The sequence below is a fragment of the Capra hircus genome, chromosome 7 (genome assembly GCF_001704415.2).
Source record: "Capra hircus breed San Clemente chromosome 7, ASM170441v1, whole genome shotgun sequence".
NCBI lineage: Eukaryota > Metazoa > Chordata > Mammalia > Artiodactyla > Bovidae > Capra > Capra hircus.
The window spans coordinates 104,733,745-104,981,198 of record NC_030814.1 but is presented as its reverse complement, the minus strand read 5'-3'; the positions used below and the strand labels follow the sequence as shown (position 1 = coordinate 104,981,198).

Below are 247,454 nucleotides of genomic sequence, written 5' to 3'. Positions count from 1 at the left end.
ATCACGCCCCAGGCAGTTCTGCTTGTCACCCACTAATGCTTGGAGTACATGATCCGGGATCTTACCTGAGAGGAGGCCCACAGGAGAAGGTGGAAAGTCACCGCTCAGGGAGGAGAGGGTGGGCAATTCAGGCTCTAATTCCCACCATCATCCACCAGGGGTCGCCAGGGCCCTGCAGAGAGTACAGAGCTGGAGGCCTGGAGACCTGCTGCTCCGGGCAAGGGACCCCAGGATGGAAGACCCCTTACCTGGTAGCTGTGGGGTTCAAAGGCAGATGCACACAAAGGGTCAGGCTCGGGGCAGGAAACAGGACCTCCGTTGTCACTATTCTGCTCAGTGTGTCCCTTGCAAAGTGTCTGACCACCCTCACTGGGGCACTCTCCCTCTCATGATATTTGCATGTGTGTTTGTGGTTTGCATATCATATGCACGATTTGCTTTATTTGAATTAAACGCCTGTGTGATTTGCATATTTTTGCATGCTATTTGTGTAGTTTTTTTAGAGACCTTTTTTTTGTGAGCCAGTTTGTTGGGAGACGGAGACTGGGAATCCATGTCCTGCGCAGCCTCTGAGAGGTGAGGGGACACCTCCTCCAGGTTCTATGGAATCTCATCTCCAAGGCACACTCTCTCTGCTTAGAGCCCCACCCTCTGAGACAAAAGCCACCGTAACCTGGGCAGGATTCCAAGCAGCTGGACACAAGAGTCTTGAGGGCTACTCTGAGGTGTCTAGGCCAGAGATGGGTTTAAATGGAGGTTCTGGTTCATTGGATCCAGGCCAAACCTGGGAATCTGCATTTCCACCAGCTCCCAGATAAGGCTGGCATTCTGGCCAGATGTCTGGGCAGAAAAACTGCTAATATTCTCTCTGATCCACACATCTTAATCCCAAGGCCCCCACCAGAGAAAAATTCACTCTAATATTAATCATAGAGGCTTCCCAGGCGGCTCCTGCCAATGTAGGAGACCTAGGTTCAATCCCTGGGTGGGGAAGATTCCCTGGAGAAGGAAATGGCTACCCGCTCGAGCATTCTTGCCTGGGAAATGGACAGAGAAACGTGGCAGCCTATAGTCCCTGCAGTCGCGAAAGAGTCAGACATGACTTAGCAACCAAACAACAACAGTATTCATCATGATACTCAGTTAGCAAAGTGTCTGAGGTTGATTGGTGATTTAAAGAAAGAAAAAGTCTGGCTGTAGGCTAGAGTTTTGCAAGCAGCAGCCATGTGCCTGGAATGTGTGACCCTGACTGGGGTAACTGCCCCTGTCTGGGCGTGGACCCTGCGCATGACACCCTTCCCTCGGGGCCAGCTTAGACAGGGTGCGGCTGGGCTGTCAGGTCCTTGGGTTCCTTATTTGGGAACACTGAGAGATTGGAAAGAGGGTGCTGAATGAAATAAAAATGCACAATGTGTATGCACTATGAACATGTATACACTACCATATATAAGATAATAACAAACAAGCACCTCCTCTATAGCGCAGAGAACTCTACCTGGCATTCTGTGTACCTATAATAGCCTATACAGGAGAAGAATCTGAAAAAGAATGGATACATATATACGTATAACGGAAGCACTTTGCTGTTCACCTGAAACTAATGCAACATTGGAGATCAACTAGTCAGTTCAGTCTCTCAGTCGTGTCCAACTCTCTGTGACCCCACGGACTGCAGCACCCCAGGCCTCCCTGTCCATCACCAACTCCCGGAGCTTGCTCAGACTCATGTCCGTCGAGTCAGTGACGCCATCCAACCATCTCATCCTCTGTCATCCCCTCTCCTCCTGCCTTCAATCTTTCCCAGCATCAGGGTCTTTTCCAATGAGTCAGTTCTTCGTGTCAGATGGCCGAAGTATTGGAGCTTCAGTATCAGTCCTTCCAATGAATATTCAGGATTGATTTCCTTTAGGATGGACTGGTTTGACCTCCTTGCAGCCCAAGGGACTCTCAAGAGTCTTCTTCAACACCACAATTCAAAAGCATCAATTCTTTGGTGCTCAGCTTTCTCTATGGTCAAACTCTCACATCCATACATGACTACTGGAAAAACCGTAGCTTTGGCTACATGGACCTTTGTTGGCAAAGTGATGTCTTTGCTTTTTAGCAGGCTGTCTAGGTTTGTCATAGCTTTTCTTCCAAGGAACAAGCGTTTTTTAATTTCATGGCTGCAGTCACCATCTGCATCTGATTTTGGAGCCCAAGAAAATACCATTTCCATTGTTTCCCTATCTACTTGCCATGAAGTGACGGGACAAGATACCATGATCTTTGTTTTTTGGATGTTGAGTTACTCCAACATAAAATGAAAATTAAATTTTGAAAAGTGCACAGCATGAGACCTGTGAGTTTGAGTTTTCTTTGGGGACTGACTGAAGACCATAGCCCCGCCAGCCTCTCAGAGAGTTCCCAGCAACTGTTCCAAAGAGGGGGGAGGATGTCAGCATGTATGTGATCTTGGAGAAGGAGAACGTGCAATCAAGCACATATCTCAGAAGAGCTGCTACTCACACGAACCAGATGTCTCAGTTAATGATTTCAGCGCTTTTCTAAGTATGAAAAGATGCAAGAAACTGAGCTCATTAAAGTTTTCTCCTGAAAATACCTACCTATCTGAAGGGCTACTCAACCAGTTTCCCCAGAGCCCTGAGAGCTTCATTCTTAATCTCTGCCCCGAACTCCCTTTCAGGGTTTGTTGAAGGTGAGCAATCGCAGTAGCTCATGACCCAGACCTTGTAGAACCAGGTGATGAGGGACCTTCTTTAGGCATGAAGGGTAGCACTTTAAATCTCAAACACACATCCAAATATGTAGGAGCCTGAGGTCAGGGAGCCAGAGGACCTGAATTTTAGGGTAACCGACAGATGCAGGAGCAGTGTGGAAGGGCCTCCTGCTACTGCTGCTAAGTCACGTCAGCCGTCTCCGACTCTGTGGACCCCACAGATGGCAGCCCACCAGGCTCCTCCGTCCATGGGATTTCCCAGGCAAGAGTACTGGAGTGGGTTGCCATTGCCTTCTCCAGGAAGGGCCTCCTACCGGCCCATGATTGCACTGATTCATGCAAGAATCACCAGCCAGCCTGGGGGTGCTGAATAGGTTCCTGGGCCCACACTACTGTAAGCTGGCCAGAAACTGGGTTCCTAAGGAGGGCATGAGGGGCACCATGGGCACTATGGTACTAGTGTGGGCCACCCAGTGGTGACTGATTTCGGACTGGGTGCCCTACTTTGATGGCAAGTTTAAGGACGATTAGAACTTCCTCAGTGGTCCAGTGGTTAAGACTCTGCTTCCACTGCAAGGGGGCATGGGTTCGATCCCTGGTCAGGGAACTAAGATCCCACATTCTGAGCAACCACACACACACACACACACACACACAAATCGAAGACCAATTAAACTAAACGCCCACGTCCAGTCCCCCTGGTGTCTGGTGCTGCTGCCTTCTTCCATTTGCATCTGGAGCGGCCCAGGAAGGCGGGGAAGTCTAACCCAGCACGAGTCAGACTTCCTATGTTGGCGGATACAGTTTTGCTGTGTGAATGCGCACAACAATAAACTTCGCTCTGGGGAAAAAAAAAAAAGAATCACCAGTGAGGGGGGCTGGTAGGGAGGCTCCAGAAAGAGGAGATATGTGTTACTTATAGCTGATTTTGGGCATTCCAGGTGGCACAGCGCTAAAGAATTCAGCTGCCACTGTAGGAGACACAAGAGATGCAAGTTCTATCCCTGGGTCAGAAAGATCCCCTGGAGGAGGAAATGGCAACCCACTCCAGTATTCTTGCCTGGGAATTCTCATGATCAGAGGAGCCCGGTGGGCTGCAGTGCATGGGGTCACAAAGAGTCGGACACCACTGGGTGACTGAGCAGAACACACAGCTATTCACGTTGTATGTTGTTTTACAACAGAAACTAATACTCTTGAGAGTCCCTTGGACTGCAAGGAGATCAAAGGAAATAAATTCTGAATATTCACTGGCAGGACTGATGTTGAAGCTGAAGCTCCAATACTTTGACCACCTGATGCAAAGAGCTGACTCATTAGAAAAGACCCTGATGCTGGGAAAGATTGAAGGCAAGAGGAGAAGGGGATGACAGAGGATGAGATAGTTGGATGGTATCACCAACTCAATGGACATGAGTTTGAGCAAGCTCTGGGAGATGGTGAAGGACAGAGAAGCCTGGTGTGCTGCAGTCCATGGGGTCGCAAAGAGTCGGACACAACTGAGCAACTGTTCAACCACAAGTGGACACCAACATTAGCAGAAAGAAAAGTTTGAAGAATGAATTGGAGCTATTCTTGCTAGGCTCCCTCAACTGAAGGACTGGGGAAACCGAGGCACATGGAGGTAACCCTGAGGATATGAAGTGGCAGAACTTGAACTTGAGTTCTGGCCCACTGGGCTGGTCCCCGGGGGGGATCCATTCTCTCCTGGCAGGTATCCATGGTGTGAGGTGGTCCGGCCATGCCCTGCCCTTCCTGAGCCTCGGTTTTCCCCTCTGCGAAGTGGAAATATTAATAGAAGTAATTCCTGCCCCCACAGGATTGGTGGGAATCACAAGAGCGTTGAGGACCCAAAGCATGCTCCCAGCTCTTGGAGAGTCTGGGGTCATCTTGTCCCCCTTCCGAGGGGAACACAGAGACAGGAAGACAAGAGAGCAGAGGTCTGACCAAGGGCAGCCGGCTCAGGATGCCACAGTGTCTGTGACCGCGTGTGAGGGCCCCGGCCGGGAGCACAGACTTGAGGGAGGACAGACCCATCTCCCCACCCCTCCTTCACTCGGCCACCAGGGGGCGCACGGACAACATGAAGCAAGTCCAGGCCTCGGCTCCGTTTCCTCTCGGACTCGCTTTCCCCCTCCTCCAGGTCTTACAAACGGTGTCTTTAAACGTCCTTTCCCTCCTCGCTGGCCTCCTTCACCACCCCTCCCAGGAACATGCTCCCACCCCAGGGCTTTTGCTCTGGCTGGTCCCTCTGCCCGAGGGGCCTCTGTCTCCCTCTTTGCCCCGTGAGCTGCTCTACCTGGCCCCCCAGAATCCCACCCGTCTGCTCTGCTCCCAGCCCAATTCCTACAGCCCCTCTTCCCCGGACCTGACTCCTCAGGGTCCCTGACGCACTACTGCCCGCTGCCCAGCCTTCTTTCCAGCCGCCGCCCCCTCACCAGCCAGCCAGCGTCCAAGGGCCACGGGCACTTCAAGGGCCACAGTGTTTTGGCCTGGCCCTTCTTTCCCCTCTGGAATAAAGATGGGGCAATTCCAAAAACAGCGGGGGAGGGAATTCCCTAGGTTCATCCCTGGTCAGGGAACTAAGATCCAGCAAGCTAGGAGGCATGACCAAAAGATATATATAAAATAAAAGAACAGAGATGGGGCACCTCTCCAGCTGGGGCTGGGGCTCCCGTTGTTCCCCATCTGGACCCAGGCCCAGCCTCCCCCAGCCTCCCCCAGCCAAGTGCCGCCAAGTCACCTGGGGCAGGACGGGACTGGGCTGTATGTCCAGGGAGGATCTTCCCCTCTGCGGTCCCAAGATTTTGGTTTATTTTCTTTCTCTTTTTTGGCTTCCCGGCTTGCTGGATCTTAGTTCCCTGGCCAGGGATTGAACCAGCGTACTCAGCAGTGAAAGCTCAGAGTCCTAACCACTGGACCACCAGGGAATTCCCTCTGGTCCTCAATCATACTCCTAACTAGCCAATGGGGACTTTCCAGACCAAAGCGAATCCTGGGGAGGGCCGAGAGATGATGAGAGCTGTGGTCTGTGTGGAGGGGAGGTCTGCGACCCCCCAGTTACCCCGTGTTGCTAGATCGTCCAAGTCCCCCCGAAGCTTCGGGTTTAATTTCTCCGTCTCTCCTCGGGCGGAGGGAAACCAGGAGTCCGGGCAGGCGTGCATCCCCGGTCCGCCTGCACTCCTCCCGCCCTCACCTGAATCATCCCCTCCCTGGAGCCTCAGTGTGTCACCCACGGGCAGACTGGACTCGGCCCCTCCCCTCATCTGGTCCCTCCCCAGCCCGGGGTCCAGCTTGAGTCTGACATGAGAGGCCGGTTCTGTGCTCAGGGGTCTCCATGGTGACCCAGTAAGGGTTCACGCAGAGCCCCTGCCCCACCACCGGCGGGGACCATGAGCGCCGCGGAGGCGGTGCGAGCAGGGCAGCGACAGAACCTGAGGGGAGCTGGGCCGCTCGGGCCGACCTGGGGGCACAGGCTGCATCTCCCCCTTTGACCTCCAGGGGGCATCCCAGCCCCAAAGACGAGGTCAGCAGGGCCCTATCCTAGCCCACCAGCGGGGCAATGGCCCTCTTCCAGAATCCGCCGTGCTATCCCAGGACACCAAGCAAATCCACTGAGCCCTGGTTTTCCCATCCGTACAGGAGAGCGATTATAGGAACAGCCTCACTGGGAGGGGCTGGTGAAGAGATGCACGTAGACGCTTCAGTATCCAGCATGTGCTCAACGGATGTGGGGGCCGTCTGCCCACGCCTGGGCTTGGGCAGATGGACAGCGAGATAAGCGCTGAAGCGTGGCCGTGGGGCAAGGAGCACCTCCCGGGGGAAGGACACTTGGGTCCACTTAGGACATGCTGAACGCCAAAGGCATGGGGGAGGTCTGGAGGCCCAGGAAGGGGCTGAACCCGTGGAAGGGTGTGGGGTGGGGTTTCCTCAGGCTGCGTGACCTCCCCTTCATGTGGTGAAGGGAGCCAGAGCTCCTGGTGGGGAACCAGTCCAGTTATAGCCCCTGGCTGCTGGCTATGCCAGCTGTAAAGGAGTGAGCTCCCCATGGTCGGGGCATACAAGCAAACAAAAGGCTTCCAACAGCATCTAGGCCAGGGGACAAGCCAAGAGGCCTGATTCTCTGAGGACCCGTTAAGAGGCAGGCCACATCCTGGCCTCAGGAGGCCGAGGGGAGTACTGCCCGGCAGCTGGACCCCCCGTCAGGGCGGCAGGTTCCAGAGAGCTAGAGAGCGGACATTCCTCAGCTCCAGGCGCCCGGCAGGCCGCTGCTGCCTGGTGAAACGTAAGCTGGGTCTGGCCGCGTGGACTGCGTGTTTTCCCAGTGGCTTCTTCAGCCACAGCCTGACCACAACCTAGATTCCGTCGGGCCGGCCATTTCCAAGTGTTTGTTTTCAGCTGGGCCAGACGGCGGGCCCGTGGTTTGGCCTCCCAGCAAGAAGCACCCCCAGCCTCCTACTCAGACAGCCCTCTGGCCCAGAAGCCGCTCATTAAAGCTGCTTATTAGAGCCACTCAGCAGAGAATGACATGGGATACAGGAGATGGGGCAATTGTGCTGAGGGCCAGGGGGCGCTCGTGTGTCCCATGAGCAGGGGTTCCCCCCCCCCGCCAGGACCCCAGGGGCAAAGACACGACCCTGGGCAAAGCTGACTTACTGGAACCCCTCCATGCTGGCCTTCAGACTTTAGGGTCAGCTTATGACCATGTCAGCTGCCACAGCTAAGTCAGAGCGAGCACGGTATGTGAACAGCCTTGCCTCCGTGTGGCACTCCCCTCTCTCAGCCTTAGCTTTCCTTGGCTGTAAACTAGAGTGGATTGCCATTTCCTTCTCCAGGGGATCTTCCCAACCCAGGGCTCGAACCCAGGCCTCCCGCATTGTAGACAGACGCTTTACCGTCTGAGCCACCAGGGAAGTCCTAAGCTGGAGATGATAATGGAACCTGTGGTTGATGAGATCCAACCCAATGCCTAGCAGGTGCCTCACAAAACTCAGGACTCCTCCATGCTTCCGGGCTGGGTCTGGCTGCCTCCCCCATCAGACTGAAAGCTCACTGAAGGGAGACGCTGGGTCTTCAAGAGGAGGTAGTAAATGGAATTTTGTCTGTGTCCCTTGCCTGCTCAGAACCTTCACAGACAAAAGGTAAACTCTAAAAGCAGCATTCAAGACCTTCGGATATCTGATAGTGGTTTGGCAAACTCCTATTCACGCTTCAAAGCCCATAGCAAATGGCCTCTTCTCCAGAAACCCTTCCTTCGGCCCTTCTGTGTTTTGCTTTGTTTTGTTTTTCCTTTCCAGTCCCTGACCCTCCTGTTGGCCCAGATCAGGCCCCTACAGGCTGAGGTATCTGTGTGTGGCTCTGGGTCCCTCTTCAGAATGGGGTTCTGGAAAGACCACCTAAGCACAACCAAGCATCACTGTGCCCACGGGTCTGCACAGAGACATCACGTGAGAGCACACGGGTGCACATCTGTCCGTCTGTCTGTCTGGCCCTGGCCCTGTGCCTGTGCCGGGCCTCAGGAGGGGCAGCCAGGTGAACTCCCCCCAGACCACCCAAGACACAGGCACCTTCACCAGAGGCAAGCGGCTTGGGCTAAGCAGGGCCCCTGGAGGCCCCTGACTTGGCTGGGAGCTCATCCGTCTCCCGACTCTCAGTAGCAAAGAAGCAGGGGTGTGAGCCGCCGACCTCAGCCTCCACCATGCAGGCGCCGTGCCCTGTGACCCACCATCAGAACTCAAGCCCCATCTGGGGCAAAGGACGGGCTGGGGCTCCGGGGGGACGGACTGAGTCCTGAGTGGGCTCCCCCACCACTGCCTTGAGGGAGGCCCCACCAGGCAGCCTTCGAGGACATACCTGAGGTTTGGCAACACCCTGCCAGACAGCCCCCAGGGCTGAGTCAGCAGGAAGAGATTCAGGACTTCCCAGGAAAAGCATCTGGGACTCCGAGGCGCCCCGGCCCCAGCCCACGCCCTCCCCAGGGCTGCCGGAAAGTGGGAGGTGCCACGTGCGCCAGGCGGTGCCCCCTGTGCTTTGTGGGACTGAATCGTGGGGGTTCGTGGAGGCTTAGAATCGAGCCTGACTTCGGCAGTCTGGGCATCTGAGGGTCGACTGTCCTCAAGAGCAGGGTGATACGAGGGCAACTGTGAGTGTTGATGCCCCACTGTGCGCAAATGCGCTTGGCTGCTGGCACCTCGCAGGACCCTGTTGCATAGGCTTTTGTCTGGGCGCATCCACTTGGGCAGCTGAGGGCGCCACGATGACCGGAGAGGCTGTCCCATGCCGCGGGACGTGCACTTCGAGGGGGCAGACTGCAGGTGGGACTGCGATGAAGCGTGAAGGGGGAGCCGAATGAGTGACGGAGAAGGTGGCTGGGTGGTGTGGGAGGGAGCGTCTGACGGGGGAGGACAAAGTCAGGGCTTGCCAGGACAGGGTGTCCTCAGGACTGCTGGCGGGGACACCTGTCCCCACGTGCCGCATCTCCAGGGCTGCACGGCACCTGTGACCCAGGGAGGGCAGAAGACGCTCCCTGCATCTCTGCTGCTCCCCCAGCCCCTGGGGTCGCCGCCCTCCTGCCTGCCCAGATCTCCCACCCCAGGCTTCAGCTCCTGCCCTGGGAAGGGTCAGACCGCTGGACATAGGGATTCAGCTAGACTGTTCTTGCTCTGTTGGCCCTCTGCCTCTGTTTCCACCATTAAAATGCAAACATTCCCCTCCACCACTTGACTGAAGCCAGGTTTCCCCGCCAGGCTGGCTCCAGTCTTTGGGGTCTGCGACTGGGTCATGTCCAACCCTGAGGGCTGATGAGGGAGACAGACAGGGCTAGGGAAGTGGGGGGGTGGCTGCACCAGGGCCACGCGGCCCCGACGGAGGAGCCAGCAACATCCAGCCAGGATAGGACACTGCCCGAGGGAAGGGGGCTCCAGCCTGCAGGTTTGGACCCTGCAAGGGCTGCCATGTGGGAGGGGGCAGACCCCAGTTCCATACAAGAAACACTTCCGAACATGCTTTCCCACAACAGTTCTAGAAGAGTCTTTGTTATGAGAAATTATGTGATCTTTCCCTCCCTGTGTCAGAGCCTTCTGTGGCTCCCCACCAACCTCCAGAGACTCTGCAGCTCCTCACTCAGCATTCAAGGCTTTGTTCACCTCCCCTGGGTGTCTCCCATCTCCAGGCCCACTTGAGTTTTCCCTTCTCAGCCTTCACATGTATCTTTCCAGCTGCCTGGTATGCCCTTCCTGCCTTGCCCCCCTGGAAAACTCCTATACATCCTTCAAGACCCACAGCCTGTGTCCCTTTCTCTGGGAAACATTACCCCTTCTCTAGTTCTAGGGTGTCCCCATTTCCTGTGTGACCCTGGGCAAGTCCCTTCAGTTGTGAAATGAGAGGTATGTGTGTGAAAAATCACCCTTACAAAAAGTACATTTGGGGGCCCAAGACAATAAATATACATTATCGTGTTAGTCACTCAGTCGTGTCTGACTCTTTGCCACCCCATGTCAAGAGCCTGCCAAGCCCCTCTGTCCACGGAATTCCCCAGGCAAGAATAAAATGCCCCTAAGGTGAGTTAGGGCTGGGGGAGGGGGCAAAGAGAGCTTGTATCCAGCCAGTGCTCAATGCGTGTTCATTTTCCTTTCTCCTCCTGGATTCTACAGGTTTGAGAGCCTCTTGTTCTAAGCACCGTTCCAAGATTTTTCTCCCACTCACAGTACTAGGAATTTTAAGAACCCCTGGTTCTAAAATTAAAAGCCTAAAATGCCGTGGGCAGGACCAAGGACCTCCTTGTGCCCTGAGCTAACCCCAGGGTGGCTGAGGCTGGGGTCTCTGGGGGGAGGCCTTATGCCCCGCCACGCCCCAAGCTGACGGGGTGTGGTCTGGCAGCCCCAGTTTTAGGGGGAGAGCGATGGATTTAGCAGGAGGCAGATGGCAAACGTTTCAGGAGGGAAGAGGCGGGACTCCTGGCTCGGAACTAGAATGGGGTCACTGTGCAGTGTCAAGAAGCCCAGGGCTGCCAGCTAAGAGCCATGGTTCCCTTCTCTTGGAGCCTCAGTTTCCTCACCTGAATACTGGAACTGAGTGCTGTCCTCTTGAAGGGCTGTCGGCACGCGCGAGGAGGCTCTCGGGCTACAGCCACTGCCAAGCCTTCTCTTGGGCCTGACACTTGGCCAGCAAGTCTCCCAGCCCGCTTCCCTCCAGGAGCCCCTGCTCACGCCTGGCCCACCACTGCAGCTGGGGAGGGGGTTTCAGGATGACACCCAGCCACCCCTGTCCTTGGGAAGTGGGGGTCAGCAGCCCGCTCCAAATTCAGCTGCCCCAGGCCTGGCATCGGCTGCGGCCTCAACACTTTCTCAATAAAAGGTATTTGGCAGCAGAGCCTGACACCTCATCACACTCGGCCTGAAAGCCAGCTTCTCCTGCAGCTGCAGGGGGAGCCCCCTCCCCTCCCGCTGCTTCCCAGGACCCCAACATTGCCTGGGGTGGGAACCTGCCCCGTGAGCCCCGCTGCCAGCAGAGGGTGTAGGCTGGATAAGTAAGTCCAGATACACGCACATACCCCTGGCTTCCAGGGGCCTCCCAGCATCTCCCCGCTCTTGTCCGTCACAGTCAACCCAAGGGGAGGCTGGGGTGCCGGCACCAGGGCTCCAAACCCTCTGCTGGTCTCCAAGCAGAGCCCCAGGGCCCACCCTCAGAGACTGGGGCCATACCCTGGGTTTGCTAGATTTTTCCAGATCCTCCAAGCCCCCGAGTCTGCCCCTGGGCAGAGGAAGGTGTTCCCCTGAAAGATCTGACCTGAGGAAAGGTATGAGGGAGGGCTGGGGAGGTTGGGGGTCGGCGGACGGAGAGTTCACCAGACGGATGAGAGCCAGCAGGCCGTGTGCGCTGAGCGCTGACCCCGCAGTGTGTAGGGCTCTGTGTGTGAGCCTCTCTCCTCCCCAAGGCCAGGCCCTCTCTGGGCCCCTATTGTTAGCACAGAGCTGACACCTCTTAGTGCTGTAAAGGCAAATCGTAAGGGAGACTGGAGCGGCGGGGTGGACAGCTGGGCAGAGGGCTGATAGAAGGGGAAGTGGGTGGGAGGGGGGCATGCAGAAGGCCTCAGCATGCCCTGGAATAAGGGAACACTCTGCACTCAAACTCAGCCAGGCACCTTCCGGGCCCTGAGAAACGCCACATCCCTGCTTTCTGGTGGCTGACATCTCCAGGCAAAGGGAGTCTTAGGCACCTTCTGAGGGGGCTGTTAGACCATCCAGGGAGCGCCCACTCCTGCCAAGATTCACTCCAGAGCACAGGCAGCTCTTCACCTCTCCTTCTGGGACCTCGGTTTCTCTGTCTGGAAAGTGGGGGTGTGGTCAGAATAGCGCCTGCCCCGCGGGCTGTCAGGACAACTTGCCCAGCCAAGCGCACAGCATGCAAGCGCCGGTTCTGTGCCTTCTGCACGTCCAGACTGAGAGGCTTGGTGAGGGCAGAGGGCTCGGGACCATGGCCTTGGGCAGCACAGTCACCATGTGGTCAAGGCGTGGCCAGGCCTCAGCTGGGTGGGACCCAGGGTAGGGCAGCTGTGGCCCCGGCCGCGGAAGTCCAGGGCGGCCTCCATTCCTGCCTCCTGGTGCAAGCGGCCCTGGCCAGGGTTCCTCCCTGCCCACTGTAGCCCCTGGGCACGGGGCCAGGTGGGAGCCGCTGACCACAGCCAGGCGAGGAGGAGAACGCCAGGGCAGCAGCTGCTACTGTGTTCCGTGGTCGGGGCTGCGCGGGCTCGGGTGGCTCACGGGTCAGCTCCGCTCACATGTGTCGCAGACACACTTCTGTGGGAATCAGTTGGGGCCCGCGTGCCTGCCTGAGGCGCGTCCGGGACCTCACGGAGGCCTGCAAGCTGCCCTCACACTCATGTCTGTATGTGCTTCGGGCCTGTTTCTGCCTGCCAAGGTGCCTCTGGATCTAGCAGTCCCAGCCCCCATCCTCCCCTCCCCAAGACTGACACCACGAGGAGGAAATGAAGCATCTTTAATTGAATCCCTGCCTCAACCCCCTAGAGAATCTCCAAGCACCAAACATGTGAGAACTGGGCCCCCCAGCCCCAGAGCCAAGAAGCCTCTTCCCCAGACCCTCAATGCACCACCTCCAGACCCCTCCCCACTCACACCTGTGGCCAGTCTTGCCGGCTTTGTTCCAATAAATAACCCCAAGAACAAAGCTCAGGGTAGGGGACCCAACGGAGCACCCAGCTCAGCACAGAAATCTGAAGATGCGGATTACCTGAAATCGGGATCAAAATACACATGAAATCAGAGCTGGCATGCGAGCTGGGAGTGATCCCCTCTGGGCCCCAGTAGGTCACCATGCCCCCACGGTCACCCCACGACACTGGCTCCCACAGCCAGGACGAAATAACTCCACTTCATGTCACACAGTAACAATTACCTGCCGGGGTTCTCCACCATCAGACCTGACTCTGGATCCTGGGCAGGGGAGGGGGGCCCTGAAACCTTAAGAGACAGCAAGCCTCTGGAGAAGGGGACTTGGCTTCCCGAGGATACAGGGGTCGGGAGCAGGGCAGAGGGGCGAGGCTGGGGGCCAGGTCACTGCTGGGCCCTGCCTCGGCGGGTGCGGAGTGGACCCGAGGCTCGAGCCTGTACGCGCGACGCCTGGCCCATCTCCCTTCGGATGTCCCCAAGGGCCGCGGACGGGGACTCCAGCAGCCTCTGGAAGAGGCTGGGCCGGCCCGCTGCTGGCTCCCGGCACTGGAAAGTGACGGCTGTGCCGGCGTCGGCCTTCATCTCCCTGGAGAAGCCGTCGGAGGAGCCGTCGAAGCAGCGGCCGATGGCGATCTCCTTGGCCAGCCTCGGGCTCTGGTCGGTGACCGTGTAGACACCATAGTTGTGACCCAGGGGGTCCAGCGGGGCCAGCATGGAGAAGGCAGCCAGGTCGTCAGAGGGCGCGGGTGGGGGGTGCCGCGTCAGGTAATCCTGCAGGAGCCCGTTGACCGCCACACGCCGGCAGCTGCCCTGCGGCATGACGGTCACCAGCGTCCTGTCCACCTGACGCTGGTCGAACAGCATCCCGCTGCACTTGAATTCCACACAGGCGGCAGAGGAGCTAGGGCGCTGGGGGTCCCGGACACTCCGGGAATCCCGCAGCCCGTAGAGCTGGCCCTGGGTCCGGGGATGGGTGCCTCCCAAATTGTGGGAGCGGACCATGTACTCCTGGGGCCCTTGGATCTTCACCTTGAGGAAGCAGGCCCGGAACTCCTGCGGGTTGGGCCACCAGGCCAGCAGGTCTCCGGTCCAGGAGGCTGGCGCGCCCTCGCGGAAGGGGACCACGTTGTACTCGTATTTGTCCGCCTCCACACGAGCGAAGCGGAAGTGACTGGCGGTCACCGGGGCCTCCTGGCACTCCCGCAGGCTGCGCCACGGGTACACGGGGCCGTTGGCCTCGGTGGGGTCGCCGGGCCTGGGCTTGGCGAGGTTGATGCGGAAGCCGCTGCGCTTGAGGGCCGGGTCGTCGTGGTCGGTGCGGCGGTACGCCAGCCGGTCCAGGTAGGGCTGCGCCACGCCCACGGCGGCCGGGAGCGGGCGCGGCCGCGAGGGCGCGGGCTCCAGCTCCTCCCCGCCCAGGGTGGCCGTGACCACGGCGGTGTAGGCGTCGGGCCGGTCGGCGTCGCAGAAGGCGGGGAGGCAGGCGCCGTTCGGGCCGGTGACCGCGCTGTCGAAGCGGCCCCAGGCGCGAGGGTTGGCCGAGAAGCCGGGGGCGGGCTCCAGATTGACCAGTGTGACCACCACGCCCTCCACCTGCTCGCTGGGGGTGAACTTGTCGTTGGCGTAGGCGCGCACCTTCACGAAGCAGCGGCGGCGCTCGGGCACGTCCAGGTTGAACAGACGGCGCTCGCGGATCTCCACGTTGCCCACCAGGAAGACCCGCTCCTCCCGGCGGGCCCGCCGAGACGCCGCTCTCTCGCGCTGGAAGCCGCTCTCTTCTTCCCACAGGCCCGTGTCAGGGTTCAGCGACCACAGCTTCAGGGCCTCCACGTGGCCCGGCATCCGGATCTGGTCGGCGGCCACGCGCACGGCCACCAGCCCCGTGTGCAGCTGCTCGGCGGAGCCGGCGGCCCGGAGGTCCACCGAGAACATGCCGTACGTGCGCAGCGGGGCCAGCTCCCCGTCCGCGTCCACGAACCGCAGGTCGCTGGGCGCGGCGGCTGCCGAAGTGAGATTTCGGGGGTCCACGAAGGTCACCTGGGCTTCCACAGCCCCCGTGTAGGGCTGACCGTCAGCTCTGCGGAAGGCCCCGGGGGGGATGACCAGCTCTCCTAAGGGGGCCTCCTCTCCCATTTCCCCGAGGGATATGGTGTTGCTCTGGCGGGCGTCTAAAATGATGGGGGCTTTTTTTCGCATGGCCTTGACCTCGTGGTACACGCCAGCACCTCGAGGGTCAAAAGGCAGGACCCTGACAGTGTCCACGAACTGGCCACTGGGGTCCACAAAGGTCATCACCAGCCGCTGAGTGGAAGGCGCCACCTCGAGGGTGAAGTCGCCCTGGTAGGACGTGAAGCCAATGGGCTCCCGGCCCAGCAGGATTCGAGCAAAGCGCAAGGGCTCGCTAGAGTCAGCGGCTACCACGCGCCCCCGGATCAGCCCCCGAAGGGGCAGACATTTCTGACAGCCACACTCAGCCACGACCTTGACTGGGAGGGTGTAGCCAGAGCAGTGGATCTTCCTGCTCTCCAGGCGGCGCACGGAGCAGCAGCGGGAGCCTGTGTCCCCACACCGGGGGCTGGACCCTGCAGGGCCAGGGCAGAGGGTGTCAGGGCAAAGGCCTACGTCCAGGTAGGTGGGCCCTCTGCCTGGCTGACCACAGTCATCTGGAAGCTTGATCAGGTGTTCTTGGGGCCGGGGGTCACAGGCTAGCTGGCCCGGGGCTGTGGAGCAAGGAAGCAGGCAGAGAAGGGTAAGTAGGAGAGCTCCAGGGAGGCCAAGGCTGGGGGCCTGGATTGGAGTCAGAGGCTCAACCCAGGGGCTCAGTGACTGAGCAAGGTCAGAGATCAGTCTGAAGCTGGGGTTCCATGTGAGGCTGAGTTTTAGCTGGAGTTGGGACTCAGTCTGGTGTCAGGGGCTCGGGGGAGGGTTACTGAGGATGCTTACCAAGCACGGTGAGTCGGGCAGTGCCCGATCGCACGGCCCCCGCGTCATTCCACGCTTTGCAGTGATAGGTGCCCGCCTGGTCTGGGCGGAGCCCACGCAGCTCCAGGTGGGCCCCGTACCTGTGTGTCCGCCTGTCCAGCAGCGTCCCGTTGTGGAACCTGGGCGGGGGGGCGGGGCGCGGGTGAACAACACCATGGGTGTCCTCGGCAGAGGGGAGGGGCTGCATCCACGCCCCTCCCCATGCAGCACAAGAAGGTTGCAGAGCAGCTTCCTCTGGGTCTCCGAGGCACCATTAATCACAGGAGGCCCATGCCCACAGCTGGGTGAGGGACCCATGAGCATGAGGCAGGGCACTCACCAGGAGTATTTCTTGGGCATGGGGGTGCCTGAGGCTTTGCAGCAGAAGGTCACATTCTGGCCAGCCTGTCGAACTCGAGACTCGGGGTGCTTCACCAGGTAGGGCTTCTCTGGGGGCAAAAGCAGCAAAGGTCAGGGTCCAGCTTCTCCCAGTGACCCTTCCCAAGAGTCAGGTGCCATCCAGTCCCTTACCGTGGTGCCCTGTTTCACCTGGGTCTTTTCTGATGACTCTAGCCCCACTCAATTTCACCTCACATCTTCTGGAGACTGTACCCTTAATGCAGAATCTATTTTTTTTCCCTTTAGCCACAGACTTTATTGTTCGAATATTTGCAGCTATTACTCTATACATAAATTTTAATTTCTTATAGAACTCTGTACTCCTTATTGCTGGGTCACTTCACTCTCCATTTGATGGCACATTTCCATCAAGAAGTATTTCCCTAGAGCGCAATCTGTCTGATTGTGGGTTGTTGCTATTGTTCAGTTGCTAAAGTGAAAGTTAGTTGCACAGTTGGGTTCAACTTTTTGCAGTTCCATGGACTATATAGCTTGTCCGGCTCCACTGTCCATGGAACTCTCCAGGCAGGAGTACTGGAGTGGGTTGCCATTTCCTTCTCCAGAGGATCTTCCCGACCCAAGGATCAAACCCGGGTCTCCTGCATTGCAGGCAGATTCTTTACCAACTGAGCCACTAGGGAGTTTAGTTGCTAAGTTGTGCCCAACTCTGTAATGCCATGGACTGCAGCCCGCTAGGCTTCTCTGTCCATGAGATTTCCCAGGCAAGAATACTGGAATGGGTTCTTAATGCCTAATCTTAATGCTTCCCTTTGCAACTCACTTCTCACCCCACATCTTCTCCAAGGACTGTGACATCTTATTTCTTGCCCCATTGACCTCGCTGTGCATCATATCGTCCCAAGTGCTTGGTGTCACCCAGAGTTACCTCCCCAGGTCCTCAGCCCCTCATCCCTCTTGCCATGAGGTACTTACCCAACTTATTAAGGACAACAGTGGCCACTGCCGACATGGAGCTGTTGGCCTGGGCCTGGGCCATGCCTGCTGAAAAGCCATCCATTTGGGCACTGATGTTGGCTCGGCTGCTGGCACAGACTCCAGGCATCCGGAAGGTTCCATGGGCATCACTAGTGGCTACAGCGCCAGGCCAGTCTCTCAAGGAGACCCTGGCTCCTGGCAGTGGACGCCCAGATGGGGTGACCACTGAGCCCAGAAGAATGTGGTCGGGGCACCCACAGGTGTTGGGGCCACACCCTGGAGGGACACAGGGAGGCACAGAAGGCTCCTGACCCCTTCCTGGGGAGGGCTTTCCTCTCCATCAGTCCCTCAGCAAAGGCACCTAGGCACCCTGCCTACCTCGTTCCCCTCAGAGAGTCAGTCCTCAGCATGGACCTGCTTGGAGCAGCCCCTGGTGTGAAGGACATGGGGCTGAGTGGTCAGGGCTGGGGCGAGGGGGGAACCCGGGGTCCTGGTGTGAGGGAGATGCCCCGGGGAGGGGACAGGATAGCAGACTCTCACAGGCCAGAGAGGCTCCTTCTAGCATGAGAGGAAACGTTCAGGCCGGGGCTGGGGGCCCAGCAAGGGGCCGCGTCTTGGGCCCAGAACCTCTCCCTCCAGTCCCAATCCTGCGGTTTCTCCATAAAATGGAAAATTCCACTGGAAACTTCAGGGCAGAGGCATGGAGACGCACAGCCAAGCAGCGTAGGGTGGGGACCCCACCACCCCATTGGCCACGGCGCTCCCCCACCCTGCTGCCGGCCCTGCTGAGGCAGTCTCCAGACCGTGTTTGTGGAGCCCAGGCCTGATTGGAATTTCCAGTCGCCTTCTGGCTGGCCTGGTGTCCGGCCCTGGGAGGGCCTGGGCACCGTGTCTGCCAGGGTGTGAGCGCGTGTCCGCGTGGGCGTGGGGGGACGGGCAGGACCTGCCAATTCCATGCAAGTGTGCACCCCGAGTGCATGAGCCAGCTTCTGTGTGCGTCCACGTCCACCGGGATACCCGCACACCCCACCATGCACGCGGAGGAGACGCCTCCACAGATCTGCCCATGACTGGACATGACCCCCGTGAAGCCCACCCGTCCAGACATACACTTTTACCAGTGCTCCTCGGGGGCCCAGAAGGGAAGGAAGAGCCACTCTCCACGTGGTCCAGGTCCGCTCCTCCAGGCTCCGCCCCTACGCCCAGACTCCGCCTCCTTCCTCCAGGCCCCTCCCATCAGACTCCACCCTAATTAGCCCCTCTAGGGGCTAATTACTTCCCTCAACTGGCCCGGCTCCCGTCACACCCAGGCCCCGCCTCTAGCCCGCCCATCTCCTCCAGGCTCCGCCCCTCCTACCTGGACACCGAGGCCTCACACACTTCTGCGCCTCCGAGGGACGCCCGGGACAAGCATCCCCCGCGGGGCTTGGGCAGCGGCGGCGGCGCAAGCGACGGCCTGGCCCGCAGCTCCCCGAACAGGGACCCCACGGGCCCCACGAACCCCACGTGGCTTCTGGGGAGAGGGCAAGGAGGGAGGCGTCAGGTGGCCGTCCACCCCAGAAACCCAGAATCTGGCGACAGTGTGGGGCTGGAGGACGTTCCTGGCACGTGCGTCTGAGTCAGAGAGAAGCCCTACCCTCTCCTCCGCAAGGCGAACCGGTCGACTGTGCAGTGGAGGTACGGTTGTCCAGCCCCAGCACACACACACACACACACACACACACACACACACACACACACACACCTCTCTCCTCCCCACAAGCCGAGCTTTTCTTTCTGCGTCTCACACGTGTCTAGGGCTCAAGCACGCTTTCACACGACAAAGCTGTTGTAGAGCAAATGAGGGCAGCAAGAGGGAGACGCGGTCCTGGGGGCCCCTTCCTGGCCCCGCTACCTGGGCCCCCGCGATTTCAGCCGATCCCTTCCAAAGCCGCCTCTGCTCCCCGCTCCAGCCCTCTCCTGCGGCCTAAGGACCCCCTCCTCCTAGCCGCGCCCACATCCTCTCGGTCCTGCCCCCTCCCCAGATCCGAACTTTCAGGCCTCCTCCACCTCCCGCCGGTCCCTGCGGCCCCCTGAGCCCCGCCCTCACCGAGCGGGCAGCGGAAGCGCACGTGGTAATTGGAGCAGCTGCGGCCTCGGGGCTGCTCGCGGTTGAGACACCAAAAACCGCGCGTGGGGTTCAGGTGTACGCGCTCGCCGACGTCCGAAGGCAGCGCCCAGTCTGTGGTGCGCGCCTCCAGCGCCAGCGGCCTTGGGCACACGCGTGCCGGCCCGTAATAGAAGCGGATAGCGGCCAGGCTCTCGAAGTCACCGTCGCCGCCCGGGTGGTCGACGTTGAACCAAGACGTCCACTCGCTGGCCTCTGCGGAGACCACACGCGCTGGGACCCGGGCCGCCGCCGGTCGGGCCCCATCAATTCATGCGAAAACCCGGGCCTGCCCACCCCCATCTCGCGTTTAAGCCGGCTTGCCCTGCGTTCAAAAGTGCATGGGCCGGGCCAGCCCAGCCTTCCCAGATCCAGAGCCCTCGAGCACAGAAGGAGCTGCAAAGCGATCAGGGGGGTTGTTTTCCTCTTGCAGCCCCCCTAGTTCTGCTGCTCTGCTCAGCACCTGAGCTGGCCCAGGAGTGCAAGCTGAGCTCCTGCCACTGCGTCCCCAATCCCCACCCTCAGAATCCAGAACCCTTGAGAGGTAAGGAGATGTAAGGGCAGCAGGAGGAGCCGCGCCTGAGACCAGCCCTTCTGCTGCCCTTCTCCAGCCCCCATCAGTGCCAGCTGGGATCTTGCTTGTGCTGTGCTTAGTCGCTCAGTCGTGCCCAACTCTTCGCGACCGCATGGACTACAGCCCGCCAGGTTCCTTTGTCCAGGGGATTCTCCAGGCAAGAATACTGGAGTGGGGTGCTATGCCCTCCTCCAGAGGAGCTTCCCAACCCAGGGATGGAACCCAGGCCTCCTGCGTTGCAGGCGGATTCTTTACCATCTGAGCCACCAGGGAAACCCGCTAAGGGACGTTGCTTACTGCCCACTGAACCCATCAGGCACCCTCGGTTTCGGGGAAGCCAGAGGTGGGAAGGGTCTGGCCTCTCACAGGTTAGCTTCTGTTTCCATCAGCCCCCCAGGGGGTGCTCACTCCTTTCCTGATTCAAGAGCAAGTCAGATAGAACCTTCCTATCTAGGAAAGAGTACCAGAACTCTTGCTTACTTGACTGAACTGAGACGGCCGTCCCACCATGCCACTCCACCCCACCCCACCTGCCCTGGTTTCCTCCTGGACAAACAGCCTGGACTCTCCCTGCTCCTAAAACTGAAGACCTCTTAGGGCACCACTTCCAGGGGCCACCACGCCCAGGGACGCCTCCTGCATTCTTCACCCAGCTCACATCCCCCTTCTCACATGACCCCACCAGCCAGAGCTCACACAGAGCCCACCACAGAACCAGGACTCAGACCCAAACTCGCTCACCTTCCCAGTCCTCCAGGGCTGGCGAGGGCTGGCCAGGGCGCAACGATGAACCTTCAAGGCCCCACGTGGTCACCGTGGGCTCCTCAGCGTCAGGAGTACCTATCAAAGGGGTAAGGCATGGTGGGGTGGGGGGAGACCTCTGTGAGCTCCTGGTATGTGAGGTGCTGCCCCAGTCTCTCCTATTTCACAGAGGAGAAGCCAGACTCCAACCTCAGCGGACCCCGAGCACAGCAGCCTCCCCTTCTCCAGGAAGCCTCCCCTGACCTCCCCACCCCAGGCTCTCACAGCCCATCACTCACTCGGACACAGCCCCTTAGGCTGGGGAAGTCTGTCCACTTCACTCCCCCAGACACAGTTCCCCCACTCTGCTCAATGGCCGTGAGTTCGGCTGGCTGAGCCCCTCTCTGCCCTCATCTTGATCTGAATTTCCCTTCATCCCTTTGCTGGCTCCCTCAGTCTACCTTACAGCCCTGCACTCGGGGCCCAGGCTGCCAAGGGGAAGTCCTTGGAATCTAGCCTGGCTTCTCTGGCTTCGAGGGGTCTCAGATAGCCAGGCTGGGCAGTGACAGACAAGTCTCTTCCCTCTTGGAGTCTCCGTCTCCCCATCTGATAATTAGGCCCAGCGCCCGGCTCTACTGAGTGTTCCAGAGATGGGAGTTTCTTTTCTGAATGGTATGTGTGTGTGTGCAAGAGGGGAGGAGTTCGGTGAGAGGGGACAGTTCTGACCCCTTCATCCTGGGGACAAGACTGGTTGATTCAGGGCCCAAACGCTGTGGCTACGATGGATACCCTGCAGTCCCCTCTTGCCCCCAGGTGGTCCGGGAGGGAGCTCCATCTTGTCCTTGCCCCCTCACTCCACTCCCGAGGCGGGCAAGGCGGCTGCAGCGTGGGGAAGCGAGTGGGTCCCTCGGTTCTGTCTCCAGGCTCCGGCTGCTTGCCAGACGTTAGGGCGCCTGGAGGGGGTGCTGGGCGGGGGTCCAGGGGCGCCTCACCTCGGGCCCCCGCCAGGTGTGCGGCGGCAACACAGAGGCAGAGCAGTGTCGGCAGTGACGCCATGGCCAGGTCCGAAGATCGGAGGGAGGGTCGCAGCTCCGCTGCGCACTCGGGTCGGACTCCCGCGGGTCTGGCGGCAGCTGGGGCTGAGGATGGGGGAGGGACGCGGCCACAGGCCACGCCCCAAGCAGGCCACGCCCCGTCTGAGCAACTCCCCGGCCCGAGGTGACTTGGGTGACCACCCCTCTGGGGCGACCCCCTCTGTGCATCCGGCTGTACCTCCGCCCTCGGGCTTGGCCCGCGTCCCCTCGTCGCCGACTGGTAGTCCCTTCCTGAGCCCACCCTCCCTTCTCCACGTCGGGAAGTGCCTCCTGGAACAGAGCCTGAAGCCGTCCGGACATTCAGGCTTTAGGCAGCCCTTTAGGCGGCTAGAAATCCTCCCCCGGGTCTCACTTCGAATCTGTTGGCTTTAGGTCGCCCCGAGGGGGCTGGCAATCAATCCCACCCGGAATCCACCCGCCACTCATGCAGCTCCAGTTTTCTCGGAGGCCAGCGGGAAGTCCCATGTGCGTCTGCCCTCCATCCCTCCCGCCTTGGGCCACGGGACGCCCGGTGGGCAGTCCCCCCGCCCCAGGCTGCCCGCCCCCGCGGCAGACGCGGCGCACAGAGGAGGCCCAGGCGAGGGGGCAGTGGTGGTGCGTCTGTTTATTGGCGCGGGCGCCCGTCAGAGCGCCGCGATACAGTCGGTGCCCGTGTACCCCGGCAGGCGCAGAGCGAACTTTCGGCGCACGTCGTCGGGCACGAACCTGCCCGCCACGAAGTGGTGGCGCCCGGAGAAGCGGCCGGCGCAGCGCTTGGGCGCCGCCAGCGATACGAGCACGTCGGGTCGCAGCCCGTCCTCGGCGTCGCCGCCAGTCTCTGGGTCCCAGCCTGGGGGAGGAAGGACGGGGGGCGGGAGCCGAGGCTGGGAGGGGTGCTCGCTCTCAGGAGAACCGCCGCCCACCACCCACTTCCCTTCCCCAGCCTGCGCGGCCTTGGCTCTGACACGTGAGTCCTGGTCAGACCGGCCTCCCCGTAAAACCGAGCGTCTGCCTTCAGCCCAGTTTCTCCTCCCTCCTTGGATGTGTCTCCCTCCCCCTCTGACCACAGCCTTTGCCTTCATACTTGTGCCTCTGCTCCCGTCCTGGGACCCAATCTTCCTCCTCCATCTGACTCAGCCTCTGCCATCAGACTGCCTCTCTACCTGCGGCTCTCCCCAGTCAGGCCTGTCTGCATCCCTCCCTCCCTAGCAGCCCCAAGCTCCCCCTCTTAGACTGAAGTCTCTTTCCACCCAGACCTCGAAGCCTCCTCTGACCAGATCCCCACCCTCTACTCAGAATACACTTCTCATCTCCATCCTGTTAAGCCTCCCCCACCAGACCTGTCTCTCTGCGCCAGGTTCTTGCCTCTGAAGATACGCCCTGCCCTTAGCAACGTGAGCATCCATCCTCCTCCTTCTGACTGGAGACTCTCCCCTCTGACCTGCCTTCATCCTCAGACCAGATCTTGGCTTTTGGCTCGACAGGTCCCAGCCCCTCCCTCACTGGACGGTAGCCTCTGCCATATCTCAGATGAGCCTCCTCAGACTTGGGCTCTTGCCTTCTCTCCCCTCTCCAACCTGTCTGGGGCCACTGACTGAAAGCCTCCTCCCTCTGACTTTTTATTTATTTAAAATGTGTGTTTATTTATTTTTTGGCCACACAGTGCAGCATGTGAGATTTTAGTTCCCTGACCAGAGCTCATACCAGTCAGTGCCCCCTGCATTGAAAGTGCAGAGTCATAACCCCTGGACCACCAGGGAATTCCTCCTCCCTCTGACTTTAATCCTGCCTTCTCTGACCCTAGCTGCCACCCTCAGACTAGGGGCACTAATAACCCCTCCTGAGCTAACAGGGCGACCCTCCCTGTCCTAGGCTGTCTGTTCAGACACCAGCTTGCAGCCTCTCCCCCTGACCAGGCAGCCCACCTCCGCCTTTGCCCACCATCCCCAGCTCTGTGGCACCCTGTGGCTATAACCCTGGGCTCTTGTAAGCTGGAGGATGTCCCCTGAGTCTGGCTGCCCCCACGGAGGGTCCGGCTGGCTAGCAGCTGCTTGTTCCGTCTGCCCATTGCCTAATGGTTCCAACAGGCATGGGGCGGCGGCCAGGATGGGCGAGGCCTTTGCCGAGTGAGCTCACGTCTGCCTGGGCGACTGGGCCAGGATGGGCAGAGGGCACGCCGTGCAGGGTGTAAAGGGGAGGGAGCCAGGGTCACCTGGGCGCCAGGCTGGGCACTGCCCATCCAAAGGATGGACATGACCCTCGGCCTTGCCCAGAGTGTAGAAGCCATCCGAGGTGAGGAAGCATGCTCTGGTGGGCAAACAGGCTTCCGCCCAAGCCCACCTCCCTGCCCCTCGTGCCCCCCCTCCACCTGGCGTGCCTGAGGGGATGTCCAAGCTCACAAGCGGGATGGACAGTAGCTTGAGTGTGGCCAGTGCGCGTGTGCAAGGACCCCCGACCTCGGCCGGCTCCACACCAGGGCCCAGCACAGCGTCCACCACCAGCCTGTATGCGTTGTTGATGAGCTGGACCTGGGAGACCGAGGCAGAGGCATGGTCGGGGCAGCCTGGAGGCTCTGTCCCCCACCACCCCTCGGCTGCCACCCAAGCTGACCTCTGCGGGCAGATAGGACAGGAAGGGGATGTCCATCTTCTCACACTGAGTAGTCAGGTCCCGGTGCAGTGGGTCCGCTGAGCGCGTGGGGTAGAAGATGGTGGGTTCGTACTCCTGCGGGAAGCAGGAAGGGGTCGGCACTGGGACCCTCCCCTGCTCCCCACCGGGCCTCTGCTCCCAGCTTGGCAGGAACTGCCTGACGCAAGCACTGGGCGTATTCTGTCTCCCCCGGGGACACTGACCAGAGGAGCAAGCGACATTTTCAGGACTGCGGAGTGGGCGGTGGCGGGGGGCGGGGGGGGGGTGACCCTGGGAGGCCCAGGGCGTCCTCGCTACTCACAAACACCCGCAGGTGCCGCGCGCACGCCAGCCCCACCGCTCCGTTCTGCTCTGGGCCGCACACGACCAGCGCCGTCCTCTGCTTCCGGGGGAGAGCGGGCAGAGGGAACACCTGGCAGGGCACGGCAAAGGCAAAGGCGAGGAGTTCGGAACGCTCCCCCCTCCCGAGGCCGGCGGGGAAACTGAGGCCCGGGGTGGAGGAAGGGGCGGGGCTCGGGCCAGGAGGCAGAGGGCAAGGCCTGGGAGAGGTGTTCTGGGGGTGGCACGGGGCCCCTAGGGGCCTGTTTCCTTGTTGGAGACCTAGAGTCCTTGCCTCGGGCTCTCTCAAGCTTGAGCAGAGAAACATGCCTCCCGCCACCACCCGAGCCGGAGTGCGGTTTGTTTATTCTCGGCCTGAGCTGCAGACATTCTTCCACCTTTTTCCGCTGCGGTGGCTGCCCCTTCCCCCGCCCACGTTTCCAGGCCTGCCTCCCTCCAGGAGGCCCCAGGGCTGGGGACGGGAGGTGGGGGCTATTTTTCCAGCCCGCCGGGCCCTGCCTCTCTCTCTCCTCTGCCCTGCCTCTCTCCTCTGCCCGGCTCCCTGTCTTTCTCTCTGTGTCTCTGACTGTGCATAGGTCGGCCTTGGCTTCTGTGCTCGCTCCCCGCCGGTGGCTCTGGAGACAGACCCCAGGGTAGAAGGCGAAGTTTTCCACCTTGCTTCCTACATGACTCTGGGCAAGCCATGTTACTTCTGAGTTGTTATGTGTTCTTCCAACTCTTCCGGGCCCAACCCTTTTAAAGTAATGATAATAATATTATACTTGTTTCTCTCCAGTCTGTCTTCACCTCTGTGTCTCTCTCTCTCTCTCAGACTCTGTGTCTCTCTTTAACGCAGGAGCTGAGTCTCAGCCCAGATTCTCTGCTTGGCCTCAGCTCACTCTCCTCCCGGCACCTCTATCAAGTAGCAGTAACAGTGACTCTGACGGGCTTCTGAGGTCTCCAGGGGGCCAAACCATACTCTAACTTCCAACCACACCAAGGGAGTTCTTTCCTTTTGGAGTCTCCTCCCCAGGGTCTCAGCAAGGTCCTGACTCACCTTGATCATACCTATGACCCCACCACGCCATGCCCAGAGCCCCAGACCTGACCCAGTCAGGGAGAGTCATAATGTCTGGCTGGCTTGCTTCTGGACAGACACAAAGCTTTCAATGTGAAAACTGGATGGTTGGTCTTCAACAGCCAAGCATGAGGTTACTTTACTGGGTTTGCTTTTGTGGCTTTGATTTTCATTGTTCTTCTTCTGAGCATCTCACTCAGGATATGTTTCACTTGGAAATAGGAACGTTTAAGTTAAAAAACAGTGGCGTCCACGTAAAGAAAGATAAGAAGTTTTTTCAAAAGTATACAGTGGTGATCAGAAGAGGAAGAAGGGGAGGAAGAGGAAGAGGTTACCTGCTGGAGCCCTGACTCGACTGCGCACTTTTCTAGAGTTTGTGTTTATTCATTGGTGTCAGCTTATTACCCTTTTTCAGACGAGAAAACAGGCCCAGCGTGGTCTGGCAGCATGACACGGACCACTGGATAGCAACTGCTCTCTTGCAGGCACTTTGAAGCCTGGGGATTTGTCGCAAAGCCAAATAAATATAGCTCTACTCCTCCCCACCTCTGGGCCTCAGTTCCTGGACCCGTGGCAGGTAGCTGTATTGGGGTGCTCAGACTTAGGAAGCTGACTTCCCCTCTGCTCAAGACCCAAGAGGTGGCAGAGACAGGCAGTCAAGGGCCCCAGACCCATCTCTGTAGTTGCTTCCACATCTCTGGGCGACCCCTGTCTCTGTCCTGACATTCGGCAACCCCCTGGCCGGGGCCAGTGACGGACCTTGGTCTCCTCATTTGAGTGATGGGCTGGGGTGGCCCCAAGCCAAGAGGGCTTTCTTGAGGGCGGAAATGACCATCCTGGCCAGGGGCCACGCAGCGAGGCCTCCGCTTTGCTGAGCCGGCCGTGTGCTCAGGGTCGAGGCTGAGAAGCAGGTGCAGGTACCTTGGTCACAGCCACGGCACTAGCGTGGCCACACCACTCCACCAGCTGCTGCCGCCCAAAGCGATAGTCCTCCAGCAGCTCCCGCTCCAGGGCCGCTGCCTCTGCGGTGCTGAGGGTCAGGGTGGGGAGGCACAGACAGACGGAAAGACAGACACTCAGGTGGAGCCAGAAGCGTGCCACCAGCATTCTGAGCCAGGCCCTAACACCACCCCCACTCCCGTGCCCAGAGCTGAAGACCCTCATCGGTTCCCTCTTCTGTCCCATACACGGGTGAATGGAAGCCTGCCAGGGAGGCAGTGGGAGTTTCAAACACAAGCCTGAGGCCCGGGAGCCCTCTGGTGGTAGAGGAAGCACATGGCAGTGCGTGTTCGTTCCACGGCCCCAGCGCATGGGCGCCTGCAGTCTATGGATGTGAGAGCTGGATCGTACAGAAGGCTGAGAGCTGGAGAACGAATGCTCCCAAATTGTGGCGCTAGAGAAGACTCTTGAGAGTCCCTTAGACTGAAAGGAGATCAAACTAGTCAATCCCAAAGGAAATCAACAATGAATATTCATTGGAAGGACTGAGGCTGAAGATGAAGCTTCAGTACTTTGGTGACCAGATGAGAAGAGCCAACTCACTGAGCCAACTCCTAATGCTGGGAATGATTGAGGGCAAGAGCAGAAGAGGGTGACAGAGGATGATATGGTTGGACGGCATCACCAACTCAGTGCAAACTCCGGGAGACAGTGAAGGACGGGGAAGCCTGAAGTGCTGCGGTTCGCGGGGTCGGAAAGGGTCAGACATGACTTAGTGAGTGAACAACAGGAACAGTGGGGGCCGGAAGCCCCCAAAGCATGAGGAACCCAGCGCAGGCAGCAGAGCACGGAGGGCTTAGCTGTTGGGGGCAACGTGTGGATTTCAGGCAGTGGAAACCACTGAGGGAACTCTAGGACACTGGAGGGGGCAGACTGCACTGGAGGTGCCTGGGAGAGGCGGGTTTTAAAGGCTGCAGAGGATTTTAATGGTTCATGTGAGGTGGTGGCTGTGGGGACTGCAGCCAGGAGACTCACTGGTGATTCTTCTCTAGATGCAGTGGTAAAATTCAAAAGACTGTGGACTTCCCTGGTGGCACAGTGGGTAGGAATCCGCCTGCCACTGCAAGGGCACAGGTTCGATCCCTGGCCTGGGAGCCAGGGATCCCAGAGCAACTAAGTGTATGCGTCACAACTACCGAGCCTGCACTCGAGAGCCCACGCTCTGCAACAAGAGAAGCCACGGCGATGAGGACCCGGCGCTGCGACGGAGAGTAACCCCCACTCACGGGAGCCAGAGAAAGCCCAAACAGAGCCAGGGAGACCCCGTGCAGCCCCAAATAAAAGAAGCTGAGATAAATCAATTTTTAAAAATTCGAGTAATCGTGGCCAGAGAGATGGAGCCAATGTCGCTGAGGTAGAGCTCTGCCCCCAGCTTGCCGAGTGACGGGGCTGACTCCTCTCTGAGCCTTGCTTTCTTCCTCCTCTGCAAAAGTGAAGGCAGGACAGGCTAGATAGTTTTTGAGGTCCAGTGCAGAATGCAAATGTGGGGCCCCCTGATCAATAATCATTAAGAATTTTAAGATGGTGACTGCAGAGCATTAAGCCGTGTTGGGCTCTTCTAAGAGCAGGGCCCAGCCCCAGTTCAGGGGGGCCTTCCAAGGGACATGGGCTTGGTGGCTGCAGAGAGGAAAGCTGGCACTGAGGGTGGGAAGATGTTCCTCGTGCCAGAATCAGGGGCTGGAGCAGCTGAGCAGAGTCTGTAGCCTGATGCCAGCTTCCCCTAGCCAGGACCCCTCCCAGGTGAGGAAGAGCACTTGCCCCCAGCTTATTAGCACACCCTTGAGTATAATAATAATAATGATACATCTAATAATAATTATTATTATTACTTTAAAAGGATCGGGCTCAGAAGAGTTGGGAGAACATATAACAACTCAGGAGAAGTAAAATGGCTTGCCCAGAGTCACACTGGAAGCAAACTGGAAAACTGAGCCTTCTACCCATGGGTCTGTCTCCAGAGCCGTGGATGGGGTATGAGCAAAGAAGCTGAGGCCGACCTACAGATAGGCAGAGGCTTATTGGGGTGAATCCTGAGGCTGTCTTCCTAAATTCTGTGAGAAGGAGACTACAACCTTCTAGCTAATTTTGTAGTGTGACCAGGCTGGGCAGCAGGAGGGCTGGAGGTGGGAAGCCAGGACTGCTATGGGATGGGAAGTCAGGGAGGGCTTCCTGGAGGAGCTGACCTGGAGTGCCGTGGGAGGTAATTCAAGTGGCAAGAACAATGAAGGTCAAGGTCCGGTGGTGGAAGTGAACTTGTCAGATTCAAGGGACAGGAGAGAGGCAGCGTGAGTGAGGCTGAGAAACTTGGTCAGACACGCTGCAGGGTGTCACATGATGGAGATGGGGCTCAGGGCAAGGTGACATGCCTCATGACCCCAGCAAGCAGAGCCACATTCAAGCCCACGCTTGTCTGCAGCTGACACTGTAGGTTGAAGGGCCAGGTAGGGAAAAGGAGCTCCCGGTGGGGCCATATGAAGAGCGCCCCCAGGGCAGGCAGGCCCAGGGGCTTCTCTGGTGGCACAGTGAATAGGAGTCCACCTGCCGACGCAGGGGACACAGGTTTGATTCCTGGCCTGGGGAGATTCCACGTGCTTCGGAGAAACTAAGCCCCTGCATCACAGCTGCCGAGCCTGTGGGCTCAGGGGCCCACGCGCCTCCACTGCCAAGCCTGTGGGCTCGGGGGCCCACACGCCTCCACTGCCGAGCCTGCGGGCTGTAATTCCTGAAGCCCACACACCTAGAGCTTGTGCTCTGCAACTAGAGAGCCCACCAGGATGAGAAGCTAGTGCTCCGTGACAAAGAGTAGCCCCCACGCGCGACCAGAGAAAGCCCACGTGCAGTAACGCGGCTCATCCCCCATCTTCAGCCTGAGACACCTCTGCTGCCCCCCTGGGAGGGCTGGGGAAGATCATCCATCCTCCTCTTTTTTTCCTCTGTCCTGAAGATTTGGCCTCTGGCCTCCATGCGGAGGCTTCCTGGGATTCCCTGGTGGCTCAGATGGTAAAGAATCTGCTTGCAAAGCGGGAGACCTGGGTTCCATCCCGTGGAAAGATCCCCTGGAGGAGGGCATGGCAACCCACTCCAGTATTCTCGCCTGGAGAATCCCCACAGAGGAGCCTGGTGGGCTACAGTCCATGGGGTCGCAGAGTCAGGCATGACTGAGCAGCTTTCTCTCCATTATCTTCCCGCCTAGGGGTCACCGGAGTGACAACCAGGACTCCACAGGCAAAGGGCAGTCCGGGAACCTGAGGGCTGGGGCAGCAGCTGCTCCGAGTCAGGGAGGGGATATGGCAGAGCTGCTATGGGGCTGAGGAGCAGAGGGTGCCTCTTGCTTCTCCCAACCTCTGCCCCCAGGAGAGGAGCTGCAAGGCCCCAGGATTTGCCCACCAGCCCCAGCAGCAGCAAACGCCCCAAAGGGGGCTCTTTAGAGGTGAAGCTGTGAGGCCAGGGGGTCTGTGCCAGACGCTCCCTGCTCTCTCAGCTCCATCTGCTTCTCTCCACCCTCCCGCCTCTGCCCTCCAGCCCTCCATCACTGCTCACCTGGCTGCTACTGAAATCCATCCCCTCAGACTCCACATGAGCCATGGGGGCTTTGAAAACTTGAATGCTAGACTTCCCAAACCTCCTCAGCATTTAGAGAATATTTAGTCAAATTCCTCACCAGACTTACATGCTCCACAGTGTGTCTCCCACTTGGGCCTTCTCTCCCCGTGCTCCACTCCGACCCAACACACAGCACCTCATCGTTCCCCGGTTGGCATCTGAGGCCCCTCCGTCCCCCACACCAGGTGAAGTCACAGCTCCAGCTTCTAGAACATTTTCCTCCCCCTGCCTTGCATGTGCTGAGTCTCTAGCTGAGTCTGAATACCACCCAAGTACTGCACAGGACCTGCCTTGAGAAGAGGGGCTGAGTGGACGGCCGGCAGGGTCTGGTTTAGAGAGAGCCCGGCTTGGGATCCCATATCGCACACACTTTGAGGAGGACACAGGAGGATGACTTAGGATCAGGTGGAAAACACAATCGCAGCTGCCAACTCCAGACCCCAAATTCATCAGCCCACTGGCAAGTGGCCCGTGTAGTTAAAAATCGCTTTAATCCGAGCTCAGCCAGCGGCTTCCCTCCCCAGTCTTCAGTTTTATTCTCTGAACAAGGGGTTTAGTAGTAGGGGGGACTACCAAGGAGGGTGTGAGCATCTGAGGAGCTGAAAGCCTGCAGCTCTTCCCAGATGGGGAACAAGGGGTATGGCTTCAGGGTCCCTGGGACAGATGGAGAGGAGGTGGGCCTGCTTAGGCTGCGTGTGTTTGGCGGGGATGGGGTGGGGAGAGCAACCAGTAGTGCTGATGAATAATTCATGAGGGGCAGGCCTGCTGCAGATGCCGTTTCCCTGGCAACGCAGCTTTGGAGGTGTTGGCAGCCGCAGGTTTAGTCCCTCCAAGGAAATTCGAAATTCCGGGATGGGCCTGCCATTCTCCCCGCCCCCTATCCGTCATGCCTCTGCCTCCCATCTACAGCCCTGGTTCCCCAGGCCTTCTTCCAGCCTGCCCCTGCTTCCCTCTGGTCCCTCTCCCAGGCTGACCTGAGGAAACACCGTTCTTCGGGCGCCTCCGCTAGGTCCGGACCATCCGTGCTGCTCATGGCGGAGGCGATCTGCGCGCACACAGGGAGCCACCACTGCCACAGCCTTTTAAACGCATCCCTGAGGGGAGGCGGCGGCCCCTCTCCTCCCGCCCACTCTGTGTGTCCGCCAATCAGGAGACGCCGCGAAGGCGCTGCGCATGGCTATTGGCTGTAAAGCGCAAGTGGACTTAACCCCTTCGTGCCACGAGTGGAGCTGCCCATGCGATGGCGGGAATCCCAAAGTTCCGAATACTGGCAGGGAAACAAAGTCTGGAGGGACAGCGATGGGCTCATCACCCCCGCTACGGGGTCCTGGCCTGGGTGCAAGTCGACGCGCCTCTGCTGCGCCCCTCTCCAGCCAGGTACATTCCGATACAGGTCGCCCATCCACCCACCGGTACCCCAGTGGAGAAGACCCCCCAGTCTGAAGAGGCTGGCTGCCGACAAGCAGGGTTTCAGCAAGGGCAGGGAAAAGTCCAGGCACATTTGGCAGCCGACGCTGCAGGGCGATCCAGGGGCCACCCCACTGGCATCTCCTGCTTAGTCCCCACACCTCCTCTGACACCCCACCCCCAATCACTCAGTCCCTGGGACACAGGCAGACCAATCTCCGAAGCGTTTATTTCCTCCTAGTGGGGAGGGGGCGCGGGCCCAGCAGTCTCTGGGGCGCGAGCCCCTACGTGTACCATATGAACCCATAGGTGGAGCTGAGAATCTCCTCGCCTGTGCGCAGCCCGTAGAGCTCGCCCATCATGGGAGTCACCCAGCGCGTGGTGTGGAACACGGACTCACCCACCTGTGGGCATGGAGGGGTATGGGTGGGTCTCAAGAGCCTGCTGGGACCCCACCAGGCCTGGCAGCCCCTGTGCCTCTACCCGGAACAGCCTCCCCCTTCTGGCACTTGGCACCCACTCCCCTAAAGCCCCAGGTTTTCTGTGGGAGGCTGTGTTTCTGCAGCAGCCTGGACCCTGTGGGGCTGAGGACCCACCTTCCAGCCCGGCACGTCCTTCATGATAGTTGCCTCCTCCTCCAAGTTCTCCCGAAGCATCTGGAGAACCCTGCAGGGAGACAAGGTGGGAGGTGGGGGACAGGGCTGATCCCTCTCAGGGCCCCTGCCTAACCAACCTGCCAGACCTGCCCCTCCTCCAGCTCCCTGTCACCTCCCACGGCTCTCAGCCCCGCACACACGCTGATCTCTCTGCTTTACTTCCTTCCCCTGGCAAACTCTTGCAGCCCTGCAATGCCAAAGCCCCCTCCTCCAGAAACATTCACTCCCCCTCTCGGGTCTCTCCTGCAAGTCAAGTATGGGGTCCTCTCCAAGGACAACGGCAGCCCCTGGAGTATAAGGTCATGGCTGTTGAACCCCACGTGCATTCTGGCCTTGTCCCATGGTGCAGGCTGGGGCACTCTGACCTGTGACCTCCTGACCCCAGCGGCCTACCTCCGGTCCTTTTCTGCCTGCAACAGAGGCATCAGCGCGATGCGGGCCTCGAAGTCCTCAATCTGTAGACGCCTGTGAAACCCCGAAACCAACACTCAGATCAGTCCACGCTGGGATGGGGGCAGATGATGCGGCCCTTGGACAGGCATTGCCCTGGTGCGCGGCTTGGGGGAGAGGCAGAGGCAAGCAAGGGGGGAAGTGGGCCCAGCCCACCAGCAGCCTGCGATGGGTGTGGGGGATGTGGGGAAACGCAGCTGGCAGAGGCAGCATCAGTCCCCAAGACTGCTGGCTTCACACTTTCTTTTCAGTTCAAAACTTTTTTTTTTTAAACCTAAAAATAGCCCGGGCCTGATGATTGCAGTGAACTGGGGGGAACATTCATCATGAGGTTCTGGGCCTTACAAAACCACATCCTTTTCATCTCAAAATAACCATGGGGGCGGGGAGGCGGGCAAGTATCCTGAGCAGCTTCTTTCTTCTCCCTGCTTTTCGGCGTCTCTACCTCGCCAGCCCTGTCTGCTGGGGGAGTGGGGAGAGCAGTCCCAGTGACACAGCGCAGGGGGTGGCCCGAACCCTGTCTCCCCATCACCACGAATCTCACAGCAGCACAGAGAAGGGTCCCAGGGAACTTCCGCCTCCACCGCAACCCCCCAGGGCACAGGGACCGGGGCTGCCGTCCTCACCAGCCACACACCATGGCTACCACGGTGCCACCTGGGGGACTGGGCCTGGTCTCGCCTGTCCAGGGTGGGGGCCTCGTGTCCAGCACCCACCAGGTGCCCCGAGCTCACTGAACAAAGCGGAGTGCCCTCCACATGCTGGACCTCCTCCAGCACTGCCCTCGTAGCAGGGTGAGCAGGGTCAAGGTGGATGCTGACGACACAGCGGGGGAGGGTGGGGGGACTGCTGGTTGGGAGCCGGTGAGGAGGAGCCATCTGACAGAGTGCTGGGCAAACTTGGAGGTGGCCAGGGTCCAAACCAAGGCCACGGCAGACTGGGACCCTCAGGCCGGTGTGGCTGGCCCAGCGATTGTCTTGCATGATCTGCCTCTGAAGCCCTGGTATCATCACTGCCCGGGCACCACTGACAAACACCCCCTGAGGGACAGGGCCTGTCCCTCTGCCTCTGCCTCTGTCTGATGGGCTATGCAAACCGGACCTTGGGGTACCTGGGGGTGGAGCTCAGGGGTACCTAGTGAACACCCAGAGGCAAGCTTCTTACTAACTAGTCAGTCATTCCTTGACAGTAAAACCCAGAAATGGACTCGCTGGCTCAGGCCCTGAGCTCCCTGAGGTGCTGATGGGGGCCTGGGGGAGCCCCGAGTCCACGGCGTAAGTCCCCACCCGCCTCTCCAGTGCAGGGCCTACCTGCGCTCGCGGTTCCACCTCATCATGCTCCAGTACCCGAAGAGCAAGGCCCCAATGCCCACGGCGAACATGCTGTAGCCTGCAGGGGGGAGGCACGCTCAGCACCTGCCCGAGGGACAGGCCGCCTTGACCCTTCCTCTCCTAACCCACAACCCACCCACAGCAGGCACTCCAGAAACTGGAAAGAGGGAGAAGGCGAACGCCGTCACGGAGCCCTGACCAGCCAGCCAGGGCTGTTTCTAACGCCTGTTCTTTGACTACTTGTTTTGTCTCTGTAGAGAGTCCGCCTTCCCCTCCCGTTGACACCCCCACCCCTGCAACTGTAGACCACGCTTGGTCCCAATCACCCACTCTGCGGGCAGGGCACACCAGATGCAAGGCTGCTGCGGCTGCCACACCTCAGGCCCATGCCAGGGTTCCTGGAAGGCACAGGCTGGGCAGAGACTATGGGAGAGCCTGGCAGTCTAAATGGTTATGGCTGGGTGGCCTCAGCCCGCCATTGCCTGGAAGGTTGTTTGAGTTCCTTCAGCCAGCTGGTCCCCGTGGCGAAGGGCGGTGTCCACGCTGGGTCCTGGCCCCACAGAGGGCCCATCGGCCGGGGCCACCTCCCCAGGGGCTCTCATAAGAGGCTGGATGGGGCTGCCGGAGGCAGGCAGTGCCCTGCAGGGGCCACCCGGCCACCCCCTGGGCTCCCAGGGTGCTGCTGCCTTCCAGCCACACGGGACTGAGCCCCTTTCCTGGGACCCCAGGAGACAGAGGCTGAAATGAATATTTACTGAGCCCCCAGGGCACCTGTACTGTAATTCTGACTGACAGGCTGTGGGCCTGCTGGGGTCTTCAGGGAGGTCTGGATGCCTGGGGCCTGGTTGGGGCTGGCTCGTCCCACATCCCCTTCTCTTCCCAGCCTTGGTCTCTCCTCTGGATGGAACTTGTGGTTGTTAGGATGAGCTCACAAGCTCAGCCAGACTGAGCCCCATGTAACACCCAGTAAAGGGCCAGTAAATGGTGGGTAAAGCCACTCCCTGGGCCTTGCGGGGGATGAAGTGTGGGCTCTTTCTCCTTTAGCTTGGCTTAGCACAAGACTCATCTGCCACCTCTGTTGGACCCGGAGATAAATGAGAAACTGGCTCAATTTTTCACTCCTTTTAGTTCAACCTGTTAAAACACAAGGTCAAGGCAAGACATTCCCAAGTTATGCGGGACGAGGTAGTGGGGCACCTGGTCCCTGCACCGAGAGGCCCAAGTGCCCAGGACCAGCCCTCAGCGCGCCTGTGGCTCGCACACAGTGGCTGACCACCCGCGCCGGGCACGCAGCGTTCCCTCTGCTGGGTGATGTGTGTTTCACCAAAGCTGCCCATTCTCTGCAGACAGGCTCAGGGGTCTCTCCTTCTAACCCAGCCCCAGAGAATAGACCTGGACTGTCCTTGTGAGGGCCTCTTACCCCCACCACTGGGGGCCCATGTGTGGGTCCATCTGGAAGATAAATTCCAAGAGTAAGGTAGGGTGCTGGAGGAGGTTAGAGGAGGAGGAGGGTGCTAGAGGAGGCTAGAGCCCACTCGAGGATCCTTGCCTCGAGAATCCCATGGACAGAGGAGCCTGGCGGGCTACAATCTACAATCTGTGGCGTCACAGAGAGTCAGACACAGGGAGGGAGGGACTAAACAAGTAAGGCGACCTTCCCTCCAACTCACCTAGTCCTCCCTGACAGCACGAGGCTGAGGCCCCAGGCCCTCAGGCGCGTATCGGCGCTTCCTCTGGGGGGAGACGACAATGGGGCGGGGTGGGGGGGCGCATATCCAGAGAAGGGTGCAGGCCACGAGTAAAGACGGCCTGAATAAACAGAAATGCACCCTGTGCTCATGGATCAGAACTCAACATTGTTCAGATGGCAGCAGTCTCCAAACTGAGGTACAGATCCAACCCAGTTCCCATCAGAATCCCTTCTTCCCCCTACAGTCCCACAGAAATTGACAAGTAGCTCGGAAAATTCATGTGGAAGTGCAACGGCCCAGAACAGCTGAGATAGTTCTGGAAAAGAACAACGTCGGGGGACTCGTCAAACTTACCACGCAGCTGTGTGTACAAGACAGTGTGCACTGGCGAAAGGACAGACGTGTACATCAGTGGAACAGAGCTGACAGTCCAGAAATAAACCCTCACATTTACGGTCGATTGATTTTGGACAAGGGTGCCAAGATAATTCAATGGGGAAAGAACAGTCTTTTCAGCAAATTGGACAACGGGGTAGCCACATGCAGAAGAATAAAGTGTGCACCTCCCGCCCTCCATGCACAAAAATTAACTCAAAATGGATCACAGACCTCAATGGAAGAGCTAAAACTGCAAAACTCTTAGAGAACAGGGAAGTCACTCTGTGACCTAGGATAAGGCAACGGCTTCTTAGATTAGACGCTGGCCGCACAAGTGATAAGGGAAACAATAGATGAACTGGACACTGCTGAAATGCAAAACTCTTGCGCTGTGGGAGCCACCATCAGCAAGCTGACAAGACAACCCACAGAACGGAAGTTTTTGCAAATCATGTATCTGATAAGGGAATGGTATCCAAAACATATAAAGAGCTCTTAAAATTCAATAATAAAGACTAACCACCTAATTTAAAAATGTGCCAAGGGTCTGCACAGATATTTCTTCAAGGAAGCTACACAAATAGCCAGAAAACACATGAAAGGGTGCTCAACGTTATCAGTCCCCAGCGAAATGCAAACCAAAACCACAGTAGATACCACCTCACACCCACCAGGACGGCTAAAATTTTTTTTTAATGGAAGACAATTAGTGTTGTCCAGACACAGAGAAATGGGAATGCCCATACACTGTAGGTGAGAACATAATTTGGTATAGCCAGTTTGGAAAACAGTTTGGCAGTTCCTCAAAATGTTAAATGTGGAGTTGCCATGTGACCCAGCAACCCCACTTCGCCTAAGAGAAAGGAAACATATGTTCACACAGCAACCCATACAAGAATGGTCACAGCAGCCCAGAGATGGAAACAATTGAAATGTCCGTCGAATAGTAAATGGACACACAAAATGTCCAGCCATACACGGTTATTCAGCCATAATAAAGAAGGAAGCACCGATACTCCAACATATACATTGAAAACGTGCTGGAGGACTTCCCCGGTTGGCCAGCGGTGAAGTCTGCCTGCCAACGCAGGAGACACTGATTCCATCCCTGATCCAGGAAGAAGCCCCCGCACGACTACGGAGCATGCGCTCTAGAGCCCAGCAGCCCCAACTCCCCAGCACGTGTGCCGCCACCACTGCGCCCACGCACCCAAGAGCCCACGCTCCGCAACAAGAGGCAACATCGCCACGGGAAGCCTGTGCACAACCAGAGCGGCCCCCCACTCGCCGCGGACAGGGAAAAGCCCACACGGTGGTGGAATCCCAGCACAGCCGAAAATAAACAAAGAAAACATATTAACAAAAAACATGCTGAGAAGAGTGAGACACAGACACATCGTTAACTATGCCATTTATATGAGAGGCAAGTCCCTAGAGACAGGAAGCAGACCCGTGACTGTCGGGGGCTGGGGGAGAATGCGGAGCGACGGCTAATCAGCACAGCATTTCTTCTGGGATGAAAATGCAGACTTAGATCATCCCAAAGGCTGCACAACGGGGAACAGACTAAACATCGGTCTGTACACGTGAAATGGGTCATTATATGCTATGGCATGTGAATCTCGATTAAAATGTTAAAGATACCAGAAAAAAAGGGCCACTCACTGGTGCAGGAGGGTGTGGAGAGAGGAGAGCGGGATGTGAGAGGCCAGGGGAAAGGGGGGGTGACAGTCGCTTCAGTAGCTCTGTGGATCAAGGGTGGCCTGAGCCAGCCTGGCGCGCTGTAGCATGCTGGCGGTGAGTGGTCCAGGCAGAGAAAAGGGGAGTGGGTGCCGAGCTTGGGGTCATGGTGCCTGGACAAGAGCAAGACCGATGGAGAGAAAGCAGCTGTGGATAAGGGTGGAGAACAGAAAGGAGGGCAGGGTGCAGGTTAAGAGTCAAGTCCCTACATCTGCTGTTCCCTCTGCCTGGGCAACTCCTTTCAGAGAGGGCCTCTCGCCCATTCTGGCTCGGTAAGGCCCCGTGTATCCTGGGCCTCAGCACTGGCCACAATGGGCAATTACCAGCAATGTGTCTGTCTCCTCCGCTGGGTGAGCTCCTCAGATGGAGCCTAGCACTAAGGACACAGTTACTAAATGGAGGCGCATAACTAGATGTGGGTACATAAACAGAGACCACACCTCAGAAAGGGTTATATTCCTCATCCCTCTGCAGCCAGGAAAGATGGAGGTGGTCTGGACGTGCACCAGGGGGAGCAGGTGTAAAGGGCTGACAGTAGGGGACGCAAGTGCAGGCGCGGGCATGTAAGGCCCACTGCTGAGAGGAACAGGATACAGGCCGCGTGTGCCACTACAAAAGGAGAGAGACGCTAGCTATGGGAGCCCAGGGGGACCCAGGGCTGGGGTTCTTGTGCGGCCTGGACTGGACACAGGTCACGGAAGGACACGTGTGTAAACAGAGCTCACGCCACACACCCGAGTGCTCTAGCCTGGGTGCTAAGCTAAGACTGTGAGAAAAGACGACACAGACCGCACTGTATTTGTTGAATCTAGGAGTGAGTCTAGAGTCCAGTGCCTGGTGCTCCAAATCTAACCTGCAACTGTTTTTGTATGGTCCTCAGGCTAAGCATACTTTTAGGTTGGTAAAGTTGTAAAATAAGCAATAGGGGAGAAAGACTATCTGGCCAAGAAAGCAGAAAATACTTACCCGGCTCTTCACGGGAAAAGTTTGCCAACCTTTGTTCCAAATGACAAAAAAGCCAGTACGGAGCAAGGGAAGACTTGAGTTTTTCACCGAACGTTAACTTTTCTCTGTCTTAATTACAACATTTTGAAAAATCATGCCCATGAATTTTTTTCTGCTTTTTAATTGAGGCATAATTTGCAAAGCATGCACATGTTTTAAATGTAGAGCTCAATGAGTTACAGCAAAATGTTCACTCTTAACTTGGTTGACATTCTTTGTATTTCTGTTAATCTTGGGTGCAGTGTATGGGCGTTTTTTACTTTCTTACATATTTTTGTGTTGACTCCAATAAAAAAAAATTTAAACGTTATTTAGAGCCCTTGAAAATGAGAAGAATCTATATTTCTGGGATATCCTGCAGGTGGGGGCCACCAGCGAGGAACCATTGCGCAGAACTTTTTTCCCGCTACTCCCCCCTCCCCCAGCCCCCCGCAAAAAAAATCTCTCAAATTCCCTGGGTATTTCAGGTTCGGCCCCAGCTTTGCTCTGGGTGGCCCTGCGGGGAGTCGCATCCTCTCTCGTGTCTCCGTCTCCCTTCTTGTGAAACGGGAACGTGCGGGAAGGCTCCCGGCGGGAGCTCAACTCATTTCAGTTTGTGCTTAGTCGCTCACCCATGTCCAGCTCTTTGCGACCGTATGGACTGTAGCCCGCCAGGCTCCTCTGTCCATGGGATTTTTCAGGCAAGAATACTGGAGTGGGTTGTCATCTCCTCCTCCAGGGAATCTTCCTGACCCAGGGATCGAACCTGCGCTTCCTGTGTCTCCTGAATTGCAGGCGGATTCTTTACCCGCTTAACCACCGGGAAAGCCCTCTCGGTTTAATCAATGAATTGTAAAACGGAAATAATTAACGGGACCGACCTCAGGGCTGTTACGAGAACGAAGCAAAGGGCTTAGTAAACGGTCGACAAATTGCAGCAGTTTTCACTATGGTTAGTACTGAAGCTTTGGGGGATCCCAGGGCGCCGCCTCCTGTCATACGGCGGGGGAAACCTTGGCCCGCTGGACTCCCTGGCGTCCCGACCCCGCCGCGGCGCCCAGAACGCCCAGACCCTGACACCCCGGGGCAGGGCAACACTGACCCGACAGTCCCCGACGCGGAAGGTTCCGCTTGTAGTCGATAGGGCCGTAGCCCCCAACCGGGGGCATGTCCTGCTTCACCTTCGACGCCGCCATGCTTGCAGGACCTTGCACGTCCGGTCGCAGGAGGAAGTTACGCAACGGCGATCGACACCATGCTGAGTGTGGCGGAAGCTGCAGCGCAGGTCTCGGGCCCGACTGGGAAACTTAGGGCGCCGCTGCACCTGCCCCAGTTCGTGCGAGAGCTCCGTAGCGGGGCCTGGGATCGACTAAGCGCCCTAGCTGCGACCAAAAAGTCCTTATTTTCTCTTCTAGATGGAGGCATGGCTCGGTCGGTGTTAAAGCCTGCAGCCCGTCTGGTCGCCCGAGTTCTTGCACCAAAGGACCTTCCCACTCACCTTCCCTCTGGGGCAATGTGAGGCCAGTTAGAAACCCCAGGTTCCCGAGGGAGCCAGGTATCGTCCCCTGCGGGCAGCCCAGGGCTCTGCAGGGTTAAGACTGGATTACACGAAGGTCGGGGACGGCTGGGGCTCAGATTCGGACTCCTGAGGAGCCGCCCCAACCCCAGGCTCTGATTCCACTCCCGTGACGGTCGAGACGCCTTGCTAGTGTCCTCTCATCGGGAACTGGATCATTCAGAGCGATTATGAGTCACAAAGCCGTAGGGCCTTGGGGAGAGTACCACGGGGCGGGGTCAGGGCCCCCACACCCCACCCCGAGGCAGGGTGACGCCCGCGGTCACTTCACAAGGCAGAAATTGTTACCTGGGCAATAAAAGGCCCCGCGGAGGCGGGGGCCGGGGAGTGGGCACATGGGGGTGCGGGTGTGCAGGTGCCAAGCGCCATGGGTTAGGCCCGAGATCGGAGTCCGGCCGCCCCCCGACAGCAGCCGCCTCCTGCTCCCCACGCGCCCCAGGCGCCACCATGTCGGGCGACAAGCTTCTGAGCGAACTCGGCTATAAGCTGGGCCGCACGATAGGAGAGGGCAGTTACTCCAAGGTAAAGGTGGCTACGTCCAAGAAATACAAGGGCACAGTGGCCATCAAGGTGGTAGACCGGCGGCGCGCGCCGCCCGACTTTGTCAACAAGTTCCTGCCACGCGAGCTGTCCATCCTTCGGGGAGTGCGGCACCCACACATCGTGCACGTCTTCGAATTCATCGAGGTGTGCAACGGGAAGCTGTACATCGTGATGGAGGCGGCCGCCACCGACCTACTGCAGGCGGTGCAGCGAAACGGGCGCATCCCCGGGGGGCAGGCTCGCGACCTCTTCGCGCAGATCGCCGGTGCCGTGCGCTACCTACACGACCACCACCTGGTGCACCGCGACCTCAAGTGCGAAAACGTGCTGCTGAGCCCTGATGAGCGCCGCGTCAAGCTCACCGACTTCGGCTTTGGCCGTCAGGCTCACGGATACCCCGATCTGAGCACCACCTACTGCGGCTCTGCCGCCTACGCGTCGCCCGAGGTACTGCTGGGCATCCCCTACGACCCCAAGAAGTACGACGTATGGAGCCTGGGCGTCGTGCTCTACGTCATGGTCACCGGGTGTATGCCCTTCGACGACTCGGACATCGCCGGCCTGCCCCGACGCCAGAAGCGCGGCGTTCTCTACCCCGACGGCCTCGAGCTGTCCGAGCGCTGCAAAGCACTAATAGCCGAGTTGCTGCAGTTCAGCCCGTCGGCCAGGCCCTCCGCGGGCCAAGTAGCGCGCAACGGCTGGCTGCGAGCGGGGGACTCCGGCTAGAAGCCGGGGTTCCCACCGTTCCCGCCGCCCCGAGCATTGCGCAAGCGCAGGGCACGCGCAACAAGCGCGCTTCGGTAGTTCCCGCGGAGCCGCCGCGCACCGCTGTGCACGCGCCCTTCCCCCTTCCCTACTTCGACGCCGGGGGCCGCAGTCGCCCCTGTTTGGAATTCAACTACTCCAACAAGATTCCCAAGAGCAGGAGGGCGCATGCGCCCCCTCGGTTACCGGCGAGAAGGCCCCAGGAGGGGGCCAGATGAGAGGAGACAGAAACGTTGCGCCGGTGCAGGGTGAGCGACCGCTACGCGGTGGGCGGTGGCTGCTTGGAGAAGCTGCTGGCGAGCGGACGCGCGCGGAGGGCGTCCATCCACAGCCAGCCCCGCATACCGGTGAGGGAAGGCGCGCTCCAGGCGCTGCCCTTCCTGGAACTTGCAATAAACTCGCTCTTTCTCGCACCTAGCTCTAGCAATGGCCCCCTTTTATGGAGCAGCGGGGAGGGGATCACTCCTCGCGGAAAGGCAGGCACGGGCACCCCATTTTAGAGAGACTTGTGGCGGTTCTTGCTCCAGGTCTGAAAAGGGAGTTAGGAGGATTCAAACAGAGACCTTTCGGGCTCCCCATCCTGGGCAGACTCGAAAGGGCCTTGGCGTCATCCTCAGCAATATGGTGGCCCTGGGAATGGAGGTGTTGGATTGGGCAGCAAGGACCCCAGCACCTTTCTGGTGTTTAAGGATGGGACAGCAAGGGGCGGGGGGCGCCTGTCCAGGCAGAAACAGTGTTTACAAAAGAGGAAATTGAGGCCCACACAGGGATCACTTGCCCAAGAACAGCCAGCATTGGCACCCAGATACATCTGAAGTGGGGCGGGGAGGTGGTGGAAGCTCTCCTTAGTGTTTGGCCCCTTCCTTGGTGGGGCAAAGGAGTCTGGCAGTCATTCTTAATTGTGGAACATTTACTTTACAATACACTTTACAATATTGTGATGGTTTTCATACCGTGAATCAGCTATAGGTACGCACACGGCCCCTCCCTCCTGTGCCCCCGTCCCACTCGGGCTTTCATTCATGCTGTTCATTCAGGCATTTTTTTGAGCAAGTGCTGTGTGCAAGGCTCTGGGACACAGCCAAGTGGCTGGGATCCATCCATGTTCCCAGCGAGGGAGCAAGTGGAAAGTGTAAGAATGGCGTGAAGATAAAATAATTGTGAGTCGTGCTAAATGCCAGGTGGGGGTGAGCAAGGAGGGGCTGAAGGGAAGGAACCAAACACTGGAAACAGGAGCGCCTCCAGGAGAGGATGGAGCTGGTGTGTCTGAGGAATGCTCGAATTCCCGTTGCTGGAATGGAGGTAGAGAGGTTAAGGGGTATGTGTCTGCTGTCCCCACAGGGTCTGGGGAAGGTTGGGGGTTATTTTGCTTGCGATGAGGTTTTTGAGTTTAGTGACAGCGGCTGTTGTCATTTGGGTGTACGGGAAACACCTCCCTCGGTGCTCATCCTGTCTGCCTCCACCAGAGCCCAGGTCCCTGAGGAGAGTGGCCAGTTTCTGCTCCCTCACCCTCCACGGCTCTCAGGTGCCTTGGGGATTGATTATGCGCCAGCTCTCCCTCCACTCCCTTCAAATAGGATGTGATCCCAACCACCTCACTTTACAGAGCAAGAAACAGGGTGAGAAGAGGGAAATGTCTTGCTCACTCAGAAAAAAGCCCACATCCTTTCCCCTTGCCCCCAAGGTCCAGTCACACCGCTCTCCTCTGTCCTCAACCTGCCTTGCTTGGTCTCACCTGAGCATTTGCACAGGCTGACACCCTCCCCAGCACTTTTCCCTTCTCTTCATGCGAGACTTGGCCTAAAAAGGTCACCTCTCACGAGGTGCCATTCTTTCCCTCCTCACCCCCCTCACCAGGTGTGATCCCAATGGCCGGGGCATGGCACATGCCTTGTTGTGCCCTCTGATTAGTGTGTAAGCAATGAGCCTGAGGTCCTTCCCCTTATGGCCACACCCATGACTCAGTTACGAGGGAACAGGGTCTCAGGCACCAGGCTGGTGTCCCATCTATTATCTGGAGAAGATGCGTAAGATTTGCCCTTCCGTTGAGGAGCCTGGGTGCCTGATCCAGAACTCGCTGGAAGAGGGGCTGTAGAACCCCGGAAGTGGCCTTCTCTCAGTGCTGGGGCGTGTGGGCGCAATCAGCACGTGTCAGAGGTGACAGGCCCGCCAGTGTCTTGTACCAGTCCTGTGCCTTGCCCAGGTGAGACCAGGCTGGCCATGGCCGCAGGGGAGGGAAGTCAGACCCCAGGCTGGAGGCAGAGATGCCCCAGTGACAAGTGGCAGCAATAAATAGATAAATGAACAAAAGCACCTAGGAAAACAAGGGGACATTTTATGCAGACTGGAGTTCAAAGTGCTCATAGGTTTCATTTTGTGAGTAAAACTTTGAAACAGTGTGTCAACCTCTGAAAACAAATTTGCACCAGGAATTGTTCATTTCAAAGCCAGCCAGGTGGCTCCCACACTGCACCAGCCACCCAATGCTGAGCCAGAAAAGCCCACCACTCTGGGATGGAGGCTGTTGATGGCGAGAACCCAAGCCAAGGGGCAGAATTCACTGCATTCTCACCGCATGCACCCCCGTGGCCCTGTGGGTAAACAGGCCACAAAGCGCCACCCAGAGGTAAGGCTATAGCATCCAGGCGGGTGCGTGCTTGTGTGCAAAGTCACGTGTGACTCCTTGCAACCTGATGGACCATATAGCCCGCAAGGCTCTGTCCAAGAACACTGGAGTTGGTTGCCGTGCCCTCCTCCAGGGGGTCTTCCCTACCCAGGGACCGAACCCGCGTCTCTCATGCCTCCTGCACTGGCAGATGGGTTCTCTACCACTAGTGCCACCTGGGAAGCCCCAGCATCCAGTTCCATTCTGTCCTGTTCAGTCACTCAGTCGTACCCGACTGCGGTGGACAGGGAAGCCTGGCGTCCACGGGGGAAGACTAATCCTCGCGGCAAGTGAGATCTGCAAGAAGCCCAGGAAACAAGCGTCCGTCCTTCGCTTACCTGTTAAGAAAGGATCACCCTGAAATCCCAAGTCTCCAAGCTGCCCCAAAGCTGGGAGGAAAACAATGCGAGACCCCAAGGCCGAGCAGTCAGAAAGAAAACACAGGAAACACATCATCCGTTTCTTTATTATCCTTCAGATTCTAAAACTTCATGACACAATGCATAGCCATTGATTCCAGCGTCTTTACTGGAACTTCTATGCCGGTTTGGTGGTCACTTTGTTTTTTAACAGTATCATCAAAGGCTTATAGTCACAATAAATACAAGTGACAACCTCCTTCCCCCAATCAAAACAAACCACCTCCCAAATACCCTACACTGGTGTGACTATTACTCTTTAAGGATTATAAAACTTTAGCTGTCCTTAAAAAAAAAAAACTCACTCCAGCTTCTTTAGGCAAACGCCATGTGCAGCATAACCAGGCATCAAAGAAAAACCCAACGGCAGAGCAGCGAGGGCCGTCTTTCCATTATCCACGCCTGTGATGGGAATGTACGATTCATACAGAAGACTCCCGTGTCTCTCCAGCCACAGCAGTGACTAGTGGGCCACTCGGGAGCCACGCAGGGGTGTCTTGTCGCCTCTTTCCTTCCCTCTGTACAAAAGTGACCTTCTGCTTCCAGACCACAGCCGCCACCCACCCCTACCTCGCAGGGCAGTCATTCTTGACTTTGTCAAAGGTGTGGGTCCCAACAGATACACCCGGGACACTGAGGACTAGGGTCCCCACGACAGTCGGGATGGCCAGAGCCATGGGCAGCTCTGAGTGGACGCAGAGTTCCCTGTGCGAGCACCCATGGACAACCTGTGGGCCTCTGCACACAGGCATTTCAGATGGGGAAGGGAGCCTGGTGAGCCCTGCACCCCAGTCCATGTAACAGCCAGCGTTCTGAAGTTTCCAGGTGTCACTGGGGGCTTCTGTTGCAGATTACTGGGCAGTTACAATAGTCATTTGGGACTGGGGGCTCCCACGTTCTCTGGTTCTCCTGGGAACCACATCCTCTCAGCCTACAGACTCCCAGAAGCACGGCCCATTTTGAGGGGTGGGCTTTGGGGCTGGGGGAATACCTTTAATGTTAACACCCTTCCCATACTTGAAAGATATTTAATGCCCTTTCTCAATAACATTATAAATTTTAGCACAGAACCATGCACTTGAGGCTTATAGGAGTGACAATGCAAAGGGGAAACTAAAGGGAAGAAGAGGGGGATAGAAGTTTTGAGACGGGAAATGAATCAAGATTAAGGCATCTCACCTCCTGGATCCCCCCTTTTTTCTTGATCCCTTTTAAAAAAGCTACATTTATGTCACAGTAAGTCCTACCCATGGGAATGTTCCTGCAAATGCTGGGCTGGAGGAGGCAGAGAACGGGTCAGGGCCCAGCCACCATGCCCTCTGCCTGTGGCGGTCAGTCTGTACTCAGCTCACAAGGTCCAGGCAGTAGCCTCGAGAAGTCTGGCCGGATGAGGTGAGGAGAGGTGGATCCTGAGCATGGTGGAGAGTGATGGGGCGAGGATCCGGGGCCAATGAGAGTGGCTTGGTTTTGAGCCCCGGAGTCACAGACCCAGTCAACCCCTGTGGGGCTGCAGCAACCCTGGGCACCCCCAGTGCAGAGGCGACCCTGGCCGAGACGCCCGAGTTGCTGCTTGGCACCCTACTGCTTCTTGTAGGGTTAGGGAATTCTGGCCCATGTCGTCGAGCAGAGAGAGCTAACAGCTCGGAGTAGTGTAAGACAGGTATTTATTTGCCAGGCACACAGAAAAATGCGAGGAATAGAAATGCTTGCATACTCTTGATTTTTTGGTGTAAAAACACACCCTTCCCCACCACCCCCCCCAAAGGTCAATTTCCCCCTTTCCCCAAATCCCTGGATCTTGGAATGAAAGCCACCGTTCTCCAGTCCTCCCCTCCTTCAGGCCACCTTCTTTATGCACTCAAAACAAAAATCAATGAGAAATTTAGGGCTTTCGACAAAAAATTCAAACGCTTTGCAAAACTAGGTCTTCTATTGCATGTCAAAAATGTCTTCTAAACACGGATATTCACACAACATGAGGGGGGGTTAAATGAGCCTTTATTAGAACGGTGCAGCAGTGTATATGAGGAAGGTGGCCCTACAAATTAAGAATTTTAAATTAAGTCCCTAACTGCATGGACAGGAAAACCAGGGCTGGGGCTGAAGTGAGGAGCAGCGCACCCCATCTCCACACGTGCGTGCAGGCACACGTGACACCCTCACGCCTGCAGAGCTGGCCCATGTGCAGCACACGCACAGCAGCTTCTACCTCTCCTCATGGACTGATTTTTAAGGAGTGGGAGAAAACAAACCAGAACACAACTAAGAGCAGACCTGATCCTTGGTGAGACATTTCTGTAGACGCTAGAGGATTAAAAAAAAAGTCGGAAGGCAAACCCTGGCAGCGTGGCCCTGCTTTTTAAGGGAGGTTCTAAACTAGACCCAAATGCAAACCCTGAAGTCTGGGGGGGGGTGGGGCCTCCCCACGCAGACACACTCGACAGGAGCACAGGCCAGGGCTTAGGATGTGTCCATCAAAGTAAGTAGGAAAAGAAAAGGAAACGATTTAATAAAATAAATCACCACCACAACAAAAAACACAACAGCCGGCCCCTCTGACCTCCTTCTCCGGCTCAGGGTGTGGCGGCTGACCCTCCCCTCCCTACTCAGGCGGCGGCACTCGGCTTCCAGGCCCCAGGCTCTCTGGCTGGGTCTGGGTTGCAGTTTGTTCTTCTGCTTGAGTGTGGAAGGTCGGAGGGCGTCTCCGGGATGAGCAGTAGCAGAGGCCTTCTGCTGGAGTGAGGGCTGGGGGGTGAGCGGCCCACCCCCCAGGGCACCGGGGTCGTGCTTGGCAGGGAACCCTGGCTCTGCACCGTTTACATTAAACTCCATCATCGTGAGGTGATTTTAAAAAATCTGTCAACCTAGGGATTGCCATGAAGAAAGGCAGTCAGAGATTAGGAGGCTAAGACGGGGGCAAAGCAAAACAAAACAATGCTCCGCTCAACTTCTGCAGCGCCGGGCACCGCTGCCCGAGCGTGTCACAGTGTCTGGGCGTGCCGTCCACGAGCCCTGCCAGGGGCTGAAGGGGAGGGCCAGGAGCAGAGCCGGCCCCGAGGTCCGCTTTTCTGCTGGTGTTGGGCAAACTAAAGGCAAAGAAAGGAAGGAAGCCCACGGGAAAGGTCCCCCAGTATGAATCCTGGTCCACCTGTGAAGCATTCCTCCGCAACGCGACGAGACTTTGTAGCCAAGACCGGAGCTCTCACTTTTGCAGCGTGGCCTGCGCGCGCTCGCCTTCTTGGGGAGCGAGGTGTCTTCCCAAACGGAGGGTGCTGGGCCAGGTGGGAGGGAGGGAGCCTGTTCTCCACTGGCGCACTATTTCCACGTGGCTGACTGGGGGATGGAGCGGGGCGGGATCATGTCCAGGAGGTACTCCCGCTGGCGGTCCACGGCTGAGGAGGTCTTGTGCACCGCCAAGCTCGGGCTGACAAATGCGAGGGCCCCACCTGCGACAGGACAGAGCAACAGGCCACAACGGCCCCGGTCAGGGGAGGCTCCGGGGAAGACCCCCACCTCGGCTGGGCCCACTGGGCACAGGGGGCACAAAGGCCGGCTTGGGGAAGCCCTTAAAGCCTCCAACCAGCACACTCTGGGCTCTGGGCTGGCACACAGCACAGACTGTCCCGAAGCCCCAGCAGCAGCAGGGACCCGAGTCGCTGCAGCACCAGGTATTCCGGGTGGGTTCATCTATTTTGTGGAACAAGACTTCCCAACTGAATGCACCACAGAACCCTCCATGTGCATTCAAGGCCAGCGCTCCAGAAACCTGGAGGTCCTACCAGGTCCTGCCCAGCCTTCCTCAAACTACCATCCAGAAACCCAGGGCAACCAGGAGCGCTGCTCCTAAGCCAGGACACTTTCGTATCTAGTCGTACAAGTCTTTGGAGACAGCAACTATGTATTCCCTCGTGTTCTGTTTCAAACGCTGCCTGTAGTGTGCAGGTTCCCCATGGGCGCTACCACTGTGCACACGTATGTAGTCTCCTGTTTGACTTTTCCCACTTATTTCATATACTTTCAAAATTTCCCAAAAAAGGACTTTCCTGACCAGCCTGAGTTATTTGGTGCCATCTCAAATGTGCTGAGCAAAAGTATCTCAGTCTGGCATGTTCACAAACGCTCTCTGCTCTCCAGGAGGGCTGGGTTCTGCTGCAGTCGGCTGGCCCCTCCCCACCCTCCAGCAGGCTCTGCTCCTCGGGCGCGTTTCTAACGCGCATCAGCCGTACGCACAGCCGGCTTTTCTGTGCTGTTTCCACTGACAGTCCTCTCCCAGTTCTGACTACTGAGATGGACTCTCACGATGGCGCCTCTTCTTCCTACAGGGACCCAGGGGTGGGCTGGGGAGGGAGACAGGAGAGAGCTCTCACCCATCTCCTCCTCTCGGCCCTCTGTGCCGAGACTTCACTTTCCAGTTACTGATGGACACAAGAAATATTTAACGTTCATCTCAAGGCGAGCATAAGAATAAGGGAAAGCAGGAAAGTGGTGTCGGGGGACAGCCAGAGGACAACCTTGGGAAGGGGGAGCTGTGGCAGACAGGAGCGGCCACCGGAGGGTCTCCGCCTCCCCAAGCTGGGTCTCAGATGCCTGCTCCTCACAGGGCTCTGCTGCCCACCTCCCCAGGGGCCCCTTCCTCCTGCCTCCTTCTCATTCTATCCTGCACTTTGTACCATCTGACCTGTCCAAGCGGGCAGGGGATCCCCACAGAGTGGGGAATGAAGGACACTGGGTCAGCACACCGTGAAAGGTACGCTGTAACAGCAGAAACAAGCCTTCTCTGTGGCAGGAAGGAGGAGGGCTGAGGCCGGCATTGCCTGAACTGGTTCCGTCCCACATTTTGGGTCAAGAGCTGAGAGTCTAGGTATGGGGGTGGAGATACCAAGTGTGGTTAGCATTTATCCAGGGCCACCACTAGTTCAGAGTGTCCTACTCAGCGAACAGAGAGGCGAGGCTGTAGTCTCGGAGGCAGCTGCTCTTAAGAAAGCAAGTACGGGTTCAGGACCCTGGTGCCACAGCCTGGGTGTGTGCAGGCCTCTCTTAAAAGTAAGGGTGGGAAGGGCCCACCCCTGGGGAGGTCCCCGCCGAGCCCCTCCAGGGCCGCCCACCTGTACTCAGGGGCGCCTTCTTCCAGCTGGAGGCGGTGCTGCCCTTGCCAGCACTCATGGCCCTCTCGGAATGTCTGCCCGTCCTGCTGACGAGGGTGGTGGCCGAGGCTGCGTTCTGCAGTTTGGGCGACTGGCTGAATGTGTGCAGGATGCCCCGGGGTGTTGTGGCCGAGCCCCGGGACAGCTGGCTGGAGGCCTGCGGGGGAGAGAGAGGGCCACAGCTCACACAGGGAAGGGGGCCGCGGAGGGCACGGTGCTCAGCGCAGCCTCTCCTTGATCTAGCTGACCTCTTCCCACCCACACGGGATCCCGGAAGTCCAACATCAGGAGACTAGGTAAGTTGCACCGAGGCAGGAGGGGAAGGAGGAAGGGAAAGAGAGAGCGAGAGACAGACGGACGGACGCAGGTAGCGTGACAGTCGGCGACTGACGTGGTCACGGTCGGGGGCGTGAGGGCTGGTTGGTTGTGCGGTGCGGGGGGCTCCCGGCGCCCTAGTTCTGACCTGTAGCACAGCCCCGTTACTCCAGTCGCGGGCCTCTCCTGAGCGGAACGCCAACTTACGCCGGGGTTTTATGACCTACACAAACGGGGGTTGAAAGCGAGGTCAGCGCTGTCCAGAGGCTGACCTCAGGCGACCACGTGACCGAGGGGCAGCAGCTATGGTCGTGCGAGGCTGAGTCCCCAAAAGGACAGCAATTTCCTGAGGCAGCACCGCCACCCACTATGCAGGGATCTTGAGAAGATGAGTTTGTTAGATGAATTATCAATGACTTCCAAGGACACAAAAAATTGCCAATTGTCTACAAGGGGTGGGAAAACAAAACATTAAAAAAAAAAAGGGCAGCCAAAAAAACTTGATTCCAAACTTGCTCCTCTCCTTAATTTAGCTAGAACATTTCTTCCAGCACCCCTTTTGCAGCTCAATGTGGCTTTCAGAAAAGTCCTTTTAGACAAGAAGTACTTGTCAGCCGGCACACTGCGAGTGAAAGCTACAAAATCTAAAGAAACTGCAAATTAGTATTTTCACCACCAAAAGCCACCATTAAATGCAATTTAGACGCACAGTTAACAACCAGGCAGATGATCGCCGAGTGAGGGAGAGAATGCCGGAGCATCCTGCCTGCCAGCGACAGCTCCTTGCTGAGGGAGCGAGGAACAAGATCCCTCTCCCGGAGGGCACCGCCGTGTCCACCCCACGCGCGGCTCTCACCTGCTTCAGCACAGGGAGTGGGGCACCGGCGGGCTCGGCCTTGGCCTGCGCGGGGGCGGCGCCCTGCTGCAGGAGGCGCTGCTCGATCTCCTGCTCCTGCTGGAGCGCCTTCACGAAGGCGGCCTTCAGGCGGCTCGTGTGCTCCACCTTGAGCGCCTTCTTCTGGTTGGACGCCATACAGTTCTCGCACATGATGGCGCCGCCCTTCTCCTCCCGCCAGCGGCACGTGAAGTCTGTCTTGCACTGTGCACACATGTAGGGCTCCCGGGAGAGCACGACGGCGGCCGACATCCTGCCCGCTGCAGGGGGAGACAGACGTGGCTCACGTCGGAGGAGCGGGAGCAGCACAGCCAGAGCCCGCACCACCCCCAGGAGGGATGTGCACGCTGGCAGAGCCCAGGCAGCGCCCTGGGCCAGGGGGCCCAACTGGCATCAGGACACTGAGGCCCCAACGTTCGTTCATTCGGCACACACACAGGTGCCAACTGTGTGCAGACACAGGGCCAGCCTGCAGAAGCTTTGCTGAGAAGCAACGCTGGGGCACTTTAGAAAGCTGCAGGCTCGGCATCCTCGACACCAACTCTCAAAGACACCTGGCTTCTCCCGGCCATCCTTCCTGCCCACAGAGCAGGCATTTCCCACCCTCCTGCATTGCACCACCTGTCGGGGAGACGGTGGTCACTCCAGGCCCCACCTTGTAAGGTGACGGGCACCCTTGCCCGGGGGCGAGGCAGCCACATCTAGAAAGTGCTCACAGCAGACACTGTGCCTGGAGTCCTGTGCACAGCAGGGCGTCCGGGCTGCACAACAAGCTCTTGAGGGGACACCCTTAGCGCCCTGTCTCAAGAAGACACAGCCTGGGGAGCTGAAGTGACTGTGCATGGCTGGCCAGACACACAGCCGGACCCGGGGAACAGGAACTTGGTGGCACCCAGCTCCCGGAGGGGTGACCAGGGCAGCCACAAAAAGAGCCTGCTGAGGTGCGGGTCCTGCTTCCTTCAGTGTGTACACACACATGTGCATCCAATGTGCGTCAAGGGGCAACTGCGTTTTGTTCCTATCTCTTCCATGGGCAGCACTCAAAGTTCAGAACTGGCGTCACGGACCATGATGTGGAGAGACCCCGGCCGTCCCATCCTCCCGGATGAGTTGCCTCTACCTGGTGAGGGGCTGCAGCGGGGGATCTGACTCTAGGGGGCTCCTGCCACTCCACAGAGCAGACAGGACGCCACCTGCCCAAGCTGCCGGAGGCCCCAGGGTCCACCGTGGGCCCCAGCTCTGGTCCCCAGCCTGGAGCTTCTCCTTCCACACACCCACCCCCAGAGGAGGTACACCCTGCTGCCTAGGCAGCGGCGGCTGCCCTCGGTGTCAGAGCCACCTCAGGCAGGACTCAGGGCCTCCTCTCACGGCTAGGGCCTGTTTTCTGACGACAGGGGATGGAGACTGACTCCTGACGAGAACAAGCGCAGACAGACCAGTCTGGGAGAGAAGGCGCCCAGCACAGGCCAGTGCAAGACTGGCGGGCACTACAGCCTCCTGCCTGCCACACCACACAGGCCTGGTAGCAGCCCTTTTGCCACCCTGACCTCATCCCAAAGGAGCCGCTGAAGGAGCGCAGGCGCGTCCGGGCTGTGCCAGAGCCACCTCTCTCCGTCCTGGGCCCGGCCGCAGGCCCCCAGCTCCTCCGGTACAGTCCACCCGGCCACCCCGGCCCTGAGGAGCACTGTCTCCGCTTCAGCACGGAGCGTCGATGAGCCCACGCAGGGAGGAGATCCAGGCTGGCTGGCCAATTGACAACACCACGCGCGCAATTTAAGGACAGAAGAGCCCTCAGTTCTGCATCTGCTGGCAACTCTCTCGGGGCAAAGCTGACTTCCTGCTTTCCAGCATCCTTTCTCCTCGCCACCCCGTGTGTGCGCTTTCGTTCCTAAAACCTCTTAACATGCAGGTGGCTTTCTAGACCACTTCCAGAGAGGGTGATAACGTGAACTAGCCCAGGCACAGGCGCCCCTCCCCCAGCGTGGGGACTCAGTGCCCGGCAAAGCTCCACCCTCCCCCAGCTCTCAGAGGAGGCCCCATCAGAAAGAAGCTGCCTGCTGCACATGTCAGAAACGGTCCAGGGTGCGAGGGGTCATCGACCGGGAGGCCGGGACTGACATATATACACTGCTCCATACACAGCGGATCACCAACAGGGACCTGCTGCACAGCATGGGGAACGACTCGGTCCTCTGCAGTGACCCTCATGGGAACAGAATCTAAGAGAGAGTGGATGTGTGTGTAATGGACCCACTCTGCTGTGCAGCAGAGAAGCCAAAACAACACTGTACATCAACTACACTCAACGAAAAACTTAAAAAAAAAAAAAAAAAATTTTTATCTAAACCGCAGAGCAAGGGAAGAACTGATGGCAAAAGATCATCCATAATAGGCTCCAAGACAGCCGTGCACGCACAGCAGATGTGCCCACACGCGCTATGCATCGGAAACAACTCACATGACGGAAGCCCCACCTTCAAGGCAGAGAACAGCCCTGGGCCCATGGCCTGCTCACCTTGTGTCTCCAGCAGGTTCTGCACCACCTCCTCCAGGCCCACCAGGTAGATGAATTCGTTGTTGGCAGCGCTGGGCAGGAAGTTCATCTCGGGGGCAGGGGGTTTGGGTGGGGGGATTTCAAGCAGCGTCTTCTCCAGCTGTTTGCGCAGTGCAAGTTTGGCGGCCGCCTGCCGACTGGCTGGAGAATCCGCAGCGGTGGCCACGGAGGCCACGCTGGTGGGGGTGGAGGTGGCCTGAGCAGAGGTGGCTGCCGTTCCTTTCAGCGATGCTGGGGAGGGCTTTGGGGAGGTAATGACCTGGTCAGGGTGCCTGAGGGGCCCACCCTGAGGAGAACCCCACAGTCTGCACAATCAGCTATGCTAAGTCCTTATAAAAGTTAACTCCAGGTCGGCACCATCAGCTACACTAACAAGTCCTTAAAAGTAACTCAGAGCTGCCTGCCATCAACAAGCAACAGAAAAAGAGACATTAAACTCAACTGCTCTGAGATGACCAATCTTACAAATAACTTGTTGAAGTTTAGCTGACACCCAGATAACTTAAACATCTGTAACCTGCTACACTCTATCAGCTGAGGCCACCCATGAAGCCACCAGCATCACAGCGGGCACCCCTTTGGCAACCACCCCCACCCAGGCGCACGGCCACTGTCCTGTCACTACAGCCTGGTTCCCCTTCCAGCACGGGTCCAGGTGGCCCCTTCCTCAAAAGGTTGCACAGGTGGCGCGCTGCGGCATCAGCGGCGTCTCCCTCACGAGCGCCTCTGTGTGCCCCCGCCCTTCACTCTTCTCCATCCTCATTGCTCCTGCGTCACTCACCGTCTTCTCGACCCTGGTGGCTGACCTTCCACCACCCCCTCACTCCAGCTCACTTGCCACCCGACACTCGGAGCGGACCATGCCAGTACCCTTAAGCTTTACGGGACTGAAGACCCTTCTGGAAATAGGAAAGTTGTGTACACTGTCTCCAGGAAGATGCATGCACCTGACAATGGGCATGCCGTGGGCCTCAGGGAGCCCGTGACACCGGCCCAGGGGTCTCCGCAGGGGAGCGAGACTCCCCAGCACGAGGGTGCCGCCTGGCCTCTGACCAGCCAGCTCTTCGCTGCCCCCCTCGCCGGCTCCCTTGGCCCCCCAGGGAGCAGAGCCGCATGATCACCACTGCCTGCCTGGCTGCCACCCTTCTGACACAAGGACAGGGTGGCACACAGCAGGGATCTGAGCAGCGCCTACGGGGGGGATGGAAGGGCCTGCCCACGACATCCCCATTCGGGCAGCAGGACAGTCCTTGAGCCTGACTTCAGAAGAGCACTGCTGGCCATGATCTTATCTGAGAAAGGCAGACACGGATGGTGCCAGAGGAGGAAGAGAAGCTAACTCGCACAGCAACAGAAGCTCGTGCAGACCTAGCCATTTCATCTGTCAGTGAGGATCTTCAGCCTGCCGCCCCTGGCTCCATCTTCCCCCACTCTTAGGTGGAAACAAGCCCTCACCATCTCAGAGGCTCTGTACAGAGGTGAAGGGACACGTGGCTAAAAATAGATGCACTGGCGCTGAAGGGACATCTGCAGACATTCCCCTCACGCGCTTGCGCCTGGCCGTGGTGGTGAAGAGGGAGGGGTGGGTGGAGGGGAAGGGGGAGCCTCTGGTGACCCCACCCTCACCCTCTCAGCAGAGGCAACAGGAGACTCCTGTCCACAACCTTCACGACCCAACAAGGTCCCAGGAGCTACCAGGACCACGGGCCACAGGACTGGGCTGTCTGTCGCACGACTCACCTGTGGGATGTTGACGAGCAGACTAGTGTTGGGGACGTTGGCGACACGGATGAGGCCCTGCTGAATGATCCTCTGTCCCTGAATTTGCACACTGGGCACAGACGCCCGGGGAGCCAGAAGGAGTGGCGGTGGCCCTGTGCTGGAATGTTGTCTGATGTTGTGGATTTGCTGTCGGGGTGTGGGGCAGAGACAAGACAATGAGAGGACAATAAAGAGAGAGACTCGGGGAAAGAGCCCCAGTCTGAGTACCGGGGTCACTCTTCCGAGAGAGACAGTTGCCTGGGGCTGTTCCGTAAGCCCATGCTCACCTGGGCCCCCCTGACGAGTGGGGGCATGACGACCTGGGAGCTCGCCTGAGGCCCTAACTTTGAGGACGTCTGCTGCCCGCCACGGACCAGGGGTGGTGGGATGACACTGCCAGGCATCCGAGTTGCAGAGGCCTGTCAACAACAGCAACCCTCAGATCTCACACGGCTTTATAAACAGGTGTGTTGTGTTCATGAAGGCACAGACGCACACCCACCAGAACAGTGGTGGTAGAAAAAAGCTAAAGTGACTGCTCACTCTAGACAAACAAGAACGAGGAACACAGGCTCCCACCAAGAGCCATGCCAACCTGGACTCGCTCAGGACCCAGGCACCCCCATGGTAAGAAGTTAGCTAACTGGGATCAACACTGCCCGCCTGCTGGTCTGAGCTGCGGTCTCTGGCTTGAGGGCGGGCAGGTGGGCTTGGCCTGACCTCTGTCCTATGACTGAAGCAGGAGCTCTGCCCATCGCGCCCTGTGGGCAGAGGAGGCTGTGACAGGCACAGAGAGCCGGGCTGCAGTGGGGGCCCAGAGTGTCCAGGATCTCGGCCGTCTCTCCAGTCTCACTAGAGGCAGCCATGGGAGGGGCCCTCCGAGCGTCTGTGTTATTCATGATGAACAGGGGCCCGGTTTGGGTATGGGGACGCAAATGTGACTGGCAAGAGGGCTCCCACTGGAAGGCCTCATTCTAGTCTTACGAGAAGGAATGAGCAGCCTTTTGCAGAAACCGGATCACAGCTGCTCAGGAGCGTGATGCAGAGTAAACACTGACCTGAAGTGATGGCTTGCCGGAAGGAATGTTCTGGGTGCCCCGTACAAGCGGGGGAGGGGTGGTCACGGAGCTCCCAGTGGAGCCTGCGGGCTGCAAGAGGTCAGGACAGGCAGAAGATGAGAAGGCTACCAACCATGCTCCTCCCCACACACGATTCTGAGGAGCATTGCTTTTTTTCTTCCTTAAGAAGCATCAGGCTCTCAAAGGTTCTGCTTGCCTGCCATGTTCACTGCAGCGGGAATTAACATGTTTGAAAAACACAGGACGGATTTTCCAGGGCCCTTTACCCCTCTGCCCCAGGGTGCTTGGCATCACTGAGATTCAGGTGCCATCTCTGCCCTCCAGGGGACAAAAAAAGGCTGGCGGTAAAGGCTGAGGCTTATATATCAATCCCCACCCTGGTGAGAAACTGGTCCAGGCATACAGTCCACCAAGGACAGTGACAGACTTGGTCCCCATCATCAACTCTTCAGCAATCAACAGGAAACAAGTAACGAGCAGGCTCATCCATCAGGATATTAGCAGACACCAGGCTTGGTCCACTTGTTTACTAGGTGTGGAGTGGGAGCTCAAGCAAATCCCCAAGTCAGACCACGAGTGTCCTCCCGTCTTGCTCCCTTTAGGGTGGAAGCAATGTCTACACACTGTCTGCTTGTACCGCCCAAGACGCATTTCCTTTCTGGTTCACTGGAGAGTCATCAGAATGTAAGGAAGGGTAGCCATGTCACGGACCAGGAACCTTTCCAGAGTGGGATAACAAAAGAGGCCCACAAAACCAGCCTGACCTTGCCTTACAGCTTAAGCCCCGTTTAGAAGCCGCACGAGGAGCGTGAGGCGTGGGGAGGCGGCAGGGGCAGAAGCCCTGGGACACAGCCTCCGGGGTTGGGTATGGGCACCCTGAAGCAGGCATTCAGCAGTCTGTCCAGAAATCCAGAGAGGCCCCTGCCGGCCACACAGGCACCCACAGGGCAGGACGCCCCTCTGAAAGGGGTTCAGAACAGAGCTGTGTTTCCAGCACCTTCAGAGACGTCTGCTCTCCATTTCCTTGATGGGAGTCTACAGGGAACGAGGTTCTCATACTCAGATCCAGAATATTCTAGATTGAAATCTCCTCTAAGCTAAATCCAAAACATGAACTTGAGCCTGCAAATTTCCAATTCAGACCCTGCCCCTTTGCCCCCGAGGAAACCGGACTCCTCACAGACCCAGCTCCTGGGGCAGCACGGAGCCAAAGAAGCACCCATGGTTTTCTGTCCCTGGTCCTAAATACCTCTCACTGACCCCTGAGGAGTGAACAGCCATTCACATACCTTCTGGGTGGGAGTTTCTTTTTGTATTTGACTCTGCCGCAACTTCTTCAACAAAACCAGTTTTGCTTCTTCTAACCGTAACTCTTCTTTTAGTTGCTTAATCATCCTTTCTCGTTCTTCGGGACTGCTTTTCTACGAGGTCAAGAGAACATGGGTTGAAGGAGGGCTGGGGCCAGGGAGCACCAGCTGGCCCCACCGCGAGGCGGCTCCCTGGCGCGGGGACAGAGCTCACCATGAGGGCCTCGGTGCTGGTCTCCTTCGGGGGCTCCTCGGTCAGCCCATTCACCCTCGGGCTCGCAGGCTGCTCGTTGTCAGACAGCACGATCACATCAGGCGAAGGGGGTCTCCTCTCAGACTTCATGTCACTGTGGGGCAGGGAGGAGGGCTGTTACCTGAGCACCCTGCCTGTGGTGGGCAGCACTCCCACGGATGCTGGGATTCAGACGCAGACACAGTGAAGTGGAGGCGAGCAAGCTGGCCTCCCCACCCCTCCCCACAACCGCCTGCCCAGGCTGCCTTTTCTCACTGCACTCACCACGTGGCCCTCGAACCTGCCAGCTTACAGCTGTGCCCTTTAAAAAGTCAGGACTGTTCCCGATAACTACTTCTGTGTCCCCTGGGCTGAGGATACCTATGTGTCTGCGGGAAAACATCACATTTTGGAACCCACCACAGCCCCTTTCCGTACCATACGGCTCAGTACTGAACCAGAACACTTGCTCCTGGATCTTGGGCCTGCTGGTTGAGTGCCTACCTACCCATGCTGGAAGCCACCTGATAGGGAGGCCAGCCCCACCTGAATCAGCCTTTCTTTGCTGAACCCAGACTCCCTGACGACCCTCACGCCTGGACAGCCCACTTACCCCTCCCCAGGTGACAGAGGGGCTGAGGCATACACTTTCAGCCGACAGTCTAAGTCCCCAGCGTGGGGCATCACCACCTCACGAGGCAGCCAAGGCAGCCTGCTGTGGGGTCCTTCCTGGGCTACAAGTGGGCTCTCTATCCTGCCAGTGGCAACGTGGCAGTAGTGGCTGCAGGTTTTGAAACTGACTGGAACATGGCACATATTTGCTCTCACATACCAGGGTACTACCCAGCCACTTAATCTGCTCACAGACTAGCTCCCAGCCACCCCTGCCCATTATCCTCTGCCCTCGTTTCCCAATCCTACCACTCAAGTTCCTCAGAACGTATATGCACATCTAGTAATGTTCAGTTCAGTTCAGTCGCTCAGTCCTGTCCGACTCTTTGCGACCCCATGAATCGTAGCATACCAGGCCTCCCTGTCCATCACCAACTCCCAGAGTTCACTCAAATTCACGTCCATCGAGTCAGTGATGCCATCCAGCCATCTCATCCTCTGTTGTCCCCTTCTGCCCTCAGTCCCTCCCAGCATCAGAGTCTTTTCCAATGAGTCAACCCTTCGCATGAGGTGGCCTAAGTACTGGAGTTTCAGCTTTAGCATCATTCCTTCCAAAGAACACTCAGGACTGATCTCCTTTAGAATGGACTGGTTGGATCTCCTTGCAGTCCAAGGGACTCTCAAGAGTCTTCTCCAACACCACAGTTCAAAAGCATCAATTCTTTGGCGCTCAGCTTTCTTCACAGTCCAACTCTCACATCCATACATGATTACTGGAAAAACCATAGCCTTGACTAAACGGACCTTTGTTGGCAAAGTAATGTCTCTGCTTTTCAATACGCTGTCTAGGTTGGTCATAACTTTCCTTCCAAGGAGCAAGCATCTTTTAATTTCATAGCTGCAGTCACCATCTGCAGTGATTTTGGAGCTCAAAAAAATAAAGTCTGACACTGTTTCCCCATCTATTTCCCATGAAGTGGTAGGCTTCCGCTAATGGCATTGCTGACCACATATATAAGGACCAACGGGTCTCAGAGACAGTGCTTAGCGCCAAGCCAAGCAGCTCTGTTTGCTGAGGACATAATGTAAACTCTCCCTTAAGATCTAGCCTCAGCATCTGTGTTGAAAGAATGCAATCAGCAGGAAAGCCAGCCAAGGACTGAATTCGCCCGCTAGGTGGCACTATGACCCAGAGAACAAACTCGGCTAAGTTAACTGGGAGTAGTAACAACTCAAAGTTGTCCCACTCCTTCCAGCTGAGTGGGGAAGCAGAGTTAGGGATGGGAAACCGGTATTTTAACAGCCCACTGAACTGCCCTTTCCACTCCCAGAGTGAGCTATGCCTTCAGGGAAGGGGGGTGCACAGAGGACCACACACCGGGTTCACTGACTCCCCCAACCCCTCAACCCGCAGCGCTCTCCCTTGGCCCACCCTCATCTCAGCTCTCAGAGCAGCACAGCCGCTGCACTTTAGCGAGCGCAGCCCTGATGCGACGGGACCACCACAGGTACAGCTGCTGGGTGGGCTTCCACGAGCGATCAGGAGGCGCCCATTTCAAGGTACAGAACTCCCTCATTGGGGTTAGCAGCCCACATTTTCAAGCCCAGGAATTGGCTGGCTGTCTATAAAATAACCCAGGATGTCTCACTAGGGCCTCAACAAACCAAAAACCAATGCAGTTCAGGAACTCTTTCAAGTCTGTGTCTCCCTGCTGGCTGCCAACTCTGCCCAAGATACACATCAAAGATGACCCCGGGGCTCCAACCCAGGTTCTGTGGGCATGCGCACAGGCACTGAGCAGACACAAGGCTCTGGCACGAGGGCCGCAGCCGCTGGTCGCAGCCCAGGCAGGCTCCCAGGCGGCCACACAGCAGAGCAGCAGCCTCGGCAGAACCAAGTCTAGAGTTACAGACGGCCGGTGCTTCCTGAGCAAGAGCGAACGGGGGCAAGGGTAACCGACAGGGATTTATCACTTTTTACCATCTCATGGAGCATGTGCCCATCTCCAAGGTGAGATGCCTAATACAGCTCAAATCTGCCTGAGGGAAGAGGGCAGGGTTAGGGGCTGGACCACATGGAAGCTGAAGCTGCCTAAGATGACCACTGTGACCAGAGCTCTCCCAGGTCCCATCTTGGACCGAGACTAATCAATAACTCGTCCAAGAGATGACATCACCTCCCATCAGTGATCACTCAGCATCCCAGCAGCCAGCAGGGAGTGAACTTCCTGTATGCTAATCAGGCCACCAAAAAGTCATGTGACAAAGGCATTTCCCTCTTTGGTCATGTGACCCTTTAACTGTGCCTTCCAACGTGAAAACCATGGCAACAGCCAGTTCTAACCAGTTTGTGACATGCAGCCTTCATTTTGAGAAGTGAGGTAGGGTTCAGGTGCTGTCAGGAAATGGAGGCGCCAGCTCGCCCTGGGGCTGCAGGGCTGCAGGCACTTCCTGTGCGGCGCTGGCCCACAGGGGACTGCTCGCTTGTTACAGGGACCTGGGTCGCCTCTTCCGAACGCAGAAGGGCCACCAGCCACTAGTTTCCAACAAGGAAAACTTTCCTAAAGCTCAATTTTAACACAAAGGTACTTCAAGTTTCTCAGAACTTTCCCAGCGAGCTCTTTTAATTCAAGGAAAAGGATACTCATTTGACAAAGGCTCAAAATTATCGTGGGCATTCTTTTTCTAAAAAAACGTATTCTAAATTATAAAACCATCTAGCCCAACATGCCAGGGAAGCAGTGTAGTGGCCGTGTATATTATCTCGGTCCAGGGAGGCTGCCAGGGCACCACATTTATTTCAAAGCTATGATTTCAGGGCAAATGCATTAAGCCTAGCCTGCCCATCTTGGGAATCCTGATATAAATTATTATGATCAGAAGAGATTTTATGTGACCTGGAAGCAAGCCAGGCTGTTCGTGAAAACGTTCTCACTACCTCCCTCCCTTGAATGCCACCCGAGGCTAAACAAACAAAAATTCTGTTACATGCCCGGAACTTCCGTCAAGTTTCCTGGAGTTTAAAACTTAACTTACAACAAGATCCCTCCATTCACAGCACCACCATCCCAGGTGCTTACCCAGCAGTGGTCAGTGCGGGGTTAACACTGAGTGTCTCACTGGCCTGTGCCAGGGGAAGCAGTTTTCATCAAGGGAACGCAGCCCTGACCTTTGCTGTTCTCCACACGCGCCTGCCTGATGTCTGGGCAAGGTGCACTTGACCCACACCCATGCATCCATGTTCTCACTCCTTCCTAGCTGCTGGAAGCCAACCTAAGAAGTGGGTGCCGTGTCCAGCAGCGGGGAGAAACCCCTGGATAACAGCAGTTCTGTCTTTAGGGTCAGCCAGGAGGGACAGGGGCACGCGGGAGCAGACCACCGCCCACCCAGCTTCACCAGAGGACATTACTGTCCCAGACTTGTTTGACCAAAGCCTGCATTTTTCTAAGATCCCTGAGATGCCTGCACACATGAACGAAGTCGGGGACAACTGTGGGCCCAATGAGGCCTCAGGACAACAAACTGCTCCTTGGGGCTAACCAGGGGGAGAGAAGCAGGGCTGGCAGCCAACCAGTCCCTGCCAGAACCCTCCCACTTCCCCCCATCTTTTGGCCCCAGCTGGGTGAGGAGAGGCAGGTAGTTGCTAACCGTTTAGGGGGGTGGGGGAGGCTTTGCTAGACCCCGCACCAAGCACACACTTGTCTTGGCCCCACCAGACCCTCTGCCAGGGCATTCCTCCCACTAGAGCCCACTCACACCTTCCAGCCCACAGGTCTCTCCAGTCCCCAACCCCTGAACCCCAAACTCCTGCTGCTCCTGAGCTGCCCCCACCTTCACCACCACCCACTGCAAGGAATGTCCCTCCATCATATTCTCATCTCCCCTGTGACAGACCCAACGCACGCTGGAAGAGGCACTTCTCGAACAGCCCCTGGAAGCACAGTCAGCACTACCCCACTGCACTCAGGGGACCCGTCCCCCAGCGGCACGCAGTCGGGGGAAGGCTTCCTAGTTCTACCCCCAAACTGCCCACCCTCAGCAGGGAGCTCAGGGCAAAACACTGGGGCCTTCACTGAAGGGCGGCAAAAGCCTGAGCAGAGGCCCTCCCCCGCCAGAGCCCAGCTAACTCACCCCTCACCTCCACAAGCTCGTCCAAGGCCAGCGCCCTGGCGTTCCTACAAGGGGCCACCCTCCCTCAGCCTCCCAGGGTGACGCTGCCACCGCCCACTCGACAGGTGGGTGCCCCAACCCAGGGCTGGGGCCAGGGACCGGTGCTCCCACTCAGACCCTCTCTCCAGAAGGGTGGGGCACTGCAGCTCCCAGTGATGGCCAGGATGTTCCCAGGGCGCTGTGACAAGGGCAAAAACAGGGGTCCAGCCCTGGTGCGGCGCCACAGCCCCGGGAGAGGGGCTGACGCCTCCTGAGCCACGGCAGGACTCTCCTCCTGGCACCACGCTGGCTGGTGGACAGGCCACAGGGCCTCCTCCCAGAGCAGGCACGGTGCGCCAAGCCTGCACGTGCTGAGGGAAGGAGGGGGTCACATGCCTGCAAAACTGCCCCACGTGGTCCTGCCTCTTTCAAGTGAGAAACCCAGGATAGGACATTCCCTCTCTGTGCCTCCTACAAGGTTGGGGACAGTAATTCCTGCCCTACTGCCCTTCAGCTTTGCTGGGTGAGGTGACACCTCAGTGCCAAGAAGGTTCAGATGCCCTAGGAGGTCACCGGGGCAGTTCGGGCCCCAACCTCCCGAGGCAGTAAGGAGCTGCTCGCTGTGAAGGTGAACTTGGCACAGCGGACAATCAGGTAACAGCTGAATATTCCCAGACCCAGTGAAGACAGGTGTTGAGTCTGCTCTCTGGGTGCTCAGGTGACGTCCCTGGTGTGCACCAACCTCCCCCACTTCCCTGTACCTAGCTCCAGGAGAGTCTGAGTTCACGAAGAATCCGCAATGCCTGTAGACTGACCACTGTGCGCCGTGGGCAGGTCTTTCCACATGCACAGATACTACACTGCTCAAAGATGTGCAAGCTCAACTCAGAAATCAAAGGATTCCTGAATCGCGTCATTATGTGTTTTCAAGCACCAAGCCCTAGAAATCCACTTCCTGTGAGCTCAGGATGCTGGCGGATGTTAACGAGGAGTCCCAACACTCCTAGCTGACAGAACGCTGTGCAGAGGACCACTGCACCACACCCTTAGGAGGCCGCCCACTCAGGCTGCAGCGCGCCCTGCAGGCAAGCTCGCTCCCTGCGGCTTGCAGTGAGGAGCAAAGAGGAAGCAGCGACGCGAGCTTCTGAAGCAAGGTCACAGCCTCCAAAGATTCTCCTTGGGCCCTGAGAACATTTGCTGAGAGACCACCCCCCACAGAAGGACGCCGAGCTAGCTGGCTAGAGGGTCACAGAGACAGACACAGAGATGGCCCCGGCACCCCACATGAGCAACAAAGCCACTGGAGAGGAGAACCCAAGAAGCTACACTCAGCTGGGACCAGTCAGCCAGCAGAGCGGACAGACAACGCTACGCCATCACAGGTACTTTGCGCCACCCGACTCCTGGGGCTGGCAGCCCAGCTCTGCCCCCGAGAGCTAGCCAATGCCAGGGTAGCTCTACGGCCTCCTGCAGACTGTCTCCAACAAGGCTGGCCACTCCAGACACTACACTACCCTGGGGGTGAGAAGGCGGGAGAGAAAGGGCTTATCCAAGTAACCACCCCTGCTGAACCTCAAAGCCCCATCTCCTCCCCTGAAAGGACCAGCAGCAGTTCTCTGAACACAGAGGGTGCCCCGGGGCAGACGCCCACTCAGGAGGGGATTGGTGTACAGCTCAGGGTCGGCCCGGCCCAACAGAGAAGGGGTGCATGGGGAGTCCCAGGAGAGCAGGGGGCCATCCTCAGGCCTGGGAGCCACCACTGGAGGCTTCAGGCACTGCTGGGAGGGCCGTCTGAGCCAATGTTGGAAAGCAATTCCATACACTTAAGCCAGGGAGCACCCCTATTTCAGAAGCACTTCTAGGAAAGTTCTAAAGAGAGAAAAGACGTCTATCACCAGTTTCCAGGTTAGTCCTACTGCCTGGTAACGTTTCCCTGGCAGTTTCCAGTGGCACACTGCTCGTCTCAGTGGACACACACCACTGGGATCTTCACAGTCCTCTGGGCGTGAGAGCTACTCACTGGGACCCCACCACACGGCACCTTCCCTTCCCAGGAGGCCCCATCCACTCAGACACGCTCAGCGTTATCAGAGAGGGAACTGCCACAAGCAGACACAGGCTGCGCCCTGAAGCCAGACACTTGCCTGCCCAGGGGGCTGGTGGGCACTGACGAGTGCGGGGTCCCTGCTGCACCCCCGGAGCCCACCTGCTCCCCGCTTGCCCCAGCTCTTCTGAGACTCCCTCAGCCCTCCTTCTTGGCATCCATTACCACCTCTCCCAGCCCTGTAACTTGACACCCTGTTGGCTGGGATGTCAAGACAAAAGCCCAGAGCCCGCTTTGCGGGGGCAGGAAGTCAGAATACATCGTGCTTCTAGGCCACAGAGGCCACGGAGGTGAGCAGCTGAGATGGGAGTTTTGAAACCCAGCCATAATTCTTCCTGGAGACTCCAGGTCCAGCTATTGCTCCGGGACTCCATTATGGCCAAGATCTCAGAAGAAAGGAAGGGAACACGTGTGACCAGGGTCTGGCCCCAAGAGCCCATCCCCCACCAAGGCCCCCAGAGCAGAGCGGGGCAGAGGCAGCTGCAGCGAAGAGCACTGTGCCATCAGCAAAGCCAGGAGGCGTCCGGCCTGTCCTGCTGGGGGCTCCTTCTAGGGACACAGGAGCCCCTGAAGTCACACAGTCTGGCCAGGGGAGCCAAGAGGACCTTCCTGGCACTGGAAGCAGGGTCAGGGGCATGAAAGATCACTGGAGAAACAAGCCGAGGACAGGCAGAAGGGAGTGTTCCCTGAGCCACAACTGGCAGCGGCCCCACAGAAAGACCCTGACCTCCAAACGGCAACGGGGCAGCCTGCAGGGTCAGCCCATCCATAGTCACTGCAGCGCGGCCTGCCAGCCAGGAGCACGCTCCAGTCGGGGCACCACCAGGAAGGCTAAATTCGATTCAGCATGCGCTCTGCTCAGAAATCTGGGAAGGGTCACTTGTCAGGAAACAACCACAGTCACAGAACTGAAACGCTGTGTCAAATTTGGACGTTTGCTGACCTTTTATGGTGGCCGCCTCTGTGCCAACCACCACGACGCATGCCTCTGTATGATCCTCTCAACTGTCACCTGTACCCACAGGTGAGGAGGGGGTCTCGAGAGTGACTTCCTGAGGTCACAGCCCCAAGGCCTGCAGCTAACCTGGGCCCACAGCAGGTCTGCTCAACGCTGGCACCCCAACGCCTGCCACGCGCACCCCACGCTGCACTGGGACCCGAGCCCCCGTCTGCTCAGAGCAGCTGGACCCCTGGAGCCTGCAGGGGGCTAAATGGCACCCTAGGAAAGAAGGTACAGGGTGAGGGAGGGCGGGCTTCACACAGCCGTCAAGCGAGGCCTCTACTCAGGTTATCAAATGCCATTTTTGGACTAGGTTAAAGAGGAAAATATTTTCATTTACACCTGCAAGATCCTGGATAGTCAGCAGCATCTGTATGCTGATTCCCTGAGGTGATAAAGAGATAACAGAGCAAGGACACAGATGTGGCCCTCAGACTTACCTGAGAAACAACTCTTGCTACATGTGGACCGCTGTCTACTCAAGGATGCTGGGTGACGTCTCAGCACTCAGGAACTCACGCTCCCAAGGGGCCTGGGCCTGGGGAGTGACGGTCAAAGGAGAGCGGGACCCCTCTGCCAGCCCCACACCATCCCTAGCGCCTGTTCGTTCCTCTGTCGCTGCGCGTGTGCCAGGCCAACCTTCCTCTAGGGGGAAACTCAGGAGCGCTCTGCAGCGTGGAGGGACTCCCTACAGCAGATGAACCCAGACACACCTCCTAGGATGCCAGCTTCCTAGCCAACTCACAGCAAGAAAAAAGCCAGCTGTACACAGATGAAACCACACTGGAGAAGCAAACACCGCTTTCCAGCTCACAACGTCCACAAACTCTTGTGATAAATGGAAAGCGCTTTGTTTGCCTGGAAGTTTCTCGCCCCTCTTAAATATGTGTTTGGGACTGCTGGGTCCTCCCCACCACGCCCTGGCAAGCCCCAGGGGATGTCCTCCCAGCAAGGCTCTGGAGTCCGCCACCCCCACAGACCTGCTCCAGCTGCTCTGAGCAAAGCTCCTGTGAGGCTCCACCCAGGTCAGCCATGAGGACTGTGGGGGGCTGGGCGCTTCTCAGTGTCTGCAGTGACCTGGGCCAGTTACCAAGCCTCAAAGAGCTGTAGTTTCTTCATCTGCAGAATGGGATGCCGCTGACCTTGAGAGGATGCTGTGAAGCGCAGTGGCCACAGAAAGTGCATCCAGTCAACGGATGACCACCCCACCTCTCTCCTCCAGGCTCACAGAATCTACGGTGCACGCACACTCAGGGCAGCTCCCATCACCTTTTCTGCTACAATGTAGCTCTGAATCAATTCATTCGGCCACCTGCCCTGCAATCCGAGGTCTCTGGCGACAGGGTCCCCAGCTGAGGGCTTCTCCTACCCCCACTTTCTGACTCCATCAGGCTGTTAACCACTGTCCTGCCTGCAATGTGAGCTCGGAGTCCTGCCAGGCATCTGTGCCTGTGCCCACCCTGCAGAGCCCGCCAGGGGCCCCCCAGAGTGGGCCTCAGGACCCCTTCGGGGCTTCTGCCAGGTTGCTGTAATATGGAGATGACATTTGCCTTTTGTACCAAGTCAGAACAGCTGCAGCAAACTGTGCCAAGATTCTCATTGTCGTCACACTGTAGGCAATGCCTTGGATGAAGTACAAGCTATTGATTTTATTAAAACTCAGCATTTGAGCACACATGTCTTTTTAATATTCTGTGACAACATAAAGCACTCCTGCTGCATACCAAAGAAGAAGAGCCATGTAGGAAAAAAAAAAAAAAATCACACGTTTGGGCATTTTCAACGTTTGAAGGAAGGACAGACAGACACGCTGTAGTTATCCGGATGCCGGTGTCCGGCATGCCCTGTCCCCAAAATGGTTAGGGCACAGCTGGTTCACTGACACGAAAACCACCTCTACTGTGTCAGCAATGGTAATGTCTGAGCTCCAACAAGCAAGGCGTAGCATCTGGATGACTTGTGAGCCCAAGAGCTTCCCAGCAGATCAGATAGTTAACTAATCTGATTTTCTGCAATACTGAAAAACGAAATGTATCAGACTTTGAAAGATCTCTGTAACTCAGTCAACTAATATTTTCTAATGTTAGAATAACATTAGAAACATTCTTTTGTTTGATTACACACTCAAATATGAATAAAGGATCATTCAAGGAGAGAAGAAACAGAACACCCTGATGCTTCACCCTTTATGAGCTGTAAACAGTCACTCCCTTCCAGAGGGCACAGCACAGAAAGGGAGGAAGAAAGTAACTTTATGGTGAAGACACCCGACAGACACCCAGGTGATCAACACCGCAGCGACAACTCACACTGATGGGACGTGCCCTGGACATGGGTATGATGAGAAGGGCACCTCCCCTCTGTGGTCCTCTCCAAAACCCAGTCCAACCATGAGAAAAACACCAGACGACTCTCAACTGAGGGCCACCCTACGAACACCTGACTCCCAACTGTCAAGGTCATGAAAATCAAGAACGTCTAAGAAACTGTTTCAGCCCAAAGGAGATGAAGGAGACGTGATGACAAAATGCCACGCGGGACCGTGGGACAGAGAAGGTGAGAACTGCAAACAGGAAATCAGAATAGACGGTGGTGAGGAGTAACTACTTAGGACAAATGTTCCACAGCAGTCTGTTAGCAACGCAAGACTGGGAAGGGGTGTGTAGGAATGATCTTCGCAACTTTTCTGTTAAGTCTAAAGCAATCCTAAAATTTTTAAAAACTTTTTTTCTGTTCAAAGTACAAGAGGGACTGATAGATTTTAATGTAACCGAGTACAAAAACTTAATCAAGGTTTCAGAGTCCACAGTGCAACTAACTGCTGGGAATGGCCACTTTGTGTCTTGTATTTAAAGAAGAAACACACAATTATGCAAAATGACAAGCAAACACTCCTCCCTGCCCCAACCTGCTTGTCTGTGTGAGGCTGGATTTTCTTCACATGCTTCACCCCTAACAACTTAGCACGAGAGACTAAATGGAGAATCCAGCTGTCTGCTTATTAGAGCTGCAAAACAGCTTTTTTTAAATGAAAAATGTTCTTTATGCTAACATGGAATTGGTTCGTTATTGTTCATTATTATTTATTTAAAAATAAACAAGTATTTTCAAATTTTTCTAACACAGTAAATGTCAACATATTTTCCATACAACTAAGCTTCTCTGGGGTCCAGAGATGGAAAAGGGGCCAGGTCAGCGCTTCCGGCAAAGGGTTTTCTGTCCGCATCGAAGGAAGATGCCAGCCAGTCTGAGCAGAGGCCCCCGCAAGTGGAGTCCTCCTGACATGCCACAACCCATGTGCTTTTTTGTTGCCAAAGCTGTGTTTTGAAAAGCAAGGTGTGCTAAAAATTTAATAGGACTCACTTCACATATAACACTGTAATTTCTCTATAAAACCTATTCAGTTATAAGACAAGGATGCTTGTCTCCTAAGAACCGGTAACCTTTTTCTTGTGGCCTTGAAAAGCAGCAACTGTATCGGCCCCACAGTTAGCCAGGTCACAGAGAACTTGCCACTGCCCAGGGCGGCTGGGACGCCCTGCATCTGCGGAGGGGCAGGCGGGGCAGGCGAAGCACTGGCGTCCTGCGGAGGCAGGTCGGGGACCCCAGTTCCCACGCCAGGAAACCACCCTGCATCTCACGCCGCACTCCCTGCTTACGCTGCCCTCCAGGCAAAGGCATCTCCTCCCTTCTCCAGCAGCTCTGCTCTCACCAGCAGGCATCCGGCACGCTTCTGAGCTTCACCCACATCCAGAGCACCAACTCTCCCTGCTCCAGAGGGTGGCCCACGGCCTGCACTTCTAGCCCAACAACCCGACCCTGCTCCTACCACCACAGGCCTTCTCTGGCCCTGACTCCAAGCAAACCCAGTGGGCTCCAAGGACCTGGACACCTGAGCACCCCTACTTCTGGGCTCCCAGAGCATGCCACCCGGACTGCTCTTGCCCACACTGCCCACGGATGGATGCCCAAGTCCTCCTGAAGGGAGGGCACACGGCACGCCTGGACTGGCTGGCCTCCTTAGAGCACTGCTGTGCTGAAGCTGCTTTTGAAAGCAGCCAAGGGCCTCCTGAAGAAACTCTGTATGTCACCAGGTCTCAGAGCCCTAAGACCCAAAGCTTTTCCGTGTGATTACATCACAACTATTTTTAACTATTTTTAAGATTTAAGCTCTAAAAATAAGCACTCTGACAGCTTGGGACCTAAGGAAGGGGACACGTAGCAACGTCCGGTATGTCTCCCATCTTCCCACCCATCAGACACTCCCTGCCTCCTTTGCACTCCTCCTCCCTCAGGTGGGCCCATCACAGAATTACCGAGAACTCAGTTCCCCCTCCCTCATTCTTGGATACCCATGAGTCCCAAGGCTCCTTCCCACCAGCACTGGGACAAACCTTACTGAATGATGCTGGACCTTCTGAGGTTTGAGTATAACCAACCTCACTTCAGAGCAGAGGGTAGGCTCCAACGGTGGAGAGGCCTGTCCTGGGCTACCCAGGGGTGTGAGTGAAATCAAGCTGTCAGACCCCACCTTCTTTTTTTTTTAAACCACCTGCCATCCCCACTGCCTTTCAGGCTCACAAATTACAATTCAAATGCTCATCTTAAGGGAAAAAAACAAACAAACAGAAATCTCCTGCAATCAGGCCAGCTCTTCTTTTCCGCAGGGCACACTCTGCTGGGGAAATGTTCCTCTCCGGGTGTGTCACCCCCACTGGCCTGGGGTCACACACAGAGCTCCCTTCACCCCACTTCTTCACTGGGTTAGGTGGCTGGAGGGTCAAGACGGGATCCCTCAGGCTGGCACATTCACCATCCCCACCCCCAGGGCTGGTTAAGGCTCTGGTACACCTGTTTTCATCACGTCAGAGATACCAGCTGCAAGATAAAAAGCAATGCATAGGAAAGCAGAGCCTCCACAGCAGAGGGCTGGTCAGAGGCCCTCTGTCATGAACCCCCGTAGGTAGATGCTTCAACGACCACTGCTGCGAGGACACCACTCCAACAGGAACCACACCATGAGCGGACATCAGAAATCGTGGCTGAAGAATCAGACTGAGTAATTTCAAAGTAAGGAAGTGATCTGATCTGCTTAATCTGCCGATCTGCTTAACTCACACGTGTGTGAAGCCAAGAGTTCCTTGTGTGTGCAAAGTCGCATCAGTCGTATCTGACTCTTTGTAACCCTATGGACTGCGGCCCACCAGGCTTCTATGTCCATGGGGTTCTCCAGGCAAGAATACTGGAGTGGGTTGCCATGCCCTCCTCCAGGGGAATCTTCCTGATTCAGAGATCGAGCCGGCATTTCTTGCATCAGCAAGTAGTTCTTTAACACAAGCACCACCTGGTAATTCCCAGCTGCTTACCTAGATGACTGTACACAGTGGCCTCTGGTTCCTGGTGGGGCAGTCACACAGTAACATCCCCAGAAGGCTGGCACTATCCAGTGAGAAGCCATCCCCACCACAGGCACAGGAGGACGCAATAAAGGCAACAGGGAAGTGGCAAAACTGTGGGGCTCCTTACCTGACCAGGCTGGCTCACAATATGCCCCTAGGTCACTCTGAGAGTTAGAAAACAAGGCACCTCAAGTCTGCCATGCTGCCATCCAAAAATAATGATTTTTGGAAGTACAGGTGAACTCCCTCAAATTTCAATTACAAACCTGTGATAAGATGTGGTCGGACAGAGAAGAACTGGGATGAGCAGCCCCGAGGGGAGGGGAGAAGCAGAGGATGAGGAAGAGATGGAGGGAAGTCACAGAGGTTCAGGGAGGCGGCAGCTGAGGCCAGGAGTACAGAATGAGGAACTGATTTCTGAAGGAGCATACCCCTCGGCTCCACATGCTGAAATGCAAGCAAGCTATGGACTTCTAGTTGAAGCTGACAAGAGCTGCTCCCCAGCCTGCTTGGCCTCTCCTGGAAGTCGCCCAGCAGCAGACAGAGAATTAGCAAATGAAAGGCCAGCCCACAGCAGGTGGCTGGGGAGGGGCTAGGCTCCTCGGTGTGTCAGAGCCCCCACCTATGGGAAGTGATGGCCACAAAGAACAGGCTCCTGGCTGCAGGACTCCCAAAGCCCTCACACAAGGTGCAGGGGACACAGGGGTCAATCGCTGGAGCCAAGGTGAGGGCCACCACACCCACTTGGGCTGTGAGAACCAGAGCCCTCTCCAGAGCCATCACAGGCCCACAGCCGTGTCACATTCCCCCAAATCACTCAAGGATGCACATTCCAGCAGACAGCTGGCAGGAGGGTCAGGCACAGCTGCAGTGGGGCACGGTGGGGAGGACAGGGCAGGAGGGGGCTCGGGGCTGAACACGGCCATGGAGGACCCCCACCACCCCGCACAGCTGCTGCCATGCCAACAGCGCTGGCATCACCCTGTCACGGAAGGCAGAGGGCTAGTGGTCACACACGCAGACCAGGACGTGGGCTCAGTCAGACCTCCCTGGAGACCTCGTGGCTAAAACTGTGAAGACTTGACACTCAGTGAGGATCAAGTAGCTGAATCTCCACACACAAGTGAAAGCACTCAGACATTTTAGAGGAAAGGTACAGCAATTTCTTTTAAAACAACTCAATACTGACCTACCCTGTGACCCCAGCCTGACCCCTATTCACGTGAAGATTTCCACAGGAATGCTCCCAGCAGCCCCAACCTGGAGACTGCCTGGTATCCGTGGACAGGTGAGTGGGCGACTACGCGTATCCACACAGGAGTTGCTCAGTGAGATGCTGATACACACCACAGGGATGAATCCCAATCACACAGAGTCAGAGACGGTAGACCCCACCAAGCACATACTCTCTATTTCTAGGAGGTTTGAGAAGAAGCAAGACTGATGGCAAGTGGGAGAATACACCCCGTCAGGAAGGGCTCCAGTGAACCATCTGGGGTGCTAAGGGTCTGTACCCGGATAAGCCTTTGGGCTACACAGGTGGATACACCTGTGAAAACCGCAGCAGGAGAGCATCCGCAGCCGGTACCAGCAGCACTCCCGGCAGAGCAATGCCAACCCCAGTGTTTGCTGCGTGCATCCTCTCCTGCAGACTGCTGGCAAAGAAGGCGCAAACAAACAAGGGCCCTACAACCTACGAACAGCAAGTGACACACACACCTGGCCCTGTGGACGCAATGCCTACTCAGAACAGAGCGAGGCCATCCACACAAGCCCACGCTGCAGACAGCAGGCGGAAGCACCACCACGTTACTCGCAGAGTCATTCACTTTGGAAGAGGACTCGAGCATGAACCGGGGTGTGGATGACGTGCTCCCACAAACCGCTCACCACTATGAGTGGCTAAGTCCTGTCTTACTGGCAAATGATCTGAGAACCCTGGCTTCTATACAGAGTGTCACCCACCACTATCAGAGTCCCTAAGAAGGACAGGGCTGTGATTCTGTCATCAAGGATATCTGCTTCAAAGGTGGCCTGCTTTGCAGGCACCTTGGTGGGGATAAGAACACACATCAGAGTGCCTCCCGTCCGCGCCACAGGGCACACCACTGGTCCAAGTAAAGCTCTGTCCCAGAGCAAAAGAGACACACGACGCAAAATGGGGAAGGAAGAACAGGTGAAGCAGCTGCCTGAAGACCACGTACCCCATGGGAGCCAGCAAAGGCAGCCATCAGGCCACCTGCCCCACACATCCACTCAAGGCCCACGGGGCTGGCTGGTGGGAAGCAGAAATGGGGCTCCAAGTCTGTCCCTGCTGTGCCTGAGGCCTAGGAGCCCTAGCTTTGTTTCCCCCCATGGTAAAATAAGGAAATAGAGATGGTCTGCTCAGGTGCCCAGTGACTTTCAGCCCTTGTGAGCCACACCCCTAAAATCAAGGCTCCCCAACAACTCTGCAGGTTCTCTGACAACACTATGGTACCCTAGAAAACCCTGTCCCATCACTTCTGCCCCCAAGGGCCAGCACAGGGCCTGCCAGAGAATCGAGGGAGAGCTGGCAATTCAGAAAAAGGCACACACAAATGTTTTCAGTGAAGCATGGGATGTAAGCATGCAGCTCCCACCTCACACAGCCCAGGGGAGCCGAGGGACCCCGTCCTGACCTTTCCGGTGGAGAAGGCCTGGCAAAGAGGTTCATTATTTTACTGAGTTAAATGTATCTCCACCCGAGAGAGGAAAAACAAAGCTATTCTCACCTGTGTGGGCCTAGATTACTTCTGAAGATCAGTTTGTGACAGAGAGTCTCCTCTATAGCAAAGTGTAGGAATGGAGTCTATTTATCTTAGAAAGGAAAAGAGAGAGAGAACCCCCAAACAGCTTCCTTTGTCTGCCCCAGCTCCAGCCGCATCCAACAGTCCGGACTTGGGTGGGGAGGGCAGCACAGGCTCATGACCTTTGGGCTGGTCTCAGACCAACAGGCTTGACTACCACCTCTGTGGGATTCTGTTTTTCCATGAGCACATTTATGGATGCCATAAGGGAAACTGAACTATTTTAACCTCATTTTTAAATTTTAAACACCCATACTGAGACATAATTTACATACCGCAAAATTCATTCACTATAAAAGTATAACTCAATGATTTTTAAGTGAATTTAGAGTTGTGCAACCATCCCTACAAGCAAAGCTTAGAACACGCCCCTCACCCCAAATGATGCTGTTACGGACGCCCATGCACTTGTCTTTGCGCAGATGTACTTTCTCAGGTACATTCCTTGGACAGATTGTCAGGTCATGTGCTAACTTGGTCACATCTAACTTTTTAAGAAACTCCCAAACTGCTCGTGTCATTTTACATTTCCACCAGCAACATATAAGGGTTTCAACCTCTCCATATCCCCGCCGACACCTGTTATTGTCTCTTTTAATACAGCCACCCTTGAGACTCGTTTCATGGCCTAGCCTATGATCCACCCTGCGCCACGTGCATATGCGATGTTATTTCCCAGGATTCTATAGACACCCTTTAGCCAAACAGAGGAGAAGGCAATGCACCCCACTCCAGTACTCTTGTCTGGAAAATCCCAAGGAAAGAGGAGCCTGGTAGCCTGCAGTCCATGGGGTCACTGAGAGTCCGGCACAACTGAGCGACTTCACTTTCACGCACTGGAGACAGAAATGGCAACCCACTCCAGTGTTCTTGCCTGGAGAATCCCAGGGACGGGGAGCCTGGTGGGCTGCCGTCTATGGGGCCGCACAGAGTCGGACACGACTGACGCGACTTAGCAGCGGTAGCCAAACAGAATCAGTGCTCTTCAAGTCTTTCAGAATCTTGCCAATTTTCAGCTTAGTTGCTCTACCAATTACTTAAAGAGAAGTATGAAGTCTCTAACTACAATTTATGAATTATCTATTTCTATTAGCAAGATTATCAGTTTATGCTTCAGCTATTTGGGGACTCTATCGTTAAGTACATGTGCATTTGTGACTGTTAACAACTTCCTGCTGTGCTATTAAAAAAAAAAAATGACGCTCTTTTCGACTTCCTAGGTGGTTCTCCGGTTGAGAGGGTACGGGTTCGATTTCTGGTCGGGGAACCTCGTGGCCAAAAACCAAAACATGAAACAAGCAACATCGTAAGAAACCCAGCAAAGACTTAAAAATGGTCCACATTAAAAAAAAAACAAAAAGTCCCTCTTTGGCATTAGGAATATTTTTTGTCTTAAAGTCGATTGTGTGTGCATGTATGCGCACACGCTCAGGCATATCCCAACTCTTTGTGACCCCATGGATTGTAGCCCTTTAGGCTCCTGTCCACGGAATTTTCCAGGCAAGAATATCAGGTTGCCATTTCCTCCTCCAGGGGATCTTCCTGACCCAAGTATCAAACTGGCATCTCTTAACGAATCTCCCGCATTGGCAGCTGGATTCCTTACCACTGTGCCACCTGGGAAGCCAGTTAACTGTATCTGATATTAATACGGTCATTCTAGTTTTCTTATGGTTATTTATGGTGTCTCTTCCTTATCCTTTTATGTAAGGATCTAAGGGGTGTCTCTTATAGACAACATATAATTAAGCTTTATCTTACCTTTTAATCTGGTCTGACAATCTCTGCCTTTTGATAGAAGTATTTAAACCATTCACATTTAATATATTTTTGATCTGGGTGGATTTACACATTTATCATTTTGCTATTGGTTTTTTACATGTCTTCCTTCTTTTTTGTTCTTCTTTTCCTCACTGACTGCTTTCTTTTGTGTCAAATATTTAATGCACCACTAAATTCTTCTGTTGATTTTTTAAACAATATTTTAAAGTTATTTTCTTAATAGCTGCTCTGTGTGCAGTGCTTAGTCGCTCAGTTGTGTCCGACTCTTGCGACCCCATAGACTGTAGCCCACCAGGCTTCTCTGTCCATGGGATTCTCCAGGCAAGAATACTGGAGTGGGTTGCCATTTCCTTCTCCAGGGGATCTTTGCTCTAGGGATTACAATAAGCATTTTACTAAGATCACAATCTGCTTTCTGGTAAAATGGAAAAACTATTCCCATACAGCTCCATCTCATTCCTTCTGTACTGCTGTTGTCCCACATATTATATATCTATATATGTTATAAAGACGACAAATTGTTATATACTCTAGATCAACTGCCAAAGAGCTATGGTCGTTTTTGTCAATTCTACCCAGAGTTATAGTTAATGCTTTAGATGATGTTATGTCTTTTAACTAAGAAGAAATGAGGGGAAGAAAGTCTTTTACAGTAGCCCACATTTACCTTTTCCAGAGCTCTTCATTTCTTCCTGTGAACATAAGTTACCAACATGTCATTTCCTGTCAGCTTGAAGAACCAGCAGCTCTGCCAGCAACAAATCCTCTCAGTCTTTGTTTATCTGAAAATGTCTTTCTGCTTTCGTTTCTGAGGGAGAGTTCTGATGCACTGAGAATTCGGGGTTTATAGTTGTCTTCTTTTAGTACTTTGAATGCATTTAGTTCCCTTTCGGTTTCCATTTGAATGTCTCAGGTGAAAAGTCAGCTGTTAATTATATCAATGCTTGCCTTATATGTCATGAGTTGTTCTTCTCTTGCTACTTTTGATATTTTCTCTTTTTCTGTGGCTTGTAACAGTTTGACTGTGACGTGCTAGGTACAGATCTCTTTGCATATATGCTACGTGAGATTTGTTGAGCTTCCTGGATAAGCTTCTCCTCAAATACGTTTCTAGGGATTCTTCCTTCAAACAGTTTTTCTCTCTTGCCCCAAATATGCCTGCAAACGTGGGCTAACAGAGCTACTGTCCCTCCCCACATGTCATCTTCAAAACTGTCACTTCAGCCAACACCACTCTCAACTGAGTGAGCCCCTTGTCACCCGTCACAGCCTGCACTGGCCAGGCAGAGCCTCCCTGTGAACAGAGCTGGGCGGAGGGCATGAGAGCAGCATCAGGTGAAGTGACACAGATTGTCACCATTTTAACCCCACATTTCAGCAGTTTCTTATGCATAAACCCTTCTCAGATTGTTGCGTGCTTGTGGTCCGTTTCCAGGATGCTGGAATAATTGATTCAGGGAAGGAGGGAGGGCTGGGCTGTCAGTTCTGTCCTGCTTTATAGCTATTTTGGGGGGAAAGGATTTGACAATCCCTCTTTACTCCATCACCGCTGGAAGCCGCCTTCCAGTCTTGACTCGTTTTGAAAATGAAACACACACACTGGAGGACTATGTCAGGGAAAACGCCAGAGATGAAGAGAGGAACTGAAGAGGAAGAGAAAGCCCTTCCTGCTGCCTCTCCACCAATCTCCGCAGGCTCGAAATCCCCCCAAGCAGGTTTTTTTTTAAAGTTGTATCTCGATTGAAATTCACCAGCCACTTCCTTAAAGAAAAAGGAAACTCTCTCTGCTAGAAGCCACCAGAAACTCCCTCTAGCCTTCAATATGCCTAAACTGGATCATAAGAATAGGACAGCATGAAAGAAAGCAGCAGCCTGAGCAGAAAGAGCCAGAGCAAGGGGCAGGGGTGCACTGGGCGGAATGGGAGCCGGGGACTGACACACAGACACTACCGACGTGCCCCACACAACGGGCAGCTAACCACAACATGAGACCCAGCACAGGGAGCTCCACTTAATGCATTGCGGGGCCCTCAACGGGACGGAAGCCCAACAGGGAAGGGGCGCGTGTGTGCGCGTGGCTGGCTCATCTCACTAAGCAGCAGACGCTAACTGAACACTGTAAAGCAATTATACTGCAATAAGAATTAATTAACAAAGTTAAAAAAGCCAAACAGAAAATCTAGAAAAATACCACATGGCACCGAAAAAAAGATTATTCCAACATTCAACAACACAAGTAAACCTGGGACTTCCGTGGTGGTCCCCTGGTTAAGAATTTGCCTTCCAGTGCAGAGGACATGGGTGCAATCCCTGGTCAGCGAACTAAGATCCCACATGCTGCACGGCAACTAAGCCCACACACCACATGGGCACATGTGCGAAGAGCTCACATGCGCAACTAAGACTCAAAAGTAAATATTAAAGGCAACAGCGTAAGTAAACGTCACAAACAGTATGCTGAATGAAAGTAAGCAAAGGCTACAGACTACATAATTCCAATCATTTAAAGCGGAAAAACTAACCTCTGCTGTTCGAAGCAAAGAGTGGTTACTCAGAGGGGAGTGACAACAAGAGGGTATGCAGGGGCTGAATAGTATTATATTTCTTGATTTGAGCTACAAGAAAGAGATTAGTTTGTGAAGTATACCAAGAGGCACATGACTACTTTTTATCATGTATGCTACACCTCCGATCAAATGAAATTCTCTGTATGGAGGTTCCCAAGGGATGACCCAGATGCTCTCAATGAGGATCCAAAGACTGCCAGCTTCTAACACAGAAACCATGGCCACCCACCCCAAAAAAGATTAGTTCTAGAATGGTTCTGGGCTAGACTTGATCCTAGTGTTCTGTCAAAATTCTCCAACAAACCAGACAGAGCATTTTGTGTGGGCACTCAACGAAACACTAAGCTCTATATGCGACATCTTACTTTAAGTTTAAAACTGAGGAGTACTTGTCACCAACACTTCTCACGCCACGCACCATGGTCAATTTCTGTGTACACATCTGTCACCTAGAGATGCAAAGCAGACATCATCACCCATTTTACAAATGAAGATGCACAGACTAAGGTCACCCACCCAAGGTCAGCCAGGGAGCGTGGGCTGACCCCCACTCTGCCAAAGCCAGGCCCTCCACAGTCTCACACTGCCTCACGTCTGGAGACACCGGGCGCCTCGCCCCGCGGGAGGGCCCTGCTCCGTGTGCCGGGGCTGGTCTGCCGCTTGCACTCCCCACTCGTCCATGCTTCTTCACGTAACCTCACAATTCCCTCACAATTCACTGGCCTGCCCTACAGGGGAGCATGGTGATTACAGGGGAAAAATGCAGACCAGACAGCTAGAAACAGGGCTTCCCCGGCAGCTCAGTGGAAAATAATCCAGCTACAATGCAGGAGACTGTCTGCAACGCAACGGATGCAGGTTTGATCCCTGAGTCAGGAAGATCCCCTGGAGAAGGAAATGGCAATCACTTCACTATTCTTGCCTGGGAAATGCCTTGGACAGAGAAGCCTGGCGGGTTATGGTCCCTAGGGCTGCAACAGTCGGTCACAACTTAACGACTAAACCACCACCGCCTAGGAACTTAAGAGGGACCCAGCGAATCTCCACAAATGTGGGCTATTCCTTCTCTTCACCCACATGTGACACTGCTGAAGGGAAAGCAGACCCAAACTCATAATTTCCAGAACTTTAAAAGAGGCCTCTGGTTTTAAAACAGGGAGGGCAGAAAGCAGAGTCAGACAGAAAGGCCTTTCTGGGTAGCAAGAACACAAACACACTCCCCCAACTAACGGGCTTCCCCAGCAGGAGGGGGTCAAGCTCTCAATTTATCTTGAGGTAAAATTTTTAAAGCCGAGAAATACCGAGTCGGACAATCTCTGAAGTTCTTAGAACACCAACCGTCTGGGCCCCCAGTGAATTTAACACAAAGCCTGCAGGCTGGGGTCCCTCTGTGGGATTGGTCAGCAAAAGAAAGGGAAGAGCAGCCAGGCTCTCCAGAGCTGCACCTCCCACCTACTGCCCCCTCCCCCACCCAGGGGGCCAGCTCCGGAAGGGAGTGTGCAGAGGACACACCCACATGCCCCCCAGCTGCTGGCTCGCTGGACAGCAGGGACAGCAGGGCTGAACACCGCGCCCCTGCGCTCAAGGGAGGACCGGGGAGAGCTGGGGGAGGGGAGGGCGCTGCAATTCTTTCCACAGGGAGAAAAGAAACGGGGTGGCACACCGAGCCTTATTTCTTTCAAACTGAGGATTGGGAAAGTCACTCTTGAGGCCATCAGTACCGACTAAGGGGAAACCAGTGAAGCACACAGTACCGAACCTGGGAAGAGAGGGGCTTCCCTTCCCACAGCCACCGCCTAGGAGGAATGGTGGCTCCAGACTGCCCGCAGCCCAGTGACCCAGGCAGGGGGCGGCAGCATCTCTGGCCCCCCCGTGCCCTAGACGTGAAAAGCAGGGAGGCAGGACTAAAGGAAAAACTCACGCTTCCCTACAAACCTGAAGCAGAGAGTGGGCACAGGCACGCATTCAGTTGAGACCTGCAGCCAAGCAGGGGAGCCGACAGAGGCTGCCACTCCCATCCTGTGACAGCCACCCCCACTACAGGCGGCTGGGCCCCAGGACGAAGGCTCCTTGGCCAGACAGTGGGCAGGTGTCGGAGCTGGAGCCCACAGCCGTCTCCACGGCCACGCACTGAAAGCTGCCTCCCCAGGCCCGACGGGCAGCTTCGCCTCCACCTGCTCACCCCGGCCGGCCCCGGAGCCCGGGCCTCTTGCTCACCTGTGCGTGGTCCGCATGTCCACAGGCCCGTCGCCCGCCTGCCCTTCGCCTCTGCCCGTGGCCGTCGCCTCTGTCCCCTTCAGCAGCCCTTGGGCGGGACCTGCTCCCGACTCAGGCGTCACTCGCGTGTCTCCGTCAGCATTTAAATCCGAGGCCAGCACTCCTCTCTCCATTTTTATCTTCTTGCTCTCCACATCGTCCTCCGCTGGGTCCCGCTCAAGTGCTCGTTTCTGACTCCGTGTTCGGCATGCTTCTTCAGTCATTCTGAACTTTAGGGGAAGGGGAAAACATGACATTTAAACTTGGCATGACCAAGCAGCTATCTTCTCAGAAACTTTTCACAATGTCAGCTTGAAGTGTTTGCCTCACCATGTGACAATGGCAGAGGTGGGCACAGCAAATGAAGGGCCCGCAAAGCGTGCCCAGAACATTTCTTCACGGGCTTGAGCAGGAGCAACAGGGCATCTGGGAGGCCAAGCTATGTGTCACCCTGTCCGGGGCCAGAAACCTACCGGGACTGGGGCAGGAACAAGGGAGGGTGGCTGCTTGTCACAAAGAAGTGGGTAATCTCTGCATTCCAGACTCAAGAGCAAACAGAGGAAACTGTTCTAGGTCTGACCCCTCCGGCAGGGTCGCGCGCACTGGATGTGAGCGATCTGGAATCCAAGAAGGGGGCACCACGCTGTCCCAGGAGCAGGGCCACAGCCCAAGTCCAGCCCTGCCCTGCCCTGATGAGGGCTGACCCTTCAGCCAGGGGCAGCCCCTCACTGCCTGCTCACCTCAGCAGGGTGGAGGGTGGAGATCACATTTAACCCTTTGACTGCCGACAAAGTGAACTCTGAATGGGCTGAGGCCTGGCCCAGCACCCTGTACCTGCAGCACACACATATCTTGATTGAAAGAAGAAAAGAAGAAGGGGAAAAAACACCGCTGAGTCAGGTTTTGATCCCATGACATCACTGGGCTCCACATGACCCTTCCCAGGATTCAGTCTGAGAGACAAAGCACTTTCCAGAAAACCAGTTTGAACCGGTTCCAGACAACAAGCTGAAGTGTTGTTAACCCTCACAGAGACACTGAAGGAAGACCGCAGTGATGGCTGTTTGCAGGGAGACTGCTGGCATTCCACAACCCAGTCTGGCACACAGGTACTTGCTCTTAAAGGGGGCGCTCAGAGACCAGCCTTGATGTCCCAACAGGGCAGGACACTGGAAACCAGAGTTCCAATGGTCAGGATCTAAGAAGCCACGCAAGAGGTCATCACAGGACGAAAAAGAATCTGGCTGCCAGGCCCCTGAACTCCCGAAGTACCAGTTCTCCACAGGACAGTCAATGCCCACACCTACCAACACGGTAGCCCCTTGGGGAACCCCAACCACTCCCCACAGTGTGCCCACACTGAAGACCTCCTGACTGTCTCCACGCAGGCAGGGCACCCAGCACCTGGGTTTCTCCCAGGCAAAACCCCTGGGAGGCCTGTCCTGGGTAGGGCCAGGCAGAAACAGTCCAGAGCCCAACTTCTGGAATCTGGGGGGTGGTACAGGGCAGTGAAGGAGCCACATCGCTGTATCTGGGGCACACTCCTGAGGCAACTCATCTGCCACCTCTTTAAAGGAGCCGACTTCACAAATGAGCAACAGCGCAAGGCACTGCCTTGGACTCAAACGGAAAGGAAGGGAAGTGACAGCTGCTCCATGCTCCTGGCACAGGAGGCAGGGCGTCCGTCTGACACGTGTTAGGCCAGCGTGGCCGAGCCTGGGCACTCAGACATCTGCTCCCACAGGCAGTCCAAATGGGTGGAATCAAGAAGGTTTCTCGATGGCCGTGTCACCCCCAGGGTGCTCCCCATTCCAGGCAGAGCTTGAGAACTCTGAAGCTCAAGGGCACAGGCTATCAGCTGGGCCTCGATCTGCCCCCAAACCTTCCTGGCACCGCAGCCTGCACCTGCCACCCCACCTCAGCCCCCTAGGTCCCACAAACTGTCAGACTGCTGAGTCTGTCCTGTTTCCCCGTGAGCTGCAGACAAGTCAATGCCCTGAATGGAAGTCACCCTCCCCTCCTCTCCCTCATCGTGGGAGGGACCGGTCACTTTCCTTTGGGGCACTGCCTAAACAACAGCAGCTGCTCCAACATTTGGAGAATTGGATGAGAGCAGTGATTTCAGTGGTCACTTTGAATAGTGGGTACCTGTACTTCCAGGACCAGAGAGGAGCCTACTGGGCGTAAAAGATGTGGGGAGTCCAGGATCTCAGGTAAGGAAGTCCCCCACTGTTGTTAGAGAAAATTCTGTCCCTTAGGGAGAAGCTCTTAGTCTGGCCAGCCCAGAGGGGGAACCCTCCAGGACAGCCTCTAGAGCGGTAAGCTCCAGGCTCCAATCCATGAAGCTCATCTGAACCCCAGTTTCAGTCTGAAGCCCTTCCTCTCAACTGTCAATAAGAACAAGGTTGGGGTGGGGGAGGGTTAGGGAGTGAGAACAAGGAGGTCGCTCTGCATGAGGCCATCAGACCAGCGAGGCAGTGCCCCAGTGACCTCATTTCACTGTCACTGGTGTGGGATAAGTGGTCCCAAGGGGCCAGAGTGGAGTTTCACACCCATGGGGCTGCTCCCTCCAGACTCAGATCTGGTCAGGGTCCCCAGCCGAGGACCCGTTTGCTTGTGCTCAGCATGCAGCGTCAGGGCAGCTCACTCGGAAGCCGAGGGGCTGGAACTCTGCCAACCCCAGACACTCCCTGGGCCTCTGGCAGGCTCCTGGGGTGGGGGGGGCCGGCTGCTGCACCCTTCCCCCAAGACACGAAGGACGTGCACAGCTGGAGGGGGCGGGGACAGCAGGGGGTGGAGGGGGATGAAGTCTCAGGTTCTGACCTCCTCCTTCTTGGGTGGAGCCTCCTCCGCCACAAGGAAGGAGGTTGCCTTAGTGCCCACATGGGGCCTGCCGCCAGCCAATCTCCATCCCGCCAGGCAACTGTTCCTGGGGAGGGCAGGTGCGAGTAAGAGGGGCCCCACCCTCCTCTCAGCAGGAAGGACCTGTGACCCAATCCAGCACATCAGGGCCGACAGCCACCGCCCTGCAGGCACAGCAAAAAAAAAAAAAAAAACAGTTGTGAGGAAGAAACCAGCCTTGAGGAGTGAAGTGTGACCCAGGAATGCAGCAGGACAGACAATTTCTGCAAGACCAGCGAGGAGGAGTGCGAGGGTCCTTTCTGAAGAGCAGCTGAAAAGGATATATCGCCCCAACCGGCAAATTAGGATCTGCTTCAAAACTCCTGGAGAGCGAGCGGGAGAGGATGAAGGCATAGCAGAGCAGCAGTGAGCAGCGTAAGTTCCACCACAGGCAGGAGGAGACCCGCTGGCCCGCAGAAAACAGCCCCTCTAACTGAGGCAGGATCCGAGCCAGCTGCTGCCTGCGGGGCCGAGCCCAAGAGCAGCCAGCCTGGCGAAAGAGAGGCACCACAGGGCCCAAGGCTGCGGGGGCACGGGCTGCCACCTGGGGAGCAGGGCCGGGACCCAGGAGGCTTCCGACCCCCTTCTCACTCTCTCCAGACAAAACCTGGCTGGTCAGCAGGACACAGCCCAGGTAGTCCTCGGGCCCAAGAGGGACAAGCTCCAGCTACACCAGAGGCTTCCCAAGCACCCAGAACAGACAAATCCCAGCATGAGAGCTACACCAAGTCCTGGGCAGAATGCTAACTAACACAGGGCTTTGGGAGGGGTGCAGATGTCAACTGCTTCTACCAAAAGATGCTTTGAGTTAAACGTCACCTTCTAACTGGTCTGAGGACCTCAGGTGGAAAATCTATTCTAAAATAACTCCAAAAGGGTGATTGTGCTATGGCAGGAACCAATATTTTTAAACAGGACTCTGGGGACCAGCACCCCACACGGGCTGGTTCATTGGGGAGAGGGGAGGTTTAGAGAGGCATAAGTCAGAGTCTTAACCCTGAGGTTATCATTAATACTCTCTGTCCTAGGAAACGCTATGCACACTGTTACTAACACAACAGCAAAAACACTACTAGTAATACCCGTTTCAGGCATGAAGAAAGTGAGGCTTAGGAATATGTGTTTGGGAGAAGTGACAAGAGCTGATGCTCTGAAAAGCAGATGATGTGGGGTGCTTTTCCCAGAGCCCAAAGAAGGGCGTGAGCTCCAGGCGGCAGCAGGAGGAGGGTGCTGAGTGCAGACTGGCCTCCACAACAGAGGACAGGGCAAGCCAGGGGGAGAGGGGTCCAACCTGTTCTAAAGGATCATGTGGTTGATCTGGGGACACATGGGGGCAGAGCAGCAGGGAGACATGACTGAACGAGGGGTGAACTTCAGAGGATCTGGACACCGCGACAACCAGCAGCTGGACAGGGGGCGAGAGAGAGCCGTCTTGCTGCTGCTCTTAATTTTTGTCTGAGCAGCTGAGAAAAGATGGACTTGACTTTCTGGGACAGAGATGGACCAGATCTGGAGGAAGGACGTGGGAGTGAGACGGGCTGGCACGCACAGAGGCTAGGAGCGTGCGGACAGGTGGGGGCCTGCGCACGGCACAGCCGCTGGCCTCGGGCGGTGTGGAAAGGAGGGGCTGAGCTGTGCAGCAACTGCCATGCGGCTGAGTGACGACAGGGTCCAGATGCCAGCCGCACTGGGCACCGGCCAAGCTCCACACGCTCCACAACCCCTGGCTGACAGGCACACGTCTTCCCATCCAGCACAGACCTCACTGCTCTCGGCCTGAGCTGCTTCCTGATGCCTGTCTCTGAGCGACAGTGGCAGAGATGCAGCGGCTGCGCTCTGGAAGGAGCTCGCACCAAAACACCAGCTCGCGAGTTTTAAGTAATGTCAGACCTCCTTCAGGCCAAATGTAAGGGATGCGATTTAACTTGGGAAATAAAAAATGGATCCCAATGGCCAGCCCCCACCAGATACAGCAGAGAACAAGGACGAACCTTAGGAAGCAACTGGCAGGGGAGCTTGTTACTCCCCGAGCCTCAGTTTCCCCTCCACAACTCACAGATGTGCTGGGTGAAGAGAAACAGTGACATCAGTAAAACCTTGAGTGAGAAAATCAAGTTGCAGAATGGTATGATACCATTCACAGTTTTAAAAGGCTTAGTTACAACCTGCAGAAAAAGATACTGAAAGCTCACTAAAATCAAAACTGAAAGAAATTGGACTAAAATCCACAACACTCACCCTCTGAAACTTTCACTGTCTATATTAAGCATTTCTGTACTAAACTATTTCTCTTAACAGTGACAATCAGTTTCTTTGCAGTCAAAGAAAACAAAGATAAAAAGAAGAGTTAGATAAACAAACATTCCCACTGCAGAGGGTGAGAAATGAAAGAACGGGAGGCATGAGGTGCGGTGAGGGGAGACGGTCCCTGTGGAGGGAGGCGCCCAGCTCCTCCAACAGGCAAACAAAGAGCCCAAGAGGAACCGAAACCTTCAGCGGATGGAGAGAGGGTGCCGCTGCCACCTTCCCACTTCTTACTGGCAGCTTTCAAGTCCACCTTCTGGACCACTTGCTACCGCAACTTCTGAGTTCTAAGCAGCAAACCCGAGCCCATCATTTCATCCTCACAGCCCACCTTCCACCTGGGTCACCAGCTGTCCCCAGTGGACATCAGGCCGCGGCATCAGAGCCTGCTCTCCCTGAGAGGACCCCTCACTGAGACAGCCCACTGCAGCAAATCCCACGCTGTCATCTCGCCCACGGCAGATATCCCCCATCTGTCTTCATCTTCAGTGTAGAGCAAACAGTGTGGGTTCAGGATGGGCTGCTGAGTTAGACCTACATTTCTGTTAATCAGCCTCATGAAGGGTGTGACTCTTGGAGATGGCTTACATGGCAAAATGTAGCAAGTCAATCAAGGGCTTTGATTAAAAACCCCGCATTCTGACTTTCTGGAAGGCGACTGTACTGAGATGGAGCCTCACAGATTGAGGCCAAGGCAGGAACAGGAATCCAGGGAGATGGTCCAGGCAGAGGAACAGCACAGGCCAAAGCAGCTGAACCAGGACTCTCAGACAGAGGAAGAGGGGCCACAGTTAGTGCTGTGCAAAAGATATCCTCAAAAAGAAACCGGAGTCTTGCTCACTGACTGAAGCTGAGTTCTGAACCCTTCAGTTCAGTTGCTTAGTCGTGTCGGACTCTTTGCGACCCCATGACTGCAGTACACTAGGCCTCCCTGTCCATCACCAACTCCTGGAGTTTACTCAAACCCATGTCCACTGAGTCGGTGATGCCATCCAACCATCTCATCCTCTGTCGTCCCCTTCTCCTCCCGCCTTCAATCTTTCCCAGCATCAAGGTCTTTTCTAACGAGTCAGCTCTTTGCATCAGGTGGCCAAAGTATTGGAGTTTCAGCTTCAGCATCGGTCCTCCCAATCAATATTCAGGAGTGATTTCCTTCAGGATTGACTGGTTTATTTCCTTGCTGTCCAAGGGACTCTCAAGAGTCTTCTCCAACATGACAGTTCAAAAGCATCTGAACCCTTAGTGGTCTGAAAGCTTAAGGACACTCCAAAAATGTAAATGTTTTCTCTTCTATATCATCAGAAGGGCCCCTGGCCCAGCCACCTGGCTAAAAGTTCCATGGGCCTTCAAAGGACAACAGACTCTCCCTGCCGCAGTCCAGGAACTCGGGTGGGGACCGACCACACCCACACATGTGAGGGCAGGTGCCGTTCACCGAGAGTCTCTGTGGGTAGAAGAACAGCCAGTCATCCCACAGCGGGGAAATCCGAGTACAGTGGGCCTGGAACCAGGTTCAACACTCTTCTTTCTACTTGGCATCCTTATCAGCTGCCCACCGTGGAACATTCCATAGTACAGTCTAAAGGCCTTTTGTTAATCATGCTTAAGTCTTTTTTCCCCTCACCCTGGAGAGACAGGCACATGTGGGGCTGAAATGACACCAGTAGGGACAGAACAGCCATCTTCATGCCTCCACGGCGGCCTTACTTCAGAGAACTAGGACCTGCTGTGCCGGCGGCTACAGAAGCACCCATGGGGAGGTCTGGCCAGGAAGACCCCGCAACTGCAAGGTCTGAGCCCCCTGGCGTCAGATGCCACTGCCGCCCGCATGGTGTGTCCCTAGCTCCAGAGGGGTGCCAGCCACACAGCAGGTGCAAGCCAAACATCAGATGGACAAATGAGGTTTAAAGAGACCCCCCAAGGGGCCGGGGTGGGGGTGGTGAACCTGGACTCCCTTCCAACACTGGCACTCTCAGCTCTCAACCCAAGGTTAATGTTCCTCTGTGAACAGAAATGTGGGGTCTTCTTTCACAGACAAGATAGCTTACACTGACTGGGCATTTATGTATCGCACGGGGGTCATCTCAGATGCAAGGTGAGTGCTATTATCAGCCCCTGATTTACAGGAAGGGAAACTGAGGCAGGTGAAAGTCACACAGCAAGTGGGAGGGACGGCGCTGGGAACGGAAGCCCAGGCTCCTCTGCACAGTGCCCACTGAAACTCCCCCATCAACCACCCAGAGTCAGGCGTGTCCTTTCCAAAGGACACAGGAAGCTCCTCACAAGCAGGAAGTGGGGTCGGACCACTCGCTCTGGCCCCTCGAGGTCCAAATGAGATATCAAATGTTTACAACTTTATTGAGTGTTATCAGTGAGACCACACCTTTTGCTGTTTGCTTTCAGAGCACAGAAATTCTGCTGGAGTACAGGATATGCATTCCTAAAAGTTGCCACATGGTGCAAAATCATGCAATAAAAACACAGGGCTTATAGAAATGATGGAACAATACCACAAAACTTCATCAGTAACATTAAGAGAGTCTGGAACCTGATTTTTAAATGGTACTGTGTTAAATAGCTAAGAAATACACAAATGCTGCCTGAAGCCTTATGCCTATGCCTCACCTGGGGGGAAGATCAGGTATTCGCTGTGACTGTGGGTGGCATGCGGTTTCTGAGTTACTGCGACAGTAACTCAGGAGGAAGGAGGTCTGAACCCAGAAGGGGATGGGTGTGGTGTGATGCACATCTAAGGTACGTGCATCTTGTTTTGGGGTCCCAGAAGGTGCTCTTTTAGCTGGGAGCAGTTTTCTGGATTCATCTAGTACAGGAGTCGGCAAACTTTCTTAAAGAGACACAGTAAATATTTTCAGCTCTGCAGGCCATTCAGTCACAGTCACTCAAGCCCTGCAACTGTGAGAGTTTGTTCTCAAATGGGTGTGGCTGTGTCCCAGTCAAACTTTATTTACCCCAACAGGCCACCAGCCTGTGGGCCACAGGTTCCCAACCCCTCAGACCTGGCATTTCTTCTGGACAAAATCACATGTAACAAAACCGCGTGCCCTTATACCAACAGTGTTAGAACAAATCTGCTTTTCCAAATAAGCATTACAGCAGAAGTGACTACAGAGAAAATTGGTTTCAAAAAAAGGATGTGAATGTGTTAATTCAATCCAAGGTTAACCCTTTTGACAAATCAGAAGAAATTCAGTTTCAAGAAGTGTCAAGTGCATCCTGGTTACTGCAGGGTCAGTCTGTCCCAACCACATGGGTCAAATTTACATCATTCTAAAAGCCATACACACTCTCAAGACAAATAGGCCCCTCACAGAAGGAAATTACATGCTATAAACTCAATTACTGAAGCAGATGAAACTAACCCAGTTACAGAAACAAATGGTTCCTAAGCACACGTGCCTGAGCATCAGACCAAAGCCCTAAGGAAAAGCACAGGGGCTGAGGACCGGGGGTGGCAGGGGAGGATTAAGCCAGGAAAATAAGAAAAGTGAAGTCGCTCAGTCGTGTTCAACTCTGTGCGATCCCATAGACTGCAGCCCGCCAGGCTCCCCCATCCATGCGATTTTCCAGGCAAGAGTACTGGAGTGGGTTGCCATTTTCTTCTCCAAGGGATCTTTCCCACCCAGGGATTGAACCCAGGTCTCCTGCACCGCAAGCAGACGCTTTACCATCTAAGCCACCAGGAAAGAAAGTACAAATCAAGTACACTGGGGCTGAGTCGCTAGAGACCTAGGGTGGTGAGGGGAGGGGTCCCTGGGAAGAGCTTCAGGATCAGGTTTCTCTCCAGGTAACCGACTTAACTTTGCCCTTGAGGCCTGGTGGGGGTGGGTGCAGTCGTCTGTGTCAGAGAAACCCCAAGAAGGGCACTTCAACTGGTTTGGTGGCAGCGGGGTGGGGGGACAGGCAGGAGGACACAGGTTCACTCCACACTGCCCCCGATGTCCCACTCCAGCGCAGGTTACGCAACGCCATCACTGGCCTGCTCCTTGCACCCTGAATGAGCCCCGATGCATTCTGCCTGCAGCTGCACTTCCACAGCTCAGCCCCAGCCTGGAGAGGCCACGACAGCTTCGGGAACAGCCGCTGGGCTCAGCCTTCACCCAGTCAGCACCTGGGTCCTTCAAGTCTCCTGACCTTTATGTGAATGCTAGGCCTGACTGGTAGGCACACCACCTCACTTCCAGCCTGACAGCATCGTGTCCATCCCACTGGAGCTCCCTGGACCTGGGAACTTGATGCAGGTTTTCTGAGCCTCCTGCTTAATGTTAAGAGAAGCCAGCGTTGTTTGCCAGATAAACAACCACTTTACAAAAATTAAAGTCTTGACCAGCAAACACTTCTGTCATATTAAAGGAGCTCACCTGCTCTTTTAAAGGTTTTTCAACAAGGTGGGTAATGTCACCGCTGGCCCCAAACGGTGGCCTGCGGTGCCTAGTCTCTGGGAAGGGAGAGAGAAGGGCATAAAAGAGATGAACACGTGGTGCTCCAGGCTTGGGAGCATCTGACCCTACTTGATGGACAGCCTACTGGCAGAGGAGGGACTCAGGAAACTGGGGTGTCAGCAGATACCTCCCTGTCCCCCAAAATGCAATACACCAGGCTAGCTGAACACCAAGCAACCTTGTGTCACACACACAAATACACACGTGTGTACCCACACTCAGACACATGCACCTACACACACTCATGTATGTACAGTTTTCATCCCTTCCTCTGACTTCCAAATCTTATCCAATCATCTTAGAAAAGGTCTTTCTTCTCTGTGTAATTCATTTATGAGCAAAAGAACAGCAGTTCTTATGTGTGATCACTGTCCGCTGGGCTCCAGAACCAACTGTCGGGAAGGAAAACCATTCTGAAAATGAGATGAGCCACAGGGTCCAGAACCACCAACTTCTGAAGCAAATGAAGGAGCCCACAAGCCATGCAAAATCCCTTCAGGGCTCTATGTGGACCCCTGCACACCTCCACCTCTTCAACCCACACTTCCTCTGAGACAAATAATTTCACACCTGGGTAGAACAAGAGAGCGTTTTAAAAATCACTAGCACCTGCAACTATGCTCATTTTTACTACTTTCTGCACACAGTAATTAACTTCCAAAGAAGGCAAAGAACCAACTGCTATTTACTGCTGTTAATATCTGAGTGAGGCCTGAACCTGGAAGGGAACTTCGGCAGTACCGAGGAGCCTGGTCAGTTACTAACAACCAGGGATACTCTTCTCCTAGTTCACAGCCTGTCTGATCCAGGACATGGATGTCAAACACTGATTCTGCGCCAGTCAGTGACATCCAAGGGGCCAGTGACTTGGGGGTACCACCTTTGTGGAAGGCAGGAGCAGCAGCTTGGGGCTGGCCTTCATGAGAGCAAAGACCCAGTAAGGACCGTGAGGTACATGTGTCGATCATCATTTTGTGACAAGCCAACAATGGAAAAGAAATCCGCTCTGCTGGTCCGGAGCAGGAGGCAGGAGTATCTAGAAATGCTTCATTAGAGGTAGGTCCCATGAGAAGAATCTGGAGTTGTAGAGATGGAAGAGGAGAAAGCAGTGGTAGCAGAAAAGATGAAGCGGCAGAAATATACAGGCATGTGAAAACCCATCTCCCAAGTAAGTACATAAAAACAAATAAAAGGGGATCAAAACTTTTAACAACTTTTTAAAATGGAATGAGGTTGCTTAGGAGGAAAAAACATTCCCCCATGACAGTAAGGCCACTTATAGGTTAGCAGTGATGACTGGGCCTCCCAGGCTGCAGGACTCTGGGACTGGGATGGGGCGGAGGTCCTGGTGGGCCATCAGCCTGTGAGCGCGAGGAGGGCTGGAACCTTTACTCAGGTCCTGAAGGACAGGGGAGGAAGTGCTGAGAGCAGAGTGTGCTCCCAAAGGCGTAAGTGCGCACACAATTTAAATCAAGTCACTCCATCAAACTAATCAATCTGAGCACCGATGCTCTCCACAGGAGACTCTCCGACCCCAGTCCCCAAAGGCCTGCGCTACCTAACCCTTCAGGGAAGAGACAACATTTAAGGATGCGGGGTTCAACTCAGACTCAGGAGTGAAAGGTGAAGGTTAAGTTCAGGAGCATCTTAGTCTCCTCCTAACAGGGTACTTCTTTCATGCCAAGCGTGCCCAGACACCACATCCATCTGAAATAATAATGACACATCAAATATAAGGCCATCACCACTCAGGAATCATGCAAGGTAAAGTCAGACCAAGGCCGCCATCCTATCAGGTCACCTTCAGTCCTTGGTTCAAGAACCACTTGGATATGTAGGTATGTAGACTGTTAACACTGGAAAGGAAAAAAAAAAAAAACCATATATAAAACACCCTGGGCTCTTACATTTACAAATAAACACGCATTTACAATCTGATTATTTTGGGGTTGTCATGCCCTCCTCCAGGGGATCTTCCCAACCCAGGGATGGAACCCAGGTCTCTCTCACTGCAAGTGGATTCTTTGCTGTCTAAGCCACCAGGGAAGCCCAAGAACACTGGAGTGGGTAGCCTATCCCTTCTTCAGGAGATCTTCCTGTCCCAAGAATCAAACCGGAGTCTCCTGCATTGCAGGCAGATTCTTCACCAGTTGAGCTACCAGGGAAGCCTTTTTAAGGAGGAGGACATGTAAATATAGCTTCTGGAATAATGCTTTTTGGGGATATATTTAATAAAATTAATCCGGAAAGCAGAAATTTTAATATACTCAGGTAGCAACCACCAACATTTTAAAAATAAAACCTCAACGGTCTTCAGATTCCTGAAGTCCAATGCCATGCAGACCTGGAGAAAGGTGGTGGCAGCACCTCACCCTAGAACCACTTGAGGGAACAGAGCAGGTTTGGGGACCAGTCATCTCCAGAAAAATCGATGGTCACTGCCTTCAGTGGGGCAACGCCACAGTAACAGCCAGCCCTCTGGTGGCCCGCCCAGCCACTCAGACTCACCCTGGGCACACGCAGGGCCAGGCCTGGGACAGCTGAGTCCCCAGACCACAACACCTTCCTCCCTCCCTGGAGTCACGGGGCGGGGCAGCCAGAGAAAGCACAGGTCCCGTCGGGGAAGCTGGGGTAGGTGGGGAGTATGTTTTTATCTTTCCCAGACATAGACCATCTCTTGAAACTTCTGAAAACAGGGACCACCACTGACCAGCCAGGCCATGCAGATACCACCGAGATCAGTCTGCACCTCAGCCTCATGCCTTGGCCTGAGTATCCCTTCCCAGTGACAGGAGATGAGAGCCTGTCCACACCTCCATGTTCAAGCATACAGCAGGACAAGGTCCACCTAAACTGACCACGCTTTAAGAGGGGGAGGGACTGGCAGCAAATGTTTTTAAAACTTGATAGCACCCCGGGGCTCACTCTGGAGAAGGGAGCTTGGATCTTCTGTTCTCAGAAGTGCTCAGTAACTACCCAACACTGCCCACCTGGAAGTGGCCCCCCAGGGGTGTCTGAGCCTCTGAAGGCTGGGGCCTGCGCCTGAAGCCCAAGCGCAACCCCAGAGAGAGAAACAAATGTTACCAGAAGAAAAGGCGGCCCGTGAGGGGCGTGAATGACACTAGATACCCACAGGGAAGCGGTGGCCAGGGGCCCTCTGGCGCAGGACATCACTGAGAGATTTGCCACTGAGCCTCCTCAGCCCACAAAGGGTTACGCCTGCCAATTCCCTGCCATCTGCAATGTGCCCAGCGGGCGTCACATCACCAAATGGGAGGCCTTAACCCTTCCAGGGCCGCCTCCCTCAGGACCTGGCTGAGAAAGCAGCCCTGACCACCAGCTCCACCGAGCTGGAAAAGGCAGGAGGTTTTACACAGAAATGTCCAGGAAGGGCCAGAAAAGCCTTCTGCATTCTCAGGAGGAGATGGGAGTGGAAAGAGGGAGAACCAGACGTGCACCCAGCGATGTGGTGGCACGGCCTGGAGGCCCTGCCCGGGCTCCTTTGTCAGCTCCTCCCCGCACACATCCTGCAGCAGCAGGGCCGGCAGCCCCACAAGGATCAGCGCCAGCAGGGAAACCTACGTCTGGGACTAAGTAAGTTTCTGGTCTCAGTGAAGCCCAGGGGCCTAAGAAACAGTTCCTCCTGATGAACAGCTCCTCCAGCACTTCCTGCACAGCTGTGAGAGCTGGAACAGAAATCTTCTCTCCCCCATCCTGTACGAAGATTGGGCGGAGGGTTGTTCTGGGTATAGACACCTACCACAACCTCCAAGAAATAGCCAGGCTGACCTAAAGGATATCACATGAGTGGTCACTTTGTACAACATGCTACTCAAGGTACAAGCAAGATCTCGCCCCAGCCAAGGCCCTGAGAGTGCCTCTGACCTGGCTGCCGCCACCCCTCTCACGCACCCCCTACCCCTCAACCCCGTTCTCTCAGCTCCAGCCACTCAGACATCCCAGCTGCTCCTCTGAAAGCCAAGTTCACTCCCACCTCAGGGCCTTTGTCCTTCCTGCTAGGTCTTTCCCGGAATTTCTATACAGCATTCTCTCCTTCAGCAGAAACGGCAAAGTGACATGAATCTCCCCCCACATACGCGACTCGGTGGGTATCTACCCTCTTTCCCACCCTCATCACCACGAGACATGCTAATTACTCATCTTTCCATCTGTGTGTCCCCCTCCTCTCAACCCCCACAAGAACACAGACTATCTCTTTGTTCAGTGATACTAGCCTAGGGCCCAGGACAGAATAGGTGTTCAATACATACTTGTTAAACAGACGAGAAAAAGTACCTTCAGTACTCTCAACTATGGCACTCCCCTCCCTTGTTAAATACGTCAAAAACTCTTCATGTCAATAGAAAATAAAACGATCAAAACCAAACAAAACGGGGACTTCCCTGGTAGCCCTGTGGTTAAAAATCCGCCTGTCAGTGCAGGGAATACAGGTTTGATCCCTGGTCCAGGAAGACCCCACAGGACTCAAGAGCACTAGGCCAGTGAGCTGCGACTACTGAGTCCTCATTCTAGACCACGGGAGTCACAACTACTGAAGCCCACACAGTTTAGAGCCCGCGCTTGGCAACAAGAGAAGTCACCGCGATGAGAAGCCCGCACACTGCGATGAAGAGCAGCCTCCACTGGCCACAGCTTGGGAAAGCCCAAGCACAGTAACAACCAGTGCAGCCCCAAAAAATAGAACTAATAAAGCAAAATGCTTACTTCATACCATACATGAAAAACCAACTCAAAACTGGCCAAGACCAAAGTATTAAAAGCTAACCCTATCAAACTCTTAGAAGAAGAGTATGTAAGAGTAAACTCAGGATCCTCAAATTGGCAAGAAATTTTTAGATTCGACACCAAAAGCTCAACATCAACAAAGGAAAAAAATAAATTAGACTTCATCAAATTCTTCTGTGTAAAAGATTGTGAAAAAAATCAACAGAGTGGGGAAAAAATATTTGAAATCATATCTCTAATAATGGTCTCATGTCCAGAATATATAAAAAAACTATTAGAACTTAGCAACAAACCCAATTCAAAAAAACAGGCACAAGATTTGAAAAGACATTGCTCCAAAGATGACATACAAATGGCCAATAAGCACATGAAAAGATGTTCAGCATCACCAATCATTAGGGAGACGCAAATCAAAACCAGCTCTCACCCATTAGGATGACTATTTAAAGAAAAAAAGGAAAATAAGTGTTGTTGAGGACATAAAGAAACTGGAACCACCATAAATTGTTGGTGGGAATGTAAAATGTTGCTGTGATGTGAAAAAGTCTGGCAGCTCCTTGCAAAGTTAAATACAGATAAATACAGAATTAGCCTTGCTGCTGCTGCTGCTAAGTCACTTCAGTCATGTCCGACTCTGTGTGACCCCACAGACGGCAGCCCACCAGGCACCCCCGTCCCTGGGATTCTCCAGGCAAGAACACTGGAGTGGGTTGCCGTTTCCTTCTCCAATGCATGAAAGTGAAAAGTGAAAGTGAAGTTGCCCAGTCGTGTCCGACTCCAGCAACCCCATGGACTGCGGCCCACCAGGCTCCTCCGTCCGTGGGATTTTCCAGGCAAGAGTACTGGAGTGGGGCGCCGTTGCCTTATGACCTAACAATTCTACTCCTAGATATATCCAAGAGATGTGTTCATTAAAAAAAAAAAAAATTGTATACAAGTGTTAAAAAGCAGAACTATTCACAACAACCAACAAGAACAACCCAAATGTTCACCAATGGGTGAATAAACAAAATGTGGTATATCCATACAATGGAATATTATTCAGACATAAGAAGGAACAAATTTCTGATCCCTGTCACAATGCAGATGAACTGTGAAAACACAGTAAGTGTTTAGCATGTTTAGCAGACACAAAAGGCCATACAGTACATGACTGTATTTTTCTGAGATGCCCAGAACCAAGCAAATCTAGAGACAGGAAGTAGATTAATGGGTGCTGGGGAGTGGGGGCAGAGGTGGGGGAGTACAGGCTAACACACACAGGTTTCTCTCTGGGGTGATGAAAATGTTCTAGAATTAGAGGTGACGGCTGCACAATGTTGTGACTACATCAAATGCCAATGTGAACGGTTAGAATGGTGAATTTCATGTTGTGTGAACATTTTAAGGCAGGAAAACAAAAACAAGATAATCTTGACCTCAAGAGCCACAGCGCCTCTAGAGCTGCTTAACTACTAAAAGGGAAAAGCAGGCTTACTCTGATCCCAACAGGACTTGAAAAGGGTCCTCAAGGAAAGACTCCTTTGTGTAACAAGATCGCCAACCCAAGAGCCACTGGGGTGTAGTCCCTCATCAGCTTCTCACGGCAGCCAAGGAGGCCATAGCAAGCCCGTGATACAGAGTGTGACCACATGGGACACAAATGGGACAATTTACCAAAAGGGAACCAACTCTGTGAGAAGCCAGGCCACCAGTGTGGAGCAGGACTCAAGTCAGGCCTGTCCCTGGCCCCACACTGGGCTTGGGTCAGATGCCTCAGTCTCACAGACAGGTCACTCACTCATTCACCCTAATACTTGCTTAGTTTCTCCCACGGACCAGGGGCTGACTGGGCCCCAGCAACACCCTTGGGGGTTCCAACAAAAGGCCTCCCATCCATAGCAGCAGTCAGAGGAAGCCCTTGGGGACACACACCGATGTATGGGGTGGGCAGTGAACACAGCAGGCTGAGACACAGGGCGGAGGTCCCTCCCACAAGGGCGCTGTCAAACACCCTGGATCACACTTCAGGCTCAAATTTATAAAGCACTTCTTTTTTTATAAGACAGAGTCATGTTGAAGACCAGCTAGCTACCTACTTCACCCAGACTAATTGGCTATGGCTGCTCTGGACAGACACCACCAATGGAGAGGTGAGATTGATTTCTAATGAATAATATATTAATTTGAGTCAGAAAACAACATATGGGGCACTGCAGCATCAGGGTACTGAAGCGAAGCAGCACACGCGGCGATCGACGCACTCTGGGTTCTGGGGGCGGCGGGGGGAGGGCACACAGGACAGGCTACCAGCGCCACACTCCACCAAGCCGAAACCAGAATGCCTGGCTCACCTCCACACCCCTCACCTTCCCCACCTGTGAAATGGGAACACACCCACTGTACCACCACCATAGCTCCCCCAAGGCACTGTAAGTGCTATCACAGAAAGTAAGGATGCTTTAAGGAAGTTGTACCGCTCCCCACCGCAATGCCAGAACCTCTGCTGAAGGTTTTCTGCTCGGACTTAAACACAAGCGGCCACCATCCTCACTTTTATAAGCAGGACTTTTCCTGCTCTGGGTGGGTCACATGCATCATTAAGCTCCCTGAAGGAAAGCCTGGGTTACACTCATCTTCCAAATTTATTTTATGGAAAATAAATTATTTTATGGAAAATTGCAAACATACCCAAAGAAGCAGCATAAATTACACATGCCCACCACCCAAATCCCACGGTCATCAGACAACCAACCACAGTTTTTCACCCACCTCACGTCTGCTAGGCTCTTTAAGAAGCAAATACCATTCAACATGTATTTATGAATGAACAGTTCAGTATTTATCACTACAGGACACAAAATCACAATTCCATGATCATACCATCAACAATTAAACAATTATTCCTCAATCTTTGTCAAAGTCACACTTGTCTAAAATACACAGGTTACCCCACTGCATTCTTTTCAATCACATGTTGAAGAAATCCGGTCATTTGTCCCATTTCCCCTTGACTGGGCTTTGCAAGTGGCCTCCTTGTGGTATAATGGAAAGTGTGAAAAGTTGTCAGTCGCTCAGTCGTATCCAACTTTTTGTGGCCCCGTGGACTGTAGCCCGCTTGACTTCTCTGTCCATGGAATTCTTCAGGCAAGAAAACTGTAGAGGGGAGCCATTCCCTTCTCCAGAGGATCTTCCCAACCCAGGGATCGAACCCAGTTCTCTTGCACTGCAGGCAGATTCTTTACCATCTGAGTCACCAGGGATACATACCAGGAACACAACCCCCGTTTCCTATAAACTAGATTTTGAGGCCAAATCAAGCATATATCCCTCTGAAAGCACATGCACCCTTCCTTGGGGGTGGGGGTGGAGGGCTGGCAGCTACTGAGGACCACTGTCTAAACCCACCATTTTATTAGGTGTCTGCAAATGTATGAACTTATAATTTCGTGTTCTATACTCATTAGCAGAGCGTCAATAGCTACACTGTCTGTTAGCCACATGTGGCTATTTAAAAAGACTTGTATCTAATAAAACTAAAATTTGACTTTCTCAATCACAATACTCCAGGTACCACATCAGATAGCATAAGCAGAGCAACTGGGAAACTCCGGCAGCTCGAGCCTGTCTTCGAGGGAAACTAGGCCTCACCCGCTATTTGGCTCCTTGCAAACTCAGCTGTAGAGGTAAGTGCTTGCTTCTTCACTCCGCCAATTTTTCAAAAAGAGTTGATTCCCTAACACTTTCTGAAGGGCACTCATGAGTTTCTCCCTTTCCTCTAATCATCAATACAAACCCTGGATTCTTTTTTTAAACACATCTGATGCTCCAACCCAGGGAACTAATTTTCATTCACATTCCCTTGCCCCACCCTTGGCCAGGGGTGGGGGGGGAGCGGGGGAGGGGGGTCCTGTGGGTCCCTCTGATACAACCCTGGCAGGATCTTTCACAACGGGGACATTCCCACTGCAGATTTAGAGTTAAAACATTTTCACTTAAGTGCTTTGATCTTTCACTTACATGTCTTTCATCCTTAAAAAAACAACAAGAAATTTTTTTTGACCACACCACAGGGCTAGTGGGATTCTAGTTTTCTGACCAGGGATCAAACCTGGGCCCCCTGCAATGGAGGCACAGAGTCCTAGCCACTGGACAGCCAGGGAATTCCCAATTTTGGTTCTTAAAGACATCGGTTACTTGTTTTCTCCTACAATATATAATAAGACTATTGGCATTGCTGACCTGAAACCAAAAATATGATTCCTAAAAGCAGTTGGAGATTTCTTTTCCCTAATTCTTACCTTTATGGCATTATCTCATATCTTATGATAAAAACTACCATTTTTCCAACCGTGTTTATTTACGGCTGCACAGGGTCTTGTTGCTGCGCACAGCCCTTCCCCAGCGCAGAGCACGGACTCCAGGCACACAGGCGTCAGTGGCTGCGGCGTACCCTGCGGCACGTGTCCCCTGCCTTCGCAGGCGGATTGTTAACGCCGGGCCACCAGAAGTCCCCCAAACTACCATGCTTTAAAGCCATGTAAAATAAATCCTCTGAGAGGTTAAATTACCCACTTGAGCAGTAACTGATATGTACCCAGACTCATTCATTTCAGCTTGCTTTTGCGCATGGCTTTTAGGCTTCCACTCCCCCAACATGACATAACTTTATTTTCTAATTATATAAAACATGCATCTGGTGCGACACAGAAAGGAAACTTGGAGGAGTCTCCCAATAATCCTGTCCTCTTTTCATCATGCCTCTGGAGGTGACCATGTAGTTCATTTATGGACTGTATATCCATTCTAAAAAATAAAATAAGAACAAATACACATTACGTCTCCATCCTACCCCTAACCTTTTATCATGGGGGATGAAAGTGAGTACAATGCATCTACCCTTCAGTTTGTTATTGTTTCTGCTTAATTCACCCTAGAAATCCCACCACGATGACATGAAGCCACCCTTTCTTTCACTCAGGGGCTCAGCTCCACTCCACTGGCAGATCAAGCCCCATCAGTCCGGGCCCCAACTGACAACAGCTAGGTTAGTTCCAGTTTGCTACTTCAGAATGTTGTAGAGAACAGCCCAGACACAATCCGTACTTTTGACAGCATCTTCAAGATCCTTTTTGAGAAGTGAACTCACTGGAGCAAAGGGTAAGCAAATCCCTCTCTAAGGTGTTGCGAACCTCCCAAAGCAACATACGGGGGTGCACGGTTCCCACCAAGAGAACAGTGTCCACCTTTCGAGACTAAGGGTCAGAAATGTCTTAGGGAAGCTCCAGTGAGCACTATTCTTAGTACTGGGAAAGACTGAGTCTCTTTCCTGCCTTGCTTAAGGGTCATCTGCATTTGCTTTTCCCTGTTTGTTTTTATACAAGTCATACCCGTCTTGGTCCTTAACACCAAGCACAAGGCCAGTCTCTGAGCACGCGAGCAGTGTCTACAGCTGCTGAACGAACAAGACACCTGACGGGCAAAATTCAAGGGTAGACGTCAATTCCGTCAGCCCAGGCAAGCAGACTGACCCTCAGTATGCACACTGACAACCACATACAACGCGGGGCATCGTGTGCCAGCTGTGTGCGTGTCGGAAGGCTCTCCAGGACGCGGCCCCTCTCCCGCCTTGCTCTTTCTCCATGCCCACTGAGTCCTGGGCAGCAGAATGAGGAGACCCCAGCTGACCACAGGCCACGGTTCAATGGAAAGTGGAACAATCAATCCATCAATCTGCTCGGCTGACTTACACCCACGACCAAAAGTACACAAGCTGACGCATTTACACATTTTTTAAAAATGATTGCTCAAGGGTGCTTTTGCCTGTTTGACACTGACCATCACTGGCCACCGCCATCTGCAGACCATATTTTCCCATCAAGCCCTTCACACAGCAGGTACAGAGAGGCAGGACCACAGGGAACACCTGAGGTGGCTTCCAGAACTTCCCTCCCGGACCCCCAAACTGACTGCTTTCTAATGCCACGGCTATGTCTTCCTTGCTGGCCTTGTGATGGGAAAGGAGGAGTTTTCTTTCATTCATTCTCTCACCAAAACTTACTGCTCGGACCATGTACTTCCCAGGAAACAAGCAGCCATGCAGGGACTTTCCTGGCAGTCCAGTGTTTAAGACTGTGTATTCGCGTTGCAGAGCGTGCAGGTTCCACCCCTGGTCAGCGAACCAAGATCCTACACACCTAACTGTGGTCAAAATTTAAAACAAAATAAAACAAAGGGCCAGACAGATACGAGGTCATCCAGCACCTCAAAGAATCCTGAGGAGCCCTCTGCCTTCAGACAATGCCCTGGGCTACTAGACAAGTGATGGTCACTCTCCCCACCCTGGGCTGCAATGAGACCTTTTCTAGACATAAACTACCATGAATTTTAAATGCTAACGTTCAAAGAAAGCCTGCTGACAACCATGGGCCAAACCCACTTTCTAGGTGGCTGGCCTACTGCATGCGGCCACCAGCACCAGGCAACGAGCACCATTAACACCAATGATCCTCAACTAGCTCTAACAAACCGGCACAGACCCTGAGACATTTTCACCAGAGGTCTAGGGTCCCTGGGTAGGGCTGGGGGGTTGGGGGGGGGGGTGTAAAATGACGCAGGTCCTATAGAATGATTCCACTGATAAGAAATGTCCAGAACAGGCACACTCAGAGATATAAAGCAGAGGCGTGGCTGCTGGGGGCTGAGGAAGAGGGACTGGCGATGCACTGCTGACAGGCACGGGGTTCCGGGGGTGATGGCAGTGTCCATAACTGCCCAGAGGCGGCATCCGCACAACTCTTGAACGACAAAAAATTCAGCCTGGAATTGTGTACTATAAATGGGTGAACTATATGGTATACAAATTGTCTCAACTAGAAAATTTTAAACACCAGTAAAATTTATTTTGCTGGGGAAACATTCTGGAAATCTTTTCTTGACCCCAGGATTACTTGACCATTCCCATACTTTGTTGCTCTATGCAGGTAAGAGCTGAAACCTCACAAACTGACAGCCAACCCTTGTCACATACCTTGCTCAGCCCAGCAGGGGAGTCCCTGCAGCCAGCTCTCGCCCCATGCAGTTGTCCCACTGTTTCAAGGGCATACACCCCTTGGAAGTCACCGGCCGGCTGGCCTACAAGAGGAAGCGGCTCACTGACCCAGGAGGAGGTCTCCAAGGTGTCATCTTCTGAGACGTCTCTCGGTCCTACCTTCTCCAGTTAGGTAGGCCCGGCCCAAAACATCACTAGCCAGGCCCTGATAGTAACAGACAAAATACCACCTGGTTCTGGGCTCGGTCCTGTTGGGTCCTAAAAGCCCTGGACAGTCTCCACCTGAGACCCCAAAGCAGTGGGGGGATGGCTCAGCTTCCCCACAGGCACAGAGTGCGGTAAGGTCAATGCGCTCCAAGCACGGATGGTTAAGGATAAACTCTAATCGTTTCTGTCGCATTGGGAAACCACAGGAATGGCCAGAGGGCAAAGGCCACCTGGCCAGGATTATCCTCTGCCCCTGATCCTCACAGAGGACGGCTCATTCTCCTGGGGCCTGGGTTTTTCAAACGAGTGACCTGTGAGACACAAGAAGAGAGCGAAAGGCCATCGGGAGAAGGCAGGGCCTGGGCAGCCCTGAGGAGATCGCCCAGTGTGCAAAACCAGAGGTGCTGGCCTTCTTCCCTCGCTAGGAGGTGGCCATCAGCTTCCGAAGCAGTGCTGTTTCAACGTCCAAGGATCTGAATGAGGCCTACTGGGTAAGTCAGTGCCTCCATTCCACAGATACTAGATACCTCGCACTCACCTGGCTTCTGGGCATGGGACGGTGGTCCTACCAGCCGGCCATGGTGGGAGCTATGTCAAAAGGCAACTTCTGTCAACGTGCTGGCCAACCTAAAACAAAGAACAGAGAAGAAACACTGAGTTTCCCAAAAAAGTTACTGGTACAACTTCACACCAGTCAGAATGTCTGCGATCCAAAAATCTACAAGCAATAAATGCTGGAGAGGGTGTGGAGAAAAGGGAGCCCTCTTACACTGTTGGTGGGGATGCAAACTAGTACGGCCACTGTGGAGAACAGTGTGGAGATTCCTTAAAAAATTGCAAATAGAAATACCTTATGACCCAGCAGTCCCACTGCTGGGCATACACACCAAGGAAACCAAAATTGAAAGAGACACATGTACCCCAATGTTCATCGCAGCACTGTTTATAATAGCTAGGACATGGAAACAACCTAGATGTCCATCAGCAGATGAATGGATAAGAAAGCTGTGGTACATATACACAATGGAGTATTACTCAGCCGTTAAAAAGAATACATTTGAATCAGTTCTGATGAGATGGATGAAACTGGAGCCGATTATACAGAGTGAAGTAAGCCAGAAAGAAAAACACCAATACAGTATACTAACACATATATATGGAATTTAGAAAGATGGCAATGACGACCCTGTATGCAAGACAGCAAAAAAGACACAGATGTGTATAACGGACTTTTGGACTCAGAGGGAGAGGGAGAAGGTGGGATGATTTGGGAGAATGGCATTGTAACATGTATAGTATCATGTAAGAATCGAATCGCCAGTCTATGTCCGACGCAGGATACAGCATGCTTGGGGCTGGTGCACGGTGATGACCCAGAGAGATGTTATGGGGAGGGAGGTGGGAGGGGGGTTCATGTTTGGGATCGCATGTACACCCGTGGTGGATTTATGTCAATGTACGGCAAAACCAATACAGTATTATAAAGTTAAAAAAAAAAAAAAAAAGTTACTGGTACATGTTTTAAATGTCTCCAATCCCTGGAATTACACAGCGTAATTCTAGATTTCAGCCAGAGCTCTGTGATGCACCCTTCCACAGGAGGGCAAGCTGAAGAAATCAATTTCTATCAGTCTCGGACCGTATGACCCAATATGGTGCACTAACCAGTAAACACGAAGACCTCAGACACGAAAGATCCCATCTTAAACAATACGGACAGAGACGACCACAAGCCAACATACTGAGTGCACAGAAAACGGTTCAAGGCTGTGATTATAACAGTAATGACATTACAGCAAAAACAGCCACACTAGCGTTTAATACGTGTTTAGCAGTGAGTTCCAGGTTTTACGTTAAAATTCAGTAACCTCTCTGAATCCCCAGGACACTCTCAGGGTTAAGTTACAAAATCATTCCCACTTGACAGGTAAGGGATCTGACATGTCTGATGTCCAGGAACTTGTCCAAGGTCACCACATCTCCCTCTTCCGAGGTGACCTCTCCACTCTCCAGTCCCCACACCCAAACACAGACCCCAAGAAAACCACCCACTATTACAGTCAGCGTAAAGTTTGCCCTCATGAAGCTGGGGACATGAGGTGCCCAAGGATGGATAAACTTCATCTCCGACATGGAAGTGGCCTCACTGCCACAGGGCAACTAGAAGTTTCACCCAGGGATCAGCTCGAAAAGGCTTACATGGCCCAGGCCAAAAGGGGCTGCCTTGTTTTACCGACAGGAAAACTAAGGCTCAAGAATGTTCAGGAACTCTCCCAAGGTCACAGAGACAGCACGACTTTCCCTCCTTTGTGAGGTCAGATGTCCAGTGCAATGGGCATACTCAAGCCAGTGAGCCAGCCACATCTCAGCCTCCCAGGCAGTGGGCAGCTGCAGCCAAACATTGTCAGTGTCGCCTCTGCTGTCATTCTGTGCACCCATGTGACTACCAGGAGCTCGCTCTGGTATGAAACCTTTATATTTAAACTGGGTTCCCAGCAGTTCACAGATGGATGAATCATGGATGTCGAGAAACACTCCCACAGGAGAACTCGCAAAATAAGCAAATATCATATGGAAAGCTATCTGTGGAAAGATCTCTGGGCACCAAGGAGCACACAGGGCCCTCCTCAGTGAGGCCCAGAGCTGGCTGCAGCGACCACTAGGGCTAGCTCCTAGGGAGAGGGGCCCTTTCTGTCACTTTTTTAGACCCTACTCAGCTGGGAAAGGCAGCAGATGCCATTAATTCCCTGGAGCCAACACCTTTCTCTGCCTCAGAGAGGGAAACCTCAGAAGGAGTCGTCCTGCGCTTTCCAAGCACCTGCTCTCTTCAGGATCATGGCAAATAAACAAAAGTCAGAGGTATTTCCACACAATGGCAACAAACAATCAAAATTCAGAACTTCTGTGGTGGTCCAGTGGCTAAGACTCCCTGCTCTTAGGGACCAAGTTTAACCCCTGGTTAGGGAATTAGATCTCACATGCCACAACTAAGACCCTGCACAGCCAAATAAGTAAATAGTTTCTTAAAGCCCAAGGTTCAGACTGCCCTCGAGGGCCAATGGTTAAGAATTCGCCCAATTCAGGGGACACAGGTTCGATCCCTGGTCCAGGAAGATCCCACATGCCGAGGAGCAACTAAGCCCGAGCACCACAACTACTGAAGCCTGCAAGCCTAGAGCCCATGCTCTGAAACAAAAGTCAGCACAGGAAGAAGCCTGTGCATCACAGCTGAGAGGAGTCCCTGCTCACGACCGGAGAAAAGCCTGTGCACAGCAACGAAGACCCACCACAGACGAAACGAGGTAATAAAGCTTTGGGGAAAAAAACAAACTCAAAGCTCTAAAAAATAGTAATGATTACTACAGCATAAATGTAAAATACCCAAGGATAAACCTGATTTTTAAAAACATGGACAAGACCTGTAACCTCAATTACAGTAAGATATCACCAAGATTAGTGAGAGAAAACCCAAACAGAGAGATGACGTTTCCATGGATCAGAAAGTTGTCAGTTCTCCCCTAAATTGATGCAAAGCCCCAATTAAAAATTTGCCAGCAAGTTTTGCTGGGGAAAAAAAAAACAGGCTGTTTCCAAAATTTATATGGAAATGCAAAAGACCTAGAATAATGAAACACTGAAAGAGAAACAAATCTGGAGACACACCATCAAGTATGTAACCAAGAGTGCGAAATGCACAGAAAAGCAGAGGAGCAGACAAGCGAACAGAACACAGCCGTGCTCCTGCGGACAGATGACCTGCAACACCAAGTACCCTAACTCAGAAACCACGAGACACACTGGACATTCTCCCAAGGGGTTAATGCCAAGTCACCTTAACCTGCTATAATAATGCATACAGTGCATAATGGGACATTATGTAACATATAAGGAGTTTTAAGGTCATCTCAGACTTTCACCCTGAACCACAACCTTCCCCACTTTCAGTTCAATTGCTCAGTCGTGTCCGACCCTTTGCGACCCCATGAATCGCAGCACGCCAGGCTGCCCTGTCCATCACCAACTCCAGGAGTTTACCCAAACTCATGTCCATCGAGTTGGTGATGCCATCCAGCCATCTCATCCTCTGTCTTCCCCTTCTCCTCCTACTCCCAGTCCCTCCCAGCATCAGGGTCTTTTCCAATAAGTCAACTCTCTGCATTAGGTGGCCAAAGTATTGGAGTTTCAGCATCAGTCCTTCCAGTGAACACCCAGGACTGATCTCCTTCAGAATGGACTGGTTGGATCTCCTTGCAGTCCAAGGGACTCTCGAGTCTTCTCCAACACCACAGTTCAAAAGCATCAATTCTTTGGCGCTCAGCTTTCTCCACAGTCCAACTCTCACATCCATACATGAGCACTGGAAAAATCATAGCCTTGACTAGATGGACATTTGTTGGCAAAGTAATGTCTCTGCTTTTCAACATGCTATCTAGCTTGGTCATAACTTTCCTTCCAAGGAGTAAGTGTCTTTTAATTTCATGGCTGCAGTCACCATCTGCAGTGATTTTGGAGCCCAAAAAAATAAAGTCTGACACTGTTTCCCCATCTATTTCCCATGAAGTGATGGGACCAGATGCCATGATCTTCGTTTTCTGAATGTTGAGCTTTAAGCCAACTTTTTCACTCTCCTCTTTCACTTTCATCAAGAGGCTTTTTAGCTCCTCTTCACTTTCTGCCATAAGGGTGGTGTCATCTGCATATCTGAGGTTGTTGATATTTTTCCTGGAAATCTTGATTCCAGCTTGTGTTTCTTTCAGTCCAGCGTTTCTCATGATGTACTCTGCATAGCAGTTAAAAAAGCAGGGTGACAATATACAGCCTTGACGTACTCCTTTTCCTATTTGGAACCAGTCTGTTGTTCCATGTCCAGTTTTAACTGTTGCTTCCTGACCTGCATACAGGTTTCTCAAGAGGCAGGTTAGGTGATCTGGTATTCCCATCTCTTTCAGAATTTTCCACAGTTTATTGTGATCCACACAGTCAAAGGCTTTGGCAGAATCAATAAAGCAGAAATAGATGTTTTTCTGGTACTATCTTGCTTTTTCCATGATCCAGCAGATGTTGGCAATTTGATCTCTGGTTCCTCTGCCTTTTCTAAAACCAGCTTGAATATCTGGGAGTTCACGGTTCACATATTGCTGAAGCCTGGCTTGGGGAATTTTGAGCATTACTTTACTAGCGTGTGAGATGAGTGCAATTGTGTGGTAGTTTGAGCATTCCTTGGCATTGCCTTTCTTTGGGATTGGAATGAAAACTGACCTTTTCCAGTCCTGTGGCCACTGCTGAGTTTTCCAAATTTGCTGGCATATTGAGTGCAGCACTTTCACAGCATCATCTTCCACGATTTGAAATAGCTCAACTGGAATTCCATCACCTCCACTAGCTTTGTTCGTAGTGATGCTTTCTAAGGCCCACTTGACTTCACATTCCAGGATGTCTGGCTCTGGATGAGTGATCACACCATCGTGATTATCTTGGTCGTGAAGATCTTTTTTGTACAGTTCTTCTGTGTATTCCTACCACTTCTTTTTAATATCTTCTGCTTCTGTTAGGTCCATACCATTTCTGTCCTTTATCGAGCCCATCTTTGCATGAAATGTTCCCTTGGTATCTCTAATTTTCTTGAAGAGATCTCTAGTCTTTCCCATTCTGTTCTTTTCCTCTATTTCTTTGCATTGATCGCTGAGGAAGGCTTTCTTATCTCTCCTTGCTATTCTCTGGAACTCTGCATTCAGATGCTTATATCTTTCCTTTCTCCTTTTCCCAGCTATTTGTAAGGCCTCCCCAGACAGCCATTTTGCTTTTTTGCATTTCTTTTCCATGGGGATGGTCTTGATCCCTGTCTCCTGTACAATGTCATGAACCTCTGTCCATAGTTCATCAGGCACTCTATCTATCAGATCTAGGCCCTTAAATCTATTTCTCACTTCCACTGTATAATCATAAGGGATTTGATTTAGGTCATACCTGAATGGTCTAGTGGTTTTCCCTACTTTCTTCAATTTAAGTCTGGATTTGGCAAAAAGGAGTTCATGATCTGAGCCACAGTCAGCTCCTGGTCTTGTTTTTGCTGACTGTATAGAACTTCTCCATCTTTGGCTGCAAAAGTGAAGTTGCTCAGTTGTGTCCGACTCTTTGCGACCCCATAGACTGTAGCCTACCAGGCTCCTCTGTCCACGGGATTTTCCAGGCAATAGTACTGGAGTGGGGTGCCACTGCCTTCTCCAGGGGATCTTCCCAACCCAGGGCTCGAACCTAGGTCTTCTGCATTGTAGACAGACGCTTTACTGTCTGAGCCACCACGGAAGTTTTGGCTGCAAAGGATATAATCAATCTGATTTTGGTGTTGACCATCTGGTGATGTCCATGTGTAGAATCTTCTCTTGTGTTGTTGGAAGAGGGTGTTTGCTATGACCAGTGCATTTTCTTGGCAAAACTCTTATTAGCCTTTGCCCTGCTTCATTCCGTATTCCAAGGCCAAATTTGCTTGTTACTCCAGATGTTTCTTGACTTCCTCCTTTTGCATTCCAGTCCCCTATAATGAAAAGGACATCTTTTTTGGGTGTTAGTTCTAAAATGTCTTGGAGGTCTTCATAGAACCGTTCAACTTCAGCTTCTTCAGCATTACTGGTTGGGGCATAGGCTTGCATCACCGTGATATTGAATGGTTTGCCTTGGAAATGAACAGAGATCATTGTCATTTTTGAGACTGCATCCAAGTGCTGCATTTCGGACTCTTCTGTTGCCCATGATGGCTACTCCATTTCTTCTCAGGGATTCCTGCCCACAGTTGTAGATATAATGGTCATCTGAGTTAAATTCACCCATTCCAGTCCATTTTAGTTCACTGATTCCTGGAATGTCGACGTTCACTCTTGCCATCTCTTGTTTGACCACTTCCAATTTGCCTTGATTCATGGACCTGACATTCCAGGTTCCTATGCAATATTGCTCTTTACAGCATCGGACCTTGCTTCTATCACCAGTCACATCCACAGCTGGGTGTTGTTTTTGCTTTGGCTCCATCCCTTCATTCTTTCTGGAGTTATTTCTCCACTGATCTCCAGTAGCATATTGGGCACCTATCGACCTGGGGAGTTCCTCTTTCAGTATCCTATCATTTTGCCTTTTCCTACTATTCATGGGGTTCTCAAGGCAAGAACACTGAAGTGGTGTGCCATTCCCTTCTCCAGTGGACTACATATTATCATTCCCCACTTCAGCTCACAGCAAATTCAGTCTTTCAAGATGCTCAGATTGAAATCTGGCATTACCTTCTTAATCGGTTTACCCATCATCCAGTCCCTCAGGAAATCCTAGTGGTTTTGCTGTCAAACACATGTGGGGTTCAACCACCTCTCACACCTCCACTAGCCACACCATCCTCCAGTAATAGGGCGGAAGTCTGCAAACTGGACCTCCTGCTTTCAGTCCTCAGCTCAAAACCCTCCAAAGGCCCTGCTTTCCCACTCAGAGTGAAGTCCTGTCCTCTCCTGATCCCAGAGGCATGTTCACCCCACCTCCCAGTCATGCTGGCCTCCAACACACCACGCACCCTTCAGCCTTGGGGTCCTTTAAGGTCTTCAACAAAATCCCAGATACGCTATCATTTTAAACAATCAGTTCTTCAGTTTGCAGCCCAAATTGAAAATGACCTTTGAAGACATAACTACCATACAATAAGCCCTAAATGTCAACAAATGCCCAGTCCATATTCAGCTTCACACGATTTCTCAGAAACGTCTGTACACAGTCGGTCCCAACTGTAGTCGCTAGACCATTTGAGCTAGCTGCTCTCTCTGCCTCGAGCACTCTCCCTCCGAGGACTAACTCCTCCCTTTACCCCCAAATCACTGCTCAAATGTCTCCCTCAAAGAGGCCCACCCTGCTCACTCTGCCCCTTCTCTCCCGCACCCCAAACCCTCCTCAAACTCCACACAACATAGTTACCATGTCTATGGACTTTCTCACCCAGGAAGAACAAAGATGCCACAAGGAAAGGGGTATCTGCCTGGGGCCTGATTTCAAGCACCTACAACATGTCTGGCACTCAAATGTTTATGGAATGAATGAGCAGAGATGGTTTAACACTAAGGGAGAAGGAATCAACCTGAGGAGTTGATAAGCAACCACCCTTTGATACAATTAGTGCAAAATTCAGGAAGGAGCAGAAACCAAGCAGAGACCCCTTAGCACCAAGAGAACTAGGAGCACCTCTCTAAAAGAAACTGTAATCGCTTTTCAATGATACATCATCTAGGCTGCTGTGCCATTGACCCCACAGTGGCCAAGGTTTAGAGAGTTTCCACTATTTTTATTTCCAACCCATACATTTAAAACAGTATCGAGTAACCCTTAAGTACACAATTACCAACTCATAAGAGACTCTTCCGCTCCCTTAATAAATCATTATGGTTTGGCTTTGACCCTGCACCTGGGTACTCCACTTAACATGCAAACACACTCAACACCCCAAATCTTCATCCTACCCAAACAACGATTTCCCAATCTGAGGGAGACCACACTTGGTGAGGAGGTAGTGATTGGTGATTTACATGAAATCAAGCCACTGCACTTCGGGGAACAGAAGTCCACTGTTGCCATTTCATCCTTTCCAGCTCAGGCAAGTGAGGTCCGCGCCCTCTTAACTTGAGGTGAGGAGGCCGCGGCCAGACACTGGCTACTGTCTGGGGAGCTCCAGTGTTCCTCAGAGACACTGAAGCTGCAGTGCCCATGGCCAGCCCTCAGGGGCCAAGGGCACCTGATGGGGAAGCCTGGGCTCTCTGAGGGGCTCCCCCGAGGACCACACCATCCCTTCCGAGGCCTGGCCCTACGGAAGCCGCATGCCTCTGGTCTCCTCTTCAGCACTGCTGCTGCTGCTAAGTCGCTTCAGTCGTGTCCGACTGTCTGCGACCCCATCGACGGCAGCCCACCAGGCTCCCCCGTCCCTGGGATTCTCCAGGCAAGAACACTGGAGTGGGTTGCCATTTCCTTCTCCAATGCACGAAAGTGAAAAGTGAAGTTGCTCAGTCATGTCCGACTCTTCATGAACCCATGGACTGCAGCCTACCAGGCTCCTCCGCCCATGGGATTTTCCAGGCAAGAGTACTGGAGTGGGGTGCCATTGCCTTCTCCTCAGCACTGTCTGTACTCAAACACTTGTGCTGTCTCTAAAATTCTTCTCTGCATCCAAATATTTAACCACCCTAGCTCCAATCCAGACCCAAGGACATGGTATTAAACCCAAAAAACCGCCAACGTGAAACCCAACAATCCCATTCACCTTCTCCCACCCCTAGGTCCACAAAGTCCACTTATTAGACACAAGGGGCACCCCCTCCAGAAACAAGGGGTTACCCTAGACCCTTCTGCCAACAATCGAAGCAACTGCACTGCTATTTGTCAAGGAGACGAAATCCCCAGCCAGCCCTATGAGAAAGGGAGAAACTGAGGCAGGCCAACAGTGGATTACTCCAAGGAAGCCCAAAGGTCACACTGCTGCAACATGTGCTGGCTGGCTAGGGAAAGATTAACTTGGCTCAGAGTCAATTCCCTAATCCAGGGATCGCAAACTCCTGCCTGGGCCTGCTCTAGGAAATGGGTTTCCTAGGACACTGCCACGTCCGCCCGAGGTCAGCCCGTCTAGGGCTGCTCTCAGCCACAGGGCAGAGCCGAGCAGTAGTGAAAAGACAACATGGCCTCCAAAGCCAACAAGACTGAGCTGGCGGGCTCCGCTCAGCATTCCCGGGACAGAGGAGACTCAGTCAGAGCTGCCTGCCTGAGACAAGATCAGAGCGCAGGCGCAGCGAGGGTGTGCTCTGGCTCCACATCCCCCAGGACCAAGCAGTACCTGCTCTCCCCCAGGCCCAGAGCCTCATTAACCCTGTATCCCCAGAGGCAGGGAGAGCATGACTAGGCAGGCTGGAGAGGGAGGCTCAGCCCCACGAGGGCCACGGAGCTGACAGTGAGGCCAGCTGCACAAGCCTATCCTTGGCAACTAGAGCTGGCCGATCTCCAATGTCAAGCCAGAGCACCCACTGGGGTAACAAGCAGTACATGGCCCCCAGACCCCTGAAGGGCCCTTGCCTGTCCCACTCAGCCACAGTAACCATGGCCTCACCAAGAGACAGACTGCGTCCCCACACCGTCCCTTCCTGAAGCTCCTTCAAGCTCCCAACACCTCACTACAGCCTTTAGGACCCTGTCTCTTGGCAGGCGACCCCAGGAAGTCATCTGGCATGCATATATGTGTAGGCACGCACGCATGTATGGGTACACACACCACACTCCTGCCTCCAGCCACACCGGGCTGGTTTCCTTTACCCACCACATCTGCCTTCCTCTACGACCCGGCCTTTGCACATGCTATTCTCACTCCTAGGAAAGTACTTCCTTCCCCCTACTCATCTGTCAGACTCAAAACATGCATTACTCAGAAACCCTCTCCCTTTCATCCCTAAGGGTTAAAACCCCATCACTTGCCATGGCTGATCTTGACATCTGACAAGCATCCCACTCAGTTCTCTCCCCAAACACTCCATGTTCCCCAGGAGAAACGGCTCTTCCTCATCTTATCCAAGGCCCAACAAGGAATGGAGAAGAAATGACAACGCAGCCTCCTCTGCCAGTTATCAACGCCCAGCCACCGTGCTCCCACCACTGTGCTCAGTCGCCAGGTCAAGTCCAACTCTTCGTGACCCCCTGGCAAGAATACTGGACCGGGCAGCCGTTTCCTCCTCCAGGGGATCTTCTCAACCCAGGGATCAAGCCCACGTCTCTACGTCTCCTGGATTGGCAGGCAGATTCTTTACGGCTGAGCCACTTGGGAAGCCTGTTTTCACCACCAACTTGATGGGAAAACATAACAATATAAATAACATTAGGAATAAACGACACATGGAGACAGGTAAGGCCACAGCATCGCCACAGCCCCTGGGGGCCCAGGGCTTCTCGGGGGAGGGGCTCCCCCGACTCCCTCACACGGCCATCTGGAGAAAGGTGCTTGGAGACTCCCACAGTCCTCAATGGCCTTGTGTCCAGAAGCGCCTCCCTATCACTGCTGAGAAGTGAGAGGTACCCCAGTACCCATTCACCAACATCCTGAACTACTCCCCTCCCTCTTTCCAATGGCCAAAATTCTATTTTGTTGTAGTTTTTCAGTCACTCAGTCAACGTCCAATTCTCTGCAACCCCATGGACTGCGGCATGGCAGGTTCCTCTGTCCACCATCTCCCGGAGTTTGCTCAAACTCACGTCCATTGTGTCAATGATACCATCTAACCATCTCACCCTCAGCCACCCCCTTTCTCCTTTTGCATCCCTCCCGAAAAAATACCATCAACAATCCTTCCAACAGACCCATGCCCTCCTGAAGACCTGACTCCACCTCCCCCTCCTCTCCTACGCATTCTGGATATCCCTCCCTTTCACACCACCAGCCCATCCTGAGGATGATGGACAGAGTCTTCCTGATGAGTCACAGACACCCAACTGCTCGGCCACGACCCTCCTGACAATTCAAACACTCTGGGGCCAAATCCAATTGTGCCCCTGGGGGCCCGCTTAGTCCCTCAGGACTCAAGATCACTCTGAGGACCAAGCAACAAAGCCTGGCTCCAGGCAGGCTCTCCAATGGCAGCAACTAGTTCTTTCTTTGACTATGATTACTGTTGTTCCTCAAAATCCTAAGCCTCCTTATAATGAGGCTGCTTTCAGTGTCTTCACACTCACTCCCTAACAGCTGCCCAAGCAATCCACCTTGGAGGTGGATTCAAAACGTCAGAGAAACCACCTCCCTCCATATTTAAAACGCACAGGAATCAAATGTCCCCCCCTAGACAGACCTGAGACTTTGGTAAGTGTTAGAAGGGTTTAGTGTTAGTGTGTTACGTTATGAAAGGACACTCTGAAGAAAATGTAAGAACAAAAGCGGAAATAACTTTGGTGTTAGTAGCGAGGACCCACGAACCGGAGTCCCCCCTTCTGTGCACACCCGTGAGTCTGTGCCACCCTAAGGGGATTCTCTGACAAAGGGCCACAGGGAAACAGGGGTACCGGCCGTCTCTTCAGGCACTGGGAGGAGACCTCAGGTGTCCAGGACACTGCTCCCCCAGGCCTCCTGCAGACTCCAGGCCTGTGTCACGCTAGCGAGGGGAGGAAGCGCCTCCAGGCCCCACCCTCCTAAGAACCAAAGAACACCCACGGAATCAGAACCCCAAGATGATGTCACAATGAGCCTTCTAGAACTATGCCTATCTTTTTGTGTCAAAAAGCCCCTAGTATCTGACAGAAGGTAGACCATCAAACTGTGAGTGTCTTTGTTCATTTCTCTCTAAGCTAACATTGGAGGCTAAAAATGCATGCTCTCATAAAGATGCAGGATATTTCTAAATTCACAAAGGTTCCCTTTTGTTTTTCTTCCTCAATGTGGTATTAATAAAATATACATAACATTTACTGACTGAGTCATTTTCTTGGTCTTAGTCATTTTCAGGGTCCAGTTTAGCGGCATTACGTACACTCATACTGCTGTACAGCGGTCAGCACCACCCATCTCCAGAACCCCTTCACCTGGCAAAACTGAAACTGTCCCCCTGACACACTGATCCCCCATTCTTCCCTCCCCCACACCCCTAGCCAGGCGCCCACCCTCCTACTTTCTGTTTCTATGCATTTGACTACTCCAGGCATCTCATTTAAGCAGAAATCATGCAGTCTTTGTCCTTTATTGTCTGGTTTCCTTCACTCAACACAATGCCTCTTCGAGGCAGAATAACAGATCATTCTAACATTTTGAGGCCTGTGTACAGAACAAACCCCATGGGGCTGGTATACACCCAGCTACAAGTATGGTTCTAGAAACCTGCTTCTCAGACCGGGCCCATGTCCCTGAGACGCTTCACTATCACTCAGTCCTTCCCTCCACTCCCCAAATAAACTGCACAAAAAAATACAGGCAAGGGCTTCCCTGGTGGCTCAGGGGTAAAGAATCCACCTGCCAATGCAGGAGACATGGGTTCGATCCCTGGTCTAGGAAGACCCCGTATACCACGGAGCAACTAAGCCCATGTGCCGTAACTACTTAGACCACACTCCGCAACAAGAGAACCCACCACAAGAAGCTCAAGCATCACAACTAGAGAGTAGCGCCCACTTGCCACAACTAGAGAAGACTCACACACATCAACAAACAGCGCAGCCATAAAGAAAACTTATTCTTTTAAATTGCACGACTGATTAAAATGCTGCAAAGTTTCAAAAAAGACACCACAATGGCAACATCCCTCAGTAAACTGCGGCCTGCACGGTGCTGTGCTCACTTGCTCAGTCGTGTCCGACTCTGCAACCCCACGGACTGCAGCTCACCAGGCTCCTCTGTTCATGGGATTTTCCAGGCAAGAATACTAGAGGAGGTTGCCATGCCCTCCTCCAGGGGATTTTCCCAACCCAAGGATCAAACCCAGGTCTCCTGCATTGCGTGCAGATTCTTTACCATCTGAGCCACCAGGGAAGTCCTACACACAAGCCTGCACTACACAAGCCGATTAAAAATAAACCGAGAAGTGACAGGAGCGTACACCGCATCTTCCTGACAATGTACCCAACAATAAAGGTATGATCAGAGAACACCAGGATCAGAAGGGTTCCTAAGAGAGGGTGTTTCAGGGAACCATCCAACTGTCCACTTCCCCCAGCCCTTACAGGGTAAACTGAGCCCAAGATGGAGAAGCAGAGACTCCCTAATGTCTTAGAGGAGGCGGGCAAGAGGGAGGGTGGACAACACCAGCTTCCGTGGGCCATCAGTGTTCCTCCTCACAGAAGGGCCAGTGGGGAGAGGAAGTGCCTTGCTGGCTGGAAAGAGTTCTGCTCCCCTCGGCCAAGAAGCCAGCATCTGGGGAGCAGACAGGAAGGGGCTGTACTAGGGACTCGCACACCTGGAGACGCGGCTCCGGGAGAGGCGGCGGGGCCAAGCCCGCCCCACCAGGGCTTCCGAGGAGGGCCTGCCTCCAGGGGCGCGAAGGTGAGACCAGAATTTTGAAATATGCTTTGCTTTGCCCTTTGCTGCAAATCGGAGTTCTCCTTGGTGGTAGACTGTAGTACCAACTGATGGGCTGTGGGGTACAATGCAAATGCCATGTGAATCTCTGCCTTGAGATAAGAAGCCCGAAGAAACCTGTGGGGTGTGCCCTCAGGGGGACTTTGCCTATACCTGAAACTCACCCCAGCGGAAGCCAGGGACCCCACGAAAGGCAGGACTCTGCCACACCAAGTCCACATCCCAGCAGGCACACACAGCACACACAGGGCCCCCACACAGGCGCGTGAGCACGTGGGCACACACCAGCCAGCACACACAGGGCCCCCACACAGGCGCGTGAGCACGTGGGCACACACCAGCCAGCACACACAGGGCCCCCACACAGGCGCGTGAGCACGTGGGCACACACCAGCCAGCACACACAGGGCCCCCACACAGGCGCGTGAGCACGTGGGCACACACCAGCCAGCACACATTTTATCTTCCAGGCAAAGGTGCACTTCGAAGCTGTCAGTTGTTGAGAGCGCAGACCACACAGTCCACAGCAACACGGTGCTAAGTGCCCCCAAGTAGCCCACAAAGTCCATCTCGTCCCAATGGCACAGTCCTGCCAACATAACCCAACTCAAGCAAGAAATCCTCTGGGAAGTCACTTCGAGTCCCAGGTCACCAGCCCTCCCAGACCAAAATGGGTGAAGAGGGAGGAGGAGGAGGAGTGCCAGGGAGGCCAGAGTGAGGTGTCCAGTCACCTCACCTTTACTGGGCGCGCCTTGCAGGACCCCTCTGGCCTCCTCCGCGGCCCACCCCACTGCCATGCTCTGTCACCAGCCGCCTCACACAGACCTAGGCCCCAGTCACTGCAGGTCTGTCCCCAAGACCCCAGTGACACGACTGCTGGAAGTAGGGGCTCCGCAGGCCCCCGTGGTCCAGGACTCCTTCCAGGGCTCATCAAGCTTTGGTGGCATGGGAAGGGGAGGGCCTGACTCTTCACTGGGAAAGCCACCGCTGGGCACACAGATTCAAACTGCTGCAGAAAAAAAAGCCCACTGCTGACAAAGCCCAGAACATCCAGAGAATCACCTTTAGCACACTGACAAGAGATTTTGTTACTAGAGGAGGAAAAGAAAAGTGTAACAGTGGCTAACAATTATTAAATTCTTTACTTGGTGCCAGGCATGGTGCCAGTACTTTACATGCCTGATTTCATCTAATCCTCATAACCACAGAATGAGGTACTACCAACGCTACCCATGCTTCACACAGGCACTGCTGACACTACCCACACTGCACACGGGGGGACTGCCGCCGCCACCCACACCGCACACGGAACACTTGACAGGTGAGAAAACAGGCTGAGAGAAGTCAAGGTGACAAGCCAGGGTTACAGGGTTAAATGGGGATCCAGACCCAGGCTCCAATCTCAACCATGACACCTTGTGGGGCAGCCTGTCTCTAGCTAAGGCCATCCTAAGGCTGGATCCCTCCCAAGGTTCTGGGAGAACTTCCTAAAGCAAAGGTCAGCACAACCTCTGATTAGAGCACACTGCTGCTAAGTCGCTTCAGTTGTGTCTGACTGTGCAACCCCATAGACGACAGCCCACCAGGCTCCCCCGTCCCTGGGATTCTCCAGACAAGAACGTTGGAGTGGGTTGCCATTTCCTTCTCCAATGCATGAAAGTGAAAAGTGAAAGTGAAGTCGCTCAGTCGTGCCCGACTCTTAGCGACCCCATGGATGCAGCCCACCAGGCTCCTCCATTCATGGGATTTTCCAGGCGAGAGTACTGGAGTGGGGCGCCATTGCCTTCTTAACCCTTTCCTGAATTTCAGGAAACCTCGCTGTGCAAACCCCCATTCCACGAACCATACAGCAAATTCAGGGACTCGTGAGTGTCTTCAGCTTCTATGAGAGACACTAAAACCCTGGAGGGTGCTGAAGCACAGATTCCTAAGCACCCACCTGCCAGGGTACATACAAGCTCAGGGAAGAGGACTTGACCAACACTGCCAGCCTGGGCCATAAATATAAATGAAGACCCTTTTGCATTGTGTGAGATGTACACATATGCCAACCACACTCAGCACTCCACCAAGCAGACCTGGGGCCCGCGGCGAGGACTCGTGCAGACTGAGCTGCTCTCCTTCCATCGGAAGAGCAAAGTGCTCACAGGAGGCAGGAGACAGAGCGGACGCAGACCGGGGGAGGAGACAGGTCCCCTGGCCTCTGACTCGGCAGTCTCCCCAGCCACGGAGCATAGAGCTGGGGGCGGCCCAGGCCCTGAAGGGAGGGCTTCCTGAGGTGGCTGGAGGCCGGGAAGCATGCTGGCCCACCCAGCTCTGCACACGAGGTACCAGTCTGCTGCCCTCAGCCTAACTCACTCCCACCCATAACCTCAAAACCAGGACCCCTGGCCGTCAACAGGCAGATGCCACTCTCAGAACCAAGTCATTCTTTCCCGAGGGCCAGGTCTCCAAGGCCCCCTTCCTTCCTGCGTCCACAACCCCTCCCTACTCTCAAAACCCGTACTGTCATTTGGCAGGACATCCACCTGTCTTCTTCCCTGAACTCTGCCAAAAGAGTTAGGATTTGAAAACATTTGAGCAATGCATGAAACAGGGTAACTTTTCAAACTAGAAAGTAGCAGCTGTTGGAAAAATTCATGTGGATGTTTCAGGGAAGTGTCTTAATCGCTCCAGGTCTGTCTGGAAAAGCGTCCAAAGCCTCAAGCTGGAAAATTCTCAGATTTTAGAAAATGCTGATTACCAACCAGCTCCCGGGGCACAGGAATCACACTGAGCCTCTTCTTGGTCCCTCTTAACTACTACAAAGCTCTTTCTCAGGCGAAGTTAAGGGCCATGTCCTCCTAATTTCAATCCACTCATCACTACTTCACTCTTGGGAACAGAGCAGGACAAACTGTTCATATACGGGACCGTCCCTCAGATATTTGATTCTTTTATCTGTTATTTACCACACTTTCATCTAACACAAAGCACTGCTAGTTTGGGGAGGAGGAGACACAGGGACAGATCAAGTTCTGCACCCAGCCCCCAGAGAAGGGTCAAAGACACACACCCCTCAGTTCATGAGGGTCCTGGGTCCTGACACCACACACGACCCCCCACACCTCAATCCACTATGAATCCCAGTGAAGCAGAGAGCGGCCATCCAGGCCCACAGGCTGAGCTGTCTCACAACGCCTGGCTTCTCCCAGGAAGGAGACACAATCTCAGGCCACGCTTCTCTAGGACCCAGCTCACCCCACCTTTGCTCAAACTCAGCACCCTGAAAACTTAAGGCCCACTATCTCAGGGCCTCTGCCACCTTCCAGTCCCCACTCGGGAGCCACCACCTGGACACGCTCCTGCCCATCCTTCCTCTTTCCCAGAGCACTGCGCCCTGTCTCCCCACGAAGAGTTAAGACCCCCGAGGACAGGAGCCAGCCATCTCACCCATCGCCAGAACCCAGGGGCACAGCACAGGCCAGGCAGAGAAGGGACCCCAGTTGCTGAATGAACAGATGACTTGTCCTCAGTCCCTGGTATCCAGTTAATCCCTACCCGATCTTCACGCACAGGATCTCTGGCACCTGTCCCTGCTTTTTACTCCCCATCAGGCAAATTCAAGGCCGTGTCAGCTCATGCTTGCCTCTTATCAGTGGCCCTTTTACCTCACTGGCTTCCCTACCCAATTCAAGTCAGCATTTTCCTCCTCACAAACCTGAGGGCTCTCCGTGCTTTTAGTATCAAGTGTCAACAGCCCTCCATTTAAGGTCATCAACAATAATCATTTTTCAAACTTATTTCCCACTAAGACTTTCCATAAACCCTGAGGCCCAGGACAGTGATCTGCCAGTGCCATCCCTCCCTGACACGCCGGTGCAGGGAGCACTCCCTCCAACAGTCCAGTCCCACACAACGAACCTGCTTCACAATGGCTGTTAAGACCCCCGAGACCAAGGAAATCATCTCTTCCCAGAAGAGCGTGCGTGGCAAGCACAGATCAGGTGGCCCATCTCTCTCATGTCATGACATGTAACAAAAACTATATGTGCACAGTGCACTTCAGCGATATGAGGGCAACTCGCTGAGGAGCTGCGTTGGGGCTACCTGGGCCCGAGGCCATCTCTGCGTCTCTGTCACCCAGCTCAGCATCTCTCCTTAGGGAATCTCAGAGCCCGCAACTCGTGCCGTGGCCTGAGTGTGTGCCCAAGTGTGAGTCACCAACTCACAGTGCAGCAGTGAGATGCCTGCACTGCATTTCACTCCATGGGGTCACCTACTAGAGTAACTTAGGCTCTTAAATATCAATGGGCTAACTTTTTTAAAAAATAACTTAAAAAAAGAAAAAGCAGCAGCCAACAATGGTTCACAGAAGACTGGTTACAATTTAAGTTTCCTTCTCCTTTCTGCAGTAAACCAAGGCAACAAGGTGGGCATGCTCCCACCATCTTAAATTCACAGAAGGTGCGCGCAGGCCTCTCTGTGCTCACCCAATGCAGAGCACCTTCCCAGGGACCTTCCACTTTCGCTGCATGTCACGGCAGAGCCACCTGATTTTATCTCTGGAAAGTTAAGAGGAGCCCCTTCCATCCTCCCTGAGGGGCTGAGTGGGCATGTTGATGGCACCAGCAGCAGGAAAGGACAACTGTCCAATCCTGAGGCAAGATTCCCAAACCATCAACGTACCTCCTGGAACCCCTCAGCACCCCTTACCCCAATCTTCTCTCGTCCAAGAACACATTCAACCCCTGTAACCAGTTCACCTGTGAAACAGCTTAAAGATGACTTCAGCAGGCAGAGCGGACTCCCCCTACATACAAAGGGTAGGTGAGAAATAACCTCTCTCAAAGCTTTTCAGCAGCCAGCCTGTGGTGTTCTAGACTCACCCTTACCTGAGTGTTAAGGACCATCCCTCCTGCCCTAGACAAGCAGAGCCTGATACAGGATCTGATGTCCACCTTTTCTGAATCCTGAAATGGTCACTCAAAATGATTCACATGGAGGATGCCTAAATAATGAGTGCCATCTCTTGTTTTTTAATAGATCGGGAAAAGCAGTTTAATGCTCTTAAAACTAAAAGCCATCAACCACTCAATTCCAGAACAAGAAACATAGCTACAGTTTGTTTCGTTTGCTGGTTTTTAAATGCAGCCCGGAGACTCCAGAAGCAGCCTGAATTCTTGCCTGTGTCCTGTCCCATCCTCACATTAGATGCCGTGATGACCTCAAAAGACAAGGTCCTGAGGAAGGAAACCTGCCAGTGGACCTACACTACATAAATAGAGGGAAGAGAAACCTAAAACAAAACAAAAATTGTGAAACTAACCAAGCCATAAAGAAGTAAGGATAACAGATCAGACCAGGAGGTTCCAGGAGGGAATAGAGAGAGCTCTGCATCCTTCTCTCTTCTGCAAGTCAACACAGGGCGGGCCACACCCCCTCTCAGGCCTCAGTTTCCAGTTTGTAACATCAAGCCCCGCCCCGCTCATCTGGAAGACTGTATGCCGCCTGCTGGGTTCAGCAAAACAGCACACAGAAGCTAGTCCCAGGTGAATATTAAACTTGTCTGCTGCCCAAGGACCAAAAATAGTTACATTTCTAATGCTCTTCTTGACAAACAGAAATTGACAGTAGGCTGCAATTACATTTCAATCCAGACTCAAGTCTGTTAATATCTTTAACCAAGAAAACTTCAAAAGCAGACCAGGGTATAACTACTACTGACACCTGAGACTCCCACCTTCTCCCCAGACTTGAGTATCAGGAAATGTCACTTGTAGGGTTGAAAGAGACAGAAAGCCTCAACAACAAAAACCTAAAAGGTTTGGGGAAAGAGGCAGGAGACAGATGACCAACACACAAACTGCTGAAAAGGTCAGCTAATCAAACAAAAGTGGCAAGGAAAACACTAACCAAACCCTCAAAATCTCCCCAGTGCAGGAAAAAGAATCCCAAGGAGGGATCTGACTCTAGAATCCTCTGAAAAAATCACTTGCCACTGAAGGAATGCATTAAGCCTTTACATACACAATAATACAGGAAAGAAAAGAAAATGAAGTTAAAGTGTTCTGTCAATGAAAAGCAAGCCCTGAGAATATCACAGGTCTGGAGTGACTCAACCAATGCCACCAACACCTTCAAACCAAGGATTCTGTTTGCCATGCTCCTACTGTCCCCACAGCGCTGAACAACTTGGGGGGCGGGGGGTACTTCCCTCCACGGATGAATGAAAGTTGCCCCAGCAAAATTTTCAGAACTGGCTGGCTAGCAGTGAGAGCCCGCCCAAAACACACACGAAAACTAAAGCTGTTGTCACTGCCACAAAAGCCCAACAAACGGAAACTCCAGTAAGGAAAAACTGGCCTGGAAACCTGCTCACCTCCAAGGTCCTGGTGAGAACCTTCCTCCTAGGTAAAAATGTGCTGGGTCAAGTTTAACAGCCACTGACTCAAAGGGTAATTGCATAGAACAATTGGAATTGGAGGAAATGTTATATTGGGATTATATGCAGAGTTAAGACCAGGAGGCTTTTTTAATTCCCTTCTGGGCAACCTGACTGACTTTTTTAGGTGAGATCTCCTTACAATGAGTTCTGAAGACCTCCAAATTGTTAGGCTGTGGTAGAATTTTGTTATAAAGAAAATCTAGCTCCTCAATCTGTTTCACTGTGCTTGATAACTGAGATGTAAAACCTGGGGGGTATTCCTGTAGCTGTCCTCTGGGCAGAGGAGGATTTTGGTTTTGGCTTGTTTTTGGATCTTAGTTCCCCAACCAGGGATGGAACCCATGCTCCCTGCAGTGGAAGTCCAAGAGTCCTAACCACTGGGCCACCAGGGGATTCCCTCAGGGGAGGAGCTGCATCTCAGAAGTAAATGGAGGACTAAGGATTAGGATACCCCTAACTACTTTTTCAAACATTTCTCAGTTGTCCTTGCAACCGTCCCGTGAGGTTAAAGATACAGTGCCCATCTACAGGTGGGGAAGCTGAGGCCAGGTGGCCAGGCAACCTGCCCACAGCTGAAGAATGGTAAGTTGTCAGATCTTCAGATTCCCAAGCAGCCTAAGTTCAGAAGAAAGACAGGGTTCAGGCCCAGACTTTCCCATTAGCCACAGCAAGCACCATCAAGCAACCTACTTCCAATCCCTGGCCAAAGCGCACTCAGTGATAAGGCCAGAAGTACAGAAGCCTCTCTTGGTTCTCAACGGCAGGACCCCATGAGGATCTGCCTGGCGAACATCTTACAAACAGAAGAGCAGCCCCCTGAAAATCAAAATGTGAGGTTCAGAAAGCCCAGGGTCTGGAAGAGGGGCTGTGTCCCCTTTGCCCCGATGAGGCATCACCAACCCAGGCATTGCCAGGGAGGCGCCAAGGCTGATGAAGAAACATTCGGTCTGAGATTAGAAAGGCTGGGGCCCAGTCCCAGATGTAGAAAACCCAGCAAGGTGACCTTACAAGCATCACCCTCTGCAGGTGCTTCACCTTCTTCCATCTCAAACGTGCGGACAGGTTGCGGTTCTCAGGGGCAGACAGACATGTGTCCCACAAGCATGGAGGTGTTCCACACGTGAGAAGCAGCGCAGGGAGCTTTTCGGCTCTGCCTCATCGATTCCAGCCACAACAGCACATTCAGTGGCCCCGAGTGTGTGAGCAGGCACACACCAGGTGCCGCACTAGGCCCCTTTGCATGTGTTATCTCACTTCCAAGTCAGTCATCATGGGAGACAATACTTTCTCCTTTTCAGAAATGAAACACGGGGAACTTTCCTGGAGGCGCAGTGGCTAAGACTCTGAACGCAGGGGCCCCAGGGTTGATCCCTAGTCAGGAAACTAAGAGTTCCCCAAGAATTGCCAGGCCACAACGAACACCTGGAACAGCCACATAAATTAATTAAAACAAATATGTTTAAAAGAAGAAATGGGAAACAGAGGATGAGGCTCATCAAGGTCAAGTCACTATGAAGAGGCTGGGTGGAGCTCACACCCAACCTAAGGCAGCGCCAGGGCTGGCCCAGGACACCTCCACAGGGACCTGCTGCCCGGAACCCCGCCCACCCCAGCCCCAGGAGGAGCTGGATGAGCATGTGACCCAGCAGTGCTGGAGTGCGCTCAAAGGCATTACCTCGTTTAGGGTAAATTAGGTCTGAAGGTTCAAATCAAAAGACCTGGCCATCAAGGCAGGTCTAGTAGTGTCAAGTGTAGACATGGAGACACAGGAAGAATAGCTGAAGGACTCTTCAGCCTCAAGTGAAGACTTTCTTTCCAATCCCACATCGCCTCCGACTCTGCCTCTGGCCTCTACCCCACCCTCAGCTATGGCCGGACCTGAGGCCAAGCAGCCTCAAAGTTTACAACCTCACCAAATCTTCCCTCCAAACTCCTGCCTCAATTTTGTTGAGAGCCCCCTTTCAGGTACAGCCCATCTGAGCCAGCACATTCTACCTCAGATTTCCTCGGACACATATCAAATCTTCAGACTTTTCACATAAGGAATCCAAGAACTGGGAATCAGAACAGGAAAGCAAGATCCCTGTCAAACTCATCTGTGAAACAGGTACCTCTGTGAAGACTGAGAGCGAGAAAGTGGGTGCAGTGCACTGAAGTTTCAAGAACCCTTTCTCACATACCCTGGAGTGTTCCAGAGGATTCCCAGTCACTTCCTAAGGTGACCTGCAGGTTTTCAATTACAGTAAGTTTCTTTGTCTTCTAAAAGACTAACCTACATTTTCATCAGACGAAAAAAGAGGTCGCAAATACAGCCTAGAAAGCAAGGGGAGGGGCAAGAAGCCTGTAGCCTGACATTCCTCTTGACTAAAAAGTCCTGCATCATGTTTGCCAAAATCCACAGGTCTGCAAGATGCGTCCCCAGCTGCTACTTGTTTCCAATAACAGTCTCACCACCTTCCACCTCACTGCCACCTCTTCAGGTCCCCGGCCTTCTACCTCCACCTTCGTAACACACTGCCCTCCTCATTCAAGACAAAGATGTAGCTTTGCACAGTTGGCACATGAAGTAAGTTTCATTAGCTGAACAAATAGCAATCTGAAGCCAGACTGACTAACTCACCTCCTAAAACAGTTCATATAACTCAAGAGCATCCATTCTAACAACCAACCACATTTCGCTGGCAGCACAGTTCTGTAAGCCTCAAACTATGACACTGCCAACTCGTTCTTCTGGTTCTGCGGCACTTCCCAACCCGACAACTATTATAAGGAAATCCCAACGATGCTCTATTACCCCAGGACGACAGCTCATGAAGACCTCACCTACTCCCCTGTTTCATAACCTTCCTAGTTTTCTACAATGAGCATAAATTATCTCAATTATTGGGGGAAAAAAATAAGCCCAGGGAAAACAGTCCTGTCCATTCCATTTGATGGCACAGAAACACCCCAAGTCCAGATAGTTCTCGAGACAAGTATTTGAGTTGCCCATGCTTTCAGAGGTTAACACACTCACGCTGACAGTCCTTAACTGGATTCAGCGGCAAGAGTATTACACTTTTGTGTCTTGGAAACTGACACATTCAAGGCTCTGCAGGTCATTTTTTATTTTCTCCCAACAGAACACCAGAAAATGCCAACATTTCAGAAACAGCTTCACTACTCTCCCACTCGCGTCCTTCAGGTGCATCTTCTAGTCCTCTGCGATCTCAGGCCCAAGGAGGTCTAGCTATGAGCTTCAATGTGCCCTCATCACACTGGCCCCTGCCTTGCCCTCTTCAGCTGGGTCCCGCTGCTCTTATGGCAAACGCCGGACCCCCTCAGCCCTGGAATCTGCCCATTTGTCTCTCTCTGCCCCAACCACACTGATCTTCCTTCAATCCCAAACACTCTCTGCCAGAAATGCTCTCCCTTTTCCACTTATTTAGCTCCTACATGTCCTCTGATCCCAGACGAAGGAAGGCCCCCTCGAGTCCTGCTTACCAGTTCACAGCATCCTTCTATCCTTGGCCCATGTTAAGTTTCCTCAAGTTTATGAGATTAGTTACAATTGCTCTCCCATTAATCTCACAGTTAACTCCACCGAGCAGGGAGAGATTCCTAGCACAGTGCCGGAGGCACAGTGTGCACTCTGATATTTATTGAATAAATCAATAGAGAAATCACTACTTGCAATGCCACAAAGTCACGAAATAAGTGATGCAAAACAAGTGAGAAGAACTACTTACAAGAGTTGAAAACTGGAGTCTTTTAAGTGCTTTATCATTCAATACTTAAATTTAAAAGTGTTCTTAAAAAAAAAAATTGTAAAATACAGACACCAAAAAGTTTATAAAAACAAAAAACTACTGCTAATCCTAACCCAAAGATTTTGTTGACATCTTGCTACAAATTCTTCCAGGATTTTTTTCTACCAAGAGCAGCATTATTTCTTTCCTCTCTATCAAAATATAAGATTGTAGGATCTGCCAAATGATACTGCATTAATAGAGATGACTTGACATTTAAAAAAAATGATGTCATCTGAATGGAAATAACAATGCATCCAAATCATTAATACATTAATCCCATTCTCTACACCACATCCAAGATGACAGGCAATCCTCTGCAAAAACCAGCCTCAGAATTTCAGGGGCAGCAGAAGGGATGAAAGCTGAAGGGTGGGGGAGTTAGCGAGGAGAGGGTCTAGCAGATCACTCTCAAAATCCCCAATCTAAACTGCTTCCTCCCTAAAAGGGCCAACTTTTCTGAGTTACAGGCTATAGAAGCGAAGCAATGGGGTGACTCTGTGGCTTGGTTCTTAAAAGCCACCTGGTAACTCTGCTCTCCAAGGACAAAGCAGGGCTAGAAACGGAGTTACCAGATCATCCCCCAACTCCAAGCAGAGGTGTACTGGAGCTTGGACAAGTACATGGCTTTGTATTGTGGGAGCTCCCAGAAAATCCTCATACACAGCTTGCAAACCGGAGCATTCCTGGGCTCCGGTGCCCCACAGGGCAGGCGCAAGCCCAGCTCTATACTACTCAGCAGTCTTGGGCAAGCAGCCTGGCCTCAAGAAGTCCTGGCCTCCAGTTATCTCACCTGTAATATGAGGACTATACTCTCCCTTCCCAAATCGGATTATTAGTGGCACTGAAATAATATGTCTGTGAACTGAGCTTAGCATACAGTGGGCACTCAAATTGGGGCCAGTTTGGTCTTTCCTCCACAGCTTGCTGTCAGGTCTAACAAGCTACCAGCACTCTGGTGCCAGCGAACATTTCACGTAAGATTGAAGGCAGGAGGAAAAGGGGAGGACAGAGGATAAGATGGTTCAATGGCATCACCAACTTAGTGGCCATGAATTTGAGCAAGCTCCGGGAGTTGGTGATGGACAAAGAAGCCTGGCGTGTTGCAGTCCACGGGGTCGGAAAGAGTTGGACATCACTGAGTGACTGAATTGAACTGAACTTAAAAGAAAACTTGTAACCGCTATCAGAAGAAAAAGAGTTTCAACAGGACAGTAGGTCCAAGACTGAAGCAACTGCACAGAAGGCTGCCTGTCCCTCAGTTTCTCTGTGCTACCACGGCCAGAAGGTGTCACTGTGTGAAATGGACACACAAGAACCAGACTTAACCAGTACTATGTACTCCGAGAAAACTGAAAGAAGTAAAAGGGTAAGGAAGAGAAAAAAATTAAAGGCTCAAGTGACTCACTCGGACTTTGATCTAAAGAATCCAAAGCTCTAAAGATAAGGATGAACCACACACGTAAAGAGGCAGAGTCAAATACACAAAATTAAATTCCCAGGGCAAGGGAGAGACGTGCACGCAGGTTTCCCAAGTCATTCGGTGCCTAAGGGAGGGGTCCCCATTCATTTCTGGGTCCCAGTGTTTACATACACACCAAGTGTCAGTCACGCTCTAGGCTAGGGCCCTGCCCATAAGCCTTTCCTTGTTGAAGTGATCAATTCCGATTCTTGGCAATAATCCCTTTAAAAGGCCAGCTGCTGCTGTCTAGTCACTGATGCCAACCCTTTCCAGGTGGGAAAAAAGATATCAACACAGCCAACGCCTAGATGGAGAGGCAAATTTAAAGTATAAGGCCCTGAGAAAGGCAGGAATCCAGAGAGGGGGAAGGGTCCCGTGGCTCCCCGGGGTCAGGCAGGAAGGGCGCGAGCCGGGGGGAGGGCCAGCCCTGCAGGCGTGGGCGCGCGGGGACTCTTATTCTGACACGGGATCCGCAGCCGCCGTCGCCGTCGCCGCGGGGTTCAGCGCCGCGGCCCGACCTGCCCGCGACCCTCGTCTCCCGCCCGGGACCCCCGCCCCGCGCGCCCACGTGCCACTGCCCCCATGCCCGTCCCGGCCGCTCGGAAGCTGCACCTCACGACCTGGCCCCGACTCTGACCTCCAGAGGAAGCGCAAGAGGAAGAGGGGCGACGCCGCGACTTTCTGGGACCCCCGCCCGGCCCGGCCCCCACGTGCCCGGGCGGCGTCGGAGCGCGGAACTTTCCAGGGCAGCGCAAGGAAGACGCTCCCGGAATACAAGGAGTAGAACTCGCTCGCTCTTACTTTTCCACGCTCGCATCGGGGTCCCTCACAGCCCCCAGACCTTCCGACCCTGCCCAGCCCACACCGCCCCAGCCGCTCCAGTCTCCCTCACGCGACCCCGGCCATGACCCCAGCCCCCGCCCCCAGCCAAGTTTGGTCCGGAACTTACCGGGCCGCGGGCCGGCCGGGCCCTAGGACAGTGTGCGGATTCAAGGGGCCGCGGGGCCGGGGTCGGGGTCGCCTGCGGGGCCGGGCGGCCGAGGGGCTGGGGGCGCTGGGCCGCGCGCGCTCGCTCCGCCTGTGGGGCCGCCCGGGCCCGCGGCGCTCGCTCCGCCGGTCCGCCCGCCCGCCCGCGCCGCCGGCCAGATAATGCGCCCCTCGGCCGCACACATGGAGCCCGGCGCCGGCGTCACCGCCCGGGACATGCGCACCAGGTCAGCGCGCCCGGCCCGCGGCCCCCAAAACACCGGGGAGCTCTTAAAGGCGACGCCGCCCGCCCGCGCCCGGCTGGGCGGGGCCAGGCTGTTGGTGGGCGGGGTCTTGTGTGGTGGGCGGGGTCAGCTCACCGGTACCGCCCCGGAAGCACCGCCCCTCCGGGACGCCCTGCCCAGTGCGCCGGTTTCCCACGAGGGCTCGGGCGTGCTCCTGTAGCAGCGCCGAAGGGTCGTCGCCAGCTCACCCGCGCGGCCCAGCCGAGCGGGCCGCGCCCAGGGCTGACTCATGGCGCGCTCACTGCTGACCTCGCTCCAACTGGGCTGCGAGACATCGAGCAACTGCTTCTGAAAACCGAGGTTAGAATGCCACCCCCGCGGGGTCGACACACAGAAGTTCCCCTTCAGGGGATCGGGGAAACCATAATTCCTCCAGCTCAGTAAAGAGAGTTCTACAAAGTAAGCGCCAGACCCACCCACTTAACACCTAAGAGATGACTGCTCTTCTCCAGTTACCTCCCAATCTGCCCCGTGCTTCGAGAAGGTGAAACCTCCCAAGAAAACAAATCTGCGCCCTTCCTTCTGCAGTGATGTGGAGGAAACACGGCAGTCTAACCCAAGAGGATGGGCTTTGGAGATATTCAACTACATAAGGCAAAACACAATTTTCCTAGAGAAAATAAAATATCTTGTATTATAAGAAGCTCTCAATATCAAGGTTAGGTTCTGAAAGTGAAAGTGAAGTCGCTCAGTCGTGTCCGACTCTTTGCAACCCGTGGACTGTAGCCCACCAAGCTCCTCCGTCCATGGGATTCTCCAGGCAAGAATACTGGAGTGGGTTGCCATTTCCTTCTCCAGGGGATCTTCCTGACCTAGGGATCGAACCCAGGTCTCCCACATTGCAGGGAGACGCTTTAACCTCTGCACCACCAGGGAAGCCCTTAAATACAAGAATACAGTCTCTCAGAAAACCTCCTATAGAGACACAGAACTTCAGATCCAAGTACTAACATCAAAGATTTCAAGGGAGGAAAGGAAGCCAGGTTGAAAGAAGGGGGAGGAGGCGGGCGGGGGGGGGGGGGGGGGTGGTGCGGGCAGCGAAAGGGGTGGCCTTACAGACGTCTCCTGCCACCTACAGATACCCAGGTGTTATGGGACTTTTCCCTGGGCCTCCAGAGAAGGGAGGACTGGAACTCGGCCCTACCAGAAATCAGACCAGACCAGAACCAGAATTCGAATTCTCTGCCAGGAGGAAGTTCTGAAGAATCACCAAAAAAGGCCCTTCCCAAGTTCTTTTTATGAAAGTGAAGTCGCTCAGTCGTGTCAACTCTTTGTGATTCCGTGGACTGTAAGTCTACCAGGCTTCTCTGTCCATGGGATTCCCCAGGCAAGAATACTGGAGTGGGTTGCCATTTCCTTCTCCAGGGGATCTTCCTGACCCAGGGATCGAACCCAGGTCTCCTGCATTGCAGGCACACGCTTTACCCTCTGAGCCACCAGGGAAGCTCTTTTTATGGCATTAATACAAATAATTCATGATGAGACACCTAGATAACACATCCTGATACATATTCATCAAGTGAAACAAAGTTTCACCAAACATACCTTTACCACTTGAAATGTAGTGATATTTTTCTACTTCATTTTTTTAAAAAGAATCAATGTAATTCTGACCCATGACTGGTCTTGACCCCAAACTTTAAAAACAATGTAGAGTAAGTTTTACAAATAAAAAGTTTTCTGCCATGTCCCCCCCACCACCTCAATAAGAAGTTCAAAAAAGCCCATTTTAATTGTGAGTTCCATACCTAACTGGCAACTTTTTGTTGCTGCTTCCACCCAAAAAATCTTCCAAGGGCTTAAAGCCAACATCTGATACAACCTCTCCAGGGAAAAGAGAAGCATTCCTCAAACTAAAAATGATACAAAATACAAGTTGTTGAGCAGACACCTTGCCTGACTCAGTTTTGTCAACAATTTGCTTTGCTACAAAGAAATTTAAATGTTCAAATTCAAAAACCAAACAAAAACAGTTTATTCTCAAACAGGTAACTGGGTAAAGGAATGCAGAAAAATCCCTGATCCCAGAGGCAAAGGTAGTTTAAAGCAAATATGATTTTCACTCTAATTTGGCAGCTCTGTATCTTGAGAACTGCTTTACTCAACAATTAATCAGATGATGTATATTAAAGCAATACAAGCAAAATATTACCTCAATGCTCCTCAACTGGGTCGTGATTAATCCTACTTGATTAAACACAGACACAGCAAAGTGTGGTCAGGTGGGAGATCCAAGGCTTGAGCCTGACATAGGGATCCCAGAATCTGAGCAAACCCTGCGTAAATCACCCAGGTGATAACCATCCTGTTTTAAAGAGGAAGGCATCAGCTGTGACGCAGTAATGACATGGCCGCGTGGACTGAGATGGGAACTGGTGACAGGTGGTCCTCCAAAGAATAGTGCCAACTTCTCTGGCCGGCAAAGGGTGAAATGGTTTATTTTGTGATAGGAAGAGAGGACCAAGTGTGTAGACGGAAAAAGTGATGGTGAATCCAGACCTGTTTGGGGTCCCAGATGCTCAGGTGGGTGAATGCTGATGCTGCTTGGCTTTGAGGCCTTGTGCCACAGTAGTGGACTAAACAACAAGCACTTCAGCTGGTGATTAAGAAGTATGCTGCAGTCACCTTCAGATGCCATTCTAAAACTGAAAACACTAACAGACAAGTAGGGCCAGAGCTATGTCTCTCTCGAAGCTTCTCCCTCTGCCCTAAGAACAAGGCAGTCACTTATACTTATAGATGCCAGTTACCATAAAAACACTTCTGTTATTACGTTAAACAAAATTTTCTGCCAAATTCACTTCATATCCTTCAGATCCTTGCTAATAATAGCCAAGCCTCCTTCCACCCTAACCACTGAAGAAATATTCTAATTATCTCTCTAATGTACTAATAGATAAACTTCCAAACACCATCTGAGCTAAATTCCTGTACAACAGAGGGACTGACGAAAAGAAATTTGGGCCAAATTCCATGTTCGTGTCCTCGTTTACACAGCAGAAATTGGTCAAAGGCTCCAAAGCAGTGTGAAACTGACTGAAAAGGAGTAGCATCACCTACTGAATGTTTAAGGTACTGTACTTTTTGGGTTTTAACCAGAAAATTTCTTTGAAGTTTCTGGTGGACAAAAATTTAAGATGTCTTATGTGATGAATAAGAACTGGATTTTGTAGGCTGGGGAGCCCAGAGGCACCAGCTCCACAAGTTCACAGGCTGGTGGCACAGAAAGACTCAGAATGATTTCAATGCAGAAAATGCATTCGTAGGAAAAGACAGGACCCACAGGAAAGGACTGCTCCCCTCCCTGGGAAGGGCTCTGGGAAATCTCTGCGGATGTGACATTTGAGCCAGCTCTTAATGGATGGACATCCTAGGCACCGAGAATAGCAGAGGCAGGGGGCCAGAGCTGGCTACTCCTGGAGTGGCTTTGGTGCAGGAAGGGCTGAAAAGGGGTGGATTCATTATCCTTTAAACTTTCTAGTTGGCTTTCTCTCAGAATGCTTAAATTCACAAGCTAAGCAGGCCTAGTTATGAAGACTTTAACCAATTTTTAGATTACCGAAATCAAACAATGATACTAAGCTCCAACTTGTATTCTAAGAAGCTCGCCAACGTTTTTTTTTTAAAGGCGGTCTTCCCTCGTGGTCCAATGGCTAAGACTCTGAGCTCCCAACGCAGGGGGCCCGGGTTGGATCCCTGGTCAAGGAACTAGATCCCACATGCTGCAACTAAAGTTTGTGCATGCTGCAACTAACTCCCAGTGCAGCCAAATAAAAAATAAATATATATTTTTTAAAAAGGTAGCCTTATGACAAAGAACACTAGACTTCCCTGGTGCCCAGTGGTTAAGAATCTGCTGCCAGTGCAGGGGGCATGGGTTCTATCCCTGGTCCGGGATGATTCCACACGCTGAGGGGCAACTAAGCCTGTGCACCACAACTACTGAGGCCCACACACCCTGGAACCTGGGCTTTGCAACAAGAAAAGCCACCACGAGGAGAAGCCATTGCGACACAACTAGAGAGGCGTTAGCTCCACGCAACTGGAGAAAGCCCGCACGCAGCAACAGAGACCCAGTGCAGCCGAAAATTAATGCACACATACATAGAAATGTGAGCATAAAATTTTAAAAAGATTATTTAGAAAGAAAGAAAGAGCACTGATTGCTTTCCACACTTTGCATTTTTAGTACTCTAAAGTCGAAAACTATTTTCATTGAGTTTGGAGACAATATAACCACAGTCTCTAAGAGGATTATTTTTAAGTTTCTTATTTCACCCCAAATTCATATTCAGATGGTGAGATTACAAAGCAATTGGGTTGGGAACGGAAAAGATTCGTTTCCATGTGAATTTCATTTCCCTAGTACTCTGATATTTTTGGTACGTTTTTCAAGGACCAGAAAAGAGTTAAAAGAGGATGTACTTTAAGAAAATACTATACTCCCAGCACATTACAGCTGCTACAACAAATGTCACTGTTTAAAAACAATCACAACACCTTTACACTAGACTTGGAGTTTGTGGGAGATAGCAGCTCCTGTTTGCCTCATCCCAGGAAAGCTCTCTGAAGTACAGCTCTCTGGAGATGAGCCACCTTGTCAACATGTGTTAAGTATCCTTTCTAACCACGACTCTGAACACTTAGTGTCAATGCAACACGGAGTTAGTCTCTGTGACCCTGATGATATCCCTCTATTACAGGGTTCTGAGCACAAACGCCTCCCTAAAGGGTTAAATACAAACTGCTAAGAAGTATCACTGTGAACCGGAACCGGAAGTGTATCTCCCACTCCGTCTTCATCTGCATGTGTCACCAGTTGGCAAGGAGTATCTCTTTTGTGTCTATACATGGCTGACAAAAAAAAAAAAAAAGCACACCTAATTTAGATCTATTTTAAGTCTTTGAAAAGTTAGTCAGTGAACCATGTTTTCTATGAATTAAAGAATTAAAAGGGAAAAAAATCAGAAGACGACCAGGAAAAAAAAAAAGTGCTAAAAGTGCTATATGACAGTCTTAAGTCTAGAAATAAATCTATTCAAACCCGCTTAACAAAGAAAGTGTTAGTCACATCGTTCATTTGCTAATAAACATCCTTGGTTTAGACATGAAGAAAAACATATTTTAAAACCTTGCTATCCAGTTCATACCTCCCTCTCTCAGTTATTAAATGGCTGATCTTCCAAGTTGACATAGGATGGAGGAAAACATTCCTCCGAAAGTTTTCCTAATAGGATGAGTACTTGCCGCCTCTGCTGGTGCCCAGCATTTTACTGTAGAAAATATATGAGGTGGGTCTTTCTAGTTTTCTCCCTCACAGCTTGCCCTATTCCATGCTAACCTAGTCAGGCCTACTATTTCACCAACTCCTGGTCTGAGAGCAGTAAAATCTTTTCTTCAAATTTGGGTCAAAAATAAACCTTCACCATATGTAAAATAGACAGACAATGGGAATTTGCTGTATGGTTCAGGAAACTCAAACAGGGGCTCTGTATCAACCTAGAGGAGTGAGATGGGGAGGGAGATGGGAGGGAGGTTCAAAAGGAAGGGGACAGATGTATACCTATGGCTGATTCATGTTGAGGTTTGACAGAAAACAACAAAATCCTATAAAGCAATTATCCTTCAATAAAAAAAATAAATTAAAAAAAAATCAACCTTCAGTATAGATACTTTAAGAGGATAAATACAAACTTGAAACCTTTATACATATAAAGCCTAAACCTTGAAAATGTCATGCAAGTGAAAAAATTGTTCTGCATGTTAAGAATTTTAGACCAGCTTAGGGCTTCCCTAGTGGCTCAGTGGTAGAGAATCCACTTGTCAATGCAGGGGACACAGGTTCGATCCCTGACTCAGGAAGATCCCACATGCCACAGAGCAACTAACCCCGAGCACCGACTATTGAGCCCACACTCTAGAGCCCGGGAGCTGCAACCACTGAGACAAATGCCGCGACACTGAAGCCCGCGGGCCTAGAAGCCGCCTTCCGCGGTGAGAAGCCAGAGCGCTGCGACTCAGCACAGCCGCCACTCCCTGCAACTAGAGGGACGTCTGCGCGGCAGTTTCTGACCCAGCACAGTCAGAAATAAATCAATACAATTTGTTTAAAAAAATTTTTAATGACAATTCCCAAAGGAAAGAAAAAATTCAAAAGCAGAGACTTCCCTGGTGGTCCAGTGGCTAAGACTGCGCTCCCAGCGCAGGGAGCCCAGGTTCTACTCCTGGTCAGGGCACTCGATTCCACATGCCACAACTAAAGCTCCTGCGTGCTGCAAACTAACACTCAGCGCAGCTGAAACACATAAATATTAAAAAACAATCAGAAGCAGCCCCCATTCTCTGTCCCCCATGTAGACCGCATATTATTACAAAGAGCGTCTGCACAGTCTGATTTCACTAGCCACCACTGGTTTATGATTGAAAATAGTCAGAGGTCAATTTAAATACAGCTTGATAGTTCAATCTTGAATCCTACTATGACACATTTTTCTCTACTTTTGAAGGTAACTGAGCTTTTCTTGCCAAAGGCGCTCCATTCAAACACTGATTTTTAAGTGAGCATAGCCACCTCAGGTCAAGAGAAGTCACCAGAGTGTTTCACATCCCCGATGATGCCCGTGCCGCTCCTCTCCTGAATGCCCAGTCACCTGAAGAGTAGCTCTGCCCAATTCCCCTTCCCTCACAGGCTCCCCAATCCATCCTCCTTCCACATTCCAGCTGCAGCATTTTGCCGCACTCTCCAGCTCATGAACCTCTCTCTTCCTAGCGGCACGAGGGCCACTGTATCCAGCCAGGCGCCTAACCCTTAACAAGCTGAATGAGCACTCCCATCAGACTTGAAGGCAAGGTTTCCGCTGTAACATACCGCAGGCACATAGCGTGTAAGTTTGGGCCTTTCTCCTAGTCACCCTGTCATGCTTCAGAAGGCACGGCAAGTCTGTAGGGTGTGCCAGGGTGGTGCAGTGGTGGTGGCAGCAGCAGGGGCAGTATAGCGCTACAGTGAACTAAGGGAACCCATTGGGAAAAGTCAGCCAATCCAGGAACCTCCAGATCAGGGGTCCCCAGCCTCTGGGAATGCCTGATGATCTGAGGTGGAGCTGATGCACCAACAGAAATAAAGTACGCAATAAATGTAATGTGCTGGAATCATCCCAGAACCATCCTCCTTCCCTCCGGTTCGTGGTACAACTGTCCTCCGTGAAACCAGTCCCTGGTGCCAAAAAAACGAGAACTGCGGCTCCAGGTCACTGGCCCTCAGTCACAAACAGCAGCCTGTGGCCCAACATGGACTGGTTTGCTGTTGGGCAGTATTAACTGCCATTGGTAGCCATCGGGTGCCAACCTCAAGAGGAACAGCCAGCCTTGATATGATTCTATAACAATTTGTTTAGTTGCTAAGTCGTGTTCGACTCTTTGCAACCCCATGGACTGTAGCCTGCCAGGCTCCTCTGTCCATGGGATTTCCCAGGCAACAATACTGCAGTGGGTTGCCATTCCTCCTCCAGAGGATCGCCTTTATTGGCAGGCGGATTCTTTACCACTGAGCCACCTAGGAAGCTACCTTTACTAGGCACCTACAACAGTCTGGCTGCTTGCTTCGTGCTTACCATCCCCACCAGCAAATGAAGAGACTGAGGCTCCAATGTTAGGCCACTTTCCTAAGGGCACAGAGCCAGCAAGTGGCAGAATCTGGTTTTCTGGCTCTAAAGTTTCTATTGCACACAGGGCCTCCCATGGCACTTTTAACCAAGCAGTAAAGACAAATAACAGCAAACAGTTATCCAAGAACACACTCTTGCAGAAGGATCTATCTACTGTCTGCTTCCGTAAGTTCTATACACATCTCCAGAGCAGCCTTTTGCAGGCAAGCTACTGCGGGGAACCCTGTGATAATGCAACAGGAAACTGTCCTGTTAACCACCCAGCCAGACAGTCCTGAATCTGTGGGTACATGTGCTGGGCCCCTGCTAAGTGTAGGTCCACTAGCTCCCAGCTCTGACAGCAGCTTACTGAGCAAAAAGTGAGAGCCTAACATGTTTTCTATGCTCACACTGGAGCCTAAGAATGTAGCCTGGAGGGCGGGGAACAGGAAGTAAAGAGAGAACAAGCATCCACTTCCCAAGGGCAGCAGAGCCCAGAGGTGGGAGTCTGATCACGTGCACAGTTGCAATACTTGTCCACGCCCACTTCCGGCCTCGGCTTTCCTCTTCACCTCAGGAGTCAGTACTTGGGTGGAGAGAAAGGAAAAGAAGACTACCAGGAACTCCTTGTAATATGCTCCTTCTCCCCTGTAACCTGGGCCCTGAATGAGTATTCACCCCTGCTCTCTGGCTCCACCCCTCACAAATACACTTACTTAAGAAAAACACCTGTCACATGACTGATCTACGTGGACTAACATAAAATCTGGACCACAACACAGGAAAATCAAACTAGTGCTTCCCCAGTCCCAGTATAAGAAGGAACCATAGGGCAGAGGGAACTCTGCGCCAAGAATACTAATACAAGATAAAGCAACTTAGCTCTTCGAAATCTCACCTTTCCATTGCCATAAACAACAGCCAAGTACTACCCTTGTCTGATTTTTTTTTTTAAGAGATTCCAAATGAGGCAAGAAGACATTTAGAGTTGTGTATCTCTTTGCATATCTGGGCTTCCCAAGTGGCACTAGTGATCAAGAACACCCCTGCCCATGCAGGAGAGAGAAGAGACTCGGGTTCAGTCCCTGGTTCGGGAAGATCCCCTGGAGAAGGGCACTGCTGCCCACTCCAGTATTCTTGCCTGGAGAATCCCACGGACAGAAGAGCCTGGTGGACTACAGTCCATAGGGTCGCACAGAGTTGGACACGACTGAAGCAACTTAGCATGCATGCATGCATCTCTTTGCATAATAGGCACTGCCATGAAGAAATACCACAGGACTCCAAAAACACACTGCCACCAGCTTCAGGGGAGGCAAAGCTGAAAATGCTCTGGGAAATAACCATTCCAGAATCTTTTGTTTCTCCAAGACTATATAGCCCCAGTCATCCTGGATCAACTAGTGCCAAAAGCCAACAATCAACTGGGAAAACACCATAATTTCTGCCTCCTTTCAGAGGGAGGAAACAGAAAACAAGAGTCCAGTGAGGAAATTAGAAGGGTAGTAAGGTTTCATTTCCAAACCTTCAAGAAACTCTACCCCAAAATCTCAACATCCAGGGATAGTCTCAGAGAAGCCCTGAGATAATTCTTTCATTCATTTGTTTATTTGTCTGTGACAGGGACGTAAGGTCCTAGAGGCCTGACTGCACCTCTCTAGCCAGCTCACTGCCAGACTTCCAGCACCCAGCACGGTGTGCCTGGTGCATCACTGGCTCCCACTTATTGCTGAATTATTTGCTGGCATAGGAAGTTATACGAGCCAGGAGTTCTAACACTTCCTATTTTCCAATCCAATTTAAGTTACATTAAAAAACAAAAACCCTACCTTAGGGCCACACAGGAAAACTCGTAGCAAATTAAGCCCTTACTTGAGTGTTCAAACGTCCCTTATATGCCAGTTTGGAGGGATAAATTCATATCCAAGCAACAGATCCATACAGACAAAGGCAGACAGTCTGCGGAGAGGATAATGTCAAACTTAAAACTAGAAATTCAAAATAACATCCATTCATTTGAATAGAACAACTCCATAGAGTAGTTACTTCCCAATTTTGAAAGAGGTCAGCTTCTTTCTTATCATCAAAATCCCTCAGGGATTTAATGCCCCCAGTGCTGTCTCCAACAGGAAGGAAACCCTGACTTCCCCAGCTATTTCAGTTATATAAATCAACAGTTTATCGTCCAGAGTTAGAAGCTGGGCAGTGTTGGGACCCACATGCCTTTTAGAGCAGCCTACCAACGGATAACCACGTTACATTACATCTAATAAATGTACCTAGATCAATATCATTTCTAACTATCCAAGGGTTTTTATTGCTGTAAGGATCTTTCAATTTAAAAAAAAAAAAAAAAAGGTTTAAAAAACTTCCTGTTAGATAAAAGAGATGAGATGGTGGCGCCACCATCCACCAAAGTGAAGTCTGTGGTACATAAGAGACATAATTTCAGAAGGGATAATAATTCCTTTAAAGTTCTTAACCTTGTGTTTTATATTTTAAAAATAATAAACTTTGCTCCTTTCCCATATAATGGAATAAACGTCCTTAAGAGAATTTAGAGAAATTTAAGATTGGCAGATATTTCTTAGCTTCAACAGTTAAATTCACTGTGTGTGTATGAAAGAGAGAGGGAGAGAGGGAGTGGAGGGCAGAGGAAGGGCGAGGGGATATTTTTTGGAGGGAACCCTTTTCTTCTAACTTGGGGGCAATGCAGCGGAGGCCTAGCTCAGATTTCTCACTCACTATTCCCCGGCAACCCAGGTTGTAGCTATCAGGGACAAGTGCCATCTGTCCCCACATGAATAAGTGAAAAAGGCTGAGCCCAACTCATCAGGCCCAATTTTAAGGCTTCCACTAATTGCTAAGAAGAAAACAAGTGTCCTGCCCATTCATTCCAGTCCTCATCTGCAGAGGCTGAGTTAGCATCTCCACAGTCCTCTGGATATTTGGGACCACAAGGTGAATTCTGATCTCATGGGCACTACGCTACACACTCAATGTACTATTATTGTGTGGCAACAAATGCCTTTGTACATCACGTTTGCAGTTGTCTGTCCCCAAATCTGATCCATTACCCAAAAAGAATGGTTCATCTTCCAAGGTTCTAATGTAAGAAAAGATCACTTATCAGGTTGCATATCCTTCAGTCAAGCAGTCCCAAAATCGGGCCTAGGTTCCTATATGGGTCACTTTCTTTTTCTTCCCACAATTCAAGTTTGTAATAATCTTCTATCCAGCCTGTGGTCTAATTATAGTAATATATCTCCTTGTCTTTAACTCATAGGTTACCCCATTTTACAGAGGGAGAAAGCAAGGCCAAGGCAAACACAAACCCCTGCCACAAAGCCAATCTATCTCACAACTGCTATCTGAAAACAGAAAAAATGCTAGACCCAGATAGGCAGTGGATTTTGCAAGAGACAAGTTTCTTTCTCTTTGCTCTTCAGGCATATTTAGCCTTGGCAAAATATCAAACACTTCCTGGTCTGGGAGTCCAGGCCAGAACCATAGTCTCCTGAGCACAACAACCAACCTTTATTGCACACCAACCACGTGCTAGGTGCTGCGCTGGCTGCCTCCGGCTCATTATCCTAGACTCATTCATTCACACATCTGGGAAGCACTTCCCCATTTGCAGGCACTTTCACACATGTTCACGGAGATGTGACCCCCCTCAAATACTTAGTAATGTGCTGATCTTGTGCCAAAACTTATCTAAGGCCACACAGCTAGGAGGGACAGACCCAGAATCTGAATCAGGTCCTTCTCACTTCAAAGCTCTCCCTTCCCCAACCCTGCTGGTCCTGTGGGCTTCATTTCAAATAATAAACATGTGCCAGCACTTCTCTGTCCTATCTCAGGACATCTTAAGCCCCGAGTTCCCCACCATCTTCCTTTTCCCTTCAGGGCAGTGCCTACAGCTGACCAGGAAGAGGCAGCAGAGAAGCAACCAGGTCTGGGACAGCTTCCTGCCTGGACTTGACTACTGCAGGAGCAGAGGGCCCAGGAAACTCTCCAAGCCCTTCTCCACAGAAGAAAATAGCTCGAGTTGAAACTTGTGTCCACATGGTCCACCGACAGATTTAGAACTCAAATTATAGCCTCGGCAGGAGTCTTCACAAAGGACGCAAATTAAGCAAGACCCAGATGGAAATGAACAGGAGAGAGACAGTCTTAAGTCAAACTGTAAAGTGAACTGCAGTTTTAGCAGAGTCAGAGGGAAGAGCTGGTTGAAACGCTAAACCAAACAAGTTCAGCCTATGTTTCGGAACTTCAGGAACATTTCTCCCCATGTTTTTAGCCTGAGACTTGTGCATGGACACGAAGTGGTTACAAGTTACTCAGGTTTCAAATTGAGTTCATTCCTGTCCTTTGGACCATCTCTCAATGCCAGCATTCATCAACTTGGGCTCCAGAGAGCTCTGCGTTTGGCAAAACAGATAAAATTAGCTACTGGAGTGAACTTGGAATTCAGGGTGGGCCACTAAAATAAAGTACACATGAGATTTGTAAAAGCCACGTAAAAACTTCCTTTGAGCCAAGCTGAAGTCACCTAACTTAGAGAAATGAATTCAAATCCCCTGTTCTCTGCCTCCCTTCCTCCCTTCCTTGATCGAAGGTGACCCATTTCCTGCTTCTTGCCTTGCCTTTCAAACCAGAGTGTCCCACAAACTGAAGATCCACTAGAGATCAAGGGGTAAATGAGTCGACCTCAGGAGAGAAAACACAGCAGGAAGACCTGAATGAGCGGTTATTTTTTTCTTCTCCTTTTGCAGGGGTGGGGGGTGAGTTCTAGCGTGCAGAGGAGGACTGAGGATGGGACCGGAAGTGGGTCAGTCCCACAACATGAAGGTGTGATAATGGGGTACAGTGCTCCAGGCCTGTCCATCCTGTCTCTGCACTGGCCTGACAACACTGTAGTGGCCCCATGACTCAAACATGGAGTAACCACAGTTGTCATCTGACAACAGCTCTTGCTCCCCAAAATCTAGCAGGCCTTAAAGGATAAGAGAAAACAGAGTTTTGTTTTTTGCCTGTCTCTCAATTTCCCTTCCAGCCACAAATTCCTCCAGGTCCCCTGAAGCTGAGGTAAAATTCAGAGAATACCCCTAATCTGGCCAGAAAGAAGACTGAAGGTGGGAGGGGCATATTTCTGATCTCTCCTTCCAGAACAGAGAGAAGTTGAGTACCAAAAACAGAAACAGGGGTCTGAAGTCGGGGTCTCAAAGGAAAAGTGAGTTTTAATGCAAAGAGTTTTTGCATTAGAGAATCAGGAGGGAAACCTTAGGAAAGGGGAAATGTCCTCAGGCAAGTGGAAGGAGAACCCCTGGGAATGGAGGGGGACCCTTCAGAGAAGTGAAGAAACTCATTCCCTCTTCAATCAGAGAGGGGGTTTCTTGAAAGAGTGGAGGCACACTTCAGGGATGTGAGGAGCCTAATAAAGTGGGACATTTCATTTTAGGAAGAGAACCTCTGGAGAAGCCAGGGACCCCTCCAAACCCTGCGGCACCCATAGATCAGTAGGAGTCCCCCACAAAATGGAAACTGTTTTGGAAAAGTGGGGAACATTTCTTCAGACAAATAAGGGTCCAGTCATTAATATGAGCACTTTGGAGTAGTGGGCCCCCTCAAGAAAATGGAGGTACTCATCAAAAAGTTAGGGGTCCCATCAAAAGTGGGGACAACTCAAAAAAGTGGGGAACACCTCCAAGAAGGATTCTGACAGAAGTAGGAACACCTCAGATTAGTTGAGGAGGGCCACATGGGGAAAGGAGGAGGCCACCCAGAGAAATGGGACAGAGAAGCAGGGAGAGCGAAGCGGAAAGGTAGGGGGGAAGGGGAACCCATGAAAAGTAGGGGACGCCTCAAAAAAGCAAGGGCAAAAAAGGAACACAGTACTCAGTGGGACAACAGCTCAGAGAAGCAGGGATCTCCTTACAGAGGTGGGGGTCCCCCAGAGAACTGAGGGGCAGGGTCCTCTAGAAACAGGGATATCTCCTCAGAGAAGTGGCGGTCCTTCAGTGAAGATGGGGGTCGGTCCCAGAAAGGGAGGCGGTCCCCATAAAAGCAACCCCTCGGAGAAGCAGGGGTCCCCTTAGAGAAGTTCAGAGGAGGTGTCTCAGAGACGCGGGGCCCTCAGAAAACGGGCCCCTTAACGAAGCAGGAGGTCCCTCAAAGAGATGGGGCACGCTCAGGGAAGGGAGGCCCCCCTCAGAGAGGCAGGGTCCCTTAGAGAAGCAGGTTCCGCGACAAGAGGGTCCACGCATGGAAGCGGCCCCCTCGGAGAAGCGGAAGCCCCAGAGAAGCCCGGGGCACCGGAAGCCGGGGACCCGCCACCAGCGGCGTCCGCCCCTCACTCACCGAAGTTGCTCGGCGCCTCTGCGGGCGACTGCTGGGCCCCAGACGGCCTCGGGTGGCAAAGTCGGATCCCGTCCGCTTGGGTCTCGCGGCGGCAGCTCCCTCGGGTGGCGCCCGCGGCGGCGACAGGACGACGGACGATCGACCGACTGACTGCGCGGGCGGCGCGGAGCGCGTTCGGGCAGCGGGGGTGCGCGTGCGCGCGCCGGGGCGCTGACCCCGGGCGGGAGGAGCCGCCGCGCAGCGCTCGAAGCCGCCGCTTGGTCTCGCCGCTCCGTCTCACACTGAAATTGCCCGCTTCGCAGCCCGGCTTCCCCGGTTGCTAGGCAGATTTCGCCTCTCACACTTCCGGGTTGAGGCACGTCTCACCGAGTGGCGGCGCCGCAGGCCAATGAGGTCCGGCCAGGGTTCCCGGGATCCGCGCCCCGGCGGGGGCGTGGCCAGCCTCGTGACAGACAGCATTCGGCGGCCAATGAGCATACGGGCCGGCTGGCCCTCGGGATCGCGCCGGGGGCTTGGGCGGGCCCGAGGAGGCGGGACAAGATGAATGACATGCGATGTGCCAATGGGAGAGTGGAGCGGACCTCAGGTCCAGTCAGGGCGCTTCGGGGGCGGGGCTTTAGCTTCGGGGCAGGAACACCGCGAGGGGCGGAGCGTGAGGACGAGTCAATCCGTGGTCGGCTGCTCGGACACTGGCGGGGGGTTCTGCCCGGCTACCCAGCGGCCGACAACTGTCTGGGCAGGGGGTTCCCCGCAGTGCTCAGCAGGGGCGCCCCACCCACAATGCACCGGAGGCGGCTTAGGCCGGGCGGGCGTGGAGCGGTTACGCCGGGCAGTGGGCGGGGCCGCATGAGGCGCGCTCTAAGGACTCTGGGCGAACTGTGGCCAGCTCTTGTTCCCCAGGGGATTCGTTGACCTGGGCTCTCTTCTGACTAGAGTCACGGGTTCGACCCTCTTCTGAGGAGAACTTTGAGGAATCTTGCCCCTGGCCCCTCTTCTGAGAAGAGTTTTAGCGATTCTTGCCTTGCCCACTTTTCTGAGAACTGCCAGAATAAGAATGATTTTGTTATAAGAAAACGTGTAGGGATTCGGGCCCCTGCCCCCTTTACTAAGGAGAATTTGGGGGCCCACTGCCTTTCCTGGAGAATATTTAGCCAACATACCCTGCCTCTTTTCTGAGCCCTAGTGGTGGCCACTGGCCTTCTTCCTCCCTGGTGTGAGAGGCAGTGGGTGTTGCATGTCCTTGGCCTTCATTTCTGAAGATAACGGGAAATTCACAACTTGCAAGTCCTTCCTTCCACCAGAGAAGAAACTTGGAACTTAAAGCACCCTTCCTCTCTCCAGAGAGAAATCGCAGGAAACTGATGGCCCCTCATCCTTTTTACTAAATAATTGCCGAGGAGCTGTGCTCCCTGCGTTTTTTCTAAACAGTGTTTGAGTGTTGGAGAAAGAGTTCCTCTTTTCCTAAGAACTGCAGCCATTTGACTCCTCTGCCCTAGAAGAGTTATCCATTTAGCTCTCCTTCCCTTTTTTTCTTTTTTTATGAGAATTTTTCCAAGCAGCTATCAATTCTTTCTCAAGGGTCGAATCTGTGGTGCTTCCTAATTCTGTCCCCTATGGGGCTCTTCAGTTCCACTTTTCTGCTCTACTGAGTGGGGCCCTTCCAAGAAGCAGTCCTTTTTTTCTCACCTGTCCCCAGACAAAACTAAGCAGTAACTAAACTCTGCTGTAGCATCACCATGGCCTACCAGGTGTCTGAGGCTTTCACCTCTGTCTTCCCTTAGCCCTTCTGAACTCCTCCCCTGATTTATCCCCAAAGAGCCCAGTTATACCCTTTGCATGCAACCAGACATCCATTGAATTGAAGGGGTGAAGAAGGCAGGCATGAGAAAGATCCACAATACTCAGGATTCAATATGGCAACCTGTTACCACTCCCACCCACCCCACCCCCACCAACCTATTCACAGAAATATGCAAGATGCTGGGATACCTGAACTGTAGGATGGAACTTGGGAGCCGGTATGAACACAATAAAGGGAAATAGGCCTATTGGATAAGGCAGACTGTTATACTAAAGAGATACCAAGAATAGGTTCTAGGAATATAGAGGAGGAAGTGATTAAATGAAATAATGGATGTGAAAGTGCTTTGTAAACCTTGAAGCACTGTTCCCTGGTAGAAAGGATTATTGTAATTGTTACAAGTGAGCTGACATTCCTGGGAGAAAAGTAAAAAAAAAAAAATGCTGAGAGAGTGATGGGAGGGTTGGCAGAGAGCCCCGTGGAGCCTGATTCCCTGAGTGAGCTCAGCCTGGATCTAAGTGGTAAGGCTGACAGAATCCTTGGCTAGGAAGGGAAACTTCTGGAAACATGAAGACACCGTGTTCCCAGAGTGCTTTGTTTGTACCTCTGTTGTATGCCACATTCTACAAGTGTCTAAGGCAGTCTGGGTGGACAGTAAACCCTTGGACTATGGTGACTGGCAGAGCTGGGGTCAAACCCACACCTGTCACTCTCTAGCTAGGCCAGTTATTCCCTTGCATGCACGCTAAGTCGCTCAGTCGTGTCCAACTCTCTGCGATCCCATGGGCTGTAATCCACCAGGCTCCTCTGGCCATGGGATTCTCCAGGCAAGAATACTCAAGTGGGTTACCATTTCCCACTCCAAGTTACTTCCCTTAGCCATATCAAAAAAGGGAACACCAGTTCTCTAAAGGTTGTACTGAGGTTTGTGAGCTCGAAGCGCCTTGTGTGGTACCTGGTGTGCAATAGGACTTGGGAGCTTTTTGTTTCATTCCAGTCACTAACCAGGATGCTTTCTGAGAGCAAGAATACAGCCTTATTCATTTAAGTAATCCCTCAGTGCTTTTATAGCTCTGAATTGAACTGGGATCAAAGAGCAGTTCATTGTCCAACCCCTTCATTTTATACATGAGAAACTGAGAGGCCCAGAGGGCGACTATGACTTGTTCACATCCCACTGGTACTTTACGGTTGAATCCTAAACTTGCATTGTCTTAATCTCAGTTTTGGCCTCTGTGCAGGAAAGATGAGAAGGAGGGAGACCTGTGCCCCTGATCCGTTGTGCAAGGCAGAGTCATGTAAGAACCCAGAAATCCCTGGGCCTAATCTCTCTCTCAGGCAATTGTGAGAAGTTTCTGAAAACAGTTCTAATAGAGTCCCCAGACTCAAGAGCAAAGGGCAAGTGGGGCCCTTGACCAGGGTCAAGACTACCTAAATTAACTTTATCAAGGGGAAATTGCAAATGAAGTGAGGTTATTAATATTTCAGAGCTACTCAATGTAATTTCCAGATTGATCCCTGGAAATGTCAGGACCTATAATTACATCTCACCTTTTTATTTTAAGAATGCACAGAATTTCTCAGATTCTCTGGAAAAAGGTTAAAAAAAAAAAAGCATTGCCTAGAGGAGGAAATGTTGGTTGAATTAAGAGATGTCAGTGAAATCTGGAATTCTAAGCATAAACAAGAGTCCCGTTTGGCTGGAAAATTACGTCTTTGAAGAATCAGAGGCCAATGGCATTCACTGGAGAGAGTGAAATGACCCACCAATGGCATTCACTGGAGAGAGTGAAATGACCCACCAATGGCATTCACTGGAGAGAGTGAAATGACCCCCCAAAATGGATGACAGGAGCACAGCCTCTGACATTAAAAAAGAAGAGCACTCAATTCATACCAAGGATGGGCTTTCCTTTCCACACTGGTAGCAGTGATTGCATCTTTCTGCATCAAGGCGTGTCCCTTCCTGGGTCTGGGAAATCATGTGGGCAAACTGGCTAAGTGACATTCACATCCAAATGGGGAAATGGGAACTGAGCCAGGTGAACGCTCAAGCGGCGAGGAGGGCCAGGCCTCAGCAGTAGTTAGAAAAACGAGGACCTGGTGGGCTGCCACCCTGCAGAGACCTTCTCTAGGGGTTGTGGTCCTGGACAAGGAAGAGGACCAACTGACAATGAGTAGAAAGGGTACTAAGCACGAATATTAAAGCCCACAAGGGTCACTCAGTGAGAGTGGCAGTTCAGCTGCACACAGTCAAGTTCCCCTCCATCATCGCCTCCTAGGATTCTTGGATTGCCTAATTCATTTGGATTTGCCAAGCACTCTGAAGCCCACGTGGGCTTCCCAGGTGGCGCTAGTGGTAAAGAGCCTGCCTGCCAGCGCAGGAGACAGGAGCGACTCAGTTTCGATCCCTGCATCAGGAAGATCCCCTGGAGGAGGGCACGGCAACCCACTGCAGTATTCGTGCCTGGAGAATCCCATGGACAGAGGAGCCTCGCAGGCGACAGTCCATAGGGTCACAAAGAGTCAGACACAACTGACGCGACTTAGCACGCACACACACATGCGATTCACATATCTGAGTTGCTGGCCTACTGAAATGTGCATCATTTGGCCAGTCCACCGGAATCAGCTTTGATTCTCCCGGGGAAAGGGTGGTAATAAGCCAGTTCCTTTGGGGAGGGATAAGTTAGGAGTATGTTAGTCCCAGACACTGAATTTAAAACTCCTGCTGCTGCTACTCTGTGCAACCCTGCGAACTGCAGCCCGCCAGGCTCTTCTGTCCATGGGATTCTCTAGGCAAGATTACTGAAGTGGATTGCCATGCCCTCCTCCAGGGGAATCTTCCCAACCCAGGGATTGAGCCAGGGTCTCCTGCATTGCAGGCAGATTCTTTACCGTTTGAGCCACTATGGAAGCCCTTTTTTTTTTTTTTCATTAAAAAAAATAAATTATTTGTTTTTGTCTTCTTTTTTATTTAGTTTGTGGAAGCCCAGTTTAACTCTAGTATATGAAAAATAGATAAACAAGAAGTGCTTACTGTATAGCACAGGAAACTATACTCAATATCCTATAATAACCTTTAAAGGAAAAGAATCTGAAAAAAAAGATATATATATAGATATACATATGTATAACTGACTCACTTTGCTGTATACCTGAAACTAATGCAACATTGTAAATCAACTATGTGTTCTGTGCTGTGCTAAGTCACGTTGGGCTGCCGTGCCCTCCTTCTGGGGATCTTCCCAACCCAGGGATCGCACCCATGTCTCTTACGTCTCCTGCATTGGCAGGCGAGTTCTTTACCACTAGCACTGCCTGGAGAGCCCTGTAAATCAACTATACTTCAATTTTTAAAAAGACAGTCAATCCCTGTTTCCAAAGAGAATAGACACCACTAAATCAAGAGGTTGGCCTACGATGTCCCCCTGATTCCCTAAGAGAAAGTCAAATAGCGCCTGAACTATGCGGGAGTCGGGGGGTTAGTGGGGAGAAGCTGTATCCCGTGCAATGGCAGGCGGATTTTTAACCGCTGGACCACCGCGGAAGCCCTCCTTTTTCTATCTACTCTTTGCAATTTCCATTTCTACCGCAGATGCTTGGACTACCGTGTGCAAAATGTCAACTAATTTCTCTTAAATCATGGACCACATGACACCCTACTCAAAACACTCTGATTTTTACAGAGACTGTATTGCATTGCTTTTATAAATCAGGAAGAAAAAAAAATTTTTTTTAATGACCTCCATCACCAAAGGTAAAGATTGACTCTTGACAATGTTTTAAGCCCTCTACTTGCCCCTTCTTTTCGCTACAGTTTCTTCCTGGATGCTTTCTTCAAGAATGCTATCTTACATTGATTAATACAAAATTTTCCACATTGAATTCCAGGAGACATCAGAATGACTCAAGGGACTTTTCCTGGTGGTTCCGTGGTTAAGACTGCACCTTCCAACGCAGGGAGTGCGGGTTCAATCCCTGGTCAGGGAGCTAAGATCCCCCATGGCTTGCGGCCAAAAAACCAACAGTAGCAATATTGTAACAAAGTCAATAAAAACTTTAAAAATAGTTCACATCAAAAAAAGAACAGTCTTAAAAAAGAAAAAAGAATGACTCAAAATATCAGTAGAGATTCTATGATGAGTTTCCCTGCTTAAAAAAAAAAAAAAAAAAAACACTTTTCTTCAACCAGAGAATTTGGCTAAGCCTTTAATATTGTTGATACATGTTGTTATGTTATATTACAACCCTCCTTGAGCATGGGATGTTTCCTTTGTTCCTAAAGTGAAAGTGAAGGTCACTCAGTCGTGTCTAACTCTTTGTGACCCCATGGACTGCCAGGCTCCTCTGTCCATGGCATTCTCCAGGCCAGAATACTGGAGCAGGTAGCTGTTCATTTCTCCAGGGGGTCTTCCCGACCCAGGAGTCAAACCAAGGTCTCCTGCATTGCAGGCAGGTTCATTACCAGCTGAGCTACCAGGGAAGCCCTTTTTCCTAAGAACATCCGTTAATATTCTGGCAAACTTAAAATCAGTAGCACGTGGTTCATAGCTTGAATGGGGCTGGCTGGGCATTTGCCCTGTCTAAGCCAGCTTCTGCCTCCCTTATTGCCTCTCTGCTTCCCAGAAGTTGTATGAGATCAAGGTACATTGCCCCATTTTGGAGGGGAGAAAATTGAGGCTCAAGGGTTTTTATTCAGCTAGGGTCACAAATAGATAAAACCAGAACCTAGGTGTAAATTCCAATTCTGAACAAAATCTCTGACGTTCATAGAGTATTTCCACCTACTAGGGCAATAAGCATATTGATAACTAATATTTTCTGTTTATAATCCTCATTTTTGTACATTTTATATTAAGTAACTACAGAGAGTATGTAGGCTGGCTTGCCTTTCCTTCTTTCCTTCTTCTCTTCCTCCCTCCTTTTCCTCCTCTCTCGTCCTTCTCTCCCTCCCTCTCTCTCTCCACTAGATAATACATTCCTAAAGGACAGAACTACATTATTCAAAATACTAATACTTATAATAGATACATACACACATTTAATATATACACAGTGGAGACGTTCCTAATGGTCCAGTGTTTAAGACTCCATGCTTCCACTGCAGCGTTTGATCTCTGGTCGGAGAATTAAGATCCCACATGCCACGTGGTGCGGCCAAAAATAAAAATATACACACACAATGCTTGAACAACAAATGCCTGGGTCATCCGCTTTTTCTGAATGCCTGCTCATCTCTCCCCTTCACATCTTCATGTAGATAATAGCGTGTTAAGAACTGTCAGAACTGAGAGGAAGTTAAGCAATCAGCTAGTCCATCTTCAGTTTCCCAAATGCAGAGTGCAGAGAGGGTATGACATGAGAAAGCTCGGCATCAAGGCGAGAGCTGAGCCAATCCCCTGGCAGAGCCAGCCTGAATCCCAAAGTCCACAGAGATCCGCTGCACTCAAGCGGTTTCTAAACTCCAGTGGAAGAGCAAGTGGCGTCCCATCTCCTGTCCTGAGTGGAATTCAGGAGTCCCCAGGGAGCTCTGGGCAGTCACGGGCCCTGCCCTGTGGGTCACTCACGTGTCTTTGTGAGGGGAGTTTCTTTGTCACTGCCCGGCTGCTTCCTGCCTCCATGTTAAGGCCTCCAGGCCCGTCTGCAGGGAAGCAGCCATCAGGGTTCCCTGACTTTGGCTCCCACCCGGACCCTGCCAGGCTCTACTGCTTCCTGCTGCAAGTGAGCCTCTCACACATCTGCTCACCAAGGGCCTGGTCTTTATGAGAATTTTCTTCTGTGCTGTTGCTGAAGCAAGGACAAGAGACTTTGGAGAAAGACGTTCTCCCAGACATACAGGAACTATAGGGGTGTGTCTGGTCAGCTCGGATGCTCCCCTCTTCCTCCTTTATGGCGGGCATGGGGCTGGCATTGGGTGGTAGCAGGATGAGCAGTGGGGATGGAATGAAAGAGCATACTTAGTGCCTCCATCTTATTTTGTTCTTTTGGACAAATAACCTTTCAAAAGTTCCCTCATTCGTTGGTATATTCATTTATTCCACAAATACCTGATGGGCCCCTAAGGAGGGCTGAGCACGGTGGGGTTAGAGCAGTGGGCAAAGGCACCAGGCATAAGGCATCTCTCCCTGACCCTGACCCTCCGGCCTGCTGCCCCTCCCCCGTAGGTAGCTACTGTCACCAGTCTCTTGAATGTCCTTCCACAGAGGTTCTATCCCACACACAGATGTACAGGGTCCACTTTGGTTTTCCATACACACAGCATCACACACTCTGATCTTTTAAAGCAAGTGTTCTGGTGGGCAGTTTTCAAGTTGCCCCCTCAATCAGTGACCTGGGACTGTTCTAGAATGTTTCTGAGAACTGAGCACCCTTAGCCCAACATTGCTCTTCAGTATAGAAAGGGTTGCAAAGAGTCCCACATGACTTAGTGATTGAACAACAACAAATAGAAAGCCCTAGAAATCCCTGCATTGGGGCCTGAGGGGAAAAAGTTCCTGGATCCTTGGAGCAGGGGTATTTCTACGTCTTGGGTTAGACATGGCCAAGTGACAACTTCGGCTTAGTTCTGGCAACAAATGTATCTTCTTCCTAGCGCAGGAGTCACTAGTGCCCCCTGTCTGGGAACCTTCACTCCTGTTCCAAATGATGCAGACAGCCAGCAGCTTGCAGCTTAGGGGTAGGTGGGGCTGTGGCCAGAATTTCAGCGCAAGGGCCCAGGTTCTCCACTGGAGCCATCACAGGCCTGTGGTCTTGGAGTTCAGGATGCTGTGGTGAGCAGGTCGAGTGGGGAGGGACAGACTGACAACAAGGTGAACAAGGCGATTTCAACCATTAAAGATGTTGATGAAGTAACTGGGGAGACTTTCCTGGTGGTCCACTGATCATGACTCTGCGCTTCCACTGCAGAGGGTTAGGGTCCCTAATATGGGAACTAAGATCCCGCAGGCCACGTGGAGCAGCCAATAAAAAGAAAAGTAACTGGGGATGCGACATAGTGACTGGAAAGGGCTCTGACCAGGACGGGGTGGGAGACTTGTGAGCAGGTAGATTTGAGAGATCTGAGTCTTAACAAGGACTCAGCCTGGGGATGAGCATTCTGGACAGAGGGGAGCAGTGCTCGGCAGAGAACAACCAGCAGCGGGTGGGCAGGGATTAAGTGGGAGAGAGCGGCTGATGTTTGAAGGCCGGCGAGGAAATGGGATTTTATTCTGATGGGGAGAAGCAAGCATGCTACAAGGCTCTGTGAGCTCTGTTTCCTACTGGTAAAATTCCTGGTTTGGATTCAGTAATCTTCCAGCTTTCTGGTTTCATGACTACGTTCTTTTATTCAAAGATGTTATTGAACCACCAGGGTGGCCACGTTTAGCAAATGAAAACATAGGCCGCCCAGTTAGATTTGAATTTCAGATCAATGACCAATCCTCCCATATTATAAACCTATCCCCAAGGGTCAGAGTATCTTCCATGTGCCCGGGCCCCCCGGCAGCAGTCAGCTCAGGTTTGAAATTCACTTCACACAACCCCACAGCCTACTGCCTTTGGAGGAGCTCGTCAGACATGAAGCTTAGAGTCTGGTATGGCTTGGGAGTGAGGGATTAACCAGCTTCAAAAATCCACCTTGGCCCCAAATTGTGACCTTGAACTGGTGATTCCTTTGGGTGCCCCAACTCGTTAGCTGCCCACAGGGCATTGATCAAAACGCCTTCGACATCCCTGCATCCGGTTATGTATTGTGTTGTGTGGGGAGGTTTCTGGGGTGACCAAATATAGATTCTGGCCTTTTTCATGAGAATTATGAGAAGGGAGGGGAGTGTGCTCAGCACTAACCTATTATCCTCACTGAGGGTGCAGCTGTGAGACCTGAGGTAAAATTTCAAGGTTGGAAGAATCCAGAGAGATGACGTGGCTGTGGGCTCCTCGTTTCACCATGGGGTCCGAGTTGATGCTGGGGTCTGTCTGTGTGCAAAACCCACCTGGCCCTGTACTCTGTATCCCAGGCATGTGGGTGTTCCATAGGGCAACCCCCGGCATGGTCCATGGCTGTTCCAGAAAAGTCAGGGAGGGGCAAATAATCCTGGAGAAAAAGTAATCTCCTTAAGTCAAGGTTTTAGGTCTCAGGAAAACTAGATCCTGAATGAGGGATTTGGGTGTGGCCCTGCTGGGACTTCCTTCTGCCAGATGACAGACGGAACAGGTGTACAGTTCCTGACTTCGGGACCCAGCTCTGAGGCATCTTCTCTGGTTAGCTCGTGGTGCTGTCAGGAGGCTCCGACCCCTGGTTACCTGCTGTTGGAGTCCGAGTTACACAAGGGGGTGGGTGACCCCGTCTCCATCAGTACCGTCTGACCCATGGCCATGCCTCACATTCAGCCCTGTCTGTAGTCCCACCTGAGTTCACTTCTGGGACGTGGGCCCAAATGTGTTGGGGGAAGAAGAACCTGAGGGGGCCTGGAGATTCAGTCGCTCCCCTGGACAAGAGGGCTCAGGCACTTTCTCCATCCATCAGTGTCCTCCTGGACACGACCCAGGCCTCGGCTGGACTTGAGGTGGTGGTGGGCACGTGTGTGTGGCAGCCCTTGCCCTCCAGAATGCCACAGGCAGCCCAGAGGCCCATGGAGCATCCTGTCTGGAGTGTCCAGAAGTGAGGGCCGTCCATTCCCTCCCTGCAGTCTCGGTGGCTGTGCAGCAGAAGCTGGAAACGTCATCTGCCTGCCCAGCCGACTGGCTGGCTGAGGAAGGCTTCCCTTTGTCCTGTCACAGAGCTCCACTACCCCCCAGGTCCCCTGCTTGCCCCATCCTGCAGTACGCTGCTTCTCTCACGGCAACACAGCACTTGCTCCTGTGAGGTCCATCGTAGAGCTGCTGGTAGACTGTCCACTCCCTGAGGGCAGGCACTCTGTCTGATGTGGCTCCTGCTGTGTCCCCAGGAGGTGCCAAATGTTTGGTGCGTCAATGAAGGAATGAATGGTATAGCCCTGACACCTAGAGAACCATGGGGATCAGCTTCTCCAAACTGTGTTACAGGAGGGGAACTGAGCAGGCCTGAGGTAAAGGTCAGCCCACACCCTTGCAGACGAGGACAGAGCCAGGCTACAGTGAGGCCTGGTGACACCCAGGCCAGCTTTCCCAGCTTGCTTGCCCTGCCTGGTGGGGCCGCTGACTGGGGTGTCCACGCCCCCTGGTGGCTGAGGCTGGAACAGACCAGGCCACTGGCAGCCGCTGATGACAGAGATGGGAGATTTACTTCCGGTTCACAGTACTTCTGAGCGGCTTGTATTTAACCCTTTAGGGGAGTGTCGCTGTTCAGAGCCCTGTGTTCAGTAGCAGGCCATCCTCCAGGGCCACACAGGCACTGGCTCTGGGCAGAGTGTGCCTACCTGCAGACGGAGCCTGAACATCAAGTTGCACAGACACCTGACATTCAGAACTGTAGTTAGAAACACTGAAAGCAAAACAAGCACACACTGACCAAGCGGCCCCACTTCTAAGGGTCTATTTCAGAGAGCTTTTCTTCATACAGGGAACTCCTTAGTGTAAGAATGTTACAATTTTTAAAACGACGTCTGTTGTAGCAGTCACAATTCATCGAGCGTTGCATTGTTCATGGAGCATCACCATGACAAGTCCCTTTAGGCTTCCCTTGTGGCTCAGTGGTAAAGAACCTGCCTGCCAGTGAAGGAGACGTGAGTTCGCTCCCTGGGTCAGGAAGATCCCCTGAAGAAGGAAATGGCAACTCCCTCCAGTATTCTTGCCTGGGAAATCCCATGGACAGAGGAGCCTGCAGGGCTACAGTCCATGGGGTCACAAGGAGTCGGGACCCAACTTAGCGACTATACAATAGTCCTTTTATTTTCCAGTCCTTGAAAAAAGTATCAAAAGATATCAAAGTGCTAGGAAAACCTAATTCACATAGAAATGAATATCATCTCCTTTTCTCCCAACCAACTGCATTGTAATCTCACCACATGAGCATGAATTTGTAGTAAAATACTTTTAAACTTGTCAGCGACGCCCCCTGCCCTCTCAGACCCCTTGCAGGTGTGAGGCTCCACTTGGCACTTCTGAGCTGACTGGGACTCTATTAGGGAAAGAAGGTGGTGTGGTTCAAATGGAAGAAGCAATGTGAGGTGCTGGACAGACAGAAACACGGCACGAATCTCCCCAAGTAGCTTTCTTTGTGGGGAAATAGAAACTCAAAGAGCTCAAGGAGACCAAAGGGGGAGCCAACACACACAAGGAATACTTCAGATCCCCAGGCCTGCAGGAGCCCATCAGGCAGGGGGTGTGAGGTCCAGGCTCCCTCTAAGGTGCAGGCCAGCAGGGACCTGGCCAGTGACTGCGGATGCTGACACCTGCATGTTGTGGGCAGCTGTCCACAGTGGCATCTGCTGGACCTGCCTAGGGATGGCCCATGTGTCCTCCTTCCCCCTGGGCTGTCCCATGGACCCACCCACCCTACACCAGGCTTGAGCCAAAACGTTCCCCAGTGAAACCCAGCAACCACAAGAAGAGTACTCCTCGCAAGGGGACAGGTGCGAATGAGCACAGAATATGCTGGGACCATTCAGGGAGGAGCCTCCAGGTGGGAGACGTGACTGGGCCTCAGGCAGGTGAAGAAGATGGCCAGGAATGGGCAGAGTGACCGACAGGATTTCTGAGGACTGGGGATGAGTGTTATCGAGGACTAGCAATGATGCCTTTCCCAGGTCTTTGGTCCTTGGGCCAGCTGCCCTGGCCACCTGCTAGCCTCTGTGAGGTCCATTCCTGTCCTCCCCTCAGCCCTGTGGATGCCTCCCGGCTGAGCTCCTATCATCTGCTTCCCAAGTGTGTTCTCTGCATTGTGTCGAATCACTGACACATCCAGTGGCCAGCAAGTCTGCCTCGGGACTGTGGCCCCAAGGCATCTTCAGAAGCGCCCTTAAAAAGTCAAGGCCACCTGGGCATCCTCTCAGGGCACAGGGATGAGAGCAACACAAGGGTCTTCACACAGCACGGGTGGCAGGATGGTCCTATCCATGCGCATTAAACGCACGGCACAACCCAGGAGAATCGCACACACGTGCCAAAACAAACGCACAGATGCCTCCACAGCAGCACTACTCACAAGAGCCACAAGGGGGCAGCAGCCCAAAGCCCATCAATGGTGACTGGATAAAACGTGGTCCATCCATCATCCAACAGACCATTATTTAGCCATAAAAAAGAAATGAAGCAATGATATCTGCTCTCAGGTAGAAAAATCTTGAAGACCTGAAGCTCAGCAAAAGCAGCCAGACACAAGAGGACATGTTACACTATTCCATTTATGTGAAATGCCCAGATCAATCAAATCCATAGCGACTCAAAGTAGATGAGTTGTCAGAGACTGAGGAAAGAGAATGAGGATGACTGCTAACCGAGATGGGGGTCTCCTTCTGTGCTGATGAAAATGTTCTGGGTCTAGACAGAGGTGCTGGTTGTACACAGTAAATGTACTGAATGCCACTGAACTGTAGGCACTAAATTCTACTTGACTTTCACCTCAAAAAGGAAAAACAAAATCCCCAGGTACATGAAGGCTGACCCATGTGTCTTCTGAGAACACAGGAAACAGAACACTGGGAATGCGAGCAAGTCTGGTCTGTGGCAGAGCCAGGAACAGGCAGGGCTGTGGGCTGTGCCATCACGTCTCAGCGGCTCCCTTCCCTGGAGCAGGGCTGGACTGAGGAATATCCTCGTTAGAGGGGGAGGAGACGCGGGTTTCCCCCAGCTCCTCCGTGCAGGGTCTGGGGCTTTGCATCCTCACGCCCTGTAGGTTACAGCAGCAGGCTCTGTGGCCCCGCCGGCTGGCCGTGGAAGCTTGGAGTCTTCACCAGGGCACATGTGAGGGGCGCAAGGCACAACAAAGACACAGTGAGTGAGGGCTCCTGCAAGTTATTTTACTTTGAATACACAGGAAAAGAAATCTACAAACAAGATGCTCTGTCCTACGGCTCTTTTAAACAATGCTTTGTATTTACAAAAAAAATTTTGTGTGATTAAAAAGCACCAGCTGAAAATACAGGCTGCTAAAAACTTAAGACACTGAAAATCCATTAAAAGACAGTATGCCAAACATACATTAAAAACCCTTTAGCGAAACAAAGATGACGTAACCAACACATTTCACCCCCTGTGCCAGGCAGCCCTTTCCGAGTTCCCTGCCTGTGTTCCCAGTAAGTGGGGCGGGGAGTGCTTACCCCAAGGGGAGGACCCTGGCCTCCCCCATGGGTGACTATGGGGATCCAACTATGTTTCTGAGAGGGAACCGGCACCTCCTGGACCAGCATCCTCAGAGCCGCAGGACCTGAGGGCCACCGTCACTGACAGGAGGAAACAGGAGGCACACAAAAGGGAGTCTGAACAGCTTTCAACAATTAACCTGCCAAGAACAATCTTTCTGCTACGCCCTCACACCCCTCGTATGCTTCAGCGTTTGGAGTTTTTGTTTTTTTCTGAACACCCAGCTATATGACACTGGCTGTAATGTATCTCTGGGGCTTGTGTGCAGTCTGTCTTAAATTCTTATGATTGAGAAACCGTGAGGCACTGAATTTGCACTTACAGGAGGGTATTTACAAGCTTTATGTAGCTAAAAGGTGCTGCAGTGAAGGGGAAGTTCAAAGCTTGCACGCATGCATGTACATGCGGGTTGGCTTCCATAAAGCTAGAGCGGAATATTAAATATCGAGTACTGAATTCTTAACTGTAAACTTAAAAACTTATCTTTAACTTTACATATACATAGATAACAAAGTGGTCACTAAAAGCACTTCAACATCAGGACAAGACATTAAGTTTTGAGGTTCTTATTTCAACTGCTCTACATACAAAATGCCCTAGAAGCAAAGAAAGGTTTAAATAAATACTCAAACAATGTAAAGCAGGACCGAAGAAATGTGGGTCTGGAGAGGCTGCACAGTGTGGAGCCCAGGCTAGCAGGCGCAACCTGTAGCGAGACAGGCGCTCTGTCCCTTTGGTGGCAGAGAGGACCTGTGCGGGGGGGACCGTCAGAGGGGGAGGAAGAGGGGATGGGGACAGCTCATGAGCAGGCAGCAGACCACCTCTGCAGGCCTCGGAGACCCAGGGGCAGCCCCGAGGAGCACGGGGCAGGGCTGGGCTCCTGAGTGGCCCAGGACGACACAGTGAGGGCGGGGCCTTTTCGAATAGAACTTGGCCAGCCTGTCCTTTCGACCAGCCTGTCCCCTCATTCAGTAGCTTACTTGCATGCCTGTTGCTGGCCCCTAAGAGGGTGGCAGGGCCCTGATGGGGGCAGTGACCCAGGACAAGGAGGTATCCTGACAGCCCTGCTAGCGGCTAAGGCACACCCAGGCCTTGGGGCCCAAGCAGCTGACCTGAGCAATCCCAACATTCCTTTCGTCAGACACTGAGGCTTCGAGAGGCAGCTTTCACAGTGCTGGGTAACGAGACTTGAACCAACCAGCAGCCGTAACTAGCAAAACCACACACCATCCCCATCAGGAGACCCTCCCAGGCACCGGAAGCCACATGGGGCTGGGCTGCTGCCGTGACGGCCCCCAACGTCACTGTCGCCCAGGGCGTCTCCTCGACTATTCGAGGCGCACAGAACCAAGGCGGCTGTCTGGGCCTGGCAGAGCCTCCTGGGGTCCAGCTCAGGAAGAGGTTGCAATGCTGTCCCGAGACCCAAGGCAGGTAGGTCTCCTCCTCCTCCCCTCTAAACACAGGGCAGGGTACCAAGGGAATGGCTGCCAGCAGGGTGGTAGAGCCGAGCTGGGCTGAGAAAGGCCCCTCCCACGCTGCACTATGGACTCTGACAGGCAGAAGGCGGCTGATACACACACAGGAGTCTCAGCTCCAAGCACCAGCTCTGGCTGGGAAGCAACCCACAGGCACACACGTAGACCAACACCAGCAGGTGCACTCCCACAGCCGGACAGTGAGCCCAGTCAAGGTGCAGACGCTCAGAAGGCAAGTTCCTGGGTTCCCCAGGGCCCCTAGCTAGAGACCCCAGCTGCCAAAAGGATGGAAGCTGACCAGAAAGGCAAGCCAGGAAAAGCACTGGGGTGAGACAGGCATTTCCATCCCTGACAGGCACCGTCACTTCTTCCCTCCAACCGTGGGTCAGACGCTGGCATCTTGCCTCTGGGCGCAGGAAGCTGCCATGAGCAGAGGAAACACTCTGGCCCAGCAAGGCGGCCTGCAGAAGTCATGAGGTACCTCGGTGGCACCGACCACCCGTGCATGTAGCCACGGACCAGGCAGATGGCTAACACCTGCTTCCCTAGCAAGAGACTCTCTTGAAGATACGACTCAGACACGGAAGCAGGACCAGCAGTTCAAATCCACTTTGAAGGATGGCTCTGCAAAGTCAGCTCCAGCATCCCACGGGTAGCCACGGCACTCAGACTCCTGGTACCTGGCAAGAACGGCCAGCTGGCCCGTCCTGGGAGGACAGCAATCAGCCCTCCACGCTCCCCAGGGACCCAGGCTGCTCTGGAGACAGTCGGGAAAGAAGCCTGAAGACAGCCACGCCACCACATCTCCAGGGAAAGCTCAAGTGCCATCTGGGTGGAAGTCAGGGACACACCAGGCCCTCATGGAGGCTTGGAGAAGCTGAGAGGCCCCGTCCAGGGGTCTCACAGGAGGCTGGCCAGGCTGGTGTTTGGTCCGTTCTGAGCTTGGAACTGCACGGGGGGCGGGCCGTCTGTCCACTGCGGGGAAAGAGGACACACGGGTGAGGTCCTTCCTAGTGAGCGGCAGGGGGTGCTGGGCTGCATGTCTGTGCCTGGAAAGTGCCCTCCTCAGGCTGGTCAGGGGCCCCAGGGAGCAGCCTGTGTCGCCCACTTGGGTGGGAGCTTTCCTGCCCATCCAAGGGGGTTCCTGAGGCCAGGCTGGGTTAGGGTTTGTTGGAGAGGCGCAAGGAGACAGTGGCCAAGGGTGTGCCTCCTTCCTCAGGAAGCGCGTCCCCAGGGCTGCAGGTTGGGTGAGCTGGCCCCAAGGAGCCACCCAGCACCCTCATTCTGCCTCCCCTACCCTGTGCCCGTACCGTGATGAGGTTGTGCTCAGGGAGGCTGCAGGCCTCGATGTGGTCTTGGAGTAGCTGCTGCGAGAAGTTCTGGTGCATCTGGGCGGCTTCGTGGGCATCCATGGCATTCCCACAGGCTTTATTCAGGTCTGGGGGTGGAGGGGTGGGGGTGCATGCAAAGGATGGGCCTGTTTTGGCCTGCCCCTGCCCCACGGCCTCCCCTCAGGCGTGGGTGGAGCCCTGAAGTCAAGCCCCAGCTCCACCATTGGATCTGTGTGCCTGGCACGTCACCTGCCCTGAACCCTGTGTCACGGTCAGCAGAGCCCACCTGCCAACAGCCAAGTCTCTGAGTCTTATGTCCTTGGGGTGGATGAACAGCGAGGCCCACAGGGGCAAATATGAGGGCTGGAGGGCAGTGAAAGTGCTTTGGGCTCCCTTGCATGTGGCTCTCCCAGGGATTTCCGGGCCAGCTGTGGGCAGCCGGGAGCCTGCAGGGAGCAGGGCACCTAGTGTTCACTTCTGAGGCAGGAGGGCGGAACGAGTGCACCAAGTCCACTGCGGATGAGAACAGCCGGCCCTCCACCTCCTCACCAGGACCCTGGCTAGTCTGTGGGCCCTGGTTTCACAATCTGGAAATGGGGCAGCAGCAGTGACAGCTGCGGAGCGCCCTTTCTGTGCCCAGAGCACCTTGGCTCATTCTGCCGGACACGGACGGCTGCTGTCCCCATTCTAGGGAAGGAGACCGAGGCCAGGGTGCCAGGGTTCACTGCCCAAGCAGATGCCAAGAACTATCCCTGTGGGTCCCAGAGAGGCAGAACCAGCCTGTGCAGACCTCCCCGACCTCCGCCTCACCTCTGAGCAGGGCTGACGACCACAGCTGCACCGACATGTCCGGGATCTTGCTGGCCAGCTGCATGGCGGGCACTACCATGTTGTTGCTCTCCTGTCGGCCGAGAGCAGCAGAGGGTCAGGGAGCGGCGCGGTGGTCAGGGCCCAGGTGGAGGCGGCTGAGGCTGGCGGCAGGGACAGCCTGGCCCACCCGCGGCCTCCCGCTGCCTGGCAAATACCTACTCCAACTGCGCAGTCTATCTCAAATGACCCTCTCCGAAAGTACTCCTCGACAACCTCAGGGGAAAAGAAACAGCTCCCACTCCTCGGCCCCACACGTGCCTCCTGGCTGGGGCACAGCCGTGGGAGACTCTCTGCACCTTTGTCTTTCTAACCGAAGAAAAAAGCACTGGTGGCAGGCAGCTCTGGACCCATCTCAGGAGCTGATTAGAAACTCAGACTCAGGGGCTTCCCTGGCGATCCAGTGGTTAAAAACCTGCCTGCCAACGCAGAGCACACAGGTTCAATCTCTGGTCTGGGAAGATCCCATATGCCACAAGGCAACTCAGCCCGCGCCACAACTGCTGCCCCTGCCTCCGGAGCCGGGAGTTACAGCCACTGGGCCCATGGGCCCGACAGCCTATACTCTGCAACGAGAAGGCACCGTGACAGGAAGCCCGCTCGCTCCAACTGGGGAAAGCCTGCGCACAGCAACGAAGGTCCAGCCGAAAGTGAATACATAAACAAAGTTAGATTAAAGAAACACACATTCAGGGGTCTGTCCTGGTGGAAGCAATGAGGACCAATGGTCAAAGAGAGAAGAATTTTTTCCCACATATGAGCCTGCGCCCTCAGACACATGGGGCTGTGGGGCACCAGGATGTGCTCATCCTTCAACCCTGGCTCCGCAGTGCAGCTGCGACAGCACCATGCCTCAGCCCTCAGGAGGAGCTGAGTGGAAGCTGCTGGGGGCCGTAAGCACCCATCCTTGGCTCTGCAGCGGCTCCACCCAGCGCAGGACCCAGAGCCTCCTGGCCTAACCGCTGGGCTCAGGGTGACACTGGGGGAGCTCCCATGTGGCAGCCACGCGCAGTGTGGGGGACACTCGGCACGCAGCCCAGAGATATATAAATCCTCCAAACCGACTCCTGAGGCCCAGGCCCAACACAGCCACACTTGTGTGGGATACGCCTCCAGACACAAAAGCCCAGTGACTGTACGCTGCCCACCCTGGCCAGCACCTCGAAGATGAGCTCCAGGTGGGTCTCAAAATGTTTCACAATTGAACCAAGGCCTCCTAAGACCTCAGAATGCAGAACAGGAGAAACCAGTCTCCTCTTCCAGGCCTGGGGCCGAGAGCAGGCTGCTGGGAGGGAGCGTCCCCTTGGCTCCAGCTCCCGGTGACAGCTCGGTTTCCACAGAACCTAGGTGTGAAGACTGGTGTTGTCTTGAGAGGGGTCCTGCATGAAGCCACCCACAAACTTTAATGCCTGAGTATGCTCTGGTCTGGTAGGCCCAGGGCAGGTGGTTTCTCCCACAGATCTGGCGCTGCTTGAGGCGGCGCCTGGCTTTGGGGGCTCCTGGTGGCCCCAGGAAGCAAGAGAGGTTCCCAAATAGGCTCTGTAATTTGCTCCAGGACTGCCCCCCACACACACCAGAAGCTGTAGCTGAAGAGCTGCTCTGCCCACCCTGCCCCACTAAAGGTGGCTTCTAGAAGCTTCTGGATAAACAAGCATCAGCGAAGTCTAGGTTCTAAGCCTGGGTCTGCAGTTTGGGGCTGTGTGACATTAAACTCTTCAACTGGCAATGAGGTGATCACCGCCACTGCACCGAGACACAAGGCAGGCGGCCTGAACTCAGGGGGGCCTCATGTTGAGCCCGTCATCCCTGCCCAATGCCAGGATGTGCCCTGAGGCCACTGTCCTCCCTGTGACCCCTGAGTACCAAGACACGGTGTTCTAGAAGGAATGGAGCTACACTCAGAAGGAAGAACCCACTGCTAACCCTCCTTTCAGGGTACTGGTCTTGCCAGGGTTCAGGACACAGCTGCAGGGCATGCGGGCCTCAGAAAAAGACTGCCATGCGACTGTGCGGAGGGGAGACGCACCGGGGCCATGCGACTGTGGGGAGGGGAGATGCACTGGGGCCATGCGACTGTGCGGAGGGGAGACGCACCGGGGCCATGCGACTGTGGGGAGGGGAGATGCACTGGGGCCATGCGACTGTGCGGAGGGGAGACGCACCGGGGCCATGCGACTGTGGGGAGGGGAGACGCACCGGGGCCATGCGACTGTGCGGAGGGGAGACGCACTGGGGCCATGCGACTGTGGGGAGGGGAGACGCACTGGGGTCATGCGACTGTGCGGAGGGGAGATGCACTGGGGCCATGCGACTGTGGGGAGGGGAGATGCACTGGGGCCATGCGACTGTGCGGAGGGGAGATGCACTGGGGTCATGCGACTGTGGGGAGGGGAGACGCACTGGGCTTATTAAAAGCACTCATTCTTTAGAAGCTCTGGGATTTGATCCGATAAAACTTCATGGGCCTGCATTCTCTGTCCTAAAAACAGCTAAAATGAGTTCAGCTAAATCACTGAACTGATGCCACTTAGAAATTCTCACTGCCATTAAAAAAAGGCCCCAACACAGTGGTGCAGAGAAAGACCAGACATAAAATTATAAAACAGCCTGATAAAACTTAGGCTTGGACAGAGGCAGGCAATGAAAAGAGCTGGAAGACAGAAGACACGCAAGGATTTTCTCCTTTGCTTCTCAGACTTTCTATGATAACCATGACATCTTTTATACTGACAAACATACTCTTAAAAAAATTAAAGACCTTGTAAGGTCAATGGGTTGGAGTAGGTGAGATGTTCACACACCCCCAGATGGGGAAACTGAGAAGTCAACTGATCCCACCAGAGACCGTATGGCATGGGTGGGGGCCAGGCACAGGGGGACACAGTTGGTGAGGGTAGACACAGGGTGCCCTGAGGATACCATGTGTGATGGGCAGAGAAGGAATCCCTGGGACTGTGGCTGAGTGGACACACCTCTTAGCCCTCACGTACTATCACAGGGAAGGGGACCTGCCCTCAGCCTCGCCAGCTCTGGGCAGTCTGAGCAGCTCCAGATCCACTGAGCCCTGGGGCTTTGCCTGACAACTGCCATGGGCCAACAGCAGCCCTGTCTGCCACACAGGTGCACCCTGCAGGAACCCTGCCTGCCCAGGCCGTCTGAGTCTCGTGGAACATGGCGGTGGGGGTGGGGGGTGATGGGGGGGTTGAGAGGTCACTGAAGTAGGGTCACTGCAGAGCACGGGACGGGAGGCACTTTGCTAGGTGCCCCCCTCACCAACCTCCACCCCACTAAGCACCACCCTGGCCCTATGCCCCTCAGTCAGGCCCCTGACACTCACCCTATGGTTTCCCAACACATAGAAGATGTGACCTAGGAGCACGAGGGAGCAGGCCGTGAGCCGATTCAGGTCCTCCGCGTTGGACATCTTCAGGGTTTCCCGCAGAAAACGCCTTCGTGAGAAGAACAGATGCTAAGGCCCCACTGGGAGGGCTTTTGGGGAAGAAAAGGCAGCCTTGGGGCCCAGAACAGAGAACACCCCGGGGGAGGGTGGGGAGGGCAGGAACAGGGGGCCTGGGCACATGCTGTTGGGGGAAGAGAAACAGAGAGAGGTGCCGGGTACAGGGCCACCCGCCCTCTCCAGTACTTACTTGGCCTCATTATAGCGTCCCTGGAAGAAGGAGAAAAGCCCACGCACGTAGAAAGCCGCTGCTCGGAGGCAGTGTGAGCTGAGGGAGGAGTGGAGCGTCACACCTTAGTGAGTCTTAACGAAAGCAGCCGATTTACAAATGGGGATTGGGTGGGAGGATGGGAGGTGCTGGGGTAGATGGGCAGTCTGGGGCCCCAGCGATGCTCACACTACCTCAAGAGCAGAGAAAGCGTAAGATAGTTGGTAAAGTGGGACTTGGGGTCTGGGGCTGCCTACCTGACAGGGAAGCTGTGGTCTGGATTGATCCTCTCCAGCAAACTGTACAGCTGTGAAAGAAATGTCTGCAAGTCAGGATAACTCTGCATCTAAAAATGAGAGGGTTTGGCCCCAGTATGCCAGTAAATGACCAGGGCTGCCAACTTCCCACACACCCCCTCCAAGTAAGAGTGGAAAGAAAGGATACCGAACATGAAGCATGTCACCTACTACCTCTTGGTGTCTATTTCCTTCCCGTATATACACACTCGCCAGGTTGGTCACGATGAAGGCCCATAGCTCCTGGTGATTGGTGAGCTGGAATAGGGGAGACACAGGGCATTAGGGGGCCCAGCTGGGCAGTCATGTCACTTGGGGGTCGCTTGGCGGCATCAGAGCCACCCAAACGCTCCACGACAGCTACCTTGGAATCTTCTTACTCTTTTTATTCCAAACACACATACACACCCCTGCCTCCTGAACCTAAGGACAGCAAAACTATTAGTTCTTGTTATTATAAAACAATCATCTGCATTATAGGAAGCTCGGGAAACGGAAGAGCACAGCCAGCCACCCCAGAGCCTGTCCTCAGAACACGCCACAGTTTGCTCTATTCTCTGCCGTCTCAGTCTGAGATCTCGGTGGCACCCCCACCCCACCTCAGGTGGTCACCCCAGAACCCCAGTGTGTGTAAACACAGCAGAGGAGCATGCTTGCTGGTTCCTCTGCTAATGGCTGGTGGCAGACAGTCTGCTGTCCCCAGTTTCTCTGGGGGGACGAGAATGGCCATGAAAGGAACCAATCTGAGTGGTCTGAGCAGTGCTCAGACCCTGGGGGCTGAGCACTCCAAGCAGGGCTCAGCGAGTGCACCTGTCTAAGAGGCCAAGAATGCCTACGAAGCACAAACCCCACCTGGAGGACCCTGGCAGGTGCCAAGGAGACCCAGAGGGTTGTCTGATCTGAGCAAAGATGCTCCGATATGTTTGTCACAGGACCACGGGAAACATGTTTGGTGTCACGAGGGGTCTGGATCCAAGTTCTGGTTGTACCACTTCCCCTCCCAGGTTGGTGGACAGAGCCCCTGGCGGCACACACCGTCTGCTGGGAGCTTTGATGTTGAAACAAGGCAGCAGCAGCAACTTGTGTAGGAAGTGGGGTGCAGAAGGAGTGTCTAAGAGACCTTCAAGGGCCACAGGCAATGAGGGGAGGTCTCAGCACCACTGGAGTGAGCAGCACCAGGGCCCAAGTAGCGGGGACACAAGTCAACATCACCTGGTGGACCACCGGGAGGACCGGGAATCCTCAGTGAAAGCGGCTAACCAGGGCATGTCCAGCAGGTGCCCGGCTCAAGACAACCTCCTTGATGCTGCCCTCTGAGTTAGCTGGGGAAGCCCCACCCCAGGGTGGCCAGGAGCCCCCCTTGCCCATAGCTATCCTGCATCAGGCTGTGCTGCCGGCGCTGGTCTGTCCGCACCCGGGCAGCACAAGGCCTGACAAAGGAAGCCCTGGATAAATGGCACAGCACTGTCGCAGCTGACACCAGGCTGGACGCTGCGGAGTCACCCACTGACCACGGTTTGTGTGCCTGTTGTCCCGACTCCTTACTGAGAAGCACCTCCTGCCCCATGAAGTGAGGGCCGGCACCTTACCCGCAACGCTGTGGTGAACTGGGCTTCGGCGTTGTCCATGCAGTTGACAGAGACACAGTACAGGCCCTAGAAGAAGACGGGGCCCAGGGCTCAGAGCCACATGTGGCTTGCCTAGGGCTGCACGGCTGCACTCAGGCGAGCCTGACAAGAGACTCTACCGAGCCAGCTGTAGCTGAGCTTCACCCTGACCGGTGGAGAGGAAGATGGCATACTTCATTATTCCTGCCTCCTGGGACCTGAGTCAACTTGGACCTGATGAGATGCTTGTCAGAATGCAGTCCACTGGGAAGGTTCTAAATCCTGCCCGGGGTGTCGGCACAGGGTTACTCACAGGGATGGGGCTGGGGGCTGCCACGCACTCACCAGCAGCGTATGCAGCTGTGCAGCGTGGTTGGAGAAGAGCCGGGGCGACTGCTGGCACAGCTGACAGACCTGGGAGATCTGCAGGGAGACAGCATGTCTGACATCACTAATGTGAGACCCAGGGCCCTGGCAGCATTGAGAGGAGGCCCCCAAAGCCAGTGGGGGTACCCACATACCGCCCAGTCTAACCTGGGCATAAAGTCCCAGCAGAGGTGCCCACCGTGAGGATGTCGGCCCTTGTCTGGTTCTCCGCCTCCTCCCTTTGCAACCTGTGTCTCAAGTCATACAGTATCTACATCCTTACCAAGGTCCCCATGCCCCTTCAGGAAGGCGGGCATCAAGGATTACAGATCACTGGGCAGGGGGGGTGCTAGAATTGCCATCAGCAGACTCTAAAACCCCAGACCCCATGCTCCTTGGGCATAAAAACTTTTAGGTAAAAACCTGATTATGTCCATGCAGGCTCATGGCTGGCCAGGTTACATTCTCCCAAGTGACACCCTCAGGACCCAGCAAATTCAAATGGCCCTCCCCCAGCCTTTCCATCCTGTGTGCACGCGGTCCCCGGGGGCCTACCTCCTGCAGCGCGGTGGCCTTGTGTCCTGTGACGAGCCGGCACATGATGATGTGCTCCAGCAGGATCACTTGGAAGGAGGACAGGATGGGGCTGCAGTCGAGCACTGGGGGAGAGAGGCAGGGTGAGCCCTTGAGGCGTGGGAGGAGACCACCGAGGAGACGCTGGCCCACGTGCCTGCCTCCTGCTGGCTCCGAGCCCTCCTGCCATGCCAGCCCCTCAGCTGCTTGAGTCTGAGCCCACTTGCTCTACCAGGCGCTGGCCTAGCACCCAGTCTGTCGCCTTACTTGGTGCTCACAGCACCCTCAAGCAAGGGGGCCCATCTCCCTGCCCAGGTGAAGAATCAGGTTCATAGCCAGGTTTTGCTGACCAGAGTATTTTAAGAGCAAGAAATTGCTAAAGGGATCTGTTTTCCATCCTCAACCTGCACCCCTGCCCCGACCCAGGTGAGCGCTCAGGGGCACGCTGTGCACCACAGGCTCTAGAAATGTTGAGGTTGCCCAGCAGACTATGCAACAGGCCTCAAACAACAGTGGGGGGACCACAGCGTCTGGCGGTTCCAAGCAGCTGTCCTCACGTTGGAGTCAGACGGCACTTTCCCAACTCGTCTGAAGGAAAAGTAGTCCGTGGGAAATCCGGCTCGCTGGCCCCCCCCAGCAGCACTGACAAGGGGACAGGGGTGGACAGGGTGAACGGCGCACAAGCCGGCCAGGGACATGCGAGGCTCTGGGTTCCCACCAGTCGAAGGTCCTCGACTACCCAGGGCAGACTAGTCAGAATCCCAGAAGAACCCAGGACCCCAGAGGGTCTGCTGTCAGTCAAGCTCCAATTCCGATCCCACCCTAAGCACAATCCACATCACAACGCTGAAAAGTGACAGCAAAGGCAGCCACCGCCTTTCAGCTGGGTGCTGCCGTCCCCGCAGGTTGCGGGGGAGTCCCACTAAGCCCCATGACTCTCTGTGCAGTGAGGGCGATACGACAGAGATGCTCCAAGTACTCACCCAACCTCCCTGGGGAGCAAGGATCCCGTCCAGGCCTGGCGTGGCTCTGCCTGAACCCGATCATCCCTATCGGCCAACTGGGGTGCAAGACCCATGGGGCGGGGACCCAAGCTGCAGTCCTTCAACGTCCTCCAGGCCGCTACTCGACCCAGAGCCCCACAGGGCCTGACTTACTCTTGAGCTTTTCCAGCTGCATGAGGGCCTTGTCCGTGTACTTCTGCGCCTTCTCCAGGTAGCCAGCTTGCATGGAGTGCATCACGGTCACCTGGCGACAAGGTCAGACGGTGGTGGCCGCTGAAGCCCTCTCCTCTCTCACCCGGGCCGCCAGGCCCCGGCCCCTGCAGGGACTCACCAGGTAGACGAGCACGCACATGTGCTCCTTGGGCAGCCAGTGGAAGAGGTCAGCAGGGTTGCTGGGCAGGATCTCGTCATCGTGCAGTGTGGAGATGGTCTGGATGCACTGCTGCAGCTGCTTCAGGCATGGCTTCACGCTCTTTACCTGCAGCAGGCAGACAGCACTGCACACCTGGCCGCCCATCTGCTCCTGTCAGGCGCCACACCCTGAAGAGGCAGGCACCCGCAGTGGCAGCCTGCCAGGTCCTGCCGGCCTTGCCCCATCCCAAGGCCCTACAGGCCATCTCCGCAGCTGTCAGCACCCTGTCAGAGTCTGCTCTGCTTCTATGCATCGAGTGAAGTGCTCAGCCCAACAGGCAAAGGTGGGTGTGGGTGGGGGAACCAAGGAAGTGTGGCCGGTGGAGAGGGACAGGAGGCAATCGCAGAACTGAATTCTCAGTCAGAGGCCCATCCACCACCTGCCTGCTCCCCAGCAGCCAGCACGTGGGAGGCAGTACACACCTGCCCAGCATCCAGGTAGTGGGTCACCTGGAGCACCAGGAAGAAGACACGCAGAGACTCTTTCTGGATGGGGTTCCCTTGCCAGTTCTCAACTATCTGTCCACAGAGGGTCAGCAGTGGGTGGACTTCCTGCAGCTTGCGCTCCATCAGCAGCAGCTGTGGGGAGAGGAGCAGGCACTGGGGGCTCTCCTGGTGCACAGGGCTGCCACCCACCTGGCCATGTGCAACTGCTGGCACCCCAAAGGGAGGGCACAAAGCCAGGCTGGAACCCAAGTCCAGGCAGCTTCAACCGAGGCGGCTCCTCTGTCAGCACAAATCCCACAGCCTGCAATCAGAGCTTTGTCTCTGAATCCAGCTGGGGGGCGGGGGACAGGGTCTGCCTCTCATGGCTACCTGCCGTGCCTGAGGGTCTGGGCAACTGATGGGCCATGACATGGCAAGCAGGCAAAGCCTTGGCAGACCCTGGGAACCCAACCTCATGTCCCCCACACCTTATCCTGCCCAGCCTCCACTTACCATGCCTTTGCTGAGGAGGAACAGTGCCCTGGAAAAGAGAGGGGGCGTCAGGTCTGGGAGGCCCAGGCAACCCCTAGGATGACTGCCACCTCAACATGCACAGGGACCCAACCCCTGGGGCGGTTAAATGGATGACAATGGACCCTGGCCAACAAGCGTGCTCTATTTTGTTCTTTCTTCCTTTAACTTTCTTCTCGTTTAGGGACTCATGAGGGTCAAAATCTCAGAAGGCAGAAACAGGTGCTCAAGAAAGCACGGAGGGAGGACTTCCCCGGCGGCCCAGTGGCTGGGCCCGCTGCTTTTAGGAGCGGCTGAGGGGCTGCGGGCCCGCCAGCCCGTGCAGAGCCCTGATGCGCTGCTGCAGCTGGCGCCCCGTCGAGTGGGCCTGGCTCGGGTGGCGAGCCTGAGCAGCACGGGCCCCAGCCGCACAGACAGACGGCTACACTCCCGGCCACCCGCCATGCTTTGTTGTTGCCTCACGGCATGGACACCCGAGGGTCTCCTATCTGACTGCTGAAGTCTAAGGTCTAGCACTTCACGTCAAGGTTCCCATATTATCACCTCACTAGGCCTCACATCTGAGATCAGAAGTTCTGTGTCAGGAGACCTGTAGGCGCCACGCCCTGGCGAAGCCCACCCCGGTTACCTGCCCACAGTGGTACAGAGGCATGTCTTGAGGACACCTGTGAACATATGCAGCGTGCAGCCATCCCTGTGGCCTGCAAGTCATTGTCACCCCGAACCTAGTAACGGCTGCAGCATGAGGAGGACCAGACCACGTGATGGTGTCCATCCCGGGGCAGGGTGGCTCAGGGATGCGAGTCTCGGGGAGCTGTGTGCACCCGTGTGAGCACTTACAAGTCCAGAACTCAAGAGAATAGACTTAGGAACTGTTCTGTCCCCACAACCCCACGGGCAAGCTTGGAGTCTGTGTTAGAGAACTTTTCACAATCCCAACACACACACAACAGAGTAAGAGCGCTGCTCCCAGGGGCTTGGGTCCTGCTCCAGAGGATTCTTCTCTTCAGGGTAGAAAGAGGCTGGCGGCCCTCTAAGAGGGCGCGCGGAGAAGCACTGGTGGCCTCTGACCCCAACCCCAACCCCAGCGCACTAGCCTCCAGGTAGTTCAAGCCGTTTCACGCACAGTACAAGCCTATGTCCGTTCTGTTACATACATGTCCTCTTCCTCTGCCCCCCATCGTACACCTGAACACTCCCGGTACCCGAATGGGGACTGGCTGCCAACCATGCTGCCCACCGGACCTACAAGCACCACTCTCACCCCCACCAGGAAGGGGATCACCCAGTACATCACACAGGCCCTTTTTATTTCAAGAGATGCTAGAAACACGCAAGCGCTCACAGTGCTGAGAACGCCAGCTGCCCCTCACCCGCACAGCCAGCTCAACAACTTCTCACTTCATGAATCGGTGGGGCAGAAGCATCTCCGGGCCGCCTGAATCTGCATGTCTCTTACTGTGAATGAGGGTGGCCAGCATTTCACACCAAGATGCCATTTCTATTTGCTGTCCAGGACCAAGATGACCAAACTTCCCCAAGTGGGCCGAGAAAGGGCCCGAGGAGGGGGTGCCTACCGTGTGTACTCAGAGCCCACCACCCGGGCGTACTCGGCCCCCACACCCAGGAGGTCGCAGGCTGACACCAGGTCCTTCTCAAGTGTGTGCAGTTGCTGAGAAAAGGAGAAAAGAGCAATGACCCTCACTTCCAAACCACCAGACTTACCATATCTGACCTGCTACCTTGCAAGCAAGTTACACAAAACCTCCCCCCATCAGCAAAATTGCCTTAGTATCAGTTCTGAGCTAAATTAAGCATATTACCTCATCAACACTAATTGCTTTGGGTACAGAACTCCGCTTTGTCTACAGCTTAATGGTGCACAGAGCCAGCAGTAACACTAACGGGCACAGATCCCTGAGGGCTGTGCAAATATGTCTGTGTGCTTCGCAGGTTGCCGTCAGGGGCCGGTCACTAGGGGAGCAGCCAGAGGAGCCTCAAACAAGAAGGGCCTCTTTCAGGGGTAAGGGTCTGTGGGAGTTTCAAACGCAGGCTGAAAGGCAGGGACCCCCGTGGGGCCTCAGCTGAGAGCTTGGGCTCCGCTCACCGTACCCACCTACTCTGCGACCTGAGGCAAGTGACTCACTACCTCGCTCGCTTCCTCCTTTGACGAAAAGCACAAAAGCGCATGGGAGGATTCAAGGACGGCAGTGCACGTGTTGGGCAGGAGGGCGCCTGGAGAGATGGCAGCCGCTCAGGCTAGGTGGGCTCTCCTCAGCAGGGGACCCTCTGAGCCAAATCCTCCCGGCGTTAAGAGGCTCCCCCAGGGAGCAGGTGACACTGCAGCCCAGGCCCCACTGTGCGCTCAGGCAGGTGATGGGGCTTCATCACAGAGGACAGGCAAGAAGTGGCTGGTGGGCAGGCTGCGTCAGGGTCAGAGGAGGCCAGGGGCTGCCCAGAGACAGGGCGGTATGGGCCGAGCCGGGATGGAGAGGCATCTCCAATGAGTCCACCTGGCCTGCAGGCTCCTCCACTGCAGCCAGGGAAGCCCAGCCCAGAGAGCCGCCCACCCAGCCGGCGCCCGTGCATCTGGCCGGGCCCACAGTACGCACCGCGAGCTGGAAGAGCAGGCGGCAGTGCCAGTACGGGGTCTGCTGGGAGATCTGGATAGCTTTCCGCAGCAGCGGCTTTGCTGCATCCACGGAATTCTGAAAGCAAACAGCCACATTTAAGGAGGAAAAACCAAGCTGGATTCCTTCTGCAGCAGCTGTGGACCCAGAAGGCCATTCCCAGACACACTTACCAAAGGATCTGCTTCATTTAAAAAGAAAAGATATTTTATTAGCCTCACCGGCTGGGAAGCTTTTCACACTGATCTTAAAATAATTCCCTATTCAACTAAACTGAAAGTAGCTTTAGTTCAAATTCCTGAACAGTCTAATTGATAACAATTACCATCTTTTCTGAACTGTAACCAGAGTGAGAGGCCAAGGGCGTGAAACAGGAGTCACTGCAGAAACTGGAGAAAGGCAACTTTCAGTTACACTTGAGGTCAGAAACCAGCTTCAGCTACACTATGTGAACTCGTTCAGGAATCAATCATCTTTAGCCCAGGAACAGGGCTACTTTGCACAGTCCTCAGTAGAAAAAGCCTCTGCTAGCCTTTGTCAGCAAGCGGTCATCCAGGGCTGCCCTGTACCACGTGTTCAGTTCAGTTCAGCCGCTCAGTCATCTCTGACTCTTTGCGACCCCATGGACTGCAGCACGCCAGGCCTCCCTGTCCATCACCAACTCCAGGTGTGGAAAATTATGCAAAGTCTTAAAAGCCAGAAGGGAATCCACTCCTGTGACTCCCAATCTGCCCCTGCGCCTTCACTACAAGGAGAGGGGGTTTGCTTTCAGAAGCCTTTATATGTTCTTACCTCTTGACAGTATAACTCGGACAGAAGACTCGCTGCTTCAAACTTAACATCTTCAAACTGTGGGATCTAGTGATGTCTTGTTAAGGAAGTAGAGACACTACAAAATGGTCAGTTTAAAAGGGCCACACTTCAGCATTCTGACGCTGCAGAGGCTGGCTGGCTGGGCACATCCCCGTCCGCTCTAAAACCCCAAGTTCACGTATTCCCCTAGTAATCCCTGGGCTTGCTGCTGGCTGGTGTGGAGCTAGACGCTAGGGCATGAAGAGGAGCGGAGTACCCAGGAAGAAGCTGCTGGTCTGAAGAGATGCTCCAGGGAATCTGTGGGGCAAAGCCCAAACCCAAAGTGTGCATTATAAGCAGAATTCAAGTTTATAACACGTTTTTATTCAGAAGGAGCTTTCCTTAAAGGGAATAGTACCAAGGAAAGGATACTTGCTGTGATATCAACCACTGAAAGAGAAAGAAAAAAGAGTTAATTCTCAAACAGTTAAGCAGCTTTGCATGTGCTTAACTGGGTCCACTTGGGGGTTCACATGGGTTGTCCTGTCACCAAAGGCTGCAGGTGTTCAGTTAGGTGGGAAGATGGCCTGCTCAGCTTGAGAAGTGGGCTGGCTTCTCCTCTAACCCAGCAGCTGTGGTGCGTCTGGGGGAAGGGAACATATACGTGCTCCCCTACTGGTGGGCTTCCTGTCTTTCCAGGCTCTGGAGTCAGAACTGGAGCCCCCTCTCACTGGGGCAGCTAATCTTCAGAAGGGGAAGGAGCACAGAAAGGCCACCACAGGCTACTTACTGCGGCACACCCACAGCAAATCGTGGCACAAGAAATCAATTTAATACAATTAGAGAGTAGGTCTGAGGGTTAGTCTTTCCTGGGGAAAAGACATATAAAAATGCTTGGAAATGAGCAGTTAGCCTCAGAGGGGAGGGAGGAGCACCACAGAAGGACGGGAGTGGGCAGCGATGATTCTGAGATCTGAGCTCACCACCCCTGCTCGTGCGCATGCTGGTACGTGGTCCAGACAACGACAAGGTCCCACGTGGGACCCTGGAGTTTCACGTTCCAGCAAGAAATGGTGTGGTCTCAGGGCAGTCCCCCACATCACCACCACGACCATAGTCTCTCAGACCATCTGAGACACAAGCACACACCTGACGCAGTTCCTGCTGATCCGCTCATCCTGCAAACACTCTCAGAGCTTTAGCGGTTGCTGGAAGGATGCAGAGGGAGAAGGAGGAGAAGAAAGAGGAGACAGAGGCTCAAGGCCCACAGATCTGTTGCTTGACAGGGAGAAAGGCTGGTGAGGCCAGAGGGGCAGCCTTGGGGCTAGAGATGTCTCTGGGGCTGAGTGAGTAGTGGCCAGGGAAGTCACCCAAGAGGCTGGGGATGACTTAGCTGGTCTGGAGACCAGCCCCTCAAAGACACAGGTGGGCCAGGAGGGGGAGTTAATAGGAGCGGAGGAGAGGGACAGAGGAACTTAGAACATTGGAGAGTCACTGGGCTCCTGTCTGTCTCTGTCTCCCATACTCTCTCTCTCTCACACACACCACATGTATATAGAGCCCAGGCAAAAGGCACTGTGCAACCGGACTCAGTGTCCCCTCCCAAGGCAACAAGGCCTGGAGGAGCTCAGGGTCCCCAGAGAGACATGGGCAGTGCCTGCTGCCATGAGTGTGGCCCCAGAGTGAGGCTCCTTGGCTGGAGGCCATCTACAGAGACAGTGAGGACAGGCTCAGCTCCAGCCACGTGTGTGATGTCACAAAGCTGGTAAACATCGAAGCAGGGGCTTGCATTCTTCAGAAGCCACTCCTTCCCACTCAGCCTTCAGCAAGAGATGCTCACTCCTGAGGGCCACCAATTGGGAGGGACAACTGGAGGAAACTATGTGACTAAAAGCTAGGTTAGGGACATGCTAAGACCTGGTCCAACCTTGAGATTCTGAAGTTCCATGACTCAATCTCCACATGTAAAACCTGTCTTGGGCAAGGCCTTCATGCTCAGGGGAAGCCCTTTAGAGAGAGCACACGGCGCATAAAAACACACACGGGAGGCATTTGCCTTTCACTTGGAGCTCCGCGTGGCTTGCTCTGAACAACCCAGATGGGTAGCCGAGGCGGAGTGAGTAAACCCACCACGCACAGGAGTCTCCAAGTCAAATCTAGCCACACCTCAGGACCTGGCACAAAGCTGACCGCACCAGAGTGTCACTGCCCCTCAACAGAGATGAAAAGGGCAACAAGACGAGGTAAAACTCCTCCAGTGGACTGAAGAAGCCTTCTTTTTGAGTCTGTGGTCCAGGGATGCTCTCCTTACCACACAAGTTCAGTTCAGTTCAGTCATTCAGTCGTGTCCAACTCTTTGTAACCCCATGGACTGCAGCATGCCAGGCCTCCCTGTCCATCACCAACTCCCGGAGTTTACTCAAACTCATGTCCATTGAGTCGGTGATGCTATCCAACCATCTCATTCTCTGTCATACCCTTCTCCTCCTGCCCTCAATCTTTCCCAGCATCAGGGTCTTTTCAAAAGAGTCAACTCTTCACACGAGGTGGACAAAGTATTGGAGTTTCAGCCTCAGCATCAGTCCTTCCAATGAATATTCAGGACTGATTTCCTTTAGGATGGTCTGGTTGGATCTCCTTGCACTCTAAGGGATTCTCTAGAGTCTTCTCCAACACCACAGTTCAAAAGCATCAATTCTTTGGTGCTCAGCTTTCTTTTTAGTTCAACTCTTACATCCATACATGACTATCAGAAAAACCATAGCTCTGACTAGACAGACCTTTGTTGGCAAAGTAATGTCTCTGCTTTTTAATATGCTGTCTAGGTTAATAGCTTTTCTTCCAAGGAGCAAGTGTCTTTTAATTTCATGGCTGTAGTCACCATCTACAGTGATTTTGGAGCCCCCAAATATAAGTCTCTCACTGTTTCCCCCTCTATTTGCCATGAAGTGATGGGACTGGATGCCATGATCTTAGTTTTTTGAATGTTGAGTTTTAAGCCAACTTTTTCACTTTCTTCTTTAGCTTTCATTAGGGGGCTTTTTAGTTCCTCTTCACTTTCTGCCATAATGGTGGTGTCATCTGTGTATCTGAGGTTATTAATATTTCTCCCAGCAATCTCTATTCCAGCTTGTGCTTCATCCAGCCTGGCATTTTGCATGATGTATTCTGCATGTAAGTTAAATAAGCAGGGTGACAATACACAGCCTTGACGTACTCATTTTCCCATTTGGAACCAGTCTATTCCATATCCGGTTCTAACTGTTGCTTCTTGACCTGCATACAGATTTCTCAGGAGGCAGGTAAGGTGGTCTGGTATTCCCATCTCTTTAAGAATTTTCCACAATTTGTTGTGATCCTCACAAATGCTTTGGCATAGTCAATAAAGCAAAAGTAGATATCTTCCTGGAACTCTCTTGCCTTTTCAATGATCTAAAGGATGTTGGCAATTTGATCTCACCGCACAAGGCATACTCCAAATCCAGAGGTGAGGAAAGCCCACAAGACACTACGTCCATGGTGGGCACACTGAAAAGGGACACAGCCAGTTGCCTACAGCCAGAAGCCACTATGCCCGCTTCTCCAGCATCTTGGCCTGTGCTGCCAGGCCCAGGCCTACATGGGTCCATCAACTGTCATCTCATTTAGAGCTTCTGTGTGCTCAGCGTCTATTCAGTAGACACTCAGGCTGGACTCCACTGACAGCTCTCTTCTCCGAGCCAGATGTGACAGTGATCAGTTTCTCTCTCTGCCAGTTCTCTCTTTTCTGACCTAAGGCTTGGAGAAAGAGCATCACACCCCTCTGGGGCCTTGAGTGGCCACCAGGAGAGCCAGGAAGGTGTCCAAAGGCTTAAGACTCAAATCTTCTGGAAGGCCTTGTCTGTCAGCGTAAGAGGATGTCAGGAGTACTGCTCTAGGAGCCAGAGGATGAAGTTTGAGATGTGGCCCCCATGGGAGTCAGCCACACTCCAAGTCCTGGAGGAGATGGATCCTAGTGGTCCTTAGCATCCAATTCCCAGAGCCACAACCTGTCACTATCCTCCCATGCATGCACTGTGGCCCTGTCCCACACACACAGATGAGGGCCGCTAGACAAAGCCCCATAATGTTCCTCCTCATGTGTCCCCAGTGCCAAAATAGGCTGGCACACGGGAGGTTCTCAGGAAAATTTGTTGCACAAATGATGACTTTACCTAGCATCACCAGGAAATGAGGGTTTCCTTCTGTACAAAAAGCCACAGAACTGAGGCTTACACCTTATAAACACAAAATTTTAATTACTAAATGGCATCAAGACATCTCGGCCTCAAACATCACTGCTTCTTGCTCAGGCATCAGTGACACCTTGAGCTGTCCCCATGAGATGACCCATTCCTGAAGCTATAGGACAGCTCCACGTCAAGGTGAGCCAGTCACTTCCTAAGGCTTATCAGTCAGAAGTCAATCAATTCACTCTGCTTTTGTGTCTTTTTAAACCTTGCAACACACATCCATAATCAGAAACCTATAGACAAATATGTCCATCTCACAAACAAAAGTAGGTAGGATACCTTACCCACAGTTGCTACCTCATCATATGTTTTACTTTGTAACATTAAAATATAGTTTTTATGTCTTCTCCCTTGTCATGGGAAAGCAGCCAAAGTTAAGAGCCCCTTTCACTGCCAGGCAGCCTGCAGGCGTGAGGCAGAGAGGTGAGTGATCCCACCAGACGCCTCTGGGGTCACCTCAGGGTTCTCAGGGAAAGCAAGGGTCACCACAGGGCCAGCATGCACCCTGAGGGGCGGAAGGGCTGGGATCAGCACTCCTCTTATTCCTTAGAACATTCACTTCAGAGTTGAGAGTGGGTTTTTTGCTTGTTGTTTTCTTTTAAAATTTCTGAGCACCTAAGTTTATTAGAAGGGATTACACATGCAAATAACAGAATTTGGCCCCCCAAAATATGGAATGTTTCATGAATTTGGCATCCTTGCACAAGGGTCATGCTAATATTCTCTGTATCATTCTAATTTTAGTACAGGTGCTGCTGAAGAGAGAAAAAAGCTGAGAGTGTTTTAAGGCCTCTTATACCTTGTAACCAAGGTAACTTAAAATTTTTAATCACCAAAATGTGTAGAAAAAGTTACCAACTGCAATTCCTCTGGGACAGAAGCACAGCATTTAGGAGCCAGCCTTGCCTCTCCGCGTATGACCATGGCTACAAGCAGCCCAGTCAGTGCTGTCATCAGCAAGCTGGAAGTGGTCTCGACCTTGTGCGTTTGGTGAGGATCCAAAGAGACGGCGCTCCAAGAAGCAAGAACACTGGGCCTGGCACGTGGCAGGCACCAACAATGCTATAGTTCCTAGGCGGAACAAGAAGCAGAGGCTACCAGGGAAGCAGGGGTCAAGTAGCTAGAACCATGAAGTGATGGTTCCTAAATACATTTCACATTCTAAAGTCAGAGGTGACCCAGAGAATGCGTGGAAAAAATGGAAATGCAAACAGCAAGAGGCACAGATATTCTTCTGTGGAAATGCTTAACACTAAGCTATACAAACGCAGCTTCTGCACCAAGCTCTGCTGCTGACTGATGTGGCGTGGAATTTACCAGGGCACGGTCACGACCCTAAGCCGAGGTCCGCAACCTTCAGGACCTACTGCCTGATGATCTGAGGCGGAGCTACTGTAATAATAATGCAAATGAAGTGCACAATAAACGTAATGTGTCTGAATCATCCCCAAACCATCCCCCTCTCCTACCCCAGTGCACGGGAAAACTGTCTGCCACAAAACTGGTTCCTGGTGCCAAAAAGGCTGAGGACCGCTGTCCTAAAGGATGAAAGATTTGCTTCTGCTGTGCCTGATGATGAAAGGCCCAGAACTGAGCCCTTTAGGGCCTTCAGGGAAAAAAAAGGAAGCTTTTAATCACTTGCCGGGAAGGTAGCAACAGACTCTCTGGCTAAACCTGGAAGCAGAATGAAGGAGTGTCTGACTGGCACAATTTGGAGCAGCTTTCTAAGTTAAACAACCACTAAAAAGTAGCCCCACTGAAAATACACAGAGAAACCAAACTGGCATTGACAGAGATACTGCAGTTAGAAAGGCATCTCATCCAAAGGATGACTGCCTGGATCACAGCAAACAACAGAAACCCATTCCAGAGAAGAGGCGTTTACTCCTCTGCAGCTTTCAAATCAGGAAAGTATAAGGATGATGATGCATGTTCCACGTCAGGAGATAAAAAGTAATATAATCAAAAGTAAGAAAGTTAAGGGGGAAATGACACCCATCTAAATACAGAATGTAGATTCTCAGTTCCACAGTGGAAGCCCAAATGACTGAAACAGAACTGTCTACAAATGGAACTGTCTGCTTGAAAAACAAGAGAATGTAAGAGAAGACTGAAAATTCAGAGTAAGAGGTGTGCAGCAAGAGGAAAGATAAGAAGGCAAAAATGAAAAAGCACGAAATCTGACAGAATCTGCAGAAATGACTTCATAAATTATCTAGGCAAGAGATTTCTGGGTAAAGCAACATCCCTTATAATCATGAGCAATTTAGTTAAGTCCCAGGGGAGTCAATAATTCTGTTGATACACCCACATCACTGCCATATCATAATCAAAACGGGAAGGCTCTCAGGTGAAGTGTCCTGTTGTGTACCCTAATAGTTACGGTCTGCTGAGCAGGTCCAGGGACTGAGACAGCCAGCAGGTTATCCAAAGCCCAGAGGCAGGTACCCCTGAGAAACCAATGGCTGCAATTTGGATAAAGTTGCAAAGGATAGAGTGAAACACCCTCCACGCCTCAGAACTCTTAACGAACGAACTGATGAAACATATGGGTGAGTTTATTACACATTCCTTCTGGAAAGCTTACACACACAGTGGAGGAGACAAAAATAATAATCGAAACATATACACACACACACAAACAAGGTTAGTCTCTTATACGGAAAGCAAAAGATGATGAAAATAATAGATAAGAAAGATAAATGTGGTACCAAGTTTAGTGATCAATTAAAATTTTTACCTATAATACACATACCATTCTTTGCCTGGTAAAGAATGAAAAGAAAGAAAAAAAGTTGACAGCTTCCTGATTTGGAAAAAATGCACAATTAAAAAGAATGAAGTTTAAAGTAAGCATGCTTGCAATGTGACGCGAAGCGAGATCAGAAGCAACCACAGAGGGCCTCCCCGACGGCTCCTGCGAAGGGTCTGCCTGCCAGCGCAGGAGACATGGGCTCGATTCCGGTCGGGGATGACCCCATATGCCTCAGGCACAGCTAAGCCCCTTTGCCACAACTATTGAGCCCGTGCTCGAGAGCCTGGGAACCTCAACTACTGAGTCCACACACCCTAGAGCTTGTGCTCCGCAGAAAGAGAGGCCACAGCAATGAGAAGCCCACACACTGCAACAGAGAGTAGCTCCCACTCTCTGCAACTAGAAAAAAGGCCCACACAGCAATGGAGACCCAGCACAGCCAAAAATAAGTAAATAAAACTGTAAACAGCCCCCACCCCCAACACACACACACAGAAAGGGAACAGTACAGAGAATGGCATTTTACCTGAAACCTGGACAAGCTTTCAGCTGGGGATGCACCTGACAGAGAAAGGGGTTTATTTCCAAGTATGATGACAGTGAGCCACAGAAGTCACATTATGGCTCTGTGGAAGACCCTATAAGATTTAGGGTTCTATAAAATCAAGGGAAAACTCTCCACAAGGGTAAGAATTTAAATTACAGGTCCAAAAGCCAAGGAGCTACAAAGAAGCAATCTAAGGCATGGTTCCTTCCCCTCAATAGCACTGAGTGGGCAAAAATATGATAAGGATACATACAGTAACTATGAACCACTGCTAGAAACAGGCTGAATGGAAAGAAGTAAAACTGTCACTGTTTGCACATGACATGATACAATATACAGAAAATCCTAGAGATGCCATCAAAAAATATTAGAACTAATAGATGAATTCAGTAAAGTTGCAGGATACAAAATTAACATACAGAAATACATTGTGTTCCTACACATTAAATAATGATCAGAAAAAGAAATTAAGAATACAATACCACTTACAGTTGTATCAAAAAGAATAAAATAGCTATGAATACATCTAAACAAGGAAGTAAAAGACTTGCACATTGAAAACTCTAAGACATTCGGTGAAAGAAACTGAAGACTACAGAAATGGATGGAAACTATACTGTGCTTGTGAATTGGGAGAACCGGTATTGTTAAATGAGCATACGGCCCAAGTCAATCTACAGATTCAATGCAACCCCTCTCAAAATACCAGCGGCATTTTTCACAGAACTACAACACATCATCCTAAAAACTGTATGGGGCCTTCTCCGGTGGCTCAGAGGTAAAGAACGTGCCTGCTAATGCAGGAGACAAAGGTTCAATCCCTGGTCCAGGAAGATCCCACATGCCTTGAAATAACTAAGCACGTGTGCCACAACTATTGAACCTGTGTTCTAGAGCGTGGAAGCTGCAACTATTGGGTTCATGTGCTGCAACTACGGAAGCCTGCACGCCTTACAGTCTGCGCTCTGCAACAAGAGAAGCCACCGCAGTGAGGAGCCCATGGGCCACAACTAGAGAATAGCAGCCCCATCTCTCCACAGCCAGAGAAAAGCCTGCACAGCAATGAAGATCCAGCTCAGCCAAAAATGATTTATTTTTAATTGTATGAAAACACAAAGGACCCCGAAGAGCCAAAGTAATCTTGAGAGAACAACACAGCTGGAGGTATCATGCACCATGATTTCAAATTATACCACAAACCTACAGTAATAACCAGTATTCACACAAAAACAGATTCATAGGTCAATGGAAGAGAAGAGACAAGCCAGAAATAAACCCACACTTACACAGCCAATTAATCTATGAGAAAAGAGGGAAGAACAGAAATTGGCGAGAAAAGACAGTTACTTCTATACATGGTGTTAAGAAAACTGGACAGCCATAAGAAAAAGAATTAAACTGGACTACTTTCTCACTCTACATAAAAAAATAAACTCAAAATGAATGAAAGATTTAAATTTAAGACCTGAAACCATACAGTTTTAGAAGAAAACATAGGCAGTATACTCTCTGTTATGTTTCCTCGGGCAAGGGAAAAAGAAGGAAAAATAAACAAATGGGACCCAGTTCAGTTGTTTAGTTGTGTCCGACTCTTTGCAACCCCATGGACTGCAGCACGCCAGGCTTCCCTGTCCATCACCAACTCCCCGAGACTGCTCAAACTCATGTCCATCAAATCAGTGATGCCATCCAACCATCTCATCTTCTGTTGTCCCCTTCTCCTCCTACCTTCAGTCTTTCCCAGCATCAGGGTCTTTTCCAGTGAGTCAGTTCTTTGGATCAGGTGGCCAAAGTATTGGAGCTTCAACATCAGTCCTTCCAATGAATATCCAGGACTGATTTCCTTTAGGATTGACTGGTTGGATCTCCTTGCAGTCCAAGGGATTCTCAAGAGTCTTCTCCAACACCACAGGTCAAAAGCATCAATTCTTTGGCACTCAGCTTTCTTCACAGTCCAACTCTCACATCCATACATGAATACAGGAAAAACCATAGCTTTGACTAGATGGACCTTTGTTGGCAAAGTAATCTCTGCTTTTTAATATGCTGTCTAGGTTGGTCATAGCTTTTCTTCCAAGAAGCAAGCATCTTTTAATTTCATGGCTGTAGTTACCATCTGCAATGATTTTGGAACCCCCCAAAATAAAGTCACTCACTGTTTCCAGTTTCCCCATCTATTTGCCATGAAGTGATAGGACTGGATGCCATGATCTTAGTTTTTTTGAATGTTGAGTTTTAAGCCAGCTTTTTCACTTCTCTCTTTCGCTTTCATCAAGAGGCTCTTTAGTTCTTCTTTGCTTTCTGCCACAAGAGTGGTGTCATTTGTGTATCTGAGGTTATTGATATTTCTCCTGGCAATCTTGATTCCAGCTTGTGCTTCATCCAGCCCGGCATTCTGCATGATGTACTCTGCATATAAGTTAAATAAGCAGGGTGACAATCTACAGCCTTGACATACTCCTTTCCCTATTTGGAACCAGTCTGTTATTCCATATCCAGTTCTAACTGTTGCTTCTTGACCTGCATACAGATTTCTCAGGAGGCAGGTCAGGTGGTCTGGTATTCCCATCTCTTTAAGAATTTTTCCACAGTTTGTGGAACTATACCACATGGGGCTACATCAAACTAAAAAGCTATTTTTACACTGCAAAGGAAAAATGTTAACAAAACAAAAAGGCACCTAACTGAATGGGAGAAGATACAGTTGTCCTCAGGGGATTGATTCCAGGAGTCCTTGAGGATATCAAAATCCACAGATCCTCAAGCCCTTATATATTTTTATTTTTTAAGTATAGTTGATTTACAATGTTGTGCTAGTTTCTGATACACATCAAAATGATTCAGCTTAACATGTATCATTTTTTTCCTTTTGTTTTCCATTATGGCTTATTACAGGGTATTGAATTAGCTCCCTGTGCTATACAGTAGGCACTTGTTGGTTATCTATTTCATATATAGTACTTGGTATCTGATAATCCCAAACTCCTAATTTACCTTTCTCCTACCTCTATCCCTCCTTGGTAACTGTGACATTGTTTTCTTTGTGAGTCTGTTTCTATTTGAAAGAAGTTCATTTGTATCATATTTTAGTTCCTACATATAAGTGATCTCACATGATATTTGTCTTTGCCTGACTTACTTCACTTAGTATGAGCATGATAATCTCTAGGTTTAGCCATATTGCTGCAAATGGTACGCTTTCATTCTTTTTTATGGTTGACTGATATTCCATTATATATACATATACTACATCTTCTTCATCCATTCGTCTATCAATGGACATTTAGGATGCTTCCACGTCTTGGCTATTATAAATAGTGCTGCTATGAACATTCTGGCACATGTATTTTTTTGAATGAGTTTTTATCTTTTCAGGATATATGCCCAAGAGTGGGACTTCTGGAGCATATGACAACTCAGTTTTAAGGAACCTCCATACTGTTCCCCACAGTGGCTGCACCAATTTACATTCCCACCAACAATGTAGCAGGATTTCCTTTTCTCAACACATTCCCTAGCATTTATTATTCATAGACTTTACAAAAAATTATTCATAGATTTTTTTTGATGATTGTCTTTCTGACTGATGTGAGGTGATACCTCACTGAAGTTTTGATTTGCACTTCTCTAATAACTAGCAATGTTGAGCAACTTCCCATGTGCCTAGAAGCCATCTGTGTATCTTCTTTGGAGAAATGTCTAGATTCAAGCTCCTTATATGAAATGGCATATTCAGTTCAGTTGCTTAGTCACGTGCAACTCTTTGCGACCCCATGAATCACAGCACGCCAGGCCTCCCTGTCCATCACCATCTCCCAGAGTTCACTCACGTCCATCGAGTCAGTGATGCCATCCAGCCATCTCATCCTCTGTCGTCCCCTTTTCCTCCTGCCCCCAATCCCTCCCAGCATCAGAGTCTTTTCCAATGAGTCAACTCTTCACATGAGGCGGCCAAAGTACTGGAGTTTCAGCTTCAGCATCATTCCCTCCAAAGAAATCCCAGGGCTGATCTCCTTCAGAATGGACTGGTTGGATCTCCTTGCAGTCCAAGGGACTCTCAAGAGTCTTCTCCAACACCACAGTTCAAAAGCATCAATTCTTCGGCACTCAGCTTTCTTCACAGTCCAACTCTCACATCCATACATGACCACTGGAAAAACCATAGCCTTGACTAGACGGACCTTTACTGGCAAAGTAATGTCTCTGCTTTTCAATATGCTATCTAGCTTGGTCATAACTTTTTTTCTAAGGAGTAAGCGTCTTTTAATTTCACGGCTGCAGTCACCACCTGCAGTGATTTTGGAGCCCCAAAAAATAAAGTCTGACACTGTTTCCTCATCTATTTCCCATGAAGTGATGGGACCAGATGCCATGATCTTTGTTTTCTGAATGTTGAGCTTTAAGCCAACTTTTTCACTCTCCTCTTTCACTTTCATCAAGAGGCTTTTTAGTTCCCCTTCATTTTCTGCCATAAGGGTGGTGTCATCTGCATATCTGAGGTTATGGATATTTCTCCCGGCAATCTTGATTCCAGCTTGTGCGTCTTCCAGCCCAGCGTTTCTCATGATGTACTCTGCATACAAGTTAAATAAGCAGGGTGACAATATACAGCCTTGACGTACTCCTTTTCCTACTTGGAACCAGTCTGTTATTCCATGTCCAGTTCTAACTGTTGCTTTGGTTGGTGCAAAAGTAATGATTTTTGCATTGCTGAAATTTGCCATTTGATATTGGAATATATTCTAAATAAATGTACTTATGTTATACATCATTTTAATGCACATTCTCGCTTTTTTCTTTTGCTAACGACATTACTTGTTTATTTTATATCTATTTTAAACTATGTAAATGGTTGACCAAAGGCAATTTCAACCAATTTTCTTATTTGAGTTCAAAACAGGTCATAAGGCAGTGGAGACAACTCGCAACATCAACAATGCATTTGGCCTAGGAGCTAGCTACTAATGAATGCACAGTGCAGTGGGGTTCAGGAATTTTTGCAAAGGAGACGAGAGCCTTAAAGATGAGAAGAGTAGTGGCCAGCCATCGGAAGTTGACAATGACAATTGAGAGCCATCATCAAAGCTGATCCTCTTACGGCTATACAAGAACTCAACGTCAACCATTCTGTGGTCATTTGGCATTTGAAGCAAATTGGAAGGGTGAAAAAGCTCAGTAAATGAGTGCCTCATGAGCTGACCAGAAATTTAAAAAAAAAACTCATTTTGAAGTGTCGTCTTCTCTTATCCTATGCAACAACAAACCATTTCTCAATCGGATTATGACATGCGATGAAAAGTGGATTGTATATGACAACCAGCAATGACAAGCTCAGTGGCTAGACTGAGAAAAAGTACTTCCCAAAGCCAAACTGGCACCAAAAAAAGGCCATGGTCACTGTTTTGGTGGTCTGCTGCCCGTCTGATCCACCACAGCTTCATGGATCCCACCGAAACCATTACATCTCTGAGAAGTATGCTCAACAAATCGATGAGATGCACTGAAAACTGCAGCTGGCACTGGTCAACAGAAAGGGCTTCTATTAGAAAAAGACAGGTCAACAGAAATTCTCCACGACAACACCCAGCTGCACGTTGCACAACCAATGCTTCAAAAGTTCAGCAACCGGGCTATGAAGTTTTGCCTCATCCGCCATATTCGCCATTTTCAACCCACTACCACTTCTTCAAGCATCTCAACAATTTTTTGCACGGAAAATGCTTCCACAACCAGCAGGAGGCAGAATATGCTTTTGAAGAGTTTGTCAAATCTCGAAGCATGGATTTTTATACTGTAGGAATAAACAAACTGATTTTTTGTTGGCAAAAATGTGTTGATTGTAGTGGTTTCTATTTTGATTAATAAAAATGTGTTTGAGCCTAGATATAATGATTCAAAATTCACGGTCCAAAACCATAATTACATTTGCATCAACCTAATTCACACACTGAATATAATCAGCCCTTATATCCTTGGTTGGTTGAATCCAAGGATGTGAAACCCACTGATATGGAAGGTCAACTGTATTTGCAAATGATATATCCAGTAAGAGGTTAATATCCAAAATACACAAAAAACTTCTTACAATTGAACACCAAAAAAACAAACAATCCAATTAAAAAATGGATGAAGGACCTAAAGAGACATTTTCCCAAAGAATACATACAGGTGGCCATGAAAAGATGAATAGACACATGAAAAGATAGTAATTATCAGGGAAATGCAAATCAAAAATCATAGTGAGATACCACCTCACACCTGTCAGAATGGCTAACATCAAAAAGACAACAAATAACAAGTGCTGGTCAGAATGTGGAGAAAAGGGGACCCTTGGGCACTGTTGGTAGGACTGTTAATCCGTGCAGCCACTATGGAAAACAGTAAGGAAGTTCCTAAAAAAAATTAAAAATAGAATTACCACAGGATTCAGCAGTTTTACTTTTTGGGTATTTACCTGATAAGAGCAAAAACACTCAAAAATAAACATGCACACCATTGTTCACTGCAGCATTATTTATTAATACAAAGGGGGTAAGATATGGAAGCAACCTAAGTGTCCACTGATGGATAAAAACAATGAGGTATACACATACAAGGTAATATTGGGGGCTTCCCTGGTGGCTCAGACAGTAAAAACCTGCCTGCAATGCATGAAACTCAGGTTCAATGCCTGGGTTAGGAAGATCCTCTGGAGAAGGGAATGGCTACCATACAAGGTAATATTAATCAGCCATTAATATAATGAAATCTTGGATTTCCCTGGTGGCCCAGTGGCTAAGAATCCGTCTGCCAATGCAAGGGACATGGGTTCAATCCCTGGTCTGTGAAGATTCCACATGCCGTGGGCAACTAAGCCCATGTGCCACAAATGAAGCCTGCATGTCTTAGAGCCCATGTTCTGCAGCAAGAGAAGTCACAGCAATTAGAAGCCCATGCACCGAAGCTAAGGAGTAGCCCCTGCTTGCCACAACTAGAGAAAGCCTGCTAGCAGCAACAAAGACCCAGCACAGACAATAAATAAATAATTCTTTTAAAGGTCCACATCAAATAAAAAAAACCTTTAAAAGAAAATATGAAATCTTGCCACTTGTGACAACATAAATGGATTTAGAAAGTATTATGCTAAGTCAAATAAGCCAGACAAAGAAAAATAAATACTGCATGATCTCATTTATACGTGGAATCTAAAAAACAAAATGAAAACATACTAATACATACAGAGAATGAACCGGTTGCCAGATGGGCAAAATAGCTGGTAGTGGTTAAGAAGTACAAACCTCCAGTTATGAAAAAGGCAACCCAATGGAGATGTAATACACAGCATAAAGAATATGCTCCATATAATACTGTAGTAACTGTATGAGGCCAGATGGTTCCTCAACTTATTATGGTGATCATTCCACAATGCATGCAAATGTCAAAGCTCTACATAATATACCTGAAACTAACACAATACAGTAAGCCACCTACAAACGAAACCTTCAAGTTTCGACCTTCTAAAGATGTGACTGTGTGTCCATGTGTCCACTCTCAGAAGCTAGTTCACCTGTCTGGCGTACTCCATCACGTGAGTACACCCTCTACAAGTGGTTGCGCTCCTGTGCACTTTACTGTACAGCAGTGTATAGAGTACAGTATCTCTATTTCAAGCCCAGGATGTTCAGAAGCAAGAACAAAAGCAGGGGTGATGCAGGGGGCCCTGCTGCCAGGCCCTGCTGCCAGCTGTTGTACCGTGCTACTCTACTTTTCAAAGTACTGTACTGCAAGACTAAAACTAGTTTCTGTGTGTGTCTGTTTATGTACTGTTGTATAGTATTTGTTTTAAAGTACTATAAGCCTGTTAGTACAGTACTATCCAGTCGATTGTGTTAATTGGGTGCCTAGGCTAACCTTGTTGGACTTAGAATAAACTGGACTTGTGATTGTGCTCTTAGAACGGAACTCATTTGTATGTAGGGGATTGATTGTATTGTTATGTCAACTACATTTCAACTGGGAATTCCTCAGTGCTTTCACTGAGTTGTGGCCTGGGTTCAATCCCCAGTTGGGAAACTAAGATCCTACAAGCTGCACAGCATGGCCAAACAAAATTTTTTAAGACCCCATAATATTTCCATTCAAAAAAGAAAAGAAAAAAAAAAAAACAAACAGGCTGAATGGCCTGGAGACCAGACAAAGGAGGTGGCAAGATTTGTTGTTAACTGAGAGAAGGGACAGCTTTATAACTAGCATCCTATTGAAGGCCCTGGGCTGCCAGGCCTGGGCAGTCACAGCCTCCACCCTTCATACACCCAACAAAGCCTGACACTTCATTTGCTCTCGGCCTCATTGCTGTCTAGGAGAAACCCTGATATCAACTAGTCATCGACAACTAGGGTACTTCTAGGGATTGACATGAAACCTGGAGCAGTTCTCAAGGCTTGCCTCCTCCACCTCATTCAGGCCTCTGTTCAAACGTCACTCCCACAAATAGAGACTCCCTGATTACCTTTGCCAAAAATAGCTCCCTGTCAACTCCAACCTTCACCCTGGTCCACATGTTTAATGGTTCTTCGATCACTGCCTAATCTTTTATGACATATTCATTGTTTGTCTCCCTCACAGAAACACAAGCTTATGCGGGCAGGGGGACTGTTTTATTATTCACTGCTGATCCGCGGCACCTAGAACAGGGCTTGGTACCCAGTGTGAGCTGATTAAATACCTGCTGAATGAACGGAAGAAACAAACTTCACAAAAACGACGACTTAATGTCGTGGCATCCACCCTGGTGGTCTTGAGCTTACCTGTGAGACCAGTTCTGTTAATAATTTGCTGTGTGGCTTTGGGCAAATCACTTCACCTCTCAGGGACCATACTGCCTCACTCCTTACGCAAGGAAGTGGCTCAAGCAAGGACAAAAGCCCCTTCCAACTCTACAGTCTGCAAAACACAGATCTGATTATCCGCCCCAAGGCAACTTGTTACTAGCCACAGGTGAATTCAGATTTACCTCGGATCAAGACATTTTTTACATGGTCGTTGATTCTACTCAAGAAGTCTCTCCTCTAAGCTGAATAAAGCTGAGTAAATGGCAAATGGAAACACCGTCTGTCAGGAGCACAGTGTTGCCCTGAAAGGAACAACTCCACAGCCCCAGAGGGCAGAGGGACAGCCACTTTCTCACATTCTTCGGGGCACCAAGACCACAAGGCACCGTGGGAAGATGGGGCCTGCCCTCTGAAGGGGATGGACCAGTGGATGGTGGAGGAAGAGAAGTCACAGGTGGTTGTGGAGAAAGCAGGAGTCCTGAGCCCTGGAATCCAGACCCGGCAACCCTCAGCTCTGCTTTTTTCAAGACGTCAAACCGTCTCTAGAGTCTGCCTCCCGCCTATGACTCCCCTCATCACTGATGGGGGCACAGTATCTTCCGTCTGGAAGTCCTCAGACTTCCATGTCCTGGGCGAGACCTTCCTAGATTTCCTCGGAAGCCAAATTCCAGATTCTCAAAGGATGCCTGGACTGTTGTTACCTGGGGTTACCTGGACCCTCCCCTATCCCGAGTCCTAGGCCTCTGCTGTCACCGGAGATACCCAGTAAGGTACGAGGCGGGGCCCTCGGATCCCCGGAGAGGCTAACAGCTTTGGGGGTCTTGCTGCTCGTGCGGAAGTCACGCCCCAGTTTCCAGAGGAGCGGCCCGTCGGGGGCTCCCGCCCGCCAGGGTCGCGGCCCGTCAGCTCAAGCCCGGAAAGGAACCCGCGCCTCCTCCCTCGCGGCCCAGCCCACGCTCACCGCCTTCTCCAGGTGGCTGCGCGCCTGCTCGCTGTTCTTGGTGTGGTGGTAGAGCACCGAGCCGAGCTGCAGATGTGTTCGGGCCTCAATGCGCTGAGGCGGCTTGAAGGGGAACACGGCCTGCAAGCAGTGCACGCACAGGCGGATCTTGGGCGGGCTGGAAGTGCGGAAGTGCTCGGCAAAGCCCAAGAGCGCTAGGTACCACGACTCAGCCGCCTCGGCCTGCGCTGCTTGGGCCGCCGCAGCCTGAGCCGCCGCCGCAGCCTGAGCCGCCATTTTAGCCTGCACAACAACAAGCCGCCGCCACAGGGAGGCGGAAACAGGCGCGTGGGGCGGGCCCGGAGCTCCTCGCCTTTCTCGCGAGAGCTGCTGCACAAAGCATCCTGGAATATGTAGTTTGTGTTTGAAGTGGCTGCGGCTCCGGGAAGGTCTGAGAAAAGCCGACATTCCCTGGTCCGCGTAACTGAGACCAGAGATTGCCGATGGGCTGAGGTTTGCGTTCCTGGGGAGAAGACCCCAGATGTCCAAGCAATGGTAGGGCTTGGCTTGCCGAGGCGGACTACATCTCCCATCATGCCACGCGCACTATAACAGGCCCCCCCTTCCTCCTCCGGTGGCGCCGGAGCATTGTGGGATTGGATGAGTCTCAAGATGGACAACCGGGATGTTGCAGGTAACAGCCCCCGCCTACCCTCAAGCGTCCGCCTGGGTCCTCAGGCTACGCGTCTTTGCTTCGCCATCCCGTCGGGCCTACCTCAACCCGTTGGCCCTTAGCCTCAGCCTCCGGGCGTCTGGAAGAGGCGGCTTTTGCACCACCCCAGTCTCCTGGGACCCCCGCCGAGACCCAGTTGTCCTCCCCGCCCCCACTGCTGGTTTGGTGAGGACGCCAGGCTTTCCTCAAAGGCCCCCACGGTTATCTGCCCTGCGCCTGCTTTCCGAGCTGACCGCCTTAAGGGCTGCTCCAAGCTCCGCTCCCCGAGCCAGCGGCAACCTTCGACTCTTCTGCGCCCCTCTCTTCTACTAAGCTCCTTCCTCGCCTCTATCCCACTTTCTGGAAAAGCTGCTTTTCCGAACTGCACTCTGATTCCCTGTACACATTTTCCTGGGTCTTTAGAGCCCCCCTTTTACCATAAACCTTGCCTCTCCCTCTCTCCCAGTTCTGGCGCCCCGAGACTGGGATGCATTCAACAAATGTGCTAGGCACAGTGTTAGTTGTCGAGGATCCAAAATGGGGTCGTGTCTTACTGCAGGTTACTTTCACCAAGGCATCATACAATGCACAAGGAGGAAATATTTACAGAGAGTTAGTTATAGTGACTTGAGAGAGTGGAAATGCAGGCTGCTGAGATTGAGTGGTCAAGGAAGGCCTTTTTGAGCAGAAGGCATTTGAGATGAGAAGGTGCCAGCTATTGGAAGGCAGAGCCTTCCATGGAGAGAGGGACAGCAAGTGCAAAGGCCTTGAGGGTTTGTTATTTTGAGGAATATCAGGGATGAACTGGAAGTGGGAAGGGGGTTATCTCTGGCAAGGTCTTCAAAATCAGCTTTCAGAGTGTGGGTTTTATTTTGAGCCCCATGGGGAACCTTCAAAGTGGCTTTTCTATCTCCACAGCTACCACCCTTGTCTGAAGACACCATCACCTTTTGCTTACAGCCAGTAAGCCTCCTGGTTGTCTCCTTACTCTGTCCAATCAGTAGCTGGAATGATCTTAAAAATAAAAGTACCAATTGGATCTTATCAGCTTAATACTCTTATCAGCTTAATACTCCCCTGTGGCTTCTTAAAGCCCTTTAAGAAAAACTCAGACTCCCTGTCTTCTCCCACCACTCCCTGTGAGGCCCACCCCTGGAACTGTCCATTCTGACCACATTGGACCCTTGCTGGTCCCTTGGGCTTTTACCTCTGCTTCTTGCTCTGCCCAGATCAGTCCCCATGTGGCTTTTCAGAAAGCCGGCTCTTTATCTTTCTGGTTTTAGCTTAAATGTCCCCTCTTCTAAGGGCTGTTTTCTGGCTGCTTTAGCTCTGTAGGTGTTCCTCTGTTATTCCTTCTCACCATTTTTTGTTTTGTTTTTTTTTCCAGTAGAGAGCTCTTACGATTTTGCAACTACTTTCTTGTTATAAGTCTGTTGTATCCTCAGCCAGAGGTGAATCACACATGAGCAGAGCTCCAGCTGTCTTGTTTAGCACCAAGTACAGCACCCGGTGCATAACTCAGTGAATGCTTGCTAAATACATGAACAGATGTGTGAATGTGAATGCATGTCAGTCTGAATGCCAGTTGCTGCAAACAGCAGCAGCACCTGGGCCGCACCATGTAGCAGCTGCTGGGCATGTTAGTGGATCTAAGGTGATCTGTTTGTTTCTTTTTTTTTGAATTTATTTTTTATTGAAGTATGGTTGAATTGCAATGTTGTGTTATTGCTGTACAGCATAGTGATTCAGTCATACATATATATACATTCTTTTCCATGTTCTTTTGCATTATGATATATCACAGGATGTGAATGTTCTTGCCTGTGCTGTATAGTAGGACCTCGTTGTTTATGTATTCTGTATATACGAGTTTGCATCTGCTAACCCCAAACTCCGAATCCAAACACCGGTCTATTCTCCATGTCCCTGATTCTGTTTCTGTTTTGTGGATAGGTGCACTTCTGCCATATTTTAGATTCCAAGTAGAAGTGATACCGTATGGTCCTCGTCTTTCGGACTTACTTCACTGAGAGTGATAATCTCTGGTCGTATCCGTGTTGCTGCAAATGGCATTATCTTACTGTTTTTTTGTGGCTGAGTAATGTTCCATTGTACACATACACGTAGGACAACTTTGTGGGCATTTAAGGTTGTTTCTGTGGCTTGGCTATTGTGAAGAGTGCTGTTATGAACATGGGAGTTCATGTGTCTCTTTGGAGTATAGTTTTGTGTCGATACATGCCCGGGAGTGTTACTGCCAGAGCGTATTTTTAGTTTTCTGAGGAACCTCCATACTGTTTTCCATAATGGCTGCACCAGCTTTCATTCTCACCAACAGTGTAGGAAGGTTGCCTTTTTTCCACACCCTCTCTAGTATTCGTTTTCTGTAGACTTTGTAATGATGGTCATTCTGAGTGGTGTGAGGCAGTACCTCGCTGTAGTTTTGGTTTGCATTTCTCTCATAATTAGCAGTGTGGAGCATCTTTTCACGTACCTGTTGGTCATCTGTATTTCTTCAGAGCAAAGGTGATTTCTGATGTACTTCTCTTCCCGCCCCAGGAAAGGCTAACCGGTGGTTTGGGGTTGCTCCTCCCAAGTCTGGAAAAATGAACATGAACATCCTTCACCAAGAGGAGCTCATTGCTCAGAAGAAACGGGAAATTGAAGCCAGAATGGAGCAGAAGGCCAAGCAGAATCAGGTGGCCAGCCCCCAGCCCCCGCATCCTGGCGAGTAAGTCTGCCCTGAAGCTGGGTTCGGTTCAGTTCAGTTCAGTTCAGTTCAGTCGCTCAGTCGGGTTAGGGTCTTAGAAGGTCACCAGCAGAGGGTTTTGCTTGTGAGAGCAGTTGAGATGTTGCTGCATCTGACTCCAACCTGATGATGCAAGGAGGGACACAGGTACACTCTTTTAGGAGGCGCAGTGTGGCAGGAGAGAATCACAGGGTGTATGGGATCCCAGAGGATGGCTGCCACCTCTTTCACTCCGTGGTTATTTACTGCTGACCATTTGTGGGCCAGGGACCACGAGTATAGCCCGAAGCAGAAACCCGGATTCCATCTCTGCCCTTATGGGGATCACAGCCTGCTAGCAAGGAGGAGTCCCAGTTACACGCCTGAGCTGACGGTAGGTAACACAAGGCATTGTGCTCCCAGACGCAGAAGAGACTGTATTCTGAAGGCCCAGGCAGAGCCAGCCCTTTAAGGAAGCAGGAAAGGACTGCAAAGGCCAGAAAGGGAGGTGAGCCCCTGTGTGTCAGGCAACCTGAGCTGCTGCGCCAAAGGGGCTGTTTCTGAGTCAGGTGAGAGGTAGTTTCGGCAGGGCTTCCTCCTAACTGTTGTGAAAAACTCTGTAGGCACCCAGGAGTTTTGAGCAGCAGTGATATGATCAGGGTGACAAGATCTCCACACTGGAGACTGACGGAAAGACAAGTCCCTTTCTCTGTGGTCTGAAATGTGGAGCATGTTGTTCAGTCACTAAATCATGTTCAACTCTTCTGTGACCCCATGGACTGTGCCCACCAGGCTCCTCTGTCCATGGAATTTCCCGGGCAAGAATACTGGAGTGGGCTGCCATTTCCTTCGCCAGGGGATCTTCCCAACCCAGGGATCGAACCTGTGTCTCCTGCAGGTGGATTCTTTACCACTGAGCCACCAGGGAAGCCCGTGAGCATGTTAGTCCTGCTCTGAAGCTTTGTTCTACTGCCTACATTTTCTAAGAGTCCGTGTCTTCTCCCCAAGGGAGAGGCTCCCCTAACAATGACTAATCTGCTTTCTGTCTGTGTGGATTTACCTATTTTAGGTGTTTCATGCAATATCTGGCCTTTTGTGTCTGGCTTCTTTCACTGGACATAATGTTTTCAAGGTTCATCACTGTAGCTGTGTCAGGACTTCATTCTCTCTTTTTTTTGGACTGAATAATATTCCATTGGGTGAATGGACTGTGTATTGTTTATGTGTCATCAAGAGCCATCATTCAACACCTGTGTAATAGCCCCTGTGGTTTGTTGTGGGTGGTTTTCGTGTGGGATTCAGTTGCTGGCATGCTGCTGCCCCACAGTGGGTTTTTTTTTTTTTTTTTAAGCCATTGTGTAGCTTGCGAAACCTTAGTTACCCAATCAGGCATTGAACCTGGGCCCTCGGCAGTGAACGTGCAGGGTCCTGGCCACTTGACTGCCAGGGAATTCCCTCCAAAGTGTTCTCCTGTCTTGCATTGTCCCTGCCTCTTCCTGTCCCTCCTGGGGGAGGTGTACACAGCGTGAGGACAGGGCCAGGGCCCCCAGAAGGCTCTGCTTGTTTAAGGCCAAGGCTGGCTATCAGTGGATCTTTCTTTCACGTAAAACAACTTTTGTTGCCTTCGCTCTCTTTTAACTTTAAAGATAATGCATATATGTGGCAGAAAAACTGGGAAGTGGAGGGAAAAATAAAATCATTGTAACCCTGCAGCTCACGGGCAGGAGCTGGTTGCTTTTTGATGGATTTTTGTAAACTTTTTCAGTCAAATATACGTTGACATAAGCAGGACCACGCTGCAGACATCGCTTTACATCTTGCCGTTTTGCTTTTCACTTGTCGTCATGCTTGGTGGTTTTAGTTATGAGACTCTAGCTTTACAGGACCACTTCATCTGCCCTGTGGCTGTCCTGTAATTTATTTAACCAGTGCCCCTTGTTGACTTATTTCTTTTCCCTCTTTTATTTCATTGGAACAGATTTCTAGGAGGCTAGAACTTTATTTTAAAGGAAAAAATTCAGACCTATGGGCTCTTTGAGCTTTTACCAGTTATTGAGTGTGTCTGTATGATGGGCGTGGCTCCAAAAGCGCATGTGAGGAGTTTCTGAGGCTGGAGCAAGACAGTATGTTGCAGTGAAAGACGAAAGAAGTAGAATACGTGACCGTGATCACAGCTTTATTTCCTTCTATTTCTAATTAAGGATAAATCAAAGAAGTATACCAAACTGTTCTAGTGACTCTTGTGAGGTGAGACTTTTCGGGGGGTTTCTTCTTGCTTTCTATATTTCTGGTTTTTTTTTTTTCCCCCAGATTCCCATTTGCTCGTAATGAGCCTCCATCACTTTTTGCTCAGTTGCGTCCCACTCTTTGTGACCCTGTGGACTGAGGCCTGCAAGGCTTCTCTGTCCCTGGGATTCTCCAGGCAGGAACTCTGGAGTGGGTTGCCGTTTCCTTTTCTAGGGCATCTTCCTGACCCGAGGATCTGAGCCTGCATCTCCTGTGTCTCCTTTCAATGGCAAGCAGATTCTGTACCACTGAGCCACCGGGGAAGCCCCCTATAACTTTTATGCTAAGGGTTTGCTTTTGTGTTTCGTTAAAAATACATTTTCTTTTTCAAAATAAAACGCTTGGGACTTCCCCGGTGATCCAGTGGGTGTGACTTCACCTCCCAGTGCGCGGAGTGCAGGTTTGATCCCTGATCGGGGAGCCAAGATCCCACTTGCCCTGTGGCCAAAGAGCCAAAAATGTAAAACAGAAGCAATATTTAACAAATTCAGTAAAGACTGTGAAGATGGTCCACGTTAAAAAAAAGTCTTAAAAAAAATAAAGCATGCCCTTTGTAAAATTGAAAGAGAGAGAAAGTAATGAGTGTAAAATTTCTAATTCTCCCACCAAGAGATTCCTTTGGGTATTTTCTTGGACACATGTGAAACACACAGAAGTGCTGACTGACCTCAGCCCCGAGCTGTGGTCACACACAGGTAGAGACACAGGCCCTGCCTTTGAGAACCATACAGATTGGCTGGCAGGACAGATATGGGAGCGAGCCAAAGCCCGGATGACTCGTTAACAAGGATGGCAGGTGCTGTGTGGGGAGCATGGCACTTCTGAGCCATCTTGTTGGGGAAGCCTTTGAACCCAAAGAGTCAACATGCAGATAGAGACAACTTCAGCACAGGTAGCGTCCCACTGACCAGTAGCACCAGATTGTTCCATCTGATTTCTCTGGAGGCCGCTCCCTGCACTCAGTGGGTCCCCAGCATCTTTGGGGGTCCATTTTGGGTCCCCTTAGAGCACAGTGGTGGGGGTAGGACTGAGGCCGGCGAGGTGTGCACCCTGCCCTCCTCTCAAGGCTTATCCTCTCTCTCCTCTGCCTCCGGTCTAGAATTGCAAACGCACACAACTCTAACGTTTCCAACAAGTTTGCCAACGACGGTAGCTTCTTGCAGCAGTTTCTGAAGTTGCAGAAGGCACAGACCAGCACGGGTAAGCACCGTCCCCCCTGCCCCTAAGATTGCCCCTGGTGACTCTCCCCCAACGGTCCTCGGTACCTTGAAAGTGGCAGGTCCCACCTCAGGCCTCGTTCCTCTCACCCCTTGTCCAGTGAGCACCTTCATTCGGCTTGTTCTCACAGGAAGTGCCCAGGGGAGAATGCAGACCCTGCCATTTAGGTGCTTACCCACAAGAGCTAGAGGTAGATAAGCCAGGTTTCTGGCGGTAAGGGCCAGAACCCAGCCCACCTGAGGGACTGTGTGGGGCTGTGGCTTGAGTCAGAGAGGCAGCTGCAGTGTAAGGAACAGGCCCTCCTTCTGTAGGTGGTGAGGGGCCGTGTGGCCCACAGGAGCCCCGCAGGACATGCCAGGTGTCAGAATCACCACCCGCAGCTATGGTTGTGCCTTTACTAGTCTCATTTTTTAAAAATTTCCCTTATTTACTTATCTGTTTGTTTATTTTTGGCTGCTCTGGGCCTTCGTTGCTGCGCTCGGGCTTTCCCTAGTTGCGGCAGGTGGAGGCGACTCTCCAGTTGCGGGGCACAGGCGTCTCACTGCAGGGGTTTCTCCTGTTTCAGAGCACAGGCTGTAGGGCCACTCGGGCGTCAGTGGCTGCAGTGCATGCGTACACGCTCTGGAGCACAGGCTCGGTGGCTGGGGCCCCGGCCCCAGCTGCTGCCCATGGCGTGTGGCGTCTTCCCAGACTAGGGGCTGGATCTGCGCCTCCTGCGTTGGCGGGTGGATTCTGAACCACTGGACCGCCAGGGAAGCCCCGCTAGCCTCGTGTTTTCTATAAGAAAGCTACCGATGAAACAGCTGATGCTGGGCTTCTGTCAGGTTTCCCAGCTAACAGCTAAAAGAGTTAACCCAAGGCCAGGTTTGCCCACAGAGAGGGAGGAGGGGCCGTAAGAGCCCTTCACTGCAGGGTCTCAGGCCCTGAGCTGTGGTTGGAAAGTCCCAAATAGGCTAGCTCCTGCCTGCTACTGACAGAGGGGTGGGAGACGCTGCCTGGGGGATTCGGGCCTTATCCCGAAGAGTTGCTGCACCACTGGTCTGTGGCTACAGGTGTCAGAGCCACCTGCCGCCAGAGGCACTACTGCCACCTGCAGAGGCCTGGGCTGGGCGGCCCCTGTGGGTGGTTCCTCCCGAGGCCTCAAGGGTCCTCATCTGTAACGGGGGTGGCATCTGCCCGAGTGCTCCTGTGCCCTCCCTGTCTGTCAGTGCTGCGCTGGGGGCTGAGGAGCCCAGCCGAGGGGGCGCGGGGCCGTTTAGGCAGGAAGACAGGAAAGCTGCACCGCAGACGCTGAGTGTGGGTCTCCCTCCTTGTATCCCAAGACGCTCCCCCCAGCGCACCCACTGCCCCGCCTCGTGTGCTCCCCCGCCCCGGGAAGAGGCCCCCCCTCATCAGTAGCCCGCTGGGCCAGGTGAAGAACTACACGCACGCCAAGCAGCTGCCTGTGGCCAGCCGCCCAAGTGTCTTCCAGTCTCCTGATGAGGACGACGAGGAGGACTATGAGCAGTGGCTGGAGATCAAAGGTAAGGTGCAGGGGCTGCTGCCCACCGTCCACAGCTGCTCTTCCAGCTCCACAGGCAGGCTCCATGGTCCCGGGGAAAGCGCAGCCGGGTGTGGGTTGCTTGGGGCTGTGGTCAGGGCATTGCCACCATGCCTCCAGGCTGAGCCAAGGGTCAGAGTGAGGCCCTTCGGGATGAGGGAGGTGAAGGAAGAGGTGAGGAGTAGACCATGGGGAGCCTGGAAGGGCTGCAGAGAGCGGGCTGCTTCTGGGAGCCGTTTGGCTCATTGTCCACTTTTGTGGGGGCTGGTCTCCATGGTGGGGTGGCGTTCCCAGGGGAGTGTGCACTTGTGCACGCCTCATCCAGTTCTGGAAGAGGAGCGCCTCAGTGTGGCTTAATTGTCTCCACTAGTTTGGGCCAGAGGTGTGAGCATAGGGGTTGGGAAGTGCACTCCCCAGTCCAGCACAGGACGGTCATTGGCCTTCGGTGAGCCAGTTCAGGTCCCGTGGTGGAGGCGGGCAGGGAGGGGACTGGTGGCGGCACTCCCAGCGCGCCCAGCCATGTCCGTGTTCAGAATGAGGCGGGGTGCCACCTGAGCTACGTGGATCCCAGCCCTGGGCCTCCAGGATGGCGGGCACAGTCACGCCCCTGACCGTGAGGACAGGCTGAAGTGACCACACCATCATGTGACAGCCTCTAGACCTCTTGCTCTGGGTGAGATGCTGACTTCAGGCAGCCTCTGAGCAGATCAGTGGCCAGCCTCAAACCCTGGAGCTTTAGTCAGAATGGAGCCAGTGAATGTGGTGTTTCCTCTGAGAGGTTCCCTGGCAGTCCCAGGGGTACCCTGCTGGGAACTTTAGGAGGGACAGTGGGGGCCTCGAGGCCCTTGAGACCTGTTGTGGCCTGCTGTTGATTTAACCTCAGAGAAGCAGCTGCGCTTATAAAGTGACCAGGTTAGGGTCGTTGGCAGGCATGTGGCAGGAGGGTGAGGCTAAGGGGAGGTGGGCGCGAATGTCCCTGAGGCCTCTTACAGGTCCTCTTACAGGCCCTTCTTGGCCACACCTTGTACCGCTCCTCTCTCCCAGCTCCTCCCGAGCCTCCTGGCAGTACAAGCAACAAGGAGAAAGAGGCCACAGACTCAGTGTCTCACCCCAGTGCCAGGAGAAGCAAACGTCCCTAAGCACTGACTGACGTCGAGAGATTTCTCCTGGGAGCTCTCGTATGAGGGATTCAAGCTGTATGAAACAGGCCAGCAGTAAATACAGAAGCAAGTTCCATGTGGCTCGAAGTAGAGGCCAATACAAATACAAAAGTATATTTTTTAGTTTTGTTCACTGAAAATGCCCTGAGGTAACAATTAAGTCCGTCGCAGTGAGCCCCACTAGCTCCCGGATGTTAGTCTGGAAACACTTTCTCACTCACGGATGCCAGGACTTCTGGAGAATGGCTGGCACTCAGTCTGGGCAGGAAGTGTCTGACTTGTCCTAGAAGCGCCCTTTCCCAGCAGGGAGCAAGGAGGCAGGCAGAGACTCCTGGGGCCATGCCTGCAGGCCTTAGGCGCCAGTCTGAAGAAGCTCCCCCAGCCACAGAGGGGAAGATGGAGTTTCTGTGATGACATTAATTGCGTTGGATTGAAACCCACCCATGTCTTTCAATCATAGTTTGTAGTGATATTTAAAAAAAGAATTTGTCATCTTTGAAGGATGAAAGGGAATGGATATATTATACTGAAATATAAAGAATTAAATCGTGTAAATAAAAGAATTGAGCATTCCAAAAAAGAAAGGGGAAGCTGGCTCTGTTTTCCAACATCTCCCTGCCAGCCTGGTGACTGGCTTGGCCTTTGGGAGGCTCACACACTTTTCTCCCCACCTTTGCGTGTCTCGCAAAGGCTGTCTAGACCAACTCACCCTCATCGTGGTGCTTTTGTGTATGGACCCAGGACTCCCGACAACCTCCCGCATTTCACCCTCTTTTCCCCCCACCCCTCTGTCCTTGTGGTCCATAGAGAGAGTGTGCCTGTTGACTGTGGGGTGTGTGAGTTGAACCCCAGTACTGACAGCCTCCTTAAAGTTTCACCCCCAGAGGGAGCCGAGACTCGGAAAGTGATAGAGAAATTGGCCCGCTTTGTGGCAGAAGGAGGCCCCGAGTTAGAAAAAGTAGCTATGGAGAACTACAAGGATAACCCGGCATTTTCGTAAGTATTTCTGGGAGGGGAAGGCCGCTGGTACTTAATGTTCTTGCCACACGTTAGTACATGCCCACATTCTTATGAGGCCGTGGTTGTGACTGAGGCCGACTGGGGCTGGGTGCTTACTTGTGTGGGCCAGATACCACTTTATTCACACCGGAGATTGCCAGGGGCTACCGTGTGGAGACTGGCTTTTGGGCCCTGTCACGGCGTCTCTGCTCAACAGCCTGCTTTTGCACACCATGTCTTCAGAAGCTGCATGGGCCCACCCATCCCTGTTGCTCATTTTCACTCTCTGTTCTGTGAAACTCCTCTCCAGGTTTTTGCACGATAAGAATAGCAGGGAATTCCTCTACTACAGAAAGAAGGTGGCTGAGATAAGAAAGGAAGCACAGAAGTTGCAGGCAGCCCCTCAGAAAGGTAGGTGGGCGAAGTGGGTGGGAAGTGGACAGGGGAGGCGTGTGGACAGACCATGCCCCATGTGGAATTGGGGTTCCTTTCCTGGAGCCCTCCTTGGCATGGGGCGGCAGGTTTGTGCCCTCCCAGGCAGCTGGGGTCGTGCTGGGACGAGCACGGCCCTAGTTGCCGTTGCTCCGAGGAGTGGGGAAATCTAAGGGTCGAGGTGAAGATCAAGGGCATGTCCAGGAGCTCAGCTAAGACGTGGGAAGTGCATGCAGGGAAGGCACGCTTGCCCCTTGGTTCATGGTCATTCTCAAGTGCTATGGGCACCTGTGGCATGCTGGGCACCGAGAGATAAATGCAGAGCCTGGTACTTGGCAGGGGTGGGCGGTCGAGTGGGGGCCAGGAAACAGAGACAAGTAGCTGGTTAGAGGCTGGCGGGGTGACTCTCAGGGGAGGCGGGATGCTGCCTGGCCTCCAGCTGGGATTAAGTGAGGCACCAGCCAAGTGCTGGTGGGCAGCAGGGGCCTTGATCTGTAAGCCGAACATGGGCTGCGGACGTTGGGTCATCGTGTCTGTCACTTGCAGCCCCTGGCTCTGACCTTCCCGGGAGAAGTGGGGCAGGCCCATCCCACCACGCGACCTGGGTGGGCGGCTCCCATCAGAAAGGCCGAGATGGGGCTTCCTATCTCCAGCCTGGCCCCAGGCCACCCCTCTTCTGTCCCCACATCCCAGTGTGTGGTCCAAAACCCTCAGACCTATGGGGTGGGAAAGGGTGGAGCGTGGGGGGTGGAGGCTCAAAATATTATATTAATTTTGCTTGGTTCCAATACAGTAATCTGATTCCCATTTGCCTGTTTTTCTTTGTATTGTTCCTAAAATAAACCCCTCTTGTTGCCCGTGGGGTTCTTAGCAGAAATTAGGCTGTTGGGTGTGGTGAGTTGAGCTCAGTACTGACAGCCTGCTTAAAGTTTCACCCCCAGAGGACGAAGAGGTCAAGAACCTCGCAGAAAAGTTGGCCAGGTTCATAGCGGATGGGGGTCCCGAGGTGGAAACCATTGCGCTCCAGAACAACCGTGAGAACCAGGCATTCAGGTAAGGGGGAGCACCCACTGGGGTTGGTAAACTCTTCACCCTAGTCATAGCTTCCCTGCTGAGGAAACGGGGTTGGTATGCTGCTGAGACATGCCAGGGTCCCATGGCAGGAGGTTGGCAGAGCCAGACTGAGGTCCAGGAGTTTCTGATCACAGAGTTCGGCCCTGCTGCCCCATCGGCATTCTCCAGGTGCACGCTGGTTCCTGAGTCATCCCTGTGCCAGGTGTGTGAGGGCCTTTGGAGCCTTCTGTTCTCTGGGAGCCTCGTCGAGAGTCTGCAGCACTTGCCTTGCTCTTTTTGCAGCAGAACAGGCTGGGCTCTCAAACAGAAACTAACAGAGTGGTTGTTCACTGTGTACATCCTCTCACCTGTACAACAAGGGAGATGGTAGGAGCGTGGGGAACGTGGTGCCTCAGGCTCTGGGGAGGGCGAACCACAGCCTGTGTGCAGCGTCCGCAGAGCACGTGGGACAAGCAGCTGGGCCTCCCTGCTGTCCCCGGCTGTGACACCGCACACCACCCCCTCAGGCTGGGTCTGTGCTCTCCGACTGCCATTCTTTGGGTGGGTTCAGTCCCTTTATAGGTGCTCTTTATAGGGGCAGGCTGCTGGGTGGCGGGATATTGGCTGGGGGTAGGGTGGGCACTGCTGCAGGGAGGGGCCAGGCAGAGGTTTGCGAGGTGGGCGCTGAACCCATTGTGGGGGTGATGCCCCCTCGAGGACACTTTGGGCCACAAGTAACACAGGTTCCTACTCAGTCAGTGAGGAGATGCGATGGCGCTTGTAACAAAAAGTGTCGGAGCAGCAGCCATCTGGGCTGGTTGATTCAGCAGCTCTAGACGCCGTCAGGGACACAGGAAGAAGGAAGCAGGAGTGGATGCTGGGCAGGCGGCCAGTCGCATCTACCACATGTGAGGCAGCGTGAGCTAGACACGGAACACCGTGAAGGGAACACCGTGAAGGGCGTCTGGAGGGACTGCCGTGCAGGAGTGAAGCGGCAGAGATGGCGGAGGTGCAGGGTGGGCATTGGTGCAGATGGGCCGTGGAGCCGGGCAGGGCTCAGTCCCAGAGGGCTCAGGTTCACTGAGAGCCTTTGGAGGGTCTGCCAGGGAGTGACAGGGTCAGCTGTGCTTCCAGGGTCTGGCCACAGCTGTGGAGGGTGGTCAGACCCGGCAGGCTGGGCACATGGGGCCATGGGGGAGCCGTCGAGTGGGGCGGAGGAGGACTGCTGAGGCTTCAGATGCCCCTGTGTCTGGCACCCGGGCACCTGGGGGCTTTCATGGGGGCTGTGGGGTGTTCAGGTCTAGTGCTCAGAAGACCCAGGGTCTCCTCACCGCATAATGATACCGGCTGTCGCTCTGCACTGTTCAAACCAGTGTTAGTGGGCAATCCATCACTACGTCTTTTTTCCCTTCCTTTACATAAGTAAGTTTGTTTATTTCAGTAGGAAACTTAGTGTCCAGTCGCTCATCATGACTAGAGCTGACTGAAAATCTATTGCAGGCAAAGCGGGTGAGGTAATGGGATTCTCTGTACAAAGCCTCCAGCCCAGGTGGCTCTCCCTGGCCAGAGGGTGCCTGGGCTCAGCAGCTCCGGCTGAGCCTCTCCTGTGGGGTCAAAGCCAAGAGGCATTATCACCACAAGCAACTGCAGGCCCGCCCTGCAGCTGTTGCCCCTTGGGAAGGCATTGCTGGCAGGCATGCAGCTTGTTGGGTAGTGGCAGGGTGACTGCTGGGGATGAGGGGCACGAGAGCCTGGGGGTGTCTGGCAGGGAAGCAGCTAAAGGGGACCCTTGCGGTCTAGGGGAGCTCATTTCCACACGAGAGCTGGTCCATGGTCGGCACTCCCCGAGTCGGAGAAAGCATAAGCAAGGAAGAATCAGGTGTCTGGGCCTGTGTAAGACGCAGGTCCACACCAAGCAGACGGTTTCCTCTCCCCTTGGGGGTCAGGTGCAAGGCAGCTCCTCTCACCCCCAAATCTAACAGCCGTCTGGTGTTCCTGCCGCTCTTGGTCCTTTGCTGTTCTCCTGATGTCTGAGGAGCTCTGTGTTTTGGGAAACGTAATAGCTATGCTCATCTGTGGAGAAGCTGGAAATACCTGTTCCTTTGACCAGTCATCCCACTTCTGAGATGCCATCCCCCGAAATAACGTTACATATAGCACTGTCATAGTCATGAAAAATTAGTAACAGAACAAACGTCTAACCCCGGTGGGCTAAACCCAGTGTAATCTTGGCCAGTGGAAGTCACGTTGTTGAAGGTGGCAGCAGCCAGCAAATCTCAAGCCGTGTGTGGCTCTTAACACATCACCTGGGTGAACCATGTTCTTTACAACAGCCTGGCCTGTTGGCCTTCAACCGGTGAGGAAACCAAGGAGGCCAGTCTGCGGAGATGCCTTCTCTACCATGCCACGCTGCAGTCTAATGGGAAAGCCATATGTTGTTGGGTTAAGAAACTTAAATCAGGATGTGGAAAATAGAATCACACCTCTGTTCAAATATAGCTCCACTGAAAATAAGTCTGGAAGGAAATACACCAAAGTGTTAACTTTGGTTGACTCTGCCCACTCCAACCAGAGGGGTCTTGTAAAATCCCCTGCACTTGTGCCCAGGGCCCACAGTGAGCAAGGACCCTCCTTGCAGACAGGCTTGCCCATGGGGGGCTTGTGGGTGCTGCCTCTCAGAGCAGCTCTGAGGAGACGCAGCAGGAACCATCAGCTGAGGCCAGGAAGAGGCAGGCCTGTGAGCCTAGAGGAGACCCACTCTGTTTGGCACTGCCTCTCTGCCCCAGTGGGTGAATGCCCCAGTCTGCTTTTCTTGGAAAAATCAGATTGCTTTAAATCCATGTCCTGGTTGCCATGAGTCTTTTTTAAATCCAGCCATCTGCTCCCTTCCTTCTTTGAACAACTTCTTGGTTTGGTCTCTTATGTTTTAAGATGTTATTTTTGGAGCAGTTTTAGGTTCACAGCAGAATTGGGGAGAGGCTACAAAGACTTCCTGGGTGCCCCCTTCCCTGACACACACACAGCCTCCCTCATTATCAACATCCCCACCAGAATAGTATATTTGTTACAATCAGTGAACCTGTATTGACATACCATAATCACCCACAGTCCGTGGTTTAGAGTTCACTCTTGGCGTTGTGTATTCACTGGGTTTGGACAAATGTGTAATGACATGTGTCTGTCTGTATGATATATACAGACTATTCATTCTCTCTGCCCTGACATTCCCTGTGTTCTGCCTGTTCATCCCCTCTGCCTCTCCAGCCCCTGGCAACCACTGATCTTTTTTACTGATTCTAGTTTTGTCTTTTCCAGAATGTCATTTAATTCGAATCATAGTATGTTGCATTTTCAGATTGGCTTTCTTTACTTAGTAACATGCATTTAAGATTGCTCTGAGTCCTTTTTTTTTTTCCTTGTAGCTTGATAGCTCATTTCTTTCTACCTCTGAATAATTTTCCCTTGTCTGGATGTACCACCGTTTATTTATCCATTCACTTCCTTCAGGACATCTTGGTTGCTCCCAAGTTTTTGCAGTTACGAATAAAGTTGCCTTAAACATCTGTGTTCAAGGTTTTCATGTGGTCATAAATTTTCAGCTCTTTATGTACCAAAACCTGTGATTGCTGGATTGTATGGTATATTTAATTTTGTAAGACACTGCCAAACTGTCTTCCAAAGTGGCTTGTACCTTTTGCGTTGCCCCACCCCCCAGCAATGAATGAGTTTCAGTTGCTCCATATCCATATCAACATTTGATGTTGTTGTGTTTTAGATTTTGGCCATTCTTATAGATATGTTGTGATATGCATTGTTTTGATTTGCATTTCTCTGATGATGTGATGTAGAATATCTTTCCATAATGTTTATTTGCCATCTGTAAATATTCTTTGGTGTGGTGTGTGTTAAGGTTATTAACCCGTTTTTTATTGACTGACTTGTTTTCTTTTTTTTTTTTTTTTGCCTGTTAAGAGTTCTTCATATATTTTGGGTAACAATCTTTATCAGATGTGTCTTTCACAAATATTTCTCCCAAGTCTGTGGCTGGCCTGTCTTCTCATACTCGTGACTTTGTCTTTTGGAGAGCTGAAGTTTCTAATTTTAATGAAGTCCAGTTTATCAGTTGCTTTCATGGATCATGTGCCTTTGATGTTGTATCTAAAAAGTCCTTGCCATACCCAAGGTTATGTAGATATCCTTCTGTGTTTTATTTACAGATTCAGGTTTTACATTTAGATCAGTGATAAACTTTTTAAGTTAATTTTTGTGAATGTGAGGCTTATGAGGTCTGTGTCATTTTTTTTCCTTGTATGTGTCTGTCTGGTTTCAGCACTGTTTTGTTTTTTTTTTTTTCAGCACTGTTTCTTGAAAAGACTGTTTTTGCCCCATTGCATTGCTTTTGCTCCTTGGTCACAGAACAGTTGGCTGTGTGTGCGTGGGTCTGTTTCTGAGCTCTCTGTTCTGTTCTGTTGACCTGTCTGTCCATTTCCTCTCCCATCCCCCCGCTGCCTTGATTACGGTAGCTTTACAGGAAGCCCTGAAGTCAGGGAATGTCTGTCCTCTGACTCTGTTCTTCTTTTTCAGTATTGTGTTGGCTGTTGTGGGTCTTTTGTCTCTTTATATAAACTTTCAGATCAGTTTGTCAGTATGTACAGAATAACTGTTTTCAAGTGGAATTGCACTGACTCTGGAAATCAAGTTGAGAATGACTGACACCTTGACAACATTGAGTAACTTTCTATCTGTGAAGATGGATTATCTCTTCGTTTATTTAGTTCTTTGAATTCATTCATCAGAGTTTTTTAGTTTTCCTCATATAGATCTGGTACATATCCTGTTAGACTTATACCTGTGTATTTCGTTTGGGGAAATGCTAATGTAAATGGTATGATGTTTTTAATGTCAAATTCCATGTATTCATTGCTGGTGTATAGGAAAGTGATTGACTTCTGCAGACTAATCTTGTATCCTGAAGCCTTGCTATAATAGCTTATGAAGTTTTAGGGGGTTTTTTGGTCTATTCTTTTGTCTGTTTTTTCTGCACAGACGATCATGTCATATTTCTTCCTTCTCAGTATACTTTCTGTTCTCTTTTCTCCTCTTACTGCCTTAGCTAGAACTTCCAGTATGATAATGAAAAACATTGGGATATTCTTGGCTTGTTCCTCTTAGTGAAAAAGCGTGAGGTTTCTCATCATTATGATGGTATGAGGTATTTTGGTAGATGCTCTATCACGTGGGACAAGTTTGCCTACACTCCTAGTTTACTGAGAGCTTTCCTCGTGAATGGGTATTAGATTTTGTTAAGTCTCAAGCTTTTTCTGCAGCAGTTGCTGTGATCATGGGGTTTTTCTTTTTTAGCCTATTGACCTGATGGATTACATTGCTTGATTTTCAAGTGTTGAACCAGTCTTGCATGCCTAGAATGAATCCCACTTGGTTGTGGTGTATAATTCTTTTTTTTTTACATTAATGGATTAGGTTCGCTAACATTTTATTGAGGATTTTTACATCTGTGTTCAAGAGAGATGTTGGTCTATAGTTTTCTTACAATGTTTTTGTCTGGTTTTGCTGTTAGAGTAATTGAATAACTTAAAAAGTATTCCATCTGCTTCTCTCCTCTGAAAAGGATTGTACAGAATTGGTATAATTTCTTCTTTAAATATTTGGTAGAATTCACCAGGGAATTTTTGGAAGGTTATTAATAATTGGTTCACTTTCTTTAATAAAAATAGGCCCGTTCAGATTGTCTGTTTCTTCATTCAAAGAATTGGCCTGTTTCATCTGGGTTGTTAAGTTTGTGTGCATAGAGTTGTTCATAGTGATCCATAGTATTTTTAATGTCCATGGGATCTGTAGTGATGGCTGCCCTTTCATTTCTCTTGTTAGTAATTTGTATCCTCTTTTTTCTTACCTTGGCTAGAAGCTTAATGATTTTATGATCTTTGTTTCTTTTAATTTTTTACAAATGTTCCTCATCGGGTTTTCTGAAGGCCATACATGGTTGTACTGTGACCCAGAAATACAAAGACGCCGCCACAGGCTCCCCCATCCCTCCATCCCACCCTGAGTACCAACATTAGCAGACCTGGGAGTCCTTCCATCCCTCTTGTGGCTCTCATGTAGAAATAGTCTGTGGATTTTTTGTTTCTGCTAACTTTTATACAGAAGGAATTTACAGTGTCCTTGAGCCTACATGTTACTTTTGTAGTACAGCGTTGTGCTGTGACTATCATTCCAGGTTTACGAGTGCAGGTCTAGCCACTTCTTGTCAAGGGCTATGTAATCTCTGCTCTGGACAGGTTTTGCTATGTAGAACAGGGCTGTGATGCTTCCGTCCAGTATGGACTCTCGAGGTGGGCCTGTTGGCTCAGTACATACAGAGGCTGAGAGACGGCAGGCGGGTGCAGACCTGCAGGGTCTGCCTGCTCTGAGCCCAGCATCCACTGCTCTGCACTGGGGGACCCACAGCTCCTGGCAAGGCTGTCAGTAGCTCCCTGTCTGTTGCAGCGTTCAGTGTCTTTGTTTTGTCTCTGTCCACTGTTGATGCCTCTCAAGGATGCATCAGAAAGGAGCACAGATGTGCCCAGCTGTCAGGTGTGGGTCAGAACCTGCCCTTTCTGGCACCAGGAGTCTCTCGCTACGCAGGAGTTCTTGGTTTGCAGGCACTGGTGCATTCATCTAGAATGGCTGGGCGAGGTCTGAGAGAGCGTGCACCTTTTCCTTCAAGGCAGGGGATCAATGATAGTGTGACAGGCATCCAGTGAGGATAGGGTAGGGGCTTGGCAGGACCCTTAGCTCACAGGAACAGCATCATGAAAAGCTGTGGGCATGTGACACTGTTCCTCAGATTTGAGTCACCAGGGCCAGCAGCCACCGAGACCTGGCAGGCAGGAGGGCATGGTAGAGACCTCTATCTTGACATGACCCTGAAGTGACGCTGGCTGACCTGGGTATACCTATGCAAAGCAAAGCCCGACCTACCCTAAATCAGGTAGGGTCTGGGGCCCAATTACAGTCTGCCCCCTACTCTCTTTTGCAGCTTTCTATATGAACCCAACAGCCAAGGGTACAAGTACTACCGCCAGAAGCTGGAGGAGTTCCGGAAAGCCAAGGCTGGTCCCACGGGCACCCCCACCGCACCTGACCTCGGACTGAAGCGCAGATCTCCTCCTGAGACCCCATTGGGGTCCACGCCCACTGCCACTGCCTGCCCTACCTCATCTGCCCCCCTGCCCACTGCCAACCCATCTGCCGCCGCCCCAGGGAAGCCGGCCACCACAGCCAATGTGAAGAGGAAGCGGAAGAGCCGGTGGGGGCCTGAAGAGGACAAGGTGGAGCTCCCTCCCGCCGAGCTGGCGCAGAGGGACGCGGATGCCGCTCCCTCACCCCTGTCAGGTGGGCCAACCCGTCTCAGCGTGCGGGGGAGGGTCTGGCGTCTTTCATAGAGCGTAGTGTTTCCAGGGTTCATGTGCGTTGCAGCACGTGTCACAGGCTCATTTGCTTCCATGGCTGAGTAGTAGTCCAGTGTATGGAGAGACAGCCTTTTGTTCACCCATTCATCAGTTGTTCAGAAGCCTGAGTTGTTTTCACGTTTTGGCGATTGTCACTACTGCTGCTGTGAACGTTGACCTACACGGACTGTTTGGATCCCAGATTTTGATTCAGTTCAGTTCAGTCTCTCAGTCATGTCCGACTCTTTGCGACACCATGAACCACAGCATGCCAGGCCTCCCTGTCCATCACCAACTGCCACAGTCCACCCAAATCCATGTCCATTGAGTTGGTGATGCCATCCAACCATCTCATCCTCTGTCATCCCCTTCTCCTCCTGCCCTCAATCTTTCCCAGCATCAGGGTCTTTTCCAATGAGTCAGTTCTTCGCATCAGGTGGCCAGAGTATTGGAGTTTCAGCTTCAGCATCGGTCCTTCCAGTGAACACTCAGGACTGATCTCCTTTAGAATGGACTGGTTGGATCTCCTTGCAGTCCAAGGGACTTTCAAGAGTCTTCTCCAACACCGCAGTTCAAAAGGATTGATTCTTCTGCACTCAGCTTTCTTTCTAGTCCAACTCTCACATCCATACATGACCACTGGAAAAACCATAGCCTTGACTAGACGGACCTTTGTTGACAAAGTCATGTCTCTGCTTTTTAATATGCTGTCTAGGTTGGTCATAATTTTCCTTCCAAGGTTATTAAACGTCTAAGGAAATTAAACGTCTTTTAATTTCATGGCTGCAGTCACCACCTGCAGTGATTTTGGAGCCCCAAAAAATAAAGTCTGACACTGTTTCCACTGTTTCCCCATCTATATCCCATGAAGTGATGGGACCAGATGCCATGATCTTCGTTTTCTGAATGTTGAGCTTTAAGCCAACTTTTTCACTCTCCTCTTTCACTTTCATCAAGAGGCTTTTTAGTTCCCCTTCACTTTCTGCCATAAGGGTGGTGTCATCTGCATATCTGAGGTTATTGATATTTCTCCCGGCAGTCTTGAGTTCAGCTTGTGCTTCCTCCAGCCCATCGTTTCTCATGATGTACTCGGCATAGAGGTTAAATAAGCAGGGTGACAATATACAGCTTTGACGTACTCCTTTTCCTATTTGGAACCAGTCTGTTATTCCATGTCCAGTTCTAAGTGTTGCTTCCTAACCTGCATACAGATTTCTCAAGAAGCAGGTCAGGTGGTCTGGTATTCCCATCTCTTTCAGAATTTTCCACAGTTGATTGTGATCCACACAGTCAAAGGCTTTGGCATAGTCAATAAAACAGAAATAGATGTTTTTCTGGAACTCTCTTGCTTTTTCCATGATCCAGCAGATGTTGGCAATTTGATCTCTGGTTCCTCTGCCTTTTCTAAAGCCAGCTTGAACATCTGGAAGTTCACAGTTCACGTATTGCTGAAGCCTGGCTTGGAGAATTTTAAGCATCACTTTACTAGCGTGTGAGATGAGTGCAATTATGCGGTAGTTTGAGCGTTCTTTGGCATTGCCTTTCTTTGGTGATTTTGATTACTTATGCATATATCTAGGAGTGGAATCACTAGGTCTTACGGTAATTCTGTAACTTACTGCAGAATTGCCAAACTGTTTTCTACAGCAGCTGCACTGTTTTACATTCCCATCAGCCATGCACAAGGGTTTGAATTTCTTCACATTCTCGCCTTATTATTATAGCTATCCTAGTAAGAGTAAAGTGAAATCACAATGTAATTTTGATTTGCGTTTCCTTAATGACTAATGGTGTTGAGCATCTTTTCTTGTATTATTGGTTATTTGTACAGTTTAGTTGGAGAAATGTCTACTTCAGTCCCTTGCCCATTTTTTAAAAATTGTTTGTTTACCGTTGACCGCGCTGGGTCTTCGTGGCTGTGCAGGGACGTCTCTAGTTGGTAGCAAGGAGGGGCAACTGTTTCCGTGGCGCGCAGGCTTCTCGTGGTGCTGGCGTCTCTGGCTGCGGAGCACAGGCTCCAGGGCGCCTGGGCTACAGCAGCCACAGCACATGGGCTGCCGCAGTTGCGGGGCACCGGCTTAGCTGCTCCAAGGCACGCGGGGTCTTCCCAGAGCAGGGATCGAACCCGTGTTCCCTGCATCAGCAGGCCGATTATTAACCACTGGGCCCCGGGAAGTCTGGCCCATTTTTTAGTTATTTGCCCTTTTGTTATTGAGTTGTAGGAGTTCTTTTTCTGTTTTAGATATTTACCGCTATTGAGATAAATGATTTGCAAATATTTTTTTCTAGTTTTGTGGGCTGTATTTAAAAATAATTTTTTATTATTAATGTTCTCTTAATGTCCTTTGATACACAGAAGTTTTAAGTTTTAATGTTCAATTTATTTTTTCTTTTGTCACCCACATCTGAAAGTCTTGAAAATATGCGTCTGTTTTCTTCTAAGGGTTTTTATACCATCCTGGTAGCTCAGCTGGTAAAGAGTCCTCCTACAATGTAGGAGACCCCAGTTCAGTTCCTGGGTCAGGAAGAGTTTTATAGTTTTAGCTCATAAAATTGAGTTAATTTTTACACATGATATAAAGTAAGGGTCCCGCTTCATTTCTTTGCACGTGGAGATCCAGTTTTCCCAGTACCATTTGTCAAAGAGACGGTGATTCTTTCTCCACTTAATGGTCTCTTCACGCCTTGTCAAAAGCTCCGCAGATGTGAGAGTCTATTCGGGGGCTCTCTGTTCTGTGACAGTGGCCGTGTCTCGCCTTATGCCAGCAGCACACTGTTTTGATTATCGTAGCTGTGAGGTAAAGTTTTAAATCGGGAGTATCTGCTTTTCAACTTCGTTCTTTTTTAGGCTTTGGCTATTCTAGGTCCTTTGACTTTTTGTATGAATTTCCAGATGAGCCATTCCATTTCTGCAAAAAGCATTGTTGGGATTTGGATAGGGTCTGTATTCAATCTGTCGATTGCTTTGGGTAGTATTGACATGTTAACATTTGAGTCTTCCAGTCTGAGAAATGAGATTGGAATCCAACCTGAGAACTGAGATTCCAGTCTGAGAATCTGGTTGGATGGCATCACCGACTCGATGGACGTGAGTCTGAGCAAGCTCCGGGAGTTGGTGATGGACAGGGAAGCCTGGCGTGCTGCAGTCCCTGGGGTTGCAAAGAGTTGGACACAACTGAGCGACTGAAGTGAACTGAGTCTGAGAACACAGGATCGCTTTCCCGTTCACATTTATTTATTTGTTTAGGCTCTGCTGGGTCTCTGTCTGCTGTGCAGGCGTTTCTCTAGTTGCAGCAAGTGGGAGTGCTGCCCTGGGTGCGGTTGCTCCAGCTTCTCTCTGCGGTGGCTTCTCTTACTGCGAAGCGTGGGCCCGAGGCGCACAGGTTTCGGTAGCTGCGGTTCGAGGGCTCTAGGGCACAGGCTGAGGAGTTGTAGCTCACAGGCTTAGTTGCTCCTGAGCCTGTGGAATCTTCCCAGACCAGAGATTGAGCCTGTGTCTCCTGCATTGGCAGGCAGGCTCCTTACTACCAAGCCATCAGGGAACCCTTTTTATGTATCTTTTTAAGTTTGCTGAATTCATGTATTACCATAACAGTCTTCAGGGTTTTCTAGATATATGTAGATCATGTCATGTGCAAATAAGGATAGTTTTATGTCTTCCTTTCCAACTTGGCTGCTTCCTACTGCTTTTTCGTGCCTAAGTGCTCTAGCTAGGATTCGCAGTACTGTGTTGAACAGAAGCGGTGAAAGCAGGCATTCCTGCCTGTTCCTAATTCTTAGGGGGAAAGCTGTTGGTCTTTCACCATCGAGTATTATGATTGTGTTTTTTTAAATAGCTGGCCCTTGTCATGTTGAAGAAGTTCCCTTGTCTTTACTGAGCGTTTTTATCATGAGAGAGTGTTTGATTTTGTCAAATGCTTTTTCTGCGTCAATTGAAGTGATCATGTGGATTTTTATCTATTTCTGTTAAAGTGGCGTTTTACGTTGATTGGTTTTTGTGTGTTGAACCGCTCTTGCATTCCTGGAATAAACCCCAGTCTGTTGTAGTAAATGATTAGTTTAACATGCTGATGGCCTTGGTTTTGCTAGTATTTGGTGCAGATTTCTGCATCTTGACTCATAAAGATTATTGGTTTGTAGTTTTCGTATATTGTCTGTGTCTGCCTTTCATATCAGAGTAACACTGACCTCGTAGAATGAAGTAGAAAGTGTTATCTACTTTTAATTTTTTGGAAGAATTTGAGTACAATTGGTGTTAAATCCTCTTCTAAATCTTGGGTAGAATTTACCAGTGACACCATCTGATTCTGGGCTTTTTTTGGGGGTGGGAGAGGAGATGGTTGGGTATTGATTGATTCCCACTAGTTGTTATAATTCTGTTCAAGTTTTCTGTTACTTTTTTAGTTAGTCTTGGTAGTTTGTGCTGTTTAGTATTCTGTCATTCTTTTGTTTTTGTAAAGTCATCAGTAATACAATGCTGGGCTTAGTCGCTCAGTGGTGTCTGACTTTGGGACCCCATGGACTTCAGCCCACCATGGGGATTCTCCAGGGAAGAATACTGGAGTGGGTTGCCATGCCACTCTCCAGGGATCAATCCGTTCAGGTCAGGTCAGTCACTCACTCATGTCCGACTCTTTGCAACCCCATGAATCGAAGCACGCCAGGCCTCCCTGTCCATCACCAACTTCCGGAGTTCACTCAAACTCATGTCCATCAATTCGGTGATGCCACCCAGCCATCTCATCCTCTGTCATCCCCTTCTCCTCCTGCCCCTAGTCCCTCCCAGCATCAGGGTCTTTTCCAGTGAGTCAACTCTTGGCGTGAGGTGGCCAAAGTATAGGAGTTTCAGCTTCATCATCAGTCCTTCCAATGAATATTCAGGACTGATTTCCTTTAGGATGGACTGGCTGGATCTCCTTGTAGTCCAAGGGACTCTCAAGAGTCTTCTCCAACACCACAGTTCAAAAGCATCAATTCTGTGCTCAGCCTTCTTCACAGTCCAACTCTCACATCCATACATGACCACTGGAAAAACCATAGCCTTAACTAGACAGACCTTTGTTGGCAAAGTAATGTCTCTGATTTTGAATATGCTAACTAGGTTGGTCATAACTTTTCTTCCAAGGAGTAAGCGTCTTTTAATTTCATGGCTTCAGTCACCATCTGCAGTGATTTTGGAGCCCCCCAAAAATAAAGTCTGACACAGTTTCCATTGTTTCCCCATCTATTTCCCATGAAGTGGATGGGACCAGATGCCATGATCTTCGTTTTCTGAATGTTGAGCTTTAAGCCAACTTTTTCACTCTCCTCTTTCACTTTCATTGAGGCTTTTTAGCTCCTCTTCACTTTCTGCCATAATGGTGGTGTCATCTGCATATCTGAGGTTATTGATATTTCTCCCGGCAATCTTGATTCCAGCTTGTGCTTGATCCAGCCCAACGTTTCTCATGATGTACTCTGCATAGAGGTTAAATAAGCAGGGTGACAATATACAGCCTTGACGTACTCCTTTTCCTATTTGGAACCAGTCTGTTGTTCCATGTCCAGTTCTCACTGTTGCTTCCTGACCTGCATATAGGTTTCTCAAGAGGCAGGTCAGGTGGTCTGGTATTCCCATCTCTTGAAGAATTTTCCACAGTTTATTGTGATCCACACAGTCAAAGGCTTTGGCATAGTCAATAAAGCAGAAATAGATGTTTTTCTGGAACGCTCTCGCTTCAGTAGTTCCCCATTATCTGTGTTTTTGCTTTCTGTGTGGTTTCAATTACCCACCATCAACTGTGTTCCAAAAATATTAAATGAAAAATTCCAGAAATAAAAAATTAATACATCTCAAACTATGAGCCCTTTCTGAGAATTGTGATGAAGTCTTGTGCTGTCTGGCCCACCCTCCCTGGCACGCGAGTCATCCCTTTGTCTGATTCATTCCCCCCATTGTTATTGTCTGCTCCGTCACTAAGGCGTGTCTGACTCTTGCGACCCTATGGACGGCAGCAGCCAGTCTTCCCTGTCCCTCACTATCTCCTGACTCTTGCGACCCTATGGACGGCAGCAGCCAGGCTTCCCTGTCCCTCACTATCTCCTGGAGCTTACTCAAATTCATGTTCGTTGAGTCGGTGATGCTATCTGACCGTCTCATCCTTTGCCGTCCCCTTCTCCTTTTTACCATCAGTCTTTCCCAGTATCAGTGTCTTTTCCAGTGAGTCAGCTTTTCACATCAGGTGGCCAAAGTATTGGAGCTTCAGCTTCAGCATCAGTCCTTCCAGTGAATATTCAGGGTTGATTTCCTTTAGGATTGACTGCTTTGATCTCCTTGCAGTCCAGGGGACTCTCAAGAGTCTTCTCCAGCACCACAACTCAAAGGCACCAGTTCCTCAGTGCTCACCCATTTGTCACTTGGTTACTTGGTTGTCAGACTAGCTGTCATGGTGTTGCAGTGCTTATGTTCAAATAACCCTTACTTTACTGTTTTCCCTGATAATGACCTCAAAGCACAAGAGTAGTGATGCTGGCAATTCAGACATGCCAAAGAGAAGCTGTAAAGTATTTCCTTTAAGTAAAGAGTTACTTAAAGTTCTTGGCTTAATAATCTTCAGTTACCAAAAAAAAAAATAATAATCTTCAGTTACCAAGATCTAGAGTTAAAAAAAAAGCATCTATCTATGAAATGGTGAAGAAGGAAAAAGAAATCTGTGCTGGTTTCACCATCATATCTCAAACTGCAAAAGTTACAGCCACAGTGTGTGCTAAACATGTGCTGTGTTAAGGTGGAAACCGCGTTACATTTGTGATGAAATCTTTTGGGAGAGAAACCACATTCACATAATTTTTACTGTCAGGTGAAGTCGATCAGTCGTGTCCGACTCTTTTCGACCCCATGGACTGTAGCCTACCAGGCTCTTCCATCCATGGGATTTTCCAGGCAAGAGTACTGGAGTGGGTTGCCATTTCCTCCAGAGGATCTTCCCGACCCAGGGATCGAACCCAAGTCTCCCACATTGGAGGCAGACGCTTTACTGTCTGAGCCACCAGGGAATTGTTATAACCTCTGTTTTATTATTAGCTATTATTAATATTACTGTGTCTAATCTGTAAACTAAACTTCATCATGGGTTGGTATGTATGCAGTCGGGGTGTGTGTGTGTGTCTGTATATATACAGGGTTCAGTACTGTCTGCAGTTTGAGGCATCCTGTGGGGGGATCTTGGAATTTATCCCCTACTGATGAAGTTGACTGCTGTATCTCCCTGTTATTTTAGTAGTTGAGTCTTCTCTCTTTTTTCCTTAGGCAGTCTATGTAAAGATTTGTCCATTTCCTTCGTCTTTTCGAGAAACGAACTTTTGGTTTCATTGATTTTTCTCTCTGATACTTTTCTATTTCCTATTTCTTTTATCTCCATCCTGATCTTTATCTCCTCCATTCTGCTAGCTCAGGAACTAGTTTGTTCTTCTTTTTCTGGTTCCTTATGATGTACAGCTAGGTGCTGGTTGGAGGTCTGCCTTCTTTTTTAATATGAGCATCTACAACTATAAATTTTCCTCTTGGCCCTGCTTTTGCTGCCCGCCCCCCCCCCCCGTAAATTTTGGTGTGTGTTGTGCTTTTATGTTTATTTGTCTCTTAAGCATTTTCTGATCTCTTGTGATTTCTTCTTTGACCATTGATTTTTAAGATTGTGTTTAGTTTCCACATTTGTGAGTTTTCCAGTTTGCCTTCTGTCACTGATTTCTCATTTCATTCCATTTTGATCAGAAAAGATGACTTTTATTCAGATTGTTGTGTGACCCAGCATGCGGCCTATCCTGGAGAATGCTCCGTGTGTTCCAGAATACCGTGTGCTCTGCTGCTGTTGGCTGGCGTGCTCTGTAGATAGTCTAGTCGGCCTTGGCTGGCTTACAGTGGTGTTCAGTCCTGTGTATTCTTACTGGTCTTCTGTGTAGACGCTCTGTTCATTATTTAAAGTAGGACATTGCAGTCATCAGCAGTTTCTACAGAACTGTTTATTTCTCCCTTCAGTTTGGTCAGGTTTTGCTTCATTTATCCTGGAGCTCTGTTAGGTCTCTGTGTGTTAGTCGCTCAGTTGTGTCTGATGATCTGCGACCCCATGGACTGTAGCCCGCAAAACTCCTCTGTCCATGGAATTCTGCAGGCAAGAATCCTGGAGTGGGTTGCCATGCCCTTCTCCAGGGGATCGTCCCAACCCAGGGATTGAACCCAGGTCTTCTGCATCGCAGACAGATTCTGTGGCATCTGAGCCACCAGGGAGGCCCCAAGGTCTGTGTGTATGTATATTTAATTGTCAGGTTTTCTTTCTGTAGTGAACCTCTTGTTGATAGGCAGCGTCCTTCTCTGTCTCTTGTAACCTTTTGTGACCTCGGCTATTTTGTCTGATACTAGTGTGGCCAGAGCAGCGCTCTCTTGCTCTCTGTTTGCATCTTTTTCCTTCCTTTCACTGCCAACCTGTTTTTGTCTATATCTAAAGTAAATCTTTTATAGACAACATATGGATGATCCTGATTTTTCCTAAGCCCTAAAGTACTTGGATTTAGCCTTGTCGTAGAAGGCTCAGGAAATGTACAACGATAAGCGCAGTAATCGCCACAGTCAGTTTTGTGCAGCTGTCTCCAGCGTCCCCCTCCTTGACAGCAGTTTCAGCGACAGCCAGCGTGTGGCCTCATTGCTCGTTTTCTACCACAGACCCTTAAGGGTGGGCGTCTGTTGCCATGGCATCCTGTAGGAGATACTGATGACCAGTAAGCTCATGCTCTCTGTCTGACTCCACCACGCAGCCTGTACTATGGGCAGAGCCCTCTCAACCTCCCTCAGCCCTGACTTGACTGGCGCTGGACACACAAGCATAGAAGAGTCCTGTGTGACCTGACACCAACACCTGCATTTGCTGTCCAAGGATGGGCTGAAACGGAAGGCATCTCACCAGGTCACAGGCTGGCTTGTTGGCCCTGCCCACTCTGAGAGTAGCCTCCTGCCCAGTGCTCCCTTGGCTAAAGAGAAAGGCTACTACCTGAAGAGTTTAGCACCCACTGGGGCTCTAGATCTCATCTCTGCCCAGGGTTGATGGTGCTAGGGTCGAATTGCTGCCCAGGTTCCAAACGTGGTGCCCAGTATACAGGAGGGTGCTCAGATGTGAGGGCCGCTCTCATGCATGCATGTCGCAGCCCTGAGGTCCAGCCCCAGCTGCAGAAGAAGTGTCCTTCACGATCTAGGGGACACGTACCGGCTCCAGAGTCTTGGGTTCAGGTTCAAGCCCCAATGGCCCACATTGTTTCCAGGGAATTGTGGGCAGCCCCCACCCGCCTGCTCACTGTTGAAGTGGCCGGGGAAGGAGAGGGACTTCGGACCTGATCCAGGTGAACAGCAGACTGCTCAGACCTTGGCTCCTTTGTTTCTCTCCACGGCGTTCCCCAGTATCCTCCAGAGCCCCCACAGACTGAGGAATTAGGGGACAGTCTTAGGGTCCAAAAGCACTTGCGAGTGGTTCTTGCAGGCAAAGCCCCAGCCCCATTGATCTGGGAAGACCTGGCTCTTCAGCCTCCAGAGAGGCCTCTGCACCTCTTCTGCCTGAGTTGCTCCCCAGCAGCCACCCCCTGCAGGGAGGTTGTTTCCAGCACTCAGATGGAGCCTTCACAGCATCTTCACGTGAATTACTGTTGTGGGTTCCAACCAAGCCCCAAAGCTGACACCAGATTAAATGTTAGTTGCTTTAAAGACAGTTGGCTGCGTCTCAGGCAGGCACTAACAGCGTTCTTATGCCGGCTGCACACCTGTGTGTCTGCACCGGGTGTCTCTTCACTGTAGGGCTTGCTCCCAGGAGCCCGTGTGCACACACAGTCAGCTGCCACGTCTCTGGCTGTGCAGATTCCCCTCCTTGTCACCTGTTAGCTGTGTCACCTTGAGTGGGGCCCAGGCCTCTGGAGCTTCGGTGTCAGCATCTACAGTGGGGGTCATAGAGCCTGCCTGGAGCAGTCAGAGGGGGATGGAACTGCATGCACGTGACGCAGCAGAGCAAAGCCCCACGAGGTCATCAGGTGACGCGCATGCTGACTGCTCCCACTTCAGGGTCCTGCCGCACGTGGCGGGAGCCTCAGGTGTCGTCAGCTCGTGGACTCTGCCTTGGACACAGGTGCGTGGCTGGGCCCCCGTGTGCAGTGCTGACCAGCCTGTGTCTTGTTTCTAGTTCAGGACCTCAAGGGTCTTGGCTACGAGAAGGGGAAGCCCGTGGGTCTGGTGGGTGTCACGGAGCTCTCAGATGCCCAGAAGAAGCAGCTGAAGGAGCAACAGGAGGTAAGGCCCGGGGGGCAGGGCAGGCAGGCCCCACGGGGCTGGTGGAGTGTTGTCTCCCACTCTGCCCGGTGGTGCAGTGCTCACAGTGTGTTCTTTCTGAGCCTCTGTGGTGCCAGGTGGACCCCACACTCAGGGGAGAGGCTCTTGGTTAGGTAGGTCCCCTGTCAATGGTGTGCCATCCCCCAAGGGCCCTCCCCAGCCCACAGTTGTGTCCAGAGCCCAGCCTTCTCATGCTGCCTGAACAGCCTCTGCCCCAAATGCTTCATGGCTGCTCCCCACTGCACCTGGGCTGGTCCCAACTGGATGGTCTCCATTTAAGTTTTCCTTACAGTTCCCTCTGGCACTCAATACAGAATAAGCCTGGCTGGTATGGGTGCCCTGAATGGTGTGGCAGCTGCCCAGGTGGTGCTGGGCACTGTTGGGGGGTAGGCTGGCTCACCGGGTGTCCTGTGGCCAGGACACAGACCACAGCTTGCCCAGGCCACCACCTCCAGGCTGGCAGCCGCATCACCTTGCCCTCGATCCCCCCAGGGCTCAGAAGCCCACGTCACCTTGCTCGGGCCATGGTTATAGTGCCCAGGATATTGCCGATTCTAGGCCAGCCTCTGGGAAAAACTAGAGAGAGGTCCTCCCTGCTCAAAACAGAGGTTCAGGAAACCCAGGGCACGTCCGGGCCCGCTGCTGTGCCTGCCCCAGGGGCGGGGAGGGAGCGCCCATCGTGCGCGGAAGCGGCGGGGCCGGGGGCGGGGCCTCGCTCACCGGTGTGTGCTGCCCGCAGATGCAGCAGATGTACGACATGATCATGCAGCACAAGCGCGCCATGCAGGACATGCAGCTGCTGTGGGAGAAGGCGCTGCAGCAGCACCAGCACGGCTACGACAGTGACGAGGAGGTGGACAGCGAGCTGGGCACCTGGGAGCACCAGCTGCGGCGCATGGAGATGGACAAGACTCGAGGTGGGCCGGGGGCCCGGGGCGGGGCGGGGCGGGCGCCGGGCGCAGTCCTGCCTTCAGGGCGCTGCGGGCGCCGGGGGCCCACTCAGCTGCCCAGCGGGCACGTGGAGGCGGCACGCTGCTGCGGGCGCCGGGGGCCCACTCAGCTGCCCAGGGGGCACGTGGAGGCGGCACGCTGCTGCGGGCGCCGGGGGCCCACTCAGCTGCCCAGAGGGCACGTGGAGGCGGCACGCTGCTGCGGGCGCCGGGGGCCCACTCAGCTGCCCAGGGGGCACGTGGAGGCGGCACGCTGCTGCGGGCGCCGGGGGCCCACTCAGCTGCCCAGCGGGCACGTGGAGGCGGCACGCTGCTGCGGGCGCCGGGGGCCCACTCAGCTGCCCAGCGGGCACGTGGAGGCGGCACGCTGCTGCGGGCGCCGGGGGCCCACTCAGCTGCCCAGGGGGCACGTGGAGGCGGCACGCTGCTGCGGGCGCCAGGGGCCCACTCAGCTGCCCAGGGGGCACGTGGAGGCGGCACGCTGCTGCGGGCGCCGGGGGCCCACTCAGCTGCCCAGGGGGCACGTGGAGGCGGCACGCTGGGCCCTCGGGCCGCCTGCCCAGCCTGTAAGGACGGGGGCAGTAAGGACGGGGGCAAGAGAGTTGGCCTCTTGTGCCTGTTTCTTCAGTGATAAGTGCGTGGTCCTCTGAGTGTCCCCTGGCGCTTGAACGCAGTACCCAGGAGGGCTGCGTGGGAGAGCAGGGGCTCATGTCAGCGTTTCAGCAGCTGCCTCATTCATCCCCCGTGGCCCCAGACTCCACCTGAGACTCACACTTGGACTGTGGGGCCATGACCCGCTCCTTCCTCCTCTCACCTTTACCCCATCTCTGGGCAGAATGGGCAGAGCAGCTGACAAAGATGGGCCGGGGCAAACACTTCATTGGGGACTTCCTGCCACCGGACGAGCTGGAGAAGTTCATGGAGACCTTCAAGGCCCTGAAGGTAACTGGGAAGAGCCCGGACTGCAGCCTCCTCCTGGGGCAGGCACCTGCGGTGCCCTCGGGCCCCCTGGCTCGCAGGGCACGTTGAGCCCTCTTCCAGGAGTGGCGTCTGCTTGTGACAGAGGCCATCTGTGTAGGACGTTAGTGAACAGCAGCTCAGTTGCCGCTTTAGAAACGCTTACCAGGGCTTTAGGGAAATGCTGCTTCCAGTGGAGCCAATTCAGTGCAGATTACAGGCAAGGCATTTCTCAGGCAGACACCCCCATGTATTAGGCTCCCCAGAATGAAAACATTCCTCCCGTGCTGCCTTGGTGCTCAAGAGGAGAGAGCTGATGTAGAACATTCCACGTCGGCTTTTGCGGGTTTTTGCAAAACTGCGTTGTAGCACATCGTCTTGTCAGTGAGGCGGTCGCCTTATTGATCATGGCCTCTTTTTAGCGCTCTGTGTAACACAGCTCCTGGAACATGAGCTTTGTCTTTGCTGATGAACCGTGGATCTTTCTCATGGTGGTCAAGGCCTGTGTGACCTGTCATCTTGCCCTTTTTTGACTTGGCCACCAGGGAACACAGCACTGCTTCTGGCCCTGGGGACCCTGACAGGAGGCAGCTTGATCTTTTCTCAAAGAGTCTGACGTGGTGGTGGGGAGGCAGAGGGGCAGGTGGTCCCAGAGGCCATGGGGTGGAGGGGGGTCCTGGGCCAGAGCTGGGATTGGGAGTGGCTACAGCCCCGGTGGATGACGGCCGCCTCCTCCCCTGCAGGAAGGCCGTGAGCCTGACTACTCAGAGTACAAGGAGTTCAAGCTGACGATCGAGAACATCGGCTACCAGATGCTGATGAAGATGGGCTGGAAGGAGGGGGACGGCCTGGGTTCGGAGGGACAGGGCATCAAGAACCCCGTCAACAAGTGAGTGTGGCCTCCAGTGCTGGGGCCAGGGGCAGAGGAAAATCCCCACGCAGAGACATAGGTCAGGGCTACAGACTCTGGTGGTGGGACTGCCTTGGGCTCTCTATCTTCTCAGAGTGCCAGCTGTGTCCCAGACAGGTGTTGCCCAGCCCGGCATACCCCCCACAGGGAGCTGCATTGGGGTGCTGCTGCTGAGCCCATCCAGGGCAAGTGAGGCCTCCCTGCCCGCAAGCTTAGGTCCCTCACCCCCTTTTCCGTTGGCCCCATCCTGCTCCCCTGCTCACCCCGCCCATTGCCCCAATGCAGGGGCACCACCACGGTAGATGGCGCTGGCTTTGGCATTGACCGGCCAGCCGAGCTCTCCAAGGAAGATGACGAATACGAGGCTTTCCGCAAGAGGATGATGCTGGCCTACCGCTTCCGTCCCAACCCCCTGGTGCGTGTGTCCCCGCCCCCATCTTGTTTCTGCTGGGTCACCACAGTTCCTCCCCTGGAGGGGTGGTGGTGCTGGTAAAGAAGTGTGTCTCCTTCCGCAGTCCAGCTAGGCTCACAGCAAAACCACCTCCCGCTTCTCCCCCTGTGTTCAAGTCTGACTCTCCTCCCCAAAGCTGCCCTCCCTCCTGGAGAATGTGAGCTCGCTGCTCCTGCTAGGTTCTGGATGGGAGGAACTGCTGTCTTCTGTTAGCATAATCACCTCCTGTTTTATCTTTCTTGCTTCCCACAGAACAACCCCAGACGGCCTTACTACTGAGTATTCTGGAGAAATGCACAAGTGTACTTTCCAAAAGACTGACCATCCCTGGACTGTGGAATGTTCCAGCCTGCATTTCTGCCCACCCTTCCCGTTGTTGCGAGTGTTGTGCTGTGTATTAAAACCCCAGAGCCTGCCTGCTGTGGCAGCCTGGTCTTGTCATCACCAGAAGCCCCTCCTGTTCCTTAGCAGCAGGGCCATGGTGGACAGGGGGGACAGGATGCACCTGTGAAGGCTGCCCAGTGCCCACAGAATCCTGGAAAATCACCTGGACCTTCGTGTGCCCCTGGGGTCCCCCATCAGCCTGGGTTGGAGTTGAGGAGAGGAATTTTGGAGGGGCGGCCAGCAGCTGAAGGAGACGTGGCTGCACCTAGGCTGAGGGCATAAGGGACCTTCTAGCCTGGCACTGCGCCACAGAGGGAGGCTCAGGAGGGCTCCCCAGGCAGGCCCAGTTCTCCCTCAGACCCACAAGGCAGGTGGACCCAGGGCACACCTGTGCCCCTCACCTCTCGACAGGTAGCACTGACAGGGCCTCCCGCCCACGCCGCATACAGCAGACCTGGCTGGAGATGCTGTAGCCCAAGCCATCCCGGCGGCCCTGCATCCTCGGAGTAGGGTGAGCATACAAGTCCCTGGGGCTCATGCCTCTGGGAGACAGCTTCCCGGACAGATACACTGGACTGGGACATCACGCACCTCCTGGAAGAGGGGAGGCTAGTGGGCAGCCCAGACCACGGTGTGTGCTGAGAGCTCACCCCATCTCCAGAGCTGGTGCCTCATGTTTGTGCAGAAATCACCTGGGGATCTTGAGTGAGCAACTTGGGCAAGGTCTCCAAAAATCTGTGAGCCTTGCTTGGAATATCAAGGCCTGGGCCACTGGGGGCCCCTACAACTCACCCCCCTGCCCCATACAGTGGATCCTGCTCAGCCGCTGTGAGCTCAAGGGGTCTGAGGACTCGAGCTGGCGGCAGGCTCCTGGGCCAGCCTGCAGTTGACGCAGCCGTTCAGCAAACAGCACTGACTGGTCCAGATGGACAGGGTCTGCCCTGGGCACCCACACTCTGCTGGGGCTGTGGCCATGAACCCCTAACACCATCTGGGGCTGATGAATGCTGTGAAGAGGAGCCGGGACCCGTGGGGGAGGTGGTCCAGGGAATGTCTCAGTGAGCGAGTCTGGGAATCTCAGCAGTAGCTCCCTGGGTGGAGTGGCATGCACTACCCTGCCTCCCCTCCGTGGACGCTGTTCCTGGGGCAAGGCAAGGGGGTGACATGCAGCCTGCCCTGGCAGCCAGAGTCCTGAGCAGAAGGGAGTAGTTCTGGGTGCCAGATTCCAGCCATGGGAACCCTGGAGCTTGGTCCCTAACACCTTGCTCTCCAGGCCAGGGTCACCCCTCCATTTAATGCTCAGTGACCAAAAGGATCACCAGACTCAGACCATGGACTTCAGCCCCAGCCATGGGGAGAGTTGGAAGAGGAGGCCTCCAAATGCCGGGTGGGTGTGTAGGCATCTCCCAGGTACGGGGTGTAAGACCAGACCCCTGGCCCTCCACAGGTAATAGGGGCTGGAGGGACCGGGTGAGCTGCCTGGAGGACAGGACACTGCAGCCTGCTTTAAGAGGTGGGGAAATAGGAGAGGGTCCATCTTGCAGACAGGAGAGGGGGCATGTAGGGAATTGAAACCACTAGAGTTGAGAAAGGTCAAGAAAGGAGGCTGGAGATTCAGGTCAGCGCAGAGGAACCTGAACTTCAAATCAAGGGAAACAGGCCCCTGAGGAAGGAAGGTTTTGAGTCAGTGGCCAAAGATCACCTTGTCACCCAGGCTCAGAGAAGGGACCCAGCTGGCCCATGGAGATGGGGCCCTGGCTGGGCCAGGAGCAGGGAGTAGGGGGTGTGAGGGTTAGAATTTTACCTCAGGGAATTCCCTGGTGGTCCAGCGGTTAAGATACGCACTTTCACAGCTGTGCCCCAAGTTCAGTCGCTGGTCAGGTAACTAAAGTCCCAAAGCCCTAATGGTGCAGCTCCCCCCTTCCCACCCCCCAAAAAGGAATCTAGGTTTCTTTGGTTGTCAGACAAGAATCAAGTGGGCACTGCTTACTCTACTTCCTGCTGCCACAAGCACCACATGGGCAAGAATCCGAGGCTAGTTGGAGGGGTTGATAGACAGCTGCTTCCTAATTTTCCCTCCATCCTGCAACCCCTCCCTGGGTTGCTTGCATTTCCCCCATGATGGAGCCCAGCCTCCTCCCGGCAGTCCAGAACCCTCCAAGCCCACCCCGCGTTGCTCTATGAACCTCCACCCCCGCCTCAGCCCTAGTGTCTCCCTTCTGCTGCTCAGCCCAAAGCTTGAGCTATTCTTCCTGCCAGGAACACCATCGTCAAACTCCTCACCATCCTTAGCCGCCCCTTCGGACCCGCCCACGTTAGCAGGTGTTCAGTATAGAAGGAAGAAACAGTAGAGAATCACGGAGCCCTTCAAGCTGTCACCAACCCTGGGCCCTGGCAGTCTGTCTTGAGATGCCCTCCCCCGCCCCCTCCCCCAGGGGCCCAGTCAAAACGTCACACCTAGGCACGTGTTTAAATTTGAGGCCATCGCATGAAAACTCAAATCCCAGGGCACTAAAGGGAACTTTGCACCCAGGCGGGTAAGTTTCTCTTGTCAGTGCGCAGAAACGCAGAATCAGTACCCACTGGATCCTAGGGAAGTTGCTGGCTGAGGACCTCCAGGACGCAGAAATGGAAGCATCCTGAGGAATTGTGTTCTAATTAGCATTAGCAGAAAACGAAACTGGCTGGGCGGCAGGCTTTGCCCTTAGGGACCGCCCCGAGTCAGTCCGGCGAGGCTATCAATGGAGGGGAGGGGCCGCTGGGAGAGGGAGGGGCCTCCGAGGCTCCCCGGGAGCTCGCGGGGCAATCACAGCGGTGGGGGGTTGGGGGTGTGGGGTGGAGGGGGCGACCTTTGCGCCAGGCGGGGCCGAGTCTGGCTGGGTCCCTGGCACCTCGGCGCCCAGAGGCGCAGCCACGCAGGAACCGAGCCGGGGTCCCGGCGCCGCCGCTATGGACATCCCGCCCCTGGCGGGCAAGATCGCACTTCTGTCGCTGGGCGCCCTCCCGTTGTCCTTCGCGCTCAACTACGTCTCGGTGCTCTCGTAGTGCGTGCGGGAAGGGACTGGCGAGGCGGCCTCTGGGGCGGCAGGGCCGGGTTGGGGTGTGAGGGTGCGAAGCGGGCGGCATGCGGATGCACGGGCTCCCCTGAGCCGAGCGGCCCCGCGCCGCTGGCCTGGGGGAGAAGGGGGCTGGGTCAGGAGACCCCTCGCTTCCAACCGGAAACACCCTTCCCGCCGGCTGGAGCAGTCTGGTGGAGCTGGGGGCGCTCCTGGGACGTTTGGGGCCTGGGGGGAGGGACTTTGAGAAACAGAACCCCTAACAAGGCAGGGTTTTGGAAGGTTTCTGGAGTTTTCCCAGGGATGTGCCCAGCACAGACTCCAAAGTCGCCAAGGGTCAAAGTATTGTCCCAGATAAGGCCCCAGTGACCCGGCTCTTGCCACACACAAGTTCTGCTGCGCTATCCCTACCAGACAGTTTCTCCATCGCCTGTCTGACACTTTCTTTCTCTTCAGGGGCTGGCTGGCCCACCCTGTACACAGCCTCAGTTTCCCCTACATGCCTCCACCTCCCCTGTCCCTATCACCTAACCCCAGGCCTCAACCCTGCGGATCCAGCCACTGAATACCAGCCATCCACCAATCCCTCATACCCCCAAAGCCAACACAGACAATGGGGTAGAAGGAATCTTGACTGCGGAGTTGGCTCCTTGGGTACAAATTCCTGGTTCCACCCTCCTGGAACCCAAGTGAGCCAGGTTGCCCCCAGGAGCCTTGGTTTCTTCATTGTGTAATGAACATAATCCTAGACTCATTCCATAGCTACAGTCAAGGATTATGAACTGTGTGCCAGAACGCTGTTGTGGTCTCAGCTAATTACTATAATTGTCATTGTTGGTTGGATGGGGCAAGAATGGGGATCCTAAGGGGTCGGGGGAAGGTCGGGATCTGGAGAGAGTGTAAGGGGAGAACATGTGACCTTGGATATGTCTCCCACACTCTCTGGGCCTTCCTTGATTTGCCAGGTTTTAAGGGCTGCCCAGAGACCTGGCTTCTATTATCTCTGCAGGTGGTTGGCGTGTCTTATCAGGTTGATAGAAGCAGATCAGGGCGGGGTGGGGTGGGGGTGATGGAAACATTTGGACTTTATCTGGGAGGAGTCAGGAGCTTCAGACAATGAGGTGTACAGAGCTAAGCTCTAGAGAGCCTTTGGTGGTTGTGAGCACTGGAACTGACCACAGAGGGTCTTGGAATTGTTGAATGAATAAGCAAGCTGACACCGGTCAGCAGGTGACCGGATAAATCACATCGTCAGAAGGGGCTGACAGAAATTCCCTCTGTACCTGGAAGAGGAGCAATGTAGATGGGCCACGAAGGATGAATAGGACTTTGCCGAGTGGAAAGACTTTTGGAAGGAGTTAGGGGGTGGGGCATGAGGATGAGATGGTTGGATGGCATCACCGACTCAATGGACATGAGTCTGAGCAAGCTCTGGGAGTTGGTGACGGACAGGGAAGCCCGGTGTGCTGCAGTCCATGGGGTCGCAAACAGTCAGACATGACTGAGCAACTGAACTAAACTGTAGCCTGGTGCTGGGAAATGGGAGTTTCAGGGAATGGCTTTCCTTGATGGACAGGAGCTTCAGCCTGGTCACCTGGAGCTTCCTGGTGTCTGCTCTGCCCCAGGGTGCAATAGGGTCTCAAAATGGGCCTGGCCTCCCTGACTTGGTTTTTCATCTCCACAGCCCCCTGGGGGTGGTGTTGATGAGCACCCTGATCTTGGGTCTGCTCTCCTTGGCAATATACAGCTTGTCCCGAAGTGACGTCTATTATGACCCACTGTATGCTGGTGAGTTGGTGGGAGGGTCCTGGGGAAGAGACCTGTTTGGGCAGGGGCTTCCTGCATCAAACTGGCAGTCCTTGAAGGGCCTTCATCAGACTGGAGAACCTCAGAGAGACTGGAGACCCCCTGTTGACTGGGGAATCTCAGGGGGCCTCCCCCTTCTGACTTGGGGCTCCTGAGTGCCAGAACGGTGCCTTTCTCATCAACCTGTGGGCACCTTTAAGTCAAGGACTGTGCCTGCCTATGAGGAAGGGTCGTGGGTCATGTGATTTGTGGGGTTGGGCCTGGGAGCGGTTTTGCAAACTGAGTCCCCAGCAAGAGCTCTCAGGCCCCGCCCACACCTAATCTCTGCCCCGCCCACACCTAATCTCTGCCCCGCCCCCGCACTGCCGATGCCCCGCCGGCTCTCCCCGTAGTCTTCGCGGTCTTCGCCTTCACATCCGTGGTGGACCTCCTTATTGCTCTCCAGGAAGACGGCTACATGGCGGGTTTCATGGCGTTCTACACCAAGGAGGTATGTCGGGAGCGGTCTGGGATGCCCGCAGTCCTACTGCCTGTCTGAGCCCCACACCTGCCCCTGCAGGGTGAGCCGTACCTGCGCACGGCACACGGAGTTTTCATCTGCTACTGGGATGGCATCGTCCACTACCTCCTCTACCTGGCCATGACTGGTGCCATCCGTAAAAGGTGCGCGAGGCGGGACCCTGGGAAGGAGGCGGAGTTCTTAGGTGGGAGGTCCCAGGCCAGGGTGAAGCCAGAAGTGTGTGTAGGGGAATCAGGATGTCCCTCTAGGGCTTAGACAGGGGTGGCTAGGAGAAGGATTCAGGGAACGTCACAGGCGTCTGTGGTGGTGGATTCTCTTCCTTTGTGTCACCCCGTACCTGGGCAGCCACTGCTATCCTTGGACATAGGGTCTGACTGTTCATTCCCTCATTCAACTCCCTGTTGTCCCTTCTGTCTTGGGTGAAACTGAAGGGGTCCAGACCTGGGGAGCCCAGACTGGTCTCTGGACCCTGACCCTCTGAGACTGGGGGACAGGTATCTACAGGTTACTCCTCCATCTCCCACCCAGGAAGAGTTACCGGAACCTTGGACTCTACTGGCTGGGATCCTTCATCATGAGCATCCTAGTGTTCCTCCCAGGAAACATCCTTGGTAAGGACTTGGCTCTGCGGAATCCTGTCTCCCTGGGCTGGGTCACTGCCCCGCATCTGGAAGTCGGGCCCCACGGGGTCCTCCATACATTTTCCAGTGTCTGCAGAGGGCAGCCCCCAACCCCCGCCAACTGCATGCCTCTCCATTCAAGTCGGCAGACTTTCCCCACATCTCTCCCATTTTCCTCTTGGAGGAATGGAAGCACATTCCACTTCTTCCCCAGCTAGTGGTCCCTGACCCCAGGGACTTAGCCCAGAATGCTCTTGACATGAGAAGGGAATCTGAAAATGGATCCAGAGGGCAGACTGACAGCTTTGTAGGTAGGTCTTGGGAGACAGAGCAGAGAAGGCAGCCAGGGATGTGGGGATGGCTGTGAAAGAGGAATATCCAGGGTGTTTCCAGGGTTAAGTGAAGTGTAGGACCTGTGTCCCGAAGGGAAATTGAGGAAGGCCAGGCTGAGGAGCCTGGTCATCATCTTACAAGTGCTGGAGAGTCAGAGGTGTTAGGGCTGAGCTAGGATGGCATTTGTGACTCAACAGCTTCCAGCCAGGGGCTCTGACGTGGCCCTGCCAAAGGGTCCAGCCAGGCCTGGGAGATCCTCGCTTCGTGACACCTGTCTCTCCTACCATGGCAGGCAAATACAGCTCAGAGATCAGGCCTACATTTTTCCTCACCATTCCTTTCTTGCTGGTCCCATGCTGGGCTGGCTTGAGGGTCTTCAACCAGACCCAGGTGCCAACCTGCTGCACTCCCAACATGGTGAGTCCCTTGCCCCCAGGTCAGCCTTGTCCCAAATGCCTGAATGTTCCCTATTTGGGTTGCTTCTCGCCAAAGACATTATCTGCTTGGAAAGATCTCCTTGGTGATTAGGGAAGAAGGGACGAGCCTTCACTGAGTGCCTGTTGGATACCAGACTTCTCATGCTATTTCTCATGGGGCAGGTGGAGGAGGACCAAAGAAAGGGCCTTCTGCGGCGCCCAGTTGACCTGGCCCTCATCATCTACCTCATCTTTGCTGCATTCTTCACCCTCTTTCGGGGCCTGGTGAGTCTGCACTGGCCAGCCTACTTGCCTGCAGTCCCCTCCCCTCCCTTCTTTAACTTCTTTCTCCAGTGCAGAAAAAGGCCACTGCTGTCCCACCTCATCATCCAGGGAAGTTTACTGAGTCTAATCTGAGTGTTCCATCACAAAGTCCCATTCCCTGTAGCCTTCTCCCCAGCTCAAGTACCTGTGGATTCTCAGAGGAGAAAACCAAGGCTGGGGCAGGCCAGAGCAGGGGGTGTGGGACCCTCCCAGGAGAGTGGGGGAATATCCCTATGGGAGGGATGTTTGAGGCTGTCGGTTTGTCTGCGGGCCCTAGGTGGTGCTGGACTGCCCCATGGATGCCTGCTTTGTCTACATCTATCAGTATGAACCATACCTGAGAGACCCCGTGACTTATCCAAAGGTGCAGGTGAGAGGGCAGGTGGGAGGAGGGGGCCACGGCCCTGCTGTGGTTAGGGATCTGCTGGCCCCTTTGATGAAGGTGCCAAAACAACACAAGTCAAACTGGCTGAAGCTCAAATGGAATTTATTGTCCTGCCAAAAACGTACAGAGGGGGTCTTCAGGTACGGCTGGATCCAGGAGCTCAAAGCTACTCTATCTCCGGGCTCTGCTTTCTTTGCATGTGTTCCACCCCCAGGTGGTGCCCTTGTGGTATATCAGAGACAGCCTTGGGTGTCTCCAGGCTCCCATTCTCCCTATTTAGCCCCCTCAGAGGAGACTGAGCCCTGAAGTTCTCAGTGCTTACGTGTAAGTCTTGAGTAGGCTCTGATTGGCCGAGTTTAAGTCACATGCTCATAGCTGATTATTATGGCCAGGGGGCTGGGACGTTCTGATTGATCAGGCCAGGGTCACATGCTACATATAGAGGGAGGTGGGTGGGCTCAGTGCATGAGAAACCCGAGGGAAAGAAAGGAGTCATTTCCACAAGGGTGGGATATACAGTGAACCCCTATCTTGGCGGAGTCTGAGGCTGGCCAGATCCTCCTGGGGGCCACCACCTGAGGGGCATCAGGAGACCTAACTGAGCAGCTACTCATTCCATCAGTTGTGCGCCCCCCAGATGCTGGTGAATATGTTTTATGTGCTGCCTTTCTATGGCCTGGCCATCTATGCCCTCATCTTTCCTGGATGCTCCTGGCTGCCTGACTGGGCCTTGGTATTTGCTGGAGCCATTGGCCAGGTGAGGTGGGGTGGGGTGGGGTGGGTTGGGGTGTGTTGGGCCGGTGCTTAGGAAAGAAAGTCTCTGGGCTGCTCATCAATTGCCTTTGTGCTCACCTTGGGTGATGCCAGGCCCTTGACAGCCTCCCAGGATTTCCTAGTGTTGGAAAGAAAAATGGGCCAGACACAGATACCCCATCCCATGAGGTCAGAACTGAACAGAGTGGGTACAGAGGCTGAGAGGGATTCCAGAGGGGCAGAGTTCTTAAAAGAGGGGGCATGGGTTTCGATGTATGGGTATGAATTCTTTAGGCAGGGAAAAGCATTCCAGGAATGGGAACAGCACAAAGAAATGCACGCCATAACGTGAGTAAAGGCAGCGGCGAGATAAATTGATAGCAAGATGCTAAGGGCTTTGAAATCTGGGCTTGGGAGCTTGTGCTGAGAACAATGGGGAGCCATAGAAGGTGTCTGAGCAGTGGAGGGTTCAGAGCTGGGGGCATGTTTCTGGGTTTCTGATGGGAAGTGATAAAGGCTGGACCCTGGCCAGGGCAGTGGGGTCAGGAGGACCTTGATTAGATGTATTATTATTTTATCTATTACAGGTAGAATTGAGAGGATTTGCGTCAAGGCTGCCTAGGGTGGGGAAGACCAGGAGGAGGGGCCAGACTCAGGTCAGAGAGATGGGGTGAAGGGTCCAGCAGACAGAGCTTAGATGGTTCTGGTTAGGCAGCTGGGCAGAGGCTCACAGATAAATGGGTAAGAATAGACAGGACATGTGGGGCGCAGGGATGTTTAGAGACATAGGGACTGAAGAGACAGGTGGGTCGGCAGGACCAGAGAGATAAGGATGAAGAACTTTTGGGTTCCCCATGGTGGGATGCTGGCGATGCTGGAACTCGTCCTCTGGTCTGTGACATCCATCCTCCCTTTCTGGCCGCCAGGCACAGTTCTCACACATGGGGGCCTCCATGCACCTGCGCACGCCCTTCACCTACCGTGTGCCTGAGGATGCCTGGGCCAGCTTCTTCGTGTGTAACCTACTGTATGCGCTGGGCCCCCACTTGCTGGCCTTCCGCTGCCTGTGGCGCCCTGCCTTCTTCCTACGCCCACCTCCTGGGCCCCCAGCCCACCATGAGAAGCAGCACTGAGGGGGCTGTGGGACCCCCCAAGACTCAGTTTACATGCCCAGCCAGCCCTGTCCTTGGAAGGGTGGGTTGGGCTCTTTTAGAGACAGGAGGTGTGTTTCTGGGTGCCTTCAGTTCTGGCTATGGTGACTTCAGGCCAGTGGGTGGGATGGGGGTGCCCAAGGCCCAGGTGTTCCAGCAGCAAGGGCCGCAGGCATGCTCAGCTGTCACCTCACCCAAACTCCACATGGGCACCTTCCCTATCCATTATTCCCCGCAATGGATCCTTTTAGTAAAAGTCCTTCTGATGCATAAAATGTTGCTCTGAATGTTTCATGGGGCAAGGGACTCTCTTCTCAGAACCCACCAGGGCCCACTCATCACTGCCAGCTTAACTCACAGGAGCTAAGGTGCTGGACAAGAGAAGTTGGCCTCTGGTTGGTATGCACAGCTCCATCTTCCAGATGGGGAACAACAAGGCTCCTAGAGGACTGGAGACTCGTCTGAGGTCACAATCAGGAGAGAAGAGTCCAAACTCTAAGCTCCACCAAGAAATGATAATAACTGACAGTGTGACACAGTTATTAATCACCTACTGTATACCAGGCCAATGACCAACCTCACACTACATGCTGGATCTCACCTCATATTCCAGATGGGAAAACTGAGTCTGCAAGAGGTGAAGAGCCTGGTCCAAGGTCATGCCTCCTTAATGCAGCTGTGTTAGGCATAGAGTCCTGGCTCAGTCAACCACAGAGCCCTGTGTCTGCTGTCTGACTGGCTCATATTTGGGAGAAACTGAAATTGGGGGGCAGCCAAGAAGTTGGGGGAAGGGCTCCTTGTCCTCTGGCTTTAAATTTTTTTAATATTTATTTTTATTTATTTAACTGCCACAGTTCTTAGTTGCGGCATGCAGGATCTTTAGTTACAGCGCAGGAACTCTTAGATGTGGCATGTGGGATCTAGTCCCCTGACCAGGGATCAAATCCAGGCCTCCTGCATTGGGAACATACAATCTTAGCCACTGAACCACCAGGGAAGTCCCCTCTCCTGATTTGATTTTTTAACTTCAGTGAAGTTGCAGGTTCAGGGATAACTCCTGCCCAGAGCACTGGGGGTTAGGGGACTGATCTCCCTACCCCTACCAATACTTACTGGGCATCTATAGTATGACTAGAGATCTCTTCATGAAAATAAGAGATACCAAGGGAACATTTCATGCAAAGATGGGCACAATAAAGGACAGAAATGGTATGGACCTAACAGAAGCAGAAGCTATTAAGAAGAGGTGGCGAGAATACACAGAAGAACTGTACAAAACAGAGCTTCATGACTGAGATAATCATGATGGTGTGACCACTCGCCTAGAGCCAGACATCCTGGAATGTGAAGGCAAATGGGCTTTAGTAAGCATCACTACAAACAAAGCTAGTGGAGGTAATGGCATTCCAGTTGAGCTATTTCAAATCCTGGAAGATGATGCTGTAAAAGTGCTGCACTCAATATGCCAGCAAATTTGGAAAACTCAGCAGTAGCCACAGGATTGGAAAAGGTCAGTTTTCATTCCAATCCCAAAGAAAGGCAATGCCAAAGAATGCGCAAACTACCACACAATTGCACTCATCTCACACACTAGTAAAGTAATGCTCAAAATCCTCCAAGCCAGGCTTCAACAGTATGTGAATGGTGAACTTCCAGATATGCAAGCTGAATTTAGAAAAGGCAGAGGAACCAGAGATCAAAGTGCCATCCATTAGATCATCAAAAAAGCAAGAGAGTTCCAGAAAAGCATCTACTTCTGCTTTATTGACTATGCCAAAGCCTTTGACTGTGTGGATCACAACAAACTGTGGAAAATTCTTCAAGAGATGGGAATACCAGACCACCTGACCTGCCTCCTGAGAAATCTGTATGAAGGTCAAGAAGCAACAGTTAGAACTGGACATGGAACAACAGACTGGTTCCAAATCGGGAAAGAAGTACATCAAGGCTGTAGATTGTCACCCTGCTTATTTAACTTATATGCAGAGCACATCATGAGAAACGCTGGGCTGGATGAAGCACAAGCTGGACTCAAGATTCCTGGGAGAAATATCAATAACCTCAGATATGCAGATGACACCGTTCTTATGGCAGAAAGTGAAGAGGAACTAAGAGCCTCTTCATGAAAGTGAAAGAGGAGAGTGAAAAGTTGGCTTAAAACTCAACATTCAGAAAACGTAGATCATGGCCTCCGGTCCCATCACTTCATGGCAAATGATAGGGAAACAATGGAAAGAGTGAGAGACTTTATTTTCTTGGGCTCCAAGATCACTGCAGATGGTGACTGCCACCATGAAGTTAAAAGACACTTGCTCCTTGCAAGAAAAGCTATGACCAATCTAGACAGCATATTAAAAAGCAGAGACATTAGTTTGCCAACAAAGGTCCATCTAGTCAAAGCTATGGTTTTTCCAGTGGTCATGTATGGATGCGAGAGTTGAACTATAAGGAAAGCTGAGCACCAAAGATTTGATGCTTTTGAACTGTGGTGTTGGAGAAGACTCTTGAGAGTCCCTCGGACTGCAAGGAGATGAAACCAGTCAATCCTAAAGGAAATCAGTCCTGACTATTCATTGGAAGCTGAAGCTCTAATACTTTGGCTACCTGGTACTAAGAGCTCATTGCAGAAGAGCCTGATGCTGGGAAAGATAGAAGGCAGGAAGAGAAGGGGACAATAGAGGATGAGATAGTTGGATGGCATCACTGACTCGATGGACATGAGTTTGAGTAAGCTCCAGGAGTTGGTGATGGACAGGGAAGCCTGGCACGCTGCAGCCCATGGGGTCACAAAGAGTTGGACATGACCGAGTGACTGAACTGATAGTATGTCTAGCCACTAGATCGTCACCAAAGACCCAGAACTCCATATCTTAGATGTGGAAACTGAGGCATCGAGTGAGGGGAGGAGTCAGACTTGAGCCGTTGCTGCAGGTCCCCTCGCAGGGTGTGTGACTGTTGTGGGGTCCCCATCCCAGAGTGAGCATCTTTGGCTGCTGAAGCCCTGGACCCTTTGATGGCTGCCCACTCCAGTATTCTTGCCTGGAGAATCCATGGACAGAATCCCATGGATAGATGGCGGGCTATAGTCCATGGGGTCATACAGAGTCGGATATGACTGGAGCGACTTAGCACACACACAGTGACAGATGGGGAAACTGAGACCTGCAAGCCCTCTCCCAGGTTACTCAGCCCTTCTGCCCACATGGGGCATCATGAGCACCACTCCCCCTCCATTTAAAAGGTAGTTGAACTGAGACCCAGAAACTTTCCTCTTCTGACCCAGGTCAGTCCCAGGTTGGGACCTGGCTTGGTACCCACTGTTCAGGGCACCCTTCTTCCATCTGTGCCCATCGCCACCTCTCCCCAAAGCAGGTGCTACCATGTCCCCTTTAACGCCCCCCCCCCCCCCCGTCCGCCTGCCTCCTTCCCTCCCTGCTCCCCTTGCAGGCAGACGCCAGGATTGCGCTGTCTGCTGGGATCTGTCCAGTCTTTCCCGGGTGTGCGGGGGAACGCAGTCCCAGCGCCTGGGGGCCGTTGGGCGAGGGCCGCACCGGCAGGATGGTGAGTGGGACCGTGGGTTCGGCAGGTCCTTCTCTGGGATTCTGTGTCTCTGAATCTACATGTTTCAGTGTTCCCCTCCTTAGCCCTTCTCCCCCCCTCGCCTCCCCCACCTCTCTCTCTCACCTTCTTGTATCTCTTTCTCTCCCACTCTTCCCATCTCCGCCTCTGCTTTTCTTGTTCTTCTAGGTCTCTCCCTACTTTCCTCTTTCCTTCTCCCCGGCCACCGCGGTCCCTTTCCTCTCCCTCTCTCTCAGTGTCTCTCCCTGCACCCGTGTCTCCCTCTTCCCTCTTTCCCTCTTGCTCTCTCTCTTTTCTCTCTCAGTATTCTCTGTCTCTCCTCTGTCTCTGTCCCTCTCCGCCTTTCCTTGCCCTGCTCTGTGTCTCCCTCTGGCACTCTCTTTCCTCTCTCGCCCCCTTTGTGACTCTGCTTCTCCATCTTTCCCCCCTCTTCCCTGTCTCTGCCCTTCTGTCCCCACCTCTCCCTGCTTTTCTCTGTGTCTCAGTCTCGTCTCCTGTTCTCGCCTTCTTTCTGCGTCTCTTGCTGTCTCCGCTTCTACCACCCCCTCGCCCCCCACCCCCATCTGCCCGGGTTTGCTGCAGTCTCCTGGCGTACAGATAACCTTGCCGCTGCCGCTGCTCCAGCTCCTCTGCCCCTCCTCCCTCCTCCCCAATCTCTGGCCTGGGCCGGAGAGAGAGAGAAGGGGGCGGGGCTCAGGGTCTCCGGTGTTGGGGTTCGCGGGGGCAGGCGGGTTGCCTACGCAGAACTAAGGGAGAGTGAGTCCAGGGGCGTGAGCTTTGCGCAAATGCAAGGGTCGTGAGGTCCCAGGAGAGTGGGGTGGGGGGAGAGTCCGCTAGCCTTCTCCTTGGGACCCTGGCTGGTTGGGGACCTGGGCATGTAAGAAGTCCTCGCTGCGAGAAAGGAAGGCCAGGGGGCAGGGGGCTAGTCTTCTGAAAGGGCAGAGTCAGGAGGCTGGACTGAGCGCTGGGTGTCCCCAGGTGTGTGCTCGGGCGGCCCTGGGTCCCGGCGCGCTTTGGGCAGCTGCGTGGGGAGTCCTGCTGCTCACCGCCGCGGCGGAGGCGCAGCGCGGCCGGAAGAAGGTCGTGCACGTGCTGGGTGAGTCAGGGACGTAGAAGCGGATCTTGCCCCGCAGAGGCCGTGGGCAAATAGGATCGCCCGAGTGCTCGGAGAGGGAAGGAGGGAGGGCGCTGGGCCGTCCTGATGGCCACAGTCCCCACCCAGCTCCTCCCGCTCTGAGTCCCCGCCCGCTCCCTAATTTCCTCCTGGAGCCCCTTTACATTCCTGATTTCCTGACTCTCACCCAACTTTTCTTCCTACACCCCCTTCCCCGGGCCCCGCTCCCCAGGTGCTCCTGCCCCGCCCCTAGGGCTTCTTAACCCTCTTTGGTCGTCCACAGAGGGGGAATCGGGCTCGGTGGTGGTGCAGACAGCGCCGGGACAGGTGGTCAGCCACCGGGGTGGCACCATCGTCTTGCCCTGCCGCTACCACTACGAGGCAGCCACCCATGGCCACGACGGCGTCCGCCTCAAGTGGACCAAGGTGGTGGACCCGCTGGCCTTTGCCGATGTCTTCGTGGCGTTGGGCCCCCAGCACCGAGCGTTTGGCAGCTACCGCGGGCGGGCTGAGCTGCAGGGCGATGGGCCCGGGGATGCCTCCCTGGTTCTCCGAAACGTCACCCTACAGGACTACGGGCGCTATGAGTGCGAGGTCACTAACGAGCTGGAGGATGACACGGGCATGGTCAAGCTGGACCTGGAAGGTGACCAGACTGTGGGCAGGACGAGTCGCGTTTCTAAGGGAGGAGAGAGGATATTGCAAGGACAGAAACCAAGTCAAGTTGGCCTGAAGGGATTTAGCAGCTCAGTGGGGTAGGATAATGGTTCTGATTTGGGGTGATTTTGCTCCTCAGGGATATCAGCAACGTCTAGAAGCAGGTTATGGCGGTGTATAGTGGGGAGAGGCCAGGAATGCTGTGAAACATCCCACAAAACACAGGCAATTCGCCCAAGCAAAGAATCATCCAATCCAAAACGTCAATAGCGAAGATGTTGGGAAACCCTGCAGTAGAATTCAGGAACAGGGAGCTCTAGGCACTCAGACCATTTCAGGAATCCTTCCCTCAGCTCTGCTTCCCTGGGTGGGCTTTCCTTGGACAAGTTTCCCGCGTTGGAAACAAAAAGTAGCGCCAGGCTTCCACCCTCCCAGCTTGGCAATCAATTTCCTTCAAGTTTTACCTAGAGTCCCAGAGTTGTCCCTCATTGGCCCAGCTTGAGTCATGTGCCTATCCACGAGCCAATCACTGTGCCTGGGAGATGGGTTGCTCTGATTGGCTGACCGTGGAGCTGAGAGGTGGCGTTTCTATTCGAAGAATTCCCTTCCATTTAGTTGCTTTCTTCACTCCACCTTAGAACGCTCTAGGAGAGATTTCTTAGCCCTCACTTGCTGAACTTCCCAACAAGAGCGAATAACAACAATAACAAAAGCAGCTCTCCTTTATTGGGTGTTTTCTATGTGCCAGGAGCTTGGTTGAAGAGCTCTCTGGAGTCTCTCATGTAATTTTCCCAAAACGCCTGAGTAAGACGCTATTAACTAGCAGATGGGCAACTGGCTCAGAGAGGTTAGAGTCTTGACCAGGACACGTGCCAGTGAGTGCCAGAGCCAAGACTCAAACTCCAGTCTCAGGCTTCAGCTCTTCTCTCTGGTTCCTGTTTGATCCTTCCTGCAACTGCTGAGAGATGCCTCTGCACCCACAAAGTCCTCCCCCTAAACACAGACACACAGAATGCTAGTGAGCTGAGTTGACTGTGATTCTGATGAGGGAGGGGTTCACGAACAGAAGGTAGATGGGAAACCAATGGGAAATGTGCTGGGTAATCCTGGAGACCAAAGAGCTCTTTGTCTAGGATCAAATATTCATGGGCTCCTAGCGTGGGGGAGTCAGCTCGGTGGGCTCAGAACTTGACCAGAAGGCAGGTCCCAATGCTGGAAGAATGTCAGAAGCACATAGAACTAAAGAAAGCAGGGATGTGGGAGCTGGGTTTTTAAGGATGAATAGGAGTTCTACCAGTGGAAAGATGGAAAGAACACAAACAAAGGTCTCCAGGGGTGGAAAGGAGGTGGACACGATTAAGTGTGTCAAAGAGGAGAGTCAAGTGAATCCCAAGTTTAAGGCAAAGGAAGTATGAGGGATATGAGCTGGGGAAAGGCTGGTCAGGTCTGAAGCCAGAGTGAGGGATGGACTGTAAGGTGACACCCCTGATGTCAGGTAGGTGGATGCGAGTTGGCGGGGGGGGGGGGGGGGGGGTCCGAGCTGACCCTTGTGTACCCTCTCAGGTGTAGTCTTCCCTTACCACCCTCGTGGAGGCCGCTACAAGCTAACCTTCGCCGAGGCTCAACGCGCGTGCGCTGAGCAGGACGGCATCTTGGCGTCGGCTGAGCAGCTGCACGCGGCCTGGCGCGACGGTCTGGACTGGTGCAACGCGGGCTGGCTGCGCGACGGCTCGGTGCAGTACCCGGTGAGCCAGCCCCGGGAGCCCTGCGGCGGCCTGGGCGGGGCCGGGAGCGCCGGGGCTGGCGGCGGAGCCTCAGGAGGTGTGCGCAACTACGGCTACCGCCACAACGCAGAAGAACGTTACGATGCCTTCTGCTTCACGTCCAACCTCCCGGGTGCGTAGGCCCCACCCCTGGGAGGAAGGTCCTGCTCACCGCTGGCCCGGGCCCCGCCCCACCCATGAGACCCTCCCATCCCCAGGCCCGTCTCGAGATTCTTTCCCACTGTGCCCAGCGTTCTCTCCTCGCCTTTCCTCTCCACACCTATCCTCAGGTGTCCGGACCCGGAGGTCCCTAGTATAGCCAAGGCGCGGCAATCAAACAAAGCCTGACACCAGCACTGCTCTAGCCGAGGCCGTGGTCCCGGGCTGCAGGGGAGCGGGTGGAGTTTCTGAATCCTGAGGCTGTTTCCTGGGCGGCAGGCGAGAGGGAGTCCTGAAATCCGAGGAGGCCCAGCCCCAAGAGCACCCTAATCACTCCTACCCACCCCTCTGCAGGGCGCGTGTTCTTCCTGAAGCCACTGCGGCCGGTGCCTTTCTCCGGAGCGGCGCGCGCCTGCGCAGCGCGCGGCGCCGCCGTAGCCAAGGTGGGGCAGCTCTTCGCCGCGTGGAAGCTGCAGCTGCTGGACCGCTGCACCGCAGGCTGGCTGGCGGACGGGAGCGCACGCTACCCAATCGTGAATCCGCGCGCGCGCTGCGGCGGCCGCCGGCCGGGTGTACGCAGCCTCGGCTTTCCCGACGCCTCGCGCCGCCTCTTCGGCGTCTACTGCTACCGAGCGCCTGGCGCGCCGGACCCCGCCCCTGGCGGCTGGGGCTGGGGCTGGGCTGGAGGCGGCGGGTGGGCCGGAGGCGCGCGAGACCCCGCCGCGTGGACCCCGCTGCGCGTCTAGGCCTGGGCCGTGCGCCGCGGGGGCGCTTGGCGGCTGGCCGAGTGCCCTGCGGCGTGGACTGACCGCACACCTGGAGACTGGCCACGCTCTTTGCGGTGCCCTGCAAGGTGACCAGACTTCCTGCGGTCCTTAACCCCTGGCCACGCCCTCTGAGGCCCCCAGAGTCTGGCCAGTTCTCAGAGCCAAGTCCCTTGGAGTCCCCTGGAGATCGACCGAGCCCTACCTTTTCTAAACGGTGGATTGGGCCTCCTCTCCCAACTTTCCCCGGAGATGAGGCACACCCTCTGAGAATCCCTGGAGCCCAACAGACTCTGAGGTCTGCTGAACACTGGACACGTCTCCGGAAATCTTCCCAAACTTACCCCATGGTCGCCTGGAGGCTGGACCCCCGGGATTATCTGGAGACTGGCCACACGTCTTATGCATCTGCCCGGAGACTGTAGACTGGTCCCTAAGGCCACCTGGACCCTGAGCCCTCCTACCCACCATCTGTAGAAAAACCAGAAGCCTCTGAGTTCGTCAGCTGACCACACGCCCATGGTCACATGGACACTGTGGGCACCTGTCCTCTTCCCTAGGGTAACCTGGAGGTTGGTTACTCCCATTCTCTCCCTTTCTCCCACGAGTCCCCCCGAGTTTCCAGAATAACAGGTCATGTCTCCAGGTCACTGTGGAGAACAGTCCCACCCCTTCAGTCTCAGGAGACACCACCCTTGTCTGTCACTGTTAATACTGTTAATACACGCCCCAGCTGGCTCGCGTGACGGGCGCCTGCGGCGCATCCCTCAGATTCTCTCTGAGGGAACAAGCCTGCCTTTACCTGATGGCCCCTTTCCTGGCTTTCAGAGACCATCTCCCGGGCCCAGGGACCCATAAAATCCATGTCATGTGCTCTGGAGACAAATTGCCCCACTTCCCATTGTTACCAAGGCGACCAGCCCAGCTTCCACTGTCACCTAGAGTCACACAGCCCTTCCTTCACCAGTCACACCCATGGAGTTAGGGCCTCCCTCCTCCAGCTGTAACCATGGATACCACACGTTTCCCATCTTACCCGCCTCACCCCAGGGACCTACAGCTTCACTCCCACTGTCCTCACCCTGACCAACAGCCAAGGAGACCACCCTCTCCTCTAACTGTCCTGAGAGTGACCCAACGGCTCGGTTCTCCAGCTCTCACCATGGAAACAGGCTGCTCCCTTTCGCGGGCGCCCCAGCTCCCTGCTCCTCTCCAAGCTCCGCCCCCAAGCGGCTTGGACCCAGCAGCTGTTGCCATGGAGACTAAACTCCGGTATCTGAAATAACAGAACACCTGTCCCCTTAGGCTTTCTCTTGTAGGTAGGGCCCGCCCCTCCACATTGTCACCATAGAGGCTGCCAGCGTCATCTCCATGACAACTGACTTCCCAGTCCTCAGGAACTTCTTACCATGGGCCGAACTTGCTCCATAGGGCTTAACGGCTGCCCCTTCACCAGATGGGCCCAGCTCCAGGCGAACTTCTGGAGCTGCTGGATACCCTTCGTTTGCACGCTAACTCCATCCCAGACAACAGCTGTGTATGAGAAAACCTTGCAACACCCAGATGAGCAAATGAGACCCTGGTGTGCCCCAACCCTTTGTGCTATGCAAGTGCGAGGCTCCTCTTTTCCTCTCTGAGACCACATCCCCATTCTCCCTGAGGTCCTCTCTCCTTTTCTACCCTCCCTACCCCTACATTTCCCTTCTTAGAGATCCGAGAGAGGTGGAATTGTCTGTAAACCTCAAAATCCACTCTGAACTCCAGGTTCTAAGGGGCGATTTGTGTTAACAAGTCAGGACCCAGTCAAACTCCCCAGTGTTAATAGCTGGCTCAGGGAGAATGTCCATGAACAAGGCCACCCCAGCTGTTGGAGACCCCAGTTTCGTAGTCTTGCCTGGAGTAGCACTGGGGTCCTTCCTGGAGCCCTCCTATTGTCACATCCATCTCCAGGAAACTCATCTGTGGGTTTGGAGACCAGGTGTGCCTGAGTTTGAATTCTGCCTCTGTGACCAAGTGATGAAACCCCTGATCTTGTTTCCTCCTCTGTACCAGGGCTGCTCTGAAGGTCCCAGTGACTGCAAAGTGTTACAGTGGGGGCTCAATAAATCTTTTTTTTTGATGAGTGAGAAAATGAGGCAGTTGGTGGGTAGTTACTTCAAACATGCACATTGGTAGACAAAATGTTTTTCAGCTGGGGCAGCAGGGGGGCTCGGTGATTATTTGGTTGGGAAACTTCTCTCATTCCTCAGGACCATTCATTCCCTCTCCCCAACCTCTTTCCTCTCCCTTCCCCCATCATGTTCCTCTCTCCCTTGAGCCACCTCCCATGGGTCTGGCCCTTCTCAGCCCTGTCCTAATTGGGTCACTAACCAACCCAACGTTCCTCTCAGTCCCTTGGAAACAAAGTGTGTGAAACTGGATGTTGACTTCCTGCATCAGGAAGGCAGAGAAGTTGCGTATTTTCCATGGGGTGGGGTGAAGGTCGGGGTCAGGGGAGTGTGGTCTAAGAAGTAGTGAAAAGTTTCTGGGATACAAAGAAAGGAGAAGAGAAAAAAGAAGTGTAAATGTCCGATATGGCTGGAGAAGTGGATGGTTGATTTAACTGCTGGTGCTTCAATATCAGATGGGACAGAACTCCTAGAAATTCCAACCACTCTTCTGAAGTCAGGGTCCAGCCTCCTGGTTAGAGAGCCTTGGGCTCCAACTGAGCCTTAGCTTCCTTGCATAGGAGAATGGTAATGGGTCATTTTTCTGGAGATGAGTGCGTGGGATTTCTTTCATCCCTCCTTTTCCCTGCTGACATCCTTTCTCTCTTCCTTGGGGTCTGACATCCCGGTTGTGCCCTGGGTAACTAAGTTTTCCTTCTCTCATTCTGTAAGTCAGAGGGGCTGACTCCACTGGACAGTGAGTGCTGTGACTCATGTTCCTGGGAGACCCTAATGGGTCCAGGGGTGGACATGGCCCAGGTAGACCAATGAGATGCAGGCCCTGGGATTTTGACGGACCAATAGGATCAAAGGAACCCTCCTTCTGCTGGGGCTCTGCACTGTTGGAGTGGAGGCCTCAAGAGCCCACCTGGAGTGGAGCCCCTCCGGAAGCTAGATATTCAGGAAAGCATCTGTCTCCTGTCTTCCAGCAGCCAGTGCACTTCTCGGAGACGTCTAAGAGTTCCTACATGTCCTTCGGAAGAGGTTTTATATTCATTCAAGGAAACATGCATGTATCATTTTCCTCCTCACTTTTACACAAATGGAAGCAGGCAACGTATCCTCTTATTTGTTTACTTATGTGTTCGGCTGCACCGAGTCTTAGTTGTAGCACGCGGGGTCTTTGATCTTCATCGTGGCTCGCAGGATCTTTAATTGTGGCATGTGGGATCTAGGGATAAAGCCCGGGGATCACCAGGGATAAAGCCCAGACTCCTTGCATTAGAAGCGCAGAGTCTTAGCCACTGGGTCACCAGAGAAATCCCAATATATACTTTTTATGTTGTAAAATTTCACATGGTATGAAACTCACCATTATAAACATTTTAAAGACTTCAATTCAGTGGCATTTGGTACAGTCACAGTGCTGTGCAGCTATCATCTCTATCATTGTCATCACCCCAAAGAAAACCCCATACCCGTTAAGCAGTCTCTCCATTTCTCCCTGCCCTCTCTCCCTGCTCTGACAACTGTTAATCTACTTCCCATCTGTATGGATCTGCCCAGTCTTGATATTTTATATAAGTGGAATCCTACAGTATGTGTTCCTTTCGTGTCTGGCTCCTTTCCGTGTGATATTTATGGTTGAATAATATTCATATATATACATATCACATTTTGTTTATTCTTTTATTGGTTAATGGACATTTGGGTATTTTCCATCTCTATTGTGAATAACACTGCTATGAACATTTGTGTGCCATACATACTTTTAAAGTAACTCTATTTTTTACTTAATAATATATTTGGGGACTGGCTTCCTTCAGCTTGTAAAAAAATCACTCCCCTCCGCTGCCAGCATTCTTCTAAAGATTGGCGCTGCTCTTTGGATGCACCATAACTTTTGTAACCAGTCTCCTAATAGTGGCCATTTGCACATTTCCCGTATTTTGTTGTTAGTAATAAGTGCCACGGTCATCACACCCGTGTGTATAACTGGAGGATGATATCAGGAGTTGTTTGATCAAGGGGTCAAGATTTGCCATTTTGATAGGATTTCCAACTATTCCTAGAGGTGAGGCCAATTTATAGCCCATTAGTAGTAGATGGCAATGGCACCCCACTCCAGAACTCTTGCCTGGAAAATCCCATGGACGGAGGAGCCTGGTGGGCTGCAGTCCATGGGGTCGCCAAGTCAGACATGACTGAGCAACGTCACTTTCACTTTTCACTTTCATGCATTGGAGAAGGACATGGCAACCCACTCCAGTGTTCTTCCCTGGAGAATCCCAGGGATGGGGGAGCCTGGTGGGCTGCTGTCTATGGGGTCGCACAGAGTCGGACACGACTGAAGCGACTCAGCAGCAGCAGCAGCAGCAGCAGCAGATGTGGTTCTTCCCTGGTAGCTCAGCTGGTAAAGAATCTGCCTGCAATGCCGGGGACCCTGGTTCAGTTCTTGGGTTGGGAAGATTCCCTGGAGAAGGGAAAGGCTACCCACTCCAGTATTCTGTTCTGACTGTATTAGCCCATGGGGTCGCAAAAAGTCAGACACAGCTGAGCGACTTTCACTCATTTCACGATAGATGCACTTGCCGATTTCCATACACCTTCACCTGCGTCATGTGTCATCACTTGTTGCCTTGGCCAGCTTATTAGGTGAAAAAGAATCTCTCTCTGTGGTTGTCACTTGCAAGTCACTTGTCACGTGAAGCTGACCATCCTCCACTTTGACCTTAGCTGCAGGCTGTTGAGTAAATCATAAATCATTCTCAGTTCAAATACACTGTCATCATTAAAATACGCAAAACCTCCCTCTTGTGAAATTTATTATTTCCTTTTATTTATATGTCCTAACTTGTGTTTCTTGGTAATCTGAAAATTGTGTATTATTTTATCGAGCATATTTTGTAGCTTAACCGCCATCTTGTTTCCTTTTCTTTGAGTTTTTTGTTCATATCCTTTGCCCATTTGGCTATTGGATTATTGTTTTGTTTTGTTTTTTTCCTGTTGTGGACTGGTAGCTCAGTGGATAAGAATCCACCTGCCAATGCGGGGGACACGGATTTAATTGTAGGAGCTCTTTAAGGCAACAATTCCATTATCTCTGATCTGAAACTTGTTTCCAAGCTTGGCATTTGCCTTTTGATCTTGTTTATGTTGCTTTTTGTCATTACTGCTTTTAGAATAACGCCCACACTCCTAATGCAGCCCATATTGCCCTGCGTGCCTCATCCTCTGCCTCTCTGACCTCATGTCCCCCCACTGTCTACCTCTGCCACTCTCTCCCAGCCACTATGGACAATTTACTGTTTCTCAAATGAACCGTGTTCCCTTCGGCAAGGA

The 247,454-nt window shown here is 52.8% G+C and overlaps 9 protein-coding genes across 19 annotated transcripts; 4 read left to right on the top strand and 5 right to left on the bottom strand.

Moving 5' to 3' along the window:
• Positions 12,699 to 22,262, bottom strand: CILP2 (cartilage intermediate layer protein 2). Of its 2 annotated transcripts, XR_001918377.1 has the most exons (9): positions 21,656 to 22,262; positions 20,664 to 20,762; positions 19,292 to 19,564; positions 18,560 to 18,715; positions 17,200 to 17,478; positions 16,208 to 16,316; positions 15,850 to 16,007; positions 13,133 to 15,626; positions 12,720 to 12,967 (listed from the first exon to the last, which is right to left on the bottom strand). XR_001918377.1 is itself a non-coding variant. In XM_018051498.1 (8 exons), the coding sequence occupies exons 1-8, from the start codon at positions 21,717 to 21,719 to the stop codon at positions 13,291 to 13,293; spliced, it is 3,474 nt and encodes a 1,157-aa protein (XP_017906987.1). In that variant the 5' UTR covers positions 21,720 to 22,262; the 3' UTR covers positions 12,699 to 13,290. The 2 variants fall into 2 exon arrangements, 1 of the variants encoding a protein (XP_017906987.1); XM_018051498.1 differs by having other exon boundaries at positions 12,699 to 15,626.
• YJEFN3 (YjeF N-terminal domain containing 3) lies at positions 22,343 to 31,927 on the bottom strand. 2 transcript variants are annotated; one of them, XM_018051500.1, is made up of 6 exons: positions 31,358 to 31,927; positions 26,703 to 26,811; positions 24,687 to 24,797; positions 24,347 to 24,460; positions 24,114 to 24,264; positions 22,343 to 22,586 (listed from the first exon to the last, which is right to left on the bottom strand). In XM_018051500.1, the coding sequence occupies exons 1-6, from the start codon at positions 31,414 to 31,416 to the stop codon at positions 22,381 to 22,383; spliced, it is 750 nt and encodes a 249-aa protein (XP_017906989.1). In that variant the 5' UTR covers positions 31,417 to 31,927; the 3' UTR covers positions 22,343 to 22,380. The 2 variants fall into 2 exon arrangements, with proteins under 2 accessions (XP_017906989.1, XP_017906988.1); XM_018051499.1 differs by lacking the exon at positions 31,358 to 31,927 and having other exon boundaries at positions 26,703 to 27,238.
• NDUFA13 (NADH:ubiquinone oxidoreductase subunit A13) lies at positions 32,000 to 40,260 on the bottom strand. Its single transcript, XM_005682081.3, has 5 exons — positions 40,123 to 40,260; positions 34,207 to 34,285; positions 32,840 to 32,911; positions 32,387 to 32,456; positions 32,000 to 32,194 (listed from the first exon to the last, which is right to left on the bottom strand). The coding sequence occupies exons 1-5, from the start codon at positions 40,214 to 40,216 to the stop codon at positions 32,075 to 32,077; spliced, it is 435 nt and encodes a 144-aa protein (XP_005682138.1). The 5' UTR covers positions 40,217 to 40,260; the 3' UTR covers positions 32,000 to 32,074.
• TSSK6 (testis specific serine kinase 6) lies at positions 40,276 to 42,763 on the top strand. The gene has a single exon (XM_018051501.1). It carries the CDS (start codon positions 41,044 to 41,046, stop codon positions 41,863 to 41,865), a length of 822 nt encoding a protein of 273 aa, XP_017906990.1. The 5' UTR covers positions 40,276 to 41,043; the 3' UTR covers positions 41,866 to 42,763.
• Positions 45,018 to 143,960, bottom strand: GATAD2A (GATA zinc finger domain containing 2A). Of its 5 annotated transcripts, none has more exons than XM_018051492.1 (13): positions 143,631 to 143,960; positions 103,159 to 103,247; positions 80,934 to 81,202; positions 58,258 to 58,390; positions 58,026 to 58,157; positions 56,716 to 56,805; positions 55,945 to 56,076; positions 55,637 to 55,804; positions 53,858 to 54,137; positions 51,304 to 51,602; positions 50,524 to 50,670; positions 50,094 to 50,289; positions 45,018 to 48,434 (listed from the first exon to the last, which is right to left on the bottom strand). In XM_018051492.1, exons 2-13 carry the CDS (start codon positions 103,171 to 103,173, stop codon positions 48,304 to 48,306), a joined length of 1,992 nt encoding a protein of 663 aa, XP_017906981.1. In that variant the 5' UTR covers positions 103,174 to 103,247; positions 143,631 to 143,960; the 3' UTR covers positions 45,018 to 48,303. The 5 variants fall into 5 exon arrangements, with proteins under 5 accessions (XP_017906981.1, XP_017906985.1, XP_017906982.1 ...); XM_018051496.1 differs by having other exon boundaries at positions 50,596 to 50,670; XM_018051493.1 differs by lacking the exon at positions 143,631 to 143,960 and adding an exon at positions 129,303 to 129,423.
• Positions 157,332 to 191,335, bottom strand: MAU2 (MAU2 sister chromatid cohesion factor). Of its 2 annotated transcripts, none has more exons than XM_018051490.1 (19): positions 191,014 to 191,335; positions 174,102 to 174,119; positions 173,670 to 173,735; positions 172,860 to 172,955; positions 171,825 to 171,919; positions 170,230 to 170,257; positions 169,714 to 169,869; positions 169,211 to 169,357; positions 169,033 to 169,123; positions 167,858 to 167,961; positions 167,282 to 167,359; positions 166,919 to 166,984; positions 165,501 to 165,587; positions 165,291 to 165,340; positions 165,016 to 165,093; positions 164,706 to 164,817; positions 161,312 to 161,402; positions 160,481 to 160,608; positions 157,332 to 160,145 (listed from the first exon to the last, which is right to left on the bottom strand). In XM_018051490.1, exons 1-19 carry the CDS (start codon positions 191,287 to 191,289, stop codon positions 160,071 to 160,073), a joined length of 1,842 nt encoding a protein of 613 aa, XP_017906979.1. In that variant the 5' UTR covers positions 191,290 to 191,335; the 3' UTR covers positions 157,332 to 160,070. The 2 variants fall into 2 exon arrangements, with proteins under 2 accessions (XP_017906979.1, XP_017906980.1); XM_018051491.1 differs by having other exon boundaries at positions 165,504 to 165,587.
• On the top strand, positions 191,617 to 224,631 carry SUGP1 (SURP and G-patch domain containing 1). Its single transcript, XM_018051489.1, has 14 exons — positions 191,617 to 191,686; positions 194,264 to 194,435; positions 197,818 to 197,918; positions 199,259 to 199,459; positions 201,509 to 201,632; positions 201,946 to 202,046; positions 202,997 to 203,120; positions 210,163 to 210,518; positions 220,768 to 220,874; positions 221,653 to 221,830; positions 222,699 to 222,805; positions 223,564 to 223,709; positions 224,016 to 224,145; positions 224,434 to 224,631. Exons 1-14 carry the CDS (start codon positions 191,653 to 191,655, stop codon positions 224,458 to 224,460), a joined length of 1,908 nt encoding a protein of 635 aa, XP_017906978.1. The 5' UTR covers positions 191,617 to 191,652; the 3' UTR covers positions 224,461 to 224,631.
• On the top strand, positions 227,417 to 234,204 carry TM6SF2 (transmembrane 6 superfamily member 2). 4 transcript variants are annotated; one of them, XM_018051488.1, is made up of 10 exons: positions 227,417 to 227,609; positions 229,306 to 229,409; positions 229,820 to 229,917; positions 229,987 to 230,090; positions 230,476 to 230,558; positions 231,193 to 231,317; positions 231,500 to 231,601; positions 231,918 to 232,010; positions 232,663 to 232,782; positions 233,705 to 234,204. In XM_018051488.1, the coding sequence occupies exons 1-10, from the start codon at positions 227,515 to 227,517 to the stop codon at positions 233,909 to 233,911; spliced, it is 1,131 nt and encodes a 376-aa protein (XP_017906977.1). In that variant the 5' UTR covers positions 227,417 to 227,514; the 3' UTR covers positions 233,912 to 234,204. The 4 variants fall into 4 exon arrangements, with proteins under 4 accessions (XP_017906977.1, XP_017906976.1, XP_005682142.2 ...); XM_018051487.1 differs by having other exon boundaries at positions 232,648 to 232,782; XM_005682085.3 differs by lacking the exon at positions 227,417 to 227,609 and having other exon boundaries at positions 229,069 to 229,409.
• On the top strand, positions 237,368 to 244,082 carry HAPLN4 (hyaluronan and proteoglycan link protein 4). Its single transcript, XM_018051485.1, has 5 exons — positions 237,368 to 237,490; positions 238,487 to 238,604; positions 238,906 to 239,268; positions 240,843 to 241,175; positions 241,556 to 244,082. The coding sequence occupies exons 1-5, from the start codon at positions 237,488 to 237,490 to the stop codon at positions 241,945 to 241,947; spliced, it is 1,209 nt and encodes a 402-aa protein (XP_017906974.1). The 5' UTR covers positions 237,368 to 237,487; the 3' UTR covers positions 241,948 to 244,082.

Coding starts and splice junctions, on each gene's coding strand:
- CILP2 (XM_018051498.1), bottom strand. CDS start 21,719: ATGGCGTCACTGCCGACACTGCTCTGCCTCTGTGTTGCCGCCGCACAC. Junction 16,317..17,199: donor TGTTGTCCTTAATAAGTTGG/GTAAGTACCTCA, acceptor TTTTGCCCCCAG/AGAAGCCCTACCTGGTGAAG. Junction 16,008..16,207: donor ATGCCCAAGAAATACTCCTG/GTGAGTGCCCTG, acceptor CCCCCCGCCCAG/GTTCCACAACGGGACGCTGC.
- YJEFN3 (XM_018051499.1), bottom strand. CDS start 27,092: ATGCGCTGGGGCCGTGGAACGAACACGCACTGCCATGTGCTTCCTCTA. Junction 24,461..24,686: donor CGCGGCACCTGCGGGTGTTT/GTGAGTAGCGAG, acceptor TGCTTCCCGCAG/GAGTACGAACCCACCATCTT. Junction 22,587..24,113: donor GAGCTTGGACATCCCCTCAG/GCACGCCAGGTG, acceptor TTCCTCCCCCAG/GCTGGGACCCAGAGACTGGC.
- NDUFA13 (XM_005682081.3), bottom strand. CDS start 40,216: ATGGCGGCGTCGAAGGTGAAGCAGGACATGCCCCCGGTTGGGGGCTAC. Junction 34,286..40,122: donor TCCGCGTCGGGGACTGTCGG/GTCAGTGTTGCC, acceptor TCCCCCCTGCAG/GCTACAGCATGTTCGCCGTG. Junction 32,457..32,839: donor CAGGCAGAAAAGGACCGGAG/GTAGGCCGCTGG, acceptor GTCTCCCTGCAG/GGTTCTCCAGATGCTTCGGG.
- TSSK6 (XM_018051501.1), top strand. CDS start 41,044: ATGTCGGGCGACAAGCTTCTGAGCGAACTCGGCTATAAGCTGGGCCGC.
- GATAD2A (XM_018051492.1), bottom strand. Junction 55,805..55,944: donor CACTCGTCAGGGGGGCCCAG/GTGAGCATGGGC, acceptor ACACCCCGACAG/CAAATCCACAACATCAGACA. Junction 54,138..55,636: donor TGCTCGTCAACATCCCACAG/GTGAGTCGTGCG, acceptor ACCTCCCCAAAG/CCCTCCCCAGCATCGCTGAA.
- MAU2 (XM_018051490.1), bottom strand. CDS start 191,289: ATGGCGGCTCAGGCTGCGGCGGCGGCTCAGGCTGCGGCGGCCCAAGCA. Junction 167,360..167,857: donor AGGCCACCGCGCTGCAGGAG/GTAGGCCCCCGG, acceptor GTCTCCCTGCAG/ATCTCCCAGGTCTGTCAGCT. Junction 166,985..167,281: donor CACAGCTGCATACGCTGCTG/GTGAGTGCGTGG, acceptor GTCTTCTTCTAG/GGCCTGTACTGTGTCTCTGT.
- SUGP1 (XM_018051489.1), top strand. CDS start 191,653: ATGAGTCTCAAGATGGACAACCGGGATGTTGCAG. Junction 201,633..201,945: donor AAGGATAACCCGGCATTTTC/GTAAGTATTTCT, acceptor ACTCCTCTCCAG/GTTTTTGCACGATAAGAATA. Junction 203,121..210,162: donor CGTGAGAACCAGGCATTCAG/GTAAGGGGGAGC, acceptor TCTCTTTTGCAG/CTTTCTATATGAACCCAACA.
- TM6SF2 (XM_005682084.3), top strand. CDS start 229,190: ATGGACAGGAGCTTCAGCCTGGTCACCTGGAGCTTCCTGGTGTCTGCT. Junction 230,091..230,475: donor ACTGGTGCCATCCGTAAAAG/GTGCGCGAGGCG, acceptor TCTCCCACCCAG/GAAGAGTTACCGGAACCTTG. Junction 232,783..233,704: donor TTGCTGGAGCCATTGGCCAG/GTGAGGTGGGGT, acceptor TCTGGCCGCCAG/GCACAGTTCTCACACATGGG.
- HAPLN4 (XM_018051485.1), top strand. Junction 238,605..238,905: donor GAAGGTCGTGCACGTGCTGG/GTGAGTCAGGGA, acceptor GGTCGTCCACAG/AGGGGGAATCGGGCTCGGTG. Junction 241,176..241,555: donor CTTCACGTCCAACCTCCCGG/GTGCGTAGGCCC, acceptor ACCCCTCTGCAG/GGCGCGTGTTCTTCCTGAAG.